Raw genomic sequence first — 288,358 nt, 5'->3', positions numbered from 1 at the left:
CCTGATCTACCGACCCCCTGGACCACGCACACAATTCAGCGAGGACATCGCCGACTTCGTCAGCCTGCATGCCCTCCCCTCCGCCGACTACATCCTCCTGGGAGACCTCAACTTCCATCTGGAGAACAACAACGACCGCAACACCAGCACCCTGCTCGACAACCTCGCCAACCTGGGACTCAAGCAACTGGTGTCCACCCCCACCCACCTCGCCGGACACACACTCGACGCAGTCTTCTCATCCAGCACAGACATAGACTTCAGCCACGCCACAGAGCTTCAATGGACGGACCACAGCTGCGTCCACTTCACCTTCAAGAGAACGACGACCCACCAACACCAGCAACAGGCAGCCCGCAGAAGCTGGAACAAGATCACAGCAGACCAGCTCGCCACCTCCCTGAACCAGCACCCTCCTGCCAGCTCAGCGAACCCCAGCCAAGCCGCCGACAACCTCACGAAGTGGATCAGCAACTGCGCGGACGAACTCGCCCCACTGAGGACCCCGCCTAGCAGACCCGGCAGCAAGAAGGCCCCATGGTTCACCGACGAACTCAAGAGCTCCAAGAAGAACTGCCGAGCCCTCGAGAAAGTCTGGAGAAGGGAACCGACACCAGACAACAGGACCTCCTTCAAACTTGCCACCCGGAAACACCACCAGCTGATCCGCGCCGCCAAGAAAACAGCATTCAAAGACCGGTTGGACAACAACGCACACAACTGCAAGGAACTCTTCAACATCGTGAAAGAGCTTTCCAACCCCAGCGCAGGAAACAACGACATCACCCCATCGCAAGACCTCTGCAACTCCCTCGCTTCATACTTCCACAACAAGATCGCGGACATACATAACAGCTTCAACAACCAACCAACGCACACCATGACCGAACAACCACCCCCCACCACCACCCTCCACGCCTGGACCCCGATCAGCACCGAAGACACCATCCGCACGATGAACTCCATCCACTCCGGATCACCGACCGACCCCTGCCCTCACCACGTCTTCAACAAGGCCGACGCTGTCATCGCACCCCACCTGCGAGACATCATCAACACTTCCTTCGACACCACCATCTTCCCTGAGAGCTGGAAGCACGCCGAACTCAGCGCCCTACTAAAGAAACCTACAGCGGACCCCACCGACCTCAAGAATTACCGCCCCATCTCGCTCCTCCCGTTTCCAGCCAAAGTCATCGAGAAGACCGTCAACAAGCAGATGGCCGCCTTCCTCGAGACAAACGGATCCCTCGACCCCGCACAGTCCGGCTTCCGAGCCAATCACAGCACCGAGACCGCCCTCATCGCCGCCACCGATGACATCCGAGCCCTGATGGACAATGGAGAAACAGCGGCCCTCATCCTCCTAGACCTCTCTGCGGCATTCGACACGGTCTGCCACCGCACCCTAGTACGGCGCCTCAGCAACATCGGAATCCAGGACAAGGCGCTGGACTGGATCATCTCCTTCCTCGACGGAAGAACACAGAGAGTCCGCCTACCACCGTACAAGTCAGAGGCCTCCGAAGTCACCTGCGGCGTCCCTCAAGGATCATCTCTGAGCCCCACCCTCTTCAACGTCTACATGAGCCCCCTCGCGGCCATCGTACGCAAACACAACCTCAGCATAATCTCCTACGCCGACGACACCCAACTGATCCTCTCCCTGACCAACGACCCCGCCGCCGCCAGATCCAACCTGCACGAAGGGATGAAAGAGGTAGCCGAGTGGATGACGACCAACCGCCTGAAACTGAACTCGGACAAGACGGAGGTCCTCATCCTGGGCTCCTCACCCTCCGCCTGGGACGACTCCTGGTGGCCTCCCGCCCTGGGCACCGCACCCAAACCGACAGACCATGCACGCAACCTGGCCTTCCTCCTGGACTCCTCCCTCTCCATGACCAGGCAAGTCAACAACGTCTCCTCGGCGTGCTTCAACATCCTACGCATGCTACGGAAGATCTTCTGGTGGATCCCCACCGAGACCAGGAAGACCGTCACCCAGGCCCTCGTCACCAGCCGACTGGACTACGGCAACGCCCTCTACGCCGGTACCACCGCCAAGCTCCAGAAGAGACTCCAGCGGATCCAGAACGCCTCAGCCAGACTCATCCTCGACATCCCACGAACCAGCCACATCTCCGGACATCTGAGAGACCTTCACTGGCTCCCCGTCAACAAAAGAATCACCTTCCGCCTCCTCACCCACGCACACAAAGCCCTACACGACCAAGGCCCGAGCTACCTCAACAGCCGAGTCAACTTCCACGCTCCCAAACGCCACCTCCGATCAGCCAACCACGCCCTCGCCGCCGTCCCCCGCATCCGAAGAGCGACTACAGGAGGAAGGTCCTTCTCCTACCTGGCCGCCAAGACCTGGAACTCCCTCCCTACCGACCTGCGCCTGACCCAAGACCACCTCTCCTTCAGGAAGAAGCTGAAGACCTGGCTGTTCGAGCAGTAGCGGCACCCCCCCCTCCCCCCCCCCCCAGCGCCTTGAGACCCTACGGGTATGTAGCGCGCTTTACAAGTGTCACTGATTGATTGATTGATTGATTGATTGAGCAGTCCAAGATGTCGGTAAGTGCCTGAGTCACTGTTACTGTCATAGTCCTTTTTTGTTGTCGTTACTTCTCACTGCGCAAGGCATGTCGGTCGGGTAGTTGTAACTTGGTGAGCGAGACAATGCTATCGGCACCAGCGATGGGGGCGATACTTTAATGTGATCTTCTCGTGTGAGTCGTGAATGGTGCGGGTAAGTGCAGTGTATCCTGTATGTGGAAGGAAATTTGGTGCACTACTCGCCCAGGGAAGCCTAAACACGTATCTTAACCCAAGATGGCGGAAGTGGAATTTTAGTGTGCGCAGTGAACTGTGCTCACCTTTATTATTATACTGCATGCGCGGAGTCTCCACAGGAGGGTGGTGACGTGCGCATGCGCGATACCCGTGGCCGGTGACCTGATGTTCTAGCCGTCATCTGACCTGCACAGGTGAGTGACGTCATCTTTTGTGTAGGAATGATGTCACCGGTGAGTAAACAGCTGACTACATTGGGCGGTCTGTTGAGCTCGGTGGTGTGGTGTAGGCGGCTCGCCCTGGTACGAGCTTGGCCGTCACTTGCGTCCGGGATTGTTTTCATGATTAGGGTGACCAGATGTTGAGAAGCAAGTACTGGGACAGGTCAGTCATAAAAGCAGGACTAAAGCCTCTAGTCTCACTGTTACATGTCGTTTCTGGGAAGTGCCAGTACTTTCCAATTAACAGTGTTCTGTTTTTCGTGAGAAGTGCAGATACTCTTCCTCTCAAAATAACTTGCGAGTCAAGCAGATGTGTATCATGCAGCATGGGTGGATACGTGAACTCAGATGACGTGCTCTACAATACTGATTGTGTTGTCAACAACTACGTTAAAAATCCTTATGGCCATCGAAGTCCACGCTGCAGGTCCCGTTTATATTTATCTTCACCTTAGATAATTTGTGTTTTCCATAACTCTCTCTACCTCACTACTCCACTCATCTCACTACCTCACTATCTCACAACTTCTCTCTCTCAAAACATCACTACCTCACTCTCTAGCTCACAACCTCACAACTTCACTCTCTCTCACTCACTACCTCAATCACTCTCTATCTCACTACCTCACTCTTTCTATCTCACTAACTCACTTTCACTCTTTCACTACCTCTCTCTCTATCTCACTACAACTCACTACATCACAACATCACTCTATGCTTATATATCACTACCTCACAACATCCCTCTCCACCTCACTCTTTCACTACCTCACTCTCACTACCTCACTCTCTATCTCACTACCTCACTCTATCTACCTCACTCTCTTTCACTACCTCACTCTCTATTTCAATACCTCACTCTCTCTCTCTATCTCACTACCTCACTCTCTCTCTGGTAATGCAATAGGTATCACATATGCAAAAAAAAAGCTAAGGCCAATAGAAATGACAATGCCATTTATTTAGGGATACAAACATGATAAAAAAATAATGAGCAATACCAATAGCTCTACCTAGAATATTGCCGAGACCATTGCATTGTAAATGCTTGTTTCCTTCTTGCCAGCAAAGCATTAGAACATTCTTCCCATCTTTATGAGGCCCATCTCTTGTTCATGTTTGTTCAAGAAACCGATCAAAGCTTAGCTTTTCTAGAAGCGCAGTTTCACTTTCCCTCTACACATGCTCTTCTCAAGACCAGGAGCTCTTTCAGTGCATCCTGTTTAGTAAATGCTTGGGGGAGGGTGGCTCAGTTAGCATCGTTTTTTCATTGCAGAGGTTTCGCCACCAATAAGTAATCGAGTTCCAGCCACCACTGGTTGCCCTTGGTTGGATTCTCTTTGCTCCAGTGCCCTTGGTTGGATTCTCTTTGCTCCAGTGCACTGCAGGCCTGACTGTGCAGAGCCTCCACCAACCTGGACTCCAATCCAGTTTCTGAGTTACATACTGAGATCCCAGCCTTAAGGGTGGAAAAGTGGCCCCTTCCGGGGTCCTCAGACTTCTCACAGCCACAATTCCCTCAGATCAGACAACTGTACGCTACAATCAGTATCTACCCAGGAGATCCATAGCTAGTACCGGAGACCAGCCGCATTACAGTCTCAGTCCACATACCACCACCACCACTCCTCCTTCCCACAGCAGCGCCTGTGAACACCACTGTGCCCTAATATGGAACTCGAATATTCACCCGTCTCACAGAAGTCTCAGCACTCGGAACCAAGCTGCTGGAAGGGGCGAGAATCATTCACTTTCCTGGCCAGAAGGCGGAATATGTGCAAGATAAGCTTTCTCATCTCTGCTGCTTCAGGTTTCTAGAATTACCGACAAGCACTTGCTTCCGTTTGTTTCTATTACATTTAAAGGTGTTCAGGGTCTGTTAAGGCTCTGAGGTCTGTGACCCTTTTAAAATTGGATCCTCATTTTTTTGCACTTATTTTAAAGTCCATTTAAATCAATCTTGACTTACTGAAAAAATACAAAGGTTACAGGGATGATATGGTTGGGAAATAGAACTGTGAGTTAATGTCAGTGGCTGCATGGGCCTGTGAGTGGGTGTGTGAGTGCCTGTGAGTGGGTGTGTGAGTGCCTGTGTGGGTGTGTGAGTGCCTGTGGGGGTTTGTGAGTGGGTGCATGAGTGTCTGTGAATGGGTGTGGGTGCTTGTGTCTGTGAGTGGCGCTATGGATTTCGAGCATTTGCATACTTAGCGTTATTTAAAAGGGAGAACCATGGACTCCATGGACTCTGCTGTCACCAGGAGATGACAAGAAACAAACAACACGTCACTATCCCCCCACATCAGATTGCACCCCAATAGATCAACAGTGTATTCATCACCTCCAATTAGGATTTCAGATTGTTTTTCAACATGGAATATGAGAGGAAACACATGTTATTTGTCTTCGCCAAGCCCAAGAAGTTATCAGCGTTTGTGGTTTACTAAAGAGGCGCACCAACAGGGGCATCTGCTATGTTTATATTTGTAAGTGCTTCCTTTTGAGGTTTAATTTCTGTGAAATGTGCACCAGGGCCAGACTGGAGCCTTATTTTTCCCCAGAAGAATCCACAGTTTTACAGAAAATGTCTACCCAACTGGAGTACTTTCATCTGGTTAATTAGTAAGTGCAAAACACACAAGATGATGGACGGAATGTTGTACATTGGCAACATTCACCCCCAGTCACAGATCTGGGTTTAATCCATCTTTATTTTGCTCACCACGCTTCCCCAGTTCAGACATGGCCATATGCAAATCAGTCTTGACCCTGTGCCTCATGGGAACAGTCCAGCCCGAACCGCCAAGTCGTATCTTCCCTAGACCGGAATCAAGCATCCTAGGACCGGTTTCGGGGTTTCACCCCTCTTCAGCCAGGATAGCTTGACTCCAGTGCCGTAGTGAGCACGGGACCCACGTCTGGGCATACCCTTTCCACATAGGGCTAACAGCAAAACACACAAGATGATGGACGGAATGTTGTACATTGGAAAAACATTCACCCCCAGTCACAGATCTGAGTTTAATCCATTGTTATTTCGCTCACCACGCCACCCCCGTTCAGATATGGCCATACGCAAATCAGTCTTGACCCTGTGCCTCATGGGAACAGTCCAGCCCGAACTGCCAAGTCATATCTTCCCTAGACCGGAATCAAGCATCCTAGGACCGGTTTTGGGGTTTCACCCCTCTTCAGCCAGGATAGCTTGACTCCAGTGGCGTAGTGAGCACGGGACCCACGTCTGGGCATACCCTTCCCATATAGGGTGAACAGCAAAACACACAAGATGATGGACGGAATGTGGCAGGCCCAGATCTCTGTACTGGGGTGAATGTATGACATTGTTCAGCATTCTGTCCATCAACAGTTCTTTTTGCATTTGTCACCCCGAATGGGACGGGTATGCTCAGACATGAGTCCCGTGCTCTCCATGCCACTGGAATCAAGCTATCCTGGCTGAAGAGGAGTGAAACCCCGAAACCGGTCCTAGGATGCTTGTTTCCAGTTCAGGGAGGACCTGGCCTGGCAGTTCGTGCTGGATTGTTCCCATGGGGCACAGGGTCAAGACCGACGTGCATATGCCTGGGTCCAAACTGGAATGGCATGGTGAGCAAAAAAAACGATGGATTTAGGCCCAGATCTCTGTATTGGGGTGAATGTATGACATTGTTCTGCATTCTGTCCATCAACAGTTCTTTTTGCATTTGTCACCCTGAGTGGGACGGGTATGCTCAGACGTGAGTCCCATGCTCTCCATGCCACTGGAATCAAGCTATCCTGGCTGAAGAGGGATGAAACCCCGAAACCGGTCCTAGGATGCTTGTTTCCAGTTCAAGGAGGACCTGGCCTGGCAGTTCGGGCTGGACTATTCCCATGGGGCACAGGGTCAAGACTGATTTGCATATGGCTGGGTCCAAACTGGAATGGCATGGTGAGCAAAAAAACGATGGATTTAGGCCCAGATCTCTGTACTGGGGTGAATGTATGACATTGTTCTGCATTCTGTCCATCAACAGTTCTTTTTGCATTTTTTTAATTAGTAAGTGCTACATCGTTGGGTAAATGTCCCATGCATATTCTAAACTACAGCTGCGTAAAGGATAACGGGGTAACGTCTCCAGTGACCTTGTGTGTATGTAATTTTGACAATGTGATTGTTCTTCCGGCGTCTTCAACCACAATTCTGTGATAACGTGAATCCTCCTCAAGCGAAGACGACGAGACTAAGAAGATGTGAATGTCCACCAAAAAGGGGTACTTCCTCTTAAATATATATTCTTAAGCGGAACCCTATCCCCCAGGACCTGGCCAAACTTTAAAGGGGGTGGGGGGGCCACGTGGCCCCTCACCACAGTCCAATTTTGGCCCCCGGGAACCTATGCCCCAGGGTACGGCATTCAAATGCTGGGTGCCCAGGAGCCTCGAGCCCATTTTGTCCCCAGGGACCCCCTCCCCGGGGCCCAGCCACAAAGTGTGGAAGCGGCAGTGTAGCCCCCCTCTCCTGACCAATTTGGCTCTGGGGACCCATACCTGGAGCAAATTTTAATGGAGGGGGGGCTGCGCCGTCCTCTTTCAATCAATCAATCAGTAAATTTGTAAAGCGTGCTAATTACCAGTAAGGGTTTCAAGGCGCTGGGGTGGAGGGTGCTGTTGCTACTGGTCGAAAAGCCAGGTCTTGAGTTGTCTCCTGAAGGTCAGTAGGTCTTCGGTTTGTCGTAAGTAGAGGGAGAGTGTGTTCCAGGTCTTGGCGGCGCGGTGGGAGAAGGATCTGCCTCCGGAAGTGGTTCTACGGATACGCGGGGGATACGCGGGACCGTAGCCAGGGCGTGGTCAGCGGAGCGGAGTGTCCTGTTGGGTACGTAGAAGGAGAGTCGGCTGTTGAGGTAGGCTGTGTGAGAAGTTGGCCTGATGTATGATGTCACTAGTTCTAGTGTACACCTTATATCAGTCCAAACAACCCTTATGGTGATTGGTTGTAAAGTCAACCTTATAGACCAGCTATCCTAGTGGTAGCATGGACAAGAGCAGTCTTAGGCTAAACTCTGAATGGCATGTGAAGCCAGCTGTGATACCATGTATAATCCCTTGAATACCAAATGAAAGGACACCACAACAGATATATATATAAAATAAAGTGTATTAATCCTAGTCAAACCCTCAGCACTCTTTATGAGATTCGAGGTAAGTACAACACAGTCTTATTTAAGCATACATTAAGTCACACAGGTAAGTAATACAGTTAGGCCCTAGGGGACACGCAAACCATATACTAAAGAAGTGGTATAAGGACCACTGTCACGGAAATAGGATAGGCCTAGGCCTAGGGAATCGCTGGAGCTACACTACACTACCAACAGTTAGGAAGTGGGAGGCCCACGGGATTCAGGTGCAGAGTGGAAACACTCACGCGTAATGCGTATAATCGATAGAAATAGTACAGTTTTGAAATAAGCAGTTTAAGGACACTTCTGGTAAAGCTAGAAAGTCGAGACTCGGAAACTAGACCCTAGGATAGTCACTACCCTTGTGAGCACTGAAGTACCCAAGTTACCTAGCCCACAGGCTGCGGGTGCATAGGTGTGAACTTGCGTCGGGTTTTGTCGTGGACTTCTATGGATGCCTGAAGGAAAGTTGCTGACAGGCAGTCAGTGAAGAGTGTCCGGTGGATCCCAAGGCCGGGATCAAGAAGGAAGGGTACCTGCAAGCAGAAGGGACAGAGTCAAGGTCACTAGCCAGTGACCACGTGGAACCAGGAAGGAACCAGGCGATGTCGTGAAGATTGCAGGTGAAGGGTGAAGCTTGTCGCTGCAGCCACGGGTACCAGGAGACGTCGAGGACGACCAGGACCAGGAGGCGAGCTGTCCCACGAAGGCTCTTGCTGTCGGCGGCGTCGAAGTCGAACTAGGACTCACCAAGCCTTGGCAAGCGGAACCCACGGAGAACGGAGGACTTGCTTCTGGTGCAGACCAGGAAGGTCTGGGGTGCTTCTCTTTTGCAAAGAGGCGGGAGCCAGTCTGGAGGAGCCAAACCAGCAGTGAAGATTTCAAGGTGTGTCGTCACAAAGGCCACTAGCCAACAGGCAAGCAACCGGACAGACGCGGCAAGCAGGAAAATGCAGAAGGGCCCCACGCAGGACTCGTGGAGTGTGGGGGGCTGATCTTCGGTGCAGATGGTGCTTGGGGTTGGGGCTTCTCAATCCCCGGTGCACAACTTCGAGGGTACCTCAGAAGCTGCGCTGGAAGGTACTCGCCACTTTTCCCAGGTAGCCGGTCCCACGTCTCTCGTCGCCTCCACGGATCTCAGCTCGGCTGTGGATGTGGATCAGGGTCGGAGAAGTCTGGAAGTCAAGGCTCTGGTCGGGCTCTGCAGTCGGTCCCTCGTAGAACTTCAGCAAAGCAAAGGGTAGTCTCTTGATGGTGCCTGTTTGCACAGGGTAGCCACTCCTTGGCCACAAGGGAGATTCTTCAGTCTTCTTCTTTCGTCGAATGTCGAAGGTCCAGAGTTTCTGTTCAAGTTGCAGGTTCAGGATAATCTAATCTCCTGGGGCCCAGCTACCACTCTTATCCAAATCTGGGGGGCTGGGTTACCTGCTAGGTCACGCCTTATGGGTGGGGCCTGGGAGGGGGGTGGTTACACCCCCTTCCCTTTGTCTAGTTTCGCGCCAGGACTGGGGCTGGTGTGCCCCCGCACCGGTTTGAACTGGACTATGCATGGGACACCTTGTGTGCCCCAGGCAGTGTCTCGTTTCATTCATCCCTCCCTGCCCCAATACACTAAGGCCTGTCTGGGGTGGTGCTCGCACCTCCCAAGGCAGGAAACCTATTGTCTAAGCCTCCCTTGCCGGGATCACTCCCAGCAGCAGGAGGTCAGACTTGTGTTGTGGCAGCAGCATCCATTTTGTGATGCTGGGGCTCTGGTTAACTTTAACCGGGTAAGTAGGTTTCAACATGTCTTCTCCCTCTAGAAGGGAGGGATAATATCCTCATGCCCAGAAATGGGATGGGGGTATTATTCCAAAGTGTTAGACACCTTACACGACATGTTTTGATAAAGCCAAACCATAGTTACCATAACCGTTTAAGATTATAAGGCACTTTAAGAGTATATGGTAGGCTATATCATAGAACAGCTATAAGGACATGGTTCCGAAAGCTGCAGACAGGCTCCGCTCATGCTAGAGCACCATCTCACATGTTACCAAGCACTCTGCCTCCAGGATTGTTAAGGCCTGCCATAGGAGTGGCTGATAGGTACACATGTGTCTATATGTAAGATAGGTATAGGAATACTACACCTAAGCAAGGAGTGATTATACAACCTTGCCCCAGCTGAGTGATCAGCCAGTTGTGTCATAATGGAAGGCCAGGCCAGGGGTGGCATAATACACGCTGCAGCCCCTGGTAGGCCTAGGGTACACCTATGCCCTGGGTACCTAAGGTACACTGTACAGGGGCCAATAAGGTGATCCTATCCAAATGGGTTATGCACCTAAAGTACATAGTATCAATTTAGAGAGAGAACAGCAGGGCTGTGGGTCTGATTAGCAGGCCCACAGCCACATCTAAGTCGAAAACCAGTAAAGCAAAAGCAAAAAGTGGGGGTGAACATAGAAAGCAGACCCTACTCTCCCCCCTCCACCCCCCCCCCCCCCCCAAACTTAGGGACATTAAACTAACCTTGACCAGTTGAGTCTTCATGTTCTAAGTGGAAATATCTGGAGAGTCTATCTGCATTGGCATGGTCAGTCCCAGGTCTATGTTCCACTGTGAAGTCCATCCCCTGTAGGGAAATGGACCACCTAAGAAGTTTGGGATTTTCACCCTTCATCTGATTTAGCCACAAGAGGGGCTTATGGTCTGTCTGAATCTTGAAGTGAGTGCCAAACAAGTATGGCCTCAGCTTCTTCAGGGCCCAAACCACAGCAAAGGCCTCCCTCTCAATAGCTGACCAACGTTTCTCTCTAGGGGTCAGCCTTCTACTTATAAAAGCAATGGGCTGGTCTTGACCATCTATATTAAGTTGTGAAAGAACAGCTTCCACACCCAACTCAGAAGCATCTGTCTGGACAATGAATTCTTTGGAGTAGTCTGGACTTTTCAGAATAGGTGCACTGCACATGGCCTGCTTCAGGTCATCAAATGCTTTTTGACAGCTTACTGTCCACTGAACTTTCTTTGGCATTTTCTTGGAGGTCAAGTCATCAAGTGGTGTCACAATGGACCCATAGTTCTTAACAAACTTTCTGTAGTACCCAGTCAGGCCCAAGAAAGCTCTGACCTGAGTCTGGGTAGTTGGAGGAGTCCAGTCCTTTATGGTCTCGATCTTGCTCTCCAGTGGTTGAACCTGACCCCCACCAACTAGGTGGCCTAGGTACACAACCTTGCTCTGCCCTATCTGGCACTTAGTGGCCTTGATAGTGAGGCCTGCCTTTTGCAGGGCCTCTAAAACATTCCTCAGGTGGACCAGGTGATCCTCACAGATGGAGCTAAAGACAGCAATATCATCAAGATAAGCTGCACAATAATCATCCAACCCAGTAAGGACTTGATTCACCAACCTTTGGAAAGTGGCAGGTGCATTCTTCAAACCAAAGGACATTACCACAAATTGATAATGTCCTCCTGGGGTCGAGAAAGCAGTTTTGGCCTTTGCATTCTCAGCTAGTCTGATTTGCCAGTAGCCGGCTGTCAGGTCAAATGTGCTCAAAAACTTAGCAGCTGCCAGTCTGTCAATGAGCTCATCTGCCCTAGGTATTGGGTGGGCATCTGTCCTAGTGACAGCATTGAGACCTCTGTAATCCACGCAAAACCTCATCTCTCTCTTACCATCTTGGGTGTGAGGTTTTGGCACAAGGACTACAGGACTAGCCCAAGGGCTCTCTGAAGGTTCAATGACTCCCAGCTCCAACATCTTTTGTACCTCAACTTTTATGCAGTCCCTGACATGGTCAGGTTGCCTGTAGATTTTACTCTTCACAGGCAGACTGTCACCAGTGTCCACCTCATGGGTGCACCAGTTTGTCTGACTTGGGGTCAGAGAGAACATATGTCTGTAGGATTGCAGAACTTGCCTGCAGTCCTGTTGCTGATGGACAGTGAGGCTGTCAGAAAAGACCACACCATCAACTGAGCCATCATCAGGGTTCTGAGTCAACAGGTCTGGGAGAGGGTCACTCTCTTCCTCCTGCCCCTCATCTGTAGCCATGAGTAAGCCCATGTCTGCCCTGTCAACATATGCCTTCAATATGTGGGGGCTTCTGGGAGTCCCAAGGTCCACCAAGTAGGTGACTTCTCCCTTTTTCTCAACAATAGTGTGGGGTCCAGACCATTTGTCTTGGAGTGCTGCTGGGGCCACTGGCTCCAACACCCACACTTTCTGCTCTGGCTAGTAAACAGTCAGCACAGCCTTTTGGTCATGCCAAGCTTTTTGGAGTTCTTGGCTTGCCTCAAGGTTTTTAGAAGCCTTCTTCATATACTCTGCCATCCTGGAGCGGAGACCAAGTACATAATCCACTATATCAAGTTTGGGTTGTCTGAGAGGTCTCTCCCATCCTTCCCTTACTAAACATAGGGGTCCTCTTACAGGATGCCCAAACAAAAGCTCAAAAGGGCTGTAGCCAACCCCCTTTTGTGGGACCTCTCTGTAAGCAAACAGAAGGCAGGGTAAAAGGATGTCCCATCTTCGCCTAAGCTTGTCTGGTAACCCTTTTATCATTCCCTTTAGGGTCTTGTTGAATCTCTCAACAAGCCCATTGCACTGTGGGTGATAGGGTGTGGTGAACTTGTATTTCACACCACACTCCTTCCACATTGCAGTCAAGTATCCTGACATGAAGTTGGCACCTCTGTCAGAAGTGACCTCCTTTGGAAAGCCCACTCTGGAGAATACTCCAAGCAGGGCCCTTGCCACAACAGGAGCTGTTGTGGTCCTCAGGGGAATAGCTTCTGGATACCTGGTGGCATGGTCCACTATCACCAGTATGAATCTGTGCCCAGATGCTGTTTGTGGGTCCATTGGTCCTACAATATCTATGCCCACTCTTTCAAAGGGGACCCCCACCACAGGTAGTGGTATGAGGGGGGCCTTTGTGGCGCCACCTGATTTGCCACTGGCTTGGCAGGTGACACTCCTTGGTATCTTCTGACATATGGGGCCAGTGAAAGTGAGGGACAAGCCTGTCCCAAGTCTTGTTCTGGCCTAAGTGTCCTGCAAGGGGAATATCATGGGCCAAGGTAAGAAGGAAGCCTCTGAACTTCAGTGGTATGACCAACCTCCTGGATGCACCAGGCTTGGGGTCTCTAGCCTCTGAGTACAGTAGCCCTTCATCCCAATACACTCTATGGGTACCTTGAGCATTCCCTGCAGCCTCAGCAGCAGCCTGCTGTCTGAGGGTTTCAAGAGAGGGGCAGTCTAATTGTGCCTGCCTCAGGTCTGCCCTTGAAGGTCCCCCTGTCCCAAGAAACTCAACCTGATCAGGGTCAAGTTCTTCTAGGACAGTTCCTTCAGGGCTCTCAGAATCACCCTCCTGTGAGGGCTGATCCAGTGCCTGAGGCAGGGGGGAAGGCACAGCCTTTACCCTACTGCTCTTTCTCTTGGGTTGTGACTGATCCATAGTTTCAGGATCCAGCACTTGTTCAGTGGTGCACTTTTTGGCCTGTGACCTGGTCACAGCAAGAACATGTGCATCTATCCCTAGCATTTCTGCATGGGTCCTATACTCCACTTCAGACCAAACTGAAGTTTCAAGATCATTGCCCAGTAAACACTCTACAGGAAGGTCTGAACTAACAACAACTTTCTTGAGGCCAGTTACCCCTCCCCAGGAGAAGTTAACAATAGCCACACTATGGGAGGTAGTGGCATTGCTAGTGTTGGTCACTAGGTAATTCTCACCTAGTATGATCTGTCCAGGGTCCACAAAGGCAAGTGTCACCATTGTGACACTAGCCCCAGTGTCCCTGTAGGCCTGAGCCATTTTTTGGTTGATAAAAGGAGTCTGTCTGTACTTGCCCAGGTTACTGGGGCCTACAGTAGAGGACAAAGCTAAGTCCCCATCACAGATCAGAACAGCCTGATTAGGTATTCTGACTAGGCCAGAATCCTCCTCAGTTCCCAGGGTTAACCCTACTACACCCTTTTGCTGGGAACCACCACTTACAGCTGGACTAGGGGGTACAGTTGCCTTAGGGGCAATGGTGGCTGGGGGCTTATCCTTTTTGGTGCACTCACTAAACCAATGTGAGTTGGACTTACAATAGTTGCACCATGGTTTCTTTTGGCCATCTTTCTTTTTATCCTTTTTGGGACCACCCTCCCCCTGAGCCTTTTGGGGGCCTGGTGAAGACTTCTGGTCTTTTGCTTTCTGCTCATTACCCTTCTGGTCTGCCTTTTTCTGATCACCGCCCTGGTTCTGGTTTTTCTGCTTAACTCTAGTCCTGACCCATCTATCTGCCTTCTTTCCCAATTCTTGGGGAGAAGTCAGATCAGAATCAATCAGGTGTTGCTGCAGTAGCTGGTTTTGACAGTTGTTAAGGATTTGTTCTCTCATGATCAAATTATACAATCCTGTATAGTCCTTAACCTTACTTCCCACTAGCCAGCCTTCCAGAGCCTTAGTGGCACAATCTACAAAGTCAGTCCAGTCCTGAGTCTGTGTCTTCTGGGTATCCCTGAACAACAACCTGTATTGTTCAGTGGTTAGGCCAAACCCATCAATTAGAACACTCTTCAGGACAGTGTAATTGTCTGCATCCTCATCACTAACTGTGAGGAGCTTGTCTCTACCTTTCTCAGAGAAGGAGAGCCACAAGATAGCTGCCCACTGACTTTGGGGTACCTGCTGTACTTTGCAAGCTCTCTCCAAAGCAGTTATCCATTTGTGGATGTCATCCCCACACTTGTAGGGAGGGACAATCTTGCTCAGGTTTCTATTATCATAGTGCCTGTCTCTATCCTTAGGGATATTGCTGCCACCAGTGGGTTCTGACCCACTTAACTTTTGCTCTCTAGCCAGAGCAAGCTTCTCCTTGGCAAGGGCAAGTTCTTCCCTCTGAATCCTCAGATTAGCTTCCCTCATTCTGGCTTCATGCTCCTTTCTCTCGGGGAAAGTCATTTCCCTGTGAGAAGAGGCATTAGAGATGCTAGAGACATGGGAGTGGATGGATTCCCTTGAAGGGGATCTGTCTCTCCTGCTTCTCTGGTTAAGCCCACTTGGGGGTCTGTATGGGGGGACCCCATGCAAACTCCCATGTAAGCTTAGGTTAGCCTGGCTAAGTCTTCCTACCTGGCCCTGGCTGGCTACCTCTTCATCTGAAGTCCCATCTGACTCATCTGTGGTGAGTAGACCCTCCTTTGTACCTAGGGTACTAGCCTGTGAGGCCCTAAGAGTATCATACTCCTCTAGGAGTTGCACTAGCTGAAGGAGGGTAGGGTTTGCACCCTGTTTTAACTTTCTGGAGGTACACAATTGTCTCATCTCCTGAAAAGTTAGGGTATCATATCTAGAGGGGGTCTTTTTCAGACCTGCCCCTCCTGAGAGAGCATCTCCTTGATCTCCTCCCAGAGACATGATCTAGTGAGGGTGTGGTGTGTGCACCTACCTACACTAGTTGTTTCTACTAAACCTCTCTAGTAGTTGTAGTCAGGGTGTGTTACTCCCTTCAACCTACAACCACTAAGTCCAGTAGGACTTAAGTATTATAATCTATGTTACATGTACCTAAACAATATCAGTGTGATCTTTCAATTTAGTATCTCAAGATTACAATGGTATTACAACAGCAAGCTCAGATCCCAACCGCTGCTCACCAATGTGAGAAGTTGGCCTGATGTATGATGTCACTAGTTCTAGTGTACACCTTATATCAGTCCAAACAACCCTTATGGTGATTGGTTGTAAAGTCAACCTTATAGACCAGCTATCCTAGTGGTATCATGGACAAGAGCAGTCTTAGGCTAAACTCTGAATGGCATGTGAAGCCAGCTGTGATACCATGTATAATCCCTTGAATACCAAATGAAAGGACACCACAACAGATATATATATAAAATAAAGTGTATTTATTCTAGTCAAACCCTCAGCACTCTTTATGAGATTCGAGGTAATTACAACACAGTCTTATTTAAGCATACATTAAGTCACACAGGTAAGTAATACAGTTAGGCCCTAGGGGCCACGCAAACCATATACTAAAGAAGTGGTATAAGGACCACTGTCATGGAAATAGGATAGGCCTAGGCCTAGGGAATCGCTGGGGCTACACTACACTACCAACAGTTAGGAGGTGGGAGGCCCACGGGATTCAGGTGCAGAGTGGAAACACTCACGCGTAATGCGTATAATCGATAGAAATAGTACAGTTTTGAAATAAGCAGTTTAAGGACACTTCTGGTAAAGCTAGAAAGTCGAGACTCGGAAACTAGACCCTAGGATAGTCACTACCCTTGTGAGCACCGAAGTACCCAAGTTACCTAGCCCACAGGCTGCGGGTGCATAGGTGTGAACTTGCGTCGGGTTTCGTCGTGGACTTCTATGGATGCCTGAAGGAAAGTTGCTGACAGGCAGTCAGTGAAGAGTGTCCGGTGGATCCCAAGGCCGGGATTCATAAGGAAGGGTACCTGCAAGCAGAAGGGACAGAGTCAAGGTCACTAGCCAGTGACCACGTGGAACCAGGAAGGAACCAGGCGATGTCGTGAAGATTGCAGGTGAAGGGTGAAGCTTGTCGCTGCAGCCACGGGTACCAGGAGACGTCGAGGACGACCAGGACCAGGAGGCGAGCTGTCCCACGAAGGCTCTTGCTGTCGGCGGCGTCGAAGTCGAACTAGGACTCACCAAGCCTTGGCAAGCGGAACCCACGGAGAACGGAGGACTTGCTTCTGGTGCAGACCAGGAAGGTCTGGGGTGCTTCTCTTTTGCAAAGAAGCGGGAGCCAGTCTGGAGGAGCCAAACCAGCAGTGAAGATTTCAAGGTGTGTCGTCACAAAGGCCGCTAGCCAACGGGCAAGCAACCGGACAGACGCGGCAAGCAGGAAAATGCAGAAGGGCCCCACGCAGGACTCGTGGAGTGTGGGGGGGCTTATCTTCGGTGCAGATGGTGCTTGGGGTTGGGGCTTCTCAATCCCCGGTGCACAACTTCGAGGGTAACTCAGAAGCTGCGCTGGAAGGTACTCGCCACTTTTCCCAGGTAGCCGGTCCCACGTCTCTCGTCGCCTCCACGGATCTCAGCTCGGCTGTGGATGTGGATCAGGGTCAGAGAAGTCTGGAAGTCAAGGCTCTGGTCGGGCTCTGCAGTCGGTCCCTCGTAGAACTTCAGCAAAGCAAAGGGTAGTCTCTTGATGGTGCCTCTTCGCACAGGGTAGCCACTCCTTGGCCACAAGGGAGATTCTTCAGTCTTCTTCTTTCGTCGAATGTCGAAGGTCCAGAGTTTCTGTTCAAGTTGCAGGTTCAGGATAATCTAATCTCCTGGGGCCCAGCTACCACTCTTATCCAAATCTGGGGGGCTGGGTTACCTGCTAGGTCATGCCTTATGGGTGGGGCCTGGGAGGGGGGTGGTTACACCCCCTTCCCTTTGTCCAGTTTCGCGCCAGGACTGGGGTTGGTGTGCCCCCGCACCGGTTTGAACTGGACTATGCATGGGACACCTTGTGTGCCCCAGGCAGTGTCTCGTTTCATTCATCCCTCCCTGCCCCAATACACTAAGGCCTGTCTGGGGTGGTGCTCGCACCTCCCAAGGCAGGAAACCTATTGTCCAAGCCTCCCTTGCCGGGATCACTCCCAGCAGCAGGAGGTCAGACTTGTGTCGTGGCAGCAGCATCCATTTTGTGATGCTGGGGCTCTGGTTAACTTTAACCGGGTAAGTAGGTTTCAACATGTCTTCTCCCTCTAGAAGGGAGGGATAATATCCTCATCCCCAGAAATGGTATGGGGGTATTATTCCAAAGTGTTAGACACCTTAAACGACATGTTTTGATAAAGCCAAACCATAGTTACCATAACCTTTTAAGATTAGAAGGCACTATAAGAGTATATGGTAGGCTATATCATAGAACAGCTATAAGGACATGGTTCCGAAAGCTGCAGACAGGCTCAGCTCATGCTAGAGCACCATCTCACATGTTACCAAGCACTCTGCCTCCAGGATTGTTAAGGCCTGCCATAGGAGTGGCTGATAGGTACACATGTGTCTATATGTAAGTTAGGTATAGGAATACTACACCTAAGCAAGGAGTGATTACACGACCTTGCCCCAGCTGAGTGATCAGCCAGTTGTGTCATAATGGAAGGCCAGGCCAGGGGTGGCATAATACATGCTGCAGCCCCTGGTAGGCCTAGGATACACCTATGCCCTGGGTACCTAAGGTACACTGTACAGGGGCCAATAAGGTGATCCTATCCAAATGGGTTATGCACCTAAAGTACATAGTATCAATTTAGAGAGAGAACAGCAGGGCTGTGCGTCTGATTAGCAGGCCCACAGCCACATCTAAGTCGAAAACCAGTAAAGCAAAAGCAAAAAGTGGGGGTGAACATAGAAAGCAGACCCTACTCTCCTACAGGCTGGGCCGGTTTTGTGGAGTGCCTTGTGTGCGTGGATCAGGAGCTTGAAGGAGATCCTTCTGTCGACAGGGAGCCAGTGCAGGTTCCGCAGGTGGGGGGTGTCGAGGAGCAGTCGTGCAGAGGCGTTCTGTATTATTTGTAGTCTGTTGATGAGCTTGGACGAGGCTCCGGTGTAGAGGGCGTTTCCGTAGTCGAGTCTGCTGCTGATTAGGGCCTGGGTGACTGTTTTCCTCGTGTTTGTCGGGTTCCATCTGTAGATCTTGCGGAGCATGCAGAGGGTGTTGAAGCAGGTGGAGGAGACTGCGTTGACTTGTTTGGTCATGGTGAGTTTCAAGTCGAGGATGACTCCCAGGTTGCGTGCGTGGTCGGTAGGGGCCGGGGGGGTCCCCAGTGATGCGGGCCACCAGGAGTCATCTCATGCTGAGGGGTTGGACCCGAGGATGAGGATCTCCGTCTTGTCTGAGTTCAGCTTAAGTCGGCTTTCCTTCATCCAGTCGGCGACAGCCTTCATTCCCTAGTGGAGGTTGGATTTGGCGGTGAGAGGGTCCTTGGTGAGGGAGAGGATCAGCTGCGTGTCGTCGGCGTAGGAGATTATGTTGAGGTCAAGCTGTCGGGGGGTGCGTGCTAGTGGTGCCATGTAGACGTTGAATAGCGTCAGGCTGAGGGAGGATTCCTGTGGGACGCCGCAGATGATCTTGGAGGCCTCGGATCAGAACAGGGGGAGGCGGAGTCTCTGAGTTCTGCCGGAGAGGAAGGAGGTGGTCCAGTCCAGGGCCTTCTGCCGGATCCCTGCGTCTTTAAGGCGTGTGCGTAGTGTGTGGTGGCAGACGGTGTCGAAGGCTGCGGAGAGATCCAGGAGGATGAGGGCCACCTTCTCGCCGTTGTCGAGAAGGATCCTGATGTCGTCTGTGGTGGCGATGAGGGCGGTTTTGGTGCTGTGGTTGCTGCGGAATCCTGATTGGGAGGGGTCCAGGATGTTGTTGTCTTCGAGGTGACGGGTGAGCTGGATGTTAACTATCTTCTCGATGACCTTTGCTGGGAACGGAAGCAGGGAGATAGGCCAGAAGTTCTTGAGGTCGCTCGGATCTGCCTTGGGTTTCTTCAGTAGGGCGTTGATCTCTGCGTGCTTCCAGTTCTCAGGGAAGGTAGCGGTCTCAATGGAGAGGTTGATGTTGCGCAGGTGGGGTGCGATGGAATTGCCGGCTTTGTTGAAGATGTGGTGTGGGAAAGGGTCGGACGGGGATCCGGAGTGGATTGTGCCCATGGTCTTGATTGTGTCCTCGATGCTCACGTTGGCCCAGGTTGTCAGGGAGTCGTGGACGTTTGGGTGCAGTGGGTCCGGTGCGACAAGGCCCGCAGGGGTTGTCCAGGGTTTGAAACTGTCATGGATGTCGGTGGTTTTTCGGTGAAAGAAGGTGGCGAGGGAGTCGCATAGGGCTTGCGATGGCGGGATGTCGTTGGCGCTGGGGTTGGAGAGTTCCTTCACGATGTTGAAGAGCTCCTTGCTGTTGTGAGCGTTGTTGTCAAGGCGGTCTGTGAAGGAGGTCCTTTTGGCGGTCCTGATGAGGTGGTGGTGGTTGCGGATGGCGTCTTTGTGGGCAGTGTGGCTGTCCGGCATCTTGTCGCTATGCCATATGTTCTCCAATTTCCGGCAGGTGCGGTTTTAGGCGAGGAGTTACGGGGTGAACCAGTTGGATCTTTTGCTGGTGTCTCTGTTGGTGGGTTTTTTCAGCGGGGCTACGGTGTTGGCGCAGTTGTTCATCCAGCGTTCGAGGGTGAGTGCACCATCATCGGGGTTGGTGGGGTTGGTCGGAGGATTGAGTGCGAGGCTAGTCTGTAGTTGTTCTTCAGTGACTTTGCCCCAGCAGTGGCGGGGGATCTGTAGGGTGCGGTGGTGTGTGGGGGGTTTTGGGAAGGAGAAGTGGAGGCAGTGGTGGTCTGTCCAGGTGAGTTCGGAGGCGTGGCTGAAGGTGACGTGGGGGCTTGAGGAGAAGATGGCATCAAGTGTGTGACCGGCGATGTGGGTCGGCGTCGTGACGAGCTGTTTTAGTCCGAGGTTGGCGAGGTTGTCGATCAGGGTGGAGGAGTTGTTGTCGTTGTTGTTCTCCAGATGATAGTTCAGGTCTCCGAGGAGGATGTAGTCGTGGAGGTCAGCGCTTGTGTGTGCTGATGAGGTCGGCGATGGAGTCGCAGAATTGAGGCCGGGGTCCTGGCGGTCTGTGGACGAGGGTGCCTCTTAGGGTGGTCTTGGGGTCCGTGTGGATTTGGAAGTGCATGTGTTCGGCGGTGCTGAGGGTGTCGCTGGTGTTTGTTGAGATCCTGATGGTGTTTTTGTGGACGATGGCGATTCCTCCTCCGGCCCAGTTGGTGCGGTCTCTGCGGGTGATCTTGTAGCTGTTGGGAATGGCTATGACGATGTCTGGTGAGGAGGCTTCGTTCATCCATGTCTTGGTCAGGAAGGTGACGTCCGGGGATGCGGTGTCGAGTAGGTCCCAGAGCTCGACGGCGTGTTTGCGTGCGGAGTGAATATTGATCAGGATGCATCTGAGCTGGTTGTGTTCCGTCGTGACGGGTGTCTCGGTTCCTTCGAGGCATGAGAAGCTGCAGTTCAGGCAGGTGAAGGGACTGCGGGTGCGCTTCGGGGCGGCCTTGAAGCAGGTGTGGGTCCTTCCTGGGTTGAGAGCGAGGAGGGTGTTGGCGTTGTAGTGGAGGCAAACTTCCTGGCTGGTGCGGGAGGCAGGGGTTCTGGCACTGGGCGCGGTCCAGGCGCGGATGGGCGCAGACGGGCTTGCCTTAGGTGCGCCTTCGGCACGCCATAAATGGGGAGGTGGGGAGGGAGGAGCAGCTGGGAGGCGGGAGGTGTGTTCCAGGGGCAGCGACTGGGCGTGGAGGGGGTGGGGCCGCAGGGGAAGCAGCAGCGGGGACGGGGGCCAGGGAGCGGAGCGGAGCGACCGCGGGGAGGAGAAAGGCAGGGGTAGGGGTCAAGAGGGCACAGATGTCAGCTAGAGGGGCACAGAATCAAACGTGGTTACAGCAGAAGAAAAACGGGGCACAGAATCAAACAAGGTGCAGTTGCAGATGAAAACAGGGCATAGAGTCAAAGGGGGCAGTAGTAGATGAAAACGGGGCACAGAGTCTGAGGGGGCAACAGTAGATGAAAACTGGGCACAGAATCAAACCAGGGGGCAGCAGCAGATGAAAACGGGGCACAGAGTCAAAGGGGGCAGCAGTAGAAGAAAACGGGGCACAGAATCAAACAAGGGGGCAGCAGCGGATGAAACGGGGCACAGAATCAAGAAAGGCCACAGAACAGAACGGCGGGCGGGGGGGTACAGAAGAGGAGCGGACAGGCAGAGAAGGCACAGTAGAGCGGATACAAACCAAGGCCACCACTGGCCACCAGGGATGAGGCGCAGGTGGAAGCCTGCGGGTGGTGGAGGGCCTCGACTTCGGCGGTGATCAGGACACTTCAGCGGGGGGGGGGCGACCTACCAGGAAGGTCAAGGGTCGCTCTCCTCACCGCGCAGCGGGCGCCATATATGGGGAGGTGGGGAGGGAGGAGCAGCTGGGAGGCAGGAGGTGTGTTGCAGAGGCAGCGAATGGGCGGGGAGGGGGCGGGGCCACAGGGGAAGCAGCAGCAGGGACGGGGGCCGGGGAGCGGAGCGGAGAGAACACGGGGAGGAGAAAGGCAGGGGTAGGGGTCAAGAGGGCACAGAAGTCAGCGAGAGGGGCACAGAATCAAACGGGGCAACAGCAGAAGAAAAACGGGGCACAGAATCAAACAAGGGGGCAGCAGCAGATGAAAACGGGGCACAGAGTCAAAGGGGGCAGCAGTAGATGAAAACGAGGCACAGAATCAAACAAGGGGGCAGCAGCGGATGAAACGGGGCACAGAATCAAGAAGGGCCACAGAACCGAACGGCGAGCGGGGGGCGGGGGGGCAAAGAAGAGGAGCAGACAGGCAGAGAAGGCACAGTAGAGCGGATACAAACCAAGGCCACCACTGGCCACCAGGGATGAGGCGCAGGTGGAAGCCTGCGGGTGGTGGAGGGCCTCGACTTCGGCGGCGATCAGGACACTTCAGCGGGGGTGCAGGCGGAGCTGCAGTGGGGGGCAGCGACCTACCAGGAAGGTCAAGGGTCGCTCTCCTCACCGCGCAGCGGCCGACATATATGGGGAGGTGGGGATGGAGGAGCAGCTGGGAGGCGGGAGGTGTGTTGCAGGGGCAGCGAATGGGCGCGGAGGGGGCTGGGCCGCAGGGGAAGCAGCGGCGGGGACGGGGGCCGGGGAGCGGAGCGACCGCAGGGAGGAGAAAGGCAGGGGTAGGGGTCAAGAGGGCACAGAAGTCAGCGAGAGGGGCACAGAATCAAACGGGGCAACAGCAGAAGAAAAACAGGGCACAGAATCAAACAAGGGGGCAGCAGCAGATGAAAACGGGGCACAGAGTCAAAGGGGGCAGCAGTAGAAGAAAACGGGGCACAGAATCAAACAAGGGGGCAGCAGCGGATGAAACGGGGCACAGAATCAAGAAGGGCCACAGAACAGAACGGCGAGCGGGGGGCGGGGGGGCAAAGAAGAGGAGCGGACAGGCAGAAAAGGCACAGTAGAGCGGATACAAACCAAGGCCACCACTGGCCACCAGGGATGAGGCGCAGGTGGAAGCCTACGGGTGGTGGAGGGCCTTGACTTTGGCGGCGATCAGGACACTTCAGTGGGGGTGCAGGCGGAGCTGCAGCGGGGGGAGGGACCTACCAGGAAGGTCAAGGGTCGCTCTCCTCACCGCGCAGCGGCCGCCATATATGGGGAGGTCGGGAGGGAGGTGAGGCTGGAGGTGTGTTGCAGGGGCAGCGAATGGGCGCGGAGGGGGCGGGGCCGCAGGGGAAGCAGCGGCGGGGCCGGGGAGCGGAGCAGAGCGGAGCGACTGCGGGGAGGAGAAAGGCAGGCGTAGGGGTCAAGTGGGCACAGAAGTCAGCGAGAGGGGCACAGAATCAAACGGGGCAACAGCAGAAGAAAAACAGGGCACAGAATCAAACAAGGGGGCAGCAGCAGATGAAATCGGGGCCCCCCATGGACCGGCATTCAAATGTTGGGTGCCTTGGAGCCCATCTGGGGCACCCTGTCAGCAGCATTGGGGAGGGTAGCCATGTGGCACCCCCTCCGTGGGACGGTTTCTGCCCCGGGACCCCTTCATCGAGGGCCCGGTCTTAATTCAATGGGGGAGGCGGACTGCAGGGCCCATCTCCTTGGACCCATCTCCTGGGGACAAGCAAATGGGGCAGGCAGGCCGAGTAGCCCCCATCCCCGGACCGATTTCAGCCCATCCTCCAGGGCTCGGCCATGTGTCCCTGGGTGAACTGGTCCCAGCCAGGGCATCTAGTGTGCAGGATTGGGATGGGGGAGCCTTAACAGCCCCACTGGCTCCCTGCCTCCAGTGGGTGCCAGCACTGCTATTGAAAACAGGTAGCTCCAGGATGAAAATGCAGGTCCATGTGTGCAAGAGCAATATTTTTATTTCTTTCCCTGCCCACATGTCTGTGGCTAGGGAAAGAGATGAAACCTCTACTTCCAGCAAGCGGGAACAGTTGGACAGCTCCTGCTTGCTGGAAGCGATGTGTTTGTATTTTGCTGGTCAGGAGTAGGGCTGGGCGGAATTTGCGGAATGCCTCTTCGCGGAATTTTGAAAACAAATTGTGGAAAACGAGCGCACAACCTGAGGGACCGTGTGCCCGGGACTGGGGTCCCTCGTGCTTGGGCAGGCTCCCCTATCTCCCCGGCCTGGCTGCGTTGAGAAGCAGGGACCGGCCCCGGGCCTCCTGATTTTTGGTCAGGGCCTGGGATCCCACGTCCTGCGGCCTGCCAAGTGTCCATCTGCCCGGGACAAGGGACCCTGGTGCAGAGCCCCGGAGCCCTGCAAGGGCAGGCGGGAGCCCTACCGCTATGGCTCGGTGTGGGCAGCTGGGAGTCCTTTCGGTCCCGGCCATCTGGTCGCACCTTTCCCTCGGCCATCTGGTCGCGCGCAATGCTTTCCAATGGGGCGACCAGATGGCCGGGCCAGCCTGGAATTCCCGATGAGGGTCCATTCGCCTCGCGGATCCCAGCCAGGGCTCCAGGAGGCCGGGCGCGTCCGCGCCTAGGGTCCCCTCCGTCACTCGGAGCGCGAGGGTTACAAGAAAAGTGGGTAGCCTTCCTCCGGATTAGTAGGGGCAGGGTATGCCGGGACACCCCTCCCGGGGATGGCGGTTCTCAGGCAGGGACCAGATGGGCCAAGCCCGGACGACACTTCCCCGGGGCGTCCGGTGCTCCCTCCTCCAGCCCGTGGCGAGGCAAAGTGCCCAGGACGGGCTCCATGGGTCCCCCGGGCGTCCACCGAGGCCTGCAGCCCCAAGGCCCTGCAGCCCTGGAGCCCTTCAGCCCAGAGCCCTGGAGCCCTGCAGGCCCGGAGCCCTGCAGCCCCGGAGCCCTGCAGCCCCGGAGCCCTGCAGCCCCGGAGCCCTGCAGCCACCGAGGCCTGCAGCCCCAAAGCCCTGCAGCCCTGGAGCCCTTCAGCCCGGAGCCCTGGAGCCCTGGAGCCCTGCAGGCCCGGAGCCCTGCAGGCCCGGAGCCCTGCAGCCCCGGAGCCCTGCAGCCCCGGAGCCCTGCAGGCCCGGAGCCCTGCAGCCCCGGAGCCCTGCAGGCCAGGAGCCCTGCAGCCCTGGAGCCCTGCAGCCCCGGAGCCCTGCAGCCACGGAGCCCTGCAGCCACGGAGCCCTGCGTGGGCAGGCGGGAACCCTAGCGCGAAGGCTCGGGGTTGGACAGATGTTGCACCTCTCCCCTCGGCCATCTGGTCGCGCGCAATACTTTCCAATGGGGCGACCAGATGGCCGGGCCAGCCTGGAAGTCCCGATGAGGGTCCATTCGCCTCGCGGATCCCAGCCAGGGCTCCAGGAGGCCGGGCGCGTCCGCGCCTAGGGTCCCCTCCGTCACTCGGAGCGCGAGGGTTACAAGAAAAGTGGGTAGCCTTCCTCCGGATTAGTAGGGGCAGGGTATGCCGGGACACCCCTCCTGGGGATTGCGGTTCTCAGGCGGGGACCAGATGGGCCAAGCCCGGACGACACTTCCCCGGGGCGTCGGGTGCTTCCTCCTCCAGCCCGCGGCGAGGCAAAGTGCCCAGGACGGGCTCCATGGGTCCCCCGGGCGTCCCCCGAGGCCTGCAGCCCCAAAGCCCTGCAGCCCTGGAGCCCTTCAGCCCGGAGCCATGGAGCCCTGCAGGACCGGAGCCCTTCAGCCCTGGAGCCCTGCAGCCCCTGAGCGCTGCAGCCACGGAGCCCTGCGTGGGCAGGCAGGAACCCTAGCGCGAAGGCTCGGGGTTGGACAGATGGGAGTCCTTTCAGTCCCGTCCATCTGGTTGCACCTCTCCCCTCGGCCATCTGGTCGCGCGCAATGCTTTCCAATGGGGCGACCAGATGGCCGGGCCGGCCTGGAAGTCCCGATGAGGGTCCATTCGCCTCCCGGATCCCAGGCAGTGCTCCAGGAGGCCGGGCGCGTCCGGGCCTAGGGTCCCCTCCGTCACTCGGAGCACGTGGGTTACAAGAAAGGGGGGTAGCCTTCCTCCGGATTAGTTTGGGCAGGGTATGCCGGAAGACCCCTCCGGGGCTGGCGGTTCTTTGCCGGGGACCAGATGGGCTACGCCCGGGCAACATCCTCCCAGGCTTCACTCCTCCGGCCCGCGGTGTGGCAAAGTGCCCAGGGACGGGCTCCACGGGTCCCGGGCAGTCCTACCCCCGGGGCACCCGGGCCCGAGAGCTCCGTCGGTCCTCCCCGTGCCCGAGTCCCAGCCGCTGTCCCCCAGCCCCCGGGAAGCAGAGAGCCCACTGAGCCCATGGTTCAGGCGGGAGCCCTACCGCTATGTAGCCTTCCTCCGGATTACTAGGGACAGGGTACTCTGGGACCCCTCTCGGTCCTCAGCCGGCAGCTGGACGGGCCCGGATGCTGCCCCGGTCCTGTCCCGGGGACGGCCGCGTGGCAGGGTGCCCGGGACAAGGGGTCCGGATGGTCCGGGGAGGCTTCCCCTGCGCCTGCGGGCCTTGGAGCCCCGGCTGGGTCCAGGGGCCCGGGCGGGCCCCGGGTCGGGGTCTCCAGCTCCGGGCCCCGTCCCCCCGGCCTGCGGCACTGCCAAAGGCCCGGAACGGGGTTCCGTTGTGTCCGGGGAGCCTCCCCAGGCCTGTCTGGGTTCATTGGCCCTTGGGGGCCCCGGGGAGGGCGGGTACTCTGGGACCCCTTTCGGTCCTCAGCCGGCAGCTGGACGGGCCCGGATGCTGCCCCGGTCCTGTCCCTGCCGCGTGGCCGGGTGCCCGGGGTTGGCTCCGGAGGGCCCGGGGAGGCTTCCCCTGCGCCTGCGGGCCTGGGAGCCCCGGCTGGGTCCAGGGGCCCGGCCGGGCCCCGGGTCGGGGTCTCCGACACCCCGGGCCCCGTCCCCCGGCCTGCGGCACTGCCAAAGGCCCGGGACGGGGTTCCGTTGTGTCCGGGGAGCCTCCCCTGGCTCATCTGGGTTCATTGGCCCCTGGGGGCCCCGGGGAGGGCGGCCTCCCCGCCCCGGGCTCCGTCCCTGGTCCTGCCGCGTGGCAGGGTGCCCGGGGCGGGCTCCGGAGGGCCCGGGGAGGCTTCCCCTGCGCCTGCGGGCCTGGGAGCCCCGGCTGGGTCCAGGGGCCCGGCCGGGCCCCGGGTCGGGGTCTCCGACACCCCGGGCCCCGTCCCCCGGCCTGCGGCACTGCCAAAGGCCCGGGACGGGGTTCCGTTGTGTCCGGGGAGCCTCCCCTGGCTCATCTGGGTTCATTGGCCCCTGGGGGCCCCGGGGAGGGCGGCTTCCCTGCCCCGGGCTCCGTCCCTGGTCCTGCCACGTGGCATGGTGCCCGGGGCGGGCTCCGGAGGGCCCGGGGAGGCTTCCCCTGCGCCTGCGGGCCTGGGAGCCCCGGCTGGGTCCAGGGGCCCGGCCGGGCCCCGGGTCGGCGTCTCCGGCCCCGGGCCCCGTCCCCCGGCCTGCGGCACTGCCAAAGGCCCGGGACGGGGTTCCGTTGTGTCCGGGGAGCCTCCCCAGGCCTGTCTGGGTTCATTGGCCCCTGGGGGCCCATGGGGGCCCCGGGGAGGGCGGCCTCCCCGCCCGGGGTCCTGCCGCGTGGCAGGGTGCCCGGGGCGGGGTCCGGAGGTCCCGGGGAGGCTTCCCCTGCGCCTGCGGGCCCGGGAGCCCCGGCTGGGTCCAGGGGCCCGGCCGGGCCCCGGGTCAGGGGTCTCCGGCCCCGGGCCCCGTCCCCCGGCCTGCGGCACTGCCAAAGGCCCGGGGCAGGGTTCCGTTGTGTCTGGGGAGCCTCCCCAGGCTCGTCTGGGTTCATTGGCCCCTGGGGGCCCCTGGGGGCCCCCAGGGAGGGCGGCCTCCACGCCCCGGGCTCCGTCCGGGGTCCTGCCACGCGGCATGGTGCCCGGGGCGGGGTCCGGAGGGCCCGGGGAGGCTTCCCCTTCCCTTTTTCCTTTCCCCTCGGCCATCTGGTCGCGCCTGTCCCCTCGGCCATCTGGTCGCGCAAGCCCCCTTCGGCCATCTGGTCGCGCAAGCCCCCTTCGGCCATCTGGTCGCGCAAGCCCCCTTCGGCCATCTGGTCGCGCACGTCCCTTCGGCCATTTGTTCGCGCACAATGCTTTCCTATGGGGCGACCAGATGGCCGAGAATGCCTGGAAGTCTCGATGAGGGTCCATTTGCCTCCCGGATCCCAGCGAGGGCTCCAGGAGGTCGGGTACATTCGCGCCTAGGGTCCCCTCTGTCACCTCGTGCGCACGGATTACAAGAAAGGGGGGTAATTTTCCTCCGGATTACTAGGGAGAAGGTCAATCAGACCAAAGTGATATTTGGCGATCCTGAATCAGGGGAAGGCAGACCCGGGGCCCGCCCGCCAGGGCCCCCAGGGGCCCGGGTACGCTCCTGCCTCTCAGCCCCTTCCCGATGGTCCTTTCTCTCCGAGTTTTCTGTGTCAGAGCCCCGTGAGGTCCGTGGATCCCGAGACAGGGGAAGGCAGCACCCGGGCCCGCCCGAAGCGGGGCCCCCAGGGGCCCGGGAACGCACACCTGCCTCTCAGCCCCCTTCCCGATGGTCCTTTTTCTCCGAGTTTGCTGGGTCAGAGCTCCGTGAGGTCCGGCGATCCTGAGACGGGGGAAGGCAGACCTGGGGCCCGCCCGCCGGGGCCCCCAGGGGCCTGGGTACGCTCCTGCCTCTCAGCCCCTTCCCGATGGTCCTATCTCCGCCGGGTTTGCTGGGTCAGACCTCCGTGAGGTCCAGAGATCCCGAGATGGGGGTAGGCAGACCCGGGGCCCGCCTGCTGGGGCCCCCAGGGGCCCGGGTACGCTCCTGCCTCTCAGCCCCTTCCCGATGGTCCTTTTTTCGCCGGGTTTGCTGGGTCAGACCTCCATAAGGTCCAGCGATCGTGAGACAGGGGAAGGCAGACCCGGGGCCCACCCGCCGGGGCCCCCAGGGGCCCGGGTACGCACCTGCCTCTCAGCCCCTTCCCGATGGTCCTTTTTTCTCCGGGTTTGCTGGGTCAGACCTCCGTGAGGTCCGGCGACCGCGAGACGGGGAAGGCAGCGCCCGGGCCCGCCCGCCGGGGGCCCCGGTGTGCGCCTGCCTCCTGGCCCCTGTCGATGGGCCCTCCCTTCCAGCCCCCTCGCCCCGGGAGCAGGCAGGGATGTGAAGCCGCCATCCCCCGCCCCGCGCAGGGCGGCCTGCAGAGGGGATGCCCCGGCCGTACTCTGATCGATTGGGCACTCTCGGTCCGTTTAGGGATGGACTGCTTGGCCAGCCTCGGCTGTTGTTTCAAGCAATTAGCTTCCTCCCCGCATGGACTGTCCGACTCGAGGGCCTGCCGCCTGGCCCTTCACCCTACCCAGCAGAGCGAAGGCCGAGAGGCCCCGGCAGCTCGTGACCCCCAGTGGTCTGACCCCGAGCGGGAGGGGTCGGGTGGCGCCAGGCCCTCGGACGCTGCTGCCCAGCAGGTCCGTACCAGGCCCCGCGCGCCACACCGTCGCCCCTCTCCGCCCAGCACATTTCCGCAGCAGCTCGGAACGACCGTTCCGAGGGGTGCCGCCGCCGCCAGGCCCCGGCACCCCTGCATCTCGCTCAGGCTGCGCCTCGGCCCGCCTCTCCCTCCCGGGGGAGACGGCTGGGCCTGTCGGTGCCCATGCGACCTGCCACCTCTCTCCACCCCTCCGGTGAGCCCTCCCGCCCAGGCGGGTGGGCTCCTTTCCCTCCCCAGCAGGCTCCCGAGTGGGAGGGGTGCGCGCGAAGGTGGTCCGGTCGGGGATATGGGCATGCGGCCCCCCGAATCCCGTCAGCAGGTGCGGCTACCTGGTTGATCCTGCCAGTAGCATATGCTTGTCTCAAAGATTAAGCCATGCACGTGTAAGTACACACGGCCGGTACAGTGAAACTGCGAATGGCTCATTAAATCAGCTGGAGCTCCGTCCCAGGGTGCGGCTCCGTCCCGGGGTCCGGAAGCCCCCTGTCCCGCAAGCCAGCTGAGGGTCCAGCCGCTGGGGAAGGGTGTCCACCGGGGCCCGGGGAGGCTCTCCCCGGCCTGGCTAGGGGTCTGAAGCTGGGACCGGGCCCGGGGCTCGTGCTCCGTCCGGCAGGGCCCGGGGTGCGGGAGCCCCCCATCCTGCAAGCCAGCCGAGGGTCCGGGCGCCGGAGACAGGGGTCCACCGGGGCCCAGGGAGGCTCTCCCCGGCCTGGCTGCTTTCAGAAGCATGGACCGGGCCCGTGGGGAGGCTCTCCCCAGCCTGGCTAGGGTTCTGAACCTGGGCCCGGACCCGAGGCTTGTGCTCCGTCCCAGTGTCCCAGGGTGCGGGAGCCCCCCGTCCTGCAAGCCAGCCGAGGGTCCAGCCGCTGGGGAAGGGTGTCCACTTTTGTCCTTCCCCAGAGTTCTGTAAGCCCCCACTGCGTGGGGGCTTAATAGTCGATAAAAATGGGCTCCCCGGGCAGGCCGTCGGGGAGAGGACGTGGCCTGGGCTTAACCCTCCTTGGTTCCAGCCGAGGGTCCGGGTGCTGCAAGCCAGCCGAGGGTCCAGCCGCTGGGGAAGGGTGTCCACCGGGGCCCCGGGAGGCTCTCCCCAGCCTGGCTAGGGATCCGGAAGCTGAGCCCGGACCCGGGGCTTGTGCCCCATCCCAGTGTCCCAGGGTGCGGGAGCCCCCGTCCTGTAAGACAGCCGAGGGTCCGTGCGCTGGGGAAGGGTGTCCACCGTGGCCAGGGGAGGCTCTCCCCGGCCTGGCTAGGGTTCGGAAGCTGGGCCCGGACCCGGGGCTTGTGCTCCTTCCCAGTGTCCCAGGGTGCGGGAGCCCCCCGTCCTGCAAGCCAGCCGAGGGTCCGTGCGCTGGGGAAAGTGTGCCCTCCGGGGCCCGGGGAGGCTCTCCCCGGCCTGGCTAGGGGTCTGAAGCTGGGACCGGGCCCGGGGATCGTGCTCCGTCCGGCAGGGCCCGGGGTGCGGGAGCCCCCCATCCTGCAAGCCAGCCGAGGGTCCGGGCGCTGGAGACAGGGCTCCACCGGGGCCCAGGGAGGCTCTCCCCGGCCTGGCTGCTTTCAGAAGCAAGGACCGGGCCCGTGAGCCGGGGTGGCTTGCTTTTTTATTCTACGCTGGCGGAACGGAATTTTCCGCCCACCCCTAGTCAGGAGCTGTTAGCTCTTGCCAAGCAAAAGCAAACAGCTATGTCTTGGGGATGGGCACCACAGAACATAGCAGGAGCCGGCCAAGGGGGTGGTGGTCCACAGGGCCATTAATGGCTCCAGGAGGGTGGCTGCACAGCCCCTTCCTTTACTTATCACTGGTCAGCCACGGGGAGGTGGTTTCCTCAGGGCCGAATAAGGCCCGGGAGGGGAGGTCTCACGGCCCCAGCCTGCTTATTAAAATTATTTGCCCCGGGGAGGTAGTGATCTCCGGTGCCTGGGGGAGTCCACGCAGACCCTCTTTAACTATTTCATCTATTGCCCCCGGGAGGTGGTGGTCCCTTCTGTGATGCCCAGAAAGGGGTCCGCGCTGGCCCCCTCCTTTTGGGGCAGTGGTGGTTCCTCTGCTTGTATGAAGCTCAGGAGGGGTGTCTGCATGTTATAAATCCCTTATTTAAATCAACTCCAGGGGGGTGGTGGACCCCAGGGCTCAAACAGCCTCAGAAGGCAGGCCCTGTGTGCCCACCTCCTTTTCTCTATAAAATGCCTGCATGCCCCCGGGACCTATACCACACTGGGTTTCTAGAAAAATAAGCGCGGAAGAGAACGCTTATTTTTTTTTTATAATTCACAGCAATATTTTCAAATATTTCATGAAAATCGCAATGAATTTTAAAACAACAAAAAATGCTTTTTTGACCTGCCTGGGTCCCTCTAGGACCCCCAAGACCATGGCTTGGGAGGTTAATGTATTTCTACCTCCTCCTCTCCCCTTCCCCCAAAGATGGCTGCCAACACTTCGTGGTTGAAGTGTTGGCAGCCAATCAGAACTCTGCATATCTCTGCACAAGTTTGCAAAGTTGTCTCACTTACAGATATACAAATTTGGATTTTTGTTTACTATCTTACAAACTAATGAACGGATTTACACCAAATAACAAAAAGCACAATCTGCGGACCAAAAGCTAGCTTTCTGACAAATTTAGTGTAATTTCTTTAAGGAGTTCGGGCGCATGTGTGCCTAAAGACTCTATGGGAATTAATATTGGGGAGAAAACTTTTTTTTTACCCTCCCATTTTCTTGCCCCCGCTTGACGGATCGCCGTGAAACTTTCCATACACAACAAGAATCATTGGCACACTTTTTGGAAGGAAATATTGGGACGATCCTTCAAACGGCGCCAAAGATATAGGCAAGTAAAAAAACGCTTTTCCTATGGAAACCCAGTCCTTCCTAAATGTAACTATCTACTGGCAACTGCCAGTATTAGATATATATATATATATTCACTAAAAAAATAGGTTTCAGGCACGTTATAGTTTGAAATTAGCATTTAAAAAAACTTAGAAACTCACTGAAAAAACCATAGGTTTCAGGGGCGTTAGGGTTAGTTGGACATTTCATTAGTACAAAACCATAGATATTCCCCCGTTATATTTAGTTCAGCTAACTATAACTCGCGCACCCGCAATGCACTGCTGATGATGTCACATATTACATCATTCATGACATGGTCAGTGACATCACTGATGACATCTCAAATGACATCACTGATGACATCATCCAGTGACAGTATTTTTCTTTAAAGTGTAAATATGTATTATATATATATGCCAAGGTGTACTGAAGAATGAGTGGGTGTATAAGTGTCTGGATAGAGGATTTAGTAGGTGCGTGACTGACTGTTTAAGTGAGTGATTACATGTCTTACTGAAAGCATGGTTTAGTGACTAAACTGTGTGAATGTCTGTATTTGTCTATCTGTTGTTGTATAATCTGCTGCATGGGTTGCTCAGTAGCTACATGAGTGCCTATATGGGTTATCGATTGGTTGCCTGAGTATTTGTATGGGTGCCTGAGTGTGTGTGTGGGTGGGTGAAAGGTGTGTGACTCTGTGCATAGATGTGTGAGTGGTTGATTCACTGTGTATATGGGTTCAAGAGTGCATGTGGAAACAGCTGTATGGGTGGGTGAGTGTGTGTATGGGTGTGTTGGTGAGTGAATGGATGTCTCAATGGTACAAGTCGAAGTAACTACATATGTAAAAGGCAGAGTATGTGCGAGTTGAAGTATATAAATGACTATACATGAGAGTCAGTGATTGTGAGAGTGGGTGGATGGATGAGTGTGTACTTGTATAAGTGATTGCATAAGAGAGTAAGTATGCATTTGTTTCTCTTTGAATAAGTGATGTGGTGTGTGTATAACTGTATAGGTCAGTAAATGAAAGTGTTATTGATTATTTGCATGACTACGTGTGTGAGTAACTCAGGATGAGTGGTGGTGTATGAGTGCATGTATAGGTGTATGAGTGCTTATGATAGTGTTGTATTGATAAGTGACTGCATGTATCTGTGATTGTATGGGTGAATGAGTGGATGTGTGTGTAGACCTAGGAATCAGTGAGTATGTATGTAGTAACTGATATTGGTGTGTCAATGGTTTCGAAAATGGTAGTCTGTATTTTACAGTGAGTGTATCAAAGGTTATATTAGAGTGTGAAGAGGTACATCAGATTTTCAGGTGGATGTTGTCATCAGTGATGTCATTTGAGATGTCATCAGTGATGACCATGTTATGAATGATGTAATATGTGATGTCATCAGCAGTGCATTGCGGGTGCGCGAGTTATAGTTAGCTGAACTAACTATAACGGGGGAATTTCTATGGTTTTGTACCCTAGAAACGCCACTGAAACCTATGGTTTTTTCAGTGAATTTCTAAGGTTTTTTAAATGCTAATTTCTAACTATAACGTCCCTGAAACCTATGGTTTTTTCAGTGAATTTCTAAGGTTTTTTAAATGCTAATTTCTAACTATAACGTGCCTGAAACCTATGGTTTTTTCAGTGAATTTCAAAGGTTTTTTAAATGATAATTTCTAATTTTAATGGTCATTAAACCTATGCTTTTTCTGTGATTTTAAAGTATCATCCCATTCTCAACCTTGTGAAAACCGCAGATATCGTCAGTTTTCCAGCGATAGCTTCCGCTAAAAAAATCGCCACAAATGAGAGCGCCAACTAAAGCTAATGATATGAAGAGTAGGCGTTCCCGTGCAAACATAACTCGAGAACACCACTTCCCGATATTTTCAACGACCAGCTAAATCTGCAATGCGATCCAAAAACAGGCGAAAAGCCGTGTTAGCAGTAAGAATTTAATACCTGCCTTTTACTGGTGTAAAGCAGGACGACTACCTACAGTGTAAAAGGGAGCCCAGAACCACATCTGAAGACCAACACGTCATAGAGCTACTGATCATGCAGCTCCGACACCCAAGAAGGCCACAATACCCTCCACCACCACCCCCAGGACCTCCCCCCCGAAACCCCCCTCACACTACCACCGAGGCAGCGCAGAACAGGACAGCGGACCTTCCCAAAACGGCATGGCCCCTCAGCCACACAAAAGCTGAATGTTGGGAGATGTGGCAATCAAGTATGTGTGAAGGACGCAAGTCACCCATCAATAACAATGCACACAATGCCAAGTGTAGCGGTAATGTGCTAGACTGACCTCACTATGCAGAGCACAGACCTCTCTCCATGTGTATATATACTGCTGGTGTTTGTAGTGTTGTGGACAGTGGAGGCAACGATGTTACCTCAGGCAGTGGGAAAGATCTCGGTCATGTAGCTGTGTTGTCCCCCCTGTAAGTGGAAGTGGAGTGGGCTGGTCCAACGTACGCCACTCTAGCGTAGGAGTGTGAATAAATAGGGCGGGACTCTGGCTGTGGTTCACTTCTGGGAAGGCCAACGTGTCTGCCACAGCGGCGGCCCTCACCCTGCCACGAGGCCGCCGCCGTGACCGCCGCCCTCCTCGATATAGGCCCCCTGGAACCAAGCGGCACAGCACCACAGAGTTATGTCTGTACAGACTACTGCCTTCGATGTACACTGCGGACAGAAGGGCTCTCAATTCAGATCGAGTTGCGATTCCAGATGATGCAGTCCAGTAGGCAAGAGATATTGCTCCCAGTGCGGCCTGCCCAGACCACGCATCATCGCAGACTGCGCACACGCTGAGTGCTTCAGGTGCCACTAACTCAGTGCTCTACAAGTCATCTCTATGTAGCCTTATCAAGGCAGAATTCATTAGGCAGAAGACATTGCTACTAGTGCGGCCCGCCCGGACCTCGCATCATCGCTGGCTGCGCACACGCTGAATGCTTCTGATGCCACTAACTCAGTGCACCACAAGTCACCGCCACGTGGCCTTACTGAGGCAGAATTCATTAGACAAAAGACATTTCTCCCAGTGCAGCTCGCCCGGACCACGCATCATCGCAGGCTGCGCACACACGGAGTCTTCAGGGGCCACTAACTCAGTGCACCACAAGTCAACGCCACATAGCCTTTTTAAGGCAGAATTCATTAGACAAGGGACACTGCTACCAGTGCGGCCCGCCCGGACCACGTATCATCACAGGCTGCGCACACGCTGAATGCTTCAGGCGCCACTAACTCTGTGCAGCTCAAGTCAACGCCACGTGCTTGTCTATCCTTGCTGACCGCTGCCTCCGTCCTACACTGCGGTTAGCAGGGCTGACAATTCAGATAGAGTCGTGATTCCAGATGATACAGTCCAGTAGGCAACAGACATTGCATCCAGTGCGGCCCGCCCGGACCACGCATCATCGCTGGCTGCGCACACACTGAGTCCTTCAGGTACCATCAGCTCTGTGCAGCTCAAGTCAAAGCCAGGTGGCTGTGGGCCCTTGCTGACTGCTCCCTCCGGCCTATACTGCGGTCAACAGGGCTCACAATTAAAATTGAGTCTTGATTCATTAAATGCAGAGTCCAGTAGGCAACTAAGTATAACGTCCCTAAAACCTACATAATATCCTTTTAGTATCCTTGCTTCAAGAACTTATTTTATATCAGTTATAGCTCTACTACAATGACCAAATTCATCTTGCAAGTCCAAAAGAACACTGAATGGCAGTTTACACTGTGGACAGCAGAGCTCACAATTTAAATTGAGACATGATTTATTAATTGCAGACAGAATTGTACTCTATGTCCTCAGATTTTGTCAAGAGGAAGTGACAAAAAGCATTCCTCGATGTCTGTGCTGACTACTACCTTCGATCTACACTGCGGACAGCAGGGCTCACAATTGAAATCGAGTCATGATTGCAGATGACGCAGTGTAGTAGGCAACAGACATTGCTCCCACAGCAGCCCGCCCGGACCATGCATCATCGCTGGCTGCATACACGCTGAGTGGTTCTGGTGCTACTAACTGTGCAGCTCAAGTCAACGCCACGTGGCTGTCTGTCCTTGCTGACTGCTGCCTCTGGCCTACACTGCAGTCAGCAGGGCTGACAGTTCAGATAGAGTTGCGATTGCACATGACGCAGTGCAGTAGGCAACAGACATTGCTACCAGTGTAGCCTGCCCGGACCAAGCATCATCGCAGGCTGCGCACATGCTGAGTGCTTCAGGTGCCACTAAGTCTGTGCAGCTCAAGTCAACGCCATGTGGCTGTGGGCCCTTCCTGACCGCTGCCTCCGGCCTACACTGCGGTCAGCAGGGCTCACAATTCAAAATCAGTATTGATGCAAATTGTGTAAGAGAGTATAATCGGTTAAGAAGACCAAAGGCTCCCGATCTGTGCAGCTAAAGTCAATGCCACGTGGCTGTGGGCCTTTGCTGACCACTGCCTTCGGCCTACACTGTGGTCAGCAGGGCTCACAATTCAAATTCAGTCTTGATTCATTAATTTCAGGGTCCAGTAGGCAACTAACTATAACGTCCCTGAAACCTACATATTTCGGCAATGTAGTCCATACATATTTCATCTTTTGTTCCATACGACAACACTGCGGTCAGCAGAGCTCACAATTTACATTGAGACATGATTTATTAAGTGTAGACAGAATTGTACTCTATGTCCTCGGATTTTGTCAAGAGGAAGTGACAAAAAGCATTCCTCAATGTCTGTGCTGACTACTGCCTTCGATCTACATTGCTGACAGCATGGCTCACAATTCAGATTGAGTTGCGATTGCAGATGACACAGTCCAGTAGGCAGCAGACATTGCTACCAGTGCGGCCCTCCCAGACCACGCATCATCGCTAGCTGTGCACAAGCGGAATGCTTCTGATGCCCCTACCTCAGTGCACCACAACTCATGGACCCTTTATGATAGAATCTTTTGTGTATGATTTCACATCTGGTGCCCCTACCTCAGTGCACCACAAGTCATGAACCCTTTACGATAGAATCTTTTGTGTATTATTTCACATCTGGTGCCCCTACCTTAGTGCAGCATAAGTCATCGACCCTTTATGATTGAATCTGTGTGTGTGTGATCCGATGATTACTGTTGTACTTGTTGCCAGCAATAATCATTCCCTGAGGGCTGGTTACACTCACCCCACACGCATCCAGCACAGACGTCACTGGACATGTGACCCTGGTAATAAAAAGGGGCGGAGCGCACGTGCCCGTACCCAGTTCCACTATCTAACTGTGTCCGTGTGTTCATTACGTATGCATGATGCTGCCCCTGGGCTCTACCACATTACATTCTGCTGTGGACAGCGCTCGCAACCATGTTACCACTGGCAGTGGGGAAAACTTTGGTTATGTAACTTTGTCTCGGTCATTATATAAGTACATGGGTAGAGACTGGATCATTAGATTACTGCAAGGAGAGTGTATAGTGAATTTATAAGCGCTTCGGAATTGGCAGAGTGATTCGATAAGTATATATGTTGGCGGAGCCTAACCCCCGAGCCCGAGCTTGGCTATAATTGGCTGCCCTCCATGTGCCAAAAGTGGAAATTTGGGCTTTGCATGGCCCTGTATTGCTACAGCTGCAACACTCCACGGAATGTGCAATAAACATTCATAACCCCTCAGATATGTCATGTGCACGATCTTTCATGTGTGGAAGTATGGATGAATGTAGGGTCAGTGATTCCCCCTACCTTCCATGTTGGCCATGTTTTAGGACTTGGGTCACAGAGGGACACATTGGCGCTTGCGGCCTGGGTGGCGGCAGCACTACAACAGGGACACCCGCATCAGTTGATTCCTCATACAGCCCAGGACGGAACCACGCCCAGAGTTCCGGAGTCATTGTTCACAGCCTCACGCAGGACTGGCATACGCCAGGCCAGCCCACTCCGCTTACGCATACAGGGAGGGGCAACAACGCTACACGGCCCAGATTTTCATTGTAGTGATCTGCTGCTCCCAGGTCTAGTTGTCAGTACGCCACAGCCACTCCCTGACGGCTGGTTTACACCTACACCACACCCATCAAGCACAGGTGTCTCAGGACACGTGACTGCCAATAAAAAGGACTGGGCACACGTGCTCCACGCCATTTCAATTTCAGACTTGGTGGCACCAGATGCACTGCAGCCAGCACAGGCGCACCGCCACGGGGCGGTGACTTTTGGTGCAGTGAGGTAGGGGCACTGTAAGTGCTGAGCAGGTGTGCAACCTGCGATTACGCCCTGTCCCGGCGGTCCGGACAGGTCAGGTTTTGTGTGCCCTGCTAGACCGCAGTGTAGGCCTGAGCCATCGAACAGCATGGGCCTAACGCCACGTGGCGTGGCCTCACTGGTCACAGAGTTAGTGGCACCACAAGGGCTGAGCGGGTGTGCAACCTGCAATGATGGCGGGTGCACTGGTATGTCCTCTACCATGGTAAAATCATGTGCCTGCTGTTGCATCCTGAATAAAGATTTTGCCACAAATCGGCGCTGGCTTGAGTGCGCTCTTGTGCATCGGGCACTTGTGTTTGAAGATAATGCGCGGCCGCCCAGCCGCGGAGAGCCGCACCACCCCGAGGATTGTAAGGGGGCCGTGGGGATTCGGCATCTGCCGAGTCCTTTGGAGCAGCGCTTGGATGGATTTGTAACAGCGGTACCTTGAGGGGCCCATCCAGGGCTTGATGCCAAGACATTTGCAGCGATATATTGTGGCCATTACATTAGAAGCACACTGCAACTCCCAACATTCAGCGGGGGATGACTATTCTTTTGATTGGCCCATTGGAGGGCATGTGATTGGTCAAAATGGTGGCAGTGGCGTTTTGGCTGCAGGTTGTAGTGAGGCACCAAGAAGAAGGGCGGGATGCCCGAAACGCGTCGTGCAGAAACCACAACAGGCGGTATTGACTCTCCATGTGCCTGCTGTTGCATCCTGAATAAAGATTTTGCCACAAATCGGCGCTGGCTTGAGTGCGCTCTTGTGCATAGGGCACTTGTGTTTGAAGATAATGCGCGGCCGCCCAGCCGCGGAGAGCCGCACCACCCCGAGGATTGTAAGGGGGCCGTGGGGATTCGGCATCTGCCGAGTCCTTTGGAGCAGCGCTTGGATGGATTTGTAACAGCGGTACCTTGAGGGGCCCATCCAGGGCTTGATGCCAAGACATTTGCAGCGATATATTGTGGCCATTACATTAGAAGCGCACTGCAACTCCCAACATTCAGCGGGGGATGACTATTCTTTTGATTGGCCCATTGGAGGGCATGTGATTGGTCAAAATGGTGGCAGTGGCGTTTTGGCTGCAGGTTGTAGTGAGGCACCAAGAAGAAGGGCGGGATGCCCGAAACGCGTCGTGCAGAAACCACAACAGGCGGTATTGACTCTCCATGTGCCTGCTGTTGCATCCTGAATAAAGATTTTGCCACAAATCGGCGCTGGCTTGAGTGCGCTCTTGTGCATAGGGCACTTGTGTTTGAAGATAATGCGCGGCCACCCAGCCGCGGAGAGCCGCACCACCCCGAGGATTGTAAGGGGGCCGTGGGGGTTCGGCATCTGCCGAGTCCTTTGGAGCAGCGCTTGGATGGATTTGTAACAGCGGTACCTTGAGGGGCCCATCCAGGGCTTGATGCCAAGACATTTGCAGCGATATATTGTGGCCATTACATTAGAAGCACACTGCAACTCCCAACATTCAGCGGGGGATGACTATTCTTTTGATTGGCCCATTGGAGGGCATGTGATTGGTCAAAATGGTGGCAGTGGCGTTTTGGCTGCAGGTTGTAGTGAGGCACCAAGAAGAAGGGCGGGATGCCCGAAACGCGTCGTGCAGAAACCACAACAGGCGGTATTGACTCTCCATGTGCCTGCTGTTGCATCCTGAATAAAGATTTTGCCACAAATCGGCGCTGGCTTGAGTGCGCTCTTGTGCATAGGGCACTTGTGTTTGAAGATAATGCGCGGCCACCCAGCCGCGGAGAGCCGCACCACCCCGAGGATTGTAAGGGGGCCGTGGGGGTTCGGCATCTGCCGAGTCCTTTGGAGCAGCGCTTGGATGGATTTGTAACAGCGGTACCTTGAGGGGCCCATCCAGGGCTTGATGCCAAGACATTTGCAGCGATATATTGTGGCCATTACATTAGAAGCGCACTGCAACTCCCAACATTCAGCGGGGGATGACTATTCTTTTGATTGGCCCATTGGAGGGCATGTGATTGGTCAAAATGGTGGCAGTGGCGTTTTGGCTGCAGGTTGTAGTGAGGCACCAAGAAGAAGGGCGGGATGCCCAAAACGCGTCGTGCAGAAACCACAACAGGCGGTATTGACTCTCCATGTGCCTGCTGTTGCATCCTGAATAAAGATTTTGCCACAAATCGGCGCTGGCTTGAGTGCGCTCTTGTGCATAGGGCACTTGTGTTTGAAGATAATGCGCGGCCGCCCAGCCGCGGAGAGCCGCACCACCCCGAGGATTGTAAGGGGGCCGTGGGGGTTCGGCATCTGCCGAGTCCTTTGGAGCAGCGCTTGGATGGATTTGTAACAGCGGTACCTTGAGGGGCCCATCCAGGGCTTGATGCCAAGACATTTGCAGCGATATATTGTGGCCATTACATTAGAAGCGCACTGCAACTCCCAACATTCAGCGGGGGATGACTATTCTTTTGATTGGCCCATTGGAGGGCATGTGATTGGTCAAATTGGTGGCAGTGGCGTTTTGGCTGCAGGTTGTAGTGAGGCACCAAGAAGAAGGGCGGGATGCCCGAAACGCGTCGTGCAGAAACCACAACAGGCGGTATTGACTCTCCATGTGCCTGCTGTTGCATCCTGAATAAAGATTTTGCCACAAATCGGCGCTGGCTTGAGTGCGCTCTTGTGCATAGGGCACTTGTGTTTGAAGATAATGCGCGGCCGCCCAGCCGCGGAGAGCCGCACCACCCCGAGGATTGTAAGGGGGCCGTGGGGGTTCGGCATCTGCCGAGTCCTTTGGAGCAGCGCTTGGATGGATTTGTAACAGCGGTACCTTGAGGGGCCCATCCAGGGCTTGATGCCAAGACATTTGCAGCGATATATTGTGGCCATTACATTAGAAGCGCACTGCAACTCCCAACATTCAGCGGGGGATGACTATTCTTTTGATTGGCCCATTGGAGGGCATGTGAATGGTCAAAATGGTGGCAGTGGCGTTTTGGCTGCAGGTTGTAGTGAGGCACCAAGAAGAAGGGCGGGATGCCCGAAACGCGTCGTGCAGAAACCACAACAGGCGGTATTGACTCTCCATGTGCCTGCTGTTGCATCCTGAATAAAGATTTTGCCACAAATCGGCGCTGGCTTGAGTGCACTCTTGTGCATAGGGCACTTGTGTTTGAAGATAATGCGCGGCCGCCCAGCCGCGGAGAGCCGCACCACCCCGAGGATTGTAAGGGGGCCGTGGGGGTTCGGCATCTGCCGAGTCCTTTGGAGCAGCGCTTGGATGGATTTGTAACAGCGGTACCTTGAGGGGCCCATCCAGGGCTTGATGCCAAGACATTTGCAGCGATATATTGTGGCCATTACATTAGAAGCGCACTGCAACTCCCAACATTCAGCGGGGGATGACTATTCTTTTGATTGGCCCATTGGAGGGCATGTGATTGGTCAAAATGGTGGCAGTGGCGTTTTGGCTGCAGGTTGTAGTGAGGCACCAAGAAGAAGGGCGGGATGCCCGAAACGCGTCGTGCAGAAACCACAACAGGCGGTATTGACTCTCCATGTGCCTGCTGTTGCATCCTGAATAAAGATTTTGCCACAAATCGGCGCTGGCTTGAGTGCGCTCTTGTGCATAGGGCACTTGTGTTTGAAGATAATGCGCGGCCGCCCAGCCGCGGAGAGCCGCACCACCCCGAGGATTGTAAGGGGGCCGTGGGGGTTCGGCATCTGCCGAGTCCTTTGGAGCAGCGCTTGGATGGATTTGTAACAGCGGTACCTTGAGGGGCCCATCCAGGGCTTGATGCCAAGACATTTGCAGCGATATATTGTGGCCATTACATTAGAAGCGCACTGCAACTCCCAACATTCAGCGGGGGATGACTATTCTTTTGATTGGCCCATTGGAGGGCATGTGATTGGTCAAAATGGTGGCAGTGGCGTTTTGGCTGCAGGTTGTAGTGAGGCACCAAGAAGAAGGGCGGGATGCCCGAAACGCGTCGTGCAGAAACCACAACAGGCGGTATTGACTCTCCATGTGCCTGCTGTTGCATCCTGAATAAAGATTTTGCCACAAATCGGCGCTGGCTTGAGTGCGCTCTTACAGATACTCAGACAACAAATCAATAACCCATATAGACACTCATGTAGCTACTCACCAACCCATGCAGTTGCTTACACATCAACTGAGAGACTAATACAGACTTTCACACAGTTTAGTCACTAACCCATGCATTCAGTAAGACACAATCAATCACTCACTTATACAGTCAGTCACGCACCTACTAAATAATCCCTTCAGGCACTTGTAAATCCACTCATTCTTCAATACACCTTGGCATAGATATATATGAAAAATATTTAAACTTTACAGAAACACACATTCACTGGATGATGTCATCAGTGATGTCATTTGAGATGTCATCAGTGGTGTCACTGACCATGTCATGAGTGATGTAATATGTGACGTTATCAGCAGTGCATTGCGGGCGCGCAAGTTATAGTTAGCTCAACTAACTATAACCGGGGAATTTCTATGGTTTTATATGAGTCAAATGTCCAACTAACTATAACGTCCCTGAAACCTATGGTTTTTTAGTGAATTTCAAAGGTTTTTTAAATGCTAATTCCTAACTATAACGTCTGTAAAACCTATGGTTTTTTCAGTGAATATATAGATATATATTTCTCTTTTTTTCACACAAAGAAGGTTGTCCTTATAAGTTGCCACAAACGGAGGGGTGATGCACAAATCGCCACATGCAGCAGGGTTTGTCAGCATGCCTCAAGCCTTCCAGTTCAAGAATGGTGCTCCTGCCTGTGGGTAGGAATAGACTGGGCTGTGGCTGGTCTGTAATGGCTGCTGCTCTCATGCGTCTCTTATTAGTGTATCAAAGCCATGGCTGAAGCACTCGGACTTTTTACTAGCGTATCATCACCGTTGGTGGTCTGTAATGACACCACTCTCGCCACTCTGTTCGAGTATTAGCGCTGTTTCTGGTCTGTAATGGACCTCCGCTCTCACACTTGTTATTAATGTTACAGACCAATGGCTGCAGCTCTCTAGTGTTAATAGTGTATCATCACTGTTGGTGGTCTGTAATGACACCACTCTCACTATTCTGTTACTATTGTATCAGTCGTGGCTGGTCTGTACTGACACCGCTCTCACGCTTCTGTTATTAGTTGATCATCACTGTTGGTGATTTGTAATGACACAGCTCTCACGGTTCTGTTATTAGTTGATCAGAGTCCTGGCTGGTCTGTAATGACACAGCTCTCACGGTTCCCTTATTATTGGATCAGAGTCGTGGCTGGTCTGTAATGTCATCACTCTCACGGTTCTGTTATTAGTGTATCATCACCATTGGTGGTCTGTAATGGACCTCCGCTCTTACGCTTCTGTTATTAGTGTATCATCACTGTTGCTTGTCTTTAATGACTCAGCTCTCACGGTTCCCTTATTATTGGATCAGAGTCGTGGCTGGTCTGTAATGACACCACTCTCACGGTTCTATAATTAGTGTATCATCACCGTTGCTGGTCTGTAATGACATCACTCTCACGGTTCTGTTATTATTGTATCAGTCGTGGCTGGTCTTTAATTGGCCTCCGCTTCCACGCTTTTATAATTTGTGTGTTAGAGCCGTGGCTGGTCTGTAGTGGCCACCACTCTCACGCTTCTGTTATTAGCGTATCATCACCATTGCTGGTCAGTAATGACACCACTCTCACACTTCTATTATGAATGTATCATCACCGTTGGTGGTCTGTAATGGACCTCCGCTCTTACGCTTCTGTTATCAGTGTATCATCTCCCTTGCTGGTCTGTAATGACATCCCTCTCACAGTTCTGTTATTAGTGTATCAGTCGTGGCTGGTCTTTAATTGACCTCCGCTCCCACGCTTTTATTATTTGTGTGTCAGAGCTGTGGCTGGTCTGTAGTGGCCACCACTCTCACGCATCTGTTATTAATGTTACAGACCAATGGCTGCAGCTCTCACTCAATTGTTAATAGTGTATCATCACTGTTGGTGGTTTGTAATGACACAGCCACTCACGGTTCTCTTATTAAGGTATCAGAGTCGTGGCTGGTCTGTAATGACATCGCTCTCCCACTTCTGTTATTAGTGGCTCAGAGTTGTGGCTGGTCTGTAATTAACCACAGTTCTCCCACTTCTGTTAGTAGCGTATCATCACCATTAGTGGTCTGTAATGTCACCACTCTCACGGTTCCGTTATTAGTGTATTATCGCTGTTTCTGGTCTGTAATGGACCTCCGCTCTCACGCTTCTGTTATTAATGTTACAGACCAATGGCTGCAGCCCTCACTCTATTGTTAATAGTGTATCATCACTGTTGGTGGTCTGTAATGACATCACTCTCACACTTCTGTTATTTATTTATTTTATTTATTTTTTAAACTTGTAAGGCGCAACAGCTACCCAAAAAGGGTTTCCCGGCGCATAGACACAGCATAAGAATGTCAGGAGAAATTACTAGCTATTCTTGTTATTGTTCGAATAGCCAGGTCTTAACGTATCTTCGGAACCTGATGTGGTTTTCCTCCCTTCGAATGAAAGGAGGGAGTGCGTTCCAGAGGGATGGTCCAAGGTCGGTGAAAGATCTGCCTCCCATTCTTGCCAATTTAAATCTCGGTACACAGAAGTTGGCAGCTGATTGCGAACGAAGATTACGCTTGGGAATATAGGGGTGAGCCAGAGCTAGAAGGTATTTGGGTGCTGTACCTGCTTTGATTCTGAACATATGGTTCAGGGCTTTAAAACAGATTCTGCTTTCTACCCTGAGCCAGTGGAGTTCCCGACGGTAGCTCGAGACCCCGGAATTTTTAGGAATTCTGCACAGTAGTCGGACTGCAGCGTTCTGGGCAAGTTGTAGTCGACTGACTACCGCTTTATTAGAACCAAGGTACAGAATGTTGCCATAGTCAAGCCGTGATGTTATGAGGGCATTGACTACGGTCTTTTGAGTGGAAGAGGGCAGCATCCAAATAACTTTCCTCAGCCATTATGCCTTGATGAGAGTTTCGTGGGATATGGTGTCAAAGGCCGCGCTCTGATCTAAAAGCACGAGCGCGACCGTCTGGCTTTTATCGAGGAGATTTCGGATGTGTTCCGTAACTCCTAGATGAGTGGTTTCTGTCGAGAAACCAACTCGAAAGCCCGATTGTGAGGGGTGCAAAAGTGAGTTTTCTTCGACAAAGGTGGAAAGGACTGCGTGGACGTGTCGCTCCAAGCATTTGGAGAAGGCAGGGAGCAGGGATATGGGTCTATAGTTGGCTAGACTTACCGGATTTGCTGTGGGCTTTTTTAACAATGGCGTAATCATGGCGTGTTTCCAGCGGGTCAGGACTGTGGAGAATTCAAACGAAGCGTTAAGCGTATCAACGATGACTCCCAGGGAATGATCATCCAATTGTTTAATAATTTTAATCGGGATAGGATCCCTGGGAGAGCCGGACTTGATGTTTTTGAATATGGTTTTCAGTATTTCTACCGAAATGGGAGGCCAGGCTTCCAGGGTATTTTCGCAGGAGGGGGCATGTTCCGAGTCAGAAAAAGGGGGTGGTTCGTTATTGTTGGTGTTAATGTCCCTGATGATTTTTCAGTAAAGAAACATGCTAGATCTTGGCATTGTTGAGTGTTCAGTGGGGTAGCCGAGGCTGTGGTTTGTGCGCCTGCTAGTTCCTTGACTATATTGAACAAAGTTTTCGGCTTATTTGTTGCTTCCGTGATAGTATTAGAAATGAAAGAGGCACGTGTTTTTGCACAGGCAGTATGATATAAATTCCTGGCTTCATGATAGGTGTTTTTTGCATCAGAGGCGTAGTATCATCACTGTTGGTGGTCTGTAATGACACAGCTCTCATGGTTCTGTTATAAGTGTATCAGAGTCGTTGCTGGTCTGTAATGACATCGCTCTCACGCTTCTGTTATTAGTGGATCAGAATTGTGGCTGGTCTGTAATTAACCACAGCTCTCATGCTTCTGTTATTAGCGTATCATCACCATTGGTGGTCTGTAATGACACCGCTCTCACGCTTCTGTTATTAGTGGATCAGATGTCTTTTGTGTTGGAGGAATAATTACGTCTCCACCTGCGTTCTGCCTGTCTAAGAAGAAGTTTTTTTGTTTTGAGATCCTCTGTAAACCACCGCTGGGTGTCATGAGGCCGCCTAACTATGGAGAATTTGCAAGGGGCAACGATATTACTGGCTGCACAAAGCCAGTTATGGATGGCAATTTCTTGAACATTAAGACAGTCAGTAACCGTGGGCAGGGAGGTGGAGAGTAATGAACAGAACTTCTCTTTGTTTGCTCGGCTCCAGTTCCTGGTTAAGATTTTTTCCGGGGTAAGGGGTTTAACTGGGCGAGGCAAGTCCAAGGAAAATTGGATGGAATAATGGTCTGACCAAGGACAGGGAGAGATGGATAGAGAAGAGATGGAGAGATTAGCTGTCCATAGCTGGTCGAGGAGGTGTCCTTTAATGTGGGTGGCGGTGCAAACGTGCTGAGTGCAATTGAGGCCCCGGAGAAGGTCTATAAATTCTCGAGTGAGGTGTTTCGTTAGGATCAGAGGGCCAATAGTTAAAATCACCAATTATCATTACATTGGAATTGTTTGTTATGAGTTGAGAGATGAGGTCTCCAACTAACTGGGTGCTACCAGGAGGTTGGTTATACATCTGAAGTTTAGGGGTTTCCTATTGACACTGGCACATGATATCCCATTAGGAGGACACTTGGGCCAAAACAAGACTTGGGACAGGCTTGTCCCTCACTTTCATTGGCCACACATGTCAGAGGACACAAAGTAGTTTTGTCGGTCCTGTATCAGATGTCAAGCCAGTGGTAAGGCAGGTGGTACTACAAAGGCCCCCCTGATACCACTACCTGTGGTGGGGTTTCCCTTTGAGAGGGTTGGGAATGACATAGTTGGTCCCATGGATCCTCAAACTGCATCTGGGCACAGATTTATACTGGTGATGGTGGACCATGCCACTAGGTATCCAGAGGCAATTCCCCTTAGAACTACCACAGCTCCTGTTGTGGCTAGAGCCCTCCTGGGAATCTTTTCCAGGGTGGGTTTTCCTAAGGAGGTAGTATCAGACAGAGATGCAAACTTCATGTCTAGTTACTTGACTGCTATGTGGAAGGAGTGTGGAGTAAACTACAAATTTACCACCCCTTATCACCCACAATGCAATGGGTTAGTTGAAAGGTTCAACAAAACCCTCAAGGGCATGATTAAAGGTCTCCCTGAAAAGCTCAGGCGTAGATGGGACATACTTTTGCCCTGGCTTCTCTTTGCCTACAGAGAGGTTCCTCAGAAGGGGGTTGGTTACAGCCCTTTTGAACTTCTGTTTGGACATCCAGTTAGGGGTCCTTTATGTCTAGTGAAAGAGGGATGGGAGTTACCTCTCAAACCCCCTAAACAGGATATTGTGGACTATGTACTTGGTCTCCGCTCCATGATGTCTAAGTACATGAAGAAGGCATCCAAAAACCTTGAGGCTAGCTAGGAATTGCAAAAGACCTGGCATGACCAAAAGGCTGTGTTGACTGTTTATCAGCCAGGACAGGAAGTATGGGTGTTGGAGCCTGTGGCCCCAGCAGCCCTCCAAGACAAGTGGAGTGGCCCTCATACAATTGTTGAGCAGAAGGGAGATGTTACCTACCCGGTGGACCTTGGAACTCCCAGGAGTCCCATAGGGTACTCCATGTGAACAGGCTCAAACCATATGTTGACAGGACAGATATAGGCTTGCTCATGGCAACTGATGAAGGACAGGAGGAAGAGAATGACCCACTCCCTGACCTGCTCTCTCAGAACCCTGATGATGGATCAGTAGATGGTGTAGCCTTGGGAGGCAGCCTCACTGTCCAGCAACAAACTGATTGCAGAAAAGTTCTCAATCAGTTTAGACATATGTTCTCACTGACTCCAAGTCAGACTACCTGGTGCACTCATGAAGTGGACACAGGTGACAGTCTGCCTGTTACAAATAAGATTTACAGGCAACCTGACCATGTCTGGGATTGTATCAGGGCTGAAGTCCAGAAGATGTTGGATTTGGGAGTAATTGAACCCTCCGATAGCCCATGGGCTAGTCCAGTAGTCTTGATACCAACACCTCACACCCAGAATGGCAAGAGAGAGATGAGGTTCTGTGTTGACTACAGGGGTCCCAATGCAGTCACTAGGACTGATGCCCATCCCATCCCCAGGGCAGATGAGCTTATAGATACTTTGGCCTCAGCCAAGTTTCTGAGCACATTTGACCTGGCAGCTGACTACTGGCAAATCAGGTTAGCTGAGGATGCAAAGCCAAAAACAGCATTCTCAACCCCTAGTGGGCACTACCAATTTGTGGTGATGCCCTTTGGTTTGAAGAATGCACCTGCCACTTTTCAAAGGTTGGTAAATAAAGTCCTTACAGGCCTGGAAGCCTATAGTGCAGCTTATCTATATGATATCGCTGTCTTTAGCTCCACCTGGGAAGATCACTTGGTCTACCTGGGAAATGTTTTGGAGGCCCTGCAGAAATCAGGCCTCACTATCAAGGCCACCAACTGCCAGATAGGAAAGAGTCAGGCTGTATACCTAGGCTACCTTGTGGGAGGAGGCCAGGCTCAACCATTACAGAGCAAAATCCAGACCATCGTGGACTGGGTTTCTCCAACCACCCAGACTCAGGTCAGAGCTTTCTTGGGCCTGACTGCGTACTATAGGAGGTTTGTCAAAGGATATGGATCTATAGTGACCCCTTTGAATGACTTAACTTCCAAGAAAATGCCTAAGAAAGTTCAGTGGACAGTCAGCTGTCGAAAGTCATTTGATGACCTGAAGCAGGCCATGTGCACTGCTCCCATTCAATCAATCAATCAATCAATCAATCAATCAATCACTGCATTTTTAAAGCGCGCTACATACCCGAGAGGGTCTCAAGGCGCTGGGGAGGGGGTGCTACTGGTCGAAGAGCCAGGTCTTTAGGAGTCTTCTGAAGGCCAGCAGGTCCTGGGTCTGTCGTAGGATGGTGGGGAGAGTGTTCCAGGTCTTGGCGGCGAGGTAGGAGAAGGATCTGCTACCGGCGGTGGTTTTTCGGATGCGAGGGACTGTGGCGAGGGCGAGGTTGGCTGAGCGGAGGCTTCGGGTGGGGGTGTGGAAGCTGAGTCGGTTGTTGAGGTAGGTGGGTCCGGTGTTGTGCAGTGCTTTGTGTGCGTGGATCAGGAGCTTGAAGGTGATCCTTTTGTTGACGGGGAGCCAGTGCAGGCCTCTCAGGTGGAGTGTGATGTGGCTGCGGCAGGGGACATCAAGGATGAGTCGGGCCGAGGCGTTCTGGATGCGTTGGAGTCGTCTCAGGAGCTTGTTTGTAGTTCCTGAGTAGAGGGCGTTCCCGTAGTCGAGTCTGTAAATGATGTTGAGGTTGTGTTGTCGTGCGACGTGGGCGAGGAGGGCCATGTAGATATTGAACAGCGTCGGACTGTGGGAGGATCCCTGTGGGACGCCGCAGATGATCTCAGTGGTTTTTGGAGCGGAAGGGTGGGAGGCGGACGCTCTGGGTTCTGCCGGAGAGGAAGGATGTGGTCCAGGCCAGGGCCTTCACTTGGATACCGGCGTCATGGAGGCGTGCTGATAGGGTGCGGTGGCAGACCGTGTCAAAGGCTGCTGATAGGTCCAGGAGGATGAGGGCGGCTGTTTCTCCTTTGTCCATCAGGGTCCGGATGTCGTCAGTGGCGGCGATGAGGGCGGTCTCGGTGCTGTGGTTGCTGCGAAAACCGGATTGGGAAGGGTCCAGGATGTTGTTAACTTCGAGGTAGCGGGTCAGCTGTTTGTTGACAATTTTCTTGATTACTTTTGCCGGGAAAAGGAGCAGGGAGATGGGCCGGAAGTTCTTGAGGTCCTTGGGGCCTGCCTTGGGCTTCTTCAAAAGGGCGTTGATCTCGGCGTGCTTCCAGCTTTCTGGGAAGGTTGCTGTCTCGAAGGAACAGTTGATTGTTTCCGGAGGTGGGGCGCGATGGTTGCGCTGGCTTTGTTGAAGACGTGGTGAGGGCAGGGGTCCGATGGGGATCCGGAGTGGATGGAGTTCATGGTTTTGATGATGTCTTCGTCGCTGACGCTGGACCAGACGGTCAGGCGACTGGTGCGAGTGGCAGTCGCAGGGGTGGTGGATTCGGTGGTGGGTGCGGGGGGGACGGAGTTGCAGCTGTCGTGGATGTTGGTGATCTTGCGGTGGAAGAAGGTGGCCAGGGAGTCGCACAGGTCTTGAGATGGCGGGATGTCGTTGGTGTTGGAGCTGGGGTTGGAGAGTTCTTTCACGATGCTGAAGAGCTCTTTGGTGTTGTGTGCGTTGTTGTCTAGGCGGTCCTTGAAGGCGGTCTTCTTGGCGGTCCTGATGAGTTGGTGGTGTCTGCAGGTGGCGCTCTTGAGGGCTGTGTGGTTGTCTGGTGTTCGGTCGTGGAGCCATTTCTTCTCCAGCTTCCGACAGGTGTGCTTGGAGAATGGAGGTCCTCGGTGAACCAGGCAGCTTTCTTGTTGGTGTGGTTGGTTGTAGAGGTCTTGAGAGGGGCGAGGGTGTTGGCGCAGTCATTGATCCACTGTGTGAGGTTGGTCACGGCGGTGTCTGGGTCGGTGGGTGGTCTCCGGGCGAGGGCGGTAGTCAGTTGGTCCTCGGTGACCTTGCCCCAGCAGCGGCGTGGTAGCTGTTGGGTGCAGTGGTGTGTGGTGGGTTTTCTGAAGGTGAAGTGGACGCATCTGTGGTCGGTCCAGTGTGGTTCGTGGTGTGGTTGAAGGAGACGTGGGGGCTTGCGGAGAACATGGGGTCGAGCGTGTGTCCAGCGGCGTGAGTAGGTGTCGTTACGAGCTGTTTGAGTCTGAGGTTGGCGAGGTTGTCGATCAGGGTGGTGGAGTTGGCATCGTTGTTGTTCTCGAGGTGGAAGTTCAGGTCCCCGAGGAGGATGTAGTCTGTGGAAGCGAGTGCGTGGGTGCTGATGAGGTCGGCGATGGTGTCACTGAACTGTGGGCGGGGTCCGGGAGGTCTGTAGATGAGAGATCCTCTGAGGGTGGTGTTGGGGTCGGTGTGGATCTGGAAGTGCATGTGCTCGGCGGTGGTGAGGGTGTCATCGGTGTTCGTTGAGACCGTTGTTGCGGTCTCTGCGGGAGATCTTGTAGCCCTGTGGGATGGCTATGGCGATGTCTGGTGCTGAGGTGGCGTTCAGCCAGGTCTCCGTCAGGAAGGCGACGTCGGGGCGGTGGAGTCTAGGAGGTCCCAGAGTTCGATGGCATGCTTGCGAGCGGAGCGGGTGTTGAGGAGGATGCAGCGGAGGTGGTTGGGTTCTCTGGCTGGTGGTGTGGAGGGTTGGATGCTGGTGAATCTGCAGTTCCGGCAGGTGAAAGGCCCCTGGGTGCGTTTTGCGGTGGCCCGGTAGCAGGGGTGGTCTTGTCTGGTGTTGAGTGTGTGGAGGGCTACTTGTAGTCTTGACCCCGAGCAGTAATTTCACCGAAGATTTCCGGCCTACACTCCACGAGTGTTCCGTGGGCTGGTATTTTGTGATTCAGCTCTAGGTCCCTTCGTGACCCCTGGTCCGTTGGCCTGTGGGTCCCTGTGAAGGTAACTTTGACTTTAAGTGGGCTTTCCTGGTTGCTCCAGACGTGCCCTGACTCTCCATTGCTTGGAGAGTCCCCAGGACCTTGCTTGTCCTCACCAAAGCTTATTTACTCTGCCCGTGTGGGGTGCAGTTGCCAAGGCTTGTTGGTGTTCCATCCGGACACTGACCCCCCCCAGCACTCGACATCCTTCGTGGGACAGCTCACCTCCAGACTTTGGTCATCGTCGACGTCTCCTGTTCCCCGTGGCTGCAGAGTCAAGCATCGCATCATCTCACCTGCAGCACCCAACATCGGTGGGCATTAGTCTATCGTGCCCCTGGTCACCTTGAAGTAACCCAGACTCTGTCCCCTCTGTTTTCAGGTTCTTCTCACCTCGGATCCAGGCTTGGATCCCACCGGACACTTTTCATCTTCCCGGCAGCAGCACTTTTTCGCATCACGCCATTGAAAACGTCGAAGGTTTCTGACATCACTTGACCCCTATGCACCCGACTCCTCTGGGATAGGTAACACGGGTGTCTCGGTACTCTCAAGGGTGCTGGCCTTAGAACCTTCTATGTTGGAAAGGGTTTGCTTAAAGTCCTCTCCGAAGTGTCCTTAATCTTTAAAATTCCAACTGCGACTTTTCCATAGGATTGTACGGAGCTCGCGCCTGTATTCTCACACCGCACGCGTCCCCTGTGGATCCCCTGTGTCACTACCTTGGGTGGTTCCTTGGGGTCCCAGCGATTCTACATGCTCTAGGCACTGTGTCTAGTCAAGTCATGGTTGTTATACCACTTTCTTAGTATATGGTTCGGTCTCCCCCTGGAGCCCACTGTGTATTGTGCTATTTACTGTCGTTCTAGTGATTTAATAGTGTTATGTTATGTTATGTTATGGCGATTTTTAAAGCGCACGGTTACCCGATAGGTGTCCTGGCGCTGACTACTTCTCCAAGGGCAAGGCCATGGCAGGGAGAGTTATTTTACGAACAGCCAAGACTTCAAATCCTTTTTGAAACTAAGCAGATTATTGGCATTTCTTAAATGAAAAGGCAATTATTCCAGGATTTTACCGCGCAGAAAGTGTGTGCATAAAGAGGTTAGTAAAGAGTGTTTAGTAATAAATACATATATTTTATATATTCCTTGTGTTGTTCTCCTTTCATTTGGTCATTCAGGAGGTTATAATCTGGTAAACCAAGCTGCTTTACATTCCTTCAAGACTTAGCCTGAAGGCTGCTCTCCATAGCTACCACTAGGATAGCTTTCAATAAAGGTTGTCTTTAACCTAATCATCAATAAGGGTTGTTTGGACTGGTGCTAGGTGCCCACTAGAACTAGTGGACAGCATATACCAGGCCAACTTCTCACACCAGAGCCATGTCTGCCGCTCTCACGCTTGTTATTAGTGTATCATCTCCATTGGCGGTCGATAATGATGCAACTCTCACGCTTCTGTTATTAGTGTATTGTGGTAAATAAAATCTTCTTTACCGGACTGAATTTCATACGGAATCTTAAAATAAAGTAAAATAGCTCAAAATAACAAGAGGCAGAATCCGTGGTATAAGAGGTTTTCTAAATGGGCTTTATTCCATCAAAAATGGCCGACTCGAGTCGCGGCCTTCAGGTTCCGTCACCACGAGGGTTCAGGAAGTGAAGTACAATACTTTATTGACAGACATGCATTTTTATAATAAGTACATTACAATGAAACGAATGTAGAAGGCGTAACATTTGATAAGAAAAGTGACAAAACAGGTACGTAATCGAAACTAGGCGTAATAAGGAATAAAAGAAACATGATTGGTTAGGATTATCAGACATAGGTGGATCTATAAGATAATACTTGGCATAGATGCGCGCGCAGCAGCATGACGTGTGAGTGACGTGCAACTAGGGGGTGAAGGGGACTTGACATTTAGCTCTATATGTGGAGACGAGAAGTCTGGGGGGTCAAGTCAACCTAATCCCAAATCATATCTAACATCCTATGTTTAGAGAACTATGTTATCCACAAGGAAGGACTCTCGGACAGAATCTATTCTATACTAACTGTGTGTGCGTGTACAAGCGTCTAAGTGTCTATATGAGATGCGAGGGGCAGAAAACTTTCCATGGCAGCAGGGCTATGAATCACTTGCAGGAGGACGGAAAGGCTGAGTCCTTTGCTTGTGAGCTAAAGGAAATGTTTACCTAAATCACTAGACAGGAATGCATCGGCAGAAGAGCAAGATAGATAATTCGAAGGTGAAATACAGCTTCTTGGCAGGCAGGCGAAAACTGGCCGAGGCAGGCACCGTTAGCTGCACAGGGAGTAGGACAAAGTTCATGGATACAGATGCGAGCTCAAGCTGAAGCTGTCAGAGACAGAGAGCAGGGAAAGGCTTTGAGGACAGAATCGGGCCTACTTGCCTGAACTGTAAAAATGGAGTAACTTAGCCATATAAAGTCGGTGGCCTTTCATACTTAGGAATCGAATATCCAGCCCATCGATGGCGGATCTGACAGAGAACATGTCGACGGTAGACACACATATGTTTGCGTCTTAGAAACTGGAACTGGAGGGAACATACATGTACTTGTAACATGCATATAGAACCGTTGGGGTCCAAGATAGGGGACATAACTGATCAGGAAAATCCACATTTCCACATTCCCTCCTTGTCCCCTACTTGCCCTTCAAGAGATATCAATCTTCATCATTCCATCGATTTGCTCATGGAGCATCATTTCTTCTTCCTTCTTCTTCCAGCATTTTGAACGAGAACTGTGATATGGAATGCATGATGTGGCACACAGACCACAAATCGCTGGTCCACATTGCAGGCATAAACAACAACTGAAGAGCATAAGAAGGCCAATACCTAGGAAGGATAGAACTCTCCATCCCCAGGCTGATATCACACTCCAAAACCACCCGGACCACGTCCAAGTGCCTGGATTTTCGTGTATCTGGCTTACAATCTTATGAAGGCGTGTTATAGCTTTATATACAGATGGCGAATTTTCTGGTATGAATATGCAGCAGCTGGATCCGATGACCCTGCAAGCTCCGCCCCTATCGGCCAGGATGACGTCAAGGACAAGACGATTCTGGAGAACAACAATTCTCATCACTGATTGTTCCTCTGTCAGATTGCCTAGGGCGGCTATAGTCTCGTTTACTACAGCTTCAAGAGTCTTGGTGAGTCTGCGTATCAGCTTACTATTTGATATGGTACCTATATAGGGAAAGATACCTTTATTGAAATCTACATACTTGTCCCATGCCGTCTCAGTATAATCGACAACTGGGAGATCTCTACGCTCTCTTTTGTGTACTAAATGAACATTTCGATAATAATCAGGGGGAGCTAGGAAAACAGGTGGCAGAAGGAATGCTATGTAACAGGTACCATCCCAATCTAGAGGCAGACGCATATATGCCGTCTGACCACATATAAAGTAAGAATGGCGAGAAGCTCTAAATGAAGATTTACCTTGATCACTATATTCTACTGTAGTAACGCATTGGCTATGGCCCATGTGTATGGAACCAACTTTTCTTACACATAATTCACCCTTAACTGGAAATACTGACATAGTGGGCAGAATTAGTTCAACTTCGGATTTGACATTCAAAATCATAAGATTAGGCGTAAAATTACCTAATTTATACACTTCATTTTCTAAATCAGTTCCTGTTCTACTGGGGTGACCCTCCTTATTGGGGTGACAGACTTTGAATAAAACTAGATTCAGATTTCCCCATATCCAATGTTGTTGATAAACTGCTGTGTCTGGGTCTATGGAATTTAATAAACTAAACCATGCTCCACAGGAGCCATTGTGTGTGAACGGATGTGGAAAGAAAGGCATAACTCCTTTGTTATTCTGATAGGGAGGGAGTCGGCCACACACCCAACAATTGGTGGCATTACTAGTCTGATGGGAATGATGTAACATACTAATGAATGTGTTATTGCGCAGCGCAAGTCTATAGGACAACTCATGTGGGGGTAGGTCACTAAAAGAATGTTCATCAGTTATATTGAAAGCACGTTTAGAAACAGGATAATACACATGCAACAATATACTTGCAGTAACTATTAAAAAACTCAAGGAAAACAAAATTAATAAAGTCACAATACAGTGGCTACGCAGTAATTTACAATAAGCATGTCGTTTCATTATGATTCTGGACTCTACATCATTCAGACCTAAGGGATACATGTCGGGACAGATTCAACCGCTTCACCTTGGAGAGGACTTAAACAATCAAATCGTCCGACAGTTTGGATCTGGACCTGAGTTTCTGCTTATAGAGTTCGGTGCTACTGGCCTCAGCCAAGGGTAGCTTTGAGTCAATGGGGGAAGACACACGGGGAGTACTGTTTGTGTCAGGAGGAAGTCCATGAAATTTCTTGATATGGCTGGAATGCACCCAGCCTTTTCTCCCTTCGATCTTCACAGCTGTTCTGGTCGTCAGCAGGACCAACTTAGGAAGCCTCCACCTTGGCTCCAGTTGGGTTTTCCGATCGAAATTCCTGACGAGAACATAATCGCCGGGAATTACATCATGAGGTTTCACCTCGGTGTTGTCGGGAAAAGCTGCGACTACCTGTGAACGACAAGATTGTAGTGCAGACATCAAGGAAGCCAGGTAATCTGTCAGCATATTACAGTCAACATCAGTTATTTTACGGGGTATAGGCGTCCCCCACATATTCGGTGGTCTACCAAAGATCACCTCATAAGGGGATAGCCCTGTTCGAGAGTGTGCTACCATCCTCATGTAAAATAGCGCAACTGGTAAAGCTACTATCCAGTCCACACCTTTTTCCTGACATATTTTAGACAGTCTGATTTTTAAAAGTTGATTATGTCGTTCCACGAGACCTGCTGCCTCGGGGTGTCGGACACAGTGGAATTTCCACTGATATCCCAACAAAAGTGAGACATGTTTCATTAATTCGGATGAGAAAGGCTGACCGTTATCTGAATATACAACACGTGGTAAACCGTACCGTGGGAAGAATTCTCGAACTAGCTGCTTGGCAGTAGTCGGGGCAGTGTAATCTGATACGGGATACGCCTCTGTCCAACGGGAGAGAGCGCAGACAACTACGAGAACATATTTGAATCCTCGACAACGTTCCATCTGAATATAATCCATCTGGAGGACTTCAAAAGGATGGTCAGGAGGCTGAAATCCACCCTGCTCTACGGGAACACTCTTTCCTGGATTAAACTGACAACATATCATACAGGTACGAACTTTTTGTTTAGCTGCTGCTCGTAAATGTTTGTTGAACCAAATGTGCTGAATGCTGTCTAGCATAGCCTTCTCTCCTAAATGTGCTGGACTGTGAACTGTAGCTATAATGGCTTGAACCATGGAATCAGGGAGAAACCATACAGATTTCTCCTTCGTCATCCATCCTTGATCTGTCTGGATCCCTCCTAGTTCAGTCCACTTCTTTATTTCTTCTGCTGTGGCATGTGTCTGTATGTCAATTACGTCAAGTGCGGGATCCTTAATTGTCATACACTGTGTTGGTGTCTGAACTATTGGCTTTGTCATGTCTAATGTGCGATTCTGAGCAGTCTGTTTAGCTGATTTTAACAGATTTTCTGGGCATGATTTAGTAAGCAATAAATCTGTAGTTCGTGTCAAAGGTCCTATCGTAAGTGGTAGAGGCTGTGATACTTCATTAACAATAGGTTTTCCTGAAAAACCAAGGGAAACATTTTGAGAGCCTGAGAGGGGTGCCCCTGGAACTTCACTACGTTTTATGGTTGTTCGACTTGCCCCTGTATCGAGTAAGAATTTTCTATCTTGACCTAATAATTCACTATGTACATAAGGTCCTTCTTGATCTACAGGGATCTCGATAAGCGGTAAGTCAACTTCCCTCTCTAGGCTGGTTCATGCGTAACGCTGATACTCAGGGTATTCATACTGTGCAGTCTGATACATTTGTCGTGTTGTGGTTTGTGTGGTAGTAGCAGGCAACGGTGGCGCAGCTGGCACAAACTGTATGGGTTGCTGTGAGGCTGGCATGGACTGTTGTTGAACTGGCATGGACTGTCCATGCTGCATAGCTCCTTGTTCATTCTGATCTTGTCTAACTAATCGTGGTCTCTCCTTTGCAATGCCTGTAGCTATATTACGTTTCAGGACTGGACAATCGTGTACATAATGGCCCAGTTGTTTACAGTAATTGCAGGTTCCCTTTACAGGAACTGCAGAATCACCAGAATGTGTCACACCCTTTTTGTGACCATCTGCTGGTACTGTCTGAGAAACTAGCATTTTCATTTTTGTATCCTTCATGCGTCTATGCTCGTGTTCTTGTTCATCCCTAATTCTATTGTGATGATACTGTAACATTTGTAGCATTTGCGACGGAGTGTTACTTTGCCAGGTACTCTCGAATTTCAATATTCTATTCTTTACTGGAGGCAATGCATTTTCCACTAATTTTGTCACAAATAAATGTGGATATGAGTCACTACTTGCTTTTATACCACTATTTATACCAAAACATTTTTCAAATCGAGCATAATAATCGCTTGTGTCTTCATCTTGCTTTTGTTTGCAGGCTGTGATTGCACCCCAATCTTCCTTTTTTGTAGTTAATAAACGTGGCAGTACCTGTACTAGTAAACCTGGTAACAGTTTAACTTTATCCCCGAGCCCTGAACCTGCAGTTCGGCCCCTTTCTTCCTCTGCTAATGCTGTCCAGTCTATCTTTTGGTCTCCCACTTCCCACTCTTTTTCTTTCAATTTTTCATAAATGCCAGCAGGCAAAAGCACCTTTAATATCGTCATAATATCAGGAAAGGTGTACTCTCCCATCAGTAACATGTCTTTAATTTCTCGGTGGAAACCCGCTGGGTCTTTATCATGACTAGGTACTACTTTCTTCATTTCTAATAATTCCATTTTTGATATGGGTGTGTAAACAAATACACGGTGAAACTCATTGTCTTCGCCTTTTATTGGGTGCACTTCTCGTAAGGGATTTTGTCTATCCATATAGTACGGCGCTCTTTCCCTGCGGGGCAGCGAGAGAGAATCCGGACTTACAAAAAGGACATACTGTTTACGTGACACTAATATCTCTTTAATTAGCTTGTTACTAGAACCTCTCCATCTGTTCGTGAGTAGTTCCGTTAATATATCAGGTAAAGGACCAGGGTCAGCATGTTGGCTCTTATATAATATGAGGAGTTGCTGAATCATATAGATTCCAGCTAAACGTTGTTCATCTGTACTGAGATTAAAAAACGTGTGTGCTACGGTCTCATCACCGTATTTTTCAGGACTGTCAATCCAGTGAACGGCTGATCTGGCTAATTCTTGCTCATCCATGGAATCGAGGAGGTGGTAACCCCTTCGTTCTCGTAGTAGTTTATCTGCGGCTTGAAACGAATGTTCAGGAGACTTCAGATTTATTACAGGCGTCGGATACGTTCTGCTATTATTTGGACATACAGAGTGTATGGGATCAGAAAAACATCTAGTATTTTCACAGGATCTTCCTCTGCCTACATAGGCTATGGTCTCTGACTGTCTTGCGGAATTCCCTGATTCGGACACTTCATCTTGCTCAAACTCGTCTGTTCCCAATCTCTCTTCATGAATACGCTCTATTTCTTTACGGATTTTTCGGCACATGGCTATTATACAATTTTGCTTATCGTGTCTCCCTTCTGATATATTCTGACTCCATTTTGTAAGAATAAGCATTGCATTCGGGTCTACCCCCGGACGGTCTTGATTTCTGATCACACAGTTTATGAGGAAACGTAACAGTTCCCCCTGTATCTCTACTTTCTGGAATTCCATAGCTCTGTTAATACATCCTGGATCTCGTCCTGTTTGGACAAAATGATATATGTTATCTAGATGCGTAATCATCCCTGGTAACCTCGCTAAATACTCTGCGGCTCACCTGATACGTAATGATGCCAGGACCATTTCATCCTCTTTACCAACCACCGGGTCATATCTACAATTTACAAGGAGTTCTTTAAGCGTACGTTCACTTACGAATTTAGGTGTACGTGAATGTGCTGACTCTTGAAAGACAAGTTTATTTATTCTGGGTGGTGTAAAGGTACTGCTAGCACCTCCCGTGGCCCCATCTGGGGCGTCGGGTGTGAATGGGTTCGTTGAACGTGACACAGCAACTATGGGTGTCGATACCTCTGTAGAGTCGACTGCGGAGACAGATGCGGAAACAGATGTGCTTGCCGAAGCTTGTGTCGGGACTTGCTGTTGCACGGGGACAGATACCTGATCCTGACGTTGAACCCCTACACCAGACGGTCTATGTGGTGCGGCGTTAGCATACTCGGGAGCTGCGTCGTCTAGATATGAGGAAAGAAAAACATCTTCTGCGGTTCTGGGATGCCCTTTTGGATGTACCTTAATTGGAAATAATGGGGGTGGCAAGTCTTTTGGCATCTCTGGAGCAGCCTTAGGTAGTCCTTCGGCTAGAAGGGGATACATACCATTCATAAGAGCATTTCTTTGTCTATTTACTTGTTCTGATTTCACTCGGATACCTTCCTCAATTAATAGATTTTCTTGAGCTTTATTTGAACTTTCTTTACTCCTCTCTTCTTGTCTACGTGCTTTTTCTGTTCGTCTATGAGATTCTTTACGCCATAACTCAACAGCGTCTTTCTGTGACTGTCTGACCTTTCTTTTCCATAACTCTTCCTCCACTTTCATGATGCACTCTGCATCCCAGGTTCCCGCTACGGGCCACCTTTGACTTTCCGGCAATCCCTTGGTATAATCTACCCATAGATCAAGAAACAATATGGCATCTAAGCCATGCTTATGGTACATGAAATGCCCTGGAGTGTCCCTAGGAGGAATAGGAACCGCTTCTTCAAGCACCCCTTTTCTGGTAGTAATCTGTCTTAACTTCGAGAAAAGCGGCATATTGACAACTGATCTGATACTTACTCTTGAATTTACTTAATACGAAAAACACAATAATGAACAGTGAACAATGAACAATCATTCATACCACAATATGCAAGACATTTAAACACTTTAAATATTGAACATTAAATATTTTAACAATGACCGACAATGATGACAGTCTGCCTAACTAATCACCACGCTGAATTCTTGACAATAACTGCATACTTCGGAATACTTGATATACTGCTAAACAGTACATATACACTGCTAAACAGTGCAGACCGGATTTGTGTACCCAAATCCGTCTTGACCGGCACAACCTATGTGCGCGTCAACACGCCTCCCCGGCGATGGTACTCACCGAGTAGCTCCTTGAAACGGAAGGCCTCAGAGAATGGACAGGACTCGATGACTGCGGACAGCGGACCCTCTGGACATCGGGATTACGAGAAACCTGGTGGGCCTCTGTATACCTCGGATCTTGCTCTCTCAGCTAGGCTCTGGTCGGGATACTTCGCACTTCTCACCGCCTCGTCTGGGTTGATCGCAGCCTCAGTCGCCCCCGCTTGACCGGAGGGAGCTTACAGGAAATCCTGCTGGTACGCGTTTATGGTCCGTCCAGCTGTGGCAGGAGACCGGGCCTGCAACGCACCGCCGGCGCGTGAGATGAGAAAGTGTCCCTGTTCGGGCGCCATTATGTGGTAAATAAAATCTTCTTTACCGGACTGAATTTCATACGGAATCTTAAAATAAAGTAAAATAGCTCAAAATAACAAGAGGCAGAATCCGTGGTATAAGAGGTTTTCTAAATGGGCTTTATTCCATCAAAAATGGCCGACTCGAGTCGCGGCCTTCAGGTTCCGTCACCACGAGGGTTCAGGAAGTGAAGTACAATACTTTATTGACAGACATGCATTTTTATAATAAGTACATTACAATGAAACGAATGTAGAAGGCGTAACATTTGATAAGAAAAGTGACAAAACAGGTACGTAATCGAAACTAGGCGTAATAAGGAATAAAAGAAACATGATTGGTTAGGATTATCAGACATAGGTGGATCTATAAGATAATACTTGGCATAGATGCGCGCGCAGCAGCATGACGTGTGAGTGACGTGCAACTAGGGGGTGAAGGGGACTTGACATTTAGCTCTATATGTGGAGACGAGAAGTCTGGGGGGTCAAGTCAACCTAATCCCAAATCATATCTAACATCCTATGTTTAGAGAACTATGTTATCCACAAGGAAGGACTCTCGGACAGAATCTATTCTATACTAACTGTGTGTGCGTGTACAAGCGTCTAAGTGTCTATATGAGATGCGAGGGGCAGAAAACTTTCCATGGCAGCAGGGCTATGAATCACTTGCAGGAGGACGGAAAGGCTGAGTCCTTTGCTTGTGAGCTAAAGGAAATGTTTACCTAAATCACTAGACAGGAATGCATCGGCAGAAGAGCAAGATAGATAATTCGAAGGTGAAATACAGCTTCTTGGCAGGCAGGCGAAAACTGGCCGAGGCAGGCACCGTTAGCTGCACAGGGAGTAGGACAAAGTTCATGGATACAGATGCGAGCTCAAGCTGAAGCTGTCAGAGACAGAGAGCAGGGAAAGGCTTTGAGGACAGAATCGGGCCTACTTGCCTGAACTGTAAAAATGGAGTAACTTAGCCATATAAAGTCGGTGGCCTTTCATACTTAGGAATCGAATATCCAGCCCATCGATGGCGGATCTGACAGAGAACATGTCGACGGTAGACACACATATGTTTGCGTCTTAGAAACTGGAACTGGAGGGAACATACATGTACTTGTAACATGCATATAGAACCGTTGGGGTCCAAGATAGGGGACATAACTGATCAGGAAAATCCACATTTCCACAGTATCAGGGTCGTGGCTGGTCTGAAATAACACAGCTCTCACGTTCTACTATTGGTGTATCAGACTTGTGGCTGCCGCTCTCATGCTTTTGTTATTAATGTGTCCTCACCGTTGTAGGTTTGTAATGACGCCGCTCTCATGGTTCTACTATTAGTATATCAGAGTCATGGCTGGAATGTAGTGACATCGCTTTCTCACTTCTGTTATTAGTGTATCAGAGTCGTGGCTGGGCTGTAATAACACAGCTCTCACGCTTCTGTTATTAGTGTATCAGAGCTGTGGCTGGTCTGTAATGACACAGCTCTCACGGTTCTGTTATTAGTGTATCAGAGTCGTGGCTGGGCTGTAATACCACAGCTCTCACGCTTCTGTTATTAGTGTATCAGAGCTGTGGCTGGTCTGTAATGACACAGCTCTCACGGTTCTGTTATTAGTATATCAGAGTCATGGCTGGACTGTAGTGACATCGCTTTCTCACTTCTGTTATTAGTGTATCAGAGTCGTGGCTGGGCTGTAATAACACAGCTCTCACGCTTCTGTTATTAGTGTATCAGAGCTGTGGCTGGTCTGTAATGACACAGCTCTTACGGTTCTGTTATTAGTGTATCAGAGCCGTGGTTTGTCTGTACTGACACAGCTCTCACGGTTCTGTTATTAGTGTATCAGAGCCGTGGCTGGTCTGTAATGACACAGCTCTCACGGTTCTGTTCTTAGTGTATCAGAGTCGTGGCTGGACTGCAGTCACACCGCTCTAACAGCTCTGTTATTAGAGTATCAGAGTCGTGGCTGGTCTGTAATGACACAGCTCTCACGTTTCTGTTATTATTGTATGAGTCGTGGCTAGTCGGTAATGACACAGCTCTCACGGTTCTGTTATTAGTGTATCATCACTGCTGCATGTCTGTAATGACACTGCTCCCACGGTTCTGTTATTATTGTATGAGAGTCATGGCTGGTCGGTAATAACACAACTCTCACGCTTCTGTTATTAGTATATCATCACTGTTGCTTGTCTGTAATGACACTGCTCTCATGGCTCTGTTATTATTGTATCAGAGTTGTGGCTGGTCTGTAATGACACAGCTCTCACGGTTCTGTTATTAGTGTATCAGAGCCGTGGCTGGTCTGTAATGACACAGCTCTAACGGTTCTGTTATTAGTGTATCAGAGCCGTGGCTGGTCTGTAATGACACAGCTCTAACGGTTCTGTTATTAGTGTATCAGGGCTGTGGCTGGTCTGTATTGACACAGCTCTCACGTTCTACTATTGGTGTATCAGACTCGTGGCTGCCGCTCTCACGCTTTTGTTATTAATGTGTCCTCACCGTTGTAGGTTTGTAATGACACCGCTCTCATGGTGCTGCTATTAGTGTATGAGAGTCATGGCTGGACTGCAGTGACATCGCTCTCATGGTACTGCTATTAGTGTATGAGAGTCATGGCTGGACTGCAGTGACACCGCTCTCAAGGTGCTGCTATTAGTGTATGAGAGTCATGGCTGGACTGCAGTGACACCGCTCTCAAGGTGCTGCTATTAGTGTATGAGAGTCATGGCTGGACTGCAGTGACACCGCTCTCATGGTGCTGCTATTAGTGTATGAGATGTTTCATAAACAATGGGGTGACCCTGTGTCCCTCAGAACCTGGGTATAAATTATATGTAATACAGTGGTTCTGTCGGGTGAGACCACACAATTACTTTGCTTGACAACAACTTTACACAGAAAACTAAATAAACAAATTGACAAAACACTAAATCATATTTAAAGAGAACACATGAAAAACCAACAAAAACGCATAAACTTGCGTGGAATCAGATATGTCGGGTGGTGAAATATTCTTTATGTATAAATTGCATCATTTATATTCACACCCATATATTTCTTTTTTTAGCAAAGGAAGGCTGCCAAAAATGTAAGCATTATAGTGAATTCGTGAAAAAGTGACATAGTGACATATGTGACACAAATAGTGCGTAGTATATACAAAGTGATTAGGAAAAATATATGTACATAGTAAAACAGGCCAGTAAAAGAATAAACAAATGACAATGTTTCTGAAGGTGAATTCAATTCGTTAAGAAACAAGGTCTTGGACTGGACCTCAGGAATGTCGACGTTTCAACCCTATAAAAGCGATCCCAGATCGTCATGCGGGTCTTCATCAGGACAAAAGCTACACAATGGCAACCTGGAAATGCAAATGAAGCACATATCAAGGAGATTCCTCTATGAAAATAACATGTGTTCCACCAGCCCCCAAAATATGGAAGCATGATTGAATGGCCATGACTCACCTAACGGGCGGTTTAGGTCAGCCTTGAATTGGCAAAGTGTGGAAATAATCGCTCGTCCAATCAAGTTTCTACAGAAAAATTGGAATAAATGGTCTGATCAATTGCCCTATGTGCAGATATATGATATCAGACAATAATATTCCAGTTCTCACATGTTATGCGGTGTGAGAGGACACATTAGACGGTCTGATCAAATTGCCCCATGTGCAGATAATTGAGATCAGACAATAGTTAATAATCCAGCTCTCACATGTTATGCGATACGGAATGACACATTAAACATGTATTGAAAGTGCTATCCAAATTATGACAACTAGAACGAACTCGACCAGGCGAGCGCTATATTCAAAAGATTATCTCGCACTTAGTCCTGGGGCACAAACCACCACTCTGGCTCTACCCCCAACTTGACGGTGCTCGTCAATTAACAATGCCAAAGTAAAGTGGTTTCATGGTAAACGCGTTCAATTGAACATCGTCATGCGGGACATTACATGGAGTTTACTCATATAGGCTCTGTGTATTTTAACACGCTAGACACCCTCCAGATCTTATCTGAGTGGTAAAAGTAGTTGCTCTGTTGTCCATGGATATGCAATGTATAATTTTGCTTATAATTGTACTTGTGTCTCTATCTGGTCTTTTTCCAAGGTTCAGCTAGGTTTGAAACATACTGTTGAAACTAACTGTTTTTGCTATCGTTTGACAGCACAACTTGATTGATGTTACTAATGTTTTAACAATGTTTGTTAGCATGACTTGCCTTCAACTGCATATTGGAACTTTACTGGAATGACCTTTGCTCGCTAGGCTCATCTATCGTTTTAATACTTTTTGCCTACAATTTCGGACCAAATCGTTTTGACCAGTGTGTAAGAACATAATCTGGACGTTAAAATGTCATTGGAATGTTTTTTGCTCACTGGTTGCTCTTATTGTTTAAGCCCTTATAACAATCTGTAGTTTAAAGCTTTCTATGATGACTTACATTGCCATCACTATTGCGGAGTCACCCTTTCTTTAAACAATTTTTTTAAATGACTTACTTAATAGTGCCACTCAGCCCATCAAGCGTTTGCCTGGGGTAATCTTTTCCACTCAGATTTCCCAGACTAATTCACAATGCTATCACGACTCGTTCAGAGTCTTTGGTTTGCATGTTTTTCTCTGTTGCTAGGTTACGAAAGCAGCCTTCTTCGACGCAACACGATCTACGTTGCGTTACAACACACCGGCTGATACGTCAGTCTATCGCTGCCTTGGTTACATGACAACCAGTCCGGGCCCGCGTACGTCCCACGTCATTCACGTGCTTACGAATACCAATCACAGTTGACCGACCGGTTTAAGTGATTGCCAAACGCGGCAGTGGCGGCGATTAACACAGTAAAGGAAGTTCTATGGCAGGATTCATTGCTGCTTCTTCGTTTTCACCGTCATTCATTCCGGTCGCCAATTGATTAAGGTGAGCCATTCAGCTGCTATCCCCCTGGCATCTCATTACCTTGTCCTTGATACACGAGTAACTAAGCCTGCTTCTTGGCTTTTTGTTACAGACGCTGACTATAGGACCTAAACAAACCTCTCATATCAAGTCCAACGCTGGTGTATGGCTTTCGTATATTAAGGTGAGCCTGTGACCCTTTCCCTCACCTATTGCCTATTAGTAACTTACTTTAGAGGACGTCCCCTTAAGCTCGCGTTTTCTTTTAGAGACACCTACATGAGAAACCGAGATTGACGCTGACCCCGTTTCAAACTGAGCTGCTAATTCAGTTCCTGTTATTTATTCTTAAGGTGAGCTCCACATACATACCAACAATGTCCCGCATGACGATGTTCAATTGAACGCGTTTACCATGAAACCACTTTACTTTGGCATTGTTAATTGACGAGCACCGTCAAGTTGGGGGTAGAGCCAGAGTGGTGGTTTGTGCCCCAGGACTAAGTGCGAGATAATCTTTTGAATATAGCGCTCGGCTGGTCGAGTTCGCTCTAGTTGTCATAATTTGGATAGCACTTTCAATACATGTTTAATGTGTCATTCCGTATCGCATAACATGTGAGAGCTGGATTATTAACTATTGTCTGATCTCAATTATCTGCACATGGGGCAATTTGATCAGACCGTCTAATGTGTCATCTCACACCGCATAACATGTGAGAACTGGAATATTATTGTCTGATATCATATATCTGCACATAGGGCAATTGATCAGACCATTTATTCCAATTTTTCTGTAGAAACTTGATTGGACGAGCGATTATTTCCACACTTTGCCAATTCAAGGCTGACCTAAACCGCCCGTTAGGTGAGTCATGGCCATTCAATCATGCTTCCATATTTTGGGGGCTGGTGGAACACATGTTATTTTCATAGAGGAATCTCCTTGATATGTGCTTCATTTGCATTTCCAGGTTGCCATTGTGTAGCTTTTGTCCTGATGAAGACCCGCATGACGATCTGGGATCGCTTTTATAGGGTTGAAACGTCGACATTCCTGAGGTCCAGTCCAAGACCTTGTTTCTTAACTAATTGAATTCACCTTCAGAAACATTGTCATTTGTTTATTCTTTTACTGGCCTGTTTTACTATGTACATATATTTTTCCTAATCACTTTGTATATACTACGCACTATTTGTGTCACATATGTCACTATGTCACTTTTTCACGAATTCACTATAATGCTTACATTTTTGGCAGCCTTCCTTTGCTAAAAAAAGAAATATATGGGTGTGAATATAAATGATGCAATTTATACATAAATAATATTTCACCACCCGACATATCTGATTCCACGCAAGTTTATGCGTTTTTGTTGGTTTTTCATGTGTTCTCTTTAAATATGATTTAGTGTTTTGTCAATTTATTTAGTTTTCTGTGTAAAGTTGTTGTCAAGCAAAGTAATTGTGTGGTCTCACCCGACAGAACCACTGTATTACATATAATTAGTGTATGAGAGTCATGGCTGGACTGCAGTGACACAGCTCTCACGGTTCTGTTATTAGTGTATCAGACTCGTGGGTGCCGCTGTCTCAGTTCTGTTATTAGTGTATTATCACAGTTGCTGCTCATAATGACACCGCTCTCACGGTTCTGTTATTAGTGTACCTGAGCTGTGGAAGGGGGGTTTGGGGGGAGCAGGCGACCGCAGGGAGTCCCCCCCCCCCCAGGGCGGTTTGGGAGGGGGCGTGTGGGGGGGCGTGGCTGGCCTAGCGCGGCCATTTTCGAATTTGGGCTTCTTTTTGTAGCCCAAATGTAGCCCAATTATAAAGGCTTTGGGCGCCTGCTCCCGGACACCATTTTAGGTTCGGTGACCTGGTGGCTGGGAGCTAGGCTAGTGGTGTATTTTGTCTTTGTTTATTGTGGTTAATTGTCTTGTTAGTGATGGCGTCCCATGACTATCGAGTTCTTGAGACCCTCCGGCTCTTGTCTGAGGCGGGCCGGATGGACCTGGTTGTGGGGGAGGTTGCGGGGCCGTCGCGCCCTACGCGGCAGGCCTCAGCTGGAGTAGCGGCAGCAGTGGCCGCTTGCACCTCGCCAAAGCGCTCGAAGCAGATGTCGGTGAGTGAGCGGGGCCGCCCACGTTTGAAAAAGGCGCCCCCCGCTCGTTATGGCCAACCGTGTCGGTCGGGTGTGTCGGAGGAGGCGGGGGGGCGGGTGTAGTGGATAATGCGGCTGTGCGCGGGGCGGGCTTATCAGTAGCAGCAGCGCGTTCCCTTTCATCCCCCGCGGCGGGTAGTAAGCGCGGGGGCGGGCGCGGCACGAAGAGACGCTCGTCTTCAGTGCCGGAGGCTCCTTTATGTAGCGCGAGGGAGGGGGGAAGCGATACGAGTGAAGCCAGGTCTGCAGGCTTGGGGCAGGCACTGTTTCAGGAGCGTGGGGAAGTTTTTTCTGGAAGTTCGCTGATTCATGGTGAGGAGCAGGGCGAGGGTTCTGCGTCCGCTTTGGTACACGCAATGTTGGAATGGAATGGGGATGAGGAAGGGATGGTTTTGCCGACTACGGTGGGGACGGGTCAAGCGGGTTTTTCTAGAGGAGGTTTGTCAGGCGAGGGTTTTTTGAGTGGTCTCGGGCCACGGGTGTCAGGTAGTTTTCAAGGTCCCAGCACACCAGTCCAAATTTTCTCTTTACAAGGTAGGAAGTGTAGCAGAGCAGCAGACTCGGTAGGGCGAGGTGTGGCCCACTATCGCCGAGGAGAAGGGAGGGTGAGGCCTTGCGCGGCACATTCCGTACCGGCGGGGGATCCCGTCGCGGCCAGCTCACGAAGGTCCGGCGCGACCTCGCTGGCCCCAACGTCACGACGGTCAAGGTGGACGGAGTTTTCAAATAAGATGGATTGTTATGTAAATCAACGAATGGGGGAGGACCGGCGAGTACAGTCGGCTCCCCCGCAAGGTGGTTTTAAGGCCGTGGAGGCCGGTTGTGGTAATGTAGGGTCTGGTAAGGCCCATGTGGTGGATTTTGCTGAGGAGAATTTGCAGGTGGAAGAGCCAATCCTGCTCGATTATGAGGAGGACAGCCCGGAAGAAGGGGAAATACGGGGTCATGAGGAGGGGGGACACTCTCATGTTTCTCGTAGTTTTGCAGGTTTCAGGTGTGGCACCCATTAAACAGTCTGTGGTGGTGAAATCCAAGAGAGAGCACGGCCCGTCGGTGAGGGCTCATCCTCCAAGGGATTCTTCTGAGAGGTCGGCGAGGCGGTCGGAGTCGGTCCGCACACCCTCTTTAGAGCCAGGTGAGAGCGCTAAAACACAGGGCAAACCTATTATGGTGTCTGTGGGGTCTGGGGAGGACGGGGGAGGGGGTGTGTCGGATGGGAGATTGTATAAAGGGAAGTATGGAAGAGATACAGGGGTTGGCACGGGAACGGAGGGAGCGGTTCCAGGGGCCAAGGTGGAGAGTGGGACCAATACAGAGGCAGGGGATACTAAGGAGAAACCACAGAGCAAGGAGTTGAAAATTAAAAAGCTTCCTTATATGGGGGTGACTAAGCCTTTAGGTGCCCACTTAATGTTGGCAACAAAGGAGCGTATATGGAAGGGCGAATATGTGGAGATTTTGAAGCTATTACACAGGGAGGTGAGGTCTAAGGAGGGCTCTCAGGAGGAGGAGTACGAATTGGCTAAGCGCCCTAAGGTGCCGCTGACAGTTGAGAATTGGACGGCGGCATTTCTAATTTACGCCAGTGTGTACTGTGAGAAGTTCCCTGAGCGCTGCGTGGCCATATTCAAGTATATGGATGTAATAAGGAAGGGCCAGATTACAGGTAGTGGTTACGCTTGGGCGCAGTATGACGAAGAGTTTAGGGCTCGTATGGCTTGGGATTCAGAGGCAAAATGGCGTGAGCTAGATAATGATTTGTGGCAACATACCATGGGTGCAGCGCCAGGGGGTAAGACTATTTTTACAGCTAGTGGTCTGCCTCTAGTTTATCGGCCCTTTCAGGGAAAGCCCACCCGGGGTGGGGTAGGAGGCTCAGCCGCATCACAAACTGGAGTTGGGGCATGTTGGGATTTCAACAAAGGCTTACGTACACGGGAATTTTGCAAATACCGACATGAGTGTTCTAAGTGCGGGAAGCGGCACCCTCTCGTCAACTGCTGGGGCGTTAGACCATCAGGCGGACAGCAAGGGCAGCAGGCAGGTGCAGGGATGTCTGGCAACGCGCAGCAGTCGCAGGGTGGACGGGGGGGGCAGGGGAGCACAGGGTTCTGGGCCAAAAGGCTCCTACGCCAATTAAATTGGCTCAGCTTGAGGAAGCATTGAAGGGTTACGGGAATTTGGAGGCAAGACAGACACTTTTGGATGGTTTTAAGTGGGGTTTTCATTTGGGGTACCATGGGCCCCGGCTGAGAAGGTGGGCGGATAATTTGAAATCCGCATCAGAGCACAAATTGGTGGTGCGTGAGAAATTGAGTAAAGAAGTGCATGAGGGGAGGATGGCAGGCCCTTTTGGAGAGTGGCCAGTTCACAATTTTATCAGTCAGTCAGTCAGTCAGTCAAAATTACTTTATTCGGCTCATATCAAGAACCATAAAAGTGCAAAACATCACAATATATACAATAAATAACATTTAAAATAAGCATTTACACATGATTTTAAAACACTACTTAAAATAAGACTAGGTCGAGTTTAATCAAAATTCACAATTAATTTTAAACAACACTATGTCCACTTGATTTTTTTCCTTAATCTCATCGCGATAGCCAAAAAATTTGCTATATTAAAAATCTCCCAAGTAGTACCTAGCAGCTGGAGATACAAAAGAGCAGGTTTGACTTGTCTGAATCCTTTGTTCTTAATAAGAGGGATGATGAACTTTTTGCGGAGAGGGGACAAATGTTTACAAAAGAAAATAAAGTGGGCAGTATCCTTGAGGGAGAATCTGTCGCAAGAACAGATCTCCAGGTCCCTGTCCTTCATCCAACCAACAGAATCAGTGAGCAAAAGATGGTATTTGTTCAGTCTAAACCTTGTCAATAAAAAGCGATGATTCATGTTATTCACTATGGTCAAATAGGGTTCTATGCTGCCTGTAGTTATTAATAACTGATGGGCCTTTACTGTAGGTTTTGTTAACTCCTTTTCTTCTCTGGCTAAAGTGGTTCTAAGCTTGTGTGTGTCTTTTATCCATTTAAAGTCTCCCTTTGATAAATTGTTGGGATTATCAAATATGTCTGGGCGACCTATTTCGTCACTTAGGTTCTTAACATAGCGCAGCCAAGGAATAGCCTTTCCGAACTCGAGCGATAAGCAATCTATTATAATTTCACGATTTAGCTCGAGTTCCGGATTTTGCCAGATTGATAACCATTTTAAAAGGGGGGCTAATGCTATCCGGTCAGTTAAATAACCAACCCCACATTCTTGATGTACAATGTAACCAGAGGTTGCCTGGGGAAGTTATGCAAAAGTTGGTCGCACACTGCTCGTCACACCAGCAAGTTGCCCCAAAGGACTGTGGTAAATGTAGTGGCGACGGCGGGTACGCCTATGCCACGATGTGTAAAAAGAACAGTATGTGTTGCGTTAGCCATCCCTGGACACGTGTTTCGAGGTAGTTGCCTCTCGTCAGCAGGGAGCAGGTCAGTGTAAAGGGGTGCCGTGTGGACTGCCAAAATGTAATTAAAACAGGTCAAGTACCTCTCATGGCGCGCAGGTGCAGATCCAAGGCTCGTCAGCCCGTTGGCTCAAGGGAGCCGTAATAAATTATGCAAAAGTTGGTCGCACACTGCTCGTCACACCAGCAAGTTGCCCCAAAGGACTGTGGTAAATGTAGTGGCGACGGCGGGTACGCCTATGCCACGATGTGTAAAAAGAACAGTATGTGTTGCGTTAGCCATCCCTGGACACGTGTTTCGAGGTAGTTGCCTCTCGTCAGCAGGGAGCAGGTCAGTGTAAAGGGGTGCCGTGTGGACTGCCAAAATGTAATTAAAACAGGTCAAGTACCTCTCATGGCGCGCAGGTGCAGATCCAAGGCTCGTCAGCCCGTTGGCTCAAGGGAGCCGTAATAAATTATGCAAAAGTTGGTCGCACACTGCTCGTCACACCAGCAAGTTGCCCCAAAGGACTGTGGTAAATGTAGTGGCGACGGCGGGTACGCCTATGCCACGATGTGTAAAAAGAACAGTATGTGTTGCGTTAGCCATCCCTGGACACGTGTTTCGAGGTAGTTGCCTCTCGTCAGCAGGGAGCAGGTCAGTGTAAAGGGGTGCCGTGTGGACTGCCAAAATGTAATTAAAACAGGTCAAGTACCTCTCATGGCGCGCAGGTGCAGATCCAAGGCTCGTCAGCCCGTTGGCTCAAGGGAGCCGTAATAAATTATGCAAAAGTTGGTCGCACACTGCTCGTCACACCAGCAAGTTGCCCCAAAGGACTGTGGTAAATGTAGTGGCGACGGCGGGTACGCCTATGCCACGATGTGTAAAAAGAACAGTATGTGTTGCGTTAGCCATCCCTGGACACGTGTTTCGAGGTAGTTGCCTCTCGTCAGCAGGGAGCAGGTCAGTGTAAAGGGGTGCCGTGTGGACTGCCAAAATGTAATTAAAACAGGTCAAGTACCTCTCATGGCGCGCAGGTGCAGATCCAAGGCTCGTCAGCCCGTTGGCTCAAGGGAGCCGTAATGAATTATGCAAAAGTTGGTCGCACACTGCTCGTCACACCAGCAAGTTGCCCCAAAGGACTGTGGTAAATGTAGTGGCGACGGCGGGTACGCCTATGCCACGATGTGTAAAAAGAACAGTATGTGTTGCGTTAGCCATCCCTGGACACGTGTTTCGAGGTAGTTGCCTCTCGTCAGCAGGGAGCAGGTCAGTGTAAAGGGGTGCCGTGTGGACTGCCAAAATGTAATTAAAACAGGTCAAGTACCTCTCATGGCGCGCAGGTGCAGATCCAAGGCTCGTCAGCCCGTTGGCTCAAGGGAGCCGTAATAAATTATGCAAAAGTTGGTCGCACACTGCTCGTCACACCAGCAAGTTGCCCCAAAGGACTGTGGTAAATGTAGTGGCGACGGCGGGTACGCCTATGCCACGATGTGTAAAAAGAACAGTATGTGTTGCGTTAGCCATCCCTGGACACGTGTTTCGAGGTAGTTGCCTCTCGTCAGCAGGGAGCAGGTCAGTGTAAAGGGGTGCCGTGTGGACTGCCAAAATGTAATTAAAACAGGTCAAGTACCTCTCATGGCGCGCAGGTGCAGATCCAAGGCTCGTCAGCCCGTTGGCTCAAGGGAGCCGTAATGAATTATGCAAAAGTTGGTCGCACACTGCTCGTCACACCAGCAAGTTGCCCCAAAGGACTGGGGAAGTGATAGAATAGTTTTTAGGAACTTGTCCTCTACCACCTGAAGTTCCTTCACATTTTTAAATCCCCACAGGTCTGCACCATACATAGCTATAGAGATACATTTAGCTGCATAGATGTTCAATATAGCTTGCATGGGTTTCACCCCCAGTTTACGAGCAAAGTCCAACACACCTATGATTGATCTGGCAAAGGCATTTCGTTTTGCAGCTAATTGAGGGACCCAGGATGACTTATCATCAAAAATAACCCCCAAATATGGGAAACTGGTGATTCTAGATAAGACATGGCCCTCACAAAGCATAGTCTTGGTTTTCTTGGGTTTACAACCTACAGTCATAACATGAGATTTGGCGAAATTCACGCTTAAATCAAGTCTTTTCATAAAATCAGCAAATGTGTCTAAAAGACTTTGAAGCCCTACTGCAGTACGCGCTAACAGTGCAGCATCGTCTGCATATAATAATGCTGGAATTTGGTACTTCCCTGCCCTAGGAATGTCCTTACAAGACTCAGTTAAGGCAGTGGCTAGGTCGTTGATATAAAGTGTAAAAAGCAGGGGGGCTAAAATACAGCCCTGCCTAACACCATTAGAGATTCCGATCTTGCCAGTGCAGTTGCCCAATCGGTCAAATCTAACAGTAGCAGAGAGATCTCTATGAAGATCTGCTAAAAAATAGACAAGGTTTTCATCTACTCCCTGCTTGAGAAGGAGTTCCCACAGTTTCGACCGGTTCACTCGGTCAAAGGCCGAGGATAAGTCCATAAAGGCCAGGTATAACGTCCCTTTCTTAGCTATAGTGTATTTACCTATTAAAAGGTAAAGATTCAAGCTTTGGTCTATAGTGCCACGGCCCTTACGAAACCCATATTGTAGGCACGAAAGGGTGTTGGTATCCTCCAACCATTCTGTTAATTTACCCAAAACTACTCGCCCCAGGACTTTTACTGCGGAATCAATGAGTGAGATAGGGCGGTAACAACTAGGGTCCCCTCTATTACCCTTTTTAAAAATAGGAATGATCACGGACTCGGACCAGGTGTCCGGAATGCCTGCGACACAGACCCTGTTAAAAATATTCGTTAAAACTGTGGACCAAGTCTCGATGTCTGATTTAAAAAGGTCCGATGGGACGCCATCGGGTCCTGGAGCCTTATTGCTCGTCATCTTGCCGATGGCCTCAGCCACCTCGCCCTTGGTTACGAATAAAGTATATTGTTTCACAGTGGGAAGAGGAGGATTTGATCCACCATTCATACCCACTTCGTAGACTGACTTGAAGTGAGAGTACCACTGGTGTACCCCGATACCGCAATCTAATTGATTATTACAAGGATCACGAAAGAAGGGTTTATTGACGACAGACCAGAACTTTGCACTATTGCGAAGGACGTCAACCGAAGAGAGTTCTTCCCACGCGTCCTCCCGGATCTCCTTTTTCCTGGTTGCCAAGGTTTTAGTATATTCTTTCCTGAGTTGGGCTATGTTAGACCGATTCAAAGGGTTACTGCTCAAGGCCGCCCTCAACTTTCTATTGGCCAATGAACAGTTTTTGTCAAACCAACCTAACTCTGCCTTGTCCATTGTTTTAACTGGACACCGAAGATCTGCTGAGATCTGGGAGCAGATTACGGAATACGCCCCTAGTACTTCCACGTTCCCTGCTTCTGAGTCAAGGCACATGGTCAACTCAGGGCCAACCTTCTTTTTCAAATTGGCAAAAAAATCATCAGGAATAACTTTGTTCCAACTGATCCTGCGATCCTGATCTGTGGGGCGAATGTGAGATTTGTCCGTTCTATCAGGGGCCGTAACAAGTTGTGAAAAGAGATCAGACAAAATGAGGACCACAGGATTATGGTCGCTGAAAAATGTCCAGGCTGCTGAATATTCCATAGTCCTGTTCCTCAATACTGAACTGATGAAAATATAATCAATCACAGAGTATTTCCCGTTCCCTTTGAATGTTGGGGTATTCTCATCCACTATGGCGGGGAGTAGCAAGCCATGATCAGCAAGGATTATTTCCAAAAGAGCACCCTGAGGTGAGTGCTCAAAATGGGCCTCCCGTGATTCTATTGGGCCTAAGGTATCCGTCAAAGGACATTTCTCTGGACATCTATGGATATTAAAATCGCCCATGATAATGATGGGACAAATAATCTCAGTTTCCTCCTTGAATTTAACCAAAAAACAATTTAATGCGGTGAGATGATCAACCGTGGTGTCTCTGTGATAAGAGTTATAAAAATTTACAATTAAAAAATTACTGCCCCCGTTGAGGGAAATTTGAACTGCCAAACAATTACATGAGCCAGTGTCAAGTTGAGTCAGCGAGCCAGAGATGCTAGCTGAGATCAAGGTAACCAACCCCCCCTTAGCCCTCCCCATATTAGACGGTACAGCAGACGCAAAGAAGCTTTTATATCCATCTATACACAGGGTGTTATCCGTATCCCAAGTCTCTTGGAGACAGATTACTTCGCCTGAGCAGATAAGATCTCTCCAGGCTGGGTCATCTGTCTTATTTCTCAGCCCAGCTATGTTCCAGGAGACCAATTTAGTTAAAGGACCCGTGGGTCCGTGGCTAGGGCCATTGGCTATCAATGGCACTATATCTGGGACTGCAGGCTGAGTTTCAGGCGCTATAGTTAATTCTTGCAGCCCTAGTCACTCATTGTCATCCAAGGTGGATAGGGCAGAGTATCTATTAGAGATAGGGACAGCATAATCAAGGGGGGCACAACTCTTTGGGAAGTTATTGGTCGTCCTTATGTCAAAAGCTGGGGGATAGAAAAAACCCAAAGGGAGGACATTAACATAATCATGATGAATTCTAGCGGAACCTGCTTGCCTCAAAATGTCCTCAACCAACCTGGGGGATCTAAAACTTATGACAATGCAGTCACCATCTAAACACTTGTTAATCTTACCCACCCAAGGAACTCGTCTTATCATCCAAAAATTACTATGTAAATGTTGCCCCAAAACAGTTTTATTCGATAAGTAGTGGAGGGCTTTGTTTTTTAATGAAGACCAGTGTTCCCTATTCCCATCCACAAGCTTTGGGACATTGGCTAAAATAATAGAGTAGGGGCAGGCCTCTGGTGGTAAGTGTAGTGTCGAGTCCCTCCCTAGGGGCCGATCCGGAGAAGAGATCCTCCCTCTTGGGTTCTGCTTGTGTGTTTCCCTACCCTGAGCAATTTCTGCAGCAATTGGAGGTCGGGATAAGGTAGTAGAACCTATAGCCGGGGTAGTGCAGGGAAGTGTTGGTTGTTGATGTATTGTAATCATAGAATCCAACATATTATCAACTGTAGCTGTACACGTAATTAGAGAATCAACTGCCACAGAGCTTGGCTCAACGTTAAAAACCTTAGTTTCAAGGTGTAACTCGATTTTAGTGATGCGATCCTCTATTCGTTTCAATGTAGCCATTAACGGTACAGTTAGTAACTTAAGACGGGCATCGATAATTGTCGCTATTTCTAGCCCTATACTTTTATTACCAATATCGGGGCCCTGAGTTGTACAGTTATTAAATTCCCCACACGTTGACTCACCAGCTAATTGGGGAACACTAAGATTAACCTGAGCCAACCCCTCAGCGAAATTGCTCTTTCTGGGGATTTTTGCCTGTTTCCGTGCTCCCATGGAGTTATTTGCCTTTCTTTTACCTGCCATGATTTTGCCCCCGTTTGATGGCTGATTTGAAATGCCTCTTGATTGTCTTGTTCTAACAGCCACAGGAGAGGGGGCAGGACTCAAATTGGGTAACAAGGCAGGTGTAACTGTAGAAGTCTCCACGGTTCCTGACCCATTTTGGGACATACAAGAGTTGGCAACATCGGGGGGTGCATCAACAGCAATGGTCGTGGGAGGAGTACGAGACGCAGCTAACCTAGGTGGTTCAAGTGATAATCTACGTTCCACTGACGCAATTTCTTTAACAATTGCAGATTCAGCATGTTTCAGGTAGCTATCAAGAGTCCCCAAACCCACGGTCCTTTTGCATGTTTTAGAGTTCATTTTCTACTATGATAGTGTACAATAACTAGCCGTGGGAAACACGACCAGCCCCCTGAAATCACCACCTCAATAATAACAGAAATACTGACACAGCATTACCCACTTTGTGCAGTCCGTTCTCGAATAACAGCTGGTGTCCCAGAGTCACACGCCAAAGAGAAGGGTCCCAGCCCAGCCTCACTCGGCCTCTGATGGCCTAAGAGGGCCCGCCCTTGTCCCGGGCTTCTCCCGGCGCCCGCGCGCGTCCCGCGACGCGGGGGAAGCAGCGATCTTTTATGCGCCTCCGGGCGCTTCGATGTCGTCAGGGAGCGCCGGGGCACCTGGGAGTTGAAGTTTTCCCCGCTCCGGTCAGCGCGACGAAGTGGCAGCCCACAGCCAGCGAGGGAGCACCAACAGAGCACCAACAAAGCCAGCGGCGCAACAGGGAGGGCAAGGACGGCACCCCCGTCGAGGAGCAGGAGCAGGACAGTCCGGTAGGGTTTTCAATTTCGCGCTTTCCCGCCCCACCAAGGAAGCAGCGATCTTTTATGCGCCTCCAGGCGCTTCGATGTCGTCAGGGAGCGCCGGGGCACCTGGGAGTTGAAGTTTTCCCCGCTCCGGTCAGCGCGACGAAGTGGCAGCCCACAGCCAGCGAGGGAGCACCAACAGAGCACCAACAAAGCCAGCGGCGCAACAGGGAGGGCAAGGACGGCACCCCCGTCGAGGAGCAAGAGCAGGACAGTCCGGTAGGGTTTTCAATTTCGCGCTTTCCCGCCCCACCAAGGAAGCAGCGATCTTTTATGCGCCTCCGGGCGCTTCGATGTCGTCAGGGAGCGCCGGGGCACCTGGGAGTTGAAGTTTTCCCCGCTCCGGTCAGCGCGACGAAGTGTCAGCCCACAGCCAGCGAGGGAGCACCAACAGAGCACCAACAAAGCCAGCGGCGCAACAGGGAGGGCAAGGACGGCACCCCCGTCGAGGAGCAGGAGCAGGACAGTCCGGTAGGGTTTTCAATTTCGCGCTTTCCCGCCCCACCAAGGAAGCAGCGATCTTTTATGCGCCTCCAGGCGCTTCGATGTCGTCAGGGAGCGCCGGGCCACCTGGGAGTTGAAGTTTTCCCCGCTCCGGTCAGCGCGACGAAGTGGCAGCCCACAGCCAGCGAGGGAGCACCAACAGAGCACCAACAAAGCCAGCGGCGCAACAGGGAGGGCAAGGACGGCACCCCCGTCGAGGAGCAGGAGCAGGACAGTCCGGTAGGGTTTTCAATTTCGCGCTTTCCCGAAGAGTTTAGGGCTCGTATGGCTTGGGATTCAGAGGCAAAATGGCGTGAGCTAGATAATGATTTGTGGCAACATACCATGGGTGCAGCGCCAGGGGGTAAGACTATTTTTACAGCTAGTGGTCTGCCTCTAGTTTATCGGCCCTTTCAGGGAAAGCCCACCCGGGGTGGGGTGGGAGGCTCAGCCGCATCACAAACTGGAGTTGAGGCATGTTGGGATTTCAACAAAGGCTTACGTACACGGGAATTTTGCAAATACCGACATGAGTGTTCTAAGTGCGGGAAGAGGCACCCTCTCGTCAACTGCTGGGGCGTTAGACCATCAGGCGGACAGCAAGGGCAGCAGGCAGGTGCAGGGATGTCTGGCAACGCGCAGCAGTCGCAGGGTGGACGGGGGGGGGCAGGGGAGCACAGGGTTCTGGGCCAAAAGGCTCCTACGCCAATTAAATTGGCTCAGCTTGAGGAAGCATTGAAGGGTTACGGGAATTTGGAGGCAAGACAGACACTTTTGGATGGTTTTAAGTGGGGTTTTCATTTGGGGTACCATGAGCCCCGGCTGAGAAGGTGGGCGGATAATTTGAAATCCGCATCAGAGCACAAATTGGTGGTGCGTGAGAAATTGAGTAAAGAAGTGCATGAGGGGAGGATGGCAGGCCCTTTTGGAGAGTGGCCAGTTCACAATTTTATCATTTCCCCTATTGGTGTGGTGCCTAAAAAAGAGGAAGGGCAGTTTCAGCTGATTCAACATTTGTCATGGCCAGAAGGGTCGTCAGTCAATGATTTTATCGATGAAGACGCTGCTTCGGTGTCCTATTCCTCAGTTGACGTCGCCATGTCACTTGTGGTGACCACGGGCGCAGCTGCAGGCATGGCAAAGTGTGATATCAAGTCGGCTTTTAGGCTGCTCCCGGTTCATCCGGACAATTGGCCTTTGCTGGGGATACAATTTGAGGGTAAATGGTATGTGGACGAGGCTCTACCAATGGGCTGCTCTGTGTCATGTGCTCTGTTCGAACTATTCAGCACTTTTCTCCAGTGGTTTTTCACGAATCGCACAGGTCACAGCTTGGTCACACACTACTTGGGTGATTTCTTTTTTGTGGGTTCCCCGAGTTACTCGGAGTGCCAGCATGCTCTGGACTCTTTCCACGAGCTTTTGGAGGAGCTGGGGGTGCCGCTAGCACCGGAAAAGACAATGGGGCCTGATACTGTCATCTCCTTTCTGGGTATTGAGCTTGACTCAGTTGCAATGCAGGCTCGTCTGCCTGAGGATAAGAAATGCAAAATGTTGGCTTTGCTGGACATGATGTTGTCTAGGTGGAAAGTGACGGTGAAGGACATCCAAGTTTTGTTAGGTCATTTGAATTTTGACAGCAGGGTTGTAAGGGCGGGACGGACTTTCTGCAGGCGCCTGGGCCGGGCTTTGGCGGGTCAGCATTTACCTCACCATCATGTGCGTTTATCGGCAGGTGTAAAGGAGGACCTGCGTATGTGGTCCTTTTTCTTGCACTCCTTTAACGGAGTACCACTGGCTAGAAACGAGGATGTGCAGTGGGATGTGCAAATTGTAGGAGAGTAGGGTCTGCAATCCTATGATCACCCAGATTTTTTGCTTTTGCTTCATTGGATTACGACTTTCCCTGGCTGTGGGCCTGCCAATCAGACCCACAGCCTAGCTGTTCTCTCTCGAAATTAACACACATGTACATTAGGTGCATCCACTAATTGGAACTGGGCCGCCTTGTCAGTCCCTGTCTCAGCATACCACAGGTATCCAGGGCATCGGTGTACCCAGGGCCTACCGGGGGCTGCAGCATGTATTATGCCACCCCTGGATGGCCGCCCAAATCTGACACAACTGGCTGCACGACAGATGGGGCAAGGTGGTGTAATCACCCGTTGCTGTAGGTGTAGTATTCCAATACCTAACCCTAAAATGGACACATGGATTCCTATCAGTCACTCCTATGGCAGGCCTTATCAATCCTGAAGGCAGAGTGCTGGGGATCATGTGGGACGGTGCTCTGGCGCGAGCTGAGCCCGTCGACGGCTTGCGGAACCAAGTCCTAAATAGCCGTTCCATGGTGACGCGGGCCAACTACCTTAAAATGCATTATAATCCTTGCGGTTATTTGCTAACTTTGGCATCGCATCACCTACACATGTCGAGTAAGGTGTCATACGAATTGGAATACGAACCCCTCGCCAATTCTGGCGACGGGGTTAGCATTCCCCCCTTTTAGAGGGGCCCGACATGGAAGTAACCTTGAACCCCGGTTAAAGTTGACTCAAGCCTCAGCATCACAAAATGGATGCTGCCACCAGACACAAGTCTGACCTCCTGCTGCTGGGAGACCTTCCAGCGAAGGGAGCTTGGACAAAGGGTTTCCTGTCGAGGGCGGTGTTAGCACCATCCCAGACAGGGTTTGTGTATCCCAGGTAGGCAGGGCTGAAAGGAAGGTGATTGCAAGTGGCACCCCGGTGCTCACTGTGCATAGCCCGGCTCAAACCAGTTTCGGGGGCACACCAGCCCCTAAGCTGGGGCGAAGCCGGACAAAGGATAGGGGTGTAACCACCCCCCTCCTGGTCCCACCCATAGGTAGGACCTAGTCACAGGCCAGCCCCTTTTTCCTAGAATAAAGGTGGGAGCGGGTCCCCTTCCCAAATTGGATAATTCTGAATCTTGAACTACTTTCCTCGAAAGGAACTCTTGACTTTTCTGAAGACTCTCCCTTGTGGCTAAGGAGTAGCCACCCTGCACCAGCAGGCACCAACTAAGCGCTTGCGGTTTGCTGTACGTCTCCCCCACGGATCAAGACTGCCCAGCTCGACGAGACCCGGGTTCCCTGCCATCTCTGACCTCTACCTACATCGTCAGCCCAGCTGAGATTCGTAGGTGTGACGAGACCTGCGGGACCGGCCATCTTCAGAACCTGCACGACGCTTACCTAACACGCCCACCGAGGGACCCTCGAGTGAGTGTACCTAGGGTTTGAGAAGCCCTAACCCTGAGCGGCTCCAGCACCGAAGTCCGCCTCCCCAGCATCCACGAGATCTGCGTGGGGGCCCTTCTGCTCCTTGCTGTTCACCGCGTTGTCCGACCACTCGCCGACCGGCTTGTGGCCCTCTTCACGACGCACCACGATAGTTTGTTTTTCATCACTGGTCTGGTTGCTCCAGACTGGCCCTTGCTCCCCTTCAACAGAGGAGTACCTCGGACCCTCCTGGTCCACTCCAGACGCCATCTTGACTCCCCCGCGTGGGTTTGCAACTGCCAAGACCTGCTGCCCCACTCCTGGGCCCAGCATCATCGACAGCAGACACCTTCGTGGGACAGCTCGCCCTCCATCCTGGTCGCCGCCGCGCCTCCTGGTCCGAGGAACAGCCGAGTCCGACGTCAACCACTCACTGGTCGAGGTGACTTCAGCCGGTACCTTCCTGGTACCCACACGATCGCTGGCTAGCGGTTGAGAACTGAGTCCCCTCTGCTTTCAGGTTTCCTTCAACACCGATCCAGGCTTGGATCTCGCGGAAACATCGACACTGGTCGCCTGCCAGCAACTTCTTCTTTCAGGCTCCTGAGACTACAACGAGGACTCCCGACACCTTGCCGAACCTCACGCAGCCGCAGCCTCTGGGCTAGGTAACTCGAGCATTTTGGTGCTCCATCGCAGGTTCGCTCTCCAAGTGTCCAGTTCCTTTTTCGTTTAGTCCCACTGATCGGATCACTCCGGAATCAGTAACTCCAGACTCTAACCACTCGCATTTCACTGTTAGCATAGATGGTTTCTCGTGCCTTCGGGCATTTGTGTAAATTGTGCAACTGAAGTATTTTCTAAGAGTTTTGTAGTGTGCTTAGCTCCCTGACTCATAAAGAGCCAGGGTAGTCTTGTTATAAATAAATATCTTTTATTTTCATAACAACTTGTGTGGTGTCCTTTCACTTGACGTTCAAGGGGTATATGTGATGGTAAACAGCTGGCTTAACACGCCCTCTAGAGTTTAGCCTAAAGACTGCTCGTATCCACGCTACTAGGATAGCTGGTCTAAAAGGTTGACTTACAACCAATCATCAATAAGGGTCGTTTGGAATGATACACAGTGATCACTAGAATAGTGAGCACTACATATCAGGCCAACTTCTCACATTGGTGAGCAGCGGTTGGGATTTGAGCTTGCTGTTGTTTTACCACACACGTATCCTAAGAATATCGAAGTGAAAGATCACATAAGTACCCAGGTACATATAACTTAACTTAGAATACTCGGAGTTCTACTGAACCAGCTGTTGTAGCGTAACAGGGCTTAGCACACCCTGACTACAACTCTTAGCAAGGGATCAGTAGGTAAACAAATAGTGTAGGTAGGTGCATCACTTACACCTCACTAGAAGCATGTCGGTCCACGGAGAGTCTGCGGAGACTCCCTTAGTGGTCATTGACCCTCCACAGGTCATGTCACGATATGCAGCTCTTAGCTTCAAGGAGATGAGACAACTGTGTGCCTCCAGGAAGCTAAACCAGGGTTCTAACCCTACCATCGCATTTCTGATAGGTCTCTTAGAGACGTACGATGCCAGGAGGTCCTCTAACACAGGTCCCCCCGATGCTGATGGGAACATGCCTCCCTTAGAGGGAACCCTTGGTGACCCAGACCTCGACCTCCATACAGAGGAGGAAGACGAGGAGGAGTTATCAGGAGACGAGGCAAACAAAGGTCCAGTGGTAGTCGGTAGGCTTACGAGGACCAACTTAAGCAGGCATGAGAGTGGAACTGGGGGAGCCCCGGGCCCACGCTCAAGCAGGCCTAACATTGGGAACGGACGAGCTAGGTCTCTCTCCAGAGGCTCTAACAGATCTGTTCGAACACATGCCTCTCAGGCATCTTCTCAGAGAGGAATGACGTCCCCTCAGAGAAGGGAGCATGAAGCGAAGATGAGGGAAGTCAATCTGAGGATCGAGCGGGAAGAACTTGCCCTCGCCAAAGAAAGACTTGCCTTAGCCCGAGAGCAGAAATTAAGTGGGTTAGATCCCACTGGTGGCAGCATTCTCCTTAGAGAGAAAGACAGGGGTATAGACACTAGACACCTGAGTAAAATAGTGCCCACCTTTAAGCAAGGGGACGATATCCACAAGTGGATAACTGCTTTGGAGAGGGCCTGCACTGTCCAGTGCGTCCCCCAGAGTCAGTGGGCAGCTATACTGTGGCTCTCCTTTGAAGGTAAAGGTCGAGACAAGCTCCTCACTACTAGAGCTGAGGATGCAAACAACTACCAAGTCCTGAAGAATACACTGATTGATGGGTTTGGCTTAACCACGGAACAGTACAGGTTGCTGTTCAGGGACACCCAGAAAATCCAGTCTCAGGATTGGACTGACTTTGTCGATTGTGCCACTAAGGCTTTGGAGGGCTGGTTGCTGGGTAGCAAGGTTACTGATTACACAGGATTGTACAATCTTATCATGAGAGAACAGATTTTAAACAACTGTCAGAACCAATTGTTGCATCAGCACCTTGTCGACTCGGATCTGACCTCTCCCCAAGAATTGGGAAAGAAGGCAGACAGATGGGTCAGAACAAGGGTCAAGCAGAACCAGACTCAGAACCAGGGTGGTCAGAAGAAAGCAGACCAGAAGGGTAGTAACAAGAACGAACAAAATGACCAGAAGTCTTCGACAGGTCCCCAACAAACCAAAGAGGGTGGGGGTCAGGCTTCACAGAAGAAGAAGACTCAAGAAGGCCAGTCAAAAAGGTGGTGCCAATACTGTAAAAGTAAGACTCACTGGTTTAGTGAGTGCACCAAGAAAGGAGGGCAAACTCCTGCCACTGCAGCCCCTAAGGCACCTGCACCCCCTAGTACAGTCAGCAGTGGTAGTGCGCCTCCCAAGGCATTAGTTGGGTTAACCTTGGGAACCGAGGGGAGTGACGACTTAGTCAGCACGCTCACTCAGGCCGTCCTTGTCTGTACAGGGGATATGGATATGTCCCCTGATGCCAGTCCCAATACTTTGGGCAAATACAGACAGACACCTTTGATCAATGGAAAAGTGGCTCAGGCCTACAGGGACACTTGTGCCAGTGTCACCATGGTGACGCCTAACTTTGTGGACCCTGGACAGATCATGCTAGGTACCGATTACCTAGTGACCAATGCCAGCAATGTCACTACCAATCACAGTATGGCAGTTGTTGATTTCTCCTGGGGAGGGGTAAGTGGCCCGAAAAAGGTTGTGGTTAGTTCAGACCTCCCCGTAGAATGTCTGTTGGGCAATGATTTGGAAACGTCACAATGGTCAGAAGTGGAGCAGAGGACTCACATGGAAATGTTAGGCTTGCCAGCACATGTCCTTGCTGTGACCAGGTCACAGGCCAGAAGATGCCCCACTGAACAGGTGCTGGATCCTGGAAGAACGGACCAGACACCTTCCAAGGAAAGGAGCAGTAAGGGTAAGGCTTCGCCTTCCCCCTTGCCCCAGGTCGTGGATCAAGTCTCTGAGGAGGCTGACCTTAAAGAACTGAGGGAAACTGAGCCGAAAGAGCTTGAACCTGGTCAGGTTGAGTTTCTGGGCTCAGGGGGACCCTCCAGGGAAGACCTGGGAAAGGCACAGTTAGACTGCCCCTCACTTGAACCCCTCAGACAGCAGGCTGCTGCTGAGGCTGCAGGGAACGCCACAGGTACCCACAAAGTGTACTGGGACGATGGACTCCTGTACTCCGAGGCAAGAGACCCCAAGCCTGGCGCGACCAGGAGGCTGGTCATCCCCTTGTCTCTGAGAGGTTTCCTTCGTACCTTGGCCCACGAGATTCCCCTTGCAGGTCACTTAGGCCAGAATAAGACTTGGGACAGAATTGTTCCACACTTTCACTGGCCCCACATGTCCGAAGATACGAAGGAGTTTTGCCGCTCCTGTGTCACTTGCCAAGCCAGTGGTAAGTCAGGTGGCACGACAAAGGCCCCCCTCATACCACTACCGGTGGTGGGGGTACCCTTTGAACGAGTGGGGATCGACATTGTCGGACCAATGGAACCCCAGACAGCATCAGGGCACAAGTTTATACTGGTGGTGGTGGACCACGCCACCAGGTATCCTGAAGCTATTCCCCTTAGGACCACTACAGCCCCTGTGGTGGCACGGGCCCTAGTTGGAGTGTTCTCCAGAGTAGGCTTCCCTAAGGAGGTTGTCTCAGACAGAGGTGCAAACTTCATGTCGGGATATCTGACTGCAATGTGGAAGGAGTGCGGTGTCAACTACAAGTTCACCACACCCTATCACCCGCAATGCAATGGGCTTGTTGAGAGATTCAACAGGACCCTAAAAGGGATGATTCACGGACTACCTGAAAAGCTTCGGCGGAGATGGGATGTCCTGATACCCTGCCTCTTGTTCGCCTACAGAGAGGTCCCGCAGAAGGGGGTTGGCTACAGCCCTTTTGAGCTTCTGTTCGGACATCCTGTAAGGGGACTCCTTTGTTTGGTAAAGGAAGGATGGGAGAGACCTCTCAGAAAGCCGGCATCGAACATTGTGGACTATGTGCTCGGCCTCCGCTCGCGGATGGCGGAGTACATGGAAAAGGCATCTAAAAACCTTGAGGCGAGCCAAGAATTACAGAAAGCTTGGCACGACCAAAAGGCTGTCCTGACTGTGTACCAGCCTGGACAGAAGGTGTGGGTGCTGGAGCCAGTGGCCCCAGCAGCACTCAAAGACAAATGGTCTGGGCCCCACACGATCATTGAGCAAAAGGGAGAGGTCACCTACTTGGTAGACCTGGGAACTCCCCGGAGCCCCCACCGGGTGCTCCATGTAAACAGGCTCAAGGCATATGTCGACAGGGAGGGCATGGGCTTGCTCATGGCCACAGATGAGGGACAGGAGGAGGAGAGTGACCCTCTCCCGGACCTGCTCTCTCAGAACCCTGACGATGGGTCAGTAGATGGTGTTGTCCTTTGCGGCAGCCTCTCTGGACATCAACAAAAGGATTGTAAACAGGTTCTTCAATCCTTTCAACATATGTTCTCTCTGACACCCAGTCAGACCAATTGGTGTACCCATGAGGTCGACACTGGGGACAGTCTGCCCGTAAAGAGTAAAATCTATCGACAGCCTGATCATGTCAGAGACTGCATCAAGACAGAGGTGCAGAAAATGTTGGAGCTGGGAGTCATTGAGCCCTCGGACAGCCCCTGGGCTAGTCCCGTAGTTCTCGTGCCGAAACCTCACACCCAGGGCGGTAAGAAAGAGATGAGGTTTTGCGTGGACTACAGAGGCCTCAATGCAGTCACTAAGACTGACGCCCACCCAATACCAAGAGCAGACGAACTTATAGACCGGTTGGCTTCGGCCAACTACTTAAGTACGTTTGACCTGACAGCTGGGTATTGGCAAATCAGGTTAGCTGAGGAGGCCAAGCCCAAAACAGCATTTTCTACCCCGGGTGGGCATTATCAGTTCGTGGTAATGCCCTTTGGTTTGAAAAATGCACCTGCCACCTTCCAAAGGCTGGTGAATCGAGTTCTCACTAGGTTGGACGACTTCTGTGCGGCGTATCTGGACGATATCGCTGTCTTTAGCTCCACCTGGGAGGATCACCTGGTCCACCTGAGGAAAGTGTTAGAGGCCCTGCAAAAGGCAGGCCTCACTATCAAGGCCACTAAGTGCCAGATAGGGCAGACACAGGTTGTATACCTGGGCCACCGTGTAGGTGGAGGCCAGGTTCAGCCATTGGAGAGCAAGATACAGGCCATACAGGACTGGGCTCCTCCAACCACCCAGACTCAGGTTCGAGCTTTCTTGGGCCTGACTGGTTATTACCGGAAATTTGTCAGAAATTATGGATCCATTGTGACCCCGCTAAACGATCTGACAAGTAAGAAGATGCCAAAAAAAGTTCAGTGGACAGCAAGCTGTCAGAAGGCATTCGATGACCTAAAGCAGGCCATGTGCACAGCACCTATCCTAAAGAGTCCAGACTACTCCAAACCATTCATTGTCCAAACAGACGCTTCGGAGTTGGGTGTGGGAGCTGTTCTATCTCAACTGAATTTTGATGGTCATGACCAGCCCATAGCTTTTATTAGCAGGAGGCTGACCCCCAGAGAGAAGAATTGGTCAGCTATTCAGAGGGAGGCCTTTGCTGTGGTTTGGGCCCTGAAGAAGTTGAGGCCATACTTGTTTGGCACTCACTTCAAGATTCAGACCGACCATAAGCCCCTCTTGTGGCTAAATCAAATGAAGGGTGAAAACCCCAAACTACTTAGGTGGTCCATTTCCCTACAGGGGATGGACTTCACAGTGGAGCATAGACCTGGCACTGATCATGGCAATGCAGATGGGCTCTCCAGGTATTTCCACTTAGAGCAAGAAGACTCACCTGGTCAAGGTTAGCTTATTGTCCCAAAGTTTGGGGGGGGGTCATGTAGGAGAGTAGGGTCTGCAATCCTATGATCACCCAGATTTTTTGCTTTTGCTTCATTGGTTTACGACTTTCCCTGGCTGTGGGCCTGCCAATCAGACCCACAGCCTAGCTTTTCTCTCTCGAAATTAACACACATGTACATTAGGTGCATCCACTAATTGGAACTGGGCCGCCTTGTCAGTCCCTGTCTCAGCATACCACAGGTATCCAGGGCATCGGTGTACCCAGGGCCTACCGGGGGCTGCAGCATGTATTATGCCACCCCTGGATGGCCGCCCAAATCTGACACAACTGGCTGCACGACAGCTGGGGCAAGGTGGTGTAATCACCCGTTGCTGTAGGTGTAGTATTCCTATACCTAACCCTAAAATGGACACATGGATTCCTATCAGTCACTCCTATGGCAGGCCTTATCAATCCTGAAGGCAGAGTGCTGGGGATCATGTGGGACGGTGCTCTGGCGCGAGCTGAGCCCGTCGACGGCTTGCGGAACCAAGTCCTAAATAGCCGTTCCATGGTGACGCGGGCCAACTACCTTAAAATGCATTATAATCCTTGCGGTTATTTGCTAACTTTGGCATCGCATCACCTACACATGTCGAGTAAGGTGTCATACGAATTGGAATACGAACCCCTCGCCAATTCTGGCGACGGGGTTAGCATTCCCCCCTTTTAGAGGGGCCCGACATGGAAGTAACCTTGAACCCCGGTTAAAGTTGACTCAAGCCTCAGCATCACAAAATGGATGCTGCCACCAGACACAAGTCTGACCTCCTGCTGCTGGGAGACCTTCCAGCGAAGGGAGCTTGGACAAAGGGTTTCCTGTCGAGGGCGGTGTTAGCACCATCCCAGACAGGGTTTGTGTATCCCAGGTAGGCAGGGCTGAAAGGAAGGTGATTGCAAGTGGCACCCCGGTGCTCACTGTGCATAGCCCGGCTCAAACCAGTTTCGGGGGCACACCAGCCCCTGAGCTGGGGCGAAGCCGGACAAAGGATAGGGGTGTAACCACCCCCCTCCTGGTCCCACCCATAGGTAGGACCTAGTCACAGGCCAGCCCCTTTTTCCTAGAATGAAGGTGGGAGCGGGTCCCCTTCCCAAATTGGATAATTCTGAATCTTGAACTACTTTCCTCGAAAGGAACTCTTGACTTTTCTGAAGACTCTCCCTTGTGGCTAAGGAGTAGCCACCCTGCACCAGCAGGCACCAACTAAGCGCTTGCGGTTTGCTGTACGTCTCCCCCACGGATCAAGACTGCCCAGCTCGACGAGACCCGGGTTCCCTGCCATCTCTGACCTCTACCTACATCGTCAGCCCAGCTGAGATTCGTAGGTGTGACGAGACCTGCGGGACCGGCCATCTTCAGAACCTGCAAGACGCTTACCTAACACGCCCACCGAGGGACCCTCGAGTGAGTGTACCTAGGGTTTGAGAAGCCCTAACCCTGAGCGGCTCCAGCACCGAAGTCCGCCTCCCCAGCATCCACGAGATCTGCGTGGGGGCCCTTCTGCTCCTTGCTGTTCACCGCGTTGTCCGACCACTCGCCGACCGGCTTGTGGCCCTCTTCACGACGCACCACGATAGTTTGTTTTTCATCACTGGTCTGGTTGCTCCAGACTGGCCCTTGCTCCCCTTCAACAGAGGAGTACCTCGGACCCTCCTGGCCCACTCCAGACGCCATCTTGACTCCCCCGCGTGGGTTTGCAACTGCCAAGACCTGCTGCCCCACTCCTGGGCCCAGCATCATCGACAGCAGACACCTTCGTGGGACAGCTCGCCCTCCATCCTGGTCGCCGCCGCGCCTCCTGGTCCGAGGAACAGCCGAGTCCGACGTCAACCACTCACTGGTCGAGGTGACTTCAGCCGGTACCTTCCTGGTACCCACACGATCGCTGGCTAGCGGTTGAGAACTGAGTCCCATCTGCTTTCAGGTTTCCTTCAACACCGATCCAGGCTTGGATCTCGCGGAAACATCGACACTGGTCGCCTGCCAGCAACTTCTTCTTTCAGGCTCCTGAGACTACAACGAGGACTCCCGACACCTTGCCGAACCTCACGCAGCCGCAGCCTCTGGGCTAGGTAACTCGAGCATTTCGGTGCTCCATCGCAGGATCGCTCTCCAAGTGTCCAGTTCCTTTTTCGTTTAGTCCCACTGATCGGATCACTCCGGAATCAGTAACTCCAGACTCTAACCACTCGCATTTCACTGTTAGCATAGATGGTTTCTCGTGCCTTCGGGCATTTGTGTAAATTGTGCAACTGAAGTATTTTCTAAGAGTTTTGTAGTGTGCTTAGCTCCCTGACTCATAAAGAGCCAGGGTAGTCTTGTTATAAATAAATATCTTTTATTTTATAACAACTTGTGTGGTGTCCTTTCACTTGACGTTCAAGGGGTATATGTGATGGTAAACAGCTGGCTTAACACGCCCTCTAGAGTTTAGCCTAAAGACTGCTCGTATCCACGCTACTAGGATAGCTGGTCTAAATGGTTGACTTACAACCAATCATCAATAAGGGTCGTTTGGAATGATACACAGTGATCACTAGAATAGTGAGCACTACATATCAGGCCAACTTCTCACACAAATGTTTTCGGATGCAGCAGACAGTGATGGTTTTGGTATTTACTGGCAAGGCCGATGGTGTGCAGAGAAATGGCCGCAGGATTGGAGGAATGGAGGGCGGAGCATTACCTTTTTGGAGCTCTTTCCACTCCTGGTTGCTTTGACCATTTGGGGCAAGGAGCTGGAGCATAAGAGGGTCCTGTTCCGTGTGGACAACATGGCAGTGGTGCAAATAGTCAACAGGCAGTCAGCAAGGGATGAGCAGATTTTGAAATTGATGAGAGTGTTTGTGCTGGGCTGTTTGCGCTACGACATTTCATTCAGGGCTTTGCACGTGCCAGGTGTGGACAAGGACATTGCGGATGCTTTGTCTCGTTCGCAGTGGGGGAGATTCCATGGGCTGGCCAAGGAGGCGGACAGGACACCGACCCCGATGCCAGAGCATCTCTGGTCTGTTGGCAACGTAGGGTATTTCAACTGGTGGTAGGTTCTTTGTCTGCTTCCACTCGTGCAGCGTATGCTTTGGCATGGAAAGAATTTTTGTCATCAGGAGCTTGTAGGAGGGAGGAGTCGTGGCGCAGTTCGGAGGATGTAGTTCATTTTATCCTGGACCTCATTGAGAAAGGTTTGTCTAGAGTCACTATTGCTGGGAAGCTGGCGGGGATTTCCTTCATGGGTAAGCTTTTTTGGGGTTATTCCCCTTCTGCTGGGGAAATAGGACGGAGGATGCTTGAGGGCTGGGCTAGGGAGCGGGTGGGACCGTTATGTCCCGTTTACCTATTTCCTGGCAGACGTTAGCACGTTTGTTGGAAGTTTTGCCTGCAGTTTGCAGGGATGATTTTGAGGCTTCATTGTTTGCTACCCTTATGGTGTTTATGTTTTTTGGGGCTTTTCGGGTTTCTGAGCTCCTCGGGACCAAGGTAAAGCGGGGCATTTGTTGGCAGGACGTGTTCTTCACGGACACAGGTGTGAACATTTGGCTGTCCAGTTCAAAAACGGATCAGAGGGGTGTTGGAAAGGGGGTGTGGTTAGAGGCAGGAACCCCCAGTTGTACTTGTCTGCTGCGTTTGGCGAAGCAATGGAAGATCCTATCAGGAGGAGATGGGGGCGACTTGGTTTTTAAGCATATGAATGGTTCACGCGTCACAGACTATCAGCTGCGTATGGTTTTGCCTAAGGGGTTACAGCGGATTGGTTTGGATGGGGCCCAGTTTGGGACTCACTCTTTTAGGATCGGGGCAGCGACTGAAGCGCATAACCGGGGTTGGTCTCAGGGTGACATCATGCGCTTAGGGTGTTGGTCATCAGACTGTTTTCATAAATATGTAAGAGCGAATGCAGCGGAGGCGCATGCGTCAACCTCTTTGGTGTGAGTCTCATTCTTGTTTTTCTTTTCAGGTTCGGTAGCTGGGCCCCACGCAAAGGAATTGACGGTGTGGATTATGGGGCATTCCTTCGTCAAGTGGGCACATGTACAAGCGTGCAAAAGTTATTTTGGGGGAAGGTTGGGGTTCAATGACAGTCTTTTTCAGATCCTCTGGAAAGGAAATGGGGGTATGCTTTGGAGGGAGCTTATTCCATGTTTAAATAATGCCATGGTGTGGGGACAATGCCCTGATATTCTTTTGATACATTTGGGAGAGAACGATCTTTGCGGTGTGAAAGTGGTGGTCTTATTGCGTGCAATGAAGAGTGATTTGGCTTTGCTGAAGGAGCGTTGGTCGGGTTGCCATTTGCTTTGGACGGAATTGGTCCCGCGGAGAGTGTGGAGAGGGGCTTTGAACCCCAGAGCTATTGACAGGGCACGGAAGAAGGTGAATGCGGAGATTTCCAGATTTTGCCGCGATTTGGGTTTCGGGAGAGTGACCCACAAGGATATTCGTTTTGAGGCGGTAGAATTTTTTCGGGGTGATGGGGTGCATTTGTCAAGGTTGGGCATGGACCTTTATTTGTTGGAAATTAGGGAGGTTTTGTCCCGGTGTTTGAACGTGCAGAATCATGCTCGAGGAGTTTAAAGTTTTCTTTTGTTGGGGGGCAGAAAGAGGGGTGGTTAGTGGTTACACCACCCCTTTCTTTCTGGGTGGCGGGGGTTATTTTGGACAGTTTTACCGGAGGTTGGTGGAGTTATTTTGTTGAGTTGGGTTATCGACAGGGAAAGGATAGGTTGGTAAGTTTAGTTCGGTTCCACAGTTTGGGTGGTCGATAGCTGTAAAGGGGCAGGCAGGGGAGTTTGGTTAACGGAAGGTTTGTATTTAGAGATTGTTGGTGGGGTTATACAGGAATGTAATGTTTGATATTGTTGTAATGTTGTAATGTACGGGCGGGGGCGGGTTCGAAGGAATTTAGGGGAGGGGGTGGGGTGCGGGGTTAGGTATGTTATATTTAGTGAGGTCTAGGTTTGGAAGGCGTTTGGCCAAGGTTTTAAAATTGTAATGTGCACCTGTTCCAATAAAGCGGCCGTTTACACACAAACTTTTGTCAGTGGCCTGCTTCCCCCCCCAACCCCCCACCCCTCCCTCCCAAGCCTGTAATGGCTGTCGCTCTCACGCTTCTGCTACAGCTGATGCATAACTGGTCTTTGCACTTTTTCTTTCAGATAAGAGTGCACTATCAGCAGCACGGTGTCTTGATGTTAAGAGCGCTTATATTTCTACTGTAAGCCTCCAAGAGGTAAGGCTGCTTTATAATGTGACATTTTACTGACAAGTCTGCCATTACCATTACTGCCATACGGTCTCATATTTATTTATTTACAGACTGCGCTATTGCAAAGAGCGCCTTACGTCTGGCATTAGTCTCCTGGGGTACGGCTGCCTCGTAGCGAGAGGGCACTAGGAGCACCCTCACCTCCGGCATCAGTCTCCCAGAGTACGGCCGCCTCGGAGCGAGAGGTCGCTAGGAGCACCTTCACCTCTGGAATCAGTCTCTCAAAGTATAACTACCTCGTATCGAGGGGGTTATAGGAGCGCCTTCACCTCCGGCATCTGTCTCCTGGAGTACGAGTACCTCGTAGCGAGAGGTCGCTAGGAGCGCCTTGACTTCCGGCATCAGTCTCCCGGAGTACGACTGCCTCATAGCGAGAAGCTGCTAGGAGTGCCTTGACTTCCAGCATCAGTCTCCTGGAGTACAGCTGCCGCTAGGAGCCCCTTCACTTCCGGCATTAGTCTCCCAATGTACGACTGCCTCAGAGCGAGAGGCCACTAGGAGCCCCTTCACTTCCGGCATTAGTTTACCGGAGTACGACTGCCTTATAGCAAGAGGTCGCTAGAAGCGCCTTCACATCTGGCACTAGTCTCCTGGAGTACGACTGCCTTATGGCGATAGGTCGCTAGAAGCGCCTTCACTTCCGGCATTAGTCTCCTGGAGTACGACTGCCTTATAGCGAGAAGTCGCTAGGAGCGCCTTCACTTCCGGCATTAGTCTCCTGGAGTACGACTGCCTTATGGTGAGAGGTCGCTAGGATTGCCTTTACTTCTGGCATTAATCTCCTGGAGTATGCCTGCCTTATAGCGAGAGGTCGCTAGGAGCGCCTTCACATCTGGCACTAGTCTCCTGGAGTATGACTGCCTTATGGCGATAGGTCGCTAGAAGCGCCTTCACTTCCGGCATTAGTCTCCTGGAGTATAACTGCTTTATAGCGAGAGGTCGCTAGAAGCGCCTTCACTTCCGGCATTAGTCTCCTGGAGTACGACTGCCTTATAGCGAGAGGTCGCTAGAAGCGCCTTCACTTCCGGCATTAGTCTCCTGGAGTACGACTGCCTTATAGCGAAAGGTCGCTAGGAGCGCCTTCACTTCCTGCATTAATCTCCTGGAGTACGACTGCTTTATAGCGAGAGGTCGCTAGAAGCGCCTTCACTTCCGGCATTAGTCTCCTGGAGTACGACTGCCTTATGGTGAGAGGTCGCTAAGAGCGCCTTCACTTACGGCATTAGTCTCCTGGAGTACGACTGCTTTATAGCGAAAGGTCGCTAGGAGCGCCTTCACTTCCGACATTAGTCTCCTGGAGTACGACTGCCTTATAGCGAAAGGTCGCTAGGAGCGCCTTCACTTCTGGCATTAGTCTCCTGGAGTACGACTGCCTTATAGCGAAAGGTCGCTAGAAGCGCCTTCACTTCCGACATTAGTCTCCTGGAGTACGACTGCCTTATAGCGAAAGGTCGCTAGGAGCGCCTTCACTTCCGGCATTAGTCTCCTGGAGTACGACTGCCTTATAGCGAAAGGTCACTAGGAGCTCCTTCACTTCCGGCATTAGTCTCCTGGAGTACGACTGCCTTATGGTGAGAGGTCGCTAAGATTGCCTTTACTTCTGGCATTAATTTCCTGGAGTACGCCTGCCTTATAACGAGAGGTCGCTAGGAGCGCCTTCACTGCCTGCATTAATCTCCTGGGGTACGCCTGCCTTATAGTGAGAGGTCGCTAGGAGCGCCTTCACTTCCTGCATTAATCTCCTGGAGTACGCCTGCCTTAAAGCGAGAGGTCGCTAGGAGCGCCTTCACTTCCTGCGTTAATCTCCTGGAGTACGACTGCTTTATAGCGAGAGGTCGCTAGAAGCGCCTTCACTTCCGGCATTAGTCTCCCGGAGTATAACTGCCTTATAGCAAAAGGTCGACTCATGCTATGATTGGCGTGTTGCGGACTGTCACATTAATTTATTTATAAAATGTAACTATCACTAGTATGGTGTCTTATTGCTTAAGTTGTATTGTACTTATAAAGCAGTGCCCACTACCCCTAAAGTGGCGTTGAAACGCTAGCAGTGGGTAATACTTTACTCTGGAACCCAAGGTTAGTGGTTAGTATTAGTTATTGAGATTAGTTTTGTGCTCCCAAGAAGACCATTCAATGCCTTTGCTTCCGAATCTTTGTGGTAAATTAAATTAAAAGGAGTTACACTGCAATGTTAGTCTCCTAGAAGTAGGAACACCTTATAACAGGAGGTTGCACTCCTGCTTCTGATATACGTCAAGCTCCGGTTGACATGTTAAGGGGGTCCCATGTATTGGTTTATTCATTTACAAAGGTGCACCATTACCAGTGTGGTGTCTAGGCGCTAGGAACGCCTGTGCTACGAGTAATGCGAAAGGTGACGTGGTACATGACGCTGCATTTATACATGTACTTATGAGACTGCTCTACCACCTGTCTTATACCTTGTCACTACAACTGTTAGTCTACTAAGGGTATGGTGACATGTTATGTGCACACTTCTACTACTCTTGGGCAGCCGGGCGGTCAGCTGTTGAGGATGGGTCAAGTGAACCATCGTCCAGCTAGTCAAGAAGCAGTGGCAGGTCCTGCTTGGACGGCCAAGACGTGGGGTGCCTCATATTTTCAAGAAGCAGTGGCAGGTCCTGCTTGGACAGCCAAGATGTGGGGTGCCTCATATTTTCAAGAAGCAGTGGCAGGTCCTGCTTGGACAGCCAAGACTTGGGGTGCCTCATATTTTCAAGAAGCAGTGGCAGGTCCTGCTTGGACAGCCAAGATGTGGGGTGCCTCATATTTTCAAGAAGCAGTGGCAGGTCCTGCTTGGACAGCCAAGACTTGGGGTGCCTCATATTTTCTCGTAGAGGTTTCCTCCCTGCAGCCATGACATGTCATGTGATGGGAGTCCTCCATGTGAGTTCTGCTCTTTTGTAGATTCACCAACTGCAGACAGCAGATGGATTGAAGACCCTACTGTCGCCTATCACCTTCGTCGTGTATGACTAGATATGGCTCTTATGGGGTGGTGGGTCCTCTTTCTTCATTGTGTGTTTCCCACTCTCAGCTGCAGTCCTTCGGGCTCCCCTTAAGGGCCTATTTGCATGATGTGGCCTGGGAAATCTTGCACCACATCTCTTCAGTCACTGCCCTCATCCTGCTCTCTGCAAGACCCATTCTTTGCAACATACATAGCAGGAAGGAAGAGTCAGCCATCTTCAACCATTGGCTTCTTTGGGTCAGCTACCTTGAGCCTCTGCTCTGAAACACATGAATCACATCTTGGATCAGTTGAGAGCAGCATTTTATTTCACTGTCAAGCTGATGGCTGTCTGGTGTAAAACTCTGCTTCCGCTGCAATACATGCAGTATTTTACATCTGGAAAGTACACTCAATCATCGCACATTATGCCACATTCAATCTTCACTGCCTAAATGTAGTATGTTTTCGCTGCAGCAGGATGTTTGAATACTTTTGTCAGGATTAAAGCGTTATAAGGAACAAGGGTCCCAAAAATGAGAACATGGTGCTACCAATACTCTGGGTGCACATCAATGATGCCCAGGGACTCCTCAATCAAAAGGTCCTAGGGTGATTAAAAGCGAGAAGAAACAAGGGGCCCAAAGATGAGAATACAATCCTAACAATACTCTGGGTGCACATCAATCATGCCCTGGGGTTCTCCAATCAATAGGTCAAAAGGTTTTATTGTATATGAGAAGAAATCATTATAGAACAGGGTGAGTAGGAGTATGTAACCCTACAGAACGTGACTGACAGGTACACCTGTCAGTCACGTTCTGTAGGGTTACATACTCCTACTCACCCTGTTCTATAATGATTTCTTCTCATATACAATAAAACCAGGCAAGGGGAGGGGTCATTTGTGACAATATTTACACAATCAAACATCACAATTTTCATAGAGACAACACTACTGCACCCGAAGAAACAATTGTATATCCTCATGCGGGTCAGAGTGATTCAGTCAACAACGTTTCGATCCACTACACTTATGGGATCTTCATCACATCAGAACAATGTTTGCCTGTATACACAACTCACTCAAAAAACATGTAAATACAAATATAACCCAATTCTACTCGCTAAACCATGGTCTTTTCATGCCAAATATACAAACTTCCAGTCAAGGAAATCCCAATAAGCTATATTACCATTGAAATGTTTTGAATTGTGAAGGTGCCCAATCGCGACCAACCACAGATACTAGGCTTAATTAAGCGAGTATTCTAACAACCAATGGGCGCTGCCGTCAATGGATACAAACTCCCAGTGTGCTGATTCTGTCCACACACATGCCAGCTGACCATGGCACAATACGCTACATCCAGATGTGGCCCGATTGTTATTCCGCCTGCAGAGGACCCCACGTTTATTTCTTTACACACTCCCAATCAACCATGATGGTTGAATAGGGTTTCAGAATCGGCACATCAGGGGGCATATATCCACATCAGAATGGTGGAGCGCAGTGTTACGTCACAATTGGTAACGCTGCTCTCCGACAATGCAGGGATGCACCGTATTTAGAATAATTAGGCGCACCCATTTTTCCCCTAGCGCTGGCACCATAGTGCAAGGGTGTCTGCTTTTCAGGGAATGATTGTTAATGTGCAGGAAGGTGTCCCTTCCTACACATAAACAATCAGTAATGGTAAGGTTTATTGTTTAGTTGATTAAAACCTTAACAATTTTACTATTTGTCATAACCGTAATTAAAAATTGAATTTTAAAATCATTCATCAGTTCAGTGTATCAACCGTGGGATATAATGCAAATTTAAAATCTAATGTTAGCGATAAGAACACTCTAAATTCAGTGCAAAGGTGCTAGAACAGATGTACTGCTGTTTTGTACAAGACGGGCATACATTAACCAGAATTTAACAGGCGTCAAAGTTAGTAGTTTCATTTCCGGCACAGGGTTCGTTGTAGTTAAGGTTTGAAGTCTATACCTCCGGGCGGGTCATGACCACTTGCTGGCTGCTTTAAATGTCGACCTCAAGCCTTCTGAGAGTGGACCCTCTCATTTCAGCTTTAACTTTACTGCCTGGTTGTGTATGCGGAGAAACGTAACCTCATCTGAGGATCCCCTGGATGCAGCCCTTTGATAATAGCCGTCCGGCAAGTTTGTGTTCCTCTGTCTAGAAATGCTTTTCCTAATAAGGTGACTCGGGCTGAATGTAGTTTCTTGCAGATGCATATCAGGTGGATAAGGTCTATGTATGCTGCATTCTGCAGCACATAAAGAAGTTGCAACTCGTCATTATCTAATGATTGGTTATGTGCGGGAAAAGACACCTTCCTGCACATGAACAACCACTAATGCGATTTGCTCTGTGTGTACTTCATACAGCACACATAGAAACAGCAAAACGAGGAGGAGAAATTAATCGTTTCTCCTTCTTGTGCCAGTTTAAGACCAGGTTTTCCCTGGTCTTAATTTTGGCGATGCCCCCTATTAACACCAACCTTGTAAATAGGGAGCAGAGTCAAAAAACAATGGGTGTTGCGGTTGAACGCCCACTGCAACACGCATCGCCCACCCCTTTCACGCTAAGTGTTGCATAAATAGGGGTATTATTTACGAGGTGGCATAAAGTCACGTTAAGTGGCATAATGCCATCTTTTAAATAAGGCATACAGGTTATTGCTAACAGAATATAAAAAAAGTGACGTTCTGGTGGCAATGCCCCCAGGAGTTTGTATCCATTGACGGCAGCACCCATTGGTTGTTAGCATGCTGGCTCAATTAAGTCCAGTATCTGTGGTTGGGCGCAATTGGGCACCTTCACTACTCAAAACACTGTAATGGTAATAGAGCTTATTGGGATTCCCTTGACTGGAAGTCTGAATATTTTACATGAAAAGACTGGTTTAGCGAGTCGAACTGGGTTCTATTTGTATTTACATGTTTTTTACAGTGAGTTATGTATACAGATAAACATTGTTCTGTTCCGATGATGATCCCATACGTGTAGTGGATCGAAACATCGTCGACTGAATCACTCTGACCCGCATGATTATGTGAAATTGTTTCTTTGGGTGCAGTAGTGTTGTCTCTATGAAAATTGTGATGTTTGATTGTGTAAATATTGTCACAAATGACCCCTCCCCATGCCTGGTTTGTGTAGGTACACCTGTTCAGGCACGTTCTGTAGGGTTACATACTCCTACTCAGCCAGTTTTATAATGCTTTCTTTTTATATACAATATGACCTTTTGACCTCTTGATTGAAGAATCCTTCGCTAGTACTGAAGTGCACCCAGAATATTATTAGGATTATACTCTCATTTTAGGGTCCATTGTTTCTTATAGCTCTCAATTACCCTAGGTCCCTAGGCATCCTTGGGTTTCCCTTGTTCTTTGGAATAGGATTGAAACATGGTCACCCTCTATAGCCTTTATTTTCTGTATATCAGGATGGCCACCGCTCAAGATAGGTGTCTCAAAGTCTTGCAATATCAACAACAAAAGCTGTGATCTTGCACGACTTTGGGTGGCCATATTGGGATCATGCCACCCCATCTCTCTTTCTCCTCCTTCCCCTCCCTTCTCTTCCTCATCTGCCTCAACCTCCTCCCTTCTCAATCCTATTTCTCTGGACCTCTCTCTGCCCCTTTCCTGTCAGTTGCCTTCTTCCTCCAGCTCCCTTCTTGTGGCCGCCCTGCTCATCTCTCACTATTCCCGCTGCTGGGACTTAGAGACTGGCACTGCGAGGGACTGAGGCCCATTGACACGAAACTCCTTCCCGTTGACCACAGTTTCTCGTTAGATCACGCAAGATGTGATTGGGATAAAATCTTTCAAATGACGCAATTCTTGAATGCATCCAAGAGTGCTCCATAGACGGACAGCCTCACTCTGGAATGTTGGGTTCTATTCTATAGTAACACTGTATGGTTCATGTACTACCCTGGGTGGATCTACATCCGGAGTCAGAGATCACATGTGGCAATGGGACTAACAAGTCATTTTAGTATAACGAAGCGATAAAACGACATGCAATTCCCCTCTCTGGCCTATTCTCCTAACAAGAATTACTCCATGTATTATCTGGTGGAAGCTAACAGGGAAAATCGCTGCCCTAAACCAATTTACGTTCATCTCAGATTCCAAAATCGGCCATAAAACCTTTTTGAGGTGAATTTCAGATGTCCCACACAGTCTGGAATGAGGGGTCGGGTCCTTTGGATACAAGACCATCTGGCACAGAGATTTTCTCTCTCTCTTAGAGGGTCCATCGCTTTTTTCTTGTGATGACTGTAGATGACCACCTCTCCATGTCTATCATCCAGAATGTCAAGGTGTCACTTGGTAAAGACGTCTGCATTGACACAGCCTTTGTCAACAACTGCCATCTGATGGACGATCAACAAACCCACCCAATGTACTACCAGGAAGCCTTGCTCACCGATGACCTTGCGACTACAGGGCACGTCTTGCACCTAGAAGATCGGGTGTATGTGACGGTTCCCCCACAACAGAAGCCACTGTCGTCAGCTTCAGCAGAGGGGCTCAGTCCAGGGACTGTTAACAACAGACCATCACCTCCTCCTTGCATCAAAAACCGACTAAGGAAGCCCTGATAACTCCACTATCACTCCTTCCTCTCCCAACAACTAATATAAACAAATGACCGCTCTGCATCTAGTACTTCTCTAATACGGCGGCCATCTTTGAATGGCACAGCCCTCATACTTACGATGGACCAACAAACCACCGATGCTCACGTACTTTACCCCAATTTACTTAAATACTATTAACTAACCTCCAAAGTATTTTACCCTTCCAACCCACTTCTAAGTAACCTAAGCCCGCACCGGGCATATTTTTTTGTGATTATCCTGGTTTAGCTAGCTCCACATAAGAAGATTGCTACCCCCTGTCAAGGATTCAAAGAACCAAAGTATGTTGTAAACCGCACGGAGTGTTACAGTTATAATTTAACCTCACACCCAATCGCCAACTATGCTTCCACGCAATCCCTCCATCAATGTGGCCCTCGTACGCTGTGGACCATATCTTGCCCCGAAAATATGTCCAATAATGCAAAAAAAAACTTCAAGCACAGAATTTTGAAACAGCACCTGGAAACACTTCTAGCAGACAGCTACCACAGTGCAACAAATGGCAAGAAGAATACTGACTTTGCCTTCTACCCTAAATGCCCCACATCTTCCTTCTCCACCTCCAAGTCACTAAGTCAACCAAAAATTCCCTATGGTTAAAAAATATCCACATCAGCCTCCACCATCTTTAGAGGGGAACTCACCATCTCCACCTTCAGAACTGGAATAATTCTCATATAGGCCACCGAGCCCCACCTCACTTCCTTTGACCGTCTCTTCCCTGCTTTACTATCCGCATTAGCTCAACAGAAGCACCTAACCCACTCTCCTAAACCCGCGTCCCCCCGGATTTCAAACCCAGAACTGACCTTTTCCCCCTCAGCTGACTCACTCTCCAACAAAGTAACATCCACCTTCACACATGACAATCACTATTCCCCCATTAGCGCACTCACCCGACAAACTACCACCATACTGACTGTAATAAACCCTACCCCCACAGACAACTACTCTGTTAATAAACCCCCCAAAGCTCTTCCAGTGATAGGCAGATCCGACATCCACCACAGTCGGTCCACTAGTGCACCCGCCTTAGGCACTCCCTTCCAGATGACATCAGACCAGACTCCGTGTGCTCTAGGCCCAAAACCCTCCCCTTTCCACGACTTGTTCATGTGTTTTATATAGTAAAGATTTTAAGTAATCACACAGTTAATAAAGAATCATCATCACATGTCCTAACCCTCCCCACTACCATAGCCACTGCTAACTCCAAGGACAATGACCACCCTCTGAGCACCGCACAGGCACCTGACTGACGCAAGATCACCATCGCTCCCTCCTCATCCTAAACCTGGAAGCACCAAGTATCCTGACCTCTCCAGTGCACCCAATACCCACTCTTAGTCCCAGTAACACCATCCTCCCACATAAGCCAATTCCCAAAGTACTCTCCGCTGCCACTGATCCTAGACATACAATACCCCGACCTAAGGCTAGCAGCTCAATTGACTCTCTTATACAACAACTGATTTGAATGGAAGAAAAAACCGACTCTCTAGCTGCTAACATCCTCCTTATTAGACAAGACCTTCCATGCCTGAATAAATCATCCAGGTCACACACTCAAGGTAGCTACACACTAACCCATATACTGACTCCCCCGTTGCCCCACAAGACTCCACACATCTCCCTATGTCCTTGGAGGATCAAGCTCAATGTCCCCCCTGCGCGCTCCATCCCTGCTCCTATGATGAAAATAGATGATAGCAACAATTTGTACCTACCAATGAACCAGATCAACAGCTCCCTCCTCAATCCCGGTAATACTCGGCACAAACAGAACCCCCAGGACTGTCGATTCCCCCGGACTACCAGCTCAATACACTACTATCCTTACGGTAAATTCCAGCAATGAGTCTCCCTGTACTTTAATATGCATGCTTCTCAACTGGAGATCAGCAGTACTACAGGCCACAGATACCGATAACGTTATACTAAGTGAAGAAATAGATATCGCCCCATACTAGATACACTCCCCCCGCCAGGCTACAATATCATCAGACAGGACAGACAGATTAGAACACGTGGCGGACTAGCTATCATTCACAAAGAAGGTATACAACGTGCTACATTAAAAATACAGAATACCTGACGCTTGAATACCTTGGTGTTGAACTTACAACCAAAGGCTCCATGCCCATCCAACTCCACACCATCTACCACCCTCCAGGTGCACGTGCCCACTTCGCCGAAGAACTAACCGACCTTATAACACGTTTCTCACTAACTGATATAAAAGACGTATTCCTGGGGGACTTCAATATTCACTGGAATAACCCAGAAGACATTACAGCCCTGAACTTCTCCAACGTGCTCGAAATCAATGACCTTAAACAACTTTGCAATGAACCAACCCACATCAAAGGAGCCACTCTAGATGCGATCATCACCAGAAATGAACTGGTCTCTCTCAGATCGATTTCTCCCATTGACTGGTCCGATCACCACCACATTTATTTAATATCGATTCACTATCGATTCACACGCTAGAATCAAGCCAACACAATCTGCCAGCCCTAAACACTGGACCAGGAACATCAAAAAAGTCCCCATCACGGAACTAGATTCCAAGATTCAAGGCCTACTACAACTCCACACCCTTACCCACACAGCCGCGGACCTCACTACACATTTTAACACAACAATGACTAGAGTGCTGGATCAAGTTGCTCCACTCAAACAACCGAGATCCAAAAATTCTAACTCTAGGTTCCATGAGGATCTCAATAATAAAAGACGACAACTCAGGCAGGCAGAAAGGTCTTGGAGACAAAACCCCTCGACTATATACCTCGATCTACTTCGAGCCGCTCGGATGGTATATAAAAAGCACATCTTCAGAGAAAAGGCATCCTTTTTTCGCAGCCAGCTGGACCAGGCTAAGAATAGACCAAGAGAACTCTTCAACATTGTTAAAAGACAAACTAACCGCATCGTTGCAGGAACTAATAGCTACCAATGAACGCTGTGAAGAAATCGCCAGGTTCTTCACAGAGAAGATCACAGAATTTGATTAATCCTTCCTCCAAACCACAAACCTACCCCCCACCCCTCGATCATGCCCCTCCATGCTTGACTCTGACCAATCTGTGCCAACTCATGCCAAGGATAACCCGACACACACCCATACGAAAAATGATGCCAACTGGTCAGAATTCAAAACCATGTTCAAAATAGAAGTCTTCACATAATTGCGAGCCTGAAGCCCACTTTCCACACTACTGAGTCCCTCCCTTCCACAATAGTACAACATCTCAACCACATCATCGCCCCTTTTTGGACAAAAATCATTAACTCCTCTCTCGCATCAGGCTGTGTACCTGACTCCCTCCAACTTGGACAATTCAAACCGATTCTAAAAAAAACAGGAGCTGACCCTAATGATCTAAACAACCTCAGACCTATCTCTAATCTCCAGTTCCTAGCTAAAACCCTAGAGAAATGCGTACTCCAGCAACTCAACAAACATATTGACGATTTCAGCCTCCTTGATTCTTTTCAATCAGGTTTCAGAAAGGGCTGTAGCACTGAAACAGCTATGCTCAACATCTCCGATGATATCCACAAAGCCCTAGATGAAGGTGAAGTGTGTCTTCTCATCCTTATTGACCTGTCTGCGGCATTTGACACTGTAAATCATACAGCGTTACTTGAGACTCTAAAAAGACGCTCTGGCATTAACGGTACAGTACTGAAATGGTTCACTTCCTACCTTCAACACAAGTCACAACAAATTAAAATTAACTCATGCCTCTCTAAGCCTTTACGAGTCACTCTTGGTGTCCCCCAAGGCTCAATCCTCTCCCCGACCTTCTTCAATCTCTTCATGGAACCAATCACAAGCATACTAAAGCAAACTGGAGTTAAATATCACCTATATACAGATGACACACAACTCTACTACAAAATCAAATCTCCCAGTGAGATCCGACACTTCAATGACACTCTAACCAAGATGCAATCATGGTTTCGCTCAACCGCCTAAAACTGAACCTGGACAAGACTAAATTAATATTGTTATCACCGAAAAATAAACCACCTACCAATACAAGTTTGTCTCAAGAACCTGGACACTCTAAATTGCTCCCTATCCGATTCGGTAAAATCACTAGGCATTACCCTGGACAAGAATTTGTCAATGAAAGATCACATTAAACAATCTGCTAAAGGTGCACCGTACTCCCTAAAACACCTCAAGAAAATTAAACCTTTCATCCCCCCAAGATGATTTCAAGACAATAGTTCAATCCCTAGTCCTCTCTAGACTGGACTATGGGAACGCCATCCTAACAGGGGCAGCAAAATCCCACTTAGCCCCACTAAGGTCAGTCCTCAACATGACAGCCCCACTCGTCACAGGCATGAAACGGTTTGAACACATCACACCAACTCTTAAATCACCTAGCTGGCTTCCTATTGAAGGGAGATGCACAAAACCCTTCACACCTATCCCCACAACTACCTAAACAGCAGACTTGTGAAAGCAGGACGCGCCAGAACTCTGAGAAGCTCTAATTCACTTCTTCTCATCCCTCCAAAACTGAAAAAAAAAAACACCCAGTCTCGATCCTTTTCAGGTAATGTACCCAGGCTGTGGAACGCTCTCCCTTTTGAACTGAGATGCAACCCCTCCTGCTTCAAAAGGGACCTGAAACTCCATTTCCTCGACAAATACTTTTCCGACAAAGCCAACTGAACCAGACTCTGACTACCCAGTTGACTATCCTTACTATCGTGACAAACAAGGACTGGTAGTTTGTCAGACAGTTTCGACTAGCTAAGCGACCTCTTGACTCACTCCTCCAATGTATTGTCTCAAAATGTTTATTTTGTTATGCATCCCTCATCTTGTTTCCTATACCATGTTTTTCACTACTCTATTCATTAATGTTGTAAAGCGCTCTGATACCCACGGGTTTAGCCAGCGCTATATAAAACTTTTAAAATAAAAACAGACACTGCAGTAAAATGTGTCAGACTGAGTTCGTAAGTGCATGGCGCTCAAACAATCAGACATTACACTAGAGCAACAGGAGGGTATCCTCGGCTCTAAGCAAGAGTACCCTGCATCCTTTACTACAAGAGGCTACAACTCAAGGTCGAGAAAGCCGTTGTTTGCAACCAACAGGGAGATAAGGCTGCAGTGCGCACCTCTACCGTGTGAGATGCCGGACACCGTCCCAAGAAACAACAGGGGGGGGGTCCTGGGCAGGAGCAGTGTTGTGTACCTTGTCCCGACCATAATAGTGACTGTGTTGCCCATTGCATCAAGAACACAATTTCGGAGATTGATGGAGTGATGAAAAACCTAATGTCTTATAAGTCTGCTACCATGAGTACAGCAGAAGAATGGACCAAGTTAGAACATATATATGCATACATTGAATTTGCATTGTCAGAGAGATATGCCTTAGTTTGAGATTATTATATGAAGTTGTTTGCATACATCTGCCCACCAGCACCAAAGACTATGACGTACACTGTAGTGCTATGAACAAGAGCTGTGCTTTTACAAAGGAAACGTTTTATGCTGCGTGAGATAATACCACACAGATTCAGTGAAAGAAAGGCAATGCCAAGAGACTTCCACTTCCTGTATTACCAGAGGCCCTTGGAATGCTCAAAATAATGCATATCTGGCAATTACCAGAAAATAAATATAGATTACCAAGGCAACCTGGCAAAAAATGTCAAGCATCCCCCCTAGATTATACCTTAATATAGCTTTTCAATTGCCCACCCAGAAGCGTAGGCCCTGTAGCTCGCAATTCAATGTTAAGACGTGAATTGTGTTTAATAGAAGATACCACTCATTGGGGGAAAAGGCAACGATGGCCAGTTAGACTGAATAAATGACACTATTAGGTGTCTCACTAGAGACTGCAGAATCCATTTTATTTCCGGTTCCATTTGTGACACTTAATAAGGAGCTGGGAGAAGGTCCGAAGGCCGGATGACCTGCGTTGAGGTTGCAGTGGCCGCAAGGCCTTGAAAATAAAGGAAATCGTACGACGGAGTACTGCCGCAGTACTGGTCGCAGAACATCTCAGAAGTCAATATATAAATCTAGCTAAATGCCTATTGCCGATTAATGACTGATAAGCGCCTGGAAGTCCCCAGCTCCACATTTGGTAAAATGCCCTCATTGGCTGCGTTAATGAGGACAGACCTATCAAAAGGGTATAAAAACCCCTGCACCGTGCTAGGCTCTGGGTCAGCCACCCATGGAGGCGGCCCTCTCGCCACCGCAGCTTTGAACTTTACTGCATGTCTGTTTAATTCATTGTTATGGTTTTGAACACTATGTCTTGTATGATAATCTGGCTGCAATGGAAAGCTATTGAAGAGTTAATAGCACCAGTTTCTTGTGGTCATATCGGTTGGTTCAGAGAGGAGGCATGGTGCAGCCGGTAGCCCTACTTCCAGTGTGGCTTGGTGCACCTTGCGGAGTCCAGTATAGAGTTGCCATAATCAAGTCTTAATAAAGGATCCGGATTATGGCTTCGAAGGGGTGAAGGCAAGATCAGAGCCGGCAGTGCCCGGCGAGTTAAAGCCATCGAACCTGAAGACCCGGTGTCACTTCTGATCCGTTGTAACTGATTAGTCCGGTAAGAGGGAAAGCAATTCAGGAAAAAAGCCTTACATGCCATCGCGTCCTATAAGGTCATCATGTCTATAGAATGATCCCCTCTATCAAATGCAGCAGATAAATCATGAATGAAGGGAAGACGGGAATTACCCAATGTAAGGAATCGGGGTGCCCCCACAACTGCCTGGAGCAAGGTGTTTTCCGTGCTAACACCCTTGTCTAACGCTGACTCAAACTCATTCATGAGATCATGTTGGATAAGGTTTGTCGAAATACAGCTCAAGAACTGTAGAGATGAAAGGAAGACCTGCTATGGGATAAAGGTTACTCAAAAAACCCAAACCTGCTGAAGGTTTCTTCATTACTGGGGCACTTGGCCAATGTCAAGGCGGTCAGGGAGCACACCGTGTCTGGGAAAGATATGAACTTGTTCGATCCATGAGGTAAAATCTGGTGACAAACCGTCAGAAACATTCCAGGAAGAAGAGAAGTCAACCGATTAAAGTTTTAATTTTAGTGATGATGTTTAACAATTCATCTTAGGCACCAAGTCAAAGTGGCTCCACGCCGCCTTTGATTTACATGGAAGATTCATGTTTTAACTGCTGGTCAGCAAGACAGGGTTATGATTGATCAATGATTTTACTTTTAGATCAAAGAATTTAGCAAAGTTTTCAGAGCTGGCAGAAGGAGTGGAGTCTAATGGGGAAAACAGGCAACTACTCCCCACTTTCAACTATACCGAAGAGTTGTTTCAGGAGATCATTAGCTGTGCTGGTTAGACATTTTTATGTGGGTGGCCTTAAAATTGAAAACGTTTCTTTTGTATCGTCTGAAGAAGATCCGGCATGGGAATAGAAGGCACCAGTCTCCACTTTTTTCTCAACAAACTGCTTTCACTGAAGAGATCTTTAGAGGCGCAGGAAGCAAATGTTATGTATTTTTCTTTTTCTCCTTAAGGGAGCACCTATGTCAAGTTCAGACATGCGTTCATTGAACCTGGAGGTGGGCGCGGTGGATTCACCAAAGGGAATGACTGGAAAGGATCTGTTTGGGGCCAGTGCAGAAAAGTTATTAAGGGCAAGATTTCTGGTTGCACAGAATCATGCAAACACTTTTTTAGGTTGGTCAAACGTGTAAATGCAAGTGAAGACCAGATGAAGAGCAGACCACGCGGAGGTATTGGGTCTTCTGTGGTAAACCATTGTTTGTTGGGGCCATTTTTGGGCATGGAAGAAGAAGGGGAAGCCTAAAAAGATGGATTGAGAGAGAGGAAGACGTTGGATAAGAAGACAGACATTGGGATGCCATGGGTGAAGACTGTGAACGGTCAGGAGAAGCAAAAAAAAAAAAAAGCAAATGGGTCAACAAGAGGAAAGGTTGGTAGTTGAGAGCAAGGTGAGCCGAGTGTCTAAAGCATGGAGAAGGTGCACTGGTGGCTGGAAGGGGCATGCGCATTCGAGACACCAGCAGTTATAAAAGGGTAATGGAGAGTAAAAGAAGCCAATATCCTAGAAAGGGAAAGAAGGGTGAGCGGTTCTTCCAGCAGTGGAGATGCAGGGACTCTAAGAAGGGGTGAAAAATCAAGAGTGTCATTAGCAAGTAAATGGTCTTTTCAAGAGCTGTGAAGTACACAGGTGCGGCTGTGTGTGTGCCCGGGAAGCTGTCTCAGCCCGGAATGCCACACATGGCGGGGGGCTGAAGCCCTTTGAGCCCAATGGGCGTTGCACGCCTGGTTCATGACGTGTGTGTGGATTTGTGGGGAGTAGCCGAGGAAACACGCATGGGGCAAGTCTTTTCATGTAAAGCAGCCTTCAGCAAGAGTAAGAGTATTTGAATTCTAGACCAGAATGTTACAAGCCTCTCCCTATCTTTCTGCAGCAAGTTTGTCGCTCTCCTCCTCTTACAATATCCACCCTCCCCTTACTCCTGTTATGTTATCCGCCATTTGTAACGCGCATGGATACTCGAAAGTGTCCCGGCGCGAAAGCCCCTCTTCCTCTCCCCCCTCACTTACCCCTGTCTCACTTACCCCAGTTTCATCTAAACGACCAAGGACGCTCGTTTCCTTAAGCACTTGTTCCCCACCCTATATATTTAGCAACATTTTCATACTCTGACATACCCTCCTGGCCTCCCTCCGAACACCTTCTCTCCTATATCTCTGACATTTGATCTACCCTATGCATTCCCCCTCTCCGCAACACCTTCCCTCGCTCGCCCTCTGATGACTCTCCCCCCTAGCTTGCCCTCTCAACTGCCTCCTACTTCTCACCCTCCTCCCTTCTCTTCCTCCCAATTCCCCCCGCCGACCCATCATGTCCCCCCCTTCTCCCATCCCCATTCCCCCAGATCCCGTACTCTCAAAACATAGTCCCAATTCCTGGAACAAAGCATACCCATCCAATCAGTCCAAACATGACAAGAAAAACTTTAAGCATAAATTACTGACTTATCACCCCGAAACTCTCATAGCTGATTCCTACCATAGCCTCACCTCGCCTGTAAAAACGAACCTTATTTTCTATTCCAAACGCCCCTCCAAATGGAAAAGCATCTTCCTGAGCCATCTCACAATCACTAAATCCGGCAATATCCCATATGGTTTCAAACTATCTACCTCCCCATCCCCAGCTTTTAGAGGAGAAATTTACATCTCCATTTTCAAAACCAGCAACATTCTCATTCAAGCATCCGAACACCACCTCAACACCTTCGACCACCACTTCAGTTCCCTTACAGACCTTCTATCCAAACCTGCCCCCAAACCCTCTCCCTCTCAACCGTTTGACACCCATATGACTTCCCCCCAGCCCGGAGCCGACACCCTACATTCACACCCCACCACCCAAATTCCCACCTTATCTAATGACCGACATCCCCAAGCCCACCTCACTGCCGATGACCTCCCCACATGTCCCGGATCCCTCCACCCTCAAGTCAAGATATCTTTATTCGACAATTGTCATAAAAGCGTACAAAAATTTGTATATGTACAAAATAGTCAGGACATAATAAAATAGTTTAAAACAATAAATAAAGGTATTTGCAGAAGGATTAACATTTCAGGGTCTAGGATGATTTACCCAGCCAACATTTTACTCCTAATCACCCAGGCCCTTCCAAGTACTTTGCGACAGAAATATAAACAAGTGGGATTTCAGCAGAACGCAAGATTCGCACTGCCACCTTGGCATTCCTCGTGCCCAACTGCCGGCACATTGATTTTAACCAGGTCCGGCGCGGAATTGCATAGGATGGACATTGAAACAAGAAATGGTTGACAGATTCAGTAGGTGCAGTACAGCCAGGACAATTGAGCACATTAGTCAAGGCCCATCTAGATGAAAACTCTCTTACTGGGAGACTGCCAACTCTGAATTGAAAATAGAGCTTCCTATCCAAAGGATTTGTAATGTCATCCCAAAAGGTTGCCAAGGAGGTCGTATCCTTGAAGTCAAAAAATACACCAGACAATGAGAACGGGGCTGTACTTCTGTAGACTCGAGTAGCCACCATTTTCCAATACAAAGCCTTCAGTACTTGCTTAGGCGGGAAGCTAGCATTTAGTGGATCCTCCCACAAGGTTTTTAGGCCCAAGTCCTTAAGCGACTCATATATCCTACGGAGCCACTTTACCTTATGGAAGGTGTCCAATTTAATAATATCCATAAGACCAAGAGCAAAGAGCCTAAGTTCTGGAGTGACCCATAGGCGCCGCCAATACAATATGGGGCGAAACGAGGCAATTAATGCTATTGGTCTCATTCCTAAGTCATAAAACAGAGGGCACAGGGGAGTACTCTGAGGTCGTTTAGTAAGGTTTCGCAGAAATCTATTGTCAGAGGTAGACAGTTTGTGTAAATTATCGAATCCCCATACCTCAACTCCATAGAGCGCGGCACCAACCACTTTCCCATCGTACACACGAAGTGCAGGGTCAATAGGTTTAGTCAGAGATTGGATGTGTTCTTTACTCAGGGCACCAGAGAGTTGAGAGTGTTTGAGGGTTGCCAGATCTACTTGCTTTTTCCATCCCAAATCATGTTGGATACAGATACCTAAGCAAATAAAATCTTGAACCTGGTCCAATGGCAGATTGTTCATATATATTTTGCCTTTGAAAGATTTGGACTGGTTGAAGGTCATAAATTTAGATTTTAAAACATTTATTTCAAGCCCACGGGCTAGACAGAAGTCCTCGAAAATACCTAGGGAGTTCTGTAAACCACTCGGAGTTTTGGCAATAATAAGACAATCGTCGGCAAACATTAAAATAGGAATTTTAGCACCTGCCAAAGTGGGGGCGTCTACGTTTGCATCAATTAATAGTTTGGCCACGTCATTGATATACAGGGAGAATAAGGTTGGCGCAAGAACACAGCCTTGCCTGACCCCCTTCTGGATAGGGAACTGACTAGTCACTTGACCTACACCACCCCACCTAATCTGTGCAAAATTATCTACATGGAGTCTAGCAATTAGGGAAATTAGAACAGGTGGCATACCCATTTTATCTAAGACAGCCCATAGAGATGCCCGGGGGACAAGATCAAAGGCTGCCCTAAGATCAATAAAGGCAGCATATAGACTGCCTCCCCCCAAGTAAACCACCTTCCAGTACAGCATAGCAAAATGCAACACCTGATCAATGGTGCTTATTCTAGCTCTAAAACCTGCTTGTAAATGGGAGAGAATTGCATTTTCAGAAGCCCAATCCAACACTTTGTTCAAGATCAGCCTGCCTAGAATTTTTTGCATGGTATCAATCAGGCTGATTGGTCGATAATTTGCAGGGAGGGACTTATCCCCTTTCTTGAACACCGGAATAATTTCGGCGCCTTTCCAGGAAGTAGGAATCGGGGCACCTCTGGCAATCAAATTAGCTAAAATTAGGATATAATTTCCCCAAGATTCGCTGTTACATAGAAAAATATCTGCGGGGACTCCATCCATCCCAGGGGCCCTTCCTGGAACCAGAAGTTTGAGGGCGTTAGCAACGTCACCCAAGGTGAAAGCATCTTCCTTATAAAAGGTAAATTGGTACTTGGGGGAGGCACACAAATCCTCTCCAACAGCATAGAGGGACTCAAAATGCTTGACCCATGCGTCTTGCGAAACCCAATTTTGGGGTTGATCAGGGTTGCCCCCATACCCCCACTTTAGGACGGACCAGAAACGTCTCATGTCCTTTTGGGCACCTGCTTCCCTAAGATCCTGCCATCTTTGGTAGTCCCACGCTCGCTTAGATTTTGAGATTGCTTGCTTATAAGCATATCTAGCAGAGCGAACTTTGAGACTATCGCCAGTTTTCAGGGCGATACCCAGGTTCGCACGAGCATCTTTACACTCAGCAGTATACCATCGTGGCGAAGGATCATACTTAGGCGTAGATGGTTTGCAGGGCCTTACAAAAATATCTTTAAGTTCTAAAGAGAAGGAGTCATGGATCAATATTCCAGGTATGCAAGATGGTTCCAAAGGACATTGGTTATACTCAACCCCTAAATCCTGAATGGCAAGCTTTAAACTATTGAAAATACGGGTAAGACATTCTTGACTTTGAGCTACCTTGGCCCATTTAACATGGCGCATATCATTTGTGATGACTACATCTTGGTGATACTGAGGAGAAAAATCACTAGGGGCAATGGGGTTCACCCAAAACAAGGTAGACAGAGAGAGAGGATTGTGATCACTCTCCAATCTATCTATAACCACCATACCCCTCAGGACATCCCATAGATCTAGTGATAGCAGAATATAATCAATTCTGCTAGCACGTGAGCCACTCTTAAAAGTAATGGACCCTGATTTATCTTGCTCAGACCTGCCATTTGTTGCACGAAGCCCTTTATTCAAACAAAGGGCGTTGATCTGGAATGCCAGTTCAGACCAACGGGTGACAGGTTCGAGATCTAGTTTTGGAACACCCCATAAACTATCCTCTACCTCCGAAATGCTCCAATCAACACCAAGTAGGGGTTCAAAAGTAGTATTAAAATCTCCACCTAAAATTACATGGGAGTGCTGAGAGTAAAGAAGCAGAAGTTCATCCAGGCGAGCTATTGTGTCAGACTTCTTTCCACCAGTACTTCTAGCATAAACATTATAGATGTCCAGCGATTTTCCATTTTTAAACTTGAGGTTAAGAAGCTGGATGTCTGGATGCGAAGTAGGAAGCTCTTTGACAACAATGCCAAGGTCCTGTCTGACCCAGATAGTAAGACCGCCGGAAGGGCGCCCTTTTTTGCTCTTAACTGCCAGAACGTTGAAGTTCAAAAAACCTGGAAAAAACTGGGCCTCAAGTAGCCAGGTCTCCTGAAATAAGCAGACATCGTAAGAATTAATAAACAATGCCCAGTTTGGATCCTTCAACTTAGATTTTAATCCTGCGATGTTCCAGGACAGGAGCGTCCCAAACTCTGGATAGGTTACACTATCTTCCTGATGGACCTCCGAGATACTACTCAGTTGATTTATCCTTGCCAAATCTACTGGAAGACCTTGAATTTCTGCACTGGCCGGAGTACCCAACTCAGTATGGATTGCAGAACAATCCGGGGAACAGCTTCTAAACTCGAGATTAATTAAGTTCCCTGCAATGGTAGGATCGATAAAAGTAACCTCTATATAATCCACCTCTCTACCAGGCTGAGAAATCCTACATGCTCCAGCTATAGGTAGTAGAGAGGGCTGCGTTGCAATAATAGTTCGCTCCCCCATCCTTGTTTGAAATATTGCCTGAAAGTGTTGTTTTTATAGCGGCGACTTTTAAATTGCGACTGCATGCTTTTTTAAATCGCTTTTGTATTGTTTTTAAATACTGGAATCACAGTTGGATTTTTAATCAGTGACTGCACTTTTCCTATAAGCGCGCTTGTGTTGTTCCTAACAGCAGAATTATAGGTGGTGAACTGCCGCCGAATGCATTTTTGCACACAGCATAACTTTGCACACTGTATACCACTCACTGACTGTATTGTGGCCGCCGATTGTTCCTTCTGCTATCTCGACGCTCGACCCAAGCGGACCCGGCTAGGCGGGTCCGCATCGCACCTGGGCTTGACGCGTTAGTTAGGGTGGGCGGGGCCAATACATTTAAAAGTGGCGCTGAGACGACCGCGCAGCGGTAGTAGAGAGGGCTGCGTTGCAATATTGGTTCGCTCCCCCATCCTTGTTTGAAATATTGCCTGAAAGTGTTGTTTTTATAGCGGCGACTTTTAAATTGCGACCATGCTTTTTTAAATCGCTTTTGTATTGTTTTTAAATACTGGAATCACAGTTGGATTTTTAATCAGTGACTGCACTTTTCCTATAAGCGCGCTTGTGTTGTTCCTAACAGCAGAATTACAGGTGGTGAACTGCCGCCGAACGCAGTTTTGCACACAGCATAACTTTGCACACTGTATGCCACTCACTGACTGTATTGTGGCCGCCGATTGTTCCTTCTGCTATCTTGACGCTCGACCCAAGCGGACCCGGCTAGGTGGGTCCGCATCGCACCTGGGCTTGACGCGTTAATTAGGGTGGGCGGGGCCAATACATTTAAAAGTGGCGCTGAGACGACCGCGCAGCGGTAGTAGAGAGGGCTGCATTGCAATATTAGTTCGCTCCCCCATCCTTGTTTGAAATATTGCCTGAAAGTGTTGTTTTTATAGCGGCGACTTTTACATTGCGACTGCATGCTTTTTTAAATCGCTTTTGTATTGTTTTTAAATACTGGAATCACAGTTGGATTTTTAATCAGTGACTGCTCTTTTCCTATAAGCGCGCTTGGGTTGTTCCTAACAGCAGAATTATAGGTGGTGAACTGCCGCCGAACGCATTTGTGCACACAGCATAACTTTGCACACTGTATACCACTCACTGACTGTATTGTGGCCGCCGATTGTTCCTTCTGCTATCTTGACGCTCGACCCAAGCGGACCAGGCTAGGCGGGTCTGCATCGCACCTGGGCTTGACGCGTTAGTTAGGGTGGGCGGGGCCAATACATTTAAAAGTGGAGCTGAGACGACCGCGCAGCCCGCAAGCCCGTCTGCGCCCGTCCGCGCCCGCTCAGCGCCCAGCGCCGAAACCCCTGCCTCCGCTCATATTCACCTTTACAGTAGAGGCGAGCTGTTGGCGCTGGATACTGTACCATGTAGGTTCCATGATTGGGACCCATGTGGGGAATCCTTAGAGCCTGGACCCTGCACTAGATGTGACTTCCAGAAGGAGGGGCAGCATATAGGGGTGGGAATGAAGTGTGCGAGGAACAGCCAGCACATAGCAGTGGCAGTGAGTAAGCACCCAGAGGACGAGCACATTACAACAAGAGCTAGAACATCGCAAACACTTAGCTGCATCTTGGTAAACGCACGCTCCCTGCATAAACACAGCTATCAAATCTATGACTTGATCGAACGCAGCGGGCCTGACATACTCTTTTTAACCGAAACCTGGACGGATAGTTCATCAGGTCCAGACTGGAACTCTGCCTTGCCTACAGGATATGTGGTTACCTCCCAGGATAGAATAGGCAAAAGAGGGGGAGGGATAGCTATTGCATATGCAACTCATCTAAAAATTCGTACGGAGACACACCTAGATCTTCCCGCAGAAGCTTTCTTCTTCACTATCTATGTTGGCAACTCTTATAAGTGTCAAGGAGTATTAGTCTATTGCACACCTGGGCCCAAGACCATTTTTCCAGAAAAGCTCATGCAACTCTTAGAATCCCGGATAGACTACCATCCGTTTATGATTCTAGGTGACTTTAACTATCATCTAGAGCTTACGGATCAGCCAGATGTGGCCGTGCTAATTGAAAATCTAGCAGCATTAGATTTTAATCAGGTAGTCAAGAGCCCGACGCATAGTTTGGGCCATACCTTAGACGGTATCTTCACTAACAATATGAATCTGGAAATAGTGAATACTATGATTCTCCCCTGGTCTGACCATAGGGCTGTTTTATTCAACATTGCAACCGGAGCACCAGTGTGCGCCCAGGGCCCTAGGCCAGGTAACCAGAAGATAAGACCATGGTCTCAGGTGACCACTGACAATCTCTGCTCTGTTCTGGGAGGTTTGCGTCTTACTCATAGCTCAAGGGTTGGCTGGCGGCGGCGGTGGACAAAGTAGCACCCGAGAAGCTGCTGGGTTCCAGAAGAACTCAACCATCTGCGCCATGGTATAACAAGGAGCTTAAGGCCCAGAAGAGCATTTGCAGAAGGGCAGAGCGCAGGTGGAGAAGGGACTATAGTGTGGTGGGCAAAGAACAGTATAATTGCGCTCTCACAGCCTATAGGGCAGCAATAATTGCAGCTAAAAGCGCTTTTTTTGCCACCAAGATCAGGGAAGCCGGTAATTCAGCAAAAAAGCTTTTTAAGACCATATCGGCTCTTTCTAAGCCTCCTCAAGACAGCACATATCGGCCTGACCTAGCAACATGCCAAAAATTAGCTCTGTACTTTCAGGAGAAAGTTCAGATCATCCATAGCGATTTTATGAGCTCTTCTACCAATGTGGACTGTGGCGACCAGCAGCAGGCAGCTAATCTCAAGGACGACACCGGCTTTAGTAATTTCGCTCCCATTTCTGTGGAGGAAACGTGTAGGTTGATTACCATAACGAAATCAGGATCACCTCTCGACACGTGCCCTCCAGCAGTATTTCATCGTGCGGCTGAGGTTATCGCTGGAGAGCTGTCCCCGCTGATAAATCAAGTAATCGCGTCTGGTAGTTCTCCTTCAAGTTGGAAGAGGGCAATAATTAGACCATTGTTAAAAAAACCTACTTTGGATCCTCACATCTTGAAGAACTACCGTCCGATTTCTGCACTCCCTTTGGCGGCTAAGGTCATGGAGAGGGAGTTAAACCGGGCCTTAACAGAATATCTGGTTTCCCATGAGCTGCTCGACCCTTCTCAGCACGGTTTTCGCGCTCAGCATTCCACGGAGTCAGCACTCCTGGTGGCAGCGGAGAAAATTCGTAGCTTCGTGGATGGGGGAGGTAGGGCAGTGCTGGTGATGTTAGATCTGTCTGCGGCCTTCGACACTGTTAACCACACGGTGTTGAAGCGCAGACTTCAGAACATTGGTGTGCAGGGAACCGCTCTGTCGCTCCTCTCTTCTTTTCTCGAAGGTAGGGAACAGAGTCTGCTATGGGATGGTCTACAGTCTAGCACTTTCCAGCTACCCTGTGGGGTACCGCAGGGTTCTGCCTTATCACCAACACTTTTCAACATCTACGTAGCCCCCTTGGCCAAGCTCATCAGGAAATATGGTTTTACCATTATCTCCTATGCTGACGATTCCCAGCTCAGAGTCTCGACCATGGATCATTCTGAAAAGGTGGCTCTTAAATTCCATAGCTGCCTGTCTGAGATTATGAGCTGGATGCGGGAGAGTTTCCTGAAAATTAATACAGAGAAGACCGAGATCATTGAGTTTGGCCAGGGCAGCCCGGTGTGGAATGGATCTTGGTGGCCGGTGGAGGCGGGGGAATGTCCTAGTCCCGTCTATAAAGTCAGGAATCTGGGTATGCTCTTTGACATCAAAAACACAGATTAGGAGAAGGGTCTAAGGGAAATAATATTTAAAGACCTGACCAAGTCCTAATCCCCTACTCTACACTTATACAACTACGACAAAGGACTGGGGGTCTAAATGAAAGCAAACTTGGTGATGTGTGTCCCTATAGAAGGATAACTGTTCTATCATCCCTGGCAAACCGAGCTGAGCAGGATTCCCATCAAATTCCTTCTTAATATTAGAGCTAAAATATTAAGCTCTGTGGATCAGTGTTATCATATGGTTATCCGCCACCTCCTAGAGGGCAACCTCTTGATCATAAGGATTCCCTCTGTGGAAAGCTCGTATGCTCTTAGTGGATGCCAATCCGAACCAAGGCAAACAATAGATGCCATCAAGTGTTACAAAGTAATGAAAAATATATAATGTGATGCAGTGCAATATAACCATTAAAAAGATTGTGTGGAGAGACTAGAACACCTAGACAATAACTCTCTCCTCATACCTAATAAAACAAGGGGAGTTGACTTTTGTCCCCGCTATTGATTCATAGCAGTAAACACGATAACTCCTACTACACGGTCAACATGTTTCAGCCTTATCGGAAATGATCCAGGCTTTCTTCAGGACCTATTCATAGCTACTGCACATGTTTCAAACTCTTCATATATAAGAGCACAAAAATAATGAGAACTATACAACCTCGCTTGGTGCGAAACCTTCAATTACAGGGTGTGATCATCACCTATGGAGATGTAAAGCAATCATCATACTCCGTACTGAGCAGTAAACAGCCAATAGACACAGTATATGCCCATTTAGGGCTGCAATCTTTTGCTTACCCTGCATGATCAAGGCTCAAACCTCACCTCTCAGTAACCTGCCTCTGGTAGAGATGAGGCCCCGCTCTACAAAAAATATTAAATAATAAATGAATAAATCAATAAAGACCCTGCCGCAAGTCCAGAATCTTTAGTCAACAGGTAGTATGCCAAGTGTGTGTCCCTGGCATTTGAACTGACCAGCCCCTCAACTCTCAAGACAAAAGAAAAAACCAGGTGTCGGTCAGGAAAGTCTAAAAGGTTAGCAATAGGTATAGCTAGTGGCATAGGAGATTCAATCCCCTGACTATTATGGATACAATGGCGCCGACACAGATTGCTATCTATATCATGTCTTATTGTTCATTTTTTGGGCAATATAGTGCTGCTATATCGTGTGTATGTGCCCCCAAGAAAATAGACACTATCAGGGCACAGTTATGAATGTCAATGTCTATGACTACCTGAGCTACAGACGTTCATGCCATTCTTCACCCTACTACACGTCTAGCAAATGTGCATAAACAAAAGCATTCTATAGTGTGTGGAGGCAAGTTGAAATAATACCATCCCCATTCCTGACGGTCTTCATGCCGCCAATATCTAGCATGAGAGGACCAAGGGTTGCGGCGTTGGAGCATTACACCGCAGCCAGCGAGTAACCTGTACTTTAAAGTGTCAGACCCCAAATCGTATAGAGCCAATCTCGGTGACCGAATCCAAGAGAGCAATATGTAGTTCTTAACAAAAAAGGCTCGGATGTTAGAACATAAGAGTACATTTAAAATGCAAGAAGCTAACCACAAGACTCATGAGACATTTCTCCAAGAAGCATGGACCAGAGGATTTCAAATGGACAGTGTTAGAAAAACCTAACATACCCTTATCTGTCAGTGACATCTCTAGATACCTGTTTATTAAAGAGCAGAAATGGGTTTACAAACTCCATAGCGATACTCTGGGTCTGAATGATGACATTCCGTGGGTGAGTCTCTAATCCACCAAATCTCCACGCTTGAATTTGAACCAGCAGTGTACTATTACACATTCTTTGGTCCCAATATCTGTTTTCTTGGCCTGACATCTGAAACTAGAGGGCTTCTGGGCAATATGGAATGTTGTACTTTCGGCATGTGAGTCCAACGAAGACTATCCCCAGTACACAATGGCACATTTTTGTGTATTATAAATACAGTATATTTATACACTAAATTCTATCTTGCAACACCTGAAGAAATGACAACCACTCGACAGCTAACGATGTGAGAATGACTGATGCATTTATATTCTCCGAGTATTCGCTGATGAGGTTTGTCATTATCGAATGATTGTGAGTCATAAACCTGAGAATACATCAGAACTCTCTATGGATGTTTGGTTAGGAGCCATATGTTATATGGTTGATATGGAAATGTTACACCCTGGTATAACAGTCTAGAGAGCATTATCCCTAGTACACTATGACACTCCTATGTGGAATATGAGCACATGACAGTTACATACAAAACTCAATGTTACAAGAGTTTGGAATAAATAAAAGACGAACAATTAATAACATATGATGGGATAATGATTTATGCACTTAGTTACTTCGAATACCTGCCGATACGGTGGACTAGTATTGAGTGGTTGTGAGTCACATACCCGAGGATACAACAAGCCACTCTGCCGGTGTTGCTTGGGAACCATAGGCGGTAGAGCTCCCTGGTCAGTTAAGAACTACAGAGTTTGATTTCCCGTTTGTTGGTAACGCTGGCCTTTCCGAACTACAATTGATTTACGCATGACGTCATGTTGTAGTTCCACGTCCCAACTAGGTTTTATATCCCGCAGGCCGTTAACGCCTGCTTTTGGAACTACAAAGGATTGACGCGTGATGTCATCCTGTAGTTCCACGTCCCAACGTTGTCCCTGACAAGGCGCGTGAGGCGCGAAATCTGATACCGGAAATAAGCTGACGAGAACGAGTTGGGCGTATTTAAACCGAGGTGATCGCCACCTCAGTGCCTCCCTCCCTGACTCGGTGACACACAGAGGTACCGACGGACAGGTCAGTTTGACAACTAAGTTCACGGGTGGAAAGAGTGGGTTTGTAACTTTTTTGTTAAGAACTACATATTGCTCTCTTGGATTCGGTCACCGAGATTGGCTCTATACGATTTGGGGTCTGACACTTTAAAGTACAGGTTACTCGCTGGCTGCGGTGTAATGCTCCAACGCCGCAACCCTTGGTCCTCTCATGCTAGATATTGGCGGCATGAAGACCGTCAGGAATGGGGATGGTATTATTTCAACTTGCCTCCACACACTATAGAATGCTTTTGTTTATGCACATTTGCTAGACGTGTAGTAGGGTGAAGAATGGCATGAACGTCTGTAGCTCAGGTAGTCATAGACATTGACATTCATAACTGTGCCCTGATAGTGTCTATTTTCTTGGGGGCACATACACACGATATAGCAGCACTATATTGCCCAAAAAATGAACAATAAGACATGATATAGATAGCAATCTGTGTCGGCGCCATTGTATCCATAATAGTCAGGGGATTGAATCTCCTATGCCACTAGCTATACCTATTGCTAACCTTTTAGACTTTCCTGACCGACACCTGGTTTTTTCTTTTGTCTTGAGAGTTGAGGGGCTGGTCAGTTCAAATGCCAGGGACACACACTTGGCATACTACCTGTTGACTAAAGATTCTGGACTTGTGGCAGGGTCTTTATTGATTTATTCATTTATTATTTAATATTTTTTGTAGAGCGGGGCCTCATCTCTACCAGAGGCAGGTTCCTGAGAGGTGAGGTTTGAGCCTTGATCATGCAGGGTAAGCAAAAGATTGCAGCCCTAAATGGGCATATACTGTGTCTATTGGCTGTTTACTGCTCAGTACGGAGTATGATGATTGCTTTATATCTCCATAGGTGATGATCACACCCTGTAATTGAAGGTTTCGCACCAAGCGAGGTTGTATAGTTCTCATTATTTTTGTGCTCTTATATATGAAGAGTTTGAAACATGTGCAGTAGCTATGAATAGGTCCTGAAGAAAGCCTGGATCATTTCCGATAAGGCTGAAACATGTTGACCGTGTAGTAGGAGTTATCGTGTTTACTGCTATGAATCAATAGCGGGGACAAAAGTCAACTCCCCTTGTTTTATTAGGTATGAGGAGAGAGTTATTGTCTAGGTGTTCTAGTCTCTCCACACAATCTTTTTAATGGTTATATTGCACTGCATCACATTATATATTTTTCATTACTTTGTAACACTTGATGGCATCTATTGTTTGCCTTGGTTCGGATTGGCATCCACTAAGAGCATACGAGCTTTCCACAGAGGGAATCCTTATGATCAAGAGGTTGCCCTCTAGGAGGTGGCGGATAACCATATGATAACACTGATCCACAGAGCTTAATACTTTAGCTCTAATATTAAGAAGGAATTTGATGGGAATCCTGCTCAGCTCGGTTTGCCAGGGATGATAGAACAGTTATCCTTCTATAGGGACACACATCACCAAGTTTGCTTTCATTTAGACCCCCAGTCCTATGCTCTTTGACAATCAACTCAATTTCTCAGCACATGTCAGCAATCTTGCTTCAGCATGTTCCGTTTTAATAAGGACGTTGCGGAAGACTCTTCCTCTCATCGAATTTGACCTTCGCAAGATGGTGGTGGTGGCTCTTGTACTATCGAGACTTGACTACTGCAACGCCTTGCTGCTAGGCATAAATAAGACCCAGATAAAGAGGTTGCAGACTCTGCAAAATGCTGCTGCTAGACTCCTAATTGCTGTACCCAGAGACCATTCTATCTCTGGCGGCATCAAAACATTACACTGGCTCCCGATCCAGCAGCGCATAGAATTTAAGGCAATATGTTTAGTGCACAAGGCTATATTTGGAGGAGGAGCCAAGGACGTTCAGAAGCTTTTCGTTCCGTATGTGCCCAGCCGGGTTTTAAGGTCTACCACACAAAGCCTCATCAAGATAAATCGGATACGTAAAGTCAGATGGGGTGGCAGAGCCTTCTCTTTCCGGGCTGCTAGTCTTTGGAACAGGCTTCCTCATTCTATGAAATCATTAGGCAATCATTTGGCCTTCAGGAAACAGTTAAAAACATGGCTTTTTGACGAAACTCGCGGATGAAGACATCCTTTCTCTCTCTCTCTCTCTACCAGCGCCAAGACGCTCCGGCATACGTATGCGCTCTATAAATGACCATCCTATCCTATCCTATCCTATATCAGCTCTAATTACTGAGCGGCAGCCCCTCACATATCTAATCCAGTGAATAACCTTGTTAATCAAGGATTCACTGCTTTCATGGTCGGACCCAGATGGCAAACTAGGGACATTCACCATATAAATTTTTTGTGAGTGAGGAGTGCGAGTGTGTGATCCATAGGTTTGGGCTCGATGATAAGGGTTACCTCTAGAGATAATACCAGATCTCTCGTTTACAGAATGAGGACCTCCAGCGCGCTTAATAGCCTGACAAATACCAGGGGGGGCTCTAATAGAACGTCCGACAGTGGTCGGGGTACAATCAGAGGATTGATCAACCCTTGATGAGACTGAGAAACTAGACTGATTACTCAGGGAATGAGAGTCTTGGGGTAAAGTCTTTCCACAAATATTAGAGAGCACGCTGTGCCTATCTGCCACTTTTAAAGGGGCCTTGGTCAAACCCCCCCTAGACGTAGAAAGATCGGTTTTAGAATAGGTGCCAGAGCCCAACTTAGATTCTTCGAATTTCCTGACAGTAACCGTTAGGATTTCGATCTTGGTTTGCATAGACTCAATCAAGGAGCAAAGATTTTTCACTACCACCAGTAGAGATTTCATATCAGGATTACTTGATTCAATAACAGTAAGACCCTCAGAAAGATTAGTGGTAGAACTACCCTCAAGTGCAGAGGTACCCGAAAAGGAGTCCAAAAATACAGAGGAAGGCAGGGCAGGACTACAAGTATCAGTATCAATTTCACCCAAAAGAGAAAACCTATTACTGCAAACAATGTCAGGTGATTGGTTGGAGACGGGTAGAATCTTAAGGGGAACAGCTTGCCCCTCGTCCAACGATACAACAGGAGCACTACAAACGGGTACTTTGCCCCTCACCCCATTTGTCTGTTCCTCCCCACCCTTCTTCAAGAGAAACATATCCGGGACCGTAACAGAACCTCTAGTAACCTCCCTCCTCCCACCTGTAACAGACGTAGGGGGGACATTGAGCAGCTCCCCGCATTCATCAATAATGTCATCAATGCGATCCATTACACAGTTGGCGATTTTTCTTAGATTTAGTCTTCCTCATTTTAGACTTGACAGGTAATGAGCTAGTTAGTTCAGGCTCGCCCTCCGGATTTTTCCTCCTGCCCATGGCTCAGAGAATTATTCAACAGTAAGCACAGTACCTTATAGTTCCGTAGTCGCGATGTCAGAGGGTAAGCCGACCCGACCCTGGTCGACCCCGGACGGCCACAGACGGCCCGCCCTCTGCCCGGGCTCAGCCCGGCGCCGCCCGCGCGCGTCCCACGAGGCGGTAGGTCTGGCTGCCTTTTAAACGCCACCTGGCGCGCCTTCGATGATTGGCTCCTGCCCCAAGGCACCTGGGAGCTGTAGTCCTCGCTGCTCCGCCGGGATGGAGAAAGGCAGCGGCAGCGGGGAACTTGCGGACGCGGGTCGCGGGTCAACGGGCAGCAGTAATCAGGTACAGTTGGCCAGAATGCTCTCCCACTCGTCAGCAGGGCTGGCTGCCTTTTAAACGCCACCTGGCGCGCCCTCGATGATTGGCTCCTGCCCCAAGGCACCTGGGAGCTGTAGTCCTCGCTGCTCCGCCGGGATGGAGAAAGGCAGCGGCAGCGGGGAACTTGCGGACGCGGGTCGCGGGTCAACGGGCAGCAGTAATCAGGTACAGTTGGCCAGAATGCTCTCCCACTCGTCAGCAGGGCTGGCTGCCTTTTAAACGCCACCTGGCGCGCCATCGATGATTGGCTCCTGCCCCAAGGCACCTGGGAGCTGTAGTCCTCGCTGCTCCGCCGGGATGGAGAAAGGCATCGGCAGCGGGGAACTTGCGGACGCGGGTCGCGGGTCAACGGGCAGCAGTAATCAGGTACAGTTGGCCAGAATGCTCTCCCACTCATCAGCAGGGCTGGCTGCCTTTTAAACGCCACCTGGCGCGCCCTCGATGATTGGCTCCTGCCCCAAGGCACCTGGGAGCTGTAGTCCTCGCTGCTCCGCCGGGATGGAGAAAGGCAGCGGCAGCGGGGAATTTGCAGACGCGGGTCGCGGGTCAACGGGCAGCAGGAATCAGGTACAGTTGGCCAGAATGCTCTCCACCCTAAATATCCTGGTGTCTACAACACCCTCTACGAACTACACTAGCCCCACGCACGTGTAGGTAATTAAGCCCCGGCTCCTTCACTCACTGCTTCCAACCGCTGTACCTATATATCCACCACCGAACTACACTCCTCCCCCTCATCATGATCTTACCTCCCCCCTCCACTCTCTCCATCATATCTCCTCCCCCGGTCTCGCGACCTACCTGCATGAGTGATCCCTCCACCTCAACGACCAACCTCTCTAGCTTCCCTCTGATTCCCCTCCACGCGGCATCTCCCCCCTCCACCCATCAGGCTATCGTCTCCGGCCAACATTGAACCCCCTTGCTTCCCCACTCCTCGCCGCCACAGCTAACACTCAACCTTATTGCTCTGACACTTTCCAACATTGAACGAAATCTCTCGTCAGTTCAAACTGAAATTATGAAACTCAGAGAAGATTTCAACACCCTTAACACCAAGACCCTCCTCAATCAGAATGACTCACGGTACGCTGACCCTCCTCAATCAGAATGGCTCCGTCTGCCCTTGCCTCACTTATCTCTCCCAACCTAACCTCTGGGAGACTATTCCCCTCCGCAACAGATCTTTTAGGCTGCATTGTTCTAAGAACGGTCTCTCCACCTCTGACACTACAGACTTATGCAACTCTAACTTTCCCAAATTCCTGACCCCTGATCATACCCCTCCTTTCTCCAGCATCCCAGTGATTTTGGGAACAAGCAGAACCCCCTCCTTTCCCACCTCACCCAGACCCCCAACTTACCACCATACACTCGTGCCCTACCACCAACACCAACCCTAAGCCCTTCTCCTGCATGCTCGCTAACTGCCGCTCGGCTGCCCGACATGCAACTGAAATATCAGAAACTCTCCTCAGTGAATCCATTGACATCGCCTTCCTTACAGAAACCTGGCTTGATGACCATTCAACTGCCATCCTTGACCTACTTACCCCCCCTGGCTACTCCATCATGAGGAAAGATAGATCAGACAGAATTGGAGGTGGCCTAGCTCTTATTTACAAAAATGAGCTGCAACTCTCCTGTGTTAAAAACTCCGACCACTTAACCTTTGAATATCTTGGCGCAGAACTCACTATACAGGGCCCCCCCGCCACCCCCCCCCAATTCGCCTACATAACATTTACCACCCTCTGGGTGACCCACTTCCCTTCGCTGAGGAACTATCTGACCTACTTTCTCAATTCTCCTTCTCCAACTCGAAAAACCTCTTCCTTAGAGACTTTAACATCACTGGAACAATGCTGCTTACCACACAGTCACCTACATCAACAATCTCCTAAAGATCAATGGCCTTGTTCAACTTTGTCACTCACCCACTCACACCAAAGGTGCCATTCTCGATGCCATCATATCCAATAATGACCCGGCCTCCATCTCCAGCATCCTCCCCACTGACTGGCCTGACCATCACGTCATCCTGTTTAAAATCGAATCCGCTCCCCCTCCCCCCTATTAAAAATCACATACCCTTAAAATGGACCAGAAGCCTCAATCAAATCCCTCCTGGTGAACTTGAATCTAAGCTACAAGCTCTACTTCTTCTCACCCCTCTCTCCCAAGACACAAATGAGCTCACCGAACTTTTCAACAAGACTGCTAGCGAGGTCATAGACCTCCTAGCCCCTCCCAAACTAAAAAAGCAAAGAACCATGCCATCTAAAACTTGGTTTAACTCTGACCTCAATGATGATAGGCGATCACTTAGACTGACTGAAAGATCCTGGAGACAACACCCCTCCGCCGCCCACCTTACCTGTCTCCGGGCCGCTAGATCATCCTAAAAAAAACACATCTTCAAGGAAAAGGCTTCTTTTTTTCGAACTCAGCTCGATCATGCCAAAAACAGACCCAGAGAACTTTGTAACACTGTCTGCAACCAAACATCCACAGCCCCCCTCAAACTTACTGCCTCAACAAATAGATGTGAGGAAATTGCCAACTTTTTCTCTGATAAAATCACCAAAATCGATCGCTCCTTCCATTTAACTGAGATCCCACCCAACGATCATTCGTCGCTGACACTACACTAAACAATCCTCCAGTCCTGACTGTCCCCTTACCCTTCCACTCTCCCTCCCGCTACTACCCCTCTTGAATCCAGCCTCCCCCTGCAACTAAAAAACAATGCATCCTGGACTAACTTCCACCCCGTGACTGAGCTCGAAGTCTCCAACATCATCACCAAACTTAAGCCGTCCTCACACACCAAAAACCCTATCCCCTCTAGTCTTATCCAGAATCTTAACCATATTATTGCCCCTCATTGGACCAACCCCATCAACGCTTCCTTCGCCATACGTTGTGTCCCGGACTCACTTCAGCTCGGTCAAATAACGCCTATCCCTAAAAATCCCACCTCAGACCCTAATGACCTGAGTAACCTCCGCCCTATCTCTAACCTACCACTTCTTTCCAAAGCCCTGGAAAAATGTGCTCTACTTCAACTAGATGAACACATTAAAAACTTCAACCTTCTAGACCCCTTGCAGTCCGGCTTCAGAAAAGGCTGCAGCACGGAAACCACCATGCTAAATATAATTGATGACATCCACTCTTCCATTGACAACAGTGAATCCTGCCTACTCATTCCCCTTGACATCTCTGCTGCCTTTGTTACAGTCAACCAAAACTCCCTACTCAACACACTAAAATCCCCCTTTGGCCTAAACGGTCAGGTCCTTAAATGGTTCACATAATTTCTCCAAAACAGAACACAAGTCAAAATGAATGACTGTCTATCCAACCCCTCTCAGGTTTCCCTAGGCGTCCCCCAAGGCTCTTTTCTCTCCCTCTCTCTCTTTAACCTCTTTATGGAACCTCTTATCCTGAAACAAGCCGGAATCAACTACCACCTCTATGCTGACAACACCCACCTTTACTATAAGATTAGGTCCCACTCTGATGTACTTCATCTTAACCATACCTTAAACAAGATCCAACACTGGTTCCACTCCAACCATTTCAAACTTAACCCCAAGAAAACTGAAATCATCCTCTTCCCATCAAAACCTGGATCCCCGACATCAATGCACTCAAATGCTCGCTCTCTTTGTCACTTGGTATTAGCATTGACAAAAATCTAACCCTCAACAACCACATAAAAAACTCCGCTAAAGGAGCACTCTTCACTCTCCGCCACCTGAAGAAAATCAAACCCTTCATCCCACTTGACAATCACATGGGTTGTCCAATCCCTGGTACTCTCAAAAGTCGATTACGGGAACGCTATCCTCACAGGAACCCCCAAAGTACACATATCCCCACTCAGACCAGTACTCCACCTAGCAGCCAGGCTTACCACTGGCTATAAACGTTTTGTCCACATCTCCCCAGCCCTGAAGGCACTGAACTGGCTTCCCGTTGAAGGTAGATCCTCCTACAAGACAGCAAGCATCACATAAAGCCCTACACCAGAATGCCCCGCGGTACCTCACAAACTTAAAAAAGCGGGTGGCTCCAGAACGATGCGGAGCACTAACACTTTCCTCCTCATCCCCCCTTATTCAAAAAGAAAACCACTCAATCGCGCTCCTTCTCTGGAAACGCGCCGATCGTCTGGCATGCCCTCCCAAAAGAATTGAGTTGCAGCCCCTCCTACATTGCCTTAAAAAAAAGACCTTAAACTGCACCTCTTTGACAAATACTGGGGTCCTTAATCGGACCTCTGACCTTCTCCGTCCTCACCCTCCTCTACTTCACTCCCTCCTCTCTCCTCTCCCCTCTTCTCTCCCTCACCTCATACTCTCCCCCCCACTACTCCCACCTTACTTTCCTCCATCTTGAAACCCCGTCAAGCTGACCATCCCCCTCTCCCCCTTCCTGGTTTCCCCCCGCCTACCCCTTTTTCCTAATTTCTACCTCACCCGCAGCTCAGCCCAGAACCTTCTCCCACCCCCCCATTGCCACTACATATGTAAATGTATCTGCTTTTGCTGTGTCTCTGTTTATTAGACCTCAAAGGAGCTTTTTATCTTATATATTGTTTATACTATGCTCTTGAACAATTCCTGTAATCTGATTTTTGCACATGTAAAGCGCTCTGATACACCAGAGTCTAGCCAGAGGTATATAAAACCTTTCAAATAAAAATAAATAAATAAAATATGCGAGTTAATAACCAGTTCTTTCTGTTTCGGATCCGAAGGTGGGATTTCGGACCGCTGCTCTTTTGGCAGAGTCTTTTTATCTTGACTTGTTTTCGGAGTCGAAAGTTTCGTCTCCGAAGTCTTCTGTACAGAAGATTTAGCCTTCGACAAAGTTTGAACGTGGACCAGGACATGCTTGTATTTCGGCGCAGAGTATTTTGGTTTGCCACCGATATGGGGCCTACTCGGTCACAAGCCGGAAGGCCTCTCTTTGTGTTTCGGCGACGGGCCCGTGGGCGGGGTGCTCAAAACTTTTTCTCGGTGCAGACCTTGGCCCGCAGGCAGAGGAAGGATCGGAGCCTTTTTTGTCTTGTGTTGTTGGGGCAAGGCGGTTTCTGTACTCAGGGTAGGCTGACCCGTTATAACTTGCTCCTTGTCTTCCATGTCGGAGTTGGCTTCCGACACAAAGATGTGTTCTTCTTCCTCGGCTACTTGTGTTTCTTCTCGGTCGGAATCTTCACCGAAGATGTCCAGTACGGAGCCGCCTTGGTGTTGTATCTCATGATATCGAGCCAGACGGTCACAAAGCGTCTTCTTTGATCGAAACGATCGGCACGCGTCACAGTCTTTTTTAGTAGTGTTTTGGGGACAAACAGAGGTTGCACACTTAGCGCATTACCCGGGACAGAGCTTGAATGGAGTCCGTTCCATCGACTGCTAGCGAGCCTGCAGCGGGTAGGCCCAACGGCCCACCATAAGTTTTCTGATCGAAGATCTTTGAGTTTGATACGCGGAGAATGAGAAACGTGATAGAGATAATACCGTTGAGATTAGTGGATTGCGCATCGAAGGTAACCCGAGAAATGGTACCAAACCGGCGCGCAGCAATTCACATCCGAACCCGATGGTGGGAAAAAAAATGTAACAATGGAGCGGATGCCCATGCACACTATCACCGAAAGGAGGAGTCACCTACCTCGGGACTGGAAAAGACTTCTGCAAACAAAAACAAAGTGCAACCATCTGGATCCAACACTAGATGGTGGGCCTATGCAAAGCATGTGATCTACAGCTCACATGCCTCGAACATACTGTTTTCGGGTGAGTTTGTTTTCAAGTCTAACGCACTTTGCATGGCTGATTTTAAATTAGCTGTATCTAAAAATTAAACAAAGAAAATAAGCAAAATGTTACTTACCCCGTAAGCATCTGTTTGTGGCATGTAGTGCCGTAGATTCAGATGCTGTGCATACTAGTGTTGGGCCCGGAAGTGTGCAAGTTGTTTTTCTTCAAACAAGTCTTTCGAGTCACGAGGTAGTGTGATACTTCCTCTTGCTGGTAATGCCCATGGTCATCTGCTCCATTGTTTTCCCACATGGCAGGGGAGAATGGAATGTGAAGCGAAGTGATGTATAGAAAGATGCCTATGCAAAAGAGGAAAAGCAAATAGCATGGGATACTGCAACAGCCACAGGCATCCGGGGAGAAAGGTGGGCACATGTGAATCTACAGTACTACATGCCACCAACAGATGCTTACAGGGTAACATTTTCCGTTCGAGGCACGTGTGGCTGTAGATACACATGCTGTACACAGACTGTAAAGCAGTCCCCTTTCAAAAAGCCCATGGCTAGCCTGCGAGTGTTGCAGTAAATTGAAAAAGTGCACGGAGTACTTCCTGACCAACATTAGATAGTTGGTGGGTTAGCACATCCACACAATAATTATTTGTTAAACTGTGAGGTGTGGACCAAGTAGCTGCTTTTCATATGTCAACTATTGGGACAATTCCCAGGAAGGCCAGTTTCCTTTCTTTCGAGTGGAGTGAGCTCTAGGAAGAATGGGCAGAGTCCTTTTAGCTTTAGCATAGCATGTCTGGATTCATTTGACGATCCATCTAGCAGTGCCAGACTTGGATAGAGTCTTCCCTCTGTGGAGTTTGGAGAAAGCAACAAAGAGTTGATGTGTCTTCCTAAATGGTTTTGTTCGGTCAACGTAGTAAATGAGGGCTTGCTTTACGTCCAAAGTATGGAGACCCCATTCTGCGATAGAAGCAGATTGTAGGGAAAACACAGGAAGTTCAAATGATTGGTTAAGGTGGAAGGGAGAGCCCACCTTAAGGAGAAATTTGGGACTGGTGCGGAGGACAACCCTATTCCTATGAACTTAGAAGAAGAGTTCTTCCAGGGTTATCGCCTGTTGCTCATTGACACACCGGAGTGAAGTGATAGCAACAAGGAATGCTACATTCCAAGAGAGGAACTGAAGGGGGCAGGAGTGGAGGAGCTCAAACTGAGGGCCAATGACTCGTGTAAGTACAATGTTAAGATTCCATGCCGGGGCTGGTGGAACTTGAGAAGGAGTTACTCTTTTGAGCCTCTCCATAAAAGCTTCAATGACTGGAATCATGAAGAGAGATATGTTGTCTATGCTGAAGGTAGGCAGCCACAGCAACCAAGTGTAGTCGTATGGCGGTGAAGGCTAGATAAGAACGCTGCAGGTATAGTAGGTAAATGTCCTGCACTGTGGCCTCAAAGGGCTCAATATGTTTTGAGTGACAGTAGCACACAAATATTTTCCCTTTTGCCACATAGTAGGCTCAGGTGGTCAGCTTGAGTGCTTAAGAATGCTCATGCATTCATGTGGATGGTTAAGGTACCCAAATTCTAGGAATTCAGGAGCCAGATCGCATGGTTGAGCCACCCTGGTATGTGTGTTTGATTTCTCCATGGTTCTGTTGGGGAGCCTCTCATGCAGAACCAGAGTGTTCGAGCAGAGTCGTGAACCAGGGTTGGCAAGCACATGCCGGAGCCACCAGGATGAGTGTGAGGGAGATCTGTCAAAGCCTCCAAACTACAAATGGAAGGAGAGAGAGAAGCTGAAAAGCATAGGCAAAAATCCCTGACCAGTTCATCCATAGTGCATTGCTGCTGGACTGTGAGTGAGGGAACCTGGAGAAGAAGTCTGGGCATTTGGCGTTTTCTGCTGTTGCAAACAAGTCTATTTCTGGATAGCACCACCTCTGGTAGGAGTGGAAGAGGACTTACGGGTGGAGTTCTCACTCGTGGAATTTGTTGCCACATCCTGCTGAGGGGGCCGGCTAAGTCGTTGTCCATCCCTAGAAGGTACTCCGAAAGCAAATTAATTTTGTGCCGGAGAGCCCACTGCCAAATGATCTGGGATAACTGTGAGAGTTGTGGAGAGCGTGTCTAAAGGTAATACATGGCTATCCTATTTACCGTCTGGACAAGAACAACCTTATCTATCAGGTGAGGTAGGAAAGTCTTCAAAGCTAAACGGAGGTTCCAAGTGGTTGATATGGAGGCCCCGGTCAGATCCTGTAAGTGCACCCCATCCCGTATGGGAAGCGTCCATTGTAACGGTCTTCTGTGGAACAGGGTTGAGAAAAGGTCTCCCCTGTAACAGGCTGTTGGTGTTCCACTACTTTAGAGAGCGACAAGCGCGGCATCTGATCAAAACAAGATTGTTCAAATGACTTCCTCTTCAGACCACTGTTGCACTAGCCACTCCTGCAACGGACGCATGTGTAACCTGGCGTCAGGTACTATGGAGATGCAGGAGGCCATTATGCCTATAAGGTACATGACTGTTCTGACTGTGACCTATTGACGTGGCTGGAAAAGAGGGAGCAATGCTTGGACAGACTGAATCCGGGCAAGGTTTGTGTAAGTCGTGAGTACCTCAGAGTTGTCTATGTCAGAGTGGGAAGACCCCTGGTGTGTGATGTCAAGGGGATCCCTGGGAGAAACAGGTGGGGATGGTGAAGGCTGAGAAGATGATGAAGAGAGGGTTGTGTGTGGGACAGGGGCCTGGTCACCATATCTGTTTGCTTGTGCTGCTCTGGTGCAACAGGAAAGTCCAAGGCTTCCTCAGAGCGTAGCTGGCGCTTTGAGGCTGCAACTGCAGCGGACCCCGGAGAGAGGGCAAGAATCTGGCCCATATAGAGGTCAATATTCAGGTGTTTCTCCCTTGCGTCAAAATCCTCTTGCAGTCTATGGAGGATCGGTTCGACTGTGCCGGCGCCAGACTTGGTGGTCGATACTGAAATTTTGAGCTCTGAGATTGGCTTTGGCACTGAGATTTTGGTCGCAGCCAAACCAGATGTGATCGGCGCCATGGGTTGGCACGGTGCCGGCGTCGGTGTAGCTAGTGCCAAAGCAGTCGGCTTCTAAGGTTTCTCCGGAGCCAAGCCAGAGCTGGGCCGAACGACTATAGTGGTTTCTCAGTGACGACCATGGTCCGAGTCAAGTGGCAGTCCGAAAGCCTGACTGTCACTCCAGAGTGGCTGTATGACCTTTGGTGGAGGATGATTCGGCTTGATAGCTTGGTGGAGGGAGGGCTGTACTCACGGGCTGCTAGGCTGGCGGAAGATCCTCTATTTCTAGCTCGGAACGGGAGCTTCTTTCAGGGGAGAGTGCCTCTTCATCTGCAGACGACAGTTGTGGATGGTCTCCCTCGAGGTTCTTGGACCGAAGAGGTCTGCGGTGTCATCGCCGCTCCTGTGCAACAGCTCGAGTCGACAAGCTTGACGATCGCAGAGTCTTTTTACAACAGAATGCGCAACAGTTTTCACAAGCAGCTCCGTTGTGCTTGGGACATAGGCACGAATTACAGACATGATGGAGGTTGCTTCAAGGATTCTTTGTGGGGCAGCAAGTATAGTATAAAAATTGTGTCTATTCCATCACCGTCGAGGCATGGTGGAGTGACGCGGCCGAGACGGAAGTAAGCCCCAAAGGACAAGGGCCCGCCAGGATCGACCCAAACACGTGAGAGGGCAGTAGCCAAACGTCAACCCGAGACAGACAGTAGAGGAAACGTGTTCCAAGTACAGTATCGATTGAGGGTAGGAATCCATGAAGATCGAAGAGAGCACTGCGACAGTGTTGATTCACAAAGAAGCACTCGCCCTAACTCCGAAGGCGGAAAAAAACAATCTAACAATGGAGCCGATAACAATGTGCACTGCGATCAAGAGGAGTCGTCACACTACCACATGACTCAAAAGACTTCTTCGAAGAAAAACAACTTCCACACATTCTGACCAAACACAAGTTGGCAGGAGTATGCACAGCATGTATACCTACAGCCGCACAGGCCTTGAACACGTATGTTCTTACTTGAAATTATTTTTAATAAAAAAATATTTATTTAGAATTTGGGTTACAGCCACATATATATTAAGCGGTTTATGAATACCAGCGAAAATCCTGCGTGAAGAGCCACCATTACTCACAACAGCTCCCAGGTCCCCTGCAGGGCACCCTTGAGTTCAGAGGCCACTCAGAACAAGTGTAACATGTCAGACATGGAAAGTCAACAGAAAAGGAAACGTAACCCACAGGTTTGCCGAATGTAGAATCCCTCCAGCATGTGCTGAGGACACAGGAGGTTTCTGAAAGTCAGAATGCGGACTAGGTCATTTTATACAGGTTTGTTTGCCATGCAAGCAGTTTGTCTCACAGTTTTCATCTGTCAATAAGGCAGATTACTAGCATGATCGGAGAGTAGTTTTCCTTACTCAAGTGGACTCCGGTCCCTGTAGGGTCGGTGTTCCACGGTGTGATACTCAAGCACCGGCCCCCAAGACCAAGTTAGCTGTCAAACATCATTGGGAAAAACTGCACCGAAGGCCGCTCCCCTTGTTCAGAGATGGAGTCTCTCTGCTGTGCTCTTACTCAATACCACTGGGATCTCCTCATTCGCTGTCCAGAGCCTTGTGGGGGGAATCCTCCGAGGCCAGCCAAAGCCCTCTCAACCTGGATGGGAGCTCAGAAACCACGCTTCATACAAGAGTCTGGGGCTGGATGTTTTATTCCAAGACAAGCCCTATGTCTGGCACTTTACTGCTATTCTAGGCCAGTAACAATCAAAAATACAACTGCAATATACAGTCTCTAAGAAAGAAAGACAAACATGTTGGTAAGTGTTTTCTGCACTCAACTGTCATCAATATTACTGGTAAAAACACAGATTTCCCCATAAAAAGTGAAACCTCTACCCATCCCACATATCCACCCTCATTGGCCCAGGGCTTTTTTCTGCTATAGCTGCAAAGATCTGTGGTCTTTCTCTGGCCTCAGAGTGCAAATAAACGGGACCTACAATGCGCAGGGAAATGCCCATTATATACACAGCAGATAGCCATCACAGCCTCCCGCCTTGAACGGATCAAGCGGCGCCCACATCTGTCCCGGAGAGAGCCAGAAGTGCTGTCGTTGTTCGCACCTTCACATGCTGAACCACAGCCGACAGACCTCAGGAGGCAATGAAATCATGAACAACAATGAATTAAAACATAAGCGTTACAAATGAAACGCCAGGGCAGTCAAGCACAGTGAATACCTTTCAGAAGGTCGGAGCTGCACGTCTCGGTGTTCACCGCCAGAGAGTGGGATGATGAGCATCGGACCGAGTGTACAACAGATCTGCAGCTTTATAATGCCCCACAGTAGGATCCTGACTTCAGGTTCACTGACTTGTCCTTCAGAATCCTTTGCTAGCAGCTTTTCTATAAAATCATTGCTGTCGGTGTCTACTCTAGCTGTAGAGAAGATTTGATGGCAGAAATCAGAGCCACTGGGGTGAATCTGCCTCCTCTGCTCCTAGAGATCAAGAGGTACCCCCACACAAAAGCAACACTAAATAACGATTGTGATACAAAGAGTGATTGGTCGATAAATGCTTCAAGCTGTAAAACTGTATCTTGTATAGTGCACATCAACCCCGCATAGTAACAATCAGCAGCAGAGTGTCTCTCTTGAGGCATTTAGATCTGTGTCAGATATACTCTAGGCACCTCACTTTGCATGAAGCCAGGGTTCAGCCAAGCATGTGCGCCTCAAGCTGCTCAGCAGAGCTCTGTAACTCTCCTTTGGGATGGAGCCAGGGCTAAGCCATGCACTGTGTGCCTCATGCTGCTCAGCAGAGCTCTGTACCTCTCCTATGGGATGGAGCCAGGGCTAAGCCATGCACTGTGTGCCTCATGCTGCTCAGCAGAGCTCTGTAACTCTCCTTTGGGATGGAGCCAGGGCTAAGCCATGCACTGTGTGCCTCATGCTGCTCAGCAGAGCTCTGTAACTCTCCTTTGGGATGGAGCCAGGGCTAAGCCATGCACTGTGTGCCTCATGCTGCTCAGCAGAGCTCTGTACCTCTCCTATGGGATAAATCCAGGGCTCAGCCATGCACTGTGCGCCTCAAGCTGCTCAGCAGAGCTCTGTACCTCTCCTATGGGATGGAGGCAGGGCGCAGCCATATACCGGTGTACCTCAAGCTGCTCAGCAGAGCTCTGTACCTCTCCCATGAGATGGAGCCTGGGCTCAGCCATGCACTGTGTGCCTCACGCTGGTCAGCAGAGCTCTGTACCTCTCCCATGGGATTGAGCCAGGGCTAAGCCATATACTGGTGTACCTCACGCTTCTAGGCAGAGCACTGTACCTCTCCCATGGGATGGAGCCAGGGCTCAGCCACGCACTGTGTGCCTCAAACTGCTCACCAGAGCTCTGTACCTCTCCCATGAGATGAAGCCAGGGTTCATCCAAGCATGTGCGCCTCATTCTGCTCAGAAGAGCTCTGTTGCTCTACCATGAGATGGAGCCACAGGCTCAGCCACTCACTGTGTGCCTCATGCTGCTCAGTAGAGCTCTGTACCTCTCCCGTGGGATGGAGCCAGGGCGCAGCCATAACCTGGTGTACCTCACGCTTCTAGGCAGAGCTCTGTACCTCTCCCGTGAGATGGAGCCAGGGCTCAGCCATGCACTCTGTGCCCCACACTGCTCAGCAGAGCTCTGTACCTCTCCCATGGGATGGAGCCAGGGCGCAGCCATATACCGGTGTACCTCAAGCTGCTCAGCAGAGCTCCGTACCTCTCCCATGAGATGGAGCCTGGGCTCAGCCATGCACTGTGTGCCTCACGCTGGTCAGAAGAGCTCTGTACCTCTCCCATGGGATTGAGCCAGGGCTCTGCTACGCACTGTGTGCCTCATGCTGCTCAGCAGAGCTCTGTACCTCTCCCATGGGATGGAGCCAGGGCTCAGGAATGTACGCTGTACCTCTCCCATGGGATTGAGCCAGGGCTCAGCCATGCAATGTGTACCTCACAGGGATCTGTACCTCTCGTGCAGGATGGAGCCATGCAATATGTGCCTCACGGAGCATTGCCGAGCTCTCTATGTATCCCACTGCATGGAGCCAGGTTTGTCCCATTCACTTTGTGCCTAATTTACTCCACAGAGTTCTGAAGCACTTCGTTGGCGGGGATTTAAAGCCCAGCCATACCCGGTAGCTCATGCAGTTCAGTAGAGCGCTGAACTTCTCATAACTGCTAAGAGCGCTTCTGAGGCCACCCTATGCCTTGCAGCAATCCTCCTTAGTGCATTTAAGTTAAAGAAAACCAATCGTTTAAAAACTGAAAAGGTGCCCCCTGGATGCATGACTACAGTGGACAGGACAGTCTTCTGCCAGTTCATTCCTGTTACTCCCATATTTTCTCACGTCCACTTCCCACTTGCTTGCAGGGCTTCACAACAGTAAAAAAAGACAAGAATAACAGTTCAGGAATGGTGCAAGAATGGATCTGTCACACAGATCTAGATGTTCATAGTGGAGGTCTACGTTTAAGACTCAAAATCTCCCAAAACATGTTAAAACCTCATAAAATTTATAAAAATGAAAGTTGTGCTGCCTCCAGGGCTGAGCAGCCAGTGCAGATAAGCCTCTCAACCACAGCTGGGCAGGGACTGGACCATCCTCACCACGAGAGACTGATCGCCGGCACTTAGTAGAGGAGGGTCAAGGATGTTGGTCATGCTTAGGCTTCCCCCTCATGGGAAACCTGGTGGTAGCCATCGGGTTGGGACCGCAGGCGGAAGACCAGCACCAGAAGCACGGCGATGACCAGGAAAAGGACGACACCACATATAGCCAGTCCAACTACTACTTCTGTGGGAGAGAAGGAAGCAGGAGAGGTGACGGGGAAAGCAGGAGAAGTGACGGGGAAAGCAGGAGAGGGGACGGGGAAAGCAGGAGAGGGGACGGGAAAGCAGGAGAGGGGACGGGGAAGCAGCAGAGGTGACGGGGGTAGCAGCAGAGGCGACCAGGGAAGCAGCAGGAGTGAAGGGAAGCAGCAGAGGCGACGGGGGAAGCAGCAGAGGCGACGGGGGAAGCAGCAGAGGCAACGGTGGAAGCAGCAGAGGCGACGGTGGAAGCAGCAGAGGCGACGGTGGAAGCAACAGAGGCGACGGTGGAAGCAGCAGAGGCGACGGGGAAGCAGCAGGGGCAACGGGGGAAGCAGGAGAAGTGACAAGGGAAGCAGGAGAAGTGATAAGGGAAGCAGGAGCGGTGACAAGGGAAGCAGGAGCGGTGACGGGGAAGGCATGAGAGGCGACGGGGGAAGCAGCAGAGGCGACGGGGGAAGCAGCAGAGGTGACGGGGAAAGCAGCAGAGGTGATGGGGGAAGCAGGAAAGGTGAGAGGTGACGGGGAAGTAGGATAGGTGACAGGGGAAGCAGGAGAGGTGACAGGGGAAGCAGGAGAGGTGACAGGGGAAGCAGGAAAGGTGACAGGGGAAGCAGGAGAGGTGACGAGGAAGCAGGACAGGTGACGGGGAGGTGACGGGGAAGCAGGACAGGTGACGGAGAAGCAGGGCAGGTGACGGGGAAGCAGGACAGGTGACGGGGAAGCAGGAGAGGTGACGGAGAAAGCAGGAGAGGTGACGGAGAAAGCAGGAGAGGTGACGGGAAAGCAGGAGAGGTGACGGGGAAAGCAGGAGAGGTGACGGGGATAGCAGGAGAGGTGATGGGGAAAGGAGGAGAGGTGACGGGAAGCAGGAGAGGTGACGGGAAGCAGGAGAGGTGACGGGAAGCACGAGGGGAGAGAGGAAATGAGAGAAAGAGACAGAGAAAAAGAAGAAACTGGATCAGAGACCAAATGCTTTATTCTCAACAATTTTAGGATTGTCACAAACAATTATTAATCTGTATTGCAATATATTACAATAAGACACAAGTACAGCAGCGCATCTGGTGAGGAGGCACTGTGGATCCTATCTACTACAATGCCTACTATGGCAATAGGGTGGTGCTACAGTAAGTTAGTGCTCTCAGCCTCTCCTTACAGTGCCACCTGTAAAGGTTGCCATGATGCACATAGTCTGGAAAATCTGAGAGATGTGCACATTTTTCTCATATTCTGAAATATTTTCTCTGAATAGAATTGAAAACAAGATAAGATAATTCTGTAGAAACTAAACAGACTGCTAGAAACCATCGAGCCATAAAAAATTAAAACATCATGTAAAGAAACTTAAGTGAGGCTTGGGTTGATGTTTCTCAACATTCAGTCAATCATCTGGAGCAGCAGAAGAACAAAAACAAGTGGCACTTCAAGCAGCGATCAGGAAATGACGGCATACACGAATCAATGGGGCGGATGCCAAGTGGCCAAACACCACTAGGGAGTGAAGGACTCTTCAGGGCAGGTGTGTGGAAGGGTAAAAACCAGCAACAAGAATTGCATCTTGAGAGCTTTCTAGATTCACAGGCTGTGCAGTTTTTCCCTATCTTGAAATCTGGTTCACATATTTCTTTAAGAACCACAAACATATATGTGAGTCTGTAGCAGAGAAGGCCGTGAGGCATGGAATGCTGCACTACATGACCGCCATTTACACCCTTCGCACTTACCTGTGATGGTCACGAGGGAGGGCATACCATAGCACATGCATTTGAAAAGCACAGATTCAAAGCACGGGGCATCCTGGTGCTCATAACCGGTGTTTATTATTATCCAAATCAATGATACTCATCATCATAAAATCTTTATTCGGTTGTAAAAATAACCATAAAAGAATAAAACACCACAGCACATACAATCACACAGACTTAAAACGTGCAGAAAAATACAAATGTTTAAAATGAATGACCAAACAACAATAAAAATAGGTTAAAGCTCTCCCATTCACAACAATGCAATAATCAAATGGGTCTGGAAAGTCTCAAACTCAGCGCAACTCGTAAAAAACAGGAAACAGCATAGAAAACATGTTCGTTAGGGTGCAGGACCTACTTGTGAAAATTTCATGGGCTTCAATAACAGAATAATAAACTTTCTAGGCACACTAAAATATTTACAGAACACTACGAAATGCAAAGTGTCCTACGGAGACCAGTTGTCGCAGGGAAACATGGTGCCACGATGAGACCAACCGCTGTGTAACGGGTTAAACCTAAACCTAGCCAAAACAAAACTCTCTCTCAAATTGGGTACCAGGGCTAGGTAAGGCTTCAGGCCCTGAACAGTGTGTCGCTACCCTGCACAATGCTATTTTGCTCGCGCTGAACTATTTTTAAAAAATTTGACGTATTTGATGTATTTTAAGTAATTTTAAACTAAAATACCAACGTTTGCACTATGCTGGCGGCACGGGTTCCCTAGAGGTCTCCTGAGCACACCCCTCGGCCTCAGCCAATCACGCCGGGTGGGGGAGGAGCCATAGGCGGGGAATCTGCTCTTATGTCCGTTGCAGCGTGGGAGCGCAGCGGACGCACCAAAGGCGCGCCCAAGGCAAGCCCGTCTGCACCCGGACAGGGGCTTCAACCCATGCCCAAAACCTCACTAACTCCTCGGAGGAACTTATAAAACTCCATCAGGCGTCACTCTCACTCAACCCTGCCATTTGTACGCGCTTAAGCGTCACTGAAATCCTGCAGACATGGAGATCCTTTCGAGAAATCTCAGAACCCATGTTTCACACACCCCGATCTTCAGGTGCTACCCAACCTAAGCACACAGCTCTACGTGTATATTACCTAAACACCCGTTCCTTGGTCAAACATCAGCTTGATGTTTTCCTGCTCCTAGTATCTGAAAAGCCAGACATCTTTCTTGTAGCAGAAACATGGCTGACTCTCGACTTCACCCCTGACATCCTGGCGGCATTGCCAAACGACTACTACATCCTACACGTGAATCGCCCACCAGGAAAGATGGGTGGTGGAGTAGCAGCGATCATCCATCGAGACCACAAATTCACTGCTATTAGCTCCTTAAGTTTCCCTGCAGTGGATAACATCGTCATTAAATTAGAGTCCAACAGTGCCCCGCTTATCTACGTACTGGTCTACAGGCCCCCGCAGTACATGCCCCTGTTCCCCCTTTCACTGAGTGAACAAATAGCCAACCTTGTTACGAACTATGCTAAAGTATTATTAATAGGCGACATAAATTACTGGTCTAAGGATACAGGTGGCGGGCCTCACTCTGCCGAACTGACTGACCTCCTAACCAATCTAAACTTTACTCAGTACCTATCATCAGCCACACACACCAAAGGACACATATTGGACCAAGTCTGGACCACTAATCTCACGGTGTCTGCACCCATGATCCTACCATGCATATGGTCTGACCATCACCTAATAAAATTTACAGTAATGCTGCCTATCAGAAGCAAGACCCCCACGGCCGAGGGGGGCATGATCAGGAAATGGAGTGACTTTAAAAAACAGGTATTTCAGGACTCATTGGCCAGTTCAACCCGACCATTGATCCTGATGCTGATCTCCGGGAAGCAAATATCTCAGTCTGGCTATTAGCGGCTAGTGATATGCATGCCCAGCTTAAAAAATTAAAACTTGCTCGCCGCTCTGACGCACAGAAATGGTTCTCTGACGATCTGAAAGAGCAAAAACTTTCCCTTCATCAAAAAGAAAGGAAATGGAGATTGAACTATTCTCTAGAAGGAAAATGCCACTATTCAGAAGCACGGAAAGAATATAAAAAAGCTATTACTACAGCCAAGGCCACCTACTTCTCCTCATGAATTTTAAACTCTAACAATGGGTCTAAGGAAATCTTTTCTATTGTTCATGAACTATCTAACGCAGACAGGGTTCTACCTAAACCCACACCTACCCAAGAACTCTGCGATTCTTTAAACAGCTACTTTTTGGAAATAACCTACATTATTAAAGCTACCATCCCAATGCCCTTCCCCAATGAGACCCCCCTTGTCACGACGAAGAACCCCTCTACCTTGGATCACTTCCCGGCCATCAGCACAGAGACCTTCCTGGACTTGCTGTCCAGAGTAAGATCCGGCTCCCCATGGACTGCTCAAATCAAAGCAACTCAAATCATGGGGTATTTATTAAGCGCACATATCACTCGAAAGTCTCGTAGCGCTAGCAGCCAACTCAAAAGATCAGCTTGCTTAGATGCATTTAGATGTCAAACAGCCATGTCTTTAACTTCCTGCGAAAACAGCTGTGATCCTTGATGATACGTAGGTGTGGGGGCAGTTTGTTCGGAGCAAGGAAGGAGAAGGATCTCCCTCCGACTGCTACCCACCTCATATCTTAAAGGACACACTCTCCGCCCTGCCGAGTCTGCTTTGACCCTCCTGAATGAGTCCCTCTTGCAGGGCCGTGTCCCTAAAGTATTCAAACACGCAATGGTGGTCCCTCTCCTAAAAAAAACGGGAGCAAACCCTCAAAACTTGGTAAAGTACCGCCCCATCTCCCTGCTCACTTACCTGGCCAAAGTACTGGAAGCCCACGTGGCAAAGTGCATCATGGAACTTTCTGACTACCTAGATCCACACCAAGCGGGATTCCGTCCCGCCCACTCCACAGAGACAGTGATTCTGGCAGTCCTGGACGCTTTACGAGATAAAGCTGACAGAGGCATTCCACAGGCCTGGTGCCGCCTTCGACATGGTCGATCATGGCATCTTGAGGAACCGTGTCAGGCAGGCGGGCATCCAGGGCTCAGCCTTCAGCTGGATCAGCTCTTTCCTCGAAGGACGCACCCAAGCGGTACGCTTAGCCCCATTCACAGCCCCTAAGCTAACATCCACATGTGGAGTCCCACAGGGATCCTCACTGTCCCCCCATTTGTTTAATCTTTACCTCTTACCTTTGATTCACTCCCTGAAGGAAAGGGATGTGACTACCTTCAATTATGCCGATGATCTCCAGCTAACGTTCACCATAGATAACTCACCTAACTCAGCCCTTGAATTCCAGGCCATCATGCTTCACATTCGCCACTGGATGGACCTAAACCATTTAAAACTCAATCCAGGCAAGACTGAATTAGTTCTGACAGGGAACAGTCGGATCCTCTGGGGCCCACCCTACTGGCCTTTGGAACTTGGATCCCCCCGTACCCTCTACCTCTTGTCAAGAGCCTCGGGGTCACTAAAAATAACAACCTATCATTAAGATCTCAAGTTGGTGCGGTGGTCTCGTCATGTTTCTTTCAGCTACGAAAGATCCGAATAATCAGTCATCTGCTCACTCACGCAGCACTGATTCAGGTTGTGATAGCCATGGTGCTATCACACTTAGACTATGCCAACTCAATCTACCTAGGCATGCCACTCTTCTTAATCAAGCAGCTACAGATGGTCTAGAACCAAGCAGCGAGACTGATCCACCAGCAACCTAGATGGCAATCGGCCAGACCTCTTTTGAAAAAACTACACTGGCTCTCTATCCCCCAACGCACTGCCTTTAAGATGGGATGTCTTATTTTAAAGTCTTTATACGGTCGGAGCCCCAAATTCATTAACAGCCTCTTATCTCTTGCAACCTCCGCTCAGCACATCTCCAGTTACTGACCACCCCTGCCTTCAAGCTAAAACGACAGGGAGGATGCAGGTCTGCATCCCTGGCCCCACGACTGTGGAATTCCTTCCCTCTGGAGATTTGGTCATGTACTGATCTACAGAGTTTTAGGAAAATGCTTAAAACTTGGCTGTTCGTGCAGGCCCACGAATAACACTCTTCTGGTTCCGGAAAGTTCTAGAGTTAGCGCCATGAAACCTCTGGGTGTACGTGTGCTGTATAGTTTTTTTTATAACATAACAGTTTTCAGAAGCCTATGTCTTCTCATCATGGGTTTCATCACCTCTACCTGTTCTCTGGTTAACCATGCATGTTCTAAGAACACCCCTTTCAAACTGAGGGAGACAATGAATGAATGGGGATTAAAAAAGATATCCGCTCGCCTTAGTTTAGCAAAGACTGTCTTCACGTGAGCGATCCAGGAAATTCTCTTTTTGTGATCAGGGGACAAGCAGTCTGAAAGAATCTGTGTGTTCAGCTTAAGTCCCTCTCTGGTCCAGCTCTTGATCCAACTCAAAGTTCTGAGGGTGACTATGTCCGCTAAATATCTTGTTCCAAGCTGATCATGGAGAGAAAAGGCCAGGTTGCTTTTAGGGTCCTGCACCAGGCGTCCTAAAATTTGGTTTTCTTTTTTTTATACTTTGATTAATAACAATACACCAAAGAATAGACAGTTACAAACAATGCGGTCAAGCTATCTCTTCCATCGTCATGATACATACAGTGCAATACTAGCGTCTCACACCCCATGATCTGCAGGTATGTTCGAGTTACTAGCGTAGCCACAGCGCTCCATTTCACATCATAATAAAAATAGTTTTCCGGCGGTCTGAATATTGTCATTGATCGTACACCCTACACACCCCGCTGTGATACAGGCCCCGCGAAACACATTTGGTCTGATAGATCTCGAGTAAAATACGTGGCGACCAGGAACCCATCCTGCACACGCAGCTGGCCACTGCCCCTGGGCCATAACAAGCTCACAACTGTTCCCGGGAAGCAGGGGTTCCAGTTTTTGTTCACATCAAATATTACCACTACATAGGGACAGGTCGAGACTTTTGCCAAGGTGTGGATAGCCACCTTAAATGTCTGGCAACTGGTGGACCGAGGGCCTACTACCAAAACATATGATTTTGTGACATTTACTGCCAGCTCCAAACTATCCATAAAGGCAACAAACTTGTCTAGTAGTAGCTGTGTTGCAGGGATTCTGTTTTGGAACAGAACTATGCTTGAGATCAGAGAACATCAGTATGTAGGAACTGAGTCACCATACCACATCAGTACCCCTGAACCCTAATCCAGACTAGCTCACAGTGCCTTCACCTGCACTCCTAACCTTCCTAGAGTAGTAAATGAGTTGGAACCCCTGAACACAACACTGTAGTCCCTTCAGGGAACCACTGTAGCAGGTCATCACCTTTCGTTCGCTAACCACTGCATGTCCATAATAAACAGAAATGAGACATGAAGACAGTTTACAATATTTATTGAAACTCTCATGCTTTGTTATGAAGCAGCTGCACTGCACTTAGAAAACATACAAAACTTAGTAACATAATTAGCATCACCAAAAAACCCAAACAGAATGAATAGCCCTATCATGGTTATTGGGACATCTGCCTAAACCTAGCCTCACTATAATATAGCAAAGATCTCCGGAACCGTGACGGGCCGCATACCTGGCATTTGCCGTTAGCTGGACGGCATCTCAGATTGTGCAAAAATTGCGCTTCGGTTCCGGGACCTCTTCTCTGCTGGAAATCGTCCACTCTATTGTCAAAACGGCAAGTCTAGGCTTACAGGATAAGAAATGCCATACTCGTAAACAGCAGCTGGGTGTCTTCTGTTGTGTCTAGGTGTTCGTGTCCGACCGCGGAGAATAACAGGGCACAAGGTTGTTTGACCTTGGACGAAATGTTCAGACAATCTCAGTAGAAAAGCAGAATAATAAAACATGTGCAGCCTGGCTCTAAAAGAACAGGGTGGCACAAGAACAAGCGTGATATTTTCTAACATGTGCAAAGCAAACGCATCCTGAAACATGTGCAGCGTGCGTGGTTGGGCTAACAGAACGGAAAACTGCAGCGGGCCCCATAGGGGACACACAACACGCCCCTTTTGGTTGGGACAATGACGTAATGACTAAGGAAATAATACTAATCATATACACAAACTGAGCAAGTCCAAAGCGTTGCTAATAAGAGCGTTATAAAAGGATTATAATTTGTAATAACCTAATATGCACATTTTCAGAAAAATGGTAGCTGAATTCAAAAAATGTTGGAGTTGTCCATGATGTCTTTTGCAAGTTCAAAAGCCACAGAATCCAGAACGGATACTATCTCTGCAGACAGCGTTTGTTCGACGCTCCAATTCACCAACTCCAAAGAACAGGCATGATCCTCTGTCTCAGCCGATCCTGAGAAAGTAACCGGGTAACCTGCATCCTCGTCATTGGAGCCAGGTGTTCTAACTCCATGTGGTGATGCCCTTGTTTGTGTTGAAACGCGTGGCTCATAGTGGTCATTGTGAAGCAGCCACAGGCCCAAGGGACAACTTTGAAAACGGGCCGCTAATGGACTCATCAACATGTCTATGTCCATGGAAGCCAGCGCTGGCAGAGCCAGGCAAATATCTAGTGCCCATTCGAAGGGGCACCAGAGGTGGTGCAACAAACGTAGCACAAGGGTAAACCAGGCTGGTCAGAATGACACTGACCAATCAAGGTCAAATTCTTGAAGCAAGAGAATTCAAAAGATTCAAAGCATGTGATCACGGCACAGCCAGAGCGCTGATATTTCCAGTGGGCTGGCAAAGACAAGATCCTTTGCGGAGGAACAAAAAGAGCATTAGAATGCCGCAAATGAGGAATAACAGCAGCGGGAAACCTCCGAACACAATGGAAACAAGCCTTCGCAATGCAATAGGTCTCGCATTACTAAATGTTTCAGTTATTAGTGTTGCATTATTACCAGCAACGCTAATAGCTCTAACTTTTACTAATGCATGACCTATTGGATTGCAAATGCTTGTTTTATTAAAAGTGAAACATGCAAAGTAAAACCACTACATAATTTCAACGCCAGGCAGGTGAGCTGAAAGTCAGAGTGGAATACAGCTAAAGGTGAGGGGAGGGTAGTATAGGGGATAAAGCACACACGCTCAAGCATTTAGGGGCTTCCGAGTCCCACCTCTGATAGGTCAACAGGCAAAGACTGCAGTCAGTAATATTGCTAGAAGGAGCCAATACTTAAATAGAAATATCTGCAAACAATGTTGAAATATAACTTCTCCATCCATATACATACTTTTCAATCATCATTGGTGGTAATTTATTTTTTCACTTAAAAATATTTTCCATAACATGTCCTTTGTTTAGTCACAGTCCCTGCAAACCCTTTGGTGGTTGATACCTCACTTATATTTCTTGCAGCAGAAACATCTTCACTTCACCTTCAAGATGTAAAATAAGTGTGCATGTAAGCGTGGGGACCTGACCCCAACGCAACTGGTGCTATGTAAATCGCTCTGATACCCGATACCTTCGGGTCAAGTACGCGCTAAAACTCCGTAGAATAGGATACAAAATAAAAAAACAAATGACTCCTGGGAGAAACATCAGACACAGACGTTTCCACACACTTTGGCCAGTTTTTGCAGTTATATAAGTAGGGTTACGTAAGTTACTATTTGCTTGCATATGTCATTCATATATTCGAAATTTCCATTGCAAAACAACGGGCCCTAATTGTGTACTATCGAAAAAGCTTAAATTGCGTCAGAAAGAAATCACTCACATCCCACAGGAAGTGACGCCACTGCAGTCACTCATTGGTTGGCGAATCCACAGAATATTCCCGATCAGCCCCATTAGCCCTGCTCACTGCGGCCCTCCCGGCACTGAAGAGCATCCGCTTCCTGTGCGTTGTTGACCCTACAGAGGGGGTGGTTGAGGGCTACAGTGTACCCTCCATATCGCCTAATCCGTGCAAGGGAAACCCCTGAAGCTAAACATATTGTAAAGAGAGGTATTGGCATCCAAAGGCCCCTCCGTCTCACACACCCCCCCATGCCCTGGTCCGCTGTCCGGTGCTGGTAGTCCTTTTACAGCACCGGTAATTAGCGCTGTGCAGAAAGAACCCTTGTTTTACGACTCGCGCCTCTGCCCCCGCTCGCGGCCAGTTTTCTACAGCTCTGGGATTACTCAGGATCAATTTGTTAGATCCTAATTTACAAATTCCTCTGGAACACCTGACTGGGCAGGGCAAGCGACATGCTTGATAAGCCCTGGGGGTAGCGGTTGTGGTTGTGCTGCTGGCCAAAAAAAAGCGTAAATGTCAAGCGGAATGCCAGTAGCCAAGGACACTTTGTAACTGTGCCAGGGGTGGCTTAACTACACAAAACAAATACAACTGAAATAAAACTTCGCAGGCAGGCACGCCCCCTTAACATGACTTAAATGTGTGCTTGCAATTCGATACACTGAGAACAATGAGAACAATCGGAAAGTGTCCTGGCTGGTCCCGCCGAGGAAACGTCCCAAAGGTAACAACAAAGCAAAACCAGTGGTGCGCACGCACCACAGAGGAGCGGGGGCGAGGGAGCACGGCAGCGATGCGAATGTGTGCTGCTGCGCGTAATAGACACCGATGGGAATGGGTGGAGCAAAGGCGGGACATGCGCCCCCCTTTGCCCAATTGCGTGCCTTATTTAAAAAAAAAAAACAAGCTAAAGGCAATTGCAGCCTGCGAAAGCCTGCCCACACGCACAAGCGTGTGGGCAGCTTTCAGAACCCCCTACATGAGGTCTTGCACTGCGCAAGCAGTTCTGCGCCCTGCAACGCTAGGCGCGAGACCTAAAAAGGGAATGAATAAAAGCTGGTATTACTCAAAAGATTGTCTCGAAGGAAATGACTATGCCGGAACCTATAACTTTAAAAAAGTGAGCAAGACCGGCTGTTTTGGAAGCATTGAAAATGTGATGGACTAATTCACCAAATGTAATGGGAAGTTAGTGTTTAGCAACAAAATGGTTACTTACCAGTAGGAGTAGTTTTGCAGCTTGAAGAGTTCCCTGGAATCACATGCTGGGCATTATTCCGCCATATAGTGGTTGGGTCCGGAATAATCTTTGTTTTTGTTCTGTTTTTTTTTCTCTTCTGGTCGTTGTCCACCACCATTTGGTGCCAGGCATGTCCCCTGCGTGATGTCAGGCGGCGCCCTGGAGGTTGTTGTGCATGGTAGCCATCTTTGGATTCTTTTTTCTGTGTTTTAGTAATAGACCTCTTTAGATGGTACTTTAGAGAATTGTTAGATATATTTCCCCACCTGTTTGTATTCCTTATAGGGGAGGCTGGGTGGGTCGCATGTGAATTCCGAAAACACTTCAAGCTGCAAAACTAATCCTACTGGTAAGTAACCATTTCATTTTGCAGTGTGAATCCTTTTCTGGATTCACATGCTGTGCATCAGATTACGTAGCGGTTTCTCCCTTCTTGGGGAGGCGGTGGTAAAAGGAAGACTTTGCGAACAGGTGTCGAAGTACCTTTTGTCCTATTTGTGCTTCCTTATTCATTTGTATGTCCACACAGTAATGTTTGGTGAAGGTGTGTGGGGATGCCCATGTTGCTGCTGCACATGTAGAGTCTATGAGCACATTGGCCATTAATGCAAGAGTTGCTCCTTTCTTTCTAGTTGAGTGAGCTCTTGGTTGTACATTTTGGCTTTTCCCTGCAGTGGCATAGCATAGTTGGATGGTTTGAACTTTCCATCTTGAAACTGTTGCTTTTGTGACAGGCGTCCCTGTGTTAGTACGTTAGCAGGCAACAAGCAGCTGTTTGCTCTTGCAAACTTGTTCTATTCTCTGTAGATGGTACAGTAGAGCCCTCCTTACATCAGGGTATAGAGACTCCTTACCCCTCTTGTTTGCGAGTCTTTGAAGAAGACTGGTAGGAGAATACTTTGATTCAAGTGATACTTGGACACAACTTTTGGTAAGAATTATGGATTCGTTTTTAGGATAACTTTGTCTTTATGGATTTGCAAGTATGGTTCTTGTATGGTTAACGCTTATAGCTCACTTACTCATCTTAAGGATGTAATAGCAATTAAAAATGCTGTCTTTAAAGTGATATGCTTGAGGTCTACCTTATGCATGGGCTCAAACGGTTCCGTCATAAGTTGTTTGAGGACAGTATTTAAACTCCACATGGGGGCTGGAGCTGTCCTTGGGGGAACAATTATTTTAGCCCCCACTAGGAACCTTTTAATGACAGGTCTTCTAAAGAAACTTTGCATGACTTTCCCCTGGTGTAAGCTACGATGGATGCTAGGTGTACCTTTATGCTTGAGTAGTTGACCTGACTGTCTAGGAGGTGAGTTAGGTATATGATCACTGTTTCTTGTGTGTTGATTGAGTTAGTTTGGTTGTTTGTGGTGCACCAAGTGGTGTATAGCTTCCATTTTGCGGCATAGCATTGTCTTGCCATTTGTTTTCTTGCATCCTTTAGGATTTCCATTGTTCTAAGGCAAGTTTAGGTGACCAAACTCTACGCATTCAGGTGGCAGGCCGCTAGGCGTAACGTCGCTGGCTCCGGGTGGAAGATTTGGCCCTGCTGCACTGATAGTAGGTCCCTGACTGCTCGGAGTTTGATTATTCGTCCTTTCAACAGTTCCGGAGTACCATGTCTGTTTTGGCCAGTGTAGGCAATGAGTATTTGGTTTGTCCCCAGTTTTCTTGCCTTTTCCTGTACTGTTTGAAATAGGGGTATTGGTGGAAAAGTTTATGCAAATGACCCTGACCCATCGAGTGACTGGGCATTCCCTCGACAGGTGGTGAAAAAACTTCAAGGCAAAGAACTGGCACTTCCTGTTCTGTATTGCAGCAAACAGGTCTATCTCTGGAGTCCCCAGAGTTTGAAGATGGATTGTATCGTGCTTCAATTCCCACTCGTGGGAGCAGTTGTTCTGCCTGCTCAGTAGATCTGCTGTTGTGTTGTACATTCCCAGTAGATCGATTCCTTGAGAAACTGCCCATTGCCAGATCTGTTGTGCTAGTTTGCTTAGCGGGAATGATTTTGTACCTCCCTGTTTGTTGAGGTAAAACATTGTGGTGGTGTTGTCCGTTTGAATCAAGACAGTCTTTGTGCGAATGTGTTTCTGGAACGCTTTCAATGCTAAGAATACTGTTTTCATTTCCAGGTAATTGATGTGTTTTATGGAACTGAGGTCGTTCCACTGGCCTCGTATCTTGGACGTGCGCTCCTCATCCGTTGAGGGATGCGTCTGTAGTGATTGTCAGAGAAGGAGTTGGGTTCTTGAAAGGTCTTCCCTGTGTTATGTTGTGGGATGCCCACCATTGTATCTCTGCTTGCAGTCTGTGCGTAACAACCTCTAGATCCTCCCAACTCCCTGTGGCTTGAGACCAGTTGTTGGTAAGCCATTCCAGGAAGGGGTGCATATGGAGGTGGGCATGAGGAATGAGTTAGATGTATGATGCCATCATGCCCATGAGCTTCATGACTCTCCTGACCGTCAGAGACTGACCCTTCTGTTAGAGGGAAGTTTCTTGTTTGATGGCTTGTATACTCTTTTGTGTAGGGTAAGCCTGTGCAAGTTCTGAGTTGAGTCTTGCACCTAAGAATGTTTTTTCTTTTTCCAGCCTTGTGGGGGATTACTTGTGATTTATTGAGAATCCTAATGCTTGGAACGTGTGCATTGCTGTCTGAACATGACTGAGACATTTTGGTTTTGTGTCGGCTTTTATAAGGCAGTCATCTAGGTAAGGGTAGATGTGTATTCCATTCTTTCGCAGGTGCGCCGCGACTGCAGCTAGGCACTTGGTTAAGAGATGTGGTGCTGATTTTATTCCGAACGGGAGTACTTTGAACTGGTAGTGTATTCCCTTGTGTAGGAAAGGGAGATATTTTCTGTGATTTTGTACATGGGGATGTGTAAATAGGCATCCTACAGATCTGTTGTTGCCATGTAATCTGCCCTTTGAATTTGCGGTATTATTTCTTGGAGTGTAGCCATTTTAAAGTGCTGAATCAGAATGAATTTGTTTATGAACCTTAGGTCAATTATTGGCCCTAGCGAGAGATCTTGTCTGGGAACTAGGAATACGGAGAGACGTTTACCTTGAAAGGTCTGGCCTTGGTACAATTTCTACTGCTTCTTTTGAAGAAGCTCCTTGGTTTCTGAATGTAACTCTATGAGCTCTGATTTGAGGAACTTTTTTATCCTTGGGGGGTTTGCTGGTGGCGTTTTGGTCAGTTCTATGCAATACCCGTATTTTACCAAATGTAATATTCAATTGTCTGTGATCTTTGTCACTATTGTAGGTATTGTGATATCCTGCCTCTCACCGGTGTTGTGTGGGGGTCTTTTTCTGTGCAGGTGTCCATTTGGAGCCATTTCCTCCTCCTCGAAAGGACTGCCTTGGCTGTTGTTGCCAGTTTTGGTATTCTGCTTCTTAATTTGTTTGTTGACAATTCCCTTGGCCCTGATGTTGATGAGACATCTGCTGTCGCTGAACAAAGGCTCCTCTTCCTGTGGGCTTTCTTCCGTTGAACCCTCCTCTTTTAAGGTACCTCTTTGTTGCAGGGCTCCCATGGCTCTTGCAGTTTTGTTGTCTTTTTTTATCTGCTGGAGAGATTCCTCTACTTCCTTTCCAAATAGTGCATTTCTTGTAAATGGTCTGTTAATGATGGAGGTCTGCACCTCTAGTTTAAAGCCGGATATTCGAAGCCAGGCATGCCTTCTTAGAGTGGTGCCTGTGCACATTTGTCTGCAAGCAGTGTCTGCTGCGTCGAGTGCTATTCTAAGCCAGGCATGCCTTCTTAGAGTGGTGCCTGTGCACATTTGTCTGCAAGCAGTGTCTGCTGCGTCGAGTGCTATTCTAAGCCAGGCATGCCTTCTTAGAGTGGTGCCTGTGCACATTTGTCTGCAAGCAGTGTCTGCTGCGTCGAGTGCTATTCTAAGCCAGGCATGCCTTCTTAGAGTGGTGCCTGTGCACATTTGTCTGCAAGCAGTGTCTGCTGCGTCGAGTGCTATTCTAAGCCAGGCATGCCTTCTTAGAGTGGTGCCTGTGCACATTTGTCTGCAAGCAGTGTCTGCTGTGTCGAGTGCTAATTTAAGGCATGTGTTTGCTATGTGTTTGGGTTCTTGGACAATAGTTTTTGCCCTTTTCTTGTCCTCTTCCGGGAGCTTGTTGATGAGCTCCTTGATGGAATCCCATTGCTGGTGTCTGTACCTGTTCAAGGGCATCTGAGTTTGCGATGCGCCATTACATCGCTGCCTCCTTCTCCCTTTTTCTGCCTACCATATCCATCTGTTTGCTTTCCCTCTCTGGAGGTGGTCCACTGTTAGGCATTTGCTCTTCTCGTGGCCCTGGTGACAATAATGGAGCCAGGCACTGCTGTTTCAAAGCTGCCTGTCTCACCCATAACGCCCTACACATGGTAAACCAGATTGCCTCGCAGCCAAACTCACTAAAGTAGGACAGTCGAGAAACCTAAGAAGCTCCAACACGCTCCTTCTCATCCCACCCAAATGACAAACAAGAAGCCCTTTCCCGCTCTCTGAGGCATCACCCCCAAAATCTAGAATTCTCTTCCAATACATATTAGGACTAACCCCTCCTTCACGAGCTTCAAGAGACAACTAAAAGAATTTCTCCTGAACCGACATCCCCACCCCTCTGGGTAACAGCTGCTCCCTTTCTTCTTGTACTAATGAGCGCTACGACTGCCGCAAAGCTTCTCTTAGATCCGATGCGCAAATCCTCAATCGAGCTTCTCTCCTTGGATTGGGAACTGTCTAGCCCCGAAACTGAACTTTTACCACAAGGTATTGACCTGATAGTATGTAGAATCTGTGTTTATTAGTGTACTGTGACTGTTTATGGTTCTGTCGTGTATGTACTGTAAAGCGCTCTGACATCCCTCGAGATGTGTCGGCGCTATATAAAACTCCTACAATAAATCAAATGAAAATGCCTCCTGCACGCTATGTTTGCATTAAGTACAACTCAGATCTCTCTCTTAAGTGGATTAAATGCTAGTTTCAAAGCGCTCGGAGGAATGTTCTTGTGCATTCGCAACCATAATCCTTCCCCCACAGTAAATTCTTCTGGAATCTTAGAAAAAGGCTGCAACCTACAATTTAGATTATTCTCTCTACGCCAACTCTCTCTGAAAAACCTTATGTCTACTCTGTAAAATCCCAAGATGGCCTGCACATTGCTTCCAAACATGGCGACTAAGCAGAAACTTCCAATGTACACCACCAGGGCAAGATGGCACTTTTTGTTGCATGCATGTGCCCACCGAATTTAGGCAGCTGCACATTGTTCTGACTTATCTTGCACATGCTCTTGGACTTTGTGCTTGTTTATTGGGGATGGATATGCCCATGAATGCAAGAATTAGTCAGAGGGTTGATAAGTGGCTGCCTGTTGGCATTTGCAGAGCTGATTCACAAGGTCAGATCCTTCTCTTTAACCTGCTCCCTTCGCTCATGGATAGCCTGTATTTGTAGCTTTCCATTTATTAATATACATTATTACTTCTTGGACTCACTAATGTGCTTTGTATCACAGTTCTCTGCAGCGGAACTTGCATTCGTGAAATAAAATAAACTGAAAAAGGTAAACCTTCTCACCAGTATCTGAAGGGCCGCTCGGGGTTCGACATTCTCGGTCCCGGTCCTCTGAGATGACCGCTGCAGTGAGACGAAGGAAGTCCTGCAGGGGGCAGGAGAGAGGGCAGCCTGGCAACACGAGTGGGAAGGGCTCGGCTGCACTGTCGTTCCTGAAGTACATCTCCACAGAGAAGTTACTGAGAACAAAGGAGAGACTGCGTGTTAGAGCCTGGTATGATGGAGAACCCATCGGGGCACACCCCTAGAACTATCCCATGCACAGGTCATCAGGACTTACCCAGAATCCTCCTGGTAAAGCTCCATTATGTGGCAGGCAGCATAGGGCGTTTGGATCCCATTGTAGACATTCAGGGCAGCCTGCAGCGCAACCACGGTGGTGTCGTGCTAAGAAAAGTGCGGATGAGATCTTAGAGGTACAGAGCACACGCCACAAGTCTACGCAAGAACAATACAACACAGACACACATTTACAGACCGAACTGGCTCAAACCAAAAGCAGACTTTCACAGGTGTGAGACGGCTCTAAAGGGCAGTCAATTTGAAATAGCTGAGAAGTACAGACCTACTATGCAAATCTGTAATCCTGATTAAATACCAAGTATACTTAGTATAAACCGACCCTGATTAACAGTGAGCCAGATTGATGGCAGTGACATACCAGGGTTAGAATGACGGATTTCGAAGTATTTTTATATCTAAATGTATTCATAATAAATGTAGATATGTGGACTAGGGAATACACCTAGGGACCCGGAATTGCCAGAGGTTTGCCTAAGTCTGCAGGTGTTTCCACTCAGATTTACCACCTGCACCGAGGGAGTGGGGGTCACTGTGCGACGAGGAGGGGTTGGGAGGGGACGTGCTTGGGGGGTCGCCTCAGGCTTCCCTGAGCCTCTGAATGGTACCAGGGCAGCCATGTCGAGCCCATCTCTAGCTCAGGGGCTCTCCCTCGGGCTTTTAGGGGCTGTGCTTCGTTATCTGCTAAAGTGCACCCAGTATTCTTCCGCCCAGTAACGTGGAGTGCAGAGACTCTCACAATCCCACTACAGAGACTGCTCCCGCCGACGTTTGAGGGCTCTAGCGAGACACCTGTGAAGTGAAGCCTTCATGAGACACAGCTGGAACTTCCTGAAAGGTGGCTATGAAGTACGTGACTTTACTCCACCGTAACCCTACCTCACAGGCATTTCACAGCGCGCACTCATTGTGGATTATCGGATGGCAGTGGAAAACAAGTGACTTACCTTCTGTAACACTCTTTCTGGCGTATTCTTCGTCTAACTGCAGATTCATCACTTTGCGAATATCTCCAAGTGACAGACTGGATCCAGAAACTCAAAATACAGTGCTCCAGCTTGCTGGCAGGTAGTGGTAATGAAGAGAGGCGCATATCAGTGCCACCGAGGCACGCTAACGCCATTTCTTCCACAGGCTTGTCCGCACCCTTGACAAACTTGAACGTGCAGACTTCTACATTGGGAACTTTCCAGGTGGAAAAAGTCAACCACTCCCATCCAATGGACCCGCTTTCAAGAAGCACTGCTGTGTGAATGGGTGCACTGATGCCCATGTCGCAGCCTGGCAGACATCCAGTACAGAAACTTCACATGCCAAAGCACTAGTAGCAGCCTTGTTTGGGGAGGACAAGCCCTCAGACCTTCTGGAGGCTGCTTCTTAGCCAAAGCGTACCGGCTCTTGATACAGGGGACTATCCATCCCGAGGTGCCCTACCTTTCTTTGCTCCAGAGAATCCTACAAACAGCTGATGATCCACGACGGTGGGCTCTATTACCATAAATATAGAAACTGATCTAATCCATGAAGACTCTCTTGTTTCAAGTGCTGAGAGAGAGCGAAACCGGTCCTAAGATGCTTGATTCCGGTCCAGGGAAGACATGGCTTGGCAGTTCGGGCTGCACTGTTCCCATGAGGCACAGGGTCAGACTGATTTGCATATGGCCAAGTCTGAACTGGGGTGGCAGAGTGAGCTAAAGAATGATGATGGATTAAACCCAGATCAGTTGACCGGGGGGTGAGTGCTTGCAATGTTCAACACTCCGTCCAAAATCCTCTTTGGTTTTGTTATAAAGCAGTTATTTCTGAAGCGGTGGCTAACCTGTAGCTGTTGCAGTGGTTTGAAATAGTGTTCGTAAAACTGCCTGGCCCACACTACCTTCTTGTTTTGCTAACACATCAACACAATAATGTTTTCTGAATGTGTGTGGTGTAGACCATGTTGCAGCTGTCATCTATGGGTATATTTCCTAAGAATGCCATAGAAGACCCTAGTTTGCGTGTAGAGTGCAGTCTAGGGGGAATTGTTAAAGTGCGTTTAGCTTTAATGTAGCATGTTTGAATGCACTTGACTATCCACCGTGCAATGCCCGATTTTGATATGGGATTGCCTTTATGTGGTGGCGCAAAAACAACAAAGAGTTGCTTGGTCTTCCTGAAAGGTTTTGTCCTTTCAATGCAGTACAGTATTGCTCTTTTGACATCTAAGGTGTGAAGAGCACGTTCTGCCACTGAATCTGGTTGAGGGAAGAACACAGGCAACTCAACAGATTGGTTGATATGAAAGGCAATGATGACTTTAGGTAAAAGTTTGGGGTTAGTCCTAAGAACCACTTTGTTTTGATGAATTTGTAAAAATGGTTCCTCTATGGTTAGTGCCTGAAGCTCACCGACTTAGAGAAGTGATGGCTATAAGGAAGGCTACCTTCCAGGTGAGAAATTGTATTTCACATTTGTGCAATGGCTCAAAGGGTGGACCCATGAGTCTTGTAAGGACTATGTTGAGAATCCACACTGGAGAAGGTGGAAGTCTGGGGAGAATGGTCTTTTAAGTCCTACCGTAAAAGCATTAATAGCAGGCACCCTAAAAAGAGACAAGTGCTGTCTATTTTGCAGATATGCAGCTACTGCAGCGAGATGTAAGCGTATGGATGTGTACGCTAAATTAGAACATTGTAGGTGTAATAGATAACAAATGGTGTCTTGTATTGAAGCATCTAGTGGATTGATCTGATTGTTGTTACAGTAAACGGCAAACCTCTTCCACTTTGCTGCGTAGCATGCTCTTGTGGTAGGGCCTCTAGCCTCTTTGATAACATTCATACAGTCTGGTGGAAGATTAAGGTAGCCAAACTCTAGGATTTCAGGTGCCAGATCGCAAGGTTGAGCTGATTGGGATCTGGATGTCTTATCTCTCCATGGTTCTGAGTAAGAAACTTGGGGGAAAGGTGTAGTTTTTGGTGGGGAACTACTGATAGCTCCAACAGAAGTGTGAACCAGGGTTGTTGGGCCCATGTGGGAGCAACTTGGATAAGCGTCAGGGAGTGCTGTTTGAGTTTCCGAACAACTAACGGAATGAGAGGGAGATGTGGAAAAGCGTAAGCAAATATCCCTGACCAATTCATCCACGGTGCATTGCCTTTGGACAATGGGTGTGGATGCCTGGATGCGGAGTTTGGGCATTTGGCATTTAGGTGGGTGGCGAACAGATATCTGAGGGAAGCCCCACATTTGTAAGAATGGGAGGAGAACTTGAGGGTGGAGTTCCCATTTGTGGATCTGCTGTCGTTGACAACTGAGCAGATCTGCAATTTGGTTGTTTACTCCTGGAATATGTTCTGCAAGGAGACATATCTTTTGCGGTATTGCCCATCTCCAGATGCTCTGTGCTAGCTGGAGAGAGTACGTCTCCCCTTGCTTTTGTATGTAGTGCATCGCTGTCATGTTGTCTGTGCAAACCAGGACAGCTTTGCCTACTAGATTAAGTTGAAAGGCTTTTAATGCTAGAAACGTTGCTAGTAGTTCTAGACGGTTTATGTGGAGTTGTTTTTGTTGCAGAGTCCACATGCCCTGAAAGGAATATGCTACTTACCAGTATGCATCTGTTTTTGGCATGTAGAGCTGCAGAGCCACACACTAAGGATAAGATCGCCATCTGGTGTCGGGCTCGGATGATTGCAGGTTGTTGTTGTCTTCGGAAGAAGTCTTTGGTCACGAGATAGGTGACTCCTCCTCTGGACAACAGTGCGCATGGGCATCCACTCCATCGTCAGATTGTTTTTCGCCATGATGGGAAATGATGGAGTGTATAAGAAGTAAAGAGAAAGATGTCCATGTGTAGTGTCTAATTAAGACAATGCTGGAACAGATACAGGTCCCGGGGAGGCGGGTGGGCGTGTGTGGCTCTGCAGCTCTACATGCCAAGAACAGATGCATACTGGTAAGTAGCATATTCCGTTCGAGGCATATGAGCTGCAGATCACACACTAAGGATAGACTATATAGCAGTGTCTCCCCTAGCGGTGGTCACCTGTATCCGTTGCAGCAGTTTGGAATAGAGTTTTTAGGACAGCTTGGCCTACTGAAGCTTGTTGTTTGGATTGCACATCCACACAGTAGTGCTTAGTGAAGGTGTGTGTAGTAGACCATGTGGCTGCTTTGCAAATGTCTTCTAAGGGGATGTTCCCTAAGAATGCCATAGAAGCCCCTGTTTTACGCGTGGAGTGCACCCTAGGGGGAACTGTAAGAGTACGTTTAGCTTTTTGGTAACATATTTGGATACATTTAACTATCCACCTGGCTATACCCGATTTGGAAATAGGGTTGCCCTTATGTGGTGGAGCGAAAGCAACAAACAGTTGCTTGGTTTTTCGAAAAGGTTTGGTTCTGTCGATGTAATAAAGCAAGGCTCTTTTAACATCTAAGGTATGAAGTGCTCTCTCAGCTACTGAGTCTGGATTAGGGAAGAAGACTGGCAGTTCGACTGACTGGTTTAGATGGAAAGGGGAGATGACTTTAGGGAGGAATTTTGGGTTTGTCCTAAGAACCACTTTGTTACGATGTAGTCGTAGGAAGGGTTCTTCAAGAGTTAAGGCTTGTATTTCACTTACTCTTCGCAGGGATGTGATTGCGACAAGGAAAGCCACTTTCCATGTTAGGAACTGCAGTTCGCATTTGTGCATTGGTTCAAATGGGGGACCCATGAGGCTTGTTAGAACAATATTAAGGTTCCACACTGGTGAAGGTGGTAATCTTGGAGGAATAATCCTTTTAAGACCTTCCATAAATGCTTTAATGGCTGGTACCTTAAAGAGGGACAGGTGTTGCCTATTTTGCAAGTAGGCTGCTAATGCCGCTAGATGTAGACGTATAGAGGAATACGCTAAATTGCATCTTTGCAAGTGTAGTAAATAGCAAATGATGTTTTGGATGGACGCATCCAGTGGACGTATGTCATTGTTAGTGCAGTAAATGGCAAATCTTTTCCATTTTGCCGCATAACACGCCCTAGTAGTGGGTCTTCTGGCTTCTTTTATGATATTCATACAGTCTGGAGGAAGGTTGAGGTATCCGAACTCTAAGACTTCAGGAGCCAGATTGCCAAGTTCAGAGTTTGAGGATCTGGGTGTCTGATTTCTCCATGGTTCTGGGTTAATAGAGCCGGGGAGAGACGCAATTTTTGATGTGGAACCAGAGATAGTTCCAGAAGTGTGGTGAACCAGGGTTGACGTGCCCAAGTGGGAGCTACTAGGATGAGCGTTAGCGACTGTTGTTTCAGTTTGCGTACCACAAACGGAATGAGTGGGAAAGGCGGAAAAGCGTACGCAAATCTGCCTGACCAGTTCATCCATATTGCATTGCCCTTTGACTGTGGGTGTGGAAACCTGGCGGCGAAGGTTGGGCATTTTGCGTTTTCTTGTGTGGCGAACAGGTCTATGTCTGGTTGTCCCCACTTTTGGAAGAATGGGAGTAGGACTCTGGGGTGTAATTCCCATTCGTGTATTTGCTATGTGTGGCGACTTAGGAGGTCGGCCACCTGGTTCTGAACGCGTGGGAGGTGTTCTGCTAGCAGGTAGATGTTTTGGGGAATTGCCCATCTCCAGATTTGTTGTGCAAGTTGTGACAGTTGTAGAGAATGTGTCCCCCCCTGCTTCTGTATGTAATACATTGTGGTCATGTTGTCCGTGCGGATGAGGACAGTTCTGTTTTTTAGATGCACTTGGAAGGATTTGAGTGCTAGGAACACCGCCGGAAGTTCTAGGTGATTGATGTGGAGCTGTTTTTGTTGAGTGGTCCACCTGCCCTGAGTGGTGTGTTGAAGGAGGTGGGCTCTCCACCCTGTGAGAGATGCGTCGGTGGTCAGCACAACTTGTGGAAGAGGCTCTAAGAACGGCCTCCCTTTGGACAGGTTGATGGTGTTCCACCACTTCAGTGAACAAAGTGATCGGCTGTCCACCAACACCAGATCGGTAAGTTGTTCGTGGGCCTGGTTCCATTGTTGTGCTAGACATTCCTGTAAGGGACGCATTTGAAGGTGTGCGTGGGGTACTATGGAGATGCATGACGCCATCATACCTAAGAGTTGCATGAACACTCTTGCTGGAAGAGAGTGTTGTGTTTGAAATTTTTTGATGAGATTTTGTATGTTGGCTATCCTGGCTGTGCTGGGATAAGCTATGGCCTTGGATGTATCTATGGTGGCTCCCAGGTATTGATGTACGTGGGAGGGTTGTAGTTGAGATTTGGGATAGTTGATCGTAAATCCCAAGTTGTGTAGGGTTTGAATAGTACAGTGAGTGTGGAGAACGCATTTGTCGAGAGTATTGGCTTTTATGAGCCAGTCGTCGAGATACGGGAAGACATGGATTTGTTGTCTCCTGAGATGCGCTGCCACTACTGCTAGGCATTTGGTGAATACCCTGGGTGCGGTAGTTACTCCGAATGGGAGAACTGTGAACTGATAGTGCTTACCACGAATCGTTGATACTTCCTGTGTGCAGGATGCATAGGGATGTGAAAATATGCGTCCTTGAGGTCCAATGTGGCAAAGAAGTCTATCTGTGGAACCGGATCGAAAAATTTGTATGTTCCACCACTGCTGAGAGCGATGAGTACGGCCGTCTATCAACACCAGATCTGATAACTGACCTTAAGCCTGGTTCCATTGACGTGCTAAGCATTCCTGTTGGGGATACATTTGAAGACTTGCATAGGGAACGATTAGAATGCAAGAAGCCATCATTCCGATCAATTCCATGAACAATCGGGCTGGTAATGAGTGTTGAGGCTGAAACTGTGATATTAGAGCTTGCATGTTGCGAATCCTGACTGGGTCGGGGTATGCTAAAGCTTTGCGAGTGTCTATTGTGGCTCCCAGATACACTTGTGTGTTGGATGGTTGGAGGTGAGACTTGGTGAGGTTTACAGTGAACTCCAAGTCGTGAAGCAGGTGGACTGTCTTTCGAGTGTGGTGTAGGCAGCTTTGTTGTGATCTGGCTTTTATCAGCCAGTCGTCTAGGTAAGGGAAGACATGAATGTGCTGTCTTAGATGAGCTGCGACTTCTGCCAGGCACTTGGTGAAAACTCTGGGTGCTGTAGTTACTCCAAATGGGAGAACTTTGAACTGATAATGTTGTCCGTCTACCTCAACCCTGAAATATTTTCTGTGAACAGGGTGAATGGGATATGGAAATAGGCATCCTTTAAGTCTAGAGTGGACAGAAAGTTGCCTTTCTGAAGTAATGAGAGCACCTGTTGGAGTGTGGCCATGTGAAAGTGGTCCGACTGTATGTGCAGATTCAGCTGTCTGAAGTCTAGTATAGGCCTGAGAGAGCCGTCCTTTTTGTGAATTAAGAAATACAGGGAGTATACTCCGTCACTTGATATATTAATGGGACTGGCTCTATAGCATGTTTTTCTAAGGGAGATAGAACCTCTTGCTTTAGGAGCGTGAGATGTTCCGATGACATTGCATGTGCTCTTGGAAGAATATTTGGGGGAGTGCTGGTAAGCTCCAGGCAGTAACCATATTGGATAATTTATAGCACCCACTTGTCTGAGGTGATTGAATTCCAGACAGGTAGGAATTGGGAGAGACGTCCCCCGAGAGGAGTGGAATGATCGGGGGTAACGGAAGGAAGTCACTGTTTCTTTGCGGGGAAGTGCATGTGGACTTACCTCTACTTCTTCCCCTACCACTGTTTCCTCTAAAACCTCCTCTAGAATACCTCTGGACGAGGGGGATTGGTTGTTGCCCTTGTAAGAGGAGGAGGGATTCTCAGTGGACACCGTTTTTGAACCACCCCTGTAAAATGAGCAGCCAAAAAAAAATCCTGCTGGCAGGTAACTGTAAAGCCCCCATGGACATTATGACCTCAGTGTCTTTTTTAATCTTGTCCAGCGAGGTATCAACAGCTGGGCTGAAAAGATGGGCTTTGTCGAAGGGTTGGTTAAGTATGGAGGTTTGCACCTCCGGCTCAAATCCAGAAATTCTGAGCCAGGCGTGTCTGCGTAATAGTACACTGGTTTTAATTGCACGAGCTGCTGTGTCTGCTGCGTCTGGTGCGCATCTAATGGAGGTGTTGGTAATGGGTTTACCTTCCAAGATAAGGTCATTAGCCTTAGATTTATTTTGGTCCGGCAAATGTTGCATGATTTTTTCTAGCTCATCATAATAAGCCCTGTCATAACGAGCTAGCAGCGCCTGGGCGTTGGCAATGCACCCGTTGTTTGCTGCCTGTGAAGCCACTCTTTTGCCTGAGGCATCAATAAGCTTGGACTCCTTGTCGGAAGGAGGGGTGTTTCCTGTGGCTTGTGAGTTAGCCCTTTTGCGTGCGTTGGAGACTACAAGAGAGTCTAAGGGCAGCTGACCTTTAATACACATAGGATCGGTAGGAGCGGATTTGTAGTTTTTATCCACTCCGGGCGTGATTATTCTTGCCCTTGCAGGATCCTTAAAGACCTCGTCTGTGTGCTTTAAAATGCCTTTCAGCATTGGCAAGGTATGAGCAGTTCTCCTCTTCTAAAGGCTCTTCATGAAGCTCTACTCCATGATAACGAGCAGCCCTGTTAAGGAGCTCCACATAGCCAATGTTGTCATCCGGTGGGGAGGGTCTGGAGAGATACAAATCAGGGTCATTATCTGCGTGGTCATCCTCCAAGAGTCCTGACCCTAATCCCCATCCCCTTCTTCCTGTGGGTCAGGTGTAATAGTCCTTGGTGGGAATTTAATGGTGTAATGAGCAAGTTAGGATGAGGAGGAGGTGGAATATAAGGGGGAGATGGGTTAGTACCCACATTCTTCTTCTTAAGAGGGATATGATAGTCCTCTGGTAGGTCAACTTTCTGTTTTTTTGGGAGAGTAGCCTGACTATGTCCTGTTTTAGGGTTTATCACCAGCTTTTTCTGTTTCAGGTCCAAAGTTGGTTCCTCGGACAGAGGCTCTTTGGGGAGAGTGTCTTTTTCTTTACGTGGTGATTTCAGCGCCGAAGGTTTTGTCTCTAAGCTTTTGGGCGTTGAAGGTTTCGGCTCTGAGAGTTTGGCCTTGAGGGTTTTGGGTCCGAGTCTTTGGCCTTGGAGGGTTTTGGGTCCGAGTCTTTTGCCTTGGAGGGTTTCGGGTCCGAGTCTTTGGCCTTGGAGGGTTTCGGGTCCGAGCCTTTCGGTGTCGAAGGTGGAATCTTCGGTTCTGAAAGTATGTTGACCAATAGATGCTTGGTCTTATGTCTTGGTGCCGAAGGTGTCGGTTCGGCATCAGAGAGGGGCTGGCTCAAGCCTGATTCAGAAGGCTTCTCTTTTTGTTTCAGAGCCGGGCCGGAGGGCGGGGCATCGGAAACTTTTTGTCAGTGTCGACCTGAACCCGAGGGCGAAGGAGGGACCGGAGCCTTTGTCTCATGGTGAATGGGCACAGGGGGATCTGTACTCACGGTACGCTGACCCGCGGTGATGTCTTTTTCTTCCATTTCGGAGTCGGCCTCGGACACAGAGATCTGCTCTTCTTCCTCTGCCCCTTTGGTATTGGGTATCGGAATCTTCACCAAAGATGTCCGGAACAGAGTCGCTCTGATGTTGCATGTCGAGGCATCGAGCCCGACGATCCAAAGTGTCTTTTTCGATCGGAATGATCGTCACGCATCACAATCCGTCTCACCGTGTTCCAGGGACAAGCAGAGGTTGCACACTTCGTGTAAGTCGGTGTGTGGAAATTTAGCACAAAACCTGGGACATAGCTTGAATGGAGTCCGTTCCATCGACTGCTAGCGCGGTTGGCACCGGCACCGGCCTCGAGGTTTCCAATAGAAAGTTTTTCGAAGTGGGACGATGCGTGTCGAATGAGGAACCGGGATCGATAACAATACCGTCGAGGGTAGTGGATTGCACGGTGAAGGGGTCCGAAAACGGTACCGAACCGTAGCACAGCAATACACATCCGAACCCGATGGTGGAAAAAAACTATCTGGATGAAGTCGATGCCCATGTGCACTATCACCGAAAGGATGATTCTCCTACCTCGCGACTACAAGACTTCTTCAAACAAAAATAAAGTACATCCGGACCCAACACCAGATGGTGATCAAAGCTAAAGCATAGGATTTACAGATCATATGCCTTCAACAGATAGTTTTTAAGAGGTGTAATGAACAAATGTGCAATGTTTCAAAAGGACTACATATTAGGGAAGTGAGAAGCAAATCTAAGTCCCACTGTCGCATCACAAAGGTTTTTGGAGCAAACATATGTTGTAGACTTTTAAGGAATCTCATCACAAGTGATTTGAACAAGAACGGCTGGTTTGGCAAACATACAAATGTCGTAAGCAACAAAAAGGTTACTTACCCACAGGAGTAGTTTTGCAGCTTGAATAATTTTCTGTGTTCACATGCTGTGTATTATTCCTCCATCTATTGCTTGGTTCTGCAACTGATCATTCGTAGTCTCATTATGGTCTGGCTTGACAGCTTAGCAGTCACTAGACAATAATGTGACCATTACTAGAGAGGGGCTTTGGCTCCACCCACCTCTTGGGAGCCAGGAGTACGTTTTGTTTGGGCTGACGTTGTGTGTTACCACAAAAAAGTGCTTGCCCTCCACGCATCTGTGATAATTGTTTATTTATCCAGCTGCTGAGCTTGAAGTTTCTGTGACACACACATTATATGGTAAAGCTATTAAACGGTCTTCGGTAACTAGATCGTTTATGGTGTTTTTCTCTGGCAGCAGCACAGGTGCAAGGAGGGCAGTCATTAACCTGCATGCATTTTTAGGTCTGACGGGAGCATGCTACTGTCCCCTGACTATTCAACCTACACCAATGTTATTCTACACAGATGCATATCCATCCCCTTGCTCCCTACTAGTGTTTCTTCACATTACCGTGCAACCGTCCTTTAAAGCCAGGCCTACTGGTGCCATCGACCATGCTATGTCTCTCCTTGTACGACGACAGATGCAAGCCCTCAAATTCATTTAACGTAGTCGCCACCTTCATAGTCTTTTCTTTTTATCCATTGGTGACCTTAGTGTGTTCATTGCTTTCCTCGTTTCTGTTGGAGGTGAGTGGATCGTATGTGAATCTAGAAAATCTTTCAAGCTGCAAAACACCTCATACCAGTAAGTAGCCTTTCCGTTTTGCAGCATGAATCTTTTCTAGAGTCATATGCTGTTTTGAGGTATGGAATAGAAGCTCCGCCCATTTCCCGCCCATCTTTTCAATTGGCTCCTGTTACTGTCCTTTCGAAATCATTGCATTTGATTCATGAATAGGCTTAGTAGTCCCTCCTTGGTACCGCCTTGTCTGCATTTGTAACCTCCCATGAGGACTGGACGTTTTACTTGTGTTGTTACACGGTCGGCTTTATGTAGTTTGTGAGCAGTATTTTCTTTAATGATCTTCCACCCACATCACAGCATGCCGCCCACTTTTATATTGTTATTAGTAATGTATTTAATTTACAGCGTGGTGGGCTTTAATTATAGCGGCTGTGCTTCTTTATTTAATTTACGGCGAGCTTTGCTTTCACTTAAGCGGCTGCGCTTATTTATTTATTTAATTTACAGCGCGGTCCACTTTCACTTTAGCGCCCGCGCTTATTGACTTTATTTACAGCGCGGTCAGCTCTAAAGAACCTTTCTTTAAATATTTATTTTTTCTTTTTGGGTGAAAGCCCCCCATGCCCAGCGTTCACTTTAATGTTGGCCGCGCCTCTTTTTTTAGACGCTGCTCACTATAACCTGAATATGGCGAGTAGCGCCTAAATAAAGGGGCGCGGCCACCATTAAAGTGGCTGCACATTTGCAAGATTTTGAGCTATTAGTATTAGAAATGACAATGCCGTTTATATATGTGTTGGTTTTAAAAATACACAAATAAAAGGCATTGTCATTTACAATGCCAATAGCTTAAACTCTCGCAAATGCGAGACCTATTGAATTGAAAAAATGCTTGTTCCTCCTTTGAAACAGTGTTTGAACCTGTTCCACTTGTTAGTGAAATGTCAAATTGTGAACGGTCTCCTTGCTTCCTTTTTTTTTTTTTGAGAATTCAGATCAGATTTATTGGTTAAATGGCACTAACACATTTGATGTTCATGCAGACAACCACACTGCACAAGATCCTGCCCTCCCACTTTCTGCCCCCAACGAGCTCTCCCGCCCCAAAGAAACCAGAAGTCCCTGTACCCGCAAGCCTTTATAGCCAACTGGCATAGCATCTTGAGGGCCAACTGACCGAGAATTACTGCCTCATAGGCCTCATCCCTCCTCAAGTGCTCCTTCCTAAAAAGCACCTGTGTTCCTTTGAGTCGCAAATAAATATGAACCAAGCGACTTAGTCATGCGGTTAAGTGGAAATGTTTTAGTTAACGGAACCGCATGGAGCCCCCAAAAATAATGTGCAACACAGATAAACCTATAAGGTTGAATGCGAGTGTACTCTGGAGATCAAGTTGCTCTGCTTCAAGTGCAAGGGTCACCTTGCTTCCTTGATTATTTGAACAGACCTCGCTGGTAGGTATAGGTGTCCAAACACAAAGTCTTCTGGAGCCAGTCTGCCGGGCTCAGAGTAGCTGGGATTGGGTGGCCACTTGTCCCCTCTGTATCGTTAAGAGGTCAAGCGCATTTTGGAGAAAAGAGTTGGCAAATCTCCCTGACCATTATATCGATGGGGCATTCCCTAGAGATCTTGGGTGATGAAACTTGGATGCGAAGCTTTTGAATTTAGCATTTTTGTGACTTGAGAACAGGTCCACGTGTGGCATGCGCTACAGGTGGGAGTTGCCCTTTACTACTACTTCTTTGAACTCCCACTCATGGGTGGTGTTTTCCTGTCTACTTCTGTGCTGAGCTTTCTTGGTAAGTGTATTGGCACTACTAAGATCCCTTTCGCGTAACCCATTTCCATACGTCTTGGGCTAGTTTTCATACCTTGTGCAACCTTGTTCCCCTTTGCTTGCTAAAGTAGGACAGAGTTGTGTGCTGTCTGTTTGGATTAATACTGTCCTTTCCTTTACTTGTTTTTAGAACGCCTTCAGGGTTAGGAAAACAGTTGAGTTCCAACACCTTGTGTGCTGTCCTGCCTCCTTTGGGCTTCATAGGCCCCTTGCGTGGAGAGTGAAGTGGGTGAAGTACAGGGGCTTGATGTGGATCTATGACGAGCAGTGACTTAGGACTGGGTGTAAAACAGATGACGAGTGGGACGTGGCCAAGATGGCGTATTGGTAAGACTCTTTCCCAGTCCTCCCTCTCACCACCAGCCAACAAAGCTATATAAAGCCATCTGCGGGGGTTGGCTGGGCCCCGATGCGCACTGCGGAGACTGCACTGGCAGGCATCTTAAGTCTAGGAGGTGTACGGCAGAGCCCCAGGCACCGCATACTTGGCAGATTGCAAGGCAGCCAGACTGCAAAATGGCTATCTGCTGCTGACGGGGGCCTTTTGAGCAGTGGGGAGCCTGCCAGGTCTCCGGATAGGGGCAACTGGAGACTATGGAGAGCAGAGCCGAGCTGCGCCATCAGAGTGAGGCCACTGTTGGACAACTTTGATCCCAACCCGAGGCGCAGAGGAACAGACAGCAGAGCAGGCCCAGTGGCATCAAGATCTGATGCATCCCATCAAAGATTGGCACTCAAAGAAAAGGCCCGAACAGGTAGCATCTGGCCTGCAGTGCTAAAGAGGTAACACCAACAGGGTCTCCTTGACCACAGCTTGGGCAGCTAAAGCCCAGAGAGTGAACGACGGATCCTGACGGCCCTGCATACCAGGTGGATTGAAGAACAGCACATCTGCATCTGACTGCACTTGGACACCAACCTGGGACACAAGGCAATTGGTGACTTGGGCCTAGAGGAGAAGTCCTGGAAAGGTAGGCCTTTTGGGAGTTAGCACCCGCTCAATGTAAGCAAAGAGAAGAGTTACACTGTGTCTCCTTGGCGACTGCTGGGGTAGAGTCCCAGCAGTCCCAAGCTGCTGTAAAAGCAGCTCAAAGCGCAGGAGTCCAGAAAAAGGTTGGCAGATATGTAGCATGGGGCAAGGAAGTATATCTCAAAAAGCCCGCGCTGCTATCGGACAGCGAATGGATGGTAAATGACCTCCCTTGCTAACGAATTAGAAGCAGTTGGCTAATGCTGAGAAGAGAGTGATACCGCCAACAAGGGATTTTATGCCCGAGAGGCAATACTGCGGAGTCCCTGCTGAAATCTCAGCATGATATAAACCCCCTGGGGTGCAGTCAATAGGGATTAGTCGTTCTCCCACGCGACATATAAATGTGTGATGGAAAGGAGTGCGCAGGCACAGAAATCGGCAATCCAATCCTGCTGGTGGTGAATTGCCCTGCTTTTTTTGCTGTAATGGCATCGGGGAAAGTAAAAAAGAGACACAAATGTCAGAGACATATTAACAAGAAGCCCTGTACGGCATGCTCAGAGTGGACATACACGCAGTATAGCGAAACCTTATGAAAAAAAAAGTCAAACAGGATCTTACAGAAATCAGTAACTGGGTCGCAACTCTGGAGGATGTTGGCAATGCAAAAAGAGGAAACGGAGATGGTAAAACAGGAACTACTGTTTTTAAAGGAAGATCAAATGGATCTATGGACGCACACAGAGGACCTTATAAATTGCTCCAGGAGGCAAAGTATTTTTTTTAAACTCTCCGAACACAGAAACAGTGAGATCAAAATCTACAGGGTGCAATAGTCAGACACACCGACGCTACAAGCTTCAGGGCATAGTCATCCTTGCAAGTATACATCACTTCACCACCAAGGAAGACATTCTCCAAGTCAAATGTGAGAAGGGAATCGCTGAATACCAAGGACATTAGATATCTCTATTTCAAGACCTCTTATCAATTACCTTGCAAAGATGTAGGGATTTTAAACCAGTCACAGATTTTCTTCGTGGGTGGGACATCAAATATTTTTAAATGGCAAACTCTTACACCAAATACGGTCGCCCACAGAGGTGCGCATTATCCTGGTCCTTGAGACTTGGAGGTTCCTCCACAGGGAACACAAACAGAGTGGTAGTTCCCTTCAGCGATGTAGAAAGAGGGGACTAAATCGATCACCCAGGCCCCGAAAGCAGATCCTGATGGAGTCCCCACAGTCTCATGAGATGCATAATTCTGGTGAAGTCTCTAGATTCAACTCGAGCCTACAGAAGTCCTAAATTCCTAATCTCTCTTTCCCAAAATCATAACCAGAAACACTTCAGGCACCATTTCCAATACTCTGGTCCGCCAAGCAAAGTACGTAATTATGGATCCAACTAGGAACCGCTCTAGGCTCCATAGTGTAAATAAAGAAACAAAAGGTGCACGAGGATCTTGGGGTGCGGCCAAAAAATGGTCTGTCCTATGCTTGTTAGAATAGCAGCCATTAAAAGGACAAATCTCCCTAGAATACTAGGTGTTTTAATCACTCCCACTGCAGCCCTCCAAGCTCTATTGCCACCACAACAAAAATAAATAAACTCTGTGGTGTGGGAAGGTGTGGTGTGAGAAGCTAAGGAGCCGTGCATGTTCCTGGCCCTTTCATATCGACAAACTCAAGAGAAGGGGCACTGGAAGCTCCGCATGCATCACGATACTACCAAGGAGCCCAACTATGTCCATGGGTTGAGAGGCCTGAGGAAACAATAGAAGAACACTGGTGCTGCTTGAAGGCCCAGCAGGGCGCAGGGACACATCTGAAAAGTATAACGGCTGAACAGACTACATAGACTTGTACTCCTTCTCTGTGAACACAACCACACCATCAGTATGAGATTCAGTATCTGAGAAATCCGGTTTCACAACTTTTCGCTTCCCATTTACCCCCTTTATTTCCCATCCAGAGTTTACACAGGCCCTTTAAGGCAACCAGTGGTGCGCTTAGCGACAAGCAAGCTGTGAATGCATAGGCGAGATGAAGAGCCAAAAGGTAAGGCGTACCTTTGAGCATCTCAAGAAATAGATGGGACCCTGCCCAAGACAGAGCACGTACTTCACACTGGGTATCAAATAGAGCGATAAAAACAGCAGCTAGAGGTGGGTCCTCTCCAAAAACAGTAAGAAGCGTATTTTATCAGACGTATGCCGACACTTACAAGCAGCTCCCGTACAGCCTGAATTCCAGGGACATTTAAGATCGGACTAAGACTTAGGCTGTACGCTGTACGATAAAGAATGGGTGAATATATTTCACAAAACATGCACAATGGCGTGCCCCGCAGCCAGCCAAGAAATGACGACAAAAATAACTACACACTGGTCAGATCAATGTTGGAGGGGATGTAGGAACATGGGAGATAAGTTCGTCTTCTCTGGCCTTGCCCCAGATTGACACACTATGGAAGGAGGTGTTGGATGATCGGGAAAAGATCGTGGACAATAAGATCCAAAGGTTCCCGGCGTACGTTTACTGGCTCTCTCAAATAGGCTAACGTGCCCGCTGCATACAGAGGGAAACAAATAGTGCTAGAAGGATGTACATCAACCCAAACAATTCTCTCATTGGTGGGTAGAGAAGCTCCGAGAACATACAGCCTGGTTACACCGGGTGCGGGGACTGATGTGCATGGAAAGACTGACAATGTCCATGAAACCCTCTGGCAAAGGAGCTTTCAGAGGTCGGGGCCAGTTCCTTAAATTACTTCCCTCCGAGTTCAGAGAGCTCACCTGCCCTTGAAATCTGCAAGCATTCGTAACACTTTGGGACTACTAGTGATTCGGTCTCCCTGGCGGCTAGGGTTACATGGACTATCCAATGAACCTCATGGCTGGGTTTAGACTAGTAATCAAGTGGCAGTTACCAATCAGACACAGATCCCTGTTCGGCGGTCAGCATGTTGATTGGATGTATGAGGTTGGTAGGGAGTTGGGTGGCAGTGGGGGGAGGTGTTGAGATGGAAGCACTGCTTAAAGTGGTTTGATTATATCTGCTGCCCTCAAGGTTGGAGGCACCATCGCCTGCACCTATTTTCTCTACAATAACAATAAAAGAAAATTGATCCATAAAATGAATGAAGTGCAGGTACTTACTGCAGAATACATGATGACTTTCAAATGCTGCTCTTTCGTGCTTTTGGCCACCTCAGTGAAATTCTTCAGTATTTGATCCAGCAGAAGGCCTATTGAAAGAACACAATTTTTATTTTTCATTTACATCACTACCATAACCCAGTAACCTTAGGATGAAGCATGGAGAATAATAACATGAAGATGACATATGTTACTTAGCCTGTACGCATCTGTTTGTAGCGTGCAGTGCTGTAGATTCACATGCTCTGCATTCTCCTGCCATCTACTGTTGGGTCCAAATGTTTGCTAGCTGTTTTTCTTCAACAAAGTCTTTCGAGTCACGAGGTGTAGTGACTTCTCCCTTAGCTGCCAATGCACATGGGTACAGGCTATATTAGATTGTTTTTCACACAGGAGGTGAGCGCAGAGATGGAGCAGAGGATCAGACACTCTGGTGACCATGCATCAATGTATATATAAAGAGTTTAAGTAAGGAATTTAAGTGATCAACTGCAACAACCAAAGGCTCCCGAGGTGGTGGGTGGGCATATCTGAATCAACAGCATTACAAACTACAAAAAGATGCTTACCGTGTAAGTACCCTACTTACACTGCATGTGTGGCTGTGGCTACACGTGCTCTGCAGAGACTGGAAGGCAGTGTTTCCCTAACCTGTGGTGAGCCAGTGGATGTTCTAGAAGATCTAAACTAAGTACTTAGAACAGTCTTGCCAACTAAGTTATCCACACAGTAATGCTTGGTAAACGTGCTTGGAGTGGACTACGATCAGCTTTGGGGACATTTCCTAGGAAAGCCATAGTGGTCCCTTCAGTGTGGAATGCGGTCTAGGCGAGGCAGGCAAAGTTCTTCTAGCCCCAATTCAGTGGGTCTGGATGCATTTGTCAATTCACCTGCAAAGGTATGGTAGCACATGAGGACACACACGAAACATCAAGGGTATGTAACCATGTCTGACTGACGGAAGAAGACAGGGAGCTCTGTGGTGTGGTTGAGGTGCAAGGGAGATACCACCTGTAGACAAAACCTAGGGTTAGTTCTGTCATTATGAAATTGAAAGAAAGGCTCCTCCCTCCAGCAGGGCCGGACTGAGCCCAGCAACCAGCTCTGGCAGGTTGCCTACCCACCGGCCCTGGTAACAGGAGGGGAGGGGGTCGTTAGCCGCCAAGCACTGCTCCCGCTTTTCTTACAGAGGGCCGATTTTGCAGCACTGCTGCAAAACCGGCACCCTGTAAGAAAAGCGGCTCCCTGCGGCCACAAAACCGGCCCTCACCCCTCCAGCCTACCGGGGAAATGCCCTGTGCCCCTTACGGCCAGTCCTGCCCTGCCCTCCAGGATGAGGACCTGTAACTCGCTAACATGCCTTAAGGATCTAATAGCGACAAGGAAAGCAACCTTCCAGGAGAGGAATTGTAAAGGGCATAAATGTAGTGGTTCAAAAGTAGGGCCCATGTAGGCTACCTTGACATGGAAAACTATATACACACAGCCCAATGCAATATGCCCTGGAAAGGCATAGCCCCCCCCTACACAAAGCCTTGAGTGCTCCTGGAGCAAGGATGCTCGGCCCTTCTCCTACAACACATCCTGTAGCTGAGAACTCGTGATCGTTTTCCATTGCACCAATCACCTCTTTATGCTACCACAACCCTTCTACGGCACAGGGATGGGGTCAACAGCAGTCGGGCAGCCACTACTTATCCCTCCGAACCGTTTCCCATAGTCCATAATTCAGATTTTGTACCAGGTACTATAGATGCCTGCTTTGTGGAAGGGGGCTGTCCGCCGTACAGGATGACCTATATAATAATGGAGTCATCTTAGATAGAAAAAAACTGGACACAACGCTTCCAATTGACTTCCTCCGATGAATTCCGCCTCAGACAATTATTACATTGGGTTAATTCACCCCTCTTGAAAAAAACAAAGATAGTAGACCCGAGACTACCTTGGAACACCTTTCTGCACAAGGGTCGACTGAGAAAGGCATTACCCGCCTGTACCGGGCTCTCTACAAACTTTCATACCAGTCATGGTGGAAAGAGGACCTAGGGAACATCCATAACTGATGAAACTATGCAGCAGGTATTACTTGTCTCCCTTGCTTTTGTCCCTGATCATTTGTAAAGCACTCTGATACCCTTTTGGGTCATGTAAAAAACTCTACACATAAAAATAAATAAAGCTATGGGGCGAGCAGCCAAGACCTCTCTTTGCCTACAACACAAGAATAATTCTTATAAACCACTCACAAGATGGTACTTTACCCCAGTTAGGCTGCACGCTATGGTTGGCACCTCCAATCTCTGCTGGTGGGGCAGTGACTCTAGGGGTACTTACTTGCACATGTGGTGGGAATGCATACATGCTAGGCATTTTTAGGCAGAGGAGCTTGTGTTGATTACCGGATATGATCAGCAACCCTTCCAAGGGACCCTTTGGTGCTTTTGTTGGGAGTGGCTGGAGAAGACTGTGCTTATCCGTATACTAACCCCAGGGGCCAGTTACTCACCTTTTCCTCCTAGTGGCCAGGTTTACTAAACCTCACGACTTCACTAAAGGGCAACTGTTCCTATAGAGGAATGCTGGCCTAATAGGCTGCAGAAGGTGTTGATAGAGGAAAAAATGGAAAGTAACTTATCTCAAGTAGATAAGTGTCAGGTTGGATAGAATAACTAGCGGGGAAATTCCTCAAATTTGAAGAGTTCCCCTCACACACCCGTTAAGGTGTCATAGGGCGTTTTTGCTCCTCGTGGGGTTGGCGCTGCAGTCCTCCATGGGCCCTGCGAGTTGGCTCTTTAGCGGAGATCTTTTAAGAGAAACGCCGTAGTGGTGAGTGCTATTGTAGCGGTACCTCTAATAGTATTTATTCTTGGATCTGTTTGGTATGGTTAAATACAACAAGGAACTGTCAGGCCTTCCACCAATAAGGAGGGTAACTTCAATTCATGAAAAGTGAGGAGTGTAAAAGTTCATGGGGTCGACATGTTTCACGCCCTACTGTTCATACTGGATCTTTGGTGTTCTATTAGGACTGACAGCAAGTGTAGAATGTGAAAAGACAAACCGGGTTCAAAGAAAAATATACAGCCTGTTACATGAACCTAGTCCAGTTTGTGGTTGTGTTGTCTAGGAATAGTCGTTCAAAAACACTTCAAAGTATTGATCCAACCTAAAGAAGCAGATACAAATACATATATTAGAAAAAACGATAACCGGTGAACACATTAAAAAATAACAACCAGAGAGGCAGGAGAACGGCTCACAGCTGGCGGTATTATGGCAAAATGAGGAAGCTTAGAATGTTAATGCTCCTAATTCCTTCAGTGAATCGACATGGCAGAGTATCAAAGTTACTTAGAGTGGCTAGAAATAAACATGGCCCCTCGTGTGGTTGAAGGTGCCATGGCTTGTGCATTAATATAGAACAGACACAAGGTACATGATCCACACGGGTAATTTCCCTCTACTCGTGGAAGGCCCCAAAGGGTGGACTGGGTTTTTTGTGGTGTACTTGGGCCACCTTGTTGGTGGTGGCCAGGTACAACCCTTACAACCCAAGATCCAGGCCATCCTGGACTGGGAAGCTCCAACAACCCAGACCCAAGTCAGGGCATTCCTTGGCTTGACTGGGTACTACAGGAGGTTTGTGCAGGGGTATGGGTCCATTGTGACCCCCCTCACAGAACTTACCTCCAAGAAGATGCCCAAGAAGGTTAACTGGACAGTTAGTTGCCAAAAGGCTTTTGACACCCTGAAAGAAGCAATGTGCTCAGCACCAATTCTAAAAGCTCCAGATTATGCCAAGCAGTTCATAGTGCAGACTGATGCCTCTGAGCTAGGGATAGGAGCGGTCCTATCCCAGACCAATGATGAAGGCCAAGACCAACCTGTTGCTTTTATAAGCAGAAGACTACTCCCTAGAGAGCAGCGTTGGAGTGCCATTGAGAGGGAGGCCTTTGCTGTGGTTTGGTCCCTGAAGAAGTTGAGGCCATACCTGTTTGGTACTTACTTCCTGGTTCAAACTGACCACAGACCTCTCAGATGGCTAAAGCAAATGAAAGGGGAAAATCCAAAACTACTAAGGTGGGCCATCTCCCTACAGGAAATGGACTTTGAAGTGGAACACAGACCTGGGACTGCCCATGCCAATGCAGATAGACTTTCCAGGTTCTTCCACTTAGACAATGAAAACTCCATAGGGCAAGGTTAGTCTCATCACCTTTCGTTGGGGGGGGGGGGGTTGTGTGAGAAAGTGCCATCTTTCTTGCATGGTATGCCCCCACTCTTTGCTGAATTGCTGATGTACTTTGACTGAGTGTGCCCTGGGCTCCTGCCAATCAGGTGCCCAATTCCTGTGTTCCTTCCCTAAAACTGCATTGACGCCTTAACCCAATTGGCATCTCTGGCCACATGTCAGCCCCTGGTAAATGGTACCATAGGTACCCAGGGGACTGTGACCAGAGAAGGCCTCTAAGGGCTGCATCACTTATTGTGCCACCCTTAGAAGCCCTGTACCCTGACACACACACACTGCCCTTGCAGGCTGAGTATCTTGGTGCAGAACAAAACAGAGTCGACATGGCACACATCCCTGTGTGCCATGCCCACAATCACACTGCCCTGGCATACCTCAGTCAACCCTCTAGCTGGGTGCCCTATGCCAGTGGTGAGGGTACAGGTGCATGAGCCCTGTACCCCTACAGTACCCAGATTCATTCCTGGGCACTGTAAGTGCAGTGCTGCCATTAAGACTATATGGTGCTGGGAGGTCATCATCACGAACTCCACAGCACCATGATGGCTACACTGAAGACTGAGAAGTTTGGTATCAAACTTCTCAGCACATTAAACCCACGCTGATGCCAGTGTGGGATTTAATGTAAGATGCACGACAGAGGGCATCTTAGAGATGCCCCCTTGAACCTAACCAACAACCAGCATCCTGCCTGAGAGGCTGCCTAGCCTGCCACCCAGCAGACATGTTGCTGGACCCCTGGGTATAGAGCCATCCGCTCTCATGGGTCTGCAACAATGCACATCCTGGGCGACTCTGTACCCTCTGCTTGCAGGTACCTCTCATCTCAAACTCACCTTTGGTTTCCACCGGACACTTTCTCCTTCTGCAACAGCAGCACTTTACTGAAGTCCTCAATTGGGTTCGACGGCGGTTTCCGACACCACTTCACACGTATGCACCCGGCTTCCCTGGTGTAGATAAAGCAGGTAGTAGGGTATCCACAGGTGGGTCGGCTCTCCAACCTTCTGTCTTCCAAGGGTTTCTCAGGGTCCACTGGGAAGAGTCCTTAATCTTTAAAAATCCTACTGCACCTCACACGTAGAGTTGTACCGAGCACGCAGTTGTGTTCCCACACTGCACACGCTCTCTGTGGGGTCCCTATCTCCTCACCTTGGGAGGTTCCTTGGGTACGCAGTACTTCTACGTCCTCTCGACATTGTCTTGACCCAAGTCGTGGTTCTTATACCTCTTTCTTCGTATATGGTTTGGTCCCTCCTGGGGTCCACTGTGTATTTGGTGCTATTTACGGTGTTTCTTTGCTGAAGTATTGTGTGCATTGTGCATATCTCCGGGTAGGAGATATTTCAATGTGTTAGAGAGTATTATATAATAAATACATATTTTTATAAATACTGTGGTTCTTTTTCACTTAATCTATACTATAAGATTGTATTTTGGTAAAACAAGCTGCATTACACTCCGTCTGGACTAAGCCTGAAGGCTGCTCTCCACAGCTACCACTTTCGAACGTTCTCACCATAAAGGCTGTTTGAACGGGTGCAGGGTTTCCACTTACATAAGTGTACATCATATACCAGGCCAGCTTCTCACAAGGTTTGATGCACGATCCCCTCTCGGGTGGTGTTCTGCGTCTACATGTAGCTGATGAGTGGGTATGGGTTGTGTGTGCGTGCCAACCATACTCCCGGTCTAAGTCTTTTTACATGGTTGTGGAGCACCAGTATCTTGCTAATGTTCTCCCTCTGACTCTGAGGGGAGCTCGCCCCTGAGCAGGACTGGACCAGCACGGCCTCTGGGGGGCTGGCTTCTTCCTTCACTTTGACTGCATGATACCCAAAGATGTCCTGGTCTCAGACTGCTGCCACTGCCTTCTCCTATGGATCCACCTCTGCTCAAGGTTTCTTCACCGGGAGGCGAGTCAGACCTCTAACATGGTGTGGTCATGCTCGGGGAGAGGAAAAGACAGCAGACTTGATGATGATCAAGAGAACTTGGAATGACACATGGGGCACTATTGAAAGTGCATCCTTTCCATCACTGACCTCGCAATCTCGTTGATAGGAGAGGCAGAGTGTCCCAGCGTTGAGACGTCGAGAGAAGCTCAGTTTTCAGTGTACATCGGGTAGAGACAAAAACAGGACCGAGGATCCGATGCAGTGAATTTTAATATAAGCTTGGGAGACTAGCGATTGATTGGGCCCGGCGGTAAGCACTGTTAGGCGTCAAACATTGAGTCCCACGAGTACATGTCTAAACCAGATGGTGGGGGAAAAAAACAATCTAACAAAGGAGCCAGTGCTCATGTGCATTGCCAATTAAGGGAGGAGTCACTGTACCTTTTGACTTGAAAGACGTCTTTGAAGAAAAATCAAGTTGCAAACTTTCAAAGGGCCCAACACTAGATGGCAGGAGTATGCAGAGAATATGTACCTACAGCCACACGTGCTTCAAAAAATGTTTCTTCTGGAATCAATTATGAAACAAAAGTTACACTGTTTGACAAAGTAAAAACAAATCTGCTCCTTCCCATAAGAATCTTGAGATATTTAAAAGTGAGCACAACCTTATCAGGTATGTTCATAATACACAAGAACCCTGACTAAATGTGCTCTGACAGGGTGGAGAGCAAAGGGTAAATGTAAGGTACAGAAGAGGTTTTAAGTTACATTTGTGTGTTGTCTCTATTTTTGTGAAAAGACACTCCAGTGTCTTGGCAGATTGCAGCCAACAGTTCCACATTCAAAGGGGTGCCAGGAAGGAACCTGGAGGGACACTGCAGATGGGTGCCAGGAAGGAACCTGGAGGGACACTGCAGATGGGTGCCAGGAAGGAACCTGGAGGGACACTGCAGATGGGTGCCAGGAAGGAACCTGGAGGGACACTGCAGATGGAGTAAGATTGGATGAATTGTTGATGTACTCGAACTTGGGAGCAGTTGATTATGAAGGAGTCTAACAATTTGAGCTCTGATAGCAAAGCGCTGATCAAGTAGGGTGAGCAGAGAACATAGTCCATGGAGTCCAAGGTAGCAGCGAAGTTGAGGAGGACAAGGAGGCATGCATCGTCAACTTCAGGACTACGATGGATGCCATCAGGGATCTTCAGAGAAGCTGTTTCAATGCCTTGACCATCTCTGAATCCATTTTGGTGAATTGGCTCTGTTAATGTGATCAACACCTTGAAGCGATACATCTTTCAAATGTTTTGCCCAATCAAGGCAGGTTGGAAATGGAGCAGTAGTTGGATGGATGTCTAGAGTCGAGGCTGGATATTTTCAATACAGGGCGATATAACCCAGCTTTAGTGGGTTTGGGAAAGCTCCACGATTCAGTGAAGCACTGAAAATACTGGACCAGACTTCAGCAAAGGGAAGCAGCCTGTAATGATGCTTAGCAGGATGCGGTCGTTGAAGTATGGGGTCAGTTTGATGTTTTTGTCCATTGCTGACAGATCTTCAGACAAGACGGGTTGAAACATATCCTAAAATCACCAGTGTTTTGCAATCCGACTAGCAACATGAGTGGAGGTGATAGGAGTCCAGGAGGGTCTTGATGTAGCAACTATATTGACTAAAGTTATACGATTAAATTATGGATAAAAAGTACTAATTACCACATTATTCAAATGCTTAATAAAACTTTAAATTACATTTAGAAAAGGAGGGTTATTGGGACAGGAACAATTCCAGTATGATGAAGTGCTGTGTCTCCTGTCCTGCCTGTCTAAACTGCATGTATTGTGATTCTGGTTTTTGATTTTTGGTAATGCCAGACACAAATCCAGTGTCCTGAACCAGGAGGGGCACCCCAAGTGCACCCACATAGTGCCCGAGTAGCACCATCCCCGTCACAGGTTTCATGCGTGGAGAGCAGCTGTGGCAGCATACCTCAATTGGTGAATTATAGTGACAGGTCTTTTATACCGGTGAGACATGAACGCGCTCTGACAGGCCCATCCACCTAAAGTTCCTATGCTCACAATGGACTCAGAATCCTGAATGTCAACATCCAGGGCATTATACATGTGGTATGTGCTAGGATTGATAGTATAATGTGCACAAGTGATACAGGCCTGTGGTTTCACTCTGGAAGCCCATAGCCTGCACCAGAGTACAAGATGGAGGAGGCCTTGCTTTCCCCAGATGTGTACTGCTGGCATCTCCTAGAAGGGAGTGGCAACACCAGGTGCTACCGATAGCAAAGAGACAGACTTTCGTTAAAAATGCCAGGGCCCTTCCTGATACAGTGGGCTGTAAAGGACTCTGACTACAGCTGCCAGAGGGTGCAGGGTGAGGCCCACAGCATATGTTGCTAGGGAAGGGGCACAGATTCTGGTCTCTTCTCCTGTTCTCCGTCAGGCGGGGTTGTACATTTGTAAATAGCTGGGTGAAGCCTGCTCACACCTTTTAGTACTTCTGCGGGTGGTATTCCAGGCACAGACTGCAAAGCATCATTGCAAAGGCCACATCTGAAAGGTAACCTGGCCAGGACACAAAAAGGGAACGACCCACACCGGTTCCAAGGCAGCAGACATGGAATACATTGCCTTCATCTGGAAGATCAGTATAAAGATGGGAGCAAAAGACCTACCCGTCTTCGTTCTTGTCATCTTTTCTGCCGAGGGAGGGTACTTGCCACAGTACTCAGGGATTAGTCAGCAGCCCTCCCCCCCCCCCGCCTTGAGGCAAATAAATATTACCTGGGGTCCAATCTATGGAAGACATTTCTGGAGTATTCTGGTTGCCAACACATCCTGCTATGAACAAGGGTAGGAAGTACCAACCCTGCAGGAGGAGCGGATTGTGGAAGCAACTTCCAGAGCAGACCTTGGCGTCGGATTCGTCTGTCAGAAGTTCGCCAAGCAGCTACGCTGAAGGGATCGGGGTTCTGCGATCATCATTCATCCCCATCGCAGCAACCATAGCACATGGAGCTGTGTGCCCAAGTGGTAGGCTTAACTGAAGCAGGGATAAGCGCCTGCTGGCGGCCTCTGTGCCCCGCAAGTGGACGGCGTGAGTCGACTGCAGCACTGCCGTCTGCTTCTGTGCCAGGACCAGTCCTGAAGCCCAAGTGATCAGAGAACTACCCCGAGGACCGCACCTCGAGGCACTGCCGTCTGCTTCTGTGCCAGGACCAGTCCTGAAGCCCAAGTGATCAGATAACCACCACGAGGACCGCACCTCGAGGCACTGCCGTCTGCTTCTGTGCCAGAACCAGTCCTGAAGCCCAAGTGATCAGAGAACTACCACGAGGACCGTACCTCGAGGCACTGCCGTCTGCTTCTGTGCCAGGACCAGTCCTGAAGCCCAAGAGATCAGAGAACTACCCCGAGGACCGCACTTCGAGGCACTGCCGTCTGCTTCTGTGCCAGGACCAGTCCTGAAGCCCAAGTGATCAGAGAACCACCACGAGGACCGCACCTCGAGGCACTGCCGTCTGCTTCTGTGCCAGGACCAGACCTGAAGCCCAAGTGATCAGAGAACTACCCCGAGGACCGCACCTCAAGGCACTGCCATCTGCTTCTGTGCCAGGACCAGACCTGAAGCCCAAGTGATCAGAGAACTACCCCGAGGACCGCACCTCGAGGCACTGCCGTCTGCTTCTGTGCCAGGACCAGTCCTGAAGCCCAAGTGATCAGAGAACTACCCCGAGGATTGCACTTCGAGGCACTGCCGTCTGCTTCTGTGCCAGGACCAGTCCTGAAGCCCAAGTGATCAGAGAACTACCCCGAGGTTCCTCATGCTGAATCGAGGACCGCACCTCGAGGCACTGAATACCAAAGATAGCACCCAATGACCACCGTGACAAAAAAGAATCACAGAGGGCATGTTGTTGTCGTGCTCAAGAAGAAGCGCCCAGTATTTGCCAAAGTAAGCTGCACTGTGCGGCATGCTGCTGCTCAGCTCCCTTGTAGACTGCCAATGCCTGCTTGAAAGCTTCCTGCTACGGGTGAGGTCCCGCTGCTGCAGGAGGGCCAAACACAAACCGGTGTTGGTCCAACAAACGGGTGAGATATTAAAAGGGCCTAGGCCGAGAAACTACGTGCAAAGACCAAATGGGGAGGATTAGGAGCTGCACGTGTATGCTGTACATCGAACTCTGGATCTGGGAGGGGTATACCGCGGGGGAACAGGGGGGCAAAAGGGACATAAAAGGACCCTGGAAGCAGTAAGTCTCACACCCTTAAATTGGGTATCTTTGTGTTACTGTATGTATAGTAGAATTGGAGTTATCGGTGTAATAATGTACGTGTTGTTCATACAAAGAGAAGCGCTGCACTGGACATTGTCTTATTGCACTGCAGGGGTTCAGGGGGGTAACCCAACATTAACCTCACTGAGAAGCATTTGACTACTAGCCCTTGCTAACACCATGGTTAGGGCCCAGCAGCCCCTGCACACCCCATGCTTCCTGAACGAGGGCCGATAAGGGCACTTGAGGAGGAACTTATTTCTATGGAAAAGAAAATTGAAGGAGTTTCTTTTCACTAAATGTCATTAATTTAGAAAAACAAGGAATAAGGTTAGACTAAAGGATATATTTAGGACAGTTATTTAATCATGTTGCATTTAAAATAATTAAGGTCATGGTTATTAGTAAAGAACGATAAATGACTTCGTAAAAGAAACCTCTGGCAAGTGAAGCACCAACTAGAAGCCACTTCCATATCAGCGACTTCTTTTAAGGTACTCCTTAGATTTGCTCTTCGTTCGTTCACCAGCAGCTTGATGCCGTTCTGTAGTTCACGGCGTTAGCTGGAACTTCAGACAATCTTAGCAGCTGTTCCTGCTTGTAGCTGCAAATAAGATAAGGGACATCCTTCTGCTCATCACTACTTAGCTACTGCCTTAAGCCACTTTCGAGGACTGAAAAGCCGTTCTTCCAGGACACATCAGTTGATAATCCCCTGTAACCTAAACGAGTAACAAAACCTCTTGATCTGCAACAATACTGTCATTCCGATAGCATGCAAGTCAATCAGAGACCAGGAAGATCCATACGCATGATTTTGTAAATACCAGAATACCACGACGTCCAGACCCCAAATGTGTTTTTCAGTCCACTATGAACACCAGTCAGAGACAACGCTGTCTGTAACCCATCAGGACTATCTGAGGCTCACTGAATGGAAGAGGAGGCGAGCGCAATATAACAGCGGAGACAGACACACAACACCCCCTTCCCCATTACCTGTCCCAGCAATGATCCATATGAATGTATGACGGTATTCCGCATGCGTTCAGCACGCATGCCTTCTGAACGCAGTCATTAGAACGAGCGAATATTTAGCATGCATTTGCTCATAACGACTTGCCCTATGGGATTGCTGGACTTTGGAATATTTAATTTGCTATTCCAACTCCAGTCTGAGCAAGAGTATGGAAGGACCACTTCTTTTGGTTGCACCTGAAGCCCACTAGCTTAGTGCGTGCTGCGCCTTCGATACTTAAATGCTGCAATCTCCGCGCTAATCGCGCTTTTAACTTACCTGTTGTGATATTTTATTTGTTCCTTAGTTGTTTGCCCCTGCTTTTAGAACCGCCCTCACTTGCACTATAAAACTGTATTTTCACCGCATTTGGCGGGCCCTTGTCCTGGCAGTGGTATTTTTTAGCGGCCATCTTGGGTGAGTCTGATGCTTCACAGCGCCACTTTTTGCTTGTTGGTCTGACGTCACAAGGACGCCAGACATATACTTAAGGGGGCCACGTTCACGCGCAGCGGACACGCGCAGCGGATCGCTGGCCTCCCGCCGGAGTTACGCCAGAGTTCAGCCCGTCTGTGCCCGTCCGTGCCAGATCGGGCCCAGGGGCCATGACTCTTTCAAGTAGCTCCGGTGACAGAGTTCTATACTCAGGTGAGGCCTTGGAATCTTTACGAATTATTCGGCATAGTAACTGCACTGTATGTTCTCTCCCGAGACATGGGTTTGAATGTGTTGGCTGTGGCTTTGTTCCTAGTAATATGCCTAAGTGTAAAGCTACACAATGCGGTCGTTTCTGGGGTAAACGTCGGAGACGGAATACTCATTCTATTTGCCCTTCACTCCAGTTCTGGAGTATCAATTGCCGATCCCTCCCTAAACATAAGTATTATATTCATGACTTTATTGTAGATGAGCAGCCTGACGCTTTGTTTCTTACCGAAACGTGGCTTCAGGATTGTTCTGGCCCTGATATTGCCGTTGCTGTGCCGAACAACTATGCAATAGTACGATGGGATAGCAATACCGGAAAAGGGGGAGGGATCGCCATTATTTTCAAGGCTTCATATACATGCAAGTTTGTAGCTTTTCCTATGTCTGGTAGTGAGACCGCACATTTTAAATTAACTATTAATCCCCAACTCACGTTATCTGGTCTTTTGATATATTGTCCTCCTGGGAACGCTTTTTCTTGGACATCCTCATTAGCTGACATCATAGCTCCATTACTTCTTAGGGCAGCCAATTTTTCTATCATTAGCGACATTAATCTACATCTTGAAGATCCTCAGTGTGTTAATAGCAAACGTTTTTTGTCTGATTTGGAGGCTTTCAACCTCTCTTTGCTTAATACTGGCCCCACCCACTCTGCTGGTCATCAATTGGATCCTATTTTATTCAATCTTGCTTTTGACTGCTCTCTGAGAGCTCGTCCTCTGGAATGGTCTGATCATTTTGCTGTTCATTTTTCTTTAATATATACTAAGAACTTTGAACACAGAATCTTGGATATGGGCGCACCTTTTTATCGTTGGGGTAAACTTGACATTAACAAGTTTAATCAACATCTTTCAACAACTTGTCCTGAGGAGTGCGAGAGCTCGGTTGTGGAGATGAATACTGCTGTCTCCTACTGGCTCACTAATGCTGTTAACATTCTTCTCCCGCTCACGTCTAAACATCCCAGGTCTCATCGCCCCCCTGTGCCTTGATCTGAAGACATTACGTACTAAATGCAAGGCTTTAGAACGTAAATGGAGGTACTCTTATTCTGTTGTACAGAAAACTATTTACAACGAGGCTCTAAAAGAATACCATCTAAAATGTAAAACTGCTAGAGCTATTTACATTTCAAACACTGTAAGACAAGCACAGAACTGCCCTCGCACTCTTTTTTCTGTAGTCAAAAAATTGACAGGAGTGGATACCATTCCAACACCTCGACCTTTAGAGGAGGCCCAGTGTAATTCCATTGCGGAATTTTTTATTACAAAGGTCAAACGTATATATGACTCCATGAGCCCTTCCTTGAATACTGAAGAACCTGGTTCTACACAGGCTGTAGGGATCGAATTGCTTTCCCCTGTGAAGATGACACATTGGCAACTATTCGATGATATCTCGTTTTCTATCTGCTTAAACAGTATAAAATCTGGCCCGCCACGTGACCCTGTACCAGTTAAAATTCTTAAATTACTGGATCTTGAACCGCGGAGAGTTCTAATGAGACTTCTAAATGCCTCATTACTTGAATCCCAGGTGTTACAGGATTGGAAGCACGCAATGGTTGTCCCCCTCCTGAAAAAAGCTGGAGCGGATGCGTCCAATCTTGCCAATTTCAGACTAATATCTTTACTACCTGTACTCTCTAAAGTGCTGGAGAGGCATGTTAACACTCAACTATACAATTTAGTGGAATCTTCTGGATTTTTGCATCCATCCCAGTCTGGCTTTCGTGCTCACCATTCTACTGAGACCGCCCTTCTCGGGGTAACTGAGAGTTTACGACACGGTGTCGACCACGGGGAAACATCTGCACTAATCCTTTTGGACTTAAGTGCGGCATTCGACACCGTGTCCCATTCTACTCTTTTGAACTCTCTTCGATCCCTGGGACTGGACGGTCCGGCTTTGACTTGGATTGCTTCCTTTTTAAGTGAACGCACTTTCCAAGTCTTCTCCACGAAAGCCACTTCCTCCACTTATCCATCGGCATATGGTGTCCCTCAGGGGTCTATACTCAGCCCTTTATTGTTCAACATCTATATGAGACCTTTGGCCTCTATTGCAGAAGATGCTGGGCTGACAATTTTTTCATATGCCGACGATACTCAAATTGTTTTCTCCCTCTCCAGCAGTGAGAGTAATGATGCTTCGGTTCTGAAAATTGGGTTGTCACGTATAGCTGAGTGGATGCAGAGGCATCTTCTCAAGTTAAACGGTGACAAAACTGAAATCCTTATTTTTGGGAAGCAGAAAGACCTATGGGGCCCACAACATTGGCCTAGCGAGATGGGAACGCTCCCTCAACCTTCCCCTGTGGCCCGTAATCTCGGCTTTCTCATTGACGATAAACTCTCCATGAGGCAGCAGGCCACTCAGGTGGCCGCCATCTGCTTTACCACTCTGCGGTGGCTTCAGAAAATTCTATGGATGCTGCCCCTAGCCACTAGGAGAACCGTTGTCCAGGCGTTAGTAACCTCTCGCCTGGACTACGGAAACGTCCTTTATCTTGGTGCCGATGCGGCCACTATAAATAAACTTCAAGTGGTTCAAAACTCAGCTGCTCGTCTTCTTTGTAACATCCCTAGGAGACTTTCAGCCACTAAAGCTCTGCGTGACCTCCACTGGCTCCGGATCCCTAGCCGCATTAATTTCAAGGCTATTTGTTATCTCTTTAAAATTAAGCAGGGTTCAGCCCCTAAATATTTGCAATACCTAGTCCAACTGTATAAGCCGAATCGCACTCTTAGATCTTCTGCTAACTGTGATTTCGTCATTCCCCGTTTTAAGCTTGTAAAAATGGGAGGACGAGCTTTTTCCCATCTTGCCCCCAAATATTGGAATGCCTTACCTATCACCTTGAAATCAGAAAATAATTTTTTCATCTTTAGAAAAAGGTTGAAGACTTTGCTTTTTAATTGATCTGCCGCCGCCCTAGTTGTTTTCTGATGTTGCCTTTTAGGTGGTCTGCTTTTTCTTCTTGAGTCTATCCCTTCGCGCCGGGAAACCCACTGTGGGTAGCTGTTGCGCGTTATAAGCTCAAATAAATAAATAAAAAATAAAGGGGTTGGACTTTAACTCCAACACCATTCCACCAATGGGCCCCCCTAAAGCATGTCATTGTAACTACTTGCGTGCTGAATGAATGTGTGCTAAAGACGCGTTTGTTCCAATGACGGCACTGTGAAGGCACAGCGCGATTCCGGCTTCGCCCTAAAGGACGTTTCCCGATCCACATGAACTTGCATCAAAAACCCCAGCCTATGGCCTCAGCACCATCAGAAAATGGTTGCTTTCGAATTGGTTGCATTTTAAAGACACAACAAATTTATAATTATTGGACGACCTAAGAAAAGACCTTGCAGCAGTGTTTAACAACGGTGCTCCGGTCTCGCATGCATCGGAAACTACGCTGCAGTTGACATCAGTGGAATCTGGATTTACTGAAGCTTGTGCCATGCAACAAACTCCTGAACCTTGCAAGGCACCCCAAACAGGGCAAACTGAGGCTTGTGCCATGCAACAAACTCCTGAACCTTGCAAGGCACCCCAAACAGGACAAACTGAGGCTTGTGCCATGCAACAACCTCCTGAGCCTTTCAAGGCTCGCCAAACAGGGCAAACTGAAGATTGTGACATTATAGGCCAATTTAGAACTGCCAAAAAAGCCCTTGTGTTGTTTCCGCTGAATTATTGTAGTTCTCTCTTATCAGGCCCTCAAAAGGCACTGACCTACGCACACTGCCACAAAAGGCAGTATGTTATGTTACAAATGCTTAAAGAGCGCAAGGCTACCAGAAACAGGCTTCCCAGTGGTAACAGGAGCCGTGAGAGACATAATACACTGGTTTTGCAAACAGATGGGTCTTTAGTTGACTGTTGAAACTGTGCGAATTGACATTAGCTCTTAGGTGAACAAAGACGGAATTCCAGAGCTTGGATGCTAGACAGGCAACAGCCCTCCACTTTTAGCCCTTTTGATTCTGGGGGTGGCCAGAAGAAAGTGATTGTTCGACCTTAAATCTCGTACTTTGTTATGCAGGACGAGGAGGTGACTAAGGATGTATGGTCTCTGGGCATATTTTAAGTTTTGTACAATGAGAGTGTTTTAAATTCAGCTCTTTTCCTTACTGGTAGCCAATGAAGGCTGATCAGGGCCGGAGTTGCAGTTTGCGTTCTTGGAAGTCTCAGCAGGACTCTGGCAGTGATGCCCAGCAACTCTAGCCTATAGCGAAACATATCGTGGGATACAGTGTCGAAGGCTGCGCTCAAATTAAGTAGGATGAGTGCAGCACAGCCACCATGATGTTTTCCTGAGGTATTCTGGGGCCAGTAAGAGAGCCATCTCAGTTCTATATCCGGGACAGAAACCAGTTTGGGTCTGATGTAGAAGGTTATGAATTTGCAAAAAAATTGGTCAAATAACCATTGACCAGTTTTTCTTTGATCTTACTGACCCACCTGGGAGCAGAGATATAGGCCTGTAGTCATCTGCCTTGTCAGGATCTAAGTAAGGCTATTTCAGCAGGGGTCTGATGATCACATGCTTTCAGTGGTCTGGGACTTGTCCCTATTACAGCGAGACTAGTAGCTAGGTTTTCATGTCAGAACCAAATCTCACTCACTCTGACAATTTCACTGGGAACCAATCAAAATAAAAAATGCACTTAAATTTGCTGCACCACATGGAAAGCTCTGCACACATTGAAAACCCTCACACCTTGTTAAGATTAATCAATTCAGTCCTACCCAGCAGGCCAGAAATGTCACAGCCTCCCTTCTTGGAATTCAGGAGTGCACGCTCATCTGCACCTCAGGCCACCCATTTACAGTCTCTTGTTGCAGAACTCTGATGCTCGCACCTCCACAGGTCGGGGTCAAGGACTCAGAACGTGAGAAATCTGCTGCTGTGACTGGCCGTGGAGGACCATCACGCTGCGGGGCAACAAGGGGACTAGAGGGCCTGTGATCCGCGGGTCTCAGGTCTCATCTGCTTACTGTCCGACCAGCCGCTCAGCCCGCCACAGCAACAACAACAAAATCAGCAGACGAACCAACACTCCGCGTCTCCACAGCAGAGGCAGAGCTGGAGACGGTTATTCCTGAAGGAGGAGGTAAGCGGTTGGGAGACCAGAGGGTGGCCCACCTGCTTACACCCCACTACACTTCCTGCCCTTCCTGCACTGCACAGCACCGCTCTGGTCAGAGCCAAGAGCCAGCAGCCAATAAACACTCCTCACCTCATCTGCTGATCTTGTACTGCCAGCACTCAGCCACAGCTTGCTGCACTCAGTTCACAGCTCACCTTAAGGTTGAGTTGGCCGCCACCTCCTCCTCCCCCCACCCTGATACGGTCTGCCAGCCACAGCTCTTACAGAAGCAGCAGAGGCCGGTGGGGGAGGCTAGAGCTGGGAGGGGGGCAATCCTGTTGGGGCGGAGGCGGCCGGTGATAGGCCAGTGCAGCTTGTCCCACTGGGGGCCCACTCACCCTGACTTGCAGGCCCAAAAAGCCACTACTCACTCCAGCTAACAGAGACATACTGACTCACCAGCCTGCTGAGTCTGATAAACACATCCCGCACCTTGCACGGAGTCAGGAGCGAGATGACCAGATGTCTGGCTGATTCTTAGGAAGGGCAATTGACTCAAGCCTACAGGTAAAATAGGAGGTATAGGATGGAAAGGCGAACGGCTACAACAAAGACCAACAAAAGGAAAAGGAAGTGTGAAGGACTCAGTAAATCTGGCAAGGAAAATTCAGTAATGGCAGAGCACGTTTCACTGCACCACTCGGCCTTAGTGGCGGTAGACTCCATCTCAACTACCAAAACAAGAACTCACTGCCAACCAAAGAATTACACAAAAGGTTCTTTTGAGAAGGATGCGGGGGTAGTACTATGCTCAAATATCAAAGACCTCCCCTCTCCACTGCACCCAGAAGTTTTAGAACAACCAAAAGCTGCACTTGATATGCCAATGCTGGTAATCAACGGCATTGGAAGCGCGGACCAAGAAGCTTGTGGCATAGGCCGCCATCAAGGAACCATAGCACACAAAAAGGAAAGCTACGACTCGGCAACAGATAACACAAACGTACTGCACTTCACTCAGAGACACCTGCGGCAATCACATCTACATCAAACACTGACCACAACGGCACTATTTCCAAGTATGAGGAGGCCCCTGGTGCTCCAGAGGCATCGCTTGAACCAAGAATGATAACCCTGCCATGTAAAAACTCAAAGTCCAATATGACCCCTGTAATGATGTCTCACACGTTTACAACAACATCTACAACATCAACTGCAAGGAGAACAAAAGCTCCCCCAAGTAGCGGCCCGTCAGCCAACTGGGAAGGACCGTGTTTGCCAGTGCGACAGCCCTGGACACAGCTAGGCCCCAGGCAACGAACCATCTCCATAAAACGGATAGTGGCTCAGAGAAGGCAGACACCGAAGCTGTGAAAGCTGCAAAAGGCGAAATATTATCATATCATATATCCTACAACGGAAGAATGGGAAAGGCTGGAAGCCTCATACTCCCCTGACTCCCCTCAGGAGGATGACAATAAAACCCACCAAATCACGAACGCAGAGGAAAAGCCAACAGGCACAGAAAATGTATGGTCATCTCTATTAAATACTTTGCAACTTTCCATACAAGTAATGCAGTACCGCTCAGATAAAATATACATTCAATTATCTCTTCTCAATTTCCTGGCAATATATGTCTCGCACATCTACACTAAACTATCTGACATGAATAACACGATTAAGAGGGCTCAAGCAGAAACACAAATAATCCAGCTATGCAGCCATGCTGCACCTGTTTCACCATCGTTGACAAACTTTCAACTCTACCCTCCGTGATGGGGGAGCTCCTATCTGATATAAAAAGATAACAAACGCCACAAGAATAGCATCCCAGGCCAAGGAAAGGGCACCAAAGGATCAACAATGCTTACATCTCACACGGAGGTGGAGTTTGCTGCAGTTGCCTGTCCCCAAGATGGCGACTGGGGCCAGTCCTGACTACCGCCGCGGGGGACTCCTGAGGTACCGGGGCACTCCTAAACTGAGCTGGTGGGACATTCCACAGGATCAAGTATCCCTCCTGATCTAAAATCATTGGTCATCGTCCTGTTCTGGATCAGCCCTCACCCGACCCTGCTCCTGCACACCCTCACTTGACTCGGAGATCTGTCCATTGGCAGCTGAGACCTAGACAATTTGACTGACGCCCGGTGGAGCTACCTCGCAAGCTAAAGGGGAGATGGGCTATGGATTTCCCTCCTTGACCATCACCTACCCAGCCGGTCTTTGGGCAAACTCTCCTGCGTGTCTCTACTGGACTTTTCTCCCTTCCCCTCTTCACCATACCCCCTACCCCCCTCCTCTTTACTCTTCTGCTCCTTCCTGCAATTGACTTTTGCCCTCACCTTGCTCATAGTTCCCACCCTGTCTATCCTCTGGACTTTCTTCTGTGAACTTTCCCTCGTCAGTTGAGACCTAGCTATCTGACTGACACCCGATGGAGCTACCTGTTTAGCTATTGGGGTGATGGGCTGTGGATTCCTTCCTCGGACGTCACCTACCCAGTCGGTCTTTGGGCAGACTTCCTTTTCGTCTCTCCTGCCGTCTTTTTGTCTCTCCTGACGTCTTTTCCCCTCTCCTGCCGTCTTTTCCCTCATCCCCTTCACACTTACCCTTCCCCCCTCCTCTTTATTTGTCTCACCTTTCTTTCCTCTCCCAATGTGTTGCTTAATTTTTGACGTAATGTGTATTTGGTTTCATTCTCTGTAACACTGTGTAGCTTAATGTAAAGTGCTCTGATACCTACGGGTCTAGCCAGCACTATATATAACTCATAAGGGATATGCTACTTACCAGTATGCATCTGTTCTTGGCATGTAGAGCTGCAGAGCCACACACTTAGGATAGTAGATCGCCATCTGGTGTTGGGCTCGGATGCTTGCAGGTTGTTGTTGTCTTCGGAAGAAGTCTTTGGTCACGAGATAGGTGACTCCTCCCTTGGACTACAGTGCGCATGGTCATCCACTCCATCCTCAGATTGTTTTTCGCCATGATGGGAAATTATGGAGTTTGTAAAAATAAAGAAAGGATGTCCATGTGTAATGTCTAAGTAAGACGATGCTGGAACAGATACAGGTCCCGGGGAGGTGGGTGGGCGTGTGTGGCTCTGCAGCTCTACATGCCAAGAACAGATGCATACTGGTAAGTAGCATATTCCGTTCGAGGCATATGAGCTGCAGATCACACACTTAGGATAGACTATATAGCAGTGTCTCCCCTAGCGGTGGTCACCTGTATCAGTTGCAGCAGTTTGGAATAAAGTTTTAAGGACAGCCTGACCCACAGAAGCTTGTTGTTTCGCTTGCACGTCAACACAGTAGTGTTTAGTGAAGGTGTGTGTTGTAGACCATGTGGCTGCCTTACAAATATCTTCTAAGGGAATGTTTCCTAAGAATGCCATGGAAGCCCCTATATTGCGTGTGGAATGCGCTCTAGGGGGAACTGTTAGAGTGCGTTTAGCCTTGTGGTAGCATATTTGGATACATTTAACTATCCACCTGGCTATTCAAGATTTGGAAATGGGGTTGCCTTTATGTGGTGGAAAGAAAGCAACAAACAATTGTTTGGTTTTGCGAAAAGATTTGGTTCTATCAATGTAATAAAGCAGGGCTCTTTTAACGTCTAAGGTATGAAGAGCTCTTTCAGCTACAGAGTCTGGATTTGGGAAGAACACTGGTAGCTCGACTGATTGGTTAAGATGGAACGGAGAAATGACTTTTGGTAGGAATTTAGGATTTGTTCTAAGAACCACTTTGTTACGGTGTAGCTGTAGGAATGGTTCTTGTATGGTTAAAGCCTGGATCTCACTTACCCTTCTAAGGAATGTGATAGCAATAAGGAACGCTACTTTCCATGTAAGGAACTGTAGTTCGCATTTATGCAGAGGTTCAAATGGGGGACCCATGAGCCTTGTGAGAACAATTTTTAGATTCCACACTGGAGAGGGTGGTAATCTGGGAGGAATAATCCTTTTAAGACCTTCCATGAAGGCTTTGATTGCTGGTACTCTAAATAATGACAAGTGTTGTCGATTTTGTAAGTAGGCTGCTAATGCTGCTAGGTGGAGACATATGGATGAGTACGCTAAATTACATCTTTGCAAGTGTAGTAAGTAGCAAATGATGCTCTGGATGAATGTATCCAGTGGGCGTATATCATTGTTAGTGCAGTAAATGGCAAATCTTTTCCATTTTGTAGCGTAGCAGGCTCTAGTAGTAGACCGTCTGGCCTCTTTTATAATATTCATGCAGTCTGGTGGTAGGTTGAGGTAACCGAACTCTAGGACTTCAAGAGCCAGATCGCTAGGTTCAGTTGATGTGGATCTGGGTGTCTGATGTCTCCATGGTTCTGGGTTAATAAGGACGGGGAGAGGCGCAGTTTTTGGTGTGGAACTAGAGAGAGTTCCAGCAGTGTTGTGAACCAGGGTTGACGCGCCCATGTGGGAGCTATTAGTATCAGCTTGAGAGACTGTTGCCTGAGTTTGCGTACCACGAATGGAATGAGTGGAAGAGGCGGAAAAGCGTACGTAAATCTGCCTGACCAGTTCATCCATATTGCATTGCCCTTTGACTGTGGGTCGGGAAACCTGGTGGCGAAGGTTGGGCATATTACGTTTTCGTGTGTGGCGAACAGGTCTATGTCTGGTTGGCCCCATTTTTGGAAGAATGGGAGTAGGACTTGTGGGTGTAATTCCCATTTGTGGATCTGTTGAGTTTGTCGACTCAACAGGTCGGTAACCTGATTGTGAACTCCTGGAAGGTGTTCTGCTAGCAGGTATATGTTCTGGGGAATGGCCCATCTCCAAATGTTCTGTGCTAGCTGGGACAGCTGGAGAGAATGTGTGCCTCCTTGTTTTTGTATGTAATACACGGCTGTCATGTTGTTTGTTCGGATGAGGACAGTTTTGTTCTGGAGATGTAATTGGAATGATTTTAGTGCTAGGGATACTGCCAGTAGCTCCAGGTAATTGATATGGAGCCCTTTCTGTTGAGTGGTCCATTTGCCCTGAGTGGTGTGTGTTAGGAGATGGGCTCCCCATCCTGTGAGAGATGCGTCGGTTGTCAGCACTATTTGTGGAAGAGGCTCTAAGAACGGCCGCCCTTTGGACAGGTTTATTGTGTTCCACCATTTTAGAGAGCGATGTGAGCGGCTGTCCAACACCAGATCTGCCAGTTGTCCGTGAGCCTGATTCCACTGACGTGCTAGACATTCTTGCAAGGGACGCATTTGAAGTCTTGCATAAGGCACAATGAAGATGCATGACGCCATCATGCCTATGAGTTGCATGAACACTCTTGCTGGAAGAGAGTGTTGGATTTGGAATTTTGCGATGAGAGCTTGTATATTGGCTATCCTGGCTGGGCTGGGATATGCTAGGGCTGTGGAGGTGTTTATGGTGGCTCCTAGATACTGATGTATGTGAGAGGGTTGGAGATGAGATTTGGTATAGTTTTTTGTGAATCCCAAGTTGTGTAAGATTTGGAAGGTTTGGTGAGTGTGTAGAACACATTTGTTGAATGACTTGGCTTTTATGAGCCAATCGTCCAGATATGGGAAGACATGAATTTGTTGTCTCCTGAGATGTGCTGCTACTACTGCTAGGCATTTGGTGAAAACTCTGGGCGCAGTTGTTACCCCGAATGGAAGGACTGTAAACTGATAGTGTTGTCCGTCCACCACAAATCTTAGATACTTCCTGTGAGAAGGATGCATGGGGATGTGAAAATAGGCATCCTTGAGAGCTAGTGTGGCAAGGAAATCGCCTTGTTGTAGTAGTGGGAGTACTTGTTGTAGAGTGATCATATGGAAATGATCTGAGTTTATGTACTGATTTAGGAGTCGGAGGTTGAGTATTGGTCGTAACGTCTCGTCCTTCTTGGGGATTAGGAAGTACAGTGAGTAAACCCCTGTACCCTGATGTTGTAAGGGAACTGGTTCTATTGCGTGTTTGTGAAGCAGTGAGAGAACCTCTTGTTTGAGGAGGAGCGTAAGATGGTCTGGTGACATGGAACGCTGTTTGGGTGGTATGTGTGGGGGGGGTAGTGGTGAGTTCCAGGCAGTAACCATACTGGATAATTTGTCTTACCCACTTGTCTGTTGTGATGGAGTTCCAGACAGGTAGGAACTGTTTGAGTCTTCCCCCGACTGGAGTGGAATGGTCTGGGGGGAGTGGAGGAAAGTCACTGTTTTGTGGCGGGGGAGGTACGAGTGTTGGTACTGCCTCGACCTCGTCCCTTGGTGTTGTTTCCTCTATATCCTCCTCTAAAATATCCTCTATTGGGAGATGTTTGTGTAGAGGGTTTGAATGTGGAGGAGGTGTCTGCTCCAGTGTTTTTGGAGGCGCCCCTGTAGAAGGAGCGTTGAAAGGAGCCGCGTGGTTGTGGAGACTGCAATGCTCCCATGGATTTGGCAGTCTCTGTGTCTTTTTTCATTTTCTCAAGTGCAGTGTCTACTGCTGGTCCAAACAATTGTTCTTGATTAAATGGTTGGCTAGGTATAGTAGTTTGTACTTCTGGCTTAAAGCCTGAAATGCGTAGCCATGCATGGCGTCTAAGGAGTACACTTATGTTTAGTGCTCGAGAGGCAGTGTCTGCGGCGTCAAGTGCGCATTTAATTGAGGCATTTGATATAAGTTTTCCCTCTTGCATAAGGTCATTTGCCTGGGCCTTGTATTGGTCTGGTAGGTGTTGTATCAGGTCTTCTAACTGATCATAGTGAGCCCTATCGTAGCGTGCTAATAGGGCTTGGGTGTTGGCGATACGCCAATGATTAACGGCTTGTGCTGCTACTCTTTTGCCCGATGCCTCTAATAGTTTGGATTCCTTGTCGGGAGGCGGTGTATCTCCCGTAGTTTGGGAGTTGGCACGTTTCCTTGCGTTGGAAACGACCAGAGAATCCAGAGGGAGCTGCCCTTTGATGCAACAAGGATCTTATGGGGCAGGTCTATATTTTTTCTCAATTCTTGGGTTGAGTACCCTGGCCCGTACGGGGTCTTTAAATACTTCTGTGGCGTGTTTTATGACCCCTTTAATTATGGGTAAAATTTGAACCGACTTCTGAGACTGTTCAAAAGTGTCTAAGAGGAAGTCTTCCTCGGGTGCATCGGAGTGCATGGTGACGCCATGATAAAGTGCTGCTCTGTGTACTAGTTGTCCAAACCCCAGGTGGTCATCTGGAGGTGATGGTTTGGAGGGATATGGTGTAGAGTCAGGCATAACTGGTAGAGGGTATGCCCAGTCGTCCAATGGTACGGTATCTGGATTTGTGAACGGATTATTATGATCATCAGGATCACCCGGATCACCCCCTAGGTCGTCATCATCATCCTGTAGGGGTGGTGTATGTGATGGAGATGGTGGAGGTAATGGTGGTGTAGGCAGAGGGGGTGGCGTAGGAGGTGGTACAGGAGAGAAAGGAGGAATTGATGATGTTGCCGAGTCCTTCTTCTTTATAGGAACAGGGGCAGGTGTTGTATCCGGTTTCCGTTTCCTACAAGGTACAGCAGTGACATGTCCAGTTTTTGGATTAATATAGATCCTTTTTTGTGTTGGATCTGGGTGGAAAAGTTCTTGGTCTTCAGGAACAGACTTTGGCGCCGATTTTTTCGGTTCCGATCGAGGTTTTGGGTGATCGGTAGAGTCTTTGGCTTTAGGATTATTATAGTCCTTAGCTGGTGGTTTTGGTACCGATGAAGGTTTAGGCGCCGATGAAGGTTTCGGTGCCGAAGTTGAGTCTTTGAGCTTGGGAGCTTTCGGTGCCGGTTTGTCTAAGGGCCTCGGTGTTTTCGGTGCCGAAGGCGCCGGAGCCGGTTTCGGTGCCGAGAGGTCTTGTGTCTTCGGTGCCGAAGGTGCCGGTGGCACAATGATATGTGGTTTGCTCGGGCCCGAGCCACTGGAAGGCTTGTGTTTCTTCGGTGCTGAGCCCGAAGGCGGGGCTTCTGAAGGGTGTTTTCGGTCTCGACTGGGGCCAGCTGGCGAAGTCTTGACCAATGCCTTTGGTTTTGGAGGGGTTCGGGTAGGGGCAGTGGTACTCAGGCATTGCCCCGGAGTAATGGGGTCGTCTGCTTCTGAGATAATTTGAAGTTCCTCGGAATCTTCTTCCGGGACATCGGGACCCTCATCGAAGATGTTTTCTGGTTCCGGGGCTGGTCTGTGTGCCATGATATGGCGTCGAGCTCTTCGATCCCGAATGGTCTTTTTGGATCGAAATGCGGCACAGGCTGGACAGCTGGACTCGTTGTGTTCCGGCGACAGGCACAGGTTACAGACCTTATGATGGTCACTGTGTGGGAATTTTGCTCCACACTGGGGGCATTTTTTAAACAGCGTCCTTTCCATGAGCCGTAGGCCTCACGGCGCGGATAGGTCCAATCGCCCGCGTCGACGTCCGGAACCGGTGCGATGAATTCGATGTCGAGTGAAGGTGCCTCGATGTAGTATTGTAAAAGTTTTTCGCTTCGAAAGCTTGTTTTTGAAGTTTTCTACCGGAGTGGAAAAGTTGCATCCGAACCCAATGGCGGAAAAAAACAATCTGAGGATGGAGTGGATGCCCATGTGCACTGTAGTCCAAGGGAGGAGTCACCTATCTCGTGACCAAAGACTTCTTCCGAAGACAACAACAACCTGCAAGCATCCGAGCCCAACACCAGATGGCGATCTACTATCCTAAGTGTGTGATCTGCAGCTCATATGCCTTGAACATAACGTTCCTTTGAACTTCTGTTGGACCTTTGACGACGCCCCATGGGCGTCAAAACTGTTTGTACTCACCTCGATGCACGAGCAACCTTGGCCGATGCCCGATAGAGCTGTCACATGCAGCTAAAGAGGAGTCTGGCCCTGGTTTCACCCCCTCGGCCGTCACCTACCCAGCCGGACATATGACATTGTTTTCCTCGTATTCCCTCCCTCCCCCTCCTCCTCCCCCTGTGACTCTTTGATTTAAGTGATGTAACTGTGTAACCAGTAACTTGCTGTAACTCATGTAAAGCGCTCTGATACCTCCGGGTCTAGCCAGCGCTATATAAAACTTTTCGAATAAATGAATAAATAAACCCCTAACACCACAGGGGCTACATCTCAATTGCGCCAGGTGCAATCCACCCTTGAAGAATACCCTAAAACTAAAGGGGCATTAGACTAGGCCAGCCCTGGGGCGAGCAGTAAGTCATTGGAACACACCAGCAAAAAGGCCTACAGTGTAGGCGTGGGCACAGGAATCGAACATAGCTTTAAAGACCATCCCGGGGCAAGTTTAGGCATCAGAGACTCAGAGCCCATTGGTGCCTCACAGCAACTGGCGAGTGAACAAGAAGTTAGAACAAACCCCAGCCCGCAAGAGCGGCCTTATGGAAAAGAAGAAGGGGACAAAAAATTGAATGAAACAAAACATCACCGGAAACAGAGGAGGAAGGGCAGGAAGAGGAAGATCAACATGATGGCATATTTTCAAACTGGCATTGACACCCCAACAAGCGAAAGCTCACTGCAGAGGTTTTCCAAGGCACCAACAACCTCATTGGCCACATAAATTACCCCTAAACAGCTGGACCCACAACCACAGAGTGCATAGAACCTGGAGGAAACAGGAGCAATGACTGCCAGGCCGACTACACCCGCAATCAAACGGAGGGGGATCAAAACGGGGATATCTCTCACAGCTCAATCACTCTAAGGACTGAAGTGCCATCATTACCTACAGAAACCGGTCCCCCCAATCAGGATGAACTGGCAGCTCCAGCAAGCTCCCCAAGTGACCACCATCCCCGAGTATAATTCCAAAGGCCAGGGTGACATCCTGACTAGAGGGAATATCCTGCAACAACTAACATCAATTAGCAACCTGACTGACATAAGATCGCACGATTTGGAATCTATCGAGTTCAAGGAACTCAAACATCTGTCAGAGCAAGAGGTAACAAAGACAACCTGGGCCACACAGGAAATACCAAAGAGGATTTTCAATGAGGAATGCCACCTGCATGCCTGGGGGATTTAACTAAAGCCTGATCAAAAAACAGGATACCCGGAGCCCCTGCTATCAAATAAAAAGGAGCAGGAAATCCTCCGCCCCACACACACGTACATCAGGAGGAAGACACAATCCGTGCTCATCGGGGCACGCAGTACCTCTGTACCGCAGAAGAAGACAAAAGACTGGAGGTCTTGGCAATCGAGGACAAGCACCAGAACAGACGACTGGCCCTGGATAGCCAGAACAATAAATCTAAGAAGCAAGAACACTTGTCTGTGGACAAAACAATCCCCAACAGTTAGTCCTCAGCTAAGATTATGTTCTTGGAATATAAATGGTCTGGGAAATAAAACAATGGACACACAGCTCCTGTTGTATTATCAAAACTTTAACCTCATCCTTCTACAAGAGGCCTAGCTACAAGGCTTTAAAACAGATCACCTCCCAGCTGTAAAAAGCACCACATTTGGGCACCAAAAAGGAGGTTTCATAATCTACAGCTCAATCAAGAGTATAAACGCAATTAAGGAACTGGATGTTAAAACTAAACCAAAAAATGCCATAAAATCAATCAAAATGGACAACAAACAACAACTAATATTGCTAAATATACACCTCCACCCACGAGACAAAAAGCAATGAGGTGAAACTCTTGGGATCAGAAATAACAAGGACACTATCAGAGGAGCCCACGCCAAATCTTATGGCAACAGGCGACTTCGACATGCACCTAACAGGGTCCATCGACAGGGACCAACAATGTTCTGCATGGAGCATCCCCCATCAGGAAGATTGCAAATGGGGCAAGCAAACCAGGATAGCAAAAGAATTTCTAAATGATCTGGAACATCTGAGCTTGGTCTCACTAAATGGGTGCTTTCCATGTTACCGCTTCCCCACCCCTCCGGGCTACCTTCCATAATGCATCACTCAGCACAACCACAGATCAAGCCTTCATAACTCTACCCTGGATCAGCAAAATCGTAGATTTTCGGATAGGAGCATCAGACCACAGCGACCACTTACCACAAGAAATCCCAATGAACATACAAGGCACAATATTAACCCAACCTGTGGAGGATCTAAACTCAATCCATACAATCAACTGCAGAAGAATCAAATGCAAACCGCGCCACCGGAAAGCTTCCTGGCAAAAACTCTCTGGGAAGAAAACAAAGGGACGAATACAAGCATGCTAACTTACTGGGAAATCTTTATTAAAAAACTCTGCAAAGCCCACACAACAAGTAAAGAGCCTCGCTCAAAAACAGGAGAAACTCAAACGGAGGATCCCTCTCATGCCACAAAGTATAAGATGCAGTCATCTTTCAATCATGCAAAAAGCACGTCTAAAGCATCTCAAGAAAGCAGTAAACAGATCGAAATAGAGGCTCTACCGAACAGGCCCAGATGATGGCATCCAAATTAAGTAAGGCAGTTAAAAATCAGCAAGAGGAGGCTCATTTGGCAATCAAAAAGGGAAGCAGAAGACAAGTTGTGGGCCAAGCTCTTACACAACACAAAAACAAACAGTGCAAGATTCTGGTGCACAATTAACAGCTTAAAGAGCCCAAGTGCACATGGAATCAACTCACACTTGACGGAAGAAGCCTGGGCCAACTATCTCTGCAAACACTTTAACACAGAACCAGCCGACACTATGCTCGAAGAGCAGAGACCTTGAAACAGGAGCAAACTATCTGACTCGGATAAATCATTGGCAATTGCCCATTTTGCATTCACGGGCAAACAGATTACTAAAAGGATAACGAAAGGCAGGACAGAGGGGGCGCTGCGTCCCAACGGCATCCACCCCCCCGATCCTGTACAAACAAGACCCGAATTATTGGGCGGCAGCATTACTACCACTTTTTAAAGGGTCAATCATATCCCCAATACATAAGAAAGGCAATAAGAATGAAGCAAAAAATTACAGGCTGGAAACCTTAATAGACAATGATGCCAAATGATACGCCGGCCTTCTATTGGAAGAACTCACAGATTGGGCAACCGAAAAGGCAATCATTGCCCTCAACCAAACGCGACTACGCAAGCTCTCAGGAACGACAACAAATATACTTACCCTCCCCGTTCTGATAGATGCGGTGATAGATGCCAACTTGCCACTCTACATTTGCTTCATTGATTATCCAACCATATTTGACAATATTGACAGGAAGAAACTGGAATAAAGTGTCCAAAAGAAAAATTCCATCTGCTCTCCTGACTCTCCTACATACTGATACTTGGGGCCAAATAAAGGTGGAGCCTGGCGACTGTCTATCTAGAAAGATACTAACGACAAAGGGGCTGAAACAAGGCTGCGTACTGGCCCGACTTTGTTCACTCTTTTCATGTCAGATCTTTCAACAGAGCTGGACAAATGCAACTCCCAAACCCCAAAGATGGGAGGATTTACTCTCTCAAACTTACTTTATGCCGACGATCTTGTGCTGATCAGCTGCACTCCGATTGGCCTCCAACACTTATTAGACGCCACGCACAACTTCTCTGGTGACAATGGATTACACATTAACCTAGACAAATCCAAAGTGACGCGTTGGCATCTGGGAGGTCTCCCGCTAGCAGTGGTCGAAGAATATAAATATCTGGGCAGTATAATGGATAGCAAATGTTTGTGGCACACAAAAAAGGTCAGAGCAAGAAGAGGTAACGCACTCGCAGTTGCATTAAACCGCGCCCGAGCCTCAAGCCTCTGCTCCAGGTGATTCAAGCGGATCTCATTTCAACTATCACCTACGGGAGAGAGTGTCGATGGGGAAGGGACGCAAGTACACTGGACGGTCCGGTAGCAAGAGCCCCCAGAATAATATTCAGTCTACCTAAATATACCTTGCCGGCGTAAATAACATTAGAATTTGGCCTGCAGACGAACAAATAGCACACAAAGGCGCCTTCGTCAAATGCTGGTACAACATCAAGGGAGGCGGACCTGGGACTCTGAATGAATCTTTGGAAGGAACTCAAGTCAAAAAAAGACAGTGCGGCCATGATCTATTTGCAAGCTTCACTAGATCAACTGGGTCTACGGGAACTTTGGGAGGTTACTGGGACTCAATAGAGCTTCAAACAAATTTTCAATAAAACAGTAAAATGGTGTCCTTGGTGGAGGATAAAGCTGGACTAAAAGAAAGGGCACACAGTTGGTTCGCTCTGCAGAGTGACTTCAAGGCCTCCACTCAATCTTACTTAGGAGCAGGTTTCACGAAAGCGATAAAGGAAACATATCTTCACCTTCGACCAGGCGTCTTCCATCGCTGCGCCACTTGCCTCCATGGAAACGACCACAGACAACAACTAACTGTTGACTGTGTGGGGACGCAAAATAGGATGGGCTACATTTTTGTACATATGCCAAAGACTAAAAAACAAAAGCAGACTTCTGTTAAAACCCGCCCTAAAGATCAAGGGGAAAAGAGCATGTAGGCAGGCAGTGAAAGCACGCGAGCCCGCCGCCTCGCGCAATCTATAGGGAAAGAGGGAAAAATATTCAATACCAGTATTCAATTGCCCAACCTGTCCCCCACCTTCGACAAGCAATAATCAGCCGCCACTGCTTTTGTGTTTCCCAGAGAACTACTTTACCCACTGCAGACTTTGCACATTGCCCACTTGGGCTGTTTGGAGATCCATTCCATATGCTGCCAGCTTGGCACAATCCAGCTGGGCAATGGCCATTAGCTTCCATCGATTTTGACAAATAGAGCACTATTTTTGCACACAACCGACTTTGCTCATTCCCCGCACGTGCTGCTCAGGGAGATATTTCACACACTGCGGGTTCTGCACATTGCCATTGACTACGGACCTTATATTCCCGCAGCCACTGACTTAATTAACCCTTTTAACAACCATTTTTAAATGCTCTTTGTTATGCATGGTCTGACCGAGGTATCTGTAGCCTTGGTGCAAAACCAACGGTAAACTTTGGTACACATTCATGGTTTTAACTTGGAAAATTCCAATACTGCTGTTTTATTGTTGCAATGGTTTTAAGTAATCGCGCAAATAAATCTATTATTATTACTGGCAGTTCTCTGCTTTCCCAAGCTCTGAATCCAACCATGCAACCACTAAACCCGCCGGTCTCAGCTGAATCACTGGCTGATTAATCTACCACACAAGAGTGATTTTAATGGCTCAAACACCTGATCACAAAGACTTTGTGCATGTTGGCAACCTCGTCCCAGAATATTTTCTTTTTTATTTAATCAATGTAGTCCTCCTGTCCTACGCAGTTCATCATCATGCAGGTCATTCTGCAGGTAGTAATATCACTTCCATGATCTGGCACTGTACCAACACAATGGAACACGTAAAGCACAACGTGTTATTCAACATCTACAACCCGTGCAGCAATCACAAGGTGAACCTTACGGTCAAACAACTGCCTGGCATACACATGACACACATTAGGGAGGTGCATGCCAAGCTATCCTAGAATCTCTTCACCAGTCAGCAGTTCTATCCCAGACCAGAGGCGCGTGTCTTCATCGAACCATCAAACATTCCACGGACTCAATTAGCGCCCTTCTCCTTAGCCACCTACCCTTCTCCGTCCACTAACTGCCCGCAATCGCTCACAGTTCTCCTCCATAAACCTTCTGCATCTCCATGCATCCTCCATCAACCTTCTGCATCTCCATGCATCCTCCATCAACCTACCTCCTACAACTACCCCACTACAGTATTCACCTATTAGCCCCCTCCATCTCCCACCACTCTCTTCTATTTCTGACAACCTCCTACGTCTATCTAACCCTTTACTCTATCCGCCCCAACCTCTCATCCATCCATCACCCAAGCCACGTAAACTTTCACCCCGTCCTGTTCCCCAATTATAGCCCTCAGCTCAATTTCACATTCTTTAGTCCTGTTGTTCTAACCTTGCCCTCCTGGCTCAACTAACTAAAGATCATGTAGGTTAACGGACTCTAACCCTGCAGTTATCCATGTTTCACCTCTAGAGAGGTGTGCTTGAAACCAATCTCTCTCTCTCTCCCTCTCTCTCCATGGCCTCACCCCGCACACACCTCTCACTCACATCTCTCTGCCGTGCCAGGCAGCTCTCTATCTAGAGAGGTCAACTGAAGCTGCCTCTCTGTAAGCATGGCCTCACCCCACACATCTCTCACTCACATCCCTCAGCCAGGCAGCTCTCTAGAGATGTCTACTGAAGTTGCCTCTCTGTAAGCATGGCCTCACCCTGCACATCTCTCACTCACATCCCTCAGCCGTGCCAGGCAGCTCTCTATCTAGAGATGTCTACTGAAGCTTCCTCTCTGTAAGCATGGCCTCACCTCGCACACACCTCTCACTCACATCCCTCAGTCGTGCCAGTCAGCTGTCTATCGGACATTCTCCCTGCAGGTGTGCCAGACTCTTGCTCCAGGTATCTATACTTCCACTCACAGCACATGCCCACATTCCACACCCTGCAAGTGCTGGTTTCCCTGTTGGAATGCCTGACTCACCCCCTTGCAGCCGAGATTTCTCCACAGTCTTGTGAATCCCAAAAAGAAATTTGAAGCTGAAGTTTTTCAGGTCCTCCAGGCGTTTCATGACTTCCGTGGTGGCCCAGGAGGGCAGGCTCAGGTTATGGCGACTCTAAAAAGAGATTCAAATCCCCCAGCAAATGTAATTACTCTGTGGAGTGCCGTGTGGGAGTGCATGGTTTTAAGCAGGAGCACAGAATGACAGTGGTAGAAGAGACACTTTCACCACGTGAGGGATCACTAACCTCGCAGAAGAGAGTATCGTAAATGGACCAGACAGATTCCAATGATATCTCCTTGATCCCAGTCTTGTTCGCCACCATCGCCAAGAAGCTCTGCCAGAAAAAGGGAAATGGTCAAAGGGAGCTAGAGTCTGACCTTCCTGGAAGGAGCGATTACTTCATTTTGTGTTTGTTGGAAGGGTTGTGGGGGATTTGACTTCTGATTGAAGAAAGAAGGTACATGACTGGCAGAGTGACCGCTACAGAGAAGAAGAGAACGAGAGCAAGGACCACAGAGGCGCTCCCAATAGAAGGATCTGTAATCTGTGGACCTGTGAAGAGTGGGCACTTTCAGAGGCTAAAGACCAACTTTTTCAGATGCTTTCCATGAGAACTCATTTTCTGTTCACAAAGCGGAGGTTCCTCAGTGCCCAGAAACACTGTCTCACTCCGGGGCTTTCCATACCTTGTTAGTTGAAGGGGGGAAGAAGGGAGGTGAAGTTTTCACGTTACTAGTGCACTAACAGATACCAGCTGCTGCAGAGACAGACATTGGACATGGCAAGACTATTGAAAAAACAGAAGACGCAGACAGGACAAAAGAACATACTATAAGATGTAAAGATATTGTATTATTCCTTTGCCCATTCTCCCCAAATACAAATACAGACCCCTCTCCCACAAGGCGTTCATATTTTGCCTTACGTTTCGAAAATGGTGTTTAATGGATTCCCAACAAACCAAGAACAGCTATGGGAAATCCCATTTTAAAGGAGAGTATTACATTTTTTTTAAAGAGATTTTGGGACTACCTTATAACATTTCCAAAAATATCCAGCCTTCAAGTTGATGTAGATTGATCAAGGGGGGGGGAATGGTTTTTAAGGTTTTTAAGGATACAAAAATCATACTTCTCTCAGTGAGGAGTGAACCTAAACTACATAGGCGGTCAGCTGCAGACAGACTGTGCACCCAGTCCACGTGGATGACCAACTACTGCTGCACACTGCCATCGTTACTCAGAGCAGTGCTCAGACGGCCAGTAGGACATGGCCTTCTAACCCCGCTGCACACTGCCATCGTTACTCAGAGCAGTGCTCAGACGGCCAGTAGGACATGGCCTTCTAACCCCGCTGCACACTGCCATCGTTACCAACAGCAGTGCAGTGAGGGCCCGTAGGACATGCCGTCTCCTAACCCCGCTGCGCACTGCCATCGTTACCCACAGCATTGCAGTGAGGGCCCGTAGGACATGGCCGTCTCCTAACCCCGCTGCGCACTGACATCGCTACCCACAGCAGTGCAGTGAGGGCCCGTAGGACATGGCCTTCTCCTAACTCCGCTGCACACTGCCATCGTTACCAACAGCAGTGCAGTGAGGGCCCGTAGGACATGGCCTTCTCCTAACTCCGCTGCGCACTGCCATCGTTACCAACAGCAGTGCAGTGAGGGCTCGTAGGACATGGCCTTCTCCTAACTCCGCTGCGCACTGCCATCGTTACCAACAGCAGTGCAGTGAGGGCCCGTAGAACATGGCCTTCTAACCCAGCTGCACACTGCCATCTGCCATCGTTACTCACAGCAGTGCACAGAGGGCCCGTAGGACATGGCGTTCTCCTAACCCAGCAGCACACTGCCATCGTTACTCACAGCAGCACACAGAGGGCCCATAGTCAAGAGAGGGGCCATAGGACATGGCCTTCTCCTAAACTGCTTTAGATGGCTAACCCTGATGTGCCCAACCACCACTGGGCATGGCTTTTGGCTGTCGTCCTCTGTCATTTTTTCTCTGCCTTTCTTAGTTTAATTTTCAACTTGCACTCTGTCGAAGAGATAGGATTGGTCCTATACAAGGAAAAAGAACAAGAAACGGGGAAAGTATTTGGAACCAAGGGTTGTGTTGGGCTACATTACAAGCATTGGTGAAGTTCAAATTAAAATGTATATAATATATGTATGTATACTGGGCAAAATGTAAAATATGTATATATACTCAAAGTTAATGCGTTTAAAACCGAATTCCTCCTAATTACCCCTTCACAAAGACGCGTCGACATTGAAGACTAGATGAAACACTTACCAACCTTCAACTGCAAACCACACATCATAGATTCCGCAAGATCTCTGGGATTAACAGTCGACTAAAATCTCAACATGCAGGAACACATAGGCACAGGCACCAGAGGAGCAAAGTTTCATATGAACATTATTAGAAAACTAAAATCCCTCCTGCCCGCCGACGACCTCAAATCAGCAATGCAAGCTCTAGTGATACTCTGAATAGACTATGGGAATATAACCTTATGTGGTCTGCCGAGATGCAGACTGGCACCACTAAGAGCCTCTCTTAACGCGGCCACATGACTTGTCACTGGTTCCAAAAAGAACAACCACATCACCCCTGATCTGAACTCGCTCCCTTATGAGGCAAGAACTCAGCTAGAAATCGCCTGCATGACACAAAAAGCCTTGCACTTCAACACACCAAGGTATCGAGCCGATAAACTGGAACTATCAGGCAGCGGCAGAACATCGAGAAGCACCAGCACCTGGTTATTGAAACCGTAAAAATTGCGGAAAAAGCAAACATAGAACTATACTTTCTCCAGACTAGCACCTAGAATCTGGAATGCCCGGCCGCCAGAAATCAGAATGAACTCTTCAAGCACTTCCTTCAAAAAAGAAGTCAAACTGGTTTTAATTAACAAATCCCTACCAGACCCCAACAATTGACTGAGCTCACCAAACAGGACCAGATTTTAAGGAGCAATGGCTGACACACTCTTGAGTACACCCAGACCCACTACTAATGTGTGACATCAAGTATGCTTCCCCCTTGTATCTACTCTCATTCTTGTACCTATTGTAGCAAGCAATCTATTTGATGTCACATTTGTAAAGCGCTCTGATACCCTTCCAGGGTCTGGTTCGCGCTATATAAACCTTTTAAAATAAAATAAATAAATAAAATAAGCACTATAGACAAGTTTGTGTGCCTATCGTCTAAAGAGAAACTTGTGTTAAAAGCGGACTATTTGGAGGCCTCCGTCCCAATGGTTAAGAAGCCACACTCCAATATATTTAGCTCTTGTGATGAAAGCATCTTTATGGCTTTGAAGACAGCATACACTGAAGACCAAAGCACTTACCAACGCATGGGGGCGAGTGAAGAGATGCTAGCCCATACTATTTGCGCAACTATAGAGGCATCCTTTTCAACCTCAACACTCAGCCCTGCTGGACTCAAACCCGTCAAATAACTGGTCATGGTTGACTTCTGCAACATGCACCCAACCCAAGGACATACTGAAGCCCTGCACAGTAGACTCTGTTGTCTTTCTCGTTCAGCAGCTGACCACCATTCCTTTTCAAGTTACCTAGGAGTAACTATACTTAACACATTCATGGAATAGCCGAGGTATTGCCTCTTCCATGTTGGTTGCCCGGAAAGGATTATGCCATGCCTCTCGTACAGTCCATTCAGACTTAGCAAACTCTTTATGATCCCCAACATCTGGCCGAAATCAGTCTATTCAATTAATGTCAAAAGCCATAATTCATATGTTACAAAGGTCCCTATAGGGAGAGAGAGAGAATAAATAAGATGCAAACAGTTGGCAATATTACTTCAGTAAAAACAAAAGTTTCCGGAGGGGATACAGTAGCAGTAACAACAGAAGATAGAATATACTGCTGGGCGTCAGGCCCGGTGGAATAGAATGGGGTTGGAATACCAGTTTCCAAAAACTCTGCCCTTGGAGTTAAGTCCATCACGTGTAGAGCGAAGGACGCTTCCTATTTATTAAGGGCAGACTTTAATTAAGTCTTAGATGTCTCCCTGGAACAAATTCCACTCTCCTGTGGAATTTAGCAATTTCTTATGGAATTAAAAGTTTCACAGCACTGGTGGTAGAGGGTGGTCTGAATGGGACATTTAGGTACTTTCATTCTTGAAATTGCACATACACTGGTCCCCTTCACATAGGAGCTTCTCAAATACAAATATGATTTTTCTCTTAAGGTGACCTGCTGCCATTCATAGCAGGAATGGGCTTAAGATCCACGCTGTGGTTGGACCATTCTGCGGTGAATGTTAATATTGCCATGCTGCATTCCACAGTCTACAATACAAGCTGGAAACACAATGTCCTCCTTTGGAATTCCATCAATTCAATGTTCACTTGGAAACCATTACTGAACATTCTGTCCTGAATGACAAGATCCCTGTCCCTAAAGCAGTGCTGTAAAAAGGCTCCTCGGGCTGGTGAACGAGTAATCTTTGAAAAGGGGACACCTCACAAAAGGACTACACTGAGAGCACCGCTTCTGGGCTTGCAATCTCAACTCCAAGAAAGATCGTGCAAACACCAGAGGTGGACTAGCTGTCAGGTGGCAATGTGTGAGCTTAAAAATCATATGATGGACACCTGGAGAGAAACCTGCACTTGTCAAAACAGCCCTCCCGCAGCCCTCCAGCCATGTCCGTAATCTGGGGATAACTATTGACGACTCCCTAACCATGCACCATCAGGCAGTTAAGGTCACAGCCATTTGCTTCACCATCCTGAAATGGCTCAGGAAGATCATCTGGATGCTGCCAAGGGACACCCAGAAAACAGTGCTCCATGCCCTCATCACCTCTCGGCTGGACTATGGAAATGTCCTTTATCTGGGTTCCAACAAGGCAGTGACCCGAAGACTACAGTTGGTACAGAACTCTGCAGCAAGACTACTTTGCAGGGTTCCCAAAGCCCCCCCCCATCTCTGGCTACCTCCGTGACCTACATTGGCTCAGGGTAGAGAGCCGTATTAAGTTTAAAACCCTGAGCTATATGTTCAAGATCAAAATGGGAACGGCACCACAGTATCTGCAATCCCTCGTCCGTCCTTATACCCCCACTTGCCATCTACGGTCTGCTACTCATGAAAATTTCACAGTACCCAGGTTCAAACTCTCCAGGATGGGGGGGGAAGATCTTTCGCATACCTAGGTCCGTCACTGTGGAACACTCTTCCTCCCGCCATTCACAAAGAGACCATCTACACACGTTTCCGCAGATCCTTCAAGACCTGGTTATTTAATCAGTAACTCCATCTACTGTTGCCTTAACCTACACCTAGTCTGCCCGGCGCTGGGAAATCCTTTTTGGGTAGCTGTTGCGCCTTACAAACTAAAAAATAAAATAATAAATAAATAAATAAACAGCAGGGCTATCAGAGAGGAGTGAAGGCTGATAAGCTTTTGGCTTAGAGCTCAGGCAGGAATGCAAAGGTGGATAGTAGCATGGGTCCTCAACGACCATGGAGACTACAGGAGGGTTCCTAGACAACCACCCTCTTATTTGTGTCATTACTAATCTTAACTGTATACCTGCCAGTGGGATGACAAGCATGCTGCCTGGATGGTCCTTCTCAGCCGTCACTCACTCAATCTGAAAGATTCGATCTGCATAGTTGCACCAGATTACTGAAGCTGATGCTACCTAGACAATGACCAAAGGAAAAGTCCCTGTTGAGGAAGCTTTTACTTCATCCTTTCAGAAGACATGTAACTTGATATTGGTTACGCAATGAATGAAAGTGTACCTGTTCTGTTAGGGGTGCTGTCCCCGAATGAAGTCTACAGCTATAATCTCAGTCATTCCAAAGGATGAGAGTTATTTAGCCACGGATCCTTCTACATGTCCACATGGCTCCTGAATGCAGTAATGAAGGCCTTGGGTGTGGTAAATGCCACAAGGGATGAAACCGTTCTTCACCAGCAGATAGAGACCAGGAGAGATTTGTGAAGAGGGAGAGGTTCCGACAGTGCTCTTCACAACCTACACACATGTATTTTCCAGATCAGGGCGATGAGGAGATGCACATTCTTTACCTCAATGGTGAGAAAGCATTTGATCAGGTGGAAAGGTCTTTCTATTAATCAACACTAAATAAATACCGTCATTAACCTTACCTCCCTCTCTTTGGTTTGGAACCTGTAGGACTGTCTAGAGGTGGCAACGTCAATTAGGGTACCTTGCTGACCTTGGTCCCAGACAGGTATGCTCTCCTGGTCAAAAAAGCCTTTGCTTCTAGCGCTAGATTGAACCCCTCTACTAAGAGTACTTGTAGAAAACCCACCCTTACTGCATGGCCACCCTGGATTATCCGCCTTTGCTGGACTATATTTTTGTGGCTGGCTTTAGTCCTCTGTGCATTTTACCCCTGCTAACCAGTAGAAAGTGCCTGTGCTCCCCTTCAAACACTGTTGAATTGGCATACTCCCAAAAGGCATATTTAACTTGCACACAGGTCCCTACTAGATGCTACACAGTGTACACAGCGCCTGGAAGTTAAATGCTACTAGTGGACAAAAGCATCTGCTGTGCCATCTACAACAGTGGCATTGCAAATATTGCTTCAGAAATATTACTATAGCCTGACCAGAGCATTGTAAGAACTACTTTTCAACCTGTCAAACCCTCCCTTTTAAATGATGATACGTCACCCCTATAGAGGCCGTGTAACCCACAAGGCATGGTGCATGGTATTTAAACATAGGACATGTACAAATATATTGTTACCATGTCCTTACAGTGAATAACACCTATTTTCAGGCTGACTGGCACATAGAGTAACACTTGGAAGTGATGTTAACTACTAACACTGCCACTCAGGAGTGAGACCACGTAGTTGTTTAAATTATCTAAATTTGTAACATTTATTAAAAAGTCGATTCAAGGGTACAGTTGGATTAAATAAAAATATTTAGGAAAAGTAACGTCTAGAAGGTTACTTTTTCCTTGCCTGGAAGTTCACCTGCATTGGGTCCCCATCTTCTCCCAGCCAGTGATTCCCCTTGAATTGGTGTGAAAAAGGTGTGAAATGCGTACCAGGAGCAAACAATAGGCTGACGTGAATACGCAGAGAGGACTCCTCTGAACTCCACAGAACACATGGGGTGTGGCTGTACACTTCCTTCTGAAAGGGCAGGGTCAAATCCTGCTTGACAGGTCTGTAGAGCCACGTGTAACATGTGAGGCACATTTGAAAGGGAGAGAACAGATACTAAGACAATTCTTGGGTATCCACTGCCTGGTTGATGGAGTACCCTGCTTTTGTTCTACTAAATATCTGTCTGTTGTGGGTATAATGCCTGCCTCAAACTGGATTTTAGTGTTTGATGTGAGAAGACATTAAAATTACCACAGTGCTGCACTTACCCCCCACAACAGACTTCCGTGACCAAAGTTTAATGTGACTGGAGACATCAGCCATCTTGAAAATGCAGTGACATATGGAATGTTGACCCTATTTGTAGTAAGGCAAAAAGAAACTGCTGAATATGTGGATAGGGCTACCCATGGGAACTTTTATCCCATTGGTGTGCCAAGGAGTCATTCCCCCCCACCAGCTAATGCCAGGAATGAAAGCGGTACCTCTAGCCACCAAGTTCGGGAAAGTTTATGGAACTGCTGAAAATCAGTTGGCTGACCTCCTGTGTGGCCATAGAGAGACAACAAGCTGCTTTACCTGGAAGTACCCAGCTAGTGGCATCTGCACATGGAACGGACCATGCTGTTGGCCTCTCCCTGACCCCTTGTGAGCCTCTAAGTGGCTCTTCTGAGGTCCTTGGAAGTGTACTCCTGTGGTTCGTTGAGACTTAAAGACTAAGCCAGAAGGTAAAATCCTTGACCAGGACATGAATGGTTGGTGTATCAGACCTGTGCTCCATTGCAGTCAGCCTCAGATTGCGCAGCATCTCAGTCTACCACGACCATTGACTAGCAATGGCACTTTATGCTTTAGCGCCGTTTCTACTGAAAACGTTCAAAATTCGAATCTCTATATTCCCTTATTTAATTTGTCATTTTGGTGTCATTTTGTTAATTAAATTGTACGGTACTTTGCTAATTCGGTTTAGGAATTTGATTGTTTTTCATTTTGACCTTATTATTCTTTTGTGACTGCATAAATAATGTACTCATTGCTCTCAGGTAAGTCGGTCTGCTCTGTACTATAGCTACCAGGGTTTAAGGTCAGGGTCATTTAGCTACCTTGAGGCTTCAGCCTGACAGTGTTGTATCCCTTGAGGTGGGTAGTCACCCATCCTAAATAATTATCCAATTTCTTACAGTAATACATCCGCTCAAGACTGCCCTGTTGAGGATGATGTATTCATAACCTCATGTTCCCACACATCTGTGCAGATGGTAATGGAAGCTCAGGCTTCCTGCTGAATCATTCCCCGGTACTACCACTGGCGATGTCAAACAACAGGATAGATGAATGTTGTTCCCTTGGACTTACCCACTTCACCTGGAAGAATGAGGAGGCATCCCGATAGACTAAAAGGACTCATAATGCCGTGAATCAGAAAGATGCATATATTTACTCATTGTTTCCTTTTACCCAGGATCCTCCCAGTGCAAGCACAGGATGTTTTAGTCCGGGCACTGTATATGTTGCTAAAGCCTCCCCTAGGACTTGGTTCTGCCATAGCTCATGAATTTCCAGGTTCTATTTAAAAAAAAAAAACAATGCTAAAAAATATCGGATATTAGTAGAACAGCAGCTCCCTAATTTTGATCAGCACTAGATCTGCATTGAGAACAGCAAAGTGTTTCTCAGCAGGATACAAAAAAAAGCTCATTTTGGTAGCAGCAAGAACCCGGACCATCTGTATTTGTACAGACCCATCTTTCTAAATCCAGATTCACATCCTAAGTGGTTGGATAATGGACAGTGTTCTCCATAGACGACACTGCGGGCTGCAGCTGCGACCACTGGCTTGGCTTTTAAAACCCCTGGTACTGCCTTTGCGACTCCTGGCCTCAGAGGTAGCAAAATTAGTCCCAAGAACACAGGGGGCTTGGGGCTCCACCATCATTATCTACCCATTTTTCATTTTACTAATAGCAAATACTATCCTGTTATTCAATACTAGTGTAATAAAAATCAAGCATTGGCAAAGCAAATTGGTCTCGCTTTAGTAAATGTTATAAGCCATGGAAGAACTGAACATGTATTAGGTAATGTGTGCAGTACAGAATGTTAATGTCATTGCGTTAATGGATACAGACTGCAGAAAGCAAAATAACTTTTTTTTTTAATGCAGTTTTATTTAGAAACTCACAAAACGTTAGAAATCTCCTAATGTTTAAATGTATCTGCAAATAAACGTGTTAAATTCTAGTATTTATTTTTAACAGTATTCAGTAGTGGTAAATGTACTTTTCCATCTACGCACAAGGTTTTAAAATTTCTGTTATAATCTTGCGGGGACAACTAGCACACTAGCAGAAAAGTAACATTCAACGAGCGAGGCAGGTATGTAGCGCAAAAAATGGAAGAAGGGGGTGGGTTTAGCTGGGTGGACAGCTTGGAGGGGAAATCACATGAATGACCCACCAATACGGAGAGGGGGCAACAGCCTTTTCAAAGAGAATAATCTCTCACATAATACTCATGTACACGCATTTGCCACGGTAACAGATGAAGCAGGTAACATCTTCTGCTAATTTCAGGTACAACATCAAATCTGAAAGAACACAGGGATTCCTTGAAGTGTGCATGGCTTTGTAAAATGTGTCGAAAAGGTGCCTAGAGGTGCAGAATGTCAAGTATCTGCTGAATGAAGTGCCAGGGTCACTGTCTGGAGCTTTGGGCTTCAAGGCAGAGCAGTGAAACTGTGTGACATCACTGAAGTGAACAAATTGCAAGACTTCTAGACATGGAGAATCCAGTGTGTTCACAAGCACAGAGGCTCATCTGAATACGCTTCACTTCCAGTGGTGTGCAAAAGATTGAAAAAATAATGAAAGCGAGCATTTCGAAAAATACTGTTCGCCTTTAAAGTGCACGCGATACCTGAAAAACTCCCAATAATTGTGAACAAGTTGTACCTTTGAGTTGTTCATGAAATACATCAGTGCCATTGTTTGCGATCTTTCAGAGATTGGAAAAGTAGTACTTTGTTATCGGGGTTGTTTACGAGGATGGCGCCAGAACTGTAGAAACAAGATTGAATATAATGTGCTGTTTCCGCTAGAATAATAAAGTAGTCAGGAAACTTGGCGTACACAATGAAATATATGTGATAAAAAGGACATAGTCCTGAAAATAACACATAAGAATAGCTCAATAGAAAAGTGGACACTTAATGGACAGGCAGTATAAAACGACACAGGTAGTATACGGAAGTCTAAAACGGAGTAGAAGCACATAGTAGCTGCTGGCCGTAATACACTAAACTGAAATAAAGTGATAGATGATTGGGTGCAGACAGTGTATAAACACATAATGGAAAAAGCTGAGGGGTAAGGTTTTTTATTTTTGATAACAAAATGGTAAGCAGAGAATGTAGAAGGTAAGGAGTAACATGGGTGGTGGGTGGTTTGTGCAACAATAAACAGAAGAAAGAGTAAAGAAGAAACATGAGGGATGGAGGAGAAGGCAAGCAAGGCGACGGGTAGCAAGAGGAGGGAGGCAAGGAGCAAGCAACACCCCACGACGGTGGGAGAGGGTCAGAGCAAGCGGTCACGGGGTTCAGGAGGGAGCAAGCAACAGAGGAACGAGGGTGAATAGGGAACGAGACAAGCAAGAATCCGGAGTGGGGAGTGATTTCAAATACAAGCACTCTTATGGAGTGCAACAAGTATAATAAACAGGGTAAAAAATGATTTGGAGGTAGCAGCAGACAGGGGGGGGAGGGGGGGGGGGGGGGAAAGGCACCTCAATCACATTATGGAGCAGCAGACGGGCAGCGATTAACTTGAAATAATCGGTGCTTGGTCCCTGCTCCACAGAATGGATTGGAAGTTACGTTTAGCCAGAACTGGCCAATTAAGGAGGCTGCAAAGAAGAGTGACACAGGAGCCAACAGCTGGTAAGAAACGAGCAGGCTCCAAACCGTTTTTGTAAACAGCAGCGTCACGCAATCGAGAGCTCATGTGCCAAAGCATGCTCTCACAGGCTTGACCATAAAAGGAGCACCAGAAGCCGGAACTGGACTTTCACTAGCAGCTGAGCTTTTAAACAGAAGTTGTGTGCTTGATTGCGGATGAGCTTGCATGAAAGAGCGTGTGCATGTCGGTGTGTGAGGGAGAGTGATAGTGAGTGAATTCCGCAAGAAACCTAGCTCTGAAACATACAGCTTCTGGATACCCTCCCGGGTGAGTTTTTTTTTCCAGCACTAGTAAAGCCAAAAGATGATGGCAAAGCTTGTTCTGCTAATATACACTCCCATTAGACCTCAAGCTCCCATCCTTTAGCCCCACTAGTTTCCTGCAATCCTCCCCTTATTCTTACCAGTGTCTTATGTCCACCTCCCCAACTCCCGCCTTCCTTCTACAGACCTTCAGCTGAATTCTTCCTCCCCTCCCCTGCTCCTCCGACACCCTGTTAACTACTCTATATTCTTAGAGGCTTCTTTCTAATATCCACCTCTCTGATCTTCATTAGTTCCTGTTGTATCCATTCTTGCACCCTCCCCAGACCCCCCATGACCCCACCAGGAATCTTACCAGGTTCTCTTTCGTTTTGTTCACGTATTCAGCCGATTGACGAGTTTCATTCTGCAACTCCTCATATCGTGGACAGGGAAGTAACGGAAACTTCAGCAGCTGCAGAAAAAGAAGAAATGCTACTGACCAGAAAGTAAAAGGCAGAGAGCATAGATGAAAGGGTGGGAGTGCTGCAGCGCAAGGCAGGGAGCAGTGCTAGAAAGGTTTAGGTAAGGGAGGAGACATGTGACAGAGCTATGCCTCTGGTAACAGCTGGTAGGAAGCATGTAACCAAGAGCAGGGCTGCTGGATGAGGAAGGAAGCAGTGCAGAAGGGGAAGGAGTCTGAAAAAGCAGTGCTATTGGCACTGGAATGAATCAGTGGTGAAGAAACAGGGGCATGAGACAAAGCGCAGTGGAGAAAGATGTGACCATTGGTGCAGGGGGAAGGCGACACCAAGGATACGAGTAATGTTGGAACGAGGGAGCATAACAGAGCAGGGCTGCAGGGAGTTGGAGAAACCACTGAGAAGAACCATGCTACAGGGAGAAAGACTGTTCAGTCGTAGGAGCAGAGAGAGAAACGTGACAGTCTGTGCCAGTGGCAGAGGGGAATAAGTGACAGGTCTGCGAGAGCTCCACTAACGGGCATCGGTGTCACATGAACGCCTCTGCAATAATGCGCCAGAGGGGTGAGTGAATGTCAAGGTGGGGGGGATATGGGTATGAAAGCTGATAGTGCAGAGCAAAAGCAAAGTACAGTTTATGAAGTCAAGACTGTAAAAATTCACGTGTCTCTATTATAAATCTGATCTCAACTGAGGCACATGTTTAAGGGATGCCATCATGGGGCAGGTGATAGGGTGAGGACCAGGGAATGGGTAAAAACATGAAGGAAGAACATGGTGCGCCCAAGAGGTAAGAGGGAGGTGCAAGTGTCTCCCATCTACGTATTGACACCCTCCTAACTTTACAGCCAACAATCCATTGAATTATAGGGAATCTTAAGCCCTTACAGGTGAGCAGATCGAACTGCAAGCTCCAGACAAGCAAGGCATGGCTAAAGGGGCCAAGTAAAACATGAGCCATCTGCAAGCTCCAGACTAGCAGGGCATGGCTAAAGGGGCCAAGTAAAACATGAGCCAACTGCAAGCTCCAGACTAGCAGGGCATGGCTAAAGGGGCCAAGTAAAACATGAGCCAACTGCAAGCTCCAGACTAGCAGGGCATGGCTAAAGGGGCCAAGTAAAACATGAGCCAACTGCAAGCTCCAGACTAGCAGGGCATGGCTAAAGGGGCCAAGTAAAACATGAGCCAACTGCAAGCTCCAGACTAGCAGGGCATGGCTAAAGGGGCCAAGTAGAACATGAGCCAACTGCAAGCTCCAGACTAGCAGGGTATGGCTAAAGGGGCCAAGTAAAACATGAGCCAACTGCAAGCTCCAGACTAGCAGGGCATGGCTAAAGGGGCCAAGTAGAACATGAGCCAACTGCAAGCTACAGACTAGCAGGGCATGTCTAAAGGGGCCAAGTAAAACATGAGCCAACTGCAAGCTACAGACTAGCAGGGCATGGCTAAAGTGGCCAAGTAGAACATGAGCCAACTGCAAGCTCCAGACTAGCAGGGCATGGCTGAAGGGGCCAAGTAAAACATGAGCCAACTGCAAGCTACAGACTAGCAGGGCATGGATGAAGGGGCTAAGTAGAACATGAGCCAACTGCAAGCTCCAGACTAGCAGGGCATGGATGAAGGGGCCAAGTAGAACATGAGCCAACTGCAAGCTCCAGACAAGCAGGGCATGGATGAAGGGGCCAAGGAGGACATGAGCCAACTGCAAGCTCCAGACTAGCAGGGCATGGATGAAGGGGCCAAGTAGAACATGAGCCAACTGCAAGCTCCAGACTAGCAGGGCATGGATGAAGGGGCCAAGGAGGACATGAGCCAACTGCAAGCTCCAGACTAGCAGGGCATGGATGAAGGGGCCAAGTAGAACATGAGCCAACTGCAAGCTCCAGACTAGCAGGGCATGGCTAAAGGGGCCAAGTAGAACATGAGCCAACTGCAAGCTCCAGGCTAGCAAGGCATGGATGAAGGGGCCAAGTAGAACACGAGCCAACTGCAAGCTCCAGACTAGCAGGGCATGGATAAAGGGGCCAAGTAAAACATGAGCCAACTGAAAGCTCCAGACTAGCAGGGCATGGCTAAAGGGGCCAAGTAAAACATGAGCCAACTGCAAGCTACAGACTAGCAGGGCATGGATGAAGGGGCCAAGGAGGACATGAGACAACTGCAAGCTTCAGACAAGCAAGGCATGGCTGAAGGGGCCAAGGAGGACATGAGCCAACTGCAAGCTCCAGACTAGCAGGGCATGGATGAGGGGGCCAAGTAGAACATGAGCCAACTGCAAGCTCCAGACTAGCAGGGCATGGATGAAGGGGCCAAGTAGAACATGAGCCAACTGCAAGCTCCAGACTAGTAGGGCATGGCTAAAGGGGACAAGTAAAACATGAGCCAACTGCAAGCTACAGACTAGCAGGGCAAGGCTAAAGGGGCCAAGTAAAACATGAGCCAACTGCAAGCTACAGACTAGCAGGGCATGGATGAAGGGGCCAAGGAGGACATGAGACAACTGCAAGCTTCAGAAAAGCAAGGCATGGCTGAAGGGGTCAAGGAGGACACAAGCCAATTGCAAGCTCCAGACAAGCACGGCATGGCTGAAGGGGCCAAGGTGGATACAAGCCAACTGCAAGCTCCAGGCTAGCAAGGCATGGCTAAAGGAGCCAAGTAGGACAGAGCGAACTGCAAGCTCCAGGCTAGCAGGGCATGGCTGAAGGGGCCAAGTAAAACATGAGCCAACTGCAAGCTCCAGACTAGCAGGGCATGGATGAAGGGGCCAAGTAGAACATGAGCCAACTGCAAGCTCCAGACTAGCAGGGCATGGCTAAAGGGGCCAAGTAGAACATGAGCCAACTGCAAGCTGCAGGCTAGCAAGGCATGGATGAAGGGGCCAAGTAGAACACGAGCCAACTGCAAGCTCCAGACTAGCAGGGCATGGATGAAGGGGCCAAGTAAAACATGAGCCAACTGAAAGCTCCAGACTAGCAGGGCATGGCTAAAGGGGCCAAGTAAAACATGAGCCAACTGCAAGCTACAGACTAGCAGGGCATGGATGAAGGGGCCAAGGAGGACATGAGACAACTGCAAGCTTCAGACAAGCAAGGCATGGCTGAAGGGGCCAAGGAGGACATGAGCCAACTGCAAGCTCCAGACTAGCAGGGCATGGATGAGGGGGCCAAGTAGAACATGAGCCAACTGCAAGCTCCAGACTAGCAGGGCATGGATGAAGGGGCCAAGTAGAACATGAGCCAACTGCAAGCTCCAGACTAGTAGGGCATGGCTAAAGGGGACAAGTAAAACATGAGCCAACTGCAAGCTACAGACTAGCAGGGCAAGGCTAAAGGGGCCAAGTAAAAATGAGCCAACTGCAAGCTACAGACTAGCAGGGCATGGATGAAGGGGCCAAGGAGGACATGAGACAACTGCAAGCTTCAGACAAGCAAGGCATGGCTGAAGGGGTCAAGGAGGACACAAGCCAATTGCAAGCTCCAGACAAGCAAGGCATGGCTGAAGGGGCCAAGGTGGATACAAGCCAACTGCAAGCTCCAGGCTAGCAAGGCATGGCTAAAGGAGCCAAGTAGGACAGAGCGAACTGCAAGCTCCAGGCTAGCAGGGCATGGCTGAAGGGGCCAAGTAAAACATGAGCCAACTGCAAGCTCCAGGCTATCAGGGCATGGCTGAAGGAGCCAAGGAGGACACGAGCCAACTGCAAGCTCCAGACTAGCAGGGCATGGCTGAAGGGGCCAAGGAGGACACGAGGCAACTGCAAGCTCCAGGCTAGCAAGGCATGGCTGAAGGGGTCAAGGAGGACACAAGCCAATTGCAACCTCCAGGCTAGCAGGGCATGGCTGAGTAGGACATGAGCCAACTGCAAGCTCCAGACTAGCAAGGCGTGGCTGAAGGGGCCAAGGAGGACACAAGCCAATTGCAAGCTCCAGACTAGCAGGGCATGGCTGAAGAGGTCAAGGAGGACACTGGTGAACTGTAAGCTCAAGGCTAGCAAGGCATGGCTGAAGGGGCAAGGAGGACACAAGCCAACTGCAAACTTCAGACAAGCAAGGCATGGCTGAAGAGGTCAAGGAGGACACGAGGCAACTGCAAGCTCCATCCAAGCCAGCAAGACATGGCTGAAGGGGTAAAGTACAACACGGGCGAACATGACAGCAATACAGAGTCACGTGAATGGGAGTTGTGCAAGAGCAGGAAATCTAGAGAGGGTAGACAGAGCGGGGCGTGGAGAAGTGACCATGCACCAAGAAAGAAACAATAATAAGAGAGGGAAGCTACAGGGATTGCAAAGGATGGGAATACAAATTATATTGGAAAACAATTAAGATTTCTTGGCATTTTGATGTGCCAAAAGGTCAGAGGGAGCCCCAGCAAATGTTATGCCCCTCGCCCCCACTAAAAGCTTATGACAGCCCTAGTGGATACTATGTTCGGCTCACTCGGTCTTCAGCTTCGGGCACTGTGTGAACAGGGATCGGCTGCCACGACATGTTCGCACTGAAGGTCTGGCTCTCTCCTGGTGGGTACAGTCCGGCCAGGTTACACTCAGCACTCATGAGAGTGCGATCCGAGTCTGTACTCCGCACATGGATCTAATGGAGGATAAAAAGGCAAAAAGTGATTGAGAGAGGTAGAGCAGCAAGGAGAAAGATTGAGTTACTGATACAGGAGAGACAGTTAGTGGTGAAAGAGAGTAGAATATAGAAATGGAATTAACTTACAGCTATCAGCGGTGACTTTTACCCCAGTTACCAAAGTAAACGATCAAGAGACGTTTTGATGCAGATATGGCTCAGGACGCCCAAGTCACATATTTGGTAAGTCGCTTCTTTTTCCAGCTCAACTCCCAAAAAAAAGACACTTGGGGGCCAGCAATAAACCACCAGCTGGATTAGGCCCCATATAGTACTGCACCTAACCCACAGCAAAAACTTTGACAACATCTCACCCATTCTTATTCCGTGGAGTTGCTTCCACTGAAGCAAGGAGCATGTTCCAACTGGCATGCATCACTCATAACTACATGAGCACACCCCGCCTTCCACCATCAGAAAGCTTAGATATCAGGTAGTCATCGCTGACTGCAGAGCTCAAACATATTTGCCTCGAAATGCAGCACTAAGAAATCAAAAACACTGACACAATTGTCTTAGGAAGCACCCCTAGATTTTGTTTCTCCTTACACCAAGACATCAGAACGATTCCTGCAAGAATCTTTAAAAAAATAACAGACTGAAAAACCTACTATTTAAACACTAATTCAGAATCATTCTACCATCCCAGGCTTAAACTCCTGCAATGTGAGCTTACCAGAACCCCTAGAATGTGAACCTTCTGGACCTCCTGTGGAAGCGCAGATACATATTGTATTCACTAAGTATGTTTAGTACTGTTGTGTAAGCTAATTCTGATTTCTCAAAATAGTCCCAACCTCCCCGTCCCAAAGCAAGAATGTAAGGAAAATGCTACTTACCAGTATGCATCTCTGTACTTGGCATGTAGAGCTGCAGTATATCATGCTCTTGCATAGATCGCCATCTGGTGTTGGGTTCGGATGTTTGCAGTTTGTTGTTGTCTTGGAAGAAGTCTTTGTAGTCACGAGGTATGTGACTCTTCCCTTGGACGATAGTGCGCATCAACTCCATCCATGTTTTTTGCCATGATGGGAAATGATGGAGTTTGTAAGAAACAGAAAAGACGTCCATGTGAATGTATCTAAGTAGGATAACACTGGAACAGATACAGGTCCCGGGGAGGTGGGTGGGCGTATGATATTCTGCAGCTCTACATGCCAAGAACAGATACATACTGGTAAGTAGCATTTTCCGTTCGAGGCATATGAGCTGCAGAAATCATACTTTTGCATAGACTGTACAGCAGTGTCTCCCCTACCGGTGGTCACCTGTATCCGCTGCACTAGTCTGAAAAAGTGTTTTAAGAACAGCCTGGCCTACAGAAGCCTGTTGCTTCGCCTGCACGTCAACACAATAGTGCTTGGTGAAGGTGTGTGGTGTAGACCATGTTGCTGCCTTACAAATGTCATCTAAGGGAATGTTCCCTAAGAATGCCATGGAAGCCCCTAGTTTGCGTGTGAAGTGCGATCTAGGGGGAATTGGTAATGCGCCTTTATCCTTCTGGTAGCAAATTTGAATGCATTTGACCATCCACCTGGCAATCCCAGCTTTGGAGATGGGGTTTACTTCATGCGGTGGAGAGAAAGCTACAAACAGTTGTTTTGTCTTTCTAAAGGGTTTAGTCCTGTCAATGTAATAAAGTAGGGCTCTTTTAACATCAAGTGTGTGAAGAGCTCTTTCTGCTATGAAATCAGGGTTTGGTGAAAAAATGGGTAACTCTACAGATTGAGTAAGATGAAAAGCAGAGATTACTTTGGGATGGAATTTTGGATTTGTTCTAAGAACCACCTTGTTTTGATGTATTTGTAAGAATGGTTCTTGTATGGTTAAAGCCTGGATCTCACTTACTCTCCTGAGAGAGGTGATTGCGACAAGGAAAGCTACTTTCCATGTAAGGAACCGCAGTTCGTATTTGTGTAGAGGTTCAAATGGAGGACCTATGACCCTAGTAAGGACAATGTTTAAATTCCACACCGGAGAGGGTGGGATTGTGGGAGGAATTATTCTTTTAAGACCTTCCATGAACGCTTTGATAGCGGGTACCCTAAACAATGACAGATGTTGTCTATTTTGCAGGTAAGCGGCAAGGGCAGCAAGATGTAATCGGATGGATATGTATGCTAGATTACATTTTTGTAGATGCAGCAAAGAGCAAATAATGTTCTGAATTGAAGAATCTAGTGGGTCAATTTTGTTGTTGTTGCAGTAAATTACAAATCTCTTCCATTTGGCTGCATAGCAAGCTCTAGTAGTAGGGCGCCTGGCTTCTTTAATAATGTTCATACAGTCCAGTGGGAGGCTGAGGTAACCGAACCCTAGCACTTCAGGTGCCAGATTACCAGGTTCAGTTGAGCTGGATCGGGGTGCCTTATCTCTCCATGGTTCTGCATTAGCAGCTTTGGGGAGAGCCGTAGTTTTTGGTATGGAACTACTGAGAGTTCCAGGAGTGTTGTGAACCATGGTTGCCGGGCCCATGTTGGAGCAACTAGGATCATTTTGAGAGACTGTTGCTTGAGCTTGCTTACTACTAATGGAATGAGTGGGATTGACAGAAAAGCATACGTAAATCTGCCTGACCAATTCATCCATATCGCATTGCCTTTGAACAATAGGTGTGGATACCTGGCGGCGAAGGTTGGGCATTTTGCGTTTGCGTGTGTGGCGAACAGATCTATGTCTTGGTGGCCCCAGATTTTGAAAAATGGTTGAAGAACTTGAGGATGAAGTTCCCATTCATGTATCTGTTGAGTTTGACGACTTAACAGATCTGCAATCTGATTGTTCATTCCTGGCAGATGTTCCGCCAGAAGATATATGTTTTGCGGAATGGCCCATCGCCATATGTTTTGGGCTAGTTAACTCCTTCAGTGCCCATGACGAGATGGTCTCGTCATGGAGCGCGGTTGCGCTGTGCCCATGACGAGACTATCTCGTCATGAACCCCGCCCGCTAATGAAAGGGCCGGCACAGGGCGGGGAAAGGGCGGGGCACTCAAGGGGTTAAGAAAGTTGCAAAGAATGTGTCCCTCCTTGTTTTTGTATACAATACATTGCTGTCATATTGTCTGTGCGGACAAGGACAGTTTTGTTGGTGAGATGTGACTGGAATGATTTTAATGTGAGAAAGATTGCTAGTAACTTGAGGTGATTGATGTGGAACACTTTGTTGAGGGGTCCACCTGCCCTGAATGGTGTGGTTTAAGAGATGGGATCCCCAGCCGGTGAGCGATGCGTCCGCTGTTAGCACTATCTGTGGAACCGGCTCCAGGAACGGCTGCACTCTGGAACGGTTTTGTGTGTTCCACCACTGCAGAGAGCAATGTGTGCGGCTGTCCACCAACACCAGATCTGAAAGTTGACCTTGAGCCTGGTTCCACTGACGTGCTAAGCATTCCTGTAAAGGGCGCATCTGAAGTGGTGCATGAGGTACTATGAAAATGCACGAGGCCATCATTCCTATGAGCTGCATAAACACTTGAGCTGGTAGGGAGTGTTGGGGTTGGAATTTTGTGATGAGGGTCTGCATACTGGCTATCATGGCTGGAGTGGGGTGTGCAAGAGCTTTGGAAGTGTCTATTGTGGCCCCTAGATACTGATGTAGGTAGGGGGGCTGGAGATGTGACTTGGTGAGGTTTATTGTGAACCCCAAGTCGTAGAGCAGCTGAATTGTTTGGCAAGTGTGGTGAACACACTGGCTGTGTGACTTGACTTTTATCAGCCAGTCGTCCAGGTATGGAAAAACATGAATCTGTTGTCTCCGAAAGTGTGCGGCTACTACCGCAAGACACTTTGTGAAGACCCTGGGTGCTGTGGTTACTCCGAATGGGAGAACCTTGAACTGATCGTGTTGGCCGTCCACTGTAAACCTTAGATATTTCCTGTGAGCAGGGTGTATGGGAATATGGAAGTGGGCGTCCTTGAGATCTAAAGTGGCAAGGAAGTCGCCTTGTTGAAGTAGTGGAAGGATTTGTTGAAGAGTGATCAAGTGAAAATGATCTGACAGTATGTAGAAATTGAGAGGTCTGAGGTCCAGTATTGGTCTGAGAGTACCGTCCTTTTTGTGGATTAGAAAGTACAGGAAGTAAACCCCTGTCCCGTGATGCTGTAGAGGAACTGGTTCTATTCCATGCTTTTGAAGCAGTGAGAGAACTTCCTGTTTGAGGAGCGTTAGATGTTCCATGGACATGGGACGCTGTTTGGGCGGTATGTGTCTGCGCTGATGTTTTTGGATGCGCCCCTATAAAAGGAGTGACGAAAGGAGCCTCGTGTTGATGGAGACTGTAATGCTCCCATAGATTTTGCAGTGTCCGTGTCTTTTTTCATTTTTTCTAAAGCTGTGTCTACAGCTGGGCCAAACAGATGTTCTTGGTCGAACGGCTGATTCAAGATAGTAGTTTGCACTTCTTGTTTAAAACCAGAGATGCGCAACCATGCAGGTCTGCGTAGTAAGACACTGGTGTTGACCGATCTAGATGCGGTGTCTGCTGCATCGAGGGCACATTTAATGGATGCATTTGTAATTAACTTGCCCTCCTAGACCAGATCATGGGCTTTGGCCTTGTATGGTCAGACAAATGCTGAATTAGGTCCTCAAGCCCATCGTGGTGAGCCCTATCATACCTGGCAAGCAGTGCTTGTGCATTAGCTATCCTCCAGTGATTAGCTGCTTGGGAGGCAACTCGTTTGCCTGAAGCGTCTAGTAGTTTGGACTCTTTGACTGGAGGTGGAGCATCACCGGAGGTTTGAGAATTGGCACGTTTCCTTGCATTGGATACTACCAAAGAATCTAGAGGGAGTTGTCCTTTAATGTATGTGGAATCATTGGGGGCGGGTTTATATTTTTTATCAATGCGAGGATTGAGAATTCTCGTCCTGACAGGGTCTTTGAAGATGTCTGGTACATGTTTAATGACACCTTTGAGCATGGGCAATGTTTGTATTGTCCTTTGTGACCGGGCAAAAGTATCTACCAGGGAGTCTTCCTCCATGGGGTCTGAATGCATTTGTACGCCATTATATTGGGCAGCACTATCAATAAGTTGACTAAACCCTATGTTGTCATCTGGGGGAGATGGCCGTGTTGGGTATGCCTCTGGATTAGGAAGGTCTGAGGATCTGCAGGATCATTGTAATCTGCCCATGTGTCCTGTGGTATAGCAGTGTCCACATCAGGGTCATCTAAAGGGTCATTATGTCCACCCCCGTCCCCTAGGTCATCATCATCCTGTGGTGGTGAGTGTGGAGAGAGTATAGGAGAGTGTATGGGAGACTTTGCTGGGGACAAAGGCTTAGTAGGAAGAACAGGAGAAGAGGGTTGTAGGGGTGAAGTTGCAAAGTCTCTTTTCTTCACAGGCACCTCAGGAGAGCGTGAGGTGTCTAATTTCCTCTTCTTTGTTGGGAGACTGACAATATGGCCTGTTTTAGGGTCCACATGCAATGTCTTTTGTTTCAGATCGATAGGATCTGGTTGAAACAGTTCTTCTTGGTTGGCGTCTCCTTTAGGTGCGATTTTTCTGGTTCCGAACGTGGTTTGATTTCTGCTCTGGAGCTTTAGAAGGTTTTTTTTTGCTCTTTCGGCTTCGATGTCGAGTGAGTAATCTTTTTCGGATCCGAAGGTTTTCGGAGTTTGATTGGATCCGAGGCCTTTTGGTCTTTCAGTGCCGAAGAGCTCGATGCAGAGGCCCCGATTTCAATACCAACGGTGTTTTTTGGGCACCGATATACGGCTTGCTCATTCCAGACCCACCGGAAGGCTTTTCCTTTGTCTTCGGAGACAGGCCTGGAGGCGGGGCTTCTGACGTTTTCTTTCGGTTGCGACTAATGCCCTCAGGCGAAGTTTTGACCGGAGCCTTCTTTTTCTCGGGTGGGGTAGGGGCAGGGGCAGTTGTACTCACTTGTTGACCTGGAGTGATGTGGTCATCGGAGTCGTAGTCATCAGCTTCGGATACGATGTCGAGCTACTTCAAATCCTCTGCCTCTGGAACGTCGGGCCTTCATCGAAGATGTCTTCTGGCACCGGTGTAGCCTGTTGCACCAGAACGTGTCATCGAGCCCGGCAATCACGGATAGTCTTTTTGGATCAAAAGGAGACGCAGGCTTGGCAATCTTTTTCCTCGTGTTCTGGCGAGAGACAAAGGTTGCAGACCTTGTGGTGGTCACTGTGTGGCAATTTAGCTCCACACTGGGGGCATTTTTTTAAATGAGTCCTTTCCATTAGCCGTAGGCCCGAATGGCATCGATAGCCCCAGCGGCCCGTGTCGACGACCGGAATCGAGCATTTTGATTTAGCATGTCGAATGGCACGCGAACGAAAACAATACCGTTGAGTTGTGATGGTTTGGAAACACGGTACTGAACCGGAGCCGGAGCCGAAGTTACATCCGAACCCAATAGGGGAAAAAAACAATCTGAGGATGGAGTCGATGCACTTTCATCCAAGGGAGGAGTCACCTCTCTCGTGACTGCAAAGACTTCTTCCAAGACAACAAACTGCAATCATCCGATCCCCACACCAGATGGCGATCAATGCAAAAGTATGAATTCTGCAGCTCATATGCCTCGAACACTATACTTAAGCTCACTTTTGCACATATGTACAGACAAAGCTTGTGATGAGAAAGACATGGATTACTGTAGCATGTGACTGTCAGAGCTAAAAAAGAAGAATGAGAGAAAAAGAAATAGAAAAAAGAACGATAGGGAGAGAGAGGGAAAGAGAGGGGGAGAGCGGAGGAGAAAGGGAAGGAGTAGGGAAAGAGAGAGGAGAAAGAAAAGAGAGAGAGGGAAAGAGAGCGACAGAGTGGGAGCGAGATGGGGAAAGAGAGAGAGGGAGTGAAAGAGGGGGGAGAGAGAGAGGGAGAAAGAGAGGGTGAGAGAGGGAAGGAGAAGGAAAAGAGAGAGAGGGAAAGAGAAGGGGAGAGAGATAGGGAAAGAGATCGAGGGGGAGAGAAAATTCTACTTGTGATGCTTTTCCTTTCGAAAGACTTGGCTTGTTTGTGAGCTTGTAAAAAGCCTGGTGACCATCATTATTATAAAATATGGCAAACTCTGGCAAAAACGCTGATATCATCCTAAGACGTCTGTAGACAGGGTGATCTGGGTGAACAGAGAGCAGTCTAATGCGAGACAGCGAAGAGGTACAGTCAAAACAGACTGGTAAACTTAAAGCAATAAATAAAGGCCAATCTTCGCCAGAGTGCCACCAGGACGGCCCAGAGGTAAAGTCAGGACTAACTGTTAACAAACTGGAAGCAATAAAGGCCAGACTTCCCCAGAAAGCCACCTGGATAGCCAATAGAAGCAGTTCTTTTTGCATTATTTGCACTAAAGCCGTTCTGTATAGTTTTAAATCTGTCAAAAGAAAGAAGAAGAGAGAAGGAAACTGGAGAAGAGAGAGCTTAAGATAAGAAGAAGGAAAGTGGAGGGACAGAGACACAGGGGAGTGAAGAGCTGTAAAACAATGTCACGGTCAGAAACCACAGGCTCGATGTCCGGGAGGTTTTCGGACAGAGCATTCAGAGCAGGTAAAATGGCAGCCTCACCTCTCTTCTGTCATAGGAATCATTCAGGAATCCACGGTACCGGCTCCGTAGCGCTTGACCCAAATCCCAGTGCTGCTTCATGCCCACCTGTGAACAGTGTGAAACGAGATGAGTGGAAGCTGGAGCAACAACAGCAAACAAAACGAGTGGGGGGGGGGGGAGGGGGGTGCGTACGGGCTGGTCAGGCCCAATCAGACCACCATCATGTACCAAGTACACAGAGCGAACATGTACAGGCCCTTCATGCTCTACAAGACCACCAACGTGTAAACAGAGCGAACATGTACAGGCCTTTCATGCTCTACCGGACCCCAACGTCTACAGGCGCTTCATGCTCTACAAGACCACCAACGTGTAGAGCCCTTTAAGGCACTATCGGACCACCAACGTGTACACAGAGCGAACATGTACAGGCCCTTCATGCTCTACAGGACCACCAACGTCTACAGGCCTCATCAGACCACCAACGTGTACAGGCCTTTAATGCTTGAGAGCTCCAACGTGTACAGGCCTTTCAGGCGCTATCACACGACCAACTTCTACAGGCCTTTCATGCTCTACCAGAGCTCCAACATGTGCAGGCCTTTCAGACTCTACCAGAGCTCCAGCGTGTACAGGCCTTTCAGGCTCTACAAGATCACAAATGTGTACAGGGCTCATCAGACCACCAACATTTACAAGCCTTTCAGAGTACAGGCCTTTCAAGCTTCACCAGACCATCAACGTGTACCGGCCTTTCATGCTCTACCACAGCTCCAACGTGTCCAGACCTTTCGAGCTCTACCAGAGCTCCAACGTGTACAGGCCTTTCAAGCTCTACCACAGCTCCAACGTGTACAGGCTTTTCATGCTCTATCAGGCCACCAATGTGTACAGGCCTTTCAAGCTTCACCAGAGCTCCAACGTGTCCAGGCCTTTCCTGCTTCACCAGAGCTCCAACGAGTACAGGCCTTTCCTGCTTCACCAGAGCTCCAACGAGTACGGGCCTTTCCTGCTTCACCAGAACTCCAACGAGTACAGGCCTTTCCTGCTTCACCAGAGCTCCAACGAGTACAGGCCTTTCCTGCTTCACCAGAGCTCCAATGTGTACAGGCCTTTCCTGCTTCACCAGAGCTCCAACGAGTACAGGCCTTTCCTGCTTCACCAGAGCTCCAACGTGTCCAGGCCTTTCCTGCTTCACCAGAGCTCCAACGAGTACAGGCCTTTCCTGCTTCACCAGAGCTCCAACGTGTCCAAGCCTTTCCTGCTTCACCAGAGCTCCAACGAGTACAGGCCTTTCCTGCTTCACCAGAGCTCCAACGAGTACAGGCCTTTCCTGCTTCACCAGAGCTCCAACGTGTCCAGGCCTTTCCTGCTCTACCAGAGCTCCAACGTGTATAGGCCTTTCCTGCTTCACCAGAGCTCCAACGTGTCCAGGCCTTTCCTGCTCTACCACAGCTCCAACGTGTCCAGGCCTTTCCTGCTTCACCAGAGCTCCAACGTGTCCAGGCCTTTCCTGCTCTACCAGAGAGCCAACGTGTCCAGGCCTTTCCTGCTCTACCAGAGCTCCAACGTGTCCAGGCCTTTCCTGCTCTACCAGAGCTCCAACGAGTACAGGCCTTTCATGCTTCACCAGAGCTCCAACATGTGCAGGCCTTTCAGACTCTACCAGAGCTCCAGCGTGTACAGGCCTTTCAGGCTCTACAAGATCACAAATGTGTACAGGGCTCATCAGACCACCAACATGTACAGGCCTTTCAGAGTACAGGCCTGTCAAGCTTCACCAGACCATCAACGTGTACCGGCCTTTCGAGCTCTACCACAGCTCCAACGTGTCCAGACATTTCGAGCTCTACCACAGCTCCAACGTGTACAGGCCTTTCAAGCTCTACCACAGCTCCAACGAGTACAGGCCTTTCATGCTTCACCAGAGCTCCAACGAGTACAGGCCTTTCCTGCTCTACCAGAGCTCCAACGAGTACAGGCCTTTCGAGCTCTACCAGAGCTCCAACGTGTACAGGCCTTTCATGCTTCACCAGAGCTCCAACATGTGCAGGCCTTTCAGACTCTACCAGAGCTCCAGCGTGTACAGGCCTTTCAGGCTCTACAAGATCACAAATGTGTACAGGGCTCATCAGACCACCAACGTGTCCAGGCCTTTCCTGCTTCACCAGAGCTCCAACGAGTACAGGCCTTTCCTGCTTCACCAGAGCTCCAACGAGTACAGGCCTTTCGAGCTCTACCAGAGCTCCAACGTGTACAGGCCTTTCATGCTTCACCAGAGCTCCAACGTGTACAGGCCTTTCGAGCTCTACCACAGCTCCAACGTGTACAGGCCTTTCAGGCTCTACCAGAGCTCCAACGTGTCCAGGCCTTTCCTGCTCTACCAGAGCTCCAACGTGTCCAGGCCTTTCACGCTCTACCACAGCTCCAACGAGTACAGGCTTTCATGCTTCACCAGAGCTCCAACGTGTACAGGCCTTTCCTGCTCTACCAGAGCTCCAACGTGTCCAGGCCTTTCATGCTTCACCAGAGCTCCAACGTGTACAGGCCTTTCATGCTTCACCAGAGCTCCAACGTGTACAGGCCTTTCATGCTTCACCAGAGCTCCAACGTGTCCAGGCCTTTCACGCTCTACCACAGCTCCAACGAGTACAGGCTTTCATGCTTCACCAGAGCTCCAACGTGTACTGGCCTTTCCTGCTCTACCAGAGCTCCAACGTGTCCAGGCCTTTCATGGTTCACCAGAGCTCCAACGTGTACAGGCCTTTCGAGCTCTTCCACAGCTCCAACGTGTCCAGGCCTTTCAATCTCTACCACAGTTCCAACGAGTACAGCCTTTCATGCTTCACCAGAGCTCCAACGTGTACAGGCCTTTCATGCTTCACCAGAGCTCCAACGTGTACAGGCCTTTCGAGCTCTTCCACAGCTCCAACGTGTCCAGGCCTTTCAATCTCTACCACAGTTCCAACGAGTACAGCCTTTCATGCTTAACCAGAGCTCCAACGTGTCCAGGCCTTTCACGCTCTACCACAGCTCCAACGAGTACAGGCTTTCATGCTCTATCAGAGCTCCAACGAGTACAAGCCTTTCATGCTCTACCACAGCTCTAACGTATACAGGCCTTTCAAGCTCTACCACAGCTCCAACGTGTACAGCCTTTCATGATCTATCAGAGCTCCAACGTGTCCAGGCCTTTCATGCTTCACCAGAGCTCCAACGTGTACAGGCCTTTCAAGCTCTACCTCAGCTCCAACGAGTACAGCCTTTCATGCTCTATCAGAGCTCCAACGAGTACAGGCCTTTCAAGCTCTACCACAGCTCCAACGAGTACAGGCTTTCATGCTTCACCAGAGATCCAACGTGTATAGGCCTTTCCTGCTCTACCAGAGCTCCAACGTGTCCAGGCCTTTCATGCTTCACCAGAGCTCCAACGTGTACAGGCCTTTCATGCTTCACCAGAGCTCCAACGTGTACAGGCCTTTCATGCTTCACCAGAGCTCCAACGAGTACAGGCTTTCATGCTTCACCAGAGCTCCAACGTGTACAGGCCTTTCCTTCTCTACCAGAGCTCCAACGTGTCCAGGCCTTTCATGCTTCACCAGAGCTCCAACGTGTATAGGCCTTTCATGCTTCACCAGAGCTCCAACATGTACAGGCCTTTCGAGCTCTTCCACAGCTCCACCGTGTCCAGGCCTTTCAATCTCTACCACAGTTCCAACGAGTACAGCCTTTCATGCTTCACCAGAGCTCCAACGTGTCCAGGCCTTTCACGCTCTACCACAGCTCCAACGAGTACAGGCTGTCATGCTTCACCAGAGCTCCAACGTGTACAGGCCTTTCCTGCTCTACCAGAGCTCCAACGTGTCCAGGCCTTTCATGCTTCACCAGAGCTCTAACGTGTACAGGCCTTTCATGCTTCACCAGACCTCCAACGAGTACAGCCTTTCATGCTTCACCAGAGCTCCAACGTGTCCAGGCCTTTCACGCTCTACCACAGCTCCAACGAGTACAGGCTTTCATGCTCTATCAGAGCTCCAACGAGTACAAGCCTTTCATGCTCTACCACAGCTCCAACGTGTACAGGTCTTTCAAGCTCTACCACAGCTCCAACGTGTACAGCCTTTCATGCTCTATCAGAGCTCCAACGTGTCCAGGCCTTTCATGCTTCACCAGATCTCCAACGTGTCCAGGCCTTTCATGCTTCACCAGAGCTCCAACGTGTACAGGCCTTTCAAGCTCTACCACAGCTCCAACGTGTACAGCCTTTCATGCTCTATCAGAGCTCCAACGTGTCCAGGCTTTAATGCTTCACCAGAGCTCCAACGTGTACAGGCCTTTCATGCTTCACCAGAGCTCCAACGTGTACAGGCCTTTCAAGCTCTACCACAGCTCCAACGTGTCCAGGCCTTTCATGCTTCACCAGAGCTCCAACGTGTACAGGCCTTTCAAGCTCTACCTCAGTTCCAACGAGTACAGGCTTTCATGCTCTATCAGAACTCCAACGAGTACAGGCCTTTTCAGACCACCAACATGTACAGGCCTTTCATGCTCTACCAGACCATCAACCTGTAGAGGATTTTTTGGCACTCCCAGACCACCAACGTGACCAAGCCTTTCAGGCTCTACCAGAGCTCCAACGTGTCCAGGCCTTTCAGGTCCCAATGGCACACCAAGTACACGTAGGCAGCTCTTTCATGCCTTGCCACAGCACCCACATACACAGGGCTTTCATAGGCCACCAAAGCACCAAGGACAGAGTGAACCTGTATACGCTTTTCAGAAGCCACCGGAGCACCAGCGACATTGAGTGAACATGTACAGGTCTTCAGTTACAACAGAGCATCAAGGACCAGCGACACTAAATGGACTATGGTTGTTCTACACACAAAAGGACAGAGCACAAAGATAGGGGATTGAGTACACACGTCTCTTTCACAAACAGCTGCTGAACCAACAACCAACACCATAGTGCAGATCTTGCACTCACCTGGGTCAGCTGTCCAAAGCCCTGCGGCCACGTGTCCTCATTATAGGGATCGGTAGGGTATCCTTTGATAGGTGACCGGTCTCCATGGCGATACAACTGAAAACAAAGCAAATCAGAGACGTATCGTTAGAAGAACTTCTACACTTAAGAAGAAGAGAATAACTGTTCTGTACTGAATTTGTTGGGGGGAAAGACACAAGCTGAGGAGGTTATGGGGGTCTGGACCGAAAATGAAGAAAAAACAAATCACTTAGAAGAAGCTAATCAATGATTGCATTTTGTTTAAAGCACTTGATGAAAACCAAGAACATTTGCTTAGCTACCTGAAAACTTTAAGTAGGCAAAGTAGTCATGGGAGCAAGGAAAACTTTCCAAATACATAGAAATGAAAATGGTTACTTACCCTGTAATCATCTGTTTGAGGCATGCAGTGCTGTAAATTCCCATGCTCTGCATACTCCTGCCATCTAGTGTTTGGCTCAGACGTGAGTACGTTGTTTTTCTTTGAAGAAGGTACAGTGACTCCTCCCATGATTGGTAATGTGCATGAGCATTGGCTCCATTATGTTCCGCATGGCGCGTGAGGATGACGATGGATCATAGAAAAGCATAAGAGGATGACCTTGCTAATGAAATAAGAAAAAGGCATCTTCAACAGCCCCAGGTTTCCAGGGAGGAGGGAGAGCGCATACGATTCTACAGCACCAAGTGCCACAAACAAATGCTTAGAGGTAAGTAACATTCTCAGTTCATGGAATGTCTAGCTGTTGATACACATGCTCCACATAGACTGTAAAGCAGTGCCCCCACCCAAGCCGTGGCTAGCTGGAGGATGTTGCAGAGGCTTGGAGAAGTGTATGGAAGACAGCCTGGCCAACCGTCCCTTGTTGGCATGCTAAAACATCCACACAGCAGTGCATAGTCAGTGTGTGGGGAGTGCCCCAAGTAGCTGCTTTACATAAATTAGCTATGGGAATGTTACCACGGATATAATATTCCAATTATGGTGGGATGAAGATTTCAGCTTAGGTTAGAAACTTTGAATAAGTCCTAAGGATAACTCTTTGAGCACCTGGAAAAAGGTCCCTGGAGAGTAAGAGCTTGAAGCTCACTCACTCTCCTGAGATATGTTATGGCAACTAGGAAGGCCACCTTTCAAGAGAAAAACTGGAGAGGGCACAAATGAAGGGCCTTGAAAGGAGGGACCATGAGACGAGTTAGGACAATGTTCAAGTTACAGATAGGGGCTGGGGTACCCTAGGTTGAATAACCGAATTAACTGGCACATGCATCAACAAAGACTTTGCGATTCCTTAATAGCGATTTTTAAGGAATTGCAAAAGCCTATGCATGTAGGAATCGCTATAAAAATAGCGATTCCGACACATTCCTTATTTGCGAGTCGCAAATTGCGAGTCGCAATTAAGGAATGCCGTCCCATTCGTTCCTATGGGCCTCCAGGCCCATAGGAATGAATTGGAGATTGCATGAGCAATTTGCGAGTGCCAGTAGGTACTCGCAAATTGCTCATGCAATTTCAAGGGTGCAAGGGTGTCAAAATGACACCCTATTGCACCCCTGAAATTGATCTGTGCACATATGTTGCACACACATATGCTCTAAGGGCATGTGTGTGTGCAACATGAAACTTTGAAAAAAGCACAAAAGTGCATTTTTCAAAGTTTTTGCAAATTACCATGAAGTTCAACTTCATGGTATTTGCTCCCCCTATTAGCGAAATCGCTAATTTTTTTACTTTGATGCATTGCATTTAAGGAATCTCAATTTGAGATTCCTTAAATGCAATCGCAATTTAAGGAATCACAATTTAGAGATTCCTTAAATTGCGATTTTTGCATTTGGGATGATGCATCCCAAATGCAAAAATACCGGTCGCAAAGGGGCAGATTCTGAGAATCTTCCCGTTTGCGACCGGTTTTTGCTTTGATGCATGTGGGCCTAAGCCTCTCCTTCAAAGATTTGATGACTGGGACCCTGAACATGGAAAAATGTTTCCAATTCAGAAGGTACGCTGCAACTGCAGCTAAGTGGAGATGGATAGATGTGTAGGCGTGGACTAACGTTTACACATGAAGCAGGTGACAAACTATGTCTTGGACTGTAGGCTTCAATAGATCAATTTATTTAGAAAAGACAGCAATTGGTAGCAAAATTGGCCTGCCTGGTGGGTCTGCGGATCTCTTTAAGGGTGGACACAAATTCAGGAGACAGATTGAGGTAGTCAAACTCTTAGACTTCAAGAGCCAAATCCCAAGATTGAGCTGTCTGGGGTGCCTGATGGTGCCCTGGTTCTCGGTTAGAAGATCTGGCCAGTAGGGAAGCTTCTAATGAAGAATTAGGGATAGGTCGGGAAGGTTGGTGAACCAGGGTTGCTTGGCTCACACGAGAGCCACTAGGATGAAAGTGACGGTCATTTGCCGAAGCTTCTAGACCACGAATGGAAGGAGTGGGAGAGGAGGAAAAGCGTAGGCAAATATCCCTGACCAATTCACCTATAGTGCTTCGCCCATGGACTGTGGATGTGGGAACCAGGAGGCGAAGTTTGGGTATTTGGTGTTGTCTGTGGTGGTGAAGAGTTCTATGTTGGCGAACCCGAAAAGAAGTACAGGACTAGGACTTGCAGTTCCCACTCGTCGGTCATATTGTCTGTTCTGATGAGTGTTAGAAGGGCCAGCCTCAGGAAAGGACAGAGTGTGTACCTGACCGCCCTGCGACTCACCCTCCCCGGGAGATGTAGCCGAGCACTGGCGGGAGACCCCCTCAGGGCTGGGTCTCGTATCTAGGATTGTACACGCTGACTTAATACCATGCAACACAGAGACACCACACCGTAGATTCTGAAGCACGTATTCTTTATCTAGAATATCGGGACCATTATGATCCGCAGATTCGTCTGTACAAGTAGAGCAAGGGCTCATAGAGTCTCGGTGGGGGTAGGGGTAGCGGGACAGTCTTAGGATTAGGGTCAATGCAGGTGCGTATCCGGCGCACGGCTCTCAATCATCGAGCCGGGGGATACGGGACGGTCTTTGGGGTCCAGCCGGACCAGGATAGTACTTGAGGGCGACCAAGTCTGCCGGGCTCGAATTCTCAAGGTTGCGAGGGGAGCCGCGACGGCGTCAGCAGGGCTCTGATGATTCAGGCAGAAGTCCGTCTCTGCCAGGAGGAGCCGCGACGCTGTCTGCAGGGCTCAGTTGGTTCAGGCAGAAGTCCGTCTCTGCCAGGGGGAGCCGCGACGCTGTCTGCAGGGCTCAGCTGACTTAGGCAGAAGTCCGTCTCTGCCAGGTGGAGCCACGATGCTGTCTGCAAGGCTCACCGAGGTTCCAAGAGTTTCGTCGGATCTTGTGATGATGTTCCTTTAGCCGCGACCACGTCAGCAGGGCTCTCTTCGTTCCAGGTTCAGTCTGGCGATCGTTCCAGAGCGCCCCTTGTTATAGGTCGACTCCCCTTTGATGTCCGGAGTCCTCACGGGCAGGGGTCTTAGCCCTGGGGGTAGTTTGTTGGGGGTTCCTGCCACGCGGTCCTTTTATCCTTTCAAGGCGGTGTCGGGAGGGATCCCAGACACGCAGCAGGCGTGGAGCCAGCCCTCAGGGTGGCCGGAGGGCGATCGAAACCATCTCTTGAGAGGAGGCCAGAGGTGTGAGTGAAACTGCTCCTCCCTCTCCTGCTCACCGGGAGCTCTTTCTCCCCCCAGCCGGCATGGCGCGACTAGGCCGGGGTTGTGCTGGGGTCGGGGCGGCCATCTGGGGTGCAGGGCCTGGTCACTGGAGGACGCGAGGCCGATGGAGTAGGGAGGGGGCCCGGTGTCGGGAAGATGGAGGGAAGGACGGGGGTAGCCCCGGGTTCTGTGGGGGGATCAGGTGTGGTCTTACTACGGGGTGGGGGATCAGGTGTGATGTTGCTACGGGTCAGAATGGGCCACGCCACGAGGCCGGGTCCAACATGCGTCCCCCCCAGCTGAAGGTCGAAGAGAACTACCCATCCTCTTGGGGGTTCTCTTCGCTGAGGCGGAAGAATCTGGAGAGGCCGTCAGCGTTGGCGTGGTCAGGGCCAGGGCGATGCTCTACTGTGAAGTCCATCCCCTGAAGGGAGATTGACCATCGTAGCAGTTTGGGGTTCTTCCCCCTCATCTGCATGAGCCACCGTAACGGTCGATGATCTGTCTGGACTCGGAAGTGGGTTCCGAAGAGGTAGGGCCGCAGTTTCTTTAGAGCCCAGACTACGGCGAACGCCTCGCGTTCAATGGTGCTCCATCGTTGCTCTCGGGGCAGTAACCTTCGGGCTGATCCAGGCCCTTCTCATTGAGCTGGGATAGGACGGCTCCAATGCCATGCTCGGAAGCATCAGTTTGTACCACAAACTCCTTGGAGTAATCGGGGGCTTGGAGCACAGGGGCTGTACACATGGCGCGTTTTAGCGCGTCGAACGCCTCCTGGCAGGCAGGGGTCCACTGCACCTTCTTAGGCTGTCTTTTGGACGTGAGCTCAGTGAGGGGTCCTACGAGGCTGCCGTAGTTTTGGATGAACCTCCGGTAGTAACCAGTGAGGCCCAGGAAGGCGCGGACCTCGGTTTGGGTGGTTGGTGGTTCCCAGGCCAGGATGGCGTCAATCTTAGGTTGGAGGGGTGCGACCTGCCCGCTCCTGACCTGGTGCCCCAGGTAGACCACCGATCCTTGCCCAATCTGGCATTTGCTGACTTTCACTTTGAGGCCGGCTTGGCGCAGGGCCCTCAGGACCCTCCGGAGGTGCTCACCCCAATCGGAACTGAATACCGCAATATCATCCAGATAGGCGGCGCTGAACTCTTCTAGCCCGGCCAGGACTCTATTCACCAGTCTCTGAAAGGTGGCCGGAGCATTTTTCATCCCGAAGGGCATCACTCTGAAGCGATAGTGCCCATCCGGGGTGGAGAAGGCGGACCTCTCTTTGGCTCCTTCTGTGAGAGCAATTTGCCAGTATCCGCAGGTCAAATCGAAGGTGCTGAGAAACTGAGCAGACCGAAGGCGGTCAATAAGCTCATCTGCGCGGGGGATAGGGTGAGCGTCGGCTCGGGTGACCGCATTGAGCCCCCGGTAGTCCACGCAGAACCGTAGTTCGGGGGCAACCCCCGGGGCAGCTGCTTTTGGGACTACTACCACCGGGCTGGCCCAGGGACTGTCTGTGGGCTCAATCACCTCTAGAGATAACATCTTCGAGACCTCCGCCTGGATGCAGGCCCGGACTCGGTCGGGGACGCGGTAGGCTCGGTGCCGTACCGGTGGGCTGTCTCCGGTGTCCACGTCGTGGACACACCAGTCGGTGACCTTGGGGACGAGAGAGAACAGGTCGGAGAACTGTCCCAATAGCTGGCGGCAGTCCTCGTGTTGTTGGGGTGTGAGGGAGGGGGAGAGGTTCACTCCCTCCACGGAGCCATCCTTTTCTTTGGCTCGCAGGAGGTCAGGGAGTGGCTCCGTTTCCTCTTCCGCCCCGTCGTCTGTGGCCAGGAGTAAGCTCAACTCCGTCCGCACGAAGTGAGGCTTGAGGCGGTTCACGTGGAGGACCCGAAGGGGGTTCCGGGCAGACTGGACGTCCACCACGTAGGTCACCTGACTTTTTCGTTCTACCACTTTGAAGGGCCCGGTCCATTTGTCTTGGAGGGCGCAAGGCTTCACTGGGGCCATCACCCAGACCTGCTGGCCTGGCTGGAACTCGACCAGAGTCGCATTCTGGTCGTACCAGCGCTTCATTTCTTCCTGGCTCGCCTCGAGGTTGGCCTCGGCCAGCTCTCGGAACTTCCGGGTCTGGTTTCGGAGCGTCAAAAGGTACCGGAACACATCCTGAGGTGGGTCCCGGGGTGCCGTTTTCCATCCCTCTTTGACCAAGCTCAGGGGACCTCTGACGGGGTGCCCATACAGTAACTGAAACGGGCTGAATCCCAAGGACTTCTGGGGGACCTCTCGGTAGGCGAACAGGAGGCAGGGGAGAAGGACGTCCCACTTACGCCGCAGGGGCTCCTCGAGACCCATGATCATCCCCTTCAGAGTCCGGTTAAACCGTTCCACTAGGCCATTGCCTTGGGGATGGTAAGGGGTAGTGAATTTATATGATACTCCACATTGTTGCCACAGGGATCTCATATATTTCGAGATAAAATTGGTGCCTCGGTCGCTCACGACCTCTCGGGGGAACCCTACCCGGGAGAAGATCCCCATTAATGCCCGGCCCACCACGGGGGCCGTGACGGTGCAGAGGGGGATGGCCTCCAGGTATCGTGTGGCATGGTCCACTAGGACGAGGATAAAGCGGTGACCCTGGGCGTTCTTGGTGTCCAGGGGCCCCACGATGTCAATTCCGACCCGCTCGAAGGGAGTACTAACGACTGGGAAGGGTTGGAGGGGAGCCTTGCACTTCCCTCTTCTTTTACCACTGGCCTGGCACGTGGGGCAGGACTTGCAGTGGGCCTCTACGTGGGCTCGCATTTTCGGCCAATAAAAGTGCGTTACTAAGCGGTGGTAGGTCTTGTCCTGGCCCAAGTGGCCTGCCAGGGGTACATCATGGGCCAAGCCCAGGAGGAAGTCCCGAAAGCATAGGGGTACCACCAGCACCCGGCCTGACCCTAGCTCGGCAGACCGCTGTTCGCTGTACAGGAGGTCATTCTCCCAATATAGTAAGTGGGTTCCCGATTGGTCGCCCGCGGCTTGGGCTTCGGCCTGCTGCCGGGGTCCGACCAGGGAAGGACAGGTCGCTTGTTCTTGGCAGAATTCCTCTCGGGAGGGGCCTCCTTCGTGGCGCCATTGGGCCAACTCGGGCAGATCCCCTAACTCTGTGATCTGTGCGGGGTCGGGATGGACGGGCCCGTCGTCGTCGAGGGGCTCTCCTCCTGGGGATAGGTCGTGGGGCTCAACGGGGTCGCCCCCGGTTTCGTCATCTGAGGGGGTGCTGGGGGCTTCATCCTCGACTCCCCCACGGGGGGGTAGTCGGGCCGCCATGGAGCGGGTGGTCGCGCACACCCATTCTGGTAGACCCATCATCCCGAGGTGGGTCTTGCGCTCGACCTGTCTCCAGGGGGAACTTTCCAGGTCGTTTCCCAGGAGGCAGTCTACAGGTTGTGCGGTTCGGACAGCCACCCGAAATGTTCCGGCTACTCCCCCCCATTCGAATGGTACCAAGGCCACCTTACACAAACTCTCAGTGTTGTCGGAAGCTATCACAGGGCAAAAGACATTGGGGATGATCTTGTCCGCCTGGACTAAGTGGCTGAGGACACCAGTGATGCTCGTCCCGGTGTCACGAGGGGCCTCCACCGGGTGGCCGTTAACCGTTACGAGCTGGCGGTACTTCTTGGTGTTTGCGGGTAGGGGTGCTCCGGGAATCATATCTCGATCTCCTAGAGAGACTAGGGCCATGGCTGCAGGTTCCCATCCCTCGGGGTCCTCAAACTCCTTCCCTAGGGTTACGGTGGCCATATGTCGGGCTGGGGGAGCTGTCGTGGGGGGTTTCTGGGCCATGGGGCACTGAGGGTCACTGGCGTAATGCCCGAGCCGTTGACAGCGGAAACATGTGATATTCACCCGGGGCCCTTGTCTACCTGGGGGGCCGGTACTGCCTGGCGGAGGAGCTGGGAAGCCCGGGGGTGGGTTTCTCGGGGGGCTCCGCGGGGGCCCGGATGGGAACTCCCTCTGTTTCCCTTGATTCGCCCCCCCTCTGCCGGGGAGGTCCTTGATGGCTGCGGGGGTAGTCTCCTACGGAGCTCCAGGGGACCCGGGTGTTAACCCAGCGATCTGCTTCGACGGCCAGCTTCCTCGGGTCTGCGAGCTTGCTGTCGAGCAGGTGCTGTCGTAGTTCTACAAAACAATTTGTGGACAAGTGTTCCCAGGCAATGAGGTCGGTCAGTTCTTCGAAGGTGGTTACCTTGCTGCCCTTGATCCACCCTTCCAGGGCTCGGCTGTAAACGTTTACGTATTCCACCCAGGTGGTGCCTGGGATCTTTCGGCAGTCCCGGAACCGCTGGCGATACATATCGGGGGAGAGGCCGTATTTCGTGAGGAGGGGCTCCTTCATATGGCTGTAGGAGGTTTGCGCAGAGGCTGGTAGGTCGAGGAGGGTGTCCCGTCCTTCGCTCAGAATTCGGCCCCACAACCCGGCCCCCCAGTCCTTCTGTGGGACGCGGTGGGAGGTCATGGCTACCTCGTAGGCCTTGAACCACTGCTGGATGTCATCATTTCGATAGTACTCCTTGACCACATCCTTGGGGATGTGGACTTTCGGCTCTACCAGGGGGGCTGGTTCTGGGGCCCCCGGGGGTCAAGCTCCTTCTCTCTTTGCTCGGAGTTCTATCTCTTTCAAGCTGCGCTCGTGCTCCAGCTGAAGTTTTTTTTCCTCGTGCTCCCGTTGTAGCTTCTTGTCTTCTAGCTCTCCTTGTACTCGGAGTTGTTCCACCGCTAGCTTCTTTTCGGCTAGCCTTATCTCGCCTTCTATTTTCAATTTGGCCATTTCTAGTTCATGACTTCGGTCTCTTTCCCTGTCTGTGATGTCTTCCGGGGACCGTACCCCATTCGTGGCGTTGCTTTGTGCCTGGGGTTTATTGCTTGTTCTCGGGAAGTTCCTGAGCTCGTCCGGCTGCTCTTTCTCCTCACCGACTTCGTCCAGTCGGGGAAGGGAGGCTCCGGACTCTACCCAGGCTTCCAGGGCTTGTTGCATGTCTTCCTTGGTGTTTAGACCAGTGGTAGCGATCTTCCGTTGTCTGCAAAATTGTTTCAGCTCCTTGTGTGTGTATTCACCTAACCGCTTTACACAAAACGTAGCACTTGCATCGGTTTCAGTGGTGCTCATGGTGGTTTCTTCTGCCGTTTTTGTTCGGTAGTGCGTCAGCCGTTCACTGTACGAACTCTAGATTGCGGGCTCGGATCCCACCGCTGCCACCAATGTTAGAAGTGCCAGCCTCAGGAAAGGACAGAGTGTGTACCTGACCGCCTTGCGACTCACCCTCCCCGGGAGATGTAGCCGTGCACTGGCGGGAGACCCCCTCAGGGATGGGTCTCGTATCTAGGATCGTACACACTGACTTAATACCATGCAACACAGAGAAACCACACCGTAGATTCTGAAGCAAGTATTCTTTATCTAGAATATCGGGAACTTTATGATCCGCAGATTCGTCTGTACAAGTAGAGCAAGGGCTCATAGAGTCTCGGTGGGGGTGGGGGTAGGGGTAGCGGGACAGTCTTAGGATTAGGGTCAATGCAGGTGCGTATCCGGCGCACGGCTCTCAATCCTTGAGCCGGGGGATACGGGACGGTCTTTGGGGTCCAGCCGGACCAGAATAGTACTGGAGAGCGACCAAGTCTGCCGGGATCGAATTCTCAAGGTTGCGAGGGGAGCCGCGAAGGCGTCAGCAGGGCTCTGATGATTCAGGCAGAAGTCCGTCTCTGCCAGGAGGAGCCCTGACGCTGTCTGCAGGGCTCAGTTGGTTCAGGCAGAAGTCCGTCTCTGCCAGGGGGAGCCGCGACGCTGTCTGCAGGGCTCAGCTGACTTAGGCAGAAGTCTGTCTCTGCCAGGTGGAGCCGCGACGCTGTCTGCAAGGCTCACCGAGGTTCCAAGAGTTCCGTCGGATCTTGTGATGATGTTCCTTTAGCCGCGACCACATCAGCAGGGCTCTCTTCGTTCCAGGTTCAGTCTTCCGATCGTCCCAGAGCGCCCCTTGTTATAGGTCGACTCCCCTTTGATGTCCGGAGTCCTCACGGGCAGGGGTCTTAGCCCTGGGGGTCGTTTGTTGGGGGTTCCTGCCACACGGTCCTTTGATCCTTTCAAGGCGGTGTCGGGAGGGATCCCAGACACGCAGCAGGCAGGGAGGGCGATCGAAACCATCTCTTGAGAGGAGGCCAGAGGTGTGAGTGAAACTGCTCCTCCCTCTCCTGCTCACCGGGAGCTCTTTCTCCCCCCAGCCGGCATGGCGCGACTAGGCCGGGGTTGTGCTGGGGTCGGGGGCGGCCATCTGGGGTGCAGGGCCTGGTCACTGGAGGACGCGAGGCCGATGGAGTAGGGAGGGGGCCCGGTGTCGGGAAGATGGAGGGAAGGACGGGGGTAGCCCCGGGTTCTGTGGGGGGATCAGGTGTGGTGTTACTACGGGGTGGGGGATCAGGTGTGATGTTGCTACGGGTCGGAATGGGCCACGCCACGAGGCCGGGTCCAACAATGAGGATTACATTGTGTTGTAGGTGGCAGACGAAAGCTTTGAAAGCCAACTTGAGGCCAGTAGCTCTAGAGAGTTCACGTGGAAACACAGTTGGAGGGGTGTCAGCAAGCCAAGGGACATTTTAAAGTGGTTAAGGAGCTTTCCAATGCTCCTGTTCAATGACCATTGACACTTCACAAGTGTTTTGTGATAAATTAGCAGCTCCCTTCCAAGATAAAATTCTTAATATGTATTCTGAATTTAATTCCTCATCCTTTAGGGATATTCCGGCTGTGTTTTTCACTACCTCTTCCTGTTTCTCCTTGCTTTCTGCATTTCCTCCTTCTTCTTCTTAGTGAACCAAGGAATTTTTGATGAGCATTTAAATTGGGATCCTCGGCTGACCCCTGTCCACCCAAAATTTTGCAACTGGCTTCAGACCGTACTGCAGAATATCTACAGAGTTCTCAATTACACTCTGGATATTGGAATCTTTCCTATATTATGGAAGAAATCCACTTACAAAAGAAAACCGGTCCTGAACCTTATGATTTGAAACTCTTTCGACCCATCTCTATGCTGCCCTCACCGGCCAAAATATTTGAGAAGTACTTGAACCAGGAATTGGTTAAATTGATCAACACTCATGACCTCCTGGACTCATCACAGAATGGGTTTAGGAGTGGATACAATACAGAGACTGCGCTCATTGTGGCAGCAGACAATATCCCACGCCAGGTAGATCCCGGCAGGACAGTTATCCTTGTGGTGTTTGTAGGAGAGTAGGATCTGTTTCACATGGGTACCCCCACTTTTTGCTGGTGTTTCACTGTTTTTCGACCTTAGTATGGCTGTGACCGTGCTAATCAGGACCCCAGCCTAGCTGCTTCCTCTCTAAAATGGTTCCCATGTACATTAGGTACATTTCTAATTCGATTCTGGAGTATGGGTACCTCAGAGGCCTAGCAGGGGCTGAAGCATGTATTATGCAACCCCTGGGAAGCACTCCAAAATATCACCACAGGTCTGCTACTGCAGCCTAGATAAGGTGGTGCTTGCACCCCTTACAGTGGTATAGGCTACCTAGATCACTACCATTGCACACACATATAAAACCTATAAGTCACTCCTATGGAAGGCCTTAACAATCCTGAAGGCAGAGTGCTTGGTTTTTATGTGAGAGGGTGCCCCTGCATGAACAGAGCCCCTCTGAAGCGTTCGGAGTACCTCCTCTGATGCCGTCTATGGTGCAGCCTGACCATATACTCTTAAGTGCATTATAACTTTGCGGTAAATGCTAACTTTGAGATGGCAGCACAGAAACATGTCGTGTTTGGTGTCAAACGCTTTGGAATACTACCCCCGCCAGTTCTGGTGGCGGGGGTAGCATTCCACCCTTCTAGAGGGAGAGACATGTTCACACTGGTCTAACCCGGTAGGACTTTCTACAACCCTGGCATCACAAAATGGATGCCTCTGCCCCAGACACGGGTATGGCCTCCAGCTGCTGACCGAAAGTCCGGCAGGGGAGGCCTGGACAATTGTTTTCCTGTCCCAGGGAGGTGTAACCACATCCCCAGACAGGCAGATGTGTATTGGGGCTGGGCGGGAGCACTCTCTGGTGCTTTGAAGTCCTGCACTGGGGGCACACTTGGTGTCCCTGTGCATAGTCCAGTTCAAACCGGTTGCAGGGGCGACCGCTCGAGGCTACTTCACGATCGCTTGCCCGGACCAGCCTACCTGAACAGCAGACTCAGCATCTGCACCCCCACCCACCAGCTCCGCTCCGCCAGCCTCGCCGCTGTCCCCCGCATCCAACGAACGACCTTCGGTGGCAGATCTTTCTCCTACCTAACCGCCAAGACCTGGAACACCCTCCCGACCCACCTACGGCAGACCCAAGACCTACTCACCTTCAGAAGACTCATCAAGACCTGGCTCTTCGAGCAGTAGCGGCACCCCCCCAGCGCCTTATGACCCTCACGGGTAAGTAGTGCGCTTTACAAGTACTTTGATTGATTGATTGATTGATTGGCTAGTAGGTCCCCACGAAGGCAACTCCTCTTCTGATTGGGCTTTCCTGGTTGCTCCAGACATGCCCCGACTTACCCTCGCTGGGTGAGTCCCACAGACCTTGCTGGTCTGCACCGCCGTCCTCTCTCTGATTCCAAGTGACATGCCGTTGCCAAGGCTTGTTGGGTCCAATCTGGTCGCCGACATCGCAGCACCTGACAGACTTCGTGGGACAGCTCGAATCCAGCTCCTGGTTATCATCGATGCCTCCTGGAGCGCGTGGCTGAAGAGTCAAGACACCCGTCAACTCACCTAAAGCACCCGACATCTGTGGGCATTGGTCAATCGTGCCCTCGGTCACTGGTAAGTGACCCAGACTCTGTCCCCTCTGCTTTCAGGTTCCTTCCATCCTCGATCCAGGCTTGGATAGCTTCGGACACTTCTCCTCTTCACGGCAGCAGCACTTCTTCGCCAGCTTCCATTGAAATTGACGACGCGACCCGACACCAAAAGACACCTATGCACCCGGCTTCTCTGGGTGAGGTAACACGAGTACTCTGGTGCTCCTGTGGGTGCTAGCCCTAGAACTTCCTAAGTCCAAAAGGGTTTGGTCCTGACTGGATTAGAAGTGTCCCTAATCTTTAAATTTCCAACCGCGACATTGCCCATAAAAGCGAACGGGAACCCGCGGCTGTGTTCACACACTGCACACGGCCCCCGTGGGTCCCCTGTGTCACTACCTTGGGTGGTTCCTTGGGGTCCCAGCAATTCTACAGGCTCTAGGCCTTGTGTCTAGTTCAGTCGTGGTTCTTATACCACGTTATTGGTATATGGTTTGGTAAGCCCCAGGGCCCAAATGTGTATTTGTGCTATTACGGTTGATTGCTAACTTGTAAATTAAGTACTTCGAACTCCAGTATCATAAAGAGACTAGAGGGGTGTGGTTTATCTTAAATACATATATTTTGAATATATACCTTGTGTGGTTTCCTTTCATTTAGCCATTCAAGAGATTATAGACTGGTAAAACAAGCTGCTTTACATTCCTTCAAGACTTAGCCTGAAGGCTGCTCTCCATAGCTACCACTAGGATAGCTTTCAATAAAGGTTGTCTTTAACCTATTCACCATAAGGGGTTGTTTGGACTGATACAGGGTGCCCACTATAACTAGTGGACAGCATATATCAGGCCAACTTCTCACAGTGTTGGACTTATCATGAGCATCTGACACCGCCTCGCCCTTGCGCATGGTCCAACAATTACAGTATGCTGGAGTGAGTGGTACCGCCCTTAATCTTCTTCACTCCTTTCTTATAGATAGGGTGCAAACTGTCAGCTGTTGGGGATTCAAGGGTAATGCATTTAGCCTTCTGTGTGGGGTGCCACAGGGATCGGCCCTCAGTCCTACCTTTTTTGATCTGTATGTCTCCCCTCTTGCGGAGTTAATGTGATCCTTCCCCTTCCAAGTTCTATCTGACGCAGATGACACACAAACTTGTGTGTGTCTATCTCTGGCAATCTGCCTTTTGAGGCTGACAAATTCAAACACTGTATGTCCAGCATTAGCATCTGGATGAAAGATAATTTCTTAAAGCTACATGCGGACAAAATGGAGGCGCTGGTGTTTGGAGTTTTAGGGTTCCATCTGGTCTGTCTGTGGTCAGAGGTGTGTGGCCAGCTACCAACCCCAAAGAAGTCTGCTAAAAAACCTTGGATGTTTTTTTACAAAGCTCTAAACTTTACCTCACAGGTTAGCCGTATCACCAGTACTAGCTTTTATGCCATAGGGATTTCCACTATGGAGTACGTTATCAGAGGCATGGTCTGGAAATCGTTCCAAGAGCTACAGACTGATTTTCAATTACATTATATCCAGTTTTATAAATATTTACATGAACGCCATGCCATCTCTCCCTATATAGGAGGTCTTCAGGACCTGCCAGAGTTCAATCCAATGCAGGACAAACTGTTAATGGGGGATTTAGGCACTCACAATATAAAGCAAATTTACCAATTTCTGGTAACACATAGTGCTACCACACTGCCCGCCCTTGGGACGACATGGCGAGGAGACTTTCCCACTCTTAATGAGGACCATTGGACAGAGGCCTTGACGGCCCCGCGCAAGGCGGCTTTTTAATCCCACCTCTGTTTAATCCAATTGAAATACATCCACAGAGCATATTTTACCAGATACCAATTAAGGCGCATGTGTGTCATTGGCTCCTCTGAGGGCCTCTGCTGTGGCCTAGAGGAGGGCACCTTCTTCCACACTGTTTGGAGCTGTGCTGCCCTTACATGTTGCTGGCGGGGAGTAGTGTCCTGCCTTCAGGAGGTTCTTTCGTGGGTGGTCTATTTGATCCAAAGCTGCTCTTGATCCACAGCACTGAGGTAATAGGAGGTACCCGATATAAAAGACATTTATTATTCTTGGGTCTCACACTAGCAAAGGGAGAGATTGCTAGACAATGAAAGGACACGGTGTAGGAGAGTAGGATCTGCTTCTTATGGTTACCCCCACTTTTTGCTGATGTTTCACTGTTTTTCGACTTTAGTCTGGCTGGGACCCTGTTATTCAGGGCCCCAGCCTAGCTGCTTCCTCTCTACATTAATTGCATGTACTTTAGGTGTACTCCAGATTGGATTCTGGGGTATCCTTATAAGTCCCTAGTATATGGTATACTATGTACCCAGGGCATAGGTACCCCAGAGGCCTACCAGGGGCTGCAGCATGTATTGTGCCACCCCTGGGAAGCCATTTAAAATGACACAACAGGTCTGCTACAGCAGCCTGTGTAAGGTGGTGTATGCACCCCGTACTTAGATATAGGTTCATTATATCCATCCATATCACTGCACATATAAACCTATCAGTCACCCCTATGGCAGGCCTTAACAATCCTGAAGGCAGGGTGCTGAGTTTCATGAGCAGAGCCCCTCTGCAGCTTTCGGAACCTTTATTCCGGGGTTGTTTGTGATGCAGCCAAACCATATACTCTTAAGTGCATTATAACCTTGCGGTAAATGCTAACTTTGGAATGGCTGCATGGAAACAAATCGTGTTTTGTGTCAAACGCCTTAGAATCATACCCCAACACCAGTAACTGGTGTGGGAGGTATGATTCCACCCTACTAGAAGGAGAAACATGACAGCACCGGTATACCCGGTACCAGCTCAACAAAATGGATGCTGCCAGCCACAGACAAGAGTCCGCCCTCCTGCTGATGGACGAAACTCCGGCAGGGGAGGCCTGGACAAAAGGTTTCCTGTCACCGGGAGGTGTAATCACCCCCCAGACAGCTTTAGTGTATTGGGGCTGGGTGGGTGCACTCCAAGAGTGCTTTGATGTCTGCACTGCGGGCACATTTGGTGTCCCTGTGCATAGTCCAGCTTAAACCTTTGGCAGGGGCTACCAGCTCCTGCTCTGGCGCGAAACTGGACAAAGGAAATGGGTGTAGCCACCCCTCTTTCCTGACCCTCCCTTAGGTGGGTCCCCAGAGTTTGTCCCTCCCCTTCCTTGGGTATAAAGTAGGAACCCCTGACTACAGGACTTTAGATTTACCTGAATGAAACTCTGCTACAGAATCCCAGAACTTCTACTATCCACACAACGTTGGATGACCGAAGAATCTCCCTTGGAGTAAAGGGAATTACTCCCCTGCAAGGCAGGCACCAAAGACGCATCTGTCCGGTTTGCATCAACGCTGCTCCCAAAGGACACTGACTATTAATACAGGAGGTGGGTTTCCAAACTTCCCCAAAGCCGATCCGTGCTCTCAGCAACCTTGAGATCCAAAGCCCTTGTGGGGACCGTGCAACCCCAACCCCTGGACACCGTGACCATTTGCAGCAGCATATGCTTTTTGGCGATCCCTGAGGATGTGCTTTGCTCTACTTATAGTCCAGACCCCGAGCAGTGATTCCACCAAAGATTGCTGGCCTACACTACTCGAGTGACCCGTGGGCTGGTATCTAATGATTCCTCCCGAGGTCCCTTCGCGATCCGTTGTTCGTTGACTTGTGGGTCCCTGAGAAGGGTACTTTTACTTTCAACGGGCTTTCCTGGTTGCTCCAGACCTGCCCTGACTCTCCATCGCTTGGGGAGTCCACAGGACCTTGCTGGTTCACACCAAAGCCATTTTCTCTCACAGCATGGGTTGCAGTTGCCAAGGCTTGTTGGTCTCCAATCTGGAAACTGATCACCCAGCACTAGACATCCTTCGGGGGAAAGCTCGCCTGCGGACTGGTGGTTGTCATTGGCGCCTCCTGGTCCCCGTGGCAGTGGAGTCAAGCTTCACCTCTTCGCACCTGAAACACCCGACATCGGTGGGCATTCGTCTATCGTGCCCCTGGTCACTGGCAAGTGACCCAGACTCTGTCCCCTCTGCTTTCAGGTTCTTCACATCTTCGATCCAGGCTTGGATCACACCGGATACTTATCCTCTCCACAGCAGCAGCACTTTGCAGCACATCGCCATTGAAATCAACGACGATTCCTGACACCATTTGACACCTATGCACCTGGCTTGACTGGGCGAGGTAACTCGAGTACTCCAGTGCTGGCCCTAGAACCCCCTAAGTCTAAAGGGGTTTGCTCAAAGTCCTTTTCTAAGTGTTCTTATTCTTCAAAATTCCAACCACGACTTTCCTATTGAATTGTACGGGGCTCGCGGCTGTGTTCTCACACTGCACACGTCCCCCGTGGGTCTCCTGTGTCACTGCCTTGGGTGGTTCCTTGGGGTCCCAGCGATTCTACGAGCTCTAGGCACTGTGTATGGTCAAGTTGTGGTTCTTATACCACTTTTTTGATATATGGTTTGGTCGCCCCCTGGGGCCCATTGTATATTGTACTATTTACTGTCGTTTAATAACTGTGTCACTGTGTGTCTTGCTCTCTAACTTCATAAAGAGGTTAGTAGAGAGTGTATAAAAATAAATACATATATATATATATATATATATATATATATATATATATATATATAGATACATACCTGGTGTCGTTCTCCTTTCATTTGGTCATTCAAGAGGTTATAATCTGGTAAACCAAGCTGCTTTACACTCCTTCAAAACTTATCCTGAAAGCTGCTTTCCACAGCTACCACTAGGATAGCTTTCAATAAAGGTTGTCTTAAATCTATTCATCAATAAGGGTTGTTTGGACTGGTGCAAGGTGCCCACTATAACTAGTGGAGCATATACCAGGCCAACTTCTCACACACGACACCGCCCACGGCAGGAGCCTGGAAATGAGGAATGCACCACTGGATGGGGCTAGATGTTGCGGTGTTTCAGGCGCGAGGATGCCCACAAAACACTCCAATATTTGGCAGCAGTGGACTGACTATAGAGGTCTTGTCTTGGCCCCGGTCTCCCCTATGGAGTCCCAGCTTGATGATGAAATACAACAATATGGTGCCTGATCTTGAGAATCTGTCGGCGGTTCTGGGCTTTAGTAAGTGATGTTGCCATAGGCGAATTGTGTGGGTCTAAAAGAGGGTTAACCTGCGCGTATTGTAATGGTTTCATTGAGTATGGGGAATTAATTTATGATGTCTTATTGTTATATGTAAGACATTTCGGCCTCGATATTCCACACACACAAAAAAAGGTTTATGGTGAAAAAAAGCTTCAAGGAACTAAATGTCACATTCCCTTCCTCAGACTCGCCTCCTCTCCCTCACTTCATCCATCATTCTGTGATATATTTTCCCACTATTCAATGTCGCTGTATTATTTCCTTCTCTTCACCTCTTTTCCCTATACAACACTGTAGGTAACTGGGCTTTTGTTGCAGTTTCCCCCCCACTTCTTGCCCTCTTTTTAGCAACTAGATGCTGATTTTCGACTCTTGCCTGTGCACTGAGGTCTCCTAAACAGACGTCCTTCCCATTGCTCCTTCCCCTAAACAAGGTGTTGTCTACTTGTGCTAGACTTTAGCACCCCTGTAAGTCCCTCTTAAATGGTACCTCAGGTACCTAGTGAGAGTGCTAAAGAGGGTCCCAAAGGGATACAGCATATCTTATGCCAACCTAAGGGACCCACACACAATTTCCACACAGACTGATAATGCAGGCTGTGTGAGATGGTGCACACCATGGGTGAAAACATGAAACGACACACCGGTGTGTGCCATGCCAGAGCCCCTCCAATGTATATTTGTAAGCCACCTCTACAGCAGGATGCGTTATATTGTATGTGAGGACATATCTGCATGAGCAGATATGCCCCTGTGAAGTCCAGTTCGATTGATGGATATTGCAAGTGAGCAGGGAAGCCATATTAAGGTATGTATTGGGCACTGGTCAAAACGAGCTCCCCAGCTACATAATGGCTTCACTGAACCATATGGTAATTGGTATTAAACACCTGGCATTAATAAACCTACACAGATTCCAGGGATGGATTTATTAATACATGCACCCAGAGGGTACCTTAGAGGTATCCCCTAAAATCTACCAACCCTCTAGTGTGCTGGCTGACCGGTCCAGTCCAGCTTGACACCACAGATGAGTTTATGACCCCCTAGGAGGTGAGAGCAGCGCTCTCAGTGGTCAGAAACAATGCCTGCTCTGGAGAGAGGTGTTATCACCTTCTCCATCAGGAAAGCTGGTAAATCAGCATATCAAGGCAGAACGCTTAAAAGGCCCCTGCCGCCTTTGCTATGCGACTCAAGGCCTCTCCAGATAGGGGAGATGCCACGCCCTGCCCTGGGCCCATCTGGTCCCAGGACAGATGGGAAAGTTAGCTATGGAGGATGCATGTTGCACTGCCTGGTTGGAAACACCTCTAAGGTGAACAAGCCGGAGGTGAACAAAACTTTAGAAAGTCCACCATCTTCTGTATGGTGGAATTAGGAACTCTGGGACAAGTTAATGCCCACTCCCCAAAGGAAGTGGTCATCTAGGGGGTGTGGAGACCCTGGGGTAAGTAGCAAATTGGCTACTACCCCTCACTCCCCTAAATTGAGTATTTAGGGGACCCCCTGATACCAGGACCTCAGATTTCGATAAACACAAATGAAGGAGTGGACAAAGAAGACTGCTGAACTGAGAACTGAGGCGCACGACTGAGTTAACCCAAACCCTGCCAGACTGCCTGCTGCACTCGACCCTCATGGAGTAACCGACTCATCCCGACTCTGTATAGACTCCAAAAAACCCAGAGGGCTGCCGGTGCTTTGCCAATTGCCAAAAAACTCAATTGGAGTACAGGAGCTACTCCCCTGCAGCCACAGACACCAAAGAAGCAAGGTCTGTTACACTAACCTGCTGCTCACTGGAATTACCAACATAGCAGCCGCCCAGGATGAGGTAGCCGTGCTTCCACAGGTCAGATCTGTACCCCCCGCCAAGTGAGCGGTTGCCAGGACCGACCGGAGCCACACAATACCAATACCTGGGGTACTGGACCCCATGCAGCAGCCAATGCTTGATGTATCCAGTTCAGACAACAGGACAGAGGAAGACCGACCTGCACGTCGAGGGACTTCAGGGATGGTGAGACCCACACAGAGAGAGGCCAAACTGTACCGTTTGCCCTTATTCTGCAAAATAAGGACAAAGAAGAGAGTTTTCTAATGCGGCCACCCGACCCCTCAAAGTCCCTATGCACCCACGCTCCACAGCCGGAGTCCAAGGGAGGCGACAGTGCCAACGGGGTTCCCAGACCTAAAGGAGCTAAGACCATCCTTGAGTTTGCCGATCCGCCCGGGTGCGCCAGTAATAGAGCCGTGGTGTGCCAGAGATTAAACCGGACAGCTCTATTCAAAGCTTTGTAGGACCCCGGTGCGCCTCTGCTGAGGGAGGGCTGGGGTGACTGCAGAATCGTTACACTGGTGACCCACTGAAGGAGCGTTGGGAACTTGTTGCCAACCCTGAACACGCTGTCACTTGCTGGCCTGACCTGTATGATGGGGCATAACAGAGCGAAACAACAGGACCAGGGGGGCCCAGACACTGTCCCGGACACAGCAGACCATGCGGATGACACGCTCAAGTCAGGATATATACCACCTATTGCTGTCTCCGCACCTGTGGACAAGTTGGACCTCATACTACAGGAGGTGTGGGACTCAAGGAATGCGATAGAACTTCAGATTGGGACCCTGACTACTGGTCTTACTTTGCGTTAGGTGGATAACGCGAAGCGTCGCGGACAAGGTGAAGGACAATGCCGCGTCACTGAATGAGGTGGTCCCACGACAGGCACAGACTGAAACCAACGTCAAGCAACTACAGGACCAGGTCGCCACCCTGCTAGACCGTGTGGAGGACGCAGAGGGCAGGGCGCGTCGGAATAACATTTGCGTCATTGGCCTACTGGAACGGAGCGAGAGGAATGATGCCACGCGTTATATGGAACAGTGGTTCAGGGACGACGTCACGAACGAAGGACTTTCCACACAATACTGTATTGAGCGAGAGCACAGAATAGCTACCGGGTGACCAAAACCGGGGGCTCCCCCACGACCCCACATAGAGAAACTATTGAATTTTCGTGATAGAGACCTTCTCCTGCAAAAAGCTTGTGAATCATCTCCGATAAATTTCGAAAATGCTAAAATCTCATTATATCCTGACTATACAGTGCTGGTACAGAGGCAGCGTTCTTTGTTCTTTGCGGTTGAGAAGAAACTGCGGGATCTAGACCTGAAATATGCACTTCTCTTTTCGGCCCGGTTAAAAATTTTGCATGACCAGAAATCTTATTTTTTCTATAGCCCGGGGGATGTAGAGGACTGGCTGGAGGTGATGGAACTAACCCCCGCTGCAATATCTACCTCTCAACTCGCTGCCAAGAGTCGAAACAGCTTAAACGCATCCACTGGTTGTGACAACAGAAGATCACGACGGACTCCTGCACGGAAATATCTCACCTAGCAGCAAATACGACAGAACAAATCACAGGCGATTGTCGTTGCGGCCACCTTCACACATGCCACAAGAACGGCCGCCAAGTCCTCCTCGGAGGAATAAGCGACGCATGAATCAGACTCCGAAGGCAGTGAGGCCCTCTTTCCGTCTGCGACCCCGCAACTAATCAATGACCTATACGGCTGAGTGTACCCTTGCAAGTATTATTTTTGTAACTGCAGTGTGCTTTGTAACAGGATGATCACAGTAATAGTATGTTTGTTTTGAATGGGAATGTGCTACTTAGGCCCAGGGTTCCGTAGTAGCTTCTCTGTGAGGTTGTGACAAAGGATACAGCACATGCGAAGTGCTAGCAATGTCCCTCACATGGCGAAAGCGCTTTATATGACCATTGAGTTCTTATTGGTTCAGTTAAGTTTCATGGTCCGGTATAGTTTGTTGACCCGACCGAGTATTGGGTTTTTGGGGGGGGGGGGGGGGGGGGGGGGGGGACGGTCTCATTTTAAAGATTGCTTTAGGTAGGGTCTTCTACTTGGGAACCATTTTCACTTTTCAGCAGCTACAGAACACACCACGATGCATATGCTGGGTAGATACACCACAATAACATGGAATATATGGGGTATGGGCTCAGTGCAGAAACGACACAGAGTACACGCACAATTGCAGCGCTGTAAGGCCATGGTAGTATACCTACAAGAGTCTCATATGGTGGACAGCGAGGTGCTGAAACTCCGCAAGAAATGGAGGAGTCAAATTTTCTCCACTTCTTACTCTAGTTTTGCGAGGAGGACCACAATTTGGGTGAGACAAGGAGTGCCCCTTATAGCTCTGGAACAGAGCGCGGACAAATTCGGGAGGTACCTTTTCGTGAGAGGTACGTTAGATGGTCAACCTGAGGTCTTAGGCACTGTATATGCTCCAAATTTTGACCAAGGTAAGTACTGGGACATGGTGAGTGGGGCACTAGCTGGATGGGACACGCATCAATGGATTGTAGGAGGAGATTGCAATGCAATAATGGATGTATCTCCGGATAGGTCACACCCGCCCCTGCATGGAGCGTTTAAACAGGCTGAGGCGCTGGGTAGATGGGCGTATGGATGGGAACTATGTGATGTTTGGAGGATGCGCCACCCAGTGCACAGGGAGTACTCCTTTTATTCCCCAGTACATGATTTTCACACCAGAATAGATAGAATATATTGTTTCAATAGGATAGCGATGCAAGTGCCTCAAGCCACCTATTTGCCAAAAACTTTTTCGGGTCATAACCCATTGGAGATAGTCATTGCATGGGGGAGGGTGCCCACACCGGTTCCCACGTGGCGTCTGTGGCCGCAGTTGTTAGAAGACTCAGTGTTCCGCAGTGATCTCTAAGAGACCATTGAGCTTTATTTAGCTGAAAATAGCAATACGGCGGCAAACAGAATGATAGACTGGGATGCTTTTAAAGCTGTGCTCCGGGGGAGGGAAATTAGTACGACTGTGGGTGCGAGACTGGAAATCCATAAGTCTCTAGTGGAGGTGGAAAGTTATCTGGGGAGGCTGGAACAAGAAGCCATAACCGATGACAACAAAAAGGGTCCATTACAGGAGGCGAGAATTAAGCATGCAGAGCTGCTAGAGTCTTTACGGGTCATTGACTACCAGGCTTATTCGCGACGCGCACACACTGAAGCGGATAAGTCTGGGGCTTTGCTCGCCAGATTGATCCGCGGTACCCCTCCTTCGGTGGTTATACACGAGGTGACAACATTGGACGGTGTCACTGTCACTACCCAGGCAGATATCAACGCTGCCTTCCGACAATAGTACGCAACACTATATGGGGCATCAGAATGCAACGCAGAGACACGGACGGAGGATTTTCTATCCACCGTAACATATCCGAGACTCACGAAGGTAGCCCAGAAAGACCTCATAGGGCCCATTACCCAGGCTGAGATCAGAGTCGTCATGAAGGGACTTCCGTGTAACAAAACCCCTGGTATGGACGGGCTCCCAGTTGAATTTTACACTACGTATGCAGAGTCCCTAGTGCCCCAACTTGAGCTGCTCTACAAGACAGCATGGGAGAAGGGCTCCCTCACACTCACCACGGCACAAGCACTGGTTGTTTCCCTCTTGAAGGCAGGAAGAGACCCCACAGATATGGCCCACTATCGCCCCGTTGTCATTATTAACCACGGAATATAAAATATTAAGTAAGGTGCTGGCCAACCGGCTGTTGCCCTCTTTGCCCAAACTAGTACATATAGACCAAACCAGCTTTTTACCAACACGCAGCACATCGCTAAATGGCAGGCTCACTAAACGCAAGTTAACACCTTGGTTGGATGTGGGGATTAGTACAGTGGCAGACCTATTCGGGATGGGACGCTGCTTGACCATGATACCTTCGTTAACGAGACCGGGGCCCCAACACATTTATATTTGCTACATGCTGCACTGATTAAATATATAAAAACACATTGGGCCCCACAGCGACTAGAACCTCCCACTCATTATCTGGTAAAAATGGTTTATTACATGGGCAGAGGCAGGCACCTCATTAGATGGCTCTACACAGGCCTCAGCACACATACAAGGGTCACTTTGGACACACTAAGGACTGCATGGACCGAGGACATAGGTAGGGACTTGACAGATAAAGAGTGGGCAAATGTGCTTGAACATCAAAGAAAAACATCGAGGAATGCGAAGTTTAAATTTATTCAGACTATGGTGTTACATCGAGCTTGCCTCACTCTGCATAAATTGGATAGAATGTTCCCTCAGACGCAGCATTCCTGCCCGAGATGTTTGTTCGACGGGGCACACCTACTTCACATGCTATGGACTTGCCCGAAAGTGCGGGGGTACTGGGACACCGTAAGGCAAAGAACAGGAGCAGCTGTACACCATGTAATATTGGACACAGTAGAGGAATGCATTTTCGGTCTGCATAAACAAGTGTCTAAATATAAAGTACAATATCGCCTTATAGACCTGGTGCTTATTTTAGCTGTTCGGGCCACCTCTATGCAATGGAAATCGCGAAAACCCCCAGCTATATTAACCTGGCACACAGAGCTGCTGTGCTGGGGCAGTGCTGAAAGCGCCGCACTACGCAGGGAGGAACTCAGAGGCTCACGCAAGACCCCAACAGCGTTGGAATGGGACGTAATGCTTGAGGCCATGAAATCCACTGATATCGCTCAGGAAACTCCCTAAATCATGCAACTGAATGCACATAAGAGACACCCATACCCTGAACGTAGAGCATAGACAGTGATTTTTATCTATACACGTATAGCCTCCTTATGAGTCCGCAACACCTAGTATGAGCTACCTAGGATTTTTGTATGTACACTTGAGACCGGGGGGTAAGGGAGGGGGCGTTGGGGATATGTTTATTGGAATGTTGTTATTAAGCATAGCCAAGAACTGAGATCGGTATCATAACACAAGGACTATGGACAGTTGTCACGCTACAAGGAGTATTGTGTATACCACCATATTGGATGTAATGAGGTGATATCATGCTCATATTTAGCGTATCAAGTACTGGTTTTTCTCAGATGTGTCATTGGACGATGTGATATATAAACTGTGTAAAATCAATAAAAGTATGTTTAAAAAAAAGAAATCAACCACATTTCCAGGACATCGATATACAATAATGGCTAAAGCCTTCGAATCAAAAATCATCATATTAAATAAATTAAATGTTACTTCATTACTAGTCGCATGCGAACTTCATACACTCTTCAGAGCACCTGGTGTACCTGCAGGGAAGTTGCGGTGATGGGGTATTGAAACGGTGGTGGCAGAAGGATATTTGTGTTGGTCGGTTACTTTAACTAAACCCAAAATACCCTTTGTTCGAAAAAAGGTTAATGGCATGACTCAAAGCTTTTTATAATTTCATCCAAGCAATGCGGTGTATAGATCCTACCTGAAAATGTCCCAGTTTGGTTCTAAAATACCAGTTTGAACTACTTTATTAATATGTTCCTGTTTTTCGGGTCGTATTGTTTTGCTGTCTTTTGTTGTTTAGGTCGAGCCTAGGCAGCGCATGTGCTGCTCTGCGAGGCATGATGTGTGGGTCTGGTGGCTCAGTGGACTAATGCATCCACAGCAGGGGTCTGTGTTCGTCCTCATGGTCACAGGTTCAAAGCCTGGCAGGTCCACTCAGACTTTCATCCATCTGAGGTCGATAAAATGAGTCCCACTGAGTTGGGTAACAATAAACATCTGTTATTCAGCGCCAAGATGCCCCTTCAGGGGTGAACGTGCGCTTTACAAATACACGTTATGTTATGTTATTCAGGTAGGGACTTGATTCTCTGCCCACTCTCCGCCCATATTTTTCATGGTCTTGTATCATTGTCCACTGTAAACTGTGGCCGTTCATCGGTCAATAGGCTTAGTAGTCCCTCCTTAGTACTGCTTTGTCTCATTTTGTAACCTTCTGTGGTGACACCCCCTATTAAGTGTGTTTTACTCAGTAAGCTTTAATTACAGCCTCCGATCACTATTTTCTCAAATAGCTCTGTCCTGTCCGCTCTTGCAGGCAGGACACTCTCTCTCTTAATAATTTTTAAAGGTTTTTATAGTACAGGCGCCAAACGAGAGTTTAAGCTATTGGCATTGTAAATGACAATGCCATTTATTTATATGATTTAAAAAATGCATAAATAAAAGGCATTGTCATTTACAATGCCAATAGCTCAAACTCTCGTAAATGCAAGACCTATTGCATTGCAAATGCTTTTTCTCTTCTGTTCCTCCCACAGAGGAGGGAGTAGGTAGTCTCATTATGCTATGGTTCCTTATCTGTTCTTTGTGGGACTATTTTTTCTTGGCTTCCTGCTCAGTTACCTTTTGCCTGTGTTCAGCTTTGGCGCCATCGCTGCTTAGATTTAACAATAGAATTTCTCCCTCCCACCTCCTCTTAATTTAATGCCACAGTTGTGTTAGTCTTGCCTCCCACTCCCCTGGTTGCACCTGCAAAGAGTGCCTAAAATAAATAAAGCATAAATGAAGATCAGGCATGTGATTTATACTCTTGAGCAAGTTTGTGCTGATTTCCATCCTGGTGACTCGTGTAATATATACACAGCGCAACTGCTTGACCAAAATTTGCATAAAATTATTACCTACACTCATTTTTAGAGAAAAAAAACCTAAGTATGTTGCATACAATGCATCGCAACCTTATTAAGCAAAGGTAGTAGAATTCCTCAGTTCAAATTTTAACTTCCAAAGTCACTTTTTCGCAAGTATCATTGACATCCTCACATGAAAGACTATCACAAAATCCTTGGGGTACATGTCATGGCTGTCATAATACTTAGATTATATAAATAATACAAATGCATTGTTAAAATCTGAGGAGATGACAAGGATCCAGTGTAGATAATTTCGACCCACCCTGCGCAGTCTAAACACATTCCCAATATGAAACTTAAGACACGTGCTTACACAGGAAGGGAAATGGGGGAAGTGAAAAATAAATATTACAATGGACACGGATGTCTTCTAAGGTTTTCTTTCGGACCAGCACAAAACTATATTGTCACATAGAATTCTTCGCTACGGCAAGTTCGTTTTTATCAGGGTGAACTGTTTTTAAGCACCTACTGGCCCAGGGAGAGAATTAGGCTGACAAAGAACATGTGCTCTTTTCATTCAGAAAGTGAATGAGCAATAACAATGGCTTTAAATCTTGCTTTTATCTTGTCAAAGTTGCTTTGTGTTCAAAGCTAGAGGTCCAATGTCAGCTTATGTCTTCTTACAAATGACTGCTTATTTTATCATAAACACTGGTCTATACAAAATGTTCTAAATTTGCAGACAAAGAAATGAAAGAAAGTGAACTTTCTGACAATCATGCTGGGGTACAGGCGGTGTTATGTGAAAGACTGTAGGATGTCCGTTTTTGTTACACACAACATTTAAGAAGCTTGTAAAAGGACTATACAAATATTTAGAAAAATATTAAGTAGTTAGGAAACCAATTTATTTTAAGTTCTGAAGAGTGTTGGAAATAAAGATTTTAATAGGATCAAAACACTTTACTTGGTGATTGTGCAAAATATAATTATTTGCTGCAGCCTGAATTCCACACAGTATGTTTGTACAGTATATAGTTTTATCGGTAAAACTGCATGTCAGTGGGAGAGTTTGTATCCATTTCAATGGAAACGTTCAATCTGCAAATGAAAGGCCGCGACCACAACACACATTAGTTGTCTTAAAAGCGCGTGGGAGTCGCGGTGTGCTCGCCCACAGCTGTTGTAAATTTAACAAAGTGTATGTATGTACTGAGTACCTGAATTCATCAATGACTAAAAAGTCTCTTTCCGTTATGGTCAAGACTTTCTGATATTGCCAATGCTGGTTACAGATTGGAAATATGATGGCAACTTTCCGAATACATTGAATAAATCCAGCATCAATAGCTACAGGTAGAAGCAGCACCAACATCAGAAGTCACCAGTCATTCTTATTTCAGTTCTAGTGACGGCCACTTATCGAGGTCCCACCCTTAGCTGAAAGCTTTACAATTACTGGCTCGGACATGTTGAGATGAAGGACATTGGTCACTTTCCTTTGACACCACTAAATGCAGAGCTTCATAAGACAGAGAAAATAACTCAGCTAATCATGCCAAACAGCTATGTCCATTCATAGCTCAAATTTACAAAAAAAACCTTATCAGTGCCACTTCTGGTAGGTGTTAGCACTGCTGGGGCAGTTGTTTTTATATACTTAATAAAGTTCTTCATTTTCATTTGATTAACCTAGTGAACAAACATTTCTAGTCTTCTTACTTCCAACCATACCTGCAAGGGCTCCCCCAGCATGCCAAGAGGCAATCTTTGCCTCCAGTCCCATAAACTTGCCCCCTTCAATGTTCTACTGGAGAAAACAGACAACTGGAGTCTTTAATCACCTGAAGAAACTCTCACATAAGTAAGATTGTCCAAATTGTTCTCTACTGTGTTGAATCAAAATTATTTGAAACAAATAGTGCCAGGTAAGTTAATTTCTCTCTACATTCCTTATTAAGTCCATTTCTCACCTGTGCCCTCCAAGCAACAGAAGATCCAGCCTGACCCACAATTAGAAAGTACTAAAACATAGGCATCGTGACCCTGAACCTCAACTCTGAAAAGAATAAACGCCATACCTGTATAGGCTGATCTGCAGATCAACCACGTCAGGGCTTCAACACCTTTGGGTCTATGCCTCAAAGTGGCCTGCTCTATGAATCATAACATATGAAATCATACTGATTTTTTCAGTATTTCTTTTTCTATTTATATTGCATCCACTTTCTGTTCATTTCCTTTTTTGACTTGCATGTTCCTCCTCAAGCAGCAGAGCAGCTCTCCATAATTACAAGACATTCTATCTGGTCTGTCCCACTGGCTCGTGAAGTGGTCCATTTATGCATTGTTTAACTGAGCAAAGTATCCACTACCTCAAAAACATCTGAGGACAGCCTAGACGACTGATGTTAGATATAGACAAGTTATAATCAGTGGACTGATGCAGTGCAATATCAAACATTAATATGTATAATGTTTCCTATTTCCATAGAATGAACTATCTTAAGGGGCTAAACAGTTCTGGTTGGACTCACAGCCATAGATTCTGCTTGGCAGTTCAGAATACTAGAGCTGTCTTGGTACACGCTTTGATAGGGGAAAATGTGCCAACTGACCCTAAACCTTTATAGAGTGTTAGAGAATTGGGGAGTTCTAAATAGTACATTATGTTAGTGCCCTTTTATTGGTGTGATTTTGCAGGAGTTGGAAGGCTTTTTTAGAGCTTATCATTACTCCAAAGGAAGTCATTTCGGATGTTTATCTCTTTACATGGACTTTATCACTCGGGCTTACTCGTGTTGAAGTATAACTCACTGTGGCATGCATTTGGCAGTAGGTCACTCATACATACATTGAGACAGTGAAAATTCACACCCAAGCAATCTGAAAACTAGCCTGCTACACCCCTTATCCCAGAGTCTCCTCTTGCCACTCTCTCTGGCTATCTCCTCTTCTCACTCTCCTTCCAGGGTCTACTCCTCACCATCTCTTGGGGTAGGGGGGTCTAGTCTCACTGGGGCATCTTGTCTCATGTCTTTTCCTGGCGGGGGTTTCATCTCCAACCTCTCCTTCTAGCGTTGTACCCATTTGTTTTGAGGGATCTGCTCTCCACTATCTCCGGAGGGAGTCTCATCTCCACCCTCTCCTTCTAGGGTTTGTATCCATCTGTTTGTGGGATATGCTCTCCACTATCTCGGTGGGGGAGGTCTATTTCTCTGGGGAGAATTCTCTGTGAAGACAGCGGGCATCTTGTTTCATGACTCTTTCTGGGATAGTTTCATATCCACCCTCTCCTAGGGTCTCATCCCTCTGTTTGTGGGATCTCTCTCTCGGATGACATCCCTGTGTGGGATCCCCTGCCCACTCTGTATTGGGATCCCCTGCCCACCTGTCTGTGTGATCTGCCCCCCTCTGCATGTGGGATCTGCTGCCCCTCCATCTGTCTGTGGGATCTGCTGCCCCCCTCTGTCTGTGGGATCTGCTGGCCCCTTCCTCAGTCTGTGGGATATGGTGGCCCCTCTGTCTGTGGGATCTGCTGGCCCCTTCCTCAGGCTGTGGGATCTGCTGCCCCCTCCGTCTGTCTGTGGAATCTGCTGCCCCCTCCCTCCGTCTGTGGGATCTGCTGCCCCCCTCTGTCCGTGAGACCTGCTGCCCCCTCCCTCTGCCTGTGGGATCTACTGCCTCCTCCCTGCCTGTGGGATCTGCTGCCCCCCTGTCTGTGGGATCTGCTGCCCCCCTGTCTGTGGGATCTGCTGCCCCCTTCCTCTGTCTGTGGGATCAGCTGCCCCCTCCCTCTGTCTGTGTGACCTGCTACCCCCCTCCCTCTGTCTGTGGGACCTGCTGCCCCCTCCATCTGTCTGTGGGATCCGCTGCTCCCCTCTGTCTGTGGGATCTGCTGGCCCCTTCCTCAGTCTGTGGGACCTGCTGGCCCCTCTCTGTGGGATCTGCTGGCCCCTTCCTCAGTCTGTGGGATCTGCTGGCCCATCTGTGGGATCTGCTGCCCCCTTCATCTGTGGGATCTGCTGTCCCCTCTGTCTGTGGGATGTGCTACCCCCTTCCTGTCTGTGGGATCTGCTGCCCCCTCTGTCTGTGGGATCAGCTGCCCCCTCCCTTTGTGGGATCTGCTGCCCCTCCCTCTGTCTGTGGGATCTGCTGCCCCCTGTCTGTGGGATCTGCTGTCCCCTCCCTCTGTCTGTGGGATCTGCTGCCCCCTCCCTCTGTGGGATCTACTGCCCCCCTCCCTATGTCGGTGGGATCTGCTGCCCCCTCCCTCTGTCTGTGGGATCTGCTGCCCTCCCTCTGTCTGTGGGATCCGCTGCCCCCTCTGTCTGTGGGACCTGCTGCCCCCTCCATCTGTGGGATCTGCTGCCCCTCCCTCTGTGTGATATGCTGCCCCTCCCTCTGTCTGTGGGATCTGCTGCCCCTCCCTGTCTGTGGGATCTGCTGTCCCCACCCTCTGTCTGTGGGATCTGCTGCCCCCTCTGTCTGTGGGATCTGCGGCCCCCCTGTGGGATCTGCTGCCCCCTCCCTCTGTCTGTGGGACCTGCTGCTCCCTCCATCTGTCTGTGGGATCTGCTGCCCCTCCCTCTGTCTGTGGGATCTGCTGCCCCGCTGTCTGTGGGATCTGCTGCCCCCTCTCTCTGTCTGTGGGATCTGCTGCCCCCTCCCTCTGTCTGTGGGATCTACTGCCCCCCTTCCTATGTCGGTGGGATCTACTGCCCCCTCTGTGGGATCTGCTGCCCCCTCCCTCTGTCTGTGGGATCTGCTGCCCCTCCCTCTGTCTGTGGGATCTCCTGCCCCCCCTGTCTGTGGGATCTCCTGCCCCCCCTGTCTGTGGGATCTGCTGCCACCTCTGTTTGTGGGATCTGCTGCCCCTCCCTCTGTCTGTGGGATCTGCTGCCCCTCCCTCTGTCTGTGGGATCTGCTGCCCCTCCCTGTCTGTGGGATCTGCTGCCCCCTCCCTCTGTCTGTGGGATCTGCTGCCCCCCTCCCTATCTGTGGGATCCGCTCTTACCCTCCCTGTCTGTGGGATCCGCTGCCCCCTCCCTCTGTCTGTGGGATCTGCTGCCCCCTCCACCTGCCTGTGGGATCTGCTGCCTCGTCTGTGGGATCTGCTGCCCCTCCCTCTGTGGGATCTGCTGCCCCTCCCTCTGTGGGATCTGCTGCCCGCTGTCTGTGGGATCAGCTGCCCCCTGTCTGTGGGATCAGCTGCCCCCTCCCTCTGTCTGTGGGATCTGCTGTCCCTCCCTCTGTCTGTGGGATCTGCTGCTCCCTCCATCTGTCTGTGGGATCTGCTGCCCCCTCCCTCTGACTGTGGGATCTGCTGCCCCCTCCCTCTGTCTGTGGGATCTGCTGCCCCCTCCCTCAGTCTGTGGGATCTGCTGCCCCCTCCCTCTGCCTGTGGGATCTAATGCCCCCTCCCTCTGTCTGTGGGATCTGCTGCCCCCTCTGTGTGTGGGATATGCTGCCCCCATGTCTGTGGGATCTGCTGCCCCCATGTCTGTGGGATCTGCTGCCCCCTCCATCTGTCTGTGAGATCTGCCACCCCTCCCTCTGTCTTTGGGATCTGCTGCCCCCTCCCTCTGTCTGTGAGACTTGCTGCCCCCTCCATCTGTCTGTAGGATCCTCTGCCCCCTCTGCAGGATCTGCTGGCCCCTTCCTCTGTATGTGGGATCTGCTGGCCCCTTCCTCTGTCTGTGAGATCTGCTGCCTCCCTCTGTCTGTGGGATCTGCTGCCCCCCTCCCTATCTGTGGGATCCGCTCTTACCCTCCCTGTCTGTGGGATACGCTGCCCCCTCCCTCTGTCTGTGGGATCTGCTGCCCCCTCCACCTGCCTGTGGGATCTGCTGCCTCGTCTGTGGGATCTGCTGCCCCTCCCTCTGTGGGATCTGCTGCCCCTCCCTCTGTGGGATCTGCTGCCCCCTGTCTGTGGGATCAGCTGCCCCCTGTCTGTGGGATCAGCTGCCCCCTCCCTCTGTCTGTGGGATCTGCTGTCCCTCCCTCTGTCTGTGGGATCTGCTGCTCCCTCCATCTGTCTGTGGGATCTGCTGCCCCCTCCCTCTGACTGTGGGATCTGCTGCCCCCTCCCTCTGTCTGTGGGATCTGCTGCCCCCTCCCTCTGTCTTTGGGATCTGCTGCCCCCTCCCTCTGTCTGTGGGATCTAATGCCCCCTCCCTCTGTCTGTGGGATCTGCTGCCCCCTCTGTGTGTGGGATCTGCTGCCCCCATGTCTGTGGGATCTGCTGCCCCCATGTCTGTGGGATCTGCTGCCCTCTCTGTCTGTGGGATCTGCTGCCCCCTCCATCTGTCTGTGAGATCTGCCACCCCTCCCTCTGTCTTTGGGATCTGCTGCCCCCTCCCTCTGTCTGTGAGACTTGGTGCCCCCTCCATCTGTCTGTAGGATCCGCTGCCCCCTCTGCAGGATCTGCTGGCCCCTTCCTCAGTATGTGGGATCTGCTGCCTCCCTCTGTCTGTGGGATCTGCTGTCCCCCTCCCTCTGTCTGTGGGATTCCACCGCCCCCCTTAGGGGGTCATTCCTTCAGTCCTCACCAGTGTCACAAGGCGCAGCTCCCGGGCCCGGCTCGCCCCGCCGAGGCTCAGGACCAGCAGCAGCAGGAAGCGGAGCCCGGGCAGGCGACGGTCCGGCCCAGAGGCTCCTTCCGCGTCAGCTGTCATCCTTTGCCGGGCCGGAACTCACAGAGCCCGGCCCCAAAGTGCAGGGGAGCGGATCCCGGCGGACCGAGGAAATGAGCACCGGAAGTGGGGCGGAAGTCATGGGGACGACTTGAGGCAAGAACACAAACCGGAAGTGGCGGGGAACTAGGGAGTCCTTCGATCGTCACAGGCGGAAGTAAGGACTAATGAACCTCGCACTGGAGCGGAAGTGGGCGGTGTCCCGTGCTGGACTCAGCGGGAGGGTCCGGAACCAGCTCGGGTCGGTGGCAGCGGCGTATGTGGGACCGGGAGGAAGCGTAGTCCCGGGCCCCAGACCACACGGGCCCAGCAGGGAGCCAGAGGCCCTAAACAGGTTATAAATGAACAGTAACGACACAGGACCACAAACGAGCCTACCACAAGAGGGGAGAGGATGTGGTCCGTCGGCTGCGCTGCCGCCTCCGGTGCAGGAAACCAGGGTTCGAGCCTCGAGGTCGCGTCCACATCCTGTGATTCTGGGCAAATCACTTCATCTCCCCGCGCCTGAATGTGTAATGTAAATACGGTGCTATGTAAAGCGCTCCAATACCTTCGGGTCGAGTTCCCGCTATATAAATCTGCACACTAAAAAAAAAAAAAAAACAGCATTGGCAAAGCCTATAGTTTTCGCCTATGCAGGCACCATAGCGTTTAGTGTTTTTTTTAAAAAAGATGTTGCACAGCAGTAACGTTTTTCTAGTCAGTGTGTCAAGAGTTTTCAATTCTATTAAGGACGTGGAGGCAAGGATTATGCTTCTCTCTCTGTACTTAGAAATTACAGTAGCCATACTTTTAACTTCATAACCCATTCCTTCTCTACCACCAATCACCAGGGGTCATATCTGCCTGAAAATGTCCATAAGACCGTAGTCCTTTCTCTTCCGTTTGTGCAAAAAACAAGTCCTTAAAACCTTGAACCATCTGGACTTTTTATTTATTTGTGCATTTTTATAAAGCGTGCACATTACCCGAAGGTGTCAGAGCGCTTTACAATAGAGCCATTCAGGAGCCAAGATGGCGACCGGAGCAGACGCTTGAGCGCCCGGCTCCGTCGGTCCGTGGCCTCGGACTACTATCCTGATGCCCATCCTCGCCGATTCTCGAGGTGCACCGTGTGCGAAGACGCGCTGACCGCGCTGCTGCTTTCCCGGAGTCTCAACCCGCCCGGATGCCCGAGTTCTGGGTGCTTTTGTCCTCGGCACTGAAACCCTGCGCCCTTACGGCCTTTGCCGGCCTCCTGGAAGCTCCGCAGTTACCGGATCAGCTAGCGCTAACCTGCGCCCCGCGGTCCCGATCTCGCCTCGCACCATGGATCGTTGCCGGATGAGCCCGGGGAGAGACGGCCGGACACCTTCTGCACCCTGTGCCTGACGGGCTGGAGCGGTGGGGTGGGCCCCGGTGCGGTGAGTCTCCTGCCCCGCTCTGAGGACCGAGCTGTGGGGGGCTGCTGCCCCCTTTGCCTATTGCCTAGCCAGCGGCGAGGGGGACCGGCGAGAAGATAAGCGACTGTCGGCCTTTCCTGTTGCGGCGTAGACCTGAGGGGAATTGACCACTTGCCACGACCCCCCCCCCCTGGCCATTGCACCGTATAGCGGCAAAACATGGCGTTGAGTGCCTGCTCGCGGCTGGGGGGTGATACTCCGGTCTCGCCCGCTGCCCACTTCGCCCTCCCTCTTCCGGACACCAGCTCCACAGTGCCGTCCCGGATTGCTGCCGATGTTGGGGCCCAGCTTCCGCTGACATGCGGCTCCGTTCTGGCTGTCCTGCGGGACTTTCAACTACAGATGTGCGCTGGCCTGCAGGCGCTGAGTGAGAGGTTTGACCCCATACTGTCGGCTGCGGGCCGTGAGCGCACTGTTTGTCATCCACAGGGCGTGGGTCCTCCGGTGCTCTTGTCCTCTTGCGGGGACGCAGCGGCGGTGTATGATTGTGCTACACTGGTGCCTTCATCTAGCGCTCCCGGCGCCCAGGGTCCACCGCTCTCCACCTCAACTGCGGATACTTTGTCCCCCTGGTCATGGCTGCCTGCTTCATTGTTCCCTGCCTCATCGCGTCCGCGAGGCTATCCTGCTGAGCGATACTTAACGGCTTCGAGGGACCGTCCGCGGTGGCCCACTGCTGCCTTTTTGTGGAACTCCTGTACCTTACTTGCCAGGTTTGGATTTTATGTGGTGCAACAAGGGACCTCAATCGATGGTCGGCGGCCATTTCGTGATCCTACTTCCCCATCCTCTCACAAGCGGCCATCTTGTCTTTGTCTGCTCGGGACACGGGGCCTTCACGCAGGAGCTGGTTTAATCCCAAGCCCGCGATCGGGCCAGGGCTAGTCTGACTTCTATCGCTATGGTTTATGGACGGGCTGGCCTGGGACTGGGACTGTATGTATGTTTTGCGCGCACTTGTCGCGACTTGTATCCCTTGCTTAAACTGTGGTGCCATGGTATCTTTGCATGCCGTTTTTGGCGTGGAGGGCTCTCAGTGTGTGGGGGCCATAACTGGCTGATGGTTCGGGGCGCTCTGGTGTCTAGTGGGCTCCTCCCCACCTTCTTTTCTGTTTTCTTCCCTTCTTTACTCTGTTCCTACTTTCTCTCTTCTCTATATTTCGGGTTCCTTGGGCGACAGGCACTATGCTGGGGGGGGGGGTAGGCCGTAGCCTCCGCATTGGTGTAGGGTGGGGGGGTAATACTCTGTTCTCAATTAGTTCTATGGGCCTTTCTTCTTTTATGTCTCTGTGCTCTACTTTCTTCGATTCGGGGTCCGGGTGTGGGGTGGATCGAGTGGGGGCGGCTCTGGAGGGGCGCGTACTTGCTCATGTGACTATCCTGATATATCTCTGCACCGCCTCACTGATTGAGATTTTACTCCCATTGTTGTTCTTACTGATGTTGCTGCTCGCCCGTGTGGTGAAGCTATCTTGCGGACTCGAATCTACTTTGCCCTTATCCTTCATTGACTTTTTTTTCTCTGATAAAATTATCAAAAAACTTAAAATTAACCTTCACTTCTCCTTCCCCGGGTTTCAAAGATATCTCCAGTATGTGACTCATAACCTGTTGTTAATCCTGACCGTTGATGCACGGGGGCTGTAATGTGGGTATCAGTGCTTTACTGTATCGTGGCCGGCCTGACGGTTGTAGGCCCGTATTTGTTCTTTTAAGATGCACGAATAAAGGTTTTTAAAAAAAAAAAAAAAAAAAACAATAGAGCCATTTACATTACAAAAGAACCGTGGAACACAATAAAACATTACAAAGAAAAACAGGAGACTAAAAATGAAGGTTACAAAGACACAAATTCCGATAAAGCACTCAGGAGAGAGGAATGTACAGGAAACAATACAACATTTTACAATGAGGAGCGAACTTCCAAGAGGGGCCTCAGAATGAAAGTATTAGTTCTCAAAGTGTCTTTGGGAGAGGAGAAATTTGAGATCAGCTTTGAAGATCCGGGTAGAGGAGGTGGCACGGAGCAATGGGGGAAGTGAGTTCCAGATTCTCACCGCATTGCCTGAGAAGGATTGTGCCATCGATCTTTCCTTATTGAAGATGGGTGGCTCAAGCAGAAGCTTTTCCGCATTGCGAGAGGGTCGAGAGCCACCGGACAATTTCAATTTGTTTGCCAGGTAACGAGGGGAGCACGTGTGTAAGGCTTTATGCGTGATGCAGGCAGTTTTGTAAATGGATCTTGCCTCAGTCGGAAGCCATCGAAGAGCGGACCGGATAGGGGTGACGTCGCTTCGTTTAGACCCTGAAATGAAGCGAGCTGCTGAATGGAGGATGGATTGGAGAGGGGAGAGGTGGGATTTAGATAGGCCCGTCAGGAGAGAATTGCAATAATCCAGTCTTGAGAGAACCAGCGATTGTACCAAGGTTTTTAAGTCTTTCTCCTGAAAGTACCGACGGATCCCCCACAGGAGGCGACACTGGTATCGTGCGTTCTTGGCAATAGAGTTGATGTGGGAGATTAAGTTGAGTCTTTTGTCGAGAATGACACCTAGGGATTTAGCATTGTCGACAATGATGGGTTTGCTGTTTAGTAAGTTCAGCTGATCCAGCCACGATTGAACGGGAGGAGGTGAGGGAGAGGTAGAAAGGAGGAGGAATTCAGTTTTGGCGGGATTTAGAATGAGTTGGTGACCTAACATCCAGTTGTAAATGGAGTTGAGAGTAGAGTTGAGTTGTGAAGGATCATGTGTGGAAGACACCTTGAGGTAGACTTGTGTGTCATCCGCATAAAGATGGTAATGGATCCCAGATTTGCTTAGGAGGTTCCCTAATGGTTCCAGGTAGAGATTAAACAAAGTGGGTGCCAGGATAGAACCTTGAGGGACGCCTTGACCTACAGCCAATAGGGATGAAAAAGTGTTCGCTATCTTAATCATTTGGGATCTGTCCGAGAGGAAAGAGGCAAACCATTTACGCACTGTGCCATCCAATCCCATTCTCTGTTGAAGAGTGTTCAGGAGGGTACTATGATTAACAGTGTCAAAGGCTGCAGAGAGGTCTAGAAGAATCAAAGGCACGATTCCCCCGAGTCGAGGATATGCAGCGCATCATCAATCAATTGCAGCAGGGCTGTTTCAGTGCTGCAATTTTGGATGAAGCCAGATTGGAAAACGTCGAGGAGATTATTGTCCATAATATGTAGGGCCAGTTGTTTCGCGACACATTTTTCGGTGATTTTTGACAGAAAAGGGAGGTTGGTGATAAGGCGGAAGTTGTTGAGTTCGTTCGCATCAGCAGAGGATTTTTTTAGAAGAAGGGTACTGGAACTGAACATCCATCAGACCACTTTGTGGGCCAGCTCTAATAGGTGAAGATGAACATCCTTGGCAACGACAGATACAGCATCGGCAGAACATCTGGCTGCATCACGTCGCCTTGGCATCTTTGCCTAAAAAGATAAATCAAAGCCATAATACCTCACCTCCAGAAATTTCTTTCATTAAAATACAGGGAGCGGAAATCACAGTCACAATAAAACATACTGTTATAACATCACAAATGCATATGAATGCAAAATACTGCAATATATCAATATACAATCTCCTAGGGTTGGATAATTCTCACCTGCGTGTCCTTAATAGAATTGAAATTTCTTGCCATGTTAGCTAGAAATATTTTTTTTCTATGTCAGGAACAGAGGCTTCGGATTATGCTTTGTTAAAAGTTGAGCCACCTCATTAGATGCAACATCTACAATTGGCTCCTGATAAAATACTTTAAAAGTCGAATCAGAAGACCAACCCGCTGCAGCCATAATGTTCCCCCAGACGAAAACCAGTGGAAAAAGCTTTCGAGACCATAACACCTCTCACTAAATGAGCTCCGAAAAAGGTGACATCAATTCCAGCTTTGGATAACAACCACTTAACCCCTTCAGTGCCCATGACGAGATGGTCTCGTCATGGGCCGCGGTTGCGCTGTGCCCATGACGAGACCATCTCGTCATGAACCCCGCCCGCTAATGAAACGCCCGGCACAGGGCGTGGAAAGGGCGGGGCACTGAAGAGGTTAACCCAATGGGCCATGGTAGCCAAAGAAACTGGGCTGAAAGTTTTCTGCAAAGAAATCACCAATTGTCCTGTAAAATCACTGCGCGTTTCACACATACAGTCTTCATAACACTTTAGACACTTGATAACATACAATTTCTGATGATGTCTAAAAAGCAGGGTAACTAACACATCTGGAATCAGTTGTGGTACTCCAGAGATAGTAAATGACACCCACAAAGGAGTAAATACCTGCTAAATACAAGGCCTTTACATCCAAGACCCGTTTACAAGAAATCAGACATAAGAGGAGAATGAGTTTCGCCGACAATTGTTTGCATGAAAGAACCTCGTTAGCAGGCCAATCTCTGGGGAAACGTAACACCACGTTCACATCCCACCCCATGGAGTACTTAGGCTGAGGTGGCCTAACAAGCCTAATCCCTCTTAACAGTTTGAAAAGTAATGTATGCTCCCCTACCGGTTTACCATCCAGATGAGGATGGCCTGCCGAAATAGCCGAACAGAAATTGTTCACCCTCCTATTAGCCACACCCTGACTAGCAATAGCCAACAGGAAATTTACAATCATATGGATTCTGGATCCATGGGATCCACACCCCGCTCACTACATCAACTGAACCATCTACGTCAGGCCGTTTGATAACGTTTGTGTGTAGAAGGAGCCCAAGATTGTCAGGAAGAACAACGCATTCCGCAAAACCCCTGGCACTTGCGTCACCTGAAAGTCTCCATGCCATGAGAGCAATAGCCCCTGAGTCACTAACGGATGTGGTAGGCCTATTGGATCCGAGAGAAGATCCGGGAAGGAGGGAGGGTGCACTGGAGGTGCACAAGACAGAGACATGGCCACTGAAAACCAGGACTGTGCTTTCCAACAAGGAGTTATCAGAACCAACTCTGCCATTTGTCGACTCACTTGTGAAAGGATCGTCTTTATCATGACGAACGGGGGAAATGCATAAAGCAGACCCGTCGACCATGACTGGAGAAAGCCATCCGAAATTATCGCTTGTGGGTCTGATTTTCAACTGTAAAAGAGGGGAAGTTTCACATTCAGGTCGATCATGCAAAGATCTAAGTGCAAATTCAGAAGTAGAAATACCTCAGGTGAAGCCTCTAGTCACTGGAGTCTCGCAGGATTCGAGCTTTCCAGTCCACTACCACATTGGACATGCCCAAAATATTTCCACCGTCCCCGATTAGTGATGTTGTAGAAAATAATGCCAAAAGTCCTTGGCAATCTCCACTAAGGCGAGATCTCGTCCCACCCAACCAATTGATATACCAGACTGCAGATACATTTCACATCCTCAACAGGATGCAACAATACTGCCTGCGCAGCGATAGAGTCCAAACCGCAAATGAACCTGCCAGGAGTTCCAGATAATTGATATGAAGACATCACACGCCCGCTGGGACCAACATACCTTTAGGTACTTTCCGGGACAAGCCAGTGCCTCTCCTGCCGCTGACGCCACAGAACTGCCCAAGTGCCTCCTGCACGCAGGACTGCGCCCTCCACACATCGAGCCGGAGCTGGAAAATCCCTCGCTCTCTCCTTTCGCCCACCATCTATCAGCACGTCCCCAGACTACGTCCGCCGAGAGGCGTGGGGTTAGCTTTGTTGCACAGAGTCCGGACCCAGAACAAAGCGGGCGAAGAGCATATGCGCTGGCTCGTATAGGGCTGAGACCTGCAGTGAAAGAAGGCCTGCATATGGACAGAGTTCCCCCATAGGCCCTGAGAGGCCATTGAATTAGTTTGAGGGAGTCGTTGTTGTTTCTGCAGAGCCGGCCGGCCGGACCACAGGGCCCAGCATTCCTTGCGCCACAAGAGCATTCAGCACACACAACAGCGCCGGTAGCCGCCTTTATCAGCTGTGGGGGGTCATGCTGTGCGTGGCTGACCGAGGCTGGGCTGGGCCACCTCTCTTGGCTCTCCGATTCACAACTGTGACTGAGGTGACTCTCTTTGAGGCCTAACCAAAAGTACAAAGGACCACTTGACATGACACCAGAAACACGCAGCAAGAGATACCATTCGTGGGCGCAGGACTTTCTACCTCGCTCTTGGAAGGGCTCAAACAGTACTCCACAACGGATCCTGGTGAGAACTACAAGCTCTAATTTTAAACGGCACGGGGCTTTTACATGAACTTTCATTTTTTTACCTAACGGGACTGCGAGGACCAGGGTGCCTTTCTTATTGCTGATCTCCCGCACCTGGCCCTCTTCCCGACTCCTCCCCCGGCCAGTACTTCACGCCTCGCGGCCCCCGCTTCGCGGGTGCCGCTCGTAGGCGCAGGACTTTCTACTTCGCTCTTGGAAGGGCTCAAACAGTACTCCACAACGGATCCTGGTGAGAACTACAAGCTCTAATTTTAAACGGCACGGGGCTTTTACATGAACTTTCATTTTTTTACCTAACGGGACTGCGAGGACCAGGGTGCCTTTCTTATTGCTGATCTCCCGCACCTGGCCCTCTTCCCGACTCCTCCCCCTGCCTATTTAACCATCACTTGTTCTCGCGCCAGCGGGACGCGTGCGGGGCGTAGTCCGGGGAGAAGCCCGGGCCAAGGGCGGGCCCGTTTAAGCCCGTTCAAGCACAGACAAGACCGGACCGGGCCATCCCTCTAACACTTCTTAATTATATACCGTGGTGAGGATTGGGGAGGATTGTAAGTACTGTTATTTTTCTAGACTGTCCTCTGTATCATGGCTGCCTCACAAACTAGAAGCAGGACCGCACCGAAATCCGCTGGTCTAACAGGAACCCTTGACAATTTTATTACAAAAGCAAATTCCGTAATTGACCAGGGGATAATATTAATGGAGCGAAGAGTTTCACAAGATCTAGCTCTTGCTAAAAGATCCTCTATGGGCCACATCGCCAACGCACTCACTCCGGACCCTAGTAGGAGTGAATCCCTAGTTAATGCACTTCCAAATTGTGATAATGTGTATTGTAGAATAGATACAGCTCAGGCCCTACCATTCGAACAAGCTCTAGACTCCACTATAGCATCAACAATGCCTAGTTCACCCGAGAGATTAAGTCTCCCCCAGCTGCGAGGAAAACGTGAAGGGGCCATGCCAAAAAGAAAGAGAAATATGGCTCCTAGGGCTGGGGGTAAAAAAGCGAAATTTGCTAAAGCTAACACTAGCAGTGAGATGATAACCAATCCATTAGTAACAGCCCCACCTATTGTTGCTCCAGTCCATGTCCCACCAGCACCCATTGAAATCCAGACAGGAACATCTAGCAGCAGTGATACTTTAGCGGAGACACATGCTACTATAAGTGCTCTATTGAGTGCTATTATCATGCCACTGGAAATGAGATTGTCTCGCATTGAGCAACAGCTTTTGCGGATGGAACATGTAGCGTTGGATATACAGAGTAATCTAAAGCCAGACACCTTAAATCCATGTCCTGTTCCATCTGAAATTAGACATCCCCAGCCTGTTACAGCTATATCTAACAACACCACGGCTGCCCCACTAACAGTACCAAATACAAGCCATCTTTTAAGCGGAGCATCAACTACTTCACTGCCGAGGGGGGATGCCAATCCAGATGTCAGAAAGGGGGGCCAAACGGAGACCAAGGAACATACTATAGACCTGCCACCCGAATGTAGCCCTTATGTGGCAATTTTGGTTGGAGTTCCTGAGCTCCCAAGCACAACTATAGAATCATTCCCGTCTCTTAAAAATAAAGTCATAGATTGGCTTAATAAAAATCGGCCACTTCCCCCCCGCATCACTAGTGAAATCTTGATGGCACGTAGAGTATCGTGGGTGGGCCATAGCCCCAAAACTATTAGGGGTGACTGCATTCTAGTTAATTTCAAAGATCCCAGAACTGTTGAACATATTTGCAATTGGAGGCACTCTAACCAGGGAGCGATGATTCAAACACACTTACTGTCTTATTTTTACCCCCCGACTCCCTGGAATAGTTTGGAGAATGGGTGGTTACTGGTACAACACAGACGAGGAGATAGGACTGCAAGGGCTCCATATGATCAGCAGTTAGCAGCTGCCAAAATTTCAATTCAAAATAGATTTAGTTGTTTGGACCAAGTGGATTGACTTGGCCAGGTAATGGGTGACACTCAAATGCATATTAACACTAGGGGCAAGGCTATTGGTGAGGCCGAGTGTATGCCGAGCATGGACGGCATAACTAATACTGTTTTAGAGCACTGTATCCCCACAGTTGAACCCCCTTCTGAATTCCAGGAGACTATATCTGATGGCATTGCTTCTGAAGCTACAGCGGCTACAGAGCAGCAACTGTGTGAAACTAGCACCATAATTGGGAATGACTGCAACTCCAGGCCAACAACGAATATCGAATCTCTGGTGATTGCGTCCTGGAATGTTGCGGGTTTACACAGCAAAATATCGTGTGGTGACTGCGGCACTTTTATCGACGGAATGGACATATGTCTATTCCAAGAGACGTGGGCCAGGGAAGAGGAAAGGAGAGTGGGATTTGCGGGCTTCCATATACCTGCACGATGGGGGGGGAAGGGACGACCGCCCGGGGGCCTTACCACATGGGTAGCAACTCACTTGGGTTGCACTGTTGAGTCTCTTTGCACCCACTCGGATGATATACAGTGTGTGATCATGAAATGGCCTAACAGCTTCAAGCTTGCTGCTGTGAATGTTTATTCGAGACCTGTTGGTATAGCTGGCGAGTCCGCTACGGTGGATGAGCTATCAAATTTTTTATATTCTATTCCAACGGACACGTTTTTATTAGTAGCAGGAGATTTGAACTGCCACTTTGAACCTCTTCCGGGAATGGACTATGGTTCACTTGCGTCTGAGGATGATTATTGGTCTATTCCGCCTACCCAATCCCCACACTCCAGGTCATGGTCTCCTTTAGCGATCCAAATCACGGCCCTTACATTAACCCATTCAATTAGGGCCTGTAATGGACGTACCAGCTCGGATATACCTTCTAGGTGTACATTTAATAAAAAGGGCCATGAATCACGTTTAGATTATATTATGGTGGGGACAAAGCTGTGGTCGAAGGTCATCGACCTTGAGGTTATAGCAAGGGATGACAGCGATCACAATCTTTTAAGGCTGGAGTTGGTCTTTTTGGGCCCACAGGTGAAGGGACCAGGATACCGGGATAATCTAATAGATAGGGTAGTCCTAACAAATGGCCGGCGCAGGGTTAAATGGGACAAGGTGGTGGCATCTTGCGAGGACCTGGCAAGACTGTATAATTCAGTTTTGCCTTGGTTCATTGAAGTAGATGCCCTAACCTCCCAACAACCTCCTCCTGATTTTAATATTAAATTGCAGGCTCTACACATGGGTCTAGTTGGTACCCTATTTACTGTGCTCAATCCATTGGCAACCAAGAGAAAGAAAAGGATTCCTCTCTCCTCTTGGTTTAACAATGCATGTCGCTTGGCAAAAAAAGAGTTGATTCGGGCACTAAAACTTTGCAATGATAAGACCCTTATCTCTGCCAAGAGAACACACTATAAAGCTATGTTGAAACAGGCCAAACAGGATTGGGACTATGCAAAATGGACCGATCTATCCTGTGCCCTAGAACAGAATGATGCCCGCAAATTTTGGGCTATAATTAACACAGGAAGCGGTGATCCTAAACCCGCAACCGAACCCAACTTAGAGGCAAATGTCTGGGAAGAACACTTTAAAGCTTTACACGCTGCTGAAGCTAATACGGACACACATCCGTGATTCTCATGATACCATAGAGTTTACGGTGGAGGAAGTTATTAATGCCATCTCCAAAATTGCATCCAGAAAGGCTCCGGGGCTAGATAAATTGCCGGGTGATCTCTTTAAACATCAAACGGGGATCTGGGGACCTTATCTATGTATTTTATTCAACGCAATTTTGAGAGGAATGAACGTGCCCTCCACTTGGTTGGGTGCAGAAATTGTTCCCATCTTCAAGAAGGGTTCCTCTTTGCTACCGGCAAATTATAGGCCCATCAGCCTTATAGATGTCCCGCAAAAAATCTTTGCGCGGCTCATCCTTGATCGACTGCAGGACTGGATGGAGGAGAACGATATACTGAGTCAATACCAAGCGGGGTTTAGGAGGAACACTTCTACCATGGACCAAATCTTTCGCCTGCTATTACTATTCTGGAAAACGGCAAAGATTGAGGGTGGCAGCCTCTACATGAAATTTGTGGACCTCCGCTCCGCTTTTGATTTAGTGCCCCGGGGAAAACTATGGACTGTGTTGCTCAGTTTGGGTGTGCCACTTCCAATCCTGGCAATATTGATGAAGCTGCACGAGGGGAACTTTGCCCGGGTCCGATATGGGAAAAATGGGGCTCTGACATCCAAGTTCCCCATTGACAGAGGGGTTAGGCAGGGGTGCGTTTTAGCGCCTACCCTTTTCTGCCTATATGTCAATGGCGTGATTTGCCATCTCAATAGTGCCCCTAACAATGATGCTCCAATTCTGGCAGGTAGCAGGGCGCCAGCGATTATGTTCGCGGATGACACCCTGCTACTTTCTAAGTCACCAATGGGAATTCAGTGTGTGCTCGATAGCTTCGAGGACTTCTGTAGAGGTCGTGGCCTGGAAATTAATGTTAACAAAACAAAGTACATGGTTTTTAATCCCTCGCATTCCACACGGCCGAATCCAAAATTAGATTCATCCAATCTGGAAAGGGTAAAAACCTTCGAGTACCTGGGAGTAACTCTCAGTGAAAGTCTCTCATGGGCCCCACAATTAGCGAAAGCGCAGCTGAAATTAACCCAGTATGCAGGGGGTATCCTCAGGCTCTCAAATACGTCTACCTATAAACCCATTAAACCTCCGCTTGAGATCTACAAGAGCCAGGCCATAGCTGCAATTTTATACGGAGCGGAGCTTTGGGTGTATCTAACAGGGTCTGAACTTCTCAAAATAGAAAATAAGTTTATTAGACAGTTACTGTCACTCCCACAAAGCACCCCGTTGCAACCTTTAAGGATGGATTTGGGCCTGTGGTCCATCGATGATGAACTAGCCCTGAGACCCCTCAGATACTGGCATAGGCTGTGGACTACGCCGGAACTATTGCACTACAGAGCAGAGCTGAAGGAAATCTTGGCTAGTAATGGTTCACAAAAAATCCCTTGGCTTATGTTCCTAAAATCCCAGTTTATTAAACTTGGTTTACACGATATGTGGTATGATCCTGAAAAAAGCTGTAAGGCGATCTCACGGAAGCTGCTTACCAAGATTTATGTGGCTGAACAACTTACTAGAGCACAGTCTGCTCCTAAAATTGGAGCTTTAACTAAATTATTTTTTAAGTGTTAAGGACTCTTATCAATTTGAGAACTTTTTGGATATTATTTATCCTATTGCATCTAGAAAATTATACCTTCAATGGAGATATGGCACTTTACCCATGAGAGCTTTCACTAGCAATTGGGCACACAACTCTACAGAGGCTTGCCCTGGTTGCAGTTGTGACAAAGAGGATGAGCTCCATGTATTGTTTTTTTGCCCTGTATACATCAAAGCAAGGAAATATTGGATAGTGCCTATCTGCAAAAATATGGGTTTTCGGCAGTGTAGCCATGCTTTTAGAATTCTTAAGACAGACACCTCTGAATGTATAGTTTTTGCAGTCTCCCAATTCTTACTAGCAATGTGGACCAAGAGAAGGGGTCTGATTACCATTTAATGAAATGTTATGATATATTTACATGTTGTGTATGCTCTGTCTTTGTACATATTTATTTTTGTACTTTTTAAGGCAAATTGCCGAAATAAAGATAATTTTGATGATGATGATATGAAGAAGCTGTTCCTCCAGGGTCCAACTTCCCCCCGTCTCCACAGAGCCACAACAGGCTCCCCATCCCCACTGACTGGCATCGGATTCTATTATCACTTCTGGAATTGAGGCAAATCTGGCCTTGCCGTTTCAGACATCCATATGATTCAACCACCAGGACATCTCCATCCTGGTTTCTCTGACAGAACTATCTGCTCCAAGTAAGCCAAACCCTTGCGAAGATGCATTATCTTCAAGCGTTGAAGGACCCAATAGTGAAGGGGACCCAGAAAAACCGCCTGAGTGGAGCAAGCCACCAGTTGAGTCAAAATCCTCAATGATCTAGTTGGAGAGGCAAACGCTTTCCTCACCTTCTCCTTGATGGACATCTGCTTTTGCAAGAGTTGGGCCAGGGTGGAATCTACCAGTACCCCAAAAACCTTATAGTCTGAGACGGAATCATAATTAACTTTTCCGCGTTGATGATGAACCCCATATCCTGAAGGAGTTGGGTCATCCAAGAGAGATGAGGTAGGACAAAGTCCTTGCCCTGTGCCATGATCAGAATGTCGTCAAAATATTTGATTAGTCGAACCCCCCGTTCATGGAGGGATTGAACCACTGGCCAAAGAAGCTTGGTGAGCCGAAGACAAGCCAAATGGCATTGCAATAAATTCGAACAACTGATGGTGCCACTGAAACTGAAGAAACCTACGATAGGGAGCGAATATAGGAACAGCTAAATAAGCATCTTTGAGGTTGAGACGAACCATCCAGTCTCCCTCTTGCAAAAGATCTTGTGACAGGTGTATGCCTTCCATCTTGAAATGGCGATACACGATTCACAAATTGAATTTCTTGAGATTCAGAACTAAACGGAAACCCTATTCCTACATTGGGACGAAAAATATCGTGGTGATAAAACCGTGCAGGCGAAGGGTGGACTCTGTTATAGCCCCTTTCTGCAATAACAAGAGTACTTCTTGATCTATGAAATTGCTCTCTGTTTGGGAAAAATTGAGAGGAATTGGTTATTTCCCCTGATACTGGGAGGAGTAAAACTCCAGGTGGAAACCTTTAACAGTCTGCAACATCCACTGATCCTAAGTGGGTACCTTCCAACTGTGTAGGAATAATGCTACCCATACCTCTACCATAATTTCCAAAGAGGAAAGACGTTCACCTGAATAGGTGGCATCGTTGGTGTTATTTCCTCCCTTGTAGCCTCCTCTTTGGGCATGTCCCCAATCACCTATATTGTGGCCAGGGTAGAAGTTGGAGCGTGGAGCGCCAGCTCACCACCTGGGTGCATTTCCTCGTGAAACTTGGTAGAAACCCCGTCTGTTGGCCAAGGTGCCCACCTCGTAGAGGCCAAGTCTGCTAGCTGTGGATGAATCCGCATGACGAAGGATTTGCACCTTTCGGTAGATAGGGCACAGTTAGTGTTGTCTAGATAGTAGAGTGATTGTTGTGCCCATTCAAGAATTTCATTAGGATCTAGTTTAGTGTTGATATCCTTAGCATGGACAGCCAAATCCAACATTTTGGCGAGGGGTCCAGAAACATCCAAACAGTTTGTCCTGACATCCCCGCCAGGCCCTGTCCAGCCCTTTCTTAGGGTCCTTCGTAAATCTTTTCAGAAATGTCGCCACATTGGTGTCTAGTTCTAGGGTATCCATAACCTTACTCTGGAGATATGGACGGGGACCTTCTGACCTTAATGTATTGCACACCTCACGCTCAAAACCCTGACGAACATTATCTTTCACATAGTGTGCCACCTCCATGCAGGGCACCCACTCAGTGGATCTGGGATGAAAGATATTTCTAGAACTAAGCAGAAAAGACACTTGTTGGTCGGAACTTCTGATGTAACATGGTGTGCCTTACGTTTGCGTTTAGTTGCTGGACGTTGCTCATCCTGGGCATCTTCTGAGTCAGAGAAGGGAGGAGATGATGTTGAGGACGCATTCACTACCCCAGGGATGGAAATCGCAGAGGTCCCCTTTGTGCCTTGCTAAATGGAGCGCCCATAGCCATGGTCCCGAAGGACTGAAGACAGCGACAGAACCTCCGCCGAGGAGAAACCCTTAGAAGCAGCGTCACGGGTGAATCCCGGTTCATTCACATCTAAACCCTGCGAATAGGATTCACCTGAGGGACTCTTTACACATGTCTCCCATAGCGCGTCAAGGTTAAGAAAGGAGCTGCAAAGTCTTTATCAAAGCTGGATTCACAGAGTTCTGCCCATGTGAATCTAATGCCTCTACTAACTGCTCTTCCATGTGGTGCTTATAGGGCACCTCTTCATACTCCACATAGTCATCACCATCCTCAGCATAGTACGCCATCCTGAGAACTGGAGGGGTGGAAGAGGTTTAGGGAAGTGTAAGCCCAAATGGTGAATTGATAGGTCGTAGAGACTCACAGGGCAAGGTGCCCATGCCAGCAAAGTCTTTGGAATGCAAAGTCTCCGATCGGCCTCCCATGCATGTGCGAGGCCGTTAGAGAGTGGAAGAGGACTTCTCTCTTTACAACGCGCAGAGTTCGTCCGTCCCACTCCACTGGCTGGGCAGGCGAACAGGAGGCGACACTCCATGGGCGCACGTGCTCAAACTCCAATAAAGTAAAAACTGTTAGCACACACGTACATAAAATTGCTCAAAATGCAATTAAAGGTAATTACAAATGCTGTATGGTAAAAAGAGAATGGTACTTTTAGGAGACTGCGCCGGAAACAACGACATCACCCCTTCGCAAGACCTCTGCAACTCCCTCGCCTCCTACTTCCACAACAAGATCGCGGACATACACAACAGCTTCAGCACTCAACCGACACACGCCACGACCGAACCACCGCCCCCCACCACCACCCTCCGCGCCTGGACCCCGATCAGCGGCGAAGATACCGTCCGCACGATGAACTCCATCCACTCCGGATCTCTGACCGACCCCTGCCCTCACCACGTCTTCAACAAGGCCGACGCTGTCATCGCACCCCACCTGCGGGACATTATCAACACCTCCTTCGACACCGCGACCTTCCCGGAGAGCTGGAAGCACGCCGAACTCAGCGCTCTACTAAAGAAGCCATCAGCCGACCCCACCGACCTCAAGAACTACCGCCCCATCTCGCTGCTCCCGTTCCCTGCAAAATTCATTGAGAAGACCGTCAACAAGCAGCTGGCTGCCTTCCTTGAGACAAACGGATCCCTCGACCTCTCGCAGTCTGGCTTCCGAGCCAACCACAGCACCAAGACCGCCCTGATCGCAGCCACCGATGACATCCGAGCACTGCTTGACAACGGAGAAACAGCGGCCCTCATCCTCCTAGACCTCTCCGCAGCCTTCGACACTGTCTGCCACCGTACACTAGTGCAGCGACTCAGCAACGTCGGAATCCAGGAGAAGGCACTGGAATGGATCATCTCCTTCCTCGCCGGAAGGACACAGAGAGTCCGCCTCCCCCCGTTCAGATCTGAAGCCACCGAAGTCATCTGCGGCGTTCCTCAAGGGTCCTCGCTCAGTCCAACCCTCTTGAACGTCTACATGAGCCCCCTCGCAGACATCGCACGCCAGCACAACCTCAACATCATCTCCTACGCCGACGATACCCAGCTGATCCTCTCCCTCACCAACGACCCCGCCACCGCCAGAGCCATCCTTCACGAAGGGATGAAAGAGGTAGCCGAATGGATGAAGAACAGTTGCCTGAAACTGAACTCGGACAAGACGGAAGTCCTCATCCTGGGATCCTCACCCTCCGCCTGGGACGACTCCTGGTGGCCCCCCGCCCTAGGCAGCGCACCCCAACCAACAGACCACGCACGCAACCTGGGCTTCATCCTGGAATCCTCCCTCTCCATGACCAGACAAGTCAACGCCGTCTCCTCGTCGTGCTTCAACATCCTGCGCATGCTACGTAAGATCTTCCGGTGGATCCCCACCGAGACCAGGAAGACGGTCACCCAGGCCCTCGTCACCAGCCGTCTGGACTACGGCAACTCCCTTTATGCCGGAACCACCGCCAAACTCCAGAAGAGACTCCAGCGGATCCAGAACGCCTCAGCACGACTCATCCTGGACATCCCCCGTCACAGCCACATCTCCGGACACCTGAGAGACCTGCACTGGCTCCCGGTCAACAAGAGAATCACCTTCCGTCTCCTCACCCACGCACACAAAGCCCTACACAACCAAGGCCCAGGATACCTCAACAGCCGCCTCAACTTTTATGCTCCCAAACGCCAGCTTCGATCGACCGGCCACGCCCTCGCCACCGTCCCCCGCATCCGAAGAGCCACCACAGGCGGACGGTCCTTCTCCTACCTCGCCGCCAAGACATGGAACTCCCTCCCGACCCACCTCCGCCTGACCAGGACCACCTCGCCTTCAGGAAACAACTCAAGACCTGGCTGTTCGAGCAGTAGCAGACCCCCCTCCCCTAGCGCCTTGAGACCCTCTGGGTGAGTAGTGCGCTATATAAATGCCTTGATTGATTGATTGATTGATTGATGTAAAAGCGAGGAGGCTTATCTTGTTTTGCAAGGGTGTCTTTTAGTCAGATATAATTGCGATTTTAATATGCTTAGGTGTGAAAAAAACAGAATCTTCAAACTATGATTTCCATTTTCTCTTCTTGTTCTAGGTCTTCGGGTGTGGCTTGATACCCCAGGTTCTCGGTGGAAAAGAAACCAACGGTAAGTAAGGATTTTAGAGGCAATACTTAGAAGTTTCCGTCACCAACACTTTTGGTGGTTATGTGGGAAAAGAAGGAGTATCCCAGCGAAGACAATTTAAGGGTTATAGTGTGACTGATTTATCATTCACTCTTATACAGGAAAATCATAAGTGCCCTTTCTAATCTTTATTTCCTATTTTTTTTCTTATTTCTTCTCTTCAATACAAAATAAAATGTTATAAGAAAAAGAAAAAATATATATACCCCCAAACTTGGGATTATACAGGGAATATAACCAGGGCGGTTTTGTCTGCAGTATCCCTTTTCCTGTCCAGATCTTATTCTTGTCTGGTAAGACACAATAGGGATTCCGATTTCCCTATTTTTTAAACTATTCTGTCCATAGCATTATGGGACTTGTAGCCCTCCTCAGGTATGCATACTCACTTTTATATGAGTGTTTCTTTTAAGGCCGTAATAGGAGAAAGTATAGGCTTTTTCCAATATACCTTCCAACAACATTGCCTGTGTCCCGTATCCCTTCCACACCCTCCTCCTTCTGCCCTCTGCCATGTAAATCCCCGATCCAGCCCTAGGTACTTACACGCTCTGCCGCATCTCTCCAGTATTGCAGCGGCTAATCAGCATCCTCCGGTGCACTCTACCACTCCTCCAGGCTTGACTCGACGATCTCCTCCTCCCGGTATGGTCCTTCCAGGTTTTCCAAGACAACGGCTTCCGCAGTTATCTCCCTTCCAGTCGGACACGTCTTCCTCTCGGAGGGATAGTTCCAGGCACTCAATCTTTCTTCTTCAGTTTCCGTTCTGTCCTTTCGGGGCTTGGCGTCCTCATGCCTTCTCTCTTCTTCCGGGGTTTAAGCTTCCATTTTCTTCCTGCAGTCATGTTCGCATTGGTCAACTACGTGGGCCTGTTTAAAGATACAGCCCCTTTTACTGAGTTGTGAATCTGTTTAACTGTTTTTTTCTTTATTTTTCTAGGTCCTGCAGCATCGAGGGAATCCATCGAGAGGACAACAAGGTGGTGGACTGATAGGACAGGATTCCTAGGTATGTAAATCCTCACAGAGAGAAACTGTACTTAGCTGAGCTGCTGTAGCAGCAAAGAAACAAGCATTGGCATAGCCAATAGGTCTTGCCGTTGAGACCTTATAAGTTTTAGCTATGCAGGATGTTATCCTGGGTGCATGTTTTGACTGGGATTGAAGAGCTATACAACAAATAAACACACCGATGAACCCATGCATGCACTATTCAGAGCAAACAACAGATGGCCATTAGCACACATAGGTAGACCAACATGCTTGCAAAGTTTCACACCCACAGGCAGAAAAAATACAGATACACACAAACATGCCCCATACAGCTCCTCCCATGTACACACACACACACACACCTTTGGGACCTTCTAAGTCATCAAAATTAAAATTGAAGATATAAGGGTTTACATTTACCACTAGTATGATGGTGTTAGGATGCAATTGGTAGAAAAAAGGGAGGCAAACTGGTCAGTGTGGAAAGGAACCTCTAAAGAGGTTAAGAAAAGACAGTGTGCAGTGCAATTGAAGAGATTTCTAACAGATTTGATTAAAGCCTGCATGTGAGATGGTATATTGTTACTTTTAGTCCCGAATGTTTCTTTTTGTTAACTGCTTGTTAAATGTTTATTTTTTTCACTGAGAATGCTCGGTGCTTCCTGCACTCAGCAGATAATTACTTTTCAAGTTCCGGGCTCTGCTGGAGGCACCGTGATCAGACCGGCTGGCTGAGACATTCTTGGTTACACAGCGAGTCCGTTTCATTTTGCAACATTTGTTTTGTTAGCCTGATAATTCTTAAATGCATCTATAAATTAACAGGCTGACAGAAGAAGTGTTGCAAGATGAAATGGACACCCTGAGTAACCAAGAGTGTTTCAGCCAGCAGGTCTACCTCATAAGCCTCTGGAAAGTTAATGAAGGGTTTAGCAAATTAGCAGAAGGGAGCTGCAAAGGAGATACAGGGGCCCCGGCTTCACACCTGCCCCCTTCTCCAGTGGCCATGCCATAGAGCATGAGAGGCAGCAACAGAGGAGCAGGCACCTCGCTGACCATCCCAAAGCAGCACTTCCAACTCCCATACCGACAATGTTTAACAAGACATTGACACACGGGCCTTTATAAGAGCCTCATTGCTGCTTGCTGTGTAAAAACAACAGACATATAACGAAGTTTCAAGACTCCAGGTACTGCAAGCAAAAGTGACGGGTTTACCTTTCTAGAACTAGGATCTGTGGGTTCGGCACAGTGGGCACACACGTGAGACCACAGAAATAAGAATGAGGATTGTTGGCAGGCATTAAAAGGCTTCCAGTCTCAACAAGATACTCGGATGCTGAAGGAAAGTAACAAAAAAAATACCACAACAAAAAACAATGGTGAACAGAGGCCCGTCCCATATGCTATTCAAAGAGGGTCTAGCCCCTCAGAAACGCAGACTGGATCTCAGGGGGAAGCCCTGAGCTAGCTCGGACTGCAGTTTTGAGGGGGGATGTTAGCGCATCTGGGGAGAGCGAAGGGTATGCTTTCTAGACATTGCTGGAGTCTCCTTTGCATACGGGAAAGCACAGCTATGAGTCTTGTGAAGGGCTGCAGCAGGTGCAGAGGAGAGGTATGACATCAGGCCGGCACGTGACTGGGGAATCTGTAACGGGAGGCCTCATCTGCAGGCACCGAGGAGGCTTCTAGAGGGAGCCGCGTGCGTGATTAAGGAAGATGAAAGTAACACCAAAGCTCTCTATGTTACTACATCCTGCAGAAGTGTCTCCATTTCAGCAGAGACGGCCCATTACAGGAAATATTAACATAGTATCAATTATTTAAAGCTCCCTAAAATAGACGGAGGACATTTTATTCTAATTAGCAGCAGCATCTGTCTCTCATATTCCAG

At 49.2% G+C, this 288,358-nt stretch overlaps 1 protein-coding gene across 1 annotated transcript; it reads right to left on the bottom strand.

Annotated features, from left to right (window-relative positions):
* Positions 1-136,009: 136,009 nt before the first annotated feature.
* On the bottom strand, positions 136,010-267,505 carry ACP2 (acid phosphatase 2, lysosomal). Its single transcript, XM_085646607.1, has 11 exons — positions 267,276-267,505; positions 234,562-234,657; positions 229,593-229,679; positions 221,858-222,010; positions 217,316-217,414; positions 205,833-205,922; positions 205,567-205,699; positions 172,823-172,911; positions 155,787-155,893; positions 155,510-155,685; positions 136,010-139,153 (listed from the first exon to the last, which is right to left on the bottom strand). Exons 1-11 carry the CDS (start codon positions 267,399-267,401, stop codon positions 139,023-139,025), a joined length of 1,287 nt encoding a protein of 428 aa, XP_085502733.1. The 5' UTR covers positions 267,402-267,505; the 3' UTR covers positions 136,010-139,022.
* Between the last annotated feature and the right edge of the window lie 20,853 nt (positions 267,506-288,358).

Source organism: Triturus cristatus, chromosome 3_1 (assembly GCF_964204655.1).
Source record: "Triturus cristatus chromosome 3_1, aTriCri1.1, whole genome shotgun sequence".
Lineage (NCBI taxonomy): Eukaryota > Metazoa > Chordata > Amphibia > Caudata > Salamandridae > Triturus > Triturus cristatus.
Note: the sequence above shows the minus strand (reverse complement) of the source record. Positions and strands in the feature narration are given on the sequence as shown.

What these genes read in the sequence shown, in the direction of transcription:
- ACP2 (XM_085646607.1), bottom strand. Translation starts at nt 267,401, where the DNA reads ATGACAGCTGACGCGGAAGGAGCCTCTGGGCCGGACCGTCGCCTGCCC. An exon ending in AAGTCATCATGTATTCTGCA is followed by an intron (nt 155,894 to 172,822) that starts GTAAGTACCTGC and finishes CACTTTTCTTAG; the next exon opens with CACGACACCACCGTGGTTGC. An exon ending in CTTTACCAGGAGGATTCTGG is followed by an intron (nt 155,686 to 155,786) that starts GTAAGTCCTGAT and finishes CTTTGTTCTCAG; the next exon opens with TAACTTCTCTGTGGAGATGT.